The sequence below is a fragment of the Schistocerca nitens genome, chromosome 4, assembly GCF_023898315.1.
Source record: "Schistocerca nitens isolate TAMUIC-IGC-003100 chromosome 4, iqSchNite1.1, whole genome shotgun sequence".
Classification (NCBI taxonomy): Eukaryota; Metazoa; Arthropoda; class Insecta; order Orthoptera; family Acrididae; genus Schistocerca; species Schistocerca nitens.
In genome coordinates this window covers 956,789,008-957,077,365 of record NC_064617.1, presented here as the reverse complement: position 1 = coordinate 957,077,365, position 288,358 = coordinate 956,789,008, and the positions used below count along the sequence as shown (strand labels likewise).

The 288,358-nt window shown below is 42.1% G+C and overlaps 1 protein-coding gene across 2 annotated transcripts; it reads left to right on the top strand.

The window, feature by feature from the left end:
* Positions 1-71,189: 71,189 nt before the first annotated feature.
* On the top strand, positions 71,190-284,511 carry LOC126253634 (cytochrome P450 4g15-like). 2 transcript variants are annotated; one of them, XM_049955119.1, is made up of 6 exons: positions 71,190-71,412; positions 129,307-129,508; positions 199,932-200,159; positions 217,490-217,720; positions 228,077-228,277; positions 284,005-284,511. In XM_049955119.1, the coding sequence occupies exons 1-6, from the start codon at positions 71,201-71,203 to the stop codon at positions 284,428-284,430; spliced, it is 1,500 nt and encodes a 499-aa protein (XP_049811076.1). In that variant the 5' UTR covers positions 71,190-71,200; the 3' UTR covers positions 284,431-284,511. The 2 variants fall into 2 exon arrangements, with proteins under 2 accessions (XP_049811076.1, XP_049811077.1); XM_049955120.1 differs by lacking the exon at positions 199,932-200,159.
* The last annotated feature ends 3,847 nt before the right edge of the window (positions 284,512-288,358 follow it).

Sequence of the window (288,358 nt, the reverse complement as noted above, 5' to 3'; positions counted from 1 at the left end):
ATCAGGGAAAAGAAAAATAAGAGATTCAGCTTCGCGGCCTCTTTCCCACGCGTTGACGCCGTGTCTTTTGCTAACAACATGACCAGGATGCAACCACAACCCTCCATGAAAGCTTGTTATCTCCCCTATTGCGTCCATTTCGAAGTTCCCAAAGAGCGGCCGTAAACTCGCTAAAAGCCTCGTGCTTTCACAAATATGTTTTGTAACAGTCAGGACATCTGGGCTCCAGTACCTGTCCCACAGAAATTCGCAGAACGCTCACAGTTGGCTTGTCGGCTATTTGCCTAACAAGGGCCCACCTCCGCTTTATTGCCGGTCTACAATGCGCTGGCCACTGCAGCGGAGACTTCTCGGCGCTAGTCGTCTACCTGGACGAGGCTGCCAACCGGCCGGTGCCAACCAACGTGTCTGCACAGTGAGACCACGGAACTCGGCCGTCCAGAAATGTTTCCATACAGGTTCCGCCGAAAAAAACGCGCTTCCCTGTGCCCACTGTTACTGCTTTCACTGCAGTCGTTTAAATTGGCACTCTATTCGCTTGAACGCTGGTAAAGTTTACCATTATTCCTTGCCTAGAGCACGCAAGCAAGAGCATCATCTACTGCCCACCATTTCATCATGATGTATGAAATCAAATTGCAATGACGATCATATTCCCTAAGAACATGAAGTGGCATATCACCGAAACAGATGTGAGAGTGCCCTGCAATCTCTCACCTTCCAGGATCTCACTGTGTCTCTGAAAAAGGTGGTTATTTAGGCTTTTGGGCATGTGGTCACGTTAATAGGACTGGACAGAGTATTATAAACAACGTCTGAGAACCGCGGGAGGCACGAATAATTCATTTGGGCCACAGTTTGACGACCACTGGTCTAGATGTACTTTTGCTACTTCATTGTTACCTCCGACGCCACTTAGTGCGCACTCCGCCACAGCCGCCGCTAAATTAGAGTAGCGGGGAACGGGTACCTCCATCAAATTCGCCAGGGACTTGAAATCCAATGGCCTCTAGTAATATATGTATCAGCCATCTTGAACTAAGGTCATTCTGGTGTTTAACTGCTTGAAGGCTGTGCCCACCTTTGCTCACCACCAATGAGGCGTTATTGTGCTTCTGCATCTACATCTTTACGATACAAGCCATCTTACGGTGTGTGGCGGAGGATATTTCCTGTGGCAGTGACACTTCCCCCTTTTCCTGTTCCAGTCGGGTCTGGTTCATGGAAAGAACGATCGGTGTTAAGCGTCCGGGTGGGCGCGAATCTCCCTGATTTTAACTTCATGACCTTTTCATGAGGTATACGTAAGAAGAGCCAATATACTGTTTAGCTCTTCTAGGAATGTACGGTCTCGGACTTTAACAACAGGTTATAACATAATGCAGAAAGCCTCCCCCGCAGCGTCTGGCACTGGAGTTGGCTGACCATCTCCATGGCGAATTCGCACTTGCTAAAAGAATCCGTAACGAAACGTGCTGCTCTTCTTTGAATCTTCTCTTTTACCTCCGTCAGTTCTACCTTGTACAGATCCCAAACCGGCGAGAATTATTCAAATATTAGTCGCCTGAACTTCTTCCTCCGTTGATGGACTACCTTTCCTGAGCATTCTTTCAGTCTGGCATCTGCCTTATCCACGATTAATTTTATGTGGTCGTTCGACTTCACATTGCTCCGTAGGCTTACTGTCAGATATTTTACAAGTGCACCTGTGGCTGTTCTGCAATTTCGTAATCGTACAGCAAAAGGTATTTCAGTCTATGTTACATCTGCATTTTCCTTTAATTTTCTAGCGTCGCGCCTTCTTTGCATACAGCAGCCTCACTCGCGAAAAGGTTCATGAAATTTCCGTCTTATCTACAAGATCATTTGTGTCTCGTGGACGAACAGAGCGAGCTGGGTCTCAAACAATCGTTTTCGAACCCATACTGGTTCCTACAGAGGAGATGTCACAATACGTGAGCATAAAACATGCTCGAAAATCTACACTAGTCCAATATCAGAGATACACACCTATGGTTTTGAGCGTTTTTTCGACGACACTTCTTGAGAACGAGAATGACCTATCATTATGAAAGGTTCTCTCCTCAAGACCTACGGACCACTGCTTCTAGTAGAGGGGTAAGTTATTTTGCATACTACGTGTGGAATTGAATCGGTATCTGTTAGGTCCAGTCCAATGGCCTTTCCTATGTTGAGCGATTTCGGTTGCTTTTGTACCCCTTGCACACTTATTTCGATATTATCATTGTGTCGTTCGTCCAATGGAAAAAAAGGGGAACTACAATGTGATCTTCCTCTGTGAAACAGTTTTGGAAAAAACCGTTTAGTAATTTGGCGCCTTCTTGGCGGCGAATCGTGTCGCCAATAAAGCTGGCTCGCGGGCCGACTCCGAGAGAGTCTGTTGGCGCGCTCTGCCTTGTGCCTTGACTGCTGTGTTAGCGGTCTTGAATGCTTCCGTTTGAGGTGGCGAAGTTGTACCAGGCTCACCGTGGTTTGTTGCCTGTACTGGGGCACGGTGTGCTATGTGTCCATCGGCACACTGAATGTTAGATGTGTCTAGCCGGTATAGCCGCGGTGTGTGGGTGTGTTCAAGGACCAAAGTAAAAGGAGTTTGGTGGATTCAGTTTGGATAAACGGGGGCGTTTGCTAAATCCTGTCTTCACAGTTGTCGAGCACTGTCAGTGGAAGGATAACTGGCTCCTGGAATCTATTTGTCGTGTCTGCCGCACTGAATTATGTAATCGGTGAGTATGGATTCGTTACATGTTAAAATTCCTTGCTTTCACCGTGAGATAACTGGTTTAAAGTGGTGCTCTCCCTTAAACCGTTTTTGTTAAGTTTTAATTGCAATGGGCTGTTAGGAACTTACTTCCGTGTAATCTTGTGGCACCCTGTGGGTGCTGCTTGCACAGAGTTATTGGTTTTTAAGAATTTTATGTATTCATCTGAAACTATAAAGTAGCAGTGCCAAACCGCGTGCAGCTTTACTTGTCTGTTGTTAATTTAAAGCATATTCTGGCACTTTTGATTCACGACTGTGCCTGCTCGTGATTTGTTTCAGAACTGAACGACTAACAGTTAGTGTAGCTATTTAAAATTCTAAGTCAGAGCCGTTACTTTTAATTGCTGTACTAGCCAACTTGTTTTAAAGTTTCGTTCTCTTATAGATAATTTTTAATGTCATGCTAATCTCTTTATGTCTGGGCAATCTGTGTTTTATCAAGTTTGAGTGATGACACACCAATTTTTTACTTTAAAGTAAGATATAGTTCAGAGGTCAGGTGGCTTTCCTTTTAAGCGGGACCTCACATTAGGTCAGTGGTTTATCGAAGTATTTCGTGTATGGCAATTGTTTTATTTTAGGTGTGCTTCTGAAATTCCTGTTAATACTGGTGTAAACTATTGCGTAAAGCTGAACACAGGCAGCTGATGCTGGCGTTCATTGAGGACCTGTAGTTGGTTGCTTCCGCAACTGGAATCACTTATTTGTCGAATTTTCAATTAATATTGTAACAGTTTTAAGTAATAAATTTTTTACTTCAAAGTTCGCTTCCTGTGCGTGGTCTGTTTCAACACCTTACACTACCGAGACAGAGCGTTTACTTCTGTGGTCCTTTCCCCATTAATTCTGTGTTTCTATTTATGTGTTTATTCTTCGCACTAAGTACGAGGCCGAAATCATTATTGTACAGTAGAATAAACGATACATTCTGTGAAATGGCGGACCTTTACTTTAAAAAAATCAGAACTCCAATCGGTCTTTTCTCAAATTGGTAGCTAGAGTTTCAGTTTCGAAACTGAACATTTCACGCATAGCTCTCCTTACGCTAATTTTGGGTTCGTTTAATCTTTATCTGTGAGGTTTTTGCCACGTTTAAATCTGCAGCAATGTTCTGTGTACTTTTCTTGCAGCTTCCTAACTGTGGTCGAACCACGGTGGGTCCTTTTCATCCGTCACAACTTTTCTCGGGACATGCTAGTCCAAATCGTATCGTATGAAGCTTTTCAATTTTGTTCCCTGATGCTCAACATCGTCAGTGCCAGAGACAACTTTCGTGATGACCTGTCAATCTGAAATCCGTCTCTTGTCACTCTCGCTAAACGAAAATATCTTCCCGCCTTTCTTTGTATTACTATTTACAGCCTTTTTCAGTGATACTGTAACGGCTTTATGATCATTGGTTCCCTGTTCTGCTCTAACTGACACCATACCTACAATGCCTATCCTCACCTGTAGCATAATCTGGAGGTCCGCACAGGCTAAAATCTAGAAGGTGCCGTTCCCCCATATTTAAATTGTGTTTAAATAATCATTCAACTCGCTAATTAAAACCTCGTCAAAATGTTCAAATGGCTCTGAGCACTAAGCGACTTAACTGCTGAGGTCATCAGTCGCCTAGAACTTAGGACTAATTAAACCTAACTAACCTAAGGACATCACACACATCCATGCCCGAGGCAGGATTCGAACCTGCGACCGCAGCGGTCGCCCGGCTCCAGACTGTAGCGCCCAGAACCGCACGGCCACTCCGGCCGGATAAAACCTCGTCGGTCATAGTAAACAGCTAGTAGAACTTTTGTCGGTATCTATTATTCGTTTATCTTCTTAATGATTCGGTGTTATACATTTATTGTGCTTCTAAGTGTGAACTCTAGTAAGTCAAGCCCTTTCCCGGCCACTATATCCGCGACTTTCCGTCAAAATAAACCGATGAGAAGCAGGGTGAAAACATCAAAATACAGAAAACGTGGTCGAAGCAGAAAATTTATGTTAAGGTGTTTGATGACTTAAAAGCTGTATCTTGCTGTCTGTATATCCTGAGGACAAAATTTTTATTATTCTCTGACGCAGAAATCTGTCTCACGCTAATGTGTGCAGTGTGACTTTCAGTGCTTATGGTCCGAAGAAAGTCTTTATTACACTGAGTAATTACTAAAAAAAATTTTTCTCACGGCTAAAGATTTGGTCAAGTTGCTAAAGAAATCCAAGTTAACGTAGTGTTAAAGTGTTGTCTGTAAGCTGTGTGTCACTAAATCGCAGTTCATACAACAGATTCTGTACAACTATTGATTACGATGGAAACAGTTATCTTCTGCAAAATGATCATTAAAACCACCGAATATCAGCCGCGCACAACACTGACGTATGTTAGCTGAAACAATATTCTTCGCAACTCGTGCGCAATTAATTGCAGCTCCACACATCAGCATGAAAAAGTTTGTTACATGGATCGTGCTATGAGCAATGTTTTTAAAGAACCAATCTGATTCGAACTATTTCTATTAAAATAAGTTCGGGACAGCCGTTGCACATTTATTTTAACACGTTCTTATTACCTTCGGCATTTACGTCTGCGGAGTTGCGTAATTTGAATTTGCCGCTGGGATAATTGTTAAGATGGCGGCAGACAATTGATAGAGACTTTCTGTTGTTAGGTCAACTTTCCTTTTACCAGGATAAGTATTTGAAATGGTTATTAAACTTTACTTTCATGTTGTGCACTATTTAGACTAATTTTCATCAAGAAAACCTGTGATTTTTTCCCAAGAAACACAGATAAAAACGCGATACGAATTTCTATTATCAATGGCTGCGCACCTTGCTGCGGAAAGAAATAGTTAACAGAGATAATGCTAATTGAGGGAGGAATTAAAGTTACAAATAATTATTCACTCATACTTATAGTAATACTGAACTCTATTCTCAAGTAATAATTAACAAATAATTATATTTCTTAATAGACGTCAGATTGATATGCGTCTTGCGTCCGCAACCTACAAAAGCCAACCATCAAAAGGTAAAAACAAAGGAAGACAAACGCAAATTATAAAAGGAATTTACAATTATCATTGTCTTTGTATGATACACATCGATATGTCCAATTACATCATAAAATATAATATAAATAATTAATATTTATCATCGTTTTGTTTAACTGTTTTTTCATATGTCGGACAGATAATGCTTACAACTGTTAGAGGCATAAATTCCTCTCGTCACACTGTAGCTAAAAATTTATCTCGTGGATGTTACAAAATACTATGATTTTCCCACTAAGGTCATATCGGACAATGCATGAGAAGGGAAACAATATTAGGTTGATGCATAAGTTCGTAGCGGCTTTTGTTTTGCGTGTTGGTATTCCGGTAGCCAGGGGCATATTTATTGACTTTCATTTTTTATATGTAGTTAACTGATGCTATTTGGGATTACATACAGTTATTTATTCATTTTAAGAATGAGTGGAGCTGTGGGAGCTAGAAAATTGAGTGCCAAGTGGAGAAATCGGAACATTTCCAACATATTCCTTTAGTTGAATTCAGTAGGGGGAGACATTTGTGCTGTATATGAGTATAATGCCACTGGATAGAACGCGGCAAAGAAAATGGTTTTCTCGTTTTAAGTAGGATCGTTTTGACATTAGTGACTCTCTATGTTTACGAAGACATTTAGAGTTTGATGAAGATATTTTAAAAGCATTAATCTGCAATTATCCACGTCAACGTATTCGAGAACCGGCAAATGTGATTAACTGTGATCAGTCCACCATCGTGCGACAGTTGCATCAGTGGGGAAGGTTCATAAATAGAGTGTGCGGGTACTGCACCCTAAAATCCAAAATCCCAAAAACCAGCGTGTGGCCACGTGTGCAACTCTCCTTGCTAGTCATCAACTGGCTCGTGAAGAACAGCGACCATTCATATCCTGCATCGTTGTTGGTGACGAGAAATGGTTTCTTTATGCTGACATAAGGAAAAGAAAGGAATGGTTGAGCCCAAACAAAGAATCAACTGCTCGTACAAAGACATGAGCGCATCTACAAAAGATAATGTAATGCATCTAGTGGAACAGCGACTGTGTGGTGAGCTACGAATTGCTTCCTCGAGGTGTAAACATCACTGCTAACATCTGTTGCTAGCAACTGAAACATCTTGAAGATGAAGTCCAAGAACAACGACCAGGAACACTGAGTGACGTGAAGCTATTCCACGATGACATCAGGTCGCATTCTGCTAGACTGGCGTAAACACTGTACAGGATCTGGGGTGGGAAGTTATTCCGCACCCATCTTGTTCACCTGACATTGCGCCCTCACGTCTTCACATTTTTCGTTCTCTACCAAACAACTTTCAAGGAACTTCCTTCCCAGATGAAAATGCACCCCGAAAGTGGCTTGATGAGTTCTTCGCTTCAAACTCATGTGATTTCTTTATCGTGAAATCGAAAAGTTACCCCAGCGTTGGCAGACTTTTGTAAATAGTGAAGAAGAATATATTACTGATGGCTAATGTCACTGTTATGTGTACCTGTTCTTTATTAAAGTTGTGGAGAAATTCTACAGACTTATGCACCAACGCAATACGATACCTCACTCTCCTTAGAGAGCACGCGTTCCAAATTTTAACTTTAATTCTGTCTCTAATGCATACCGCCTCTCTTTTAGCGTCTGCTTGAATACTTAAGTGCGCCTTTCCACTACAATCTCATAGTTACTAAACGACCTAGCGACGAAAAGCGTCCCGCTATGTTGAGCCATTACTCCCTCTTCTATTAATGTCACCTCGTAAGGACCCAAGACCGGCGAACTAAAGAATACGTCGAAAGATTGGTTTTTAAGCCACCTCTTTCATGGATGGATAAAAAAAGTCTATAGGAACCTCTGAAATTAGCTTCGTCTCTGCTTTTCCAGTAGTTCTGTGTGATCGTTCTACTTTAGGTCTTTCAGCGCTCTGAAAATGAGGTATTTTATTATTATTCCTGTTGTTATTACTGTTTTCAGAGATTCCTTGTCAATCGAGTTTCGAACAATGAATGTTCTTTTGCCCTATTTATTACTTTCAGCTCGGTTTCCTGAGTATCTGCAGGATTTTCTGTGTCGAAGTCAAATCAGATTACATCAGTTAGCTCGCCGATAACTATTGACCTCTCACGCTAATCTGAGCCGTCTGATTACGACTGTGGATATAACCTCATGTGGTGAGAGAGTGGGAACACGTAATCCAACCACATTGTCATACGTGGTCGTTTTTGTGGTGCACCTAATATGTTGTGGAGAGGCGTAATGTTACATGGACGAACTGATTTGCGAACATTTTATAACGGTACAGTCACTGGTCAACGCTATTGTGAGACCACTCCTTGCCCGTTCATTGTTATGGATGACAACGCGTGACAGCATCGAACAGTGCCGGTGGAGGAGCCCTTGCGACGACAGAACGTTCTGTAAATTGACTGGACTGCCCGTTCCCCCCACTTACATTCCGTTGAGCACATGTTGGATGCATTCGGGACATCTGTCATATTCCGTCCAGCTGAAACAACGACCATCCAGCAGTTGTCAAACGCGCTGTTGTGGGAATGGAGGCCACACCCAGAAGAATTCCTTACCAACACTGAGGCAAGCATGGGTGTACTTTGCACTGCCCTCCGTGGTCGTCACACACTCTGTTAAGAACCAAGTCACGCCATTTGTAATATCCAGGGACCCACCACAAACCGCGATGACTTACGTGTAATTGTTATGTTTGAATAAAAGCGTTATTTCTGTTTCTCTCATTATGTTTTTCTTCCACTGTCTTCCATACTATACCAGCGGAGTTCTTTCTATGAGTGGTCGACGTTACATCGATCTATGTTACGTGGCGGTGACATATCATACACAAGCTACTTTCGCCCACACATTTTACACACACCAGTGTCTAAAGTATATACAAACTTATTTGGTAGTAAGATTAAAACACTCTACAGAAAGGAGAACATATCCTCTTACTTTAGGTTTTATATGTCAATACTTCATACCTAGAGTGAATATAGCCGTCTAACGATTATTCTACGCACACATTGGCCAGCTCATGCTTTGCGTTTTAGAATCGATAAGCACAAAGCAATTCTGTACAAGCACCAGCATGATACGTCTGTAATTTAGACTTATTGGATATAATGGAGCACACATTTGGTCTAAGGCGCTTAAGCTTTAAGCTTTAAACACTTACGACATTATAATTTTATTTCACTGCAACATTTTAAACCACAATTTACAATATACATTGACTGCAAAAGAAACCAATGCGGCCGGCCGAAGTGGCCGTGCGGTTCTAGGCTCTGCAATCTGGAACTGCGAGACCGCTACGGTCGCAGGTTCGAATCCAACACACGGCCATCACTGGCACCGAGGCTGAACCAGCTTTCATCAAGAAGTACAACAGACCTCCGTCTTTCCCTCCCGTGTAGTCTCGTTTAACACCTATGAAGTCGCAAATAGCGGTGGTTTGGGTTCAGTGAAATGCACGCTACAGGGAGTCCGGCTCGAAGCCAACCTTCAGGTAGTCGATTTGTAACAGTTGGTTGTGTCTCTGTGGTACCAACTGCGGCTCAAATTGCTGCTGCAGATGCCGTGCAATGCGCTGATGCCATGCGGGGAACGCGATGGTATTTTCTTTCGGTAGTAAAAGAAACACAACATTTTAATAAGTTTTGTATGTTCTATGTTGTTGTTGTGGTCTTCAGTCCTGAGACTGGTTTGATGCAGCTCTCCATGCTACTCTATCCTGTGCAAGCTTCTTCATCTCCCAGTACCTACTGCAACCTACATCCTTCTGAATCTGCTTAGTGTATTGATCTCTTGGTCTCCCTCTACGATTTTTACCCTCCACGCTGCCCTCCAATGCTAAATTTGTGATCCCTTGATGCCTCAAAACATGTCCTACCAACCGATCCCTTCTTCTGGTCAAGTTGTGCCACAAATTTCTCTTCTCCCCAATCCTATTCAATACCTCCTCATTAGTTACGTGATCTACCCACCTTATCTTCAGCATTCTTCTGTAGCACCACATTTCGAAAGCTTCTATTCTCTTCTTGTCCAAACTAGTTATCGTCCATGTCTCACTTCCATACATGGCTACACTCCATACAAATACTTTCAGAAACGACTTCCTGACACCTAAATCTATACTCGATGTTAACAAATTTCTCTTCTTCAGAAACGCTTTCCTTGCCATTGCCAGTCTACATTTTATGTCCTCTCTACTTCGACCATCATCGGTTATTTTGCTCCCCAAATAGCAAAACTCCTTTACTACTTTAAGTGTCTCATTTCCTAATCTAATACCCTCAACATCACCCGACTTAATTCGACTACATTCCATTATCCTCGTTTTGCTTTTGTTGATGTTCATCTTATATCCTCCTTTCAAGACACTGTCCATTCCGTTCAACTGCTCTTCCAAGTCCTTTGCTGTCTCTGACAGAATTACAATGTCATCGGCGAACCTCAAAGTTTTTACTTCTTCTCCATGAATTTTAATACCTACTCCGAATTTTTCTTTTGTTTCCTTTACTGCTTGCTCAATATACAGATTGAATAACATCGGGGAGAGGCTACAACCCTGTCTCACTCCTTTCCCAACCACTGCTTCCCTTTCATGCCCCTCGACTCTTATAACTGCCATCTGGTTTCTGTACAAATTGTAAATAGCCTTTCGCTCCCTGTATTTTACCCCTGCCACCTTCAGAATTTGAAAGAGAGTATTCCAGTCAACATTGTCAAAAGCTTTCTCTAAGTCTACAAATGCCAGAAACGTAGGTTTGCCTTTTCTTAATCTTTCTTCCAAGATAAGTCGTAAGGTCAGTATTGCCTCACGTGTTCCAACATTTCTACGGAATCCAAACTGATCTTCTCCGAGGTCGGCTTCTACCAGTTTTTCCATTCGTCTGTAAAGAATTCGCGTTAGTATTTTGCAGCTGTGACTTATTAAACTGATAGTTCGGTAATTTTCACATCTGTCAACACCTGCTTTCTTTGGGATTGGAATTATTATATTCTTCTTGAAGTCTGTGGGTATTTCGCCTGTCTCATACATCTTGCTCACCAGATGGTAGAGTTTTGTCATGACTGGCTCTCCCGAGGCCATCAGTAGTTCTAGTGGAATGTTGTCTACTCCCGGGGCCTTGTTTCGACTCAGGTCTTTCAGTGCTCTGTCAAACTCTTCACGCAGTATCTTATCTCCCATTTCATCCTCATCTACATCCTCTTCCATTTCCATAATATTGTCCTCAAGTACATCTCCCTTGTATAAACCCTCTATATACTCCTTCCACCTTTCTGCCTTCCCTTCTTTGCTTAGAACTGGGTTTCCATCTGAGCTCTTGATATTCATACATGTGGTTCTCTTCTCTCCAAAGGTCTCTTTAATTTTCCTGTAGGCAGTATCTATCTTACCCCTAGTGAGACAAGCCTCTACATCCTTACATTTGTCCTCTAGCCATCCCTGCTTAGCCATTTTGCACTTCCTGTCGATTTCATTTTTGAGACGTTTGTATTCCTTTTTGCCTGCTTCATTTACTGCATTTTTATATTTTCTCCTTTCATCAATTAAATTCAATATTTCTTCTGTTATCCAAGGATTTCTATTAACCCTCGTCTTTTTACCTACTTGATCGTCTGCTGCCTTCACCACTTCATCCCTCAGAGCTACCCATTCTTCTTCTACTGTATTTCTTTCCCCCATTCCTGTCAATTGTTCCCTTATGCTCTCCCTGAAACTCTCTACAACCTCTGGTTCTTTCAGTTTATCCAGGTCCCATCTCCTTAAATTCCCACCTTTTTGCAGTTTCTTCAGTTTCAATCTGCAGTTCATAACCAATAGATTGTGGTCAGAATCCACATCTGCCCCAGGAAATGTCTTACAATTTAAAACCTGGTTCCTAAATCTCTGTCTTACCATTATATAATCTATCTGAAACCTGTCAGTATCTCCAGGCTTCTTCCATGTATACAGCCTCCTTTCATGATTCTTGAACCAAGTGTTAGCTATGATTAAGTTATGCTCTGTGCAAAATTCTACAAGGCGGCTTCCTCTTTCATTCCTTCCCCCCAATCCATATTCACCTACTATGTTTCCTTCTCTCCCTTTTCCTACTGACGAATTCCAGTCACCCATGACTATTAAATTTTCGTCTCCCTTCACTACCTGAATAATTTCTTTTATCTCGTCATACATTTCATCTATTTCTTCATCATCTGCAGAGCTAGTTGGCATATAAACTTGTACTACTGTAGTAGGCATGGGCTTTGTGTCTATCTTGGCCACAATAATGCGTTCACTATGGTGTTTGTAGTAGCTAACCCGCACTCCTATTTTTTTATTCATTATTAAACCTACTCCTGCATTACCCCTATTTGATTTTGTATTTATAACCCTGTAATCACCTGACCAAAAGTCTTGTTCCTCCTGCCACCGAACTTCACTAATTCCCACTATATCTAACTTTAACCTATCCATTTCCCTTTTCAAATTTTCTAACCTACCTGCCCGATTAAGTGATCTGACATTCCACGCTCCGATCCGTAGAACCCCAGTTTTCTTTCTCCTGATAACGACGTCCTCTTGAGTAGTCCCCGCCCGGAGATCCGAATGGGGGACTATTTTACCTCCGGAATATTTTACCCAAGAGGACGCCATCATCATTTAATCATACAGTAGAGCTGCATGTCCTCGGGAAAAATTACGGCTGTAGTTTCCCCTTGCTTTCAGCCGTTCGCAGTACCAGCACAGCAAGGCCGTTTTGGTTAATGTTACAAGGCCAGATCAATCAATCATCCAGACTGTTGCCCCTGCAACTACTGAAAAGGCTGCTGCCCCTCTTCAGGAACCACATGTTTGTCTGGCCTCTCAACAGATACCCCTCCGTTGTGGTTGCACCTACGGTATGGCCATCTGTATCGCTGAGGCACGCAAGCCTCCCCACCAACGGCAAGGTCTATGGTTCATGGGGGGGTATGTTCTATAGCACTTTAATATTCGTCCCTACTTCCCGGACAACCTGTGTCATCGGTAGACCACTGCTACCAAAGGACTATACCGTCTGAGAGTGTTTAGAATTGGTTAAATTGTGACTGAACAGTGGCGGTGTGTCGGCCGCATTACACAGGCGCTTTGCCAACTCTGACCCTCCGTCCCTCCCCCCGCCCCCTTCTGATACAGCTCAGTCTCTTGCTCTGTATGTTGATCGATGTATTTTATTATTGTTTCTGCGCTTGATGATCAACTTTTGGGAGTTATTTAGACTGTGTCATTATTTGTAAATTTCTGCCAGGTCTAGATCGTCTTCACCGGTGTTATCAACTCTTTTTTCTAATTGTACTCGGCTTTATAGCAATCAAAATTCCCTATACTAATATTCTGGTCGCTTATTGGCCAGTGACAAATTGTGGAAGGGTTTGTTACTTACTGTTCGCTGTGTTGCGTTATTTTAAAGGAAGAGTTTTTAATGTTATTAAATGGTTATTAATGTGTGTACGGTTAACTGGAAAGAGATTTGCAAACAGGAACTGGGGAAGTAGGCCAATGTGAAACTCTGAAGTGTAGTGTAAGTTCCACGTACAACAAAACCTTGCTAGGTAGCCATCCAATTTAATTACAATTCGGAAGATATGAGACAAAAGAACTGAATGAATCATTGAATTGGTAAGCATTTTCAAAGTGATAACATTAATAAAAAGAACCAAGCTAATAGAGGGAATGAGTGTATGGAAACAATTTAAATACACGCGATAAATCAAATAATTCAGAGGAAGCAGGAGCTTAAGCCTCAACAACAAAGAAATAACAATTAGACAAAAATTTAGAAATATAAGGTCTGCCTTTTGCGCTTCAGAAATAATAATCACAAAAGTGATCAGTGATGACTTACGGGAATAAAGAGAACAGGCATCAAGAAACAAAACACTCAATCATACAAGATCATCAATGAATACATCACCCTAGTACAAGAGCACCTGAGAGAGATAAAAAATTGTTAAGAAGATCATGCCTTAGCGACAGGCAGAAGTAGTATCAGAATTCATGACGCATATTAAGGTGTAGGAAGAACTGTTACGCGCGCAGTGGTTAGTACTTTCCTGTAAGCGGAAGTACTTGGCAACACAGATAATGAGAGAAAAGTTAAAGTTATCGCAACAAACCCTACTCTAGCTACTACAAAATATATATGAAATTGATTATTGTGTCTAACCTAAGATTTTGGAGATCCGCCTGCATGCCTTTTTATTTCATTATGTATTTATGTATTTGATCTGACACTCTGCCCCCTCTCTCTGAGGTTGCCTCCCTACTTTGAAGTGTATTTTTATTTTATTAACTCATGCATAAAAATGTCCAATTCAGTTGAGAGGATGCTCAAACTCAGCTACGAGAGATAGCACATATAGATACTTCATGTTATTGCAGATTTGTTCATCTGAGAACGGCAGTTGAGGGAAAAATCCCAAATACGAGGACATACCTCACTATCTATATATTGTAAATAATTATTCGCTCTCGCTAAGAAACACAGTGCACTTTTCGGAACGAATAGTTTTCGTGCTACATCGAAGCACAGTGCGCCCGCCAGGAAGCATCAATAATTTCTGTAGAGTAGCAGTCCCCAATAAAACAAAACGGGAAAGAGGAAAAGATTAGCCCATGAGAACTGATAGTAGTTACCTGCACTAAAATACGTTCAGAAACATTGCCTCGGTGACGCCACAAGCTCTATCGCATATGCCACAATAAGGCACGTCGACCTGCGAAGAACCCGCTTACGGGTCACGCCAGTAAGCACATAGGAGAACAGAAACTGCGAAACGCGCAGTCTTATCGATTGACGCGACACTACACACCAGTTGACTTCCGTGATAGACCGAGTAAGCTTGTCTCGATCCTGACAACACAGTAATTTACGTTACTGACTGGGCACGTTACATGCGTATCCTTTTTGCTAGATTTGCCAGTGGGCGCCCATGACCGCATGGTACTGCAGTTAATTTTTTGACCCTCCCGCTTTCATTACTTACTCTGTTGCCGTGGTGTCAGCCCTATTCTGTACTTCTTTCATCTGTCGCTAAGGAGCTAGCCGGATTGAGCAGGACTAAGCCCTCGGACAGTATCAAGACTATCACATTCTATTCCAGCCACATTATATGGAGGTATCGCTCCTCTCTTGTTATACATACATACATACATACATTAATCCTTGTTCCATAGATCACGAATACGAAATTTCATAATTATGTGGAACCTGTCACTTTAACATAAGTTTTCTTTACACAAAATAACTAATTAATTAATTTTTTTCTTACAGTTACTATTTCATATCTAAGAATTCATCTATTGAGCAGAAGGAGTTATCATTCAGAAAGTCTTTTAATTTGCTTTTAAATGTGATAACATTAATAAAAAGAACCAAGCAAATTGAGGGAATGAGCATATGGAAACAATTTAAATACACGCGATAAATTAAATAATTCAGAGGAATTCTGTTCCAAAGCGAGATTTAATCCAGAATAGTGAATATCATCCTTTCTTCTAATGTTGTAGCTATGCACTTCGCTGTTATTTTTGAATTGGGATGGGTTTTTAATGACAAATTTCATAAGTGAATATATGTATTGCGAAGGTACATCCCGAGTTCCTTAAATAAATGTCTGCAAGGTGATCTTGTGATGGCTCCAGTTATTATTCTCGGTACACTCATTTGTGTAATGAATACTTTCTCTCTTAATGACGAATTGCCCCAAAATATGATGCCATATGAAAGCAGTGAATGAAAACAGGCATAGTAGGCTAATTTACTGATATGTTTATCACCAAAATTTGCAATAACCCCAATAGCATAAGTAGCTAAACATAAACGCTTCAGTAGATCATCGTTGTGTTTCTTCCAATTCAATTTCTCATCAATGCACACTCCTAGAAATTTTGAGTATTCTACCTTAGCGACAGACTTCCGTTCGAAGTCTATATTTATCAATGGTTTTATGCCATTTGCTGTACAGAATTGTATAAACTGAGTTTCCTCAAAATTGTCCATTTGCAGAGAAAGACTAAATAATTTTATGAAAGACATTATTTGTAATTTCCTCAGCTGATTCTTGCTTCTTTGGTGTGATTACTATACTTGTATCATCAGCAAAAGGAACTAACTTTGTATCTTCATGAATATAGAGTGGCAAGTCGTTAATATGTATTAAGAACAATAAGGGACCCAAGACTGAACCCTGTGGGACACCATTCTTGATACCTCCCCGGTTAGAGGACTCTGCTGGTTTCTGTAGACTATCTGTGCTGTTAATTTCAACCTTCTGCATTCTTTCAGTTAAGTATGAATTAAACCATTTGTGCATTGTCCCACTCATACCACAATACTTAAGCTTATCTACAAGAATTTCATGATTCACACAATCAAAATCCTATGAGAGATCACAAAATATCCCAATGGGAGATGTTTGGTTATTCATTGCATTTCATATTTGATCAGTGAAAGCATATATAGCATTTTCTGTTGAAAAGCCTTTCTGAAAATCAAACTGACATTTTGTTAGTACTTCATTTTTACAAATATGTGATGCTACTCTTGAATACATTACGTTTTCAAGAATTTTGGATAATGCTGTCAGAAGTGAGATTGGGCGGTAGTTGTTAGCATCAGATCTGTCCCATTTTTTATGCAATGGTTTAACAATAGCATGTTTCAGTCTATCTGGAAAAATGCCCTATTTCAGTGAGCTACTACATATATGGCTGAGAATCCTACTTATTTATTGGCAACAAGCTTTTAGTACTCTGTTGGAAATGGTATCAGTTCCAAATGAGCTTTTACTTTTGAGTGAATTTATTAATTTCCTAATTTCAGTAGGAGAGGTGGGTTGAATTTCAGTTTCATCAAATTGTGTAGGTACTGCCTTTTCCATGTAATGCCTTGCATTTTCTGATGAATAGCTGGAACCTATTTTCTCTACAACACTTAAAAAATGGTTATTAAAAATGGTCTCTACTTCTGACTTCTTGTTAACAAACTTTTCATTGTGTTTGATAGAAATACAGTCTTTCTGTGTTCTCAGTTGCCCTGTTTCCCTTTTCACAATATTCCAAATTGTTTTAATTTTATTATCAGATGAGCTAATTTCAGACATAATAACTTATCTTAATACAGTGCAGTAGTTTTTATAATGTTTCATTGTTTTGGGATATTTACTCCTCCTAGCTATAAGATACATTTCCCTTTTCTGTTTACAAGATATTTTTATCCCTTTAGTAAGCCATGACTTTTTACAAGGTTTCTTACAATTATATTTCACTGTTTCCTTGGGGAAACTGTTTTCAAATACACTCCCAAAGGCACCATGAAACTGGTTAAATTTTAAATTAGCGTCATGTTTCCTTTTCACCTAATTCCAGTCTAACTGTTGCAAGCTTTCCCTAAAATTTAGAAGTGTTAAGTCGTTAATGGAATGGACTATTTTGGAGGACTGTTTTGCATTACTCTATGGAGATATATCAGATACTGTAACTAGCTCTGCGTCATGATCAGACATATCAGCTTAACAGGAACAGTTTTTATTTGATTAAATTTATCTTTGTCTATGAAAACGTTATCTCTCAGTGTGCCGCTTTCCTGTACCACCTGAGTAGGAAAATCAATAACTGATGTCAAATTGAAAGAATTTTTCACACTATGATTTTAAAATATATGGCAACTCCTCCTCTCTCCATAGCGTCTCTACTTACATGTGCTGAAAGCTTATATCCACCTACATCTACCATTTCCATACCTGTGACTAAATGATGTTTGGACAGGCATAGTACATCTATTCCACCTTCAGTTTCTAAATCTTCTGTACAAACAAGAAGCTCATCTACTTTGTTTTTTAATCCCCTGATATTCTGATGCAATATATTAACATTATTTTTTATTGTGCTTTTATGTGAATCTTGTGACATACTAACATTATTTTTTACTATACTGTTATGAGAATCTTGTGATATTTTCACATCTCTAGTACCTGCCTGTCTGACCTTTTCATTAAGCTTAATTTCAATCAATGTAGGATTACTGGATACTGATGTTAGCCTAAAAAAGTATTCCCATGAGTTTCAGTGCTCCGTTAAATTTTTGCTATCATCCCAGCCAGTTTACCCTTCCCTTTCCTACTGAGATGCATATGTCTTGTGAAGTCCCACCTACCAATACCATCAACAGGAACCAAACCTATGCTTGACGAAGTATCTGCCCAAAGCAGCTGATCTAGCTCCATATTGACCCACCTGACAGATCTGTTCAATTGGGGCTGATCATACCGCATGAAAGCAGGAACCAAGCGAACATTTGTATGGTTCGTTGCAGATGCTATTTTTACCAGGTCACATTCAATATTGTAGCCCTGATCCCTATCAATACTGTTTCCCGCTCCACCCACTACCACTGCTTTGTAAAACCTCTGCACAATGATCCTACATCCTCTATCACTTGGCTAAGACTTGCCCTTGAAAATACTTGTGACCTGGTACCTGTCACCAAATTTTTCCTGCAAAATCTGGCCCACACCTCTCGAATGGCTACTACCTAACAACAGAGCTTTCTTCCTACTCTCTACTTTTTTGTAACAGTTGGTTTCCTAGTGAAAGTGTGTTGAGTGCTGACTATACTTACATCTACATGACCCTCTTCCTAAGCTGACTGAGGTAGCAAGGCAAATCTGTTGTTTGTGCCAATGATGAAACTGTCTGATACTGTTCTCTTTCTGTGGCCCCTGTACCTTGCTACCACTTTCCACCTGTCTTCACCCTCCTCCCCCCTTCACCTCATCAGTTCCTCCATAGCACTATCCAGCTCAGCCTGAAGGGCTCTAATCTTCCTCCCTATTCCGCTATTTTCCTATCCCTTGAACATAATCTGCAATACCATGGAAGAGACCCATTTACTTCCCCAATTCCCATGCCACTACATTCACCCCAATGTAACCATCTGCCACAAAAGCAGCACAGAACCCCAGAACTGACTTTTCTACGGCAGCACAAACACTTCGCGCTCATGGTTGTTCACGATATTTTTTACAAAATTTATCTAGGCAGTGATCCGTCTCGCTTAGTCAGGTCTTGCCGTAAGGCATCAACAGAGTCCTAATTAATTAACCAAGTATATCACTTACATGTCAGAAAGTACAGCCTTAAAAAGATGTCCAACGCTTCGCACTTCGGTAACGCATGTCTAACCTTAAGGAATAGAAATACAGCTTTGCTGCATGTCGATTGTCGCGAAACTGTGTTTCTTCATCATTCCATATGCCACCGTGCAAACTGTCAAATGGCACAATCAGAATTATTCCAGTCGAGTGATCATTTCGAAAGTTACGTCTGTGCCTGTAGTTCTACTAGGCATTGGACTCTTTGCACGGATTTGATATAAATATGGCTACTGTAAATCCTGCGAGCCACCACCACAGGTTGTACCAGACCCACAGCCAGACGGTGAATACTGTGGGTAATTTCTTGTGAGTCACATTACTTCGCAGGCATGGAGCTCCCAATAGGTTAAGATATAGAGTTTTTTTGTAAGTGTCTACTAAAGTTTTGTGCAGGTCTGTTAAAAAAAAATTATGGGAAACTAGTTTTTAGATTCTAGGAGTAGAAACTAATTTGCAATGAAAGGGTTTGATACCTGGCTTCTTCAACTGTCAATTACGCCTCTTACAGGTTTATAGTGTATTCGTATGTATCATTTAACCTCAGTTTTTTTTGAGTAACTTGAGCCTCCATTGACGCGAATCATGCCTACGAGTGTTGCAGTAGCTGGTACTCGACACGCGCTCTTCCGACCAGCCAGCAATGTCGACTCTGGATCCGTGTTACGGTGTGTGGGTGATCATACACTTCGGTTCAGCTGCAGTCCAGCTTGCCACCATCATCACCTTGGCACCACGAACGCAGTCGACTACTGGCCACTGACATGGCTCTGACGGCTTCGCAAAGTGTGCAGGAGAAGACATTATATTAACAGAGACTTCCAGTTATGAACGCCTCAAGTGACACCAATGGATAATGACACTGTGAAGTAAAAAACCAAACTTCGTACCCACTGCCCCTGTTGCATATTTCATGATCATTTTTTTAAAAATTAAGGTTCATCCCTCCATTAGTTTTGATGTGTTGTTGTGGTCTTCAGTCCTGAGACTGGTTTGATGCAGCTCTCCATGCTACTCCATCCTGTGCAAGCTTCTCCATCTCCCAGTACCTACTACAACCTACATTTTTCTGTATCTGTCTAGTGTATTCATCTCTTGGTCTCCCCCTACGATTTTTACCCTCCACGCTGCCCTCCAATACCAAATTGGTGATCCTTTGATGCCTCAGAACATGTCCTACCAACCGATCCCTTCTTCTAGTCAAGTTGTGCCACAAACTTCTCTTTTCCCCAATCCTATTCAATACCTCCTCACTAGTTATATGATCTACCCATCTAATCTTCAGCATTCTTCTGTAGCACCACATTTCGAAAGCTTTTGTTCTCTTCTTGTCCAAACTAGTTATCGTCCATGTTTCACTTCCATACATGGCTACACTCCATACAAATATTTTCAGAAACGGCTTCCTGACACTTAAATTTATATTCGATGTTACCAAATTTCTCTTCTTCAGAAACGCTTTCCTTGCCATTTCCAGTACACATTTTATATCCTCTCTACTTCGACCATCATCAGTTATTTTGCTCCCCAAATAGCAAAACTCCTTTACTACTTTAAGTATCTCGTTTCCTAATCTAATTCCCTCAGCATCACCCGACTTAATTCGACTGTATTCCATTATCCACGTTTTCCTTTTGTTCATGTTCATCTTATATCCTCCTTTCAAGACACTATCCATTCCGTTCAACTGCTCTTCTAAGTCCTTTGCTGTCTCTGACAGAATTACAATGTCATCGGCGAACCTCAAAGTTTTTATTTCTTCTCCATGGATTTTAATACCTACTCCGAATTTTTCTTTTGTTTCCTGCACTGCTTGCTCAATATACAGTTTGAATAACATCGGGGAGAGACTACAACCCTGTCTCACTCCCTTCCCAACCACTGCTTCCCTTTCATGTCCCTCGACTCATGTAACTGCCATCTGGTTTCTCTACATAGCCTTTCTGTAAATTGCCTTTCGCTCCCTCTATTTTACCCCTGCCACTTTCAGAATTTGAAAGAGAGTATTACAGTCAACATTGTCAAAAGCTTCCTCTAAGTCTACAAATGCTAGAAACGTAGGTTTGCCTTTCCTTAATCTAGCTTCTAAGATAAGTCTTAGGTTTAGTATTGCCTCACGTGTTCCATTATTTCTACGAAATCCAAAATGATCTTCCCCGAGGTCGGCTTCTACCAGTTTTTCCATTTGTCTGTAAAGAATTCGCGTTAGTGTTTTGCAGCTGTGACTTATTGAACTGATAGTTAGGTAATTTTCACATCTGTCAACACCTGCTTTCTTTGGGATTGGAATTATTATATTCTTCTTGAAGTCTGAGGGTGTTTCATCTCTCTCATAAGTTTTGCTCACCAGATGGTAGAGTTTTGTCAGGACTGGCTCTCCCAAGGCAGTCAGTAGTTCTAATGGAATGTTGTCTACACCCGGGGCCTTGTTTCGACTTAGGTCTTTCAGTGCTCTGTCAAACTCTTCACGCAGTATCATATCTCCCATTTCATCTTCATCTACATCCTCTTCCATTTCCATAATATTGCCCTGAAGTATATCGCCCTTGTATAGACCCTCTATATACTCCTTCCACCTTTCTGCTTTCCCTTCTGTGCTTAGAACTGGATTTCCATCTGAGCTCTTGATATTTATACAAGTGGTTCTCTTTTCTCCAAAGGTCTCTTTAATTTTTCTGTAGGCAGTATCTATCTTACCCCTAGTGAGATAAGCCTCTACATCCTTACATTTGTCTTCTAGCCATCCCTGCTTAGCCATTTTGCACTTTCTGTCGATCTCATTTTTGAGACGTTTGTATTCCTTTTTGCCTGCTTCATTTTCTGCATTTTTATATTTTCTCCTTTCATAAATTAAATTCAATATTTCTTCTGTTACCCAAGGATTTCTACTAGTCCTCGTCTTTTTACCTACTTGATCCTTTGCTGCCTTTTTCATCCCTCAAAGCTACCCATTCTTCTTCTACTGTATTTATTTCCTTCATTCCTGTCAATTGTTCCCTTATGCTCTCCCTGAAACTCTGTACAACCTCTGGTTTAGTCAGTTTATCCAGGTCCCATCTCCTTAAATTCCCACCTTTTTGCAGTTTCTTCAGTTTTAATCTACAGTTCATAACCAATAGATTGTGGTCAGAGCCCACATCTGCCCCTGGAAATGTCTTACAGTTTAAAACCTGGTTCCTAAACCTCTGTCTTACCATTATATAATCTATCTGAAACCTGTCAGTATCTCCAGGCTTATTCCACGTATACAACCTTCTTTCATGATTTTTGAACCAAGTGTTAGCTTTGATTAAGTTGCGTTATGTGCAGAATTCTACTAGGCGGCTTCCTCTTTCATTTCTTAGCCCCAATCCATATTCACCTACTACGTTTCCCTCTCTCCTTTCTCCTACTACCGAATTCTAGTCACCCATGACTATTAAAATTTCGTCTCCTCTATCTGATTAATTTATTTTATTTTATCATACACTTCTTCAATTTCAAGTCATCTGCAGAGCTAGTTGGCATATAAACTTGTACTACTGTAGTAGGCGTGGGCTTCGTGTCTATCTTGGCCACAATAAGTCGTTCACTATGCTTTTTGCAGTAGTTTACCCGCACTCCTATTTTTTATTCATTGTTAAACCGACTCCTGCATTACCCCTATTTGATTTTGTATTTATAACCCTGTATTCGCCTGACCAAAAGTCTTGTTCCTCCTGCCACCGAACTTCACTAATTCCTACTATATGTAACTTTAACCTATCCATTCCCCTTTTTAAATTTTACTAACTGAAACGTCCCCTTAGAACAATTATAGATGGCTGTCCTTAAACTGACACACAATATTTTTTAGCGCAACGCAATCTGACTTTCAATAATCCCTAAAAAGGAATGGCCCTGACTAACATTAAGCTATACCTTTCACAAATCACTTACTTCACAAAAATCTTCGTTACTCGAACTACTGCAATACAGCGAGCGCCACTACTGCCACCTAAATAAAAGATTCAAACTACGGAAGGCACTAACTACTGATAGGCATAGTTAGCAAATGAAAGATTTTGATAGAGAACAAACAATGTATTTACCTCAATAGTGTTCAAATGTCATAATGTATATATATCAGTTCATGACATCCAGTCTTACAAACGTACTGTCTCTGAGGGACACACGTCCAGATCATCCGCTCTTAAAAATCCGCCATCTCACTTCCCCACATCCACCACTGCTGCCGGCTCACCTCCAACTGCCGAACACTATACGCTGTTAACATCCAGCTGCCCAACACTACAATGGCAGACAACAATGCAAACTAGCCACAGACTGCACACAGCACAGCCAGTGATTTTCATACAGAGCGCTACGTGGCGTTACCAGTAAGAAAACCTAAACAGCCTACTTCCATAACATACCTGCTCGATTAAGGGATCTGACATTCCACAAAAAATGGTTCAAATGGCTCTGAGCACTATGGGACTTAACAGCTGTGGTCATCAGTCCCCTAGAACTTAGAACTACTTAAACCTAACTAACCTAAGGACATCACACACATCCATGCCCGAGGCAGGATTCGAACCTGCGACCGTAGCAGCCGCGCGGTTTTGGACTGAGCGCCTAGAACCGCTAGACCACCGCGGCCGGCTGACATTCCACACTCTGACCCGTAGAACGTCAGTTTACTTTCTCCTGATAACGACGTCCTCCTGAGTAGTCCTCGTCCGGAGATCCGAATGGGGGACATTTTTACCCCCGGAATATTTCACTTAAGAGGACGCCATCATCATTTAACCATACAGTAAACCTGCATGCCCTACGGAAAAATAACGGCTGTAGTTTCCCCTTCCTTTCAGCCGTTGCCCCTACAACTACTGAAAAGGCTGCTGCTCCTCTTCAGGAACCACACGTTTGTCTGGCCTCTCAACAGATACCCCTCCGTTGTGGTTGCACCTACGGTACGGCCATCTGTATCACTGAGGCACGCAAGCATCCCCACCAACGGCAAGAACCATGGTTCTTATGGGGAGGGGGGGCATTAGTTTTAAGACCACACATTTAAATAAAAAACACTAAATGTTGGTCGCCTTCTTTCTTTCTGTCGTTTGCTACTGCCTTTATCCCACATTGTGCGCAGGTTCAAATGGCTCTGAGCACTATGGGACTCAACTGCTGAGGTCATCAGTCCCCTAGAACTTAGAACTAGTTTAACCTAACTAACCTAAGGACATCACAAACATCCATGCCCGAGGCAGGATTCGAACCTGCGACCGTACCGGTCTTGCGGTTCCAGACTGCAGCGCCTATAACCGCACGGCCACTTTGGCCGGCATTGTGCGCATGGTCTGCAGGGTTAAGAACGGATCTGGCATGGTTAATTTTAAAGGGTGGCCGGATGCCCTTCCTGCCACCACCCCATACCCCCCGGGACGAAATTAGTGTACCCCAGCTGTCTGTGTCTAGTGTAAATCGTGAAATAGTGGGAATGTGCTTGAAATGTCTGCGAGTCGTGTAACTGAGGCGGGACGTGGGGACCAGCCCGGTATTCACCTAGTGGGATGTGGAAAACCGCCTAAAAACCACATCCAGGCTGGCTTGCACATCGGCCGTCGTCGTTAATCCGCTGGGCGGATTCAATCGGGGGCCGGCGCGCTCACCCGAGTCCAGGAAGCAGCGCGTTAGTGCTCCCGGCTATCGTGGCGGGTGGTCACCTTCCATGTACGTCAAAACAAAAACTTTTTGTGTTTTGAACTGGTCGTTAAGAGTGCTTCATGTCAATCATTGTAACAATCAAAGACCCGTAACCGGCTCTCGTGGAAGGGGGAAGGAATTGAACATGGTAACGGGTAATAATCGTAAAATTATTTATCGTATTCTGCTTCCATCATTTGAACTTAGCCTCAGGCAGTGGTGCGAGCAGTTACGTAAACTAATCTGCAGTACTTGTGGCCGGCTCCCACTCTACTACGATGAGCTTGGGACGCCACCACGGCATTGCTGAGTGAGAGACGCCACACACCCGGCAGTGGGAAGACCAGGTGCCGTCACGTGAGGTACGCAGGAGGGTCGGTGATGTAGAGTCTGCAACAGCGGGTCGCTCTCTTTGCTGCCAGCTTCCTTACCCTCTGGAAGTGTCCACCGGTCCTTCCTATTCAGGTCCAAATGACCTTTTCGTACCATGTGCGATTCACTCTGCAGCCGTAGCCACTTTTCACGTATATTGTACCCATTAGGGCAGTTCTTGGTAATAAAACTCATTTTCCCTGAATTCTGGCATTTACCATTTTATGTGTAGGAAAAGCACCTGAGCACCTGATGCCAACCCGACATGTACAGTGATATCATCCATTTACCATGGGATAAGTTGACATTTACAGATACAATCTGGCACCAGATAAAACTGATTCCCGAGGCAGAGGGACGAGTAATCTGTTTTCGCCCTTACAGAATACCAGATGCGCAGAAAGTGATGTTTCAACGAGAGATAAATCACATGCAGGAGGACTATAAAATAGTGCCTTCAACAAGCGTCTATAATTCTCCATTACTCATGATTCCCTAAATGATGGATGTATCTGGTAAAAGGAAATGGGGGGCGGTAATTGATTACAGAAAACTAAATCACAATACGGTGAACACCGTCGTCCCAGTTAGAAATATAGATGAAATTTTAGACAGACTGCGTAAGCAAAATATTTTTCAAATCTTGATTTGGCAAAGGGGTACTATCAGTTGTTACTAAATGAGAGAGACAGGGAGCTTATAGCTTTCAGCTCACCATACGCTCATTTTATGTACAAAAGAATTCCAGTGGGACTCCGTTCTGCACCCTCCACATTCCGGAAATGGGAGAATTCGCTTCTCATGTGTTTACAGAATGAGAAGATGATTCAAATGGTTCAAATGGCTCTGAGCACTGTGGGACTTAACATCTGAGGTCATCAGTCCCCTAGAACTTAGAACTACTTAAGCCTAACTAACCTAAGGACATCACACACATCCATGCCCGAGGCAGGATTCGAACCAACGACCGTAGCGGTCGCGCGTTTATTTATGTAAACGACGTAGTAATTTTCGGCCCATCGCTGGAAGAACTCAATGCACGTATGGGCGAGGCTTTCGAGAGACTAAGGCAATTTAACTTGAAGTTGCAGGTGGATAAATGAGAATGTTTAAGGAAGGAAGGAGGTCACATATCTGGGAGAAGTATGAACCGTAGATTGGTTAAAACGAGACCCAAACAAACGAAAGGCAGTGGCGGAACATCCCCAGCCCAGCACAACCAAAGCACTAAAAAGTTTCCTAGGTTTAGTTGGGTACTACAGAAGCTTCCTAAACGACTTTAAGAAAGTGGTAAAACCACTACATGAGTTGTTTAAAAAGGTTTTAAGTATGAATGGGGCGTCAAGCAAGACGAGACATTCCAAGTGCTAAAGCAGGAGCTACAAGCAATTCGGACGCCCCCCCCCCCCCCTGCCATCGTATTACAGTGGCTAGATTTTCCAAAAAAGTTTATAATCACTACGGATGCGTGCCAAGACGCTACTGGCTCAGTTCATAGTCAAGGGGAGTTAGGTAAAGACTGTCCAGTAGCATATGAGCCTAGAACTTCGAATAATGGAGAGAGAAATTATAGCACAATTGAGAGAGAGTTATTGGCCGTAGTTTGGGCGGTGAAACATTTCTGACCATATGTTTTTGGTCGTAAGTTTACCATTTTCACAAATAATAAACCATTGCAGTGGGCCGGAAATATTAGCGGTCCGTCCTCACGACTGATGAAGTTCAGATTGTAAGTGGAGGAATATGATTGTGAAATGATATACAAGAAAGGCAGAAGCAACTGCGTAGTGGATGCATTGTCAAGGCTAAGTGACGTACAGTCAGCCGATATCTAAAGAGGGCAAAATGAGAAGGAGGAATTGCCGGTAGTTGAGGAAGATGAACAGCAGACGACAACTGTTGAAGAAAAGGCTAAAATTTTGCAGGAATTCCATGACGAACCCATAGGTGGCCATCATGGGATCGTAAGAACTTACGATCGAATTATGAAAAACCGAAAGTGGTCCGGTATGCAAAAGGATATCGAGGACTCCATCAGAAAATGCGCTAGGTGTCAAGGAACAGAAAAATAACCGTAAAACGAGACACAAATGCCGTTGGTTATAACAAGTGTTTGTTAGGTGTGATATTGAAATCGGTGGTCCACTGACGATAATAGCCAAAAATCATAGATATATACTAATAATATACTAACATTTCAGACAGAACGGTTAGAAAGACAGGACACAGATTGTGAGGTAATGGACGAGTTGTGGCGCCCTGAAAATATTCTAAGTTCAGAGTTGGCGCAGCTGCATGAGCCGCTTGGCAAGATATCAGTCTTTTGACCAAGTGTCTCTGAGAGATAGTTTCTGGCTCTGAATTCCGAGCTCCACCGTTTATCGTGACAAATCTGTCTACAGCGAAAACAAAAAGTAGAATCCCGTCAACAAACCATTTCCCAAACCCAATCAGGATCCTCGCTAAAGATTCCCTTCAGCGGAAAACGATACTTTAGGAACAAAGTCACAAGGCAAACGACTGAACAACAGTAAGCTGAAATTCCCACATGTTCTGTTTAATTGACTTTAATGAATCCTTCTTACCTCCACGCACCAAAAAATATGTGCACATACAATTACAATTTTAATACCCTTCAAATTGGCCATTAAATTCTTTGCCACACTCTTATACAAAGCATAAATCAATACATATTTTACTTACATCCACGACGTCACTGAGCTACACGATCCCTCAGCGCCTAGACTTCCGTTTCTTGCACACGTACACTGCCACAATAAACTAACAAATTACCAATGAATCCCCAAGTAAAACATATAAAATTATCCCTCTAAAATTACTTCCACAAATTACAGGTTAGAACAGCTTTTAATTTCTCCCCTTTCTCTATATATAACCTCAACTCCGTCTCATATGTTAGCCCCAAAGGTTTTCCTGGGACAGGGTATTTTAAACGGTATGCATTTGGGTGAGGACACTCTGCCACCGCAAATGGTCCATAGTATAACTCCAATAGTTCTTATATCTCCAATAGTTCTCCCCGTCCACATCGCTGGAACACTCTTTTGTGCATACAAGCATTTTGTCCCTCACTTTGTGCTTCATCGGTTTGTATCGCCGAACGCGTCGCCTTTTCCTTTCAGCGGCTAACTTTTTCTTGCGGGCCGGCCGCGGTGGTCTCGCGTTTCTAGGCGCGCAGTCCGGAGCCGTCGCAGGTTCGAATCCTGCCTCGGGCATGGATGTGTGTGATGTCCTTAGGTTAGTTAGGTTTAAGTAGTTCTAAGTTCTATGGGACTGATAACCACAGCAGTTGAGTCCCATAGTGCTTAGAGCCATTATTTTTTTCTTGCGGGCCGTTACTGCCTTCTCTCTTTCAGCAGCCGATTCAGCTTTTAGCGGCGGGAATTCTACCGTTTCTGTGAGCAGGAACTATGATTTCACCCCGGTCATGACTTCCAAAGGTGAGTACCCCGTAGCCTTACTTTCTGCGCTGTTGAGTACGTCCTCAAAGGCGCGCACGTACTCCACCCACGTGGAATGACGATTGCTGGCACACGTCCTACATAAACGTCCTACTTCCCGCATAAATCGTTCACACTTGTTGCTTGCTGGGTGGTAGACGGATATACGGATGTGTTGCACACGCTGGTCCTTCATGAACGTGTTCCAATCGTTCGAAGTAAACTATGATCCGTTGTCAGACAACAACCTTACTGGTTTTACAATATTCTTGAAGAAATCTTTCTCCAGGTTGGTGATCAGAGTATTAGTATTCGCTTTCCGTATCGGATACAGTTTAATGAACTTAGGGAATACGTGCGCCACAACAAAGATGTACTTAATGCCGCCGCGTCCTGTGGGTGGTGGGCTAAAATTGTCCACAGCCAGTATCTCACCCACTTTTATTGGGTACAATGCTTTGCATTTCCCCGTGTTCCGCGGTCGTGCAGTATTTGACCCGTTACCAACGGTCGCACACCGCCAGCTGCACGCGGACCCGTCTGGCTAGGCTATTTACGCGGGTCTATTCCTCGATTATTTCGGTGCACTTTTCGGACACGTAATGTCCGTGACTTAAATGGACGCAGTCTATTAACTGTTCCACATACTATTGGGAAAACACAGTCTCCATTTGTCCGTCTCTTCATGTTTCCGCCGGAATAACACTCCCTTGTGTATCTAAAAATGTATGGGTACTTTCTCGTATCCCTTGCTGTCGAAATTTCCTTAATGTGTTTCAGTTAGGATCGTCGTTTTGTGCTCGCCGCATATCTTTGCACAAAGCACGAATTTCTTTCTTCCCCGCTACACTCTTCATATAATGTAGCTTAAATTCGTTCGGCTCCTCCCTTCCATCGTCTTCCGCCCCCACTGGTAATCTGGACAGAGCATCGGCAACACAATTTTCTGTATCCTTGATGTAGCGGATTTCATATTCGAATTTCTGCAAGAACATTGCCCAACGCATTAAGTGGTCGTTCCATATCCTGCAGTTCTGCAGATAGCTCAGCGCCTTGTGGTCGGACAACATCGTGACTTTTCTACCCTCTAAATACATGCGGAATTTCTTAAATCCATGCACAGTCGTGAGCATTTCTTTCTCCGATAGGCTGTATCTCCGTTCGTGCTTATTTAGCATGCGGGTGGAGAGTGCCACACTACGGTGTTAAATTGTACCATCTACTAGCTTTTCCTGAAATGCCTCACAACCTATTCCATAGCCCGAACTGTCCGACGATAAACTGAAAGGGAGATTCATATCTGGGTAGTACAACATCTTACATATTGCACAATTGATCCTTTGTATCCTGGAATTCCGTTTCACATTCCTCGGTCCACCTCCAAACTGCTTTTTTCTTCAACAATTTGCCTAAATACGGAATATTCATTCCTTCCTCCCCCAAGAATTTTCTGTAGAAACCGCACAAGCTTAAGAATAACTTCAGTTGTTTCCTACCTTTGGGTATATTACATTCGACAATGGACTTTAATTTTCCGGAACTTGGTAAAATTCCTTCCGAAGTAAGGATATGCCCCAGAAATTGAATTTCTGCTCCAACAAACTCACATTTTGCGAGCTTTAAAGTCATTCCACCTCGTCTCAGAGCCATGAGAACCTCCTCCAAAACTTGACAATGCTCAGTCCAGGTTTCTGTAGCGAACAATGTATCATCTATGTATATCACGAGTTTTTCTCATTAGACTCTCCTCCAGGACATGACTCAATGCTCTTACAAAAACTGCCACAGAAATTGTAACTCCGAATGTTACTACCCTAAAGCGGTAGCTTCATCCTTCAAAAAGGAAAGAAATGTACCGTCTGCTTTCCTCTGCCAACTGGTTCTGCCAAAATCCCGAGGTCAGATCAACACTGTAGAATAAATTGATATTATTAAAATTCTACAGCAGTTTGTCCATATTGCCAGGCTGACCTAATTCCCTTACAATTACTTTATTTATTTTTCTCTCATCTAATACAATTCTGACCGAGTTATCACGTTTCTTTAACAACATTGATAGGAGTGCAGTAATCGCTCTTACATTCTTCGACTATACCCGAGCCGGCCGCGGTGCCCGTGCGGTTCTAGGCGCTCCAGTCCGGAGCCGCGCTGCTGCTACGGTCGCAGGTTCGAATCCTGCCCCGGGCATGGGTGTGTGTGATGTCCTTAGGTTAGTTAGGTTTAAGTAGTTCTAAGTTCTAGGGGACTGATGACCACAGCAGTTGAGTCCCATAGTGCTCAGAGCCATTTGAACCATTAGACTATACCCGAATCCGACATTTGTTTTAATTGAACTCTGTCGGCATCCCTATCATCTATAGGTATTACATACAGTTTGCACTTTATTGGTTCGTGAGGTTTCACTTTTATGGAGTACTCGAAATCGGTAACTTTACCAGGTCGATCCGAGAACACGTCCTCGTAGCGGTACAACAACCCACATTAACTCTTTCTTTTCCCCTTCTGATACACCCTTGACTACATCAATCACTTCCTTAATTCTGTTGTGCACATCGACTTCCTCACTCCAACTCTTAGTAACTATCGAATGAGCAATCTGATTTTCACTTGTTAAAAGTCTTTTAAATTTTACTTTTCCTTCTCATTCTGAAATTCAAATTCTGGGCGTTTCCCTACAAAATTAAGCGAAGTATTGTATTTGCACAGGAAGTAAGTTCCTAAAATTACTGCCTTTACTAGACCACTGAGTACAAAACATTCTACTTCGAATTTATTTTCTCCACATTTAAATTCTAAAAGTATTTGTTGTGTTACTGGCTTACTCAAACGACCAACTGCCGTTTTAATCTGAACGCTAGTGACTGGGAAGATTACTAGTTTCCCATTTTTGATCATGTTCATAAAACTTTCCAACACCGCTGACGCATTACTGCCTGAATCTAGAAGTGTACCTACCATTTCTTTGCCAACTTTAATTCTGATAATTGGCTGTACATTTACCATTTCCTTTCGGTCTAAATATCTCTCCTTTAATAAAAATTTTTTCTTCGTCTCGTCCCATCTCTTCCAATTCTATCGTACACACATCCTGTTTTATCCATCCCTCAGTTTCATGTTCATTCCAAAATAATTCATTAAATATTTTCTTCGCCCCAATTCATTCCTTCCTAAATATTTTCTAAACCTCTAGCAATTTTAAAAGTCTCTCGTTTCCCCATATACGGCAGTAACGACCGTAACGTGCTACCGTACCAACGCCAATCGGTCACACTAAAATCACACTCCTCCTTCATATACCAATTCGTATGAACTTCGTTACACAAACTATCTCCATCTACACTATTTACTTCAGCCCTCTCTAAATTTTCTGTTAGTTCTTCCACACCTTTCGCCGATTCACTACCCACATCTTGCACAACTTTACTGTTTTTCCCCTTCAAAATATCGACACTTCCATCTCCAACAAATCTATACGTCAATTCACTGCTAAACATTTTATCTTCCTGAAATAATACATCGATGCCTAAGCCACCATTACCATAAATGTTCCCTTTAGCAATCATATCTGATGATACACTATTTAAATCACTACATAAATTCACATCATAAATCTTACTTTCCTCCGTCGACAAATTAACTTTACGTAAATCGTACACAGCTTTATCCTTCGCCGCTGCATTACACAAATTGCTGCTACCTTGTCGTACCATTTTGGGACTTCCAGACTTGCTACATTCCGCTGTGATCGGACAAAAATCAGCACACACTGTCATTTCTCCATTTCTACACCCTTTTCATCCAGATTAATCCCAGATCCTACTCTACGTACATTCTCACATTCACACTCTGACAAACGTTTTAGATCCACTAATTCATCAATAAGTGTCGTTTCGCGTTCATTCGTGACTAGAAAGCTGTAAATTCCTTCCTCCGAAGTATCAATGCCAGTAGTTTTTACATTATAACATAAATTACCATTACTCTGTTCCTTTAAACAGAAATCATCTACCTCCGCCGATACATTTTTTAACTTCAATTGCTGGCGAGACGAATGCTTAGCCTCCCTTGGTAACATTGACGCTTCCCGCCGAAACACAATCGCCCTCACTTGCAGCTGGCGAGACCAAAGTTACGCGACCTTCACTAACATCGACGCTTTTCGCCGACTCACAAATACTTGCTACTACAACACATTCCTTACTGCAATTGCTATTATTTGCTAATACCTCTTCATAACTCTCGACACAATTTGCTTTCACAAAATTCATCTCCTCTTTAACTTCTTTTTGGACCACTGACTCTTACCATTCATCACCATTCACATACTCATTCATTACACATTCACAACTTACGTCATTCCCATTACTTTTACTTAAATCTCTCACAAATATAAGTTTCCGCCATTCGCGCCTGCTTTTATTGAAGAGCCACCTATATGGCCTTCTTCTTTAACATACTCGATATTACAAATCTGTTACCTTTCTTGAACCCTATCAACATTTCTACCATTACCATTATCTCCAGTCCTTTTCATTTCCTGTTCAGATCACCATCCCCAGACCTGAGATGTGGCGAACATCAGTTTCCCGACCGGTTGTTACGCGATTGCACTTCGCGCGAATTTCCCCCATCAAATCTGCGTTCTTTACTTGGGTCCCGTTCACGGAAGTTATCACTCCCGTTCGTTCTCCGACCATTCTGCTCATTCCGGCTATTATCTCCTTGGAGATCCGAGATGTGAAATAATTTGGGTGAAGGTCACGGTTAAATCAGGCTCAGACATTGTAATTGGATGTCTCAATAGGCTCCCTGGCTTAGCAACTGTTGTGGCGGAGCACCTGAAGGATAATTTGGAAAATAGTTCGAGTAGATTTCCCCACCATGTTATAGCTCTGGGTGGAGATTTTAATTTTCCGTATATACACTGGGAGACTCAAACGTTCATAACGGGTGGCAGGGACAAAGAATCCACTGAAATTTTTTTAAGTGCTTTATCTGAAAACTACCTTGAGCAGTTAAACAGAGAACCGACTCGTGGCGATAACGTATTAGACCTTCTGGTGACAAGCAGACCGGAACTATTTGAAACAGTTAACGCAGAACAGGGAATCAGAGATCATAAAGCGGTTACTGCATCGATGATTTCAGCCATAAATAGAAATATTAAAAAAAGTAGGAAGATTTTTCTGTTTAGCAAAAGTGACAAAAAGCAGATTTCAGAGTACCTAACGGCTCGACACGAAAGTTTTGTCTCAAGTACAGATAGTGTTGAAGATCAGTGGACAAAGTTAAAAACCATCGTACTATATGCGTTAAATGAGTATGTGCCACGCAAGATCGTAACAGATGGAAAAGAGCCACCGTGGTACAGCAACCGAGTTAGAAAACTGCTGCGGAAGCAAAGGGAACTTCACAGCAAACATAAACATAGCCAAAGCCTTGCAGACAAACAAAAATTACGCGAAGCGAAATCTAGTGTGAGGAGGGCTATGCGAGAGGCGTTCAATGAATTCGAAAGTAAAGTTCTATGTACTAACTTGGCAGAAAATCCTAAGAAATTATGGTCTTATGTCAAAGCGGTAGGTGGATGTAAACAAAATGTCCAGACAATCTGTGACCAAAATGGCACTGAAGCATAGGATGACAGACTAAAGGCCGAAATACTAAATGTCTTTTTCCAAAGCTGTTTCACAGAGGAAGACTGCACTGTAGTTCCTTCTCTAGATTGTCCCACAGATGACTAAATGGTAGATATCGAAATAGACGACAGAGGGTTAGAGAAACAATTAAAATCGTTCAAAAGAGGAAAGGCCGCTGGACCTGATGGGATACCAGTTCGAATTTACACAAAGTACGGGAAGGAACTTGCCTCCCTTCTTGCAGCGGTGTACCGTAGGTCTCTAGAATAGCACAGCGTTCCAAAGGACTGGAAAAGGGCACAGGTCATCCACGTTTTCAAGAAGGGACGTCGAACAGATGTGCAGAACTATAGACCTATATCTCTAACGTCGATCAGTTGTAGAATTTTGGAACACGTATTATGTTCGAGTATAATGACTTTTCTGGAGACTAGAAATCTACTCTGTAGGAATCAGCAAGGGTTTCGAAAAAGACGGTCATGTGAAACCGAGCTCGCGCTATTCGTCCACGAGACTCAGAGGGCCATAGACACGGGTTCCCAGGTAGATGCCGTGTTTCTTGACTTCCGCAAGGCGTTCGATACAGTTCCCCACAGTCGTTTAATGAACAAGGTAAGAGAATATGGACTATCAGACCAATTGTGTGATTGGATTGAAGAGCTCCTAGATAACAGAACGCAGCATGTCATTCTCAATGGAGAGAAGTCTTCCGAAGTAAGAGTGATTTCAGGTGTGCCGCAGGGGAATGTCGTAAGGCCGTTGATTTTCACAGTATAGATAAATGACCTTGTGGATGACATCGGGAGTTCACTGAGGCTTTTTGCGGATGATGCTGTGGTACATCGAGAGGTGGTAACAATGGAAAATTGTACTGAAATACAGGAGGATCTGCAGCGAATTGGCGCATGGTGCAGGGAATGGCAATTGAATCTCAATGTAGACAAGTGTAATGTGCTGCAAATACATAGAAAGAAAGATCCCTTATCATTCAGCTACAATATAGCAGGTCAGCAACTGGAGCAGTTAATTCCATAAATTATCTGGGAGTAGGCATTAGGAGTGATTTAAAATGAAATGATCATATAAAGCTGATCGTCGGTAAAGCAGATGCCAGACTGAGATTCATTGGAAGAATCCTAAGGAAATGCAATCCGAAAACAAAGAAAGTAGGTTACAGTACGCTTGTTCGCCCACTGCTTGAATACTGCTCAGCAGTGTGGGGTTCATAGAAGAGATAGAGAAGATCCAACGGAAATCAGCGCGCTTCGTTACAGGATCAGTTAGTAATCGCGAAAGCGTTACGGAGATGATAGATAAACTCCAGTGGAAGACTCTGCAGGAGAGACGCTCAGTAGCTCGGTACGGGCTTTTGTTGAAGTTTCGAGAACATACTACCATCGAGGAGTCAAGCAGTATGTTGCTCCCTCCTACGTATATCTCGCGAAGAGACCATGAGGATAAAATCAGAGAGATTAGAGCCCACACAGAGGCATACCGACAATCATTCTTTCTACGAACGAGACTGGAATAGAAGGGAGAACCGATAGAGGTACTCAAGGTACCCTCCGCCACACACCGTCAGGTGGCTTGAGGAGTATGGATGTAGATGTAGAGAATTCCTTTGATTTTTCTCACTATTATTACGTCATGAGAATTATTTGGATTCCCATTTTGATAACTACTACCCGGTTTTCTCTGAGGTTTGAACTTCAAAGCCCTCTCTAATTTTCCTATAAATTTTAGAAAATCGTACACGGAATCACATGGACTATGGACAAGAGCCGACTGAAAATTTTCGGCTAATCGCCTTTTTAGCGTGGTGATTTGCGTTAGAACCCCCAACGGATGTTTCACATGCTTAAGCTTGCCAAGTTCGCAATTGCAAAAATCTTTCATCGTCCCATTACCGTACCTGTAACTCGACCCATTTAAAAAATTAATTTTGGATCCGTGTCTGTTTTGCCTCGCTCCAAAATTTATTCAAAAACATCTTTCGAACTCTTCATACGATTCGCACATTTAACATTTGCCCAACACTGTGGGTCTCCCTCCAAATGCCAATTAACATACTTGTTTTCTTTGTCCCCCTCACTTAAACGATTATCAGTGTCACTAATTGCTAGATTTAGGTTGGTTTTATGTGCATCTTGCACTTTTATACAGTCGTTTACCTTGCCTCCAAGTTCTTTCTGTATCTTATCCATTTTTTCCCCAAGATCTTTTTCGAATCATTCGATTTTAGATTTTACTGTTATAACTGCGTCTGTAATTTTCCCCATATCCACTTGGACACATTTTAATTTATCATCAAATGCTTTTTCAAGATAACCCATAATTTTTCAACTTCCTCTTTCATAGCGGAACCTATTTCATTTCTTCTTGTACCCATATCAGTCCGAATTGTATCAGTAACTGTTCGCAATGTGCCCATATCTTTCGCAATGTACCCATATCTGTTCGAATTGTACTGATATTATTTGCCATGGTATTCATATTATTTCCCAATCCCTGGATAATTTGTATTAGCTGAGACATCATATCACTCACATATTCATTCCCCTTGCCTGAATTCCTACTGGTTACACTTTCGCGCTCTGATTTCGAACTAACCGGCTCACTTCCGTTTTCAGAATTACACATACACGGTGACTGTTTTGTATTCGCGAGATCTATAAATGGAGCTTGAACTTCAGAGTTAAACACTAGGTTTCTATTCGCGCAGGCACTTCTCTGATCTGAGATGGTTCCCTCTGCCACTGCAATACCGTCGGTTGTAGTGGATGTCGACATTGAAGACTGCCCTGTAGTACTCGAAGACGCGACCGTCGTCCTGCTGTTGATCTGCTTCCGCCACTGGAGAAGTCACCTGATGTAACTGTAGCTATTTCCGGTTACCGCGTGTTCCAACTGTCTCCGATACTGCTATCTGTTAAACGCTCTGACCGCTACCGTTTCGTGCACTCAACTTGTTTAGACTCTGAGCCCCCCACGCAAATTGCCTTTAACTTGATAGATTGGGACCTCTATCAATAGAATGAGTTACATGTGAAAATTTAACTAATTCCAGAAATCTAATTGCGAAATAAAAACCAATCTCACACTGAGTTTTGTGAGAGGTTCATTTTACAGAAATCGCTACTCGTTTTTCAAAGGCTTTTACACTTCGCATAGCACGCTGAATAACAGAGAGCAAACGAAATATCACTTTGCGGGACACAAATCCTGGACGAGAAACCTTCAACTGCAGGCTTTGAAAAAAAATGCAGCCCGCAACAACATACTCTGTGGCTCAGAGTTGTAATGTCAAACGTTTGGCTGGTGTCGTCATCTAGTGGTGCGATACGTAGTTTGCGCAATACGAGCCAAATACTGCTGACTCTGCAGTATACAACATGAATACGCACATGAATCGAATGGTCAAAGGTTCCTATCACTAGGCAGTTGCGAATTTTGATTGTAACATAGAAATTTATAAATGAAAGATATCAATTAAATAATATCTGAAGGTCCTATTTGAATGACTTAAATGATGATTACGATAGCAGAAGTACTTTTAAGAATACCGATTATTTCTGCAAAACACTTATTCGTGTCGATGGTCCAGTAATTAAATAAAATATAAGTTGAGTAATAGGGAAACAATAGATTTCTATAACTCGTAAGTAGTTATGAACAACAACATAGCTCGCGATATATTCTTTTCTAAATGCATACTACATCTTCACGGCAGAAGCCACAGACATCTCACTAGTGCACAAGCGGGCACTACGAAGTATTTCAATCTCCCGCTATCACGTGCAAACTAATCAACACTCTCCAAGTATTTCCTGAGACCGTCTGTCTCGCCTTCCCATCCAGCACTCCCCCGTGTCCTGTGCCACCCGATAATCCTCCCCCACTTCCATACAGTCTCTCCATTGACTTCGGTAGTCGCCTAACATAGTAACGAGCGCTGTGATTGGCTAAAGCACTCCAGCCATGTCTCCAAGTCAACGCACGCTCACAAACACAATGAAACACGTACGAAATACTGGGTTTAGATTTAAATAACTCGAAATTAAATAAATATTCCTATGGCTGGACCATAAACATGCTCTAACACACACTATTATATATATTAACAAATCAAATAAATATATATGAAAGGAATAGCAACGAAAGGTAGGCCAGTAACCTAATGCTTCTGTACTTTCTAAACACAGTAATTATTTAAGCAATTTCTTCATGAATAGTATATATCAGATGTAAGCAAAGACATAGATGAATAAATATATTTATAAGCATGATGTTACTGATTTTTTTTTTCGTGTAACTGTGTAGTACTTATGGTCTGAAATGATCAATAGTAATCTGCCATTTTGATCTCCAGTAACTCGTGTACTATTAAAGTTACATGCCTATAATTCATAACAATTTAGGTTTACTTTAATAGCTTTCTAAAGACATGTCGATATACAAAATCGGATGAACCGTTTAGATTTTGGAAATTCGTTGCTGGCTGTTACTTGTATTACTGTAGAATGAAGGCTTTCACGACCGGGTGACATGGCTGTTGATATACTTTCCGGGATGTGCGGTCGTGGTCCAAGAACTTTTCTGCTCCTTACGTTTCGTCGAGGACTGCGCTGGACTTCATCCGTTCCGCTCGATCGACAAGACTTTTTGTGACAGATATTTACATAAAAATTCTAATCATCATCCACAACAAAAAAGGGGTGTCATAAAAAGTCTTGTCGATCGAGCGGAACGGATATGTACACCTGAACATTTGGATGCTGAAGTGAAACATCTGAAGCAGGCTTTTGAAAAAAACGGCTACTCAAGAAAAGAGAGAAATAGAATTTTGCGTCCAAGGAACAGAAGACCAAAAGATAAGAATGAACCACAACGACAGAAAAATACAGTAGTTCTCCCTTTTATTAAAAAAGTAACAGAGCGGATCGGTAAGATTTTACGAAAACATGACATAAAACCGGTCTTTAAACCAACAATGAAAATAAGTCAAGTACTACGATCTGTGAAGGATAAACGCCCTCCCCTGTCGACATGTGGTGTGTATAAAATTCCATGTACCTGTGGTAAAGTTTACATTGGTACTACCAAAAGAAGCGTAAACACGCGACTGAAAGAGCATAAAAGTCTTTGACGACTTGGAAAAATAGAAAAATCAGCTGTAGCGGAACATGCTCTTCAACCAGGCAACCACCAAGTGAAGTTTTCGGATACCGAAGTTTTATCTACAACGTTAAATTACTATCCACGGCTATATGGAGAAGCTATTGAAATTTATAAACACCACGATAATTTTAATAGGAAAGAGGAGGCTATGAAACTTAGCGATATATGGACAGTGGCTCTACAAAATTGCTAACAATTTTTATCTTTGACAAGGTGGTAATCGATAGTGAACCTTATCTTTGCTATGGATTATCACTGCTCGTGTCACCTGAACCACGCCCCCCTTTCTCACAATATGTAAGTCGCTCTCAGACACCCGACGAGTCAGTCGGCAAGACTCAGCGGAGCAGTCAAAAATGGTTCAAATGGCTCTGAGCACTATGGGACTCAACTGCTGAGGTCATAAGTCCCCTAGAACTTAGAACTACTTAAACCTAACTAACCTAAGGACAACACACACATCCATGCCCGAGGCAGGATTCGAACCTGCGACCGTAGCGGTCGCGCGGTTCCAGACTGTAGCGCCAGAACCGCTCGGCCACCAGCGGCCGGCTGCGGAGCAGTCCTGGACGAAACGTAAGGAGCAGAAAAGTTCTTGGACCACCACCTCGCATCCCGGAAAGTATATCAACAGCTACTTGTATAACTTACAGACAGATACTAAACTTTAATCTAGTAAAGTTATTGTAAATCTGAATACACCATCAGAATCGTCATGCAAATAATGGCAATGTACATGTTTCTTTTTAAGGTATCATAATTCCTCTGGCTGTTATTAATTTCTACATGAACTATGAAACGTCTGACATTATGGTGTCACAAAGTCCGCCATCTTTGGCACTCCCAGGATACGAATCTCCTTCATTGACACAAAGCACAGTCCTCGACACAGTGTCAGTGTGGAATTCCCAACCATGCGGTTGGCCTGGACCACGCGCTGGAGCTAAAGTTCGCCACCACGCAGTTGTTGATGAGCCCCGGCTTGCCGAGCGTCCTGTGCTGCCACGCTAACTCCGAACTTACCGAACTTGGAATATTTTCAGGCCGCCACAACTCGCCCGTTACCTCACACACCTCCACTTATTATCATTCTGGCTTGCCATAATGTTCAGAAGTAGCACCCTTCAGTTCATACATCTAAAACAAATTACAAAGAACAGAATTAAATGGTTAAAACGTCAGGCCTATAGCGTTTACAAAATTTTTGTAGCTATGTGGGAGCAGCATGAATTTCGAAATAACACAAATAATGAACTGTGAAATGCCTGTCATTATGGTTGCACGAATTCTGCCATCTTTGGCACTCCCGGGATACAAATCTCATTCATGGACACAAAGCACAGTCCTCGACACAGTGTCAGTGTGGAATTGCCACCCACACGGTCTGCCTGGACCACGCACAGGGGCTACCACTCTTGCTGCGGCTAATGTCCGGTACCACATGGTTGCTGACGAGCCCCAGCTAAGATCTGTGTGAGTGAGTGTAGTGTGATGGAAAAGTTAGTGCAAGAAGGCGCCCTAGCACTGAGTAAGTGGCACAAGAAGTGCTTACAAAATCGCACATAAGTGCAAGTGCATTTAAAAATCTCTATTTCTTGTAAAAAAAAATCGTTTATGCATAACAGAAACGCAGAGATTTATTTAAATTGCCTTTTCGTTCATTATTTGTATTAATTTATTTCGAAATTTATGCTGCTCCCACACCACTACAAAAATTTTGTAAACACTATTGGCCTGGCGTTTTTACCATTTAATTCCGTTCTTTGTAATTTGTTTAATGTACTTCTATGAACTGAAGGGTGCTAATTCTGAACACACTGGCAAGCCAAAAATAAATGTGAGGTAATGGGTGAGTTGCGGCGGCCTGAAAATATTCTAAGTTCAGAGCTGGTATGGGCACACAGGCTGCTCAGCAAGCTGGGGCCCATCAGCAACTGCGTAGTGCCAAACATTAGCCCAAGCGCATGGTCCAGGCCAACTGTGTGGGTGGGAATTCCACTTTGACTCTGTGTTGAGGACTGTGCTTCGTGTCAATAAACGAGATTTGTATTCCGGGAGTGCCAAAGATGGTAGACTTTGTGTAACCATAATGGCAGACATTTCATAGTTCATGTAGAAATTAATAACAGCCAGAGGAATCATGATAACTTAAAAAGAAACATGTAAACTGCTATTATTTGCATGACGATTCTGATGGTGTATTGAGATTTTCAATATCTTTACTAGTTTAAAATTTAGTATCTGTCTGTAAATTGTACAAGTAACATCCAGCGACAAATTTTCAAAATCTTAACAGTTCATCCAATTTTGTCGATCGACGTGGCTTTAGAAAGCTATTAGTGTAAACCTAAATTGTCATGAATTACAGGCATGTAACTTCAATAGTACATGAGTTACGGGACGTCAGAGTAGCCGATTACTATTGATCGTGTCAGGTCATAAATACTACAAAGTTACATGAAAAAAAAAGAAAGAAAACGGTAGCAGCATGCATATAAGTATATTTATTCATCTATGTCTTTGTTTATATCCTATATATACTATTCATTAAGAATTTGGTCAAATAATTACTGTGTTTAGAAAGAACAAAAAGCATTAGGCTACTGTCCTAAATTTGTTTCTATTCCTTTGATATATGTGTATTTAATTTGTTTATGTATATAATAATGTGTGTTGAGCATGTTTATGGTCCAGCCATAGGAATATTTATTTAATTTCAAGTTATTTAAATCTAAATCTAGTATTTCGTATGTGTTTCATTGTGTTTGTGAGTGTGCGTTGGCTTGGAGAGATGGCTGGAGTGCTTTAGCCAATCACAGCCCTCATTACTATGGTAGACGACTACCGAAGTCAATGGAGAGACTGTATGGAAGTGGGGGAGGATTATCGGGTGGCACAGGGCACGGGGGAGTGCTGGATGGGAAGGCGAGACAGAAGGTCTCAGGGAATACTTGGAGAGTGTTGATTAGTTTGCGCGTGATAGCGGGAGATAGAAATATTTCGTAGGAGCCGCTTGTGCACCAGTGAGATGTCTGTGGCTTCTGCCGTGAAGATGTAGTATGCATTTAGAAAAGAATATCTCGCGAGCTATGTTGTTGTTCAAACTACTTACGAGTTATAGGAATCTATTGTTTCCCTGTTAGTCAACTTATATTTTATTTAATTGTTGGACAATTGACACGAATAAGTGTTTTGCATAAATAATAGGCATTCTTAACAATACTTGTGCTATCATACTCATAATTTAAAGTCTTTAAAATAGAACCTTCAGATATTATTTAATTGATATCTTTCATTTATAAATTTCTATGTTACAATCAAAATTCGCAACTGCGTAGTGATAGGAACCTTTGACCATTCGATTCACGTGCGTATTCATGTTGTATACTGCAGACTCTGCAGTATTTGGTACGTAATGCGGCAACTACGTATCCCACCCCTAGATAACGAAACCAGCCAAAACATTTATTGTTTCAACTCTGAGTCTGAGGGTACGTAGTTGAGGGCCAAAATTTCTTTTGGAAGCCCGCAATATATAATAACTAGTGTGCTGATGGTTTGGATTACCCTCAGCGACAATGGTAGCAATTTTTTGAGTCACACACTAAAGAACATATGCGGAATGTTAAGGACTGGTAGAGTACAGACCTCATGTTACCATTCCCAACTGAACGGAGCATTGGAAAGATGACACTGATTTATAACAAAATTATTTAGACACTTTCTCAATAAGGCTCAATCAAACTGGTGATGAATGACTCTCATTCACGGTATTTGTGGTCAATACCATGCCCCATCAAGCAACGAATTATATATCATACATGTAACCTACTGGGTATATTGTAGAGGAATCACGCACGTGTTACTTATAATTATGAAGACAGTGTGCTCGAATTAAAATAGAAAATGAAACTAATGCACCAGTGTGCCAGAGAATATAATAAACAATGTAAGGAGAAGAACAAAGAATACTATGATAAGAGACCAGAAACCGATAGATATTAAAGCAGGTGATCATGTCCCATTGTGCGATGATAGCGTTAGAATGGGTAGAAGCTGTAAGCTACACATACAGTGGCTTGGCCGATACGCTGTAAAAAGGACAAAGATCCCAAATGTTGTCATCCGTTTAAAGAGAAACGAATTTTTAACGTTGCATGGCAATAGGTTAAAGGAGTTCTAGTGAAATAGAACTTTTGTTGCACCTGGTGAGCTATGTTACCGCAGTGTACACACGTAGACAATTTCAAGATTTTAGCATTGAGAAGTTAGTTCATCGCCAGGCTTAAATTATGACAGTATTGGCAAGGACCAGATGTACAGCATGACGTAGAAAATCGTGTTACATTAATCTCGGAGAACTTGAGAAAAAATCTGACGAGACAGAGAGGCTGGCACCTTCATCGGTGGGGTATTGTAGAAAGAAGTTAACAAGTTTAGGAATGTACTGCTGTAGAGCAAAGCTTAGAATTACACTCCAAAAATATAAAATATTTGCAAGGTCTAACAGGACAATAAACCAGACATGAGACAGATAGGAAACGAGGTGTTTTCAGTGAAATTGGTAAAACATTTCGGACATTAGATGAACAGGTTGTCTTGTGCTTCAAATGAAACACTGATTTAATTGAAAACGAACCGAGGCAATTGCTAAAGTTGACTAAACAGCAAGTAACGGTGGTAAAAGGAACTACGACAAGTTTGGGTCTTGCAGTAGCTAGCCTTGAATGTAACGAAGAAATAATTGCTAGAAACATCGTAAAGCTCCATCGTTACACGAATCAATATGATAATATTACTGATCAAAAGATGCAGCACTTAGCTGTGATCACTATTGTTAATGAACAGTTACTGAAGCTGGTATCAGTTTACACTGAGTTAGGGAATATGCGATGCTATTTTCTGTCGTAGTGAACGCTCAGAAAGGACTATTGGAACCTCATGTAATTTATCCATTGCAAATAGTTGTACACCTACATTTCATTCAGTACGATATTAAAAACAAGAAGTTCCCAACTGCTCCCACAGAACAGAAGAAATACCAGTTATTACGCATAACTGATGTTCATGCGTTTATATCTCACCATATGCTGCGTTTTGTACTGAAGTAGCACAGTAGAAAACAAACAGTTTAATTTGTACAAATTACTACCCCTACCTCGAGAAGTTGATGAAATTCAAGGCTTATTTATGTACACACAGCCAGAAAAAGATATCTGTTATTTGATGAATCCAAACGGCACTACGCAAAACTGTGTAACGAATAAATTTTGTGTAAATAGGTATACACCGTTCGCAAAATCTGTAAGCAGGAGTTTGTGTTAATGCCCACATATGATCATACACATGTGAAGCAAAGATGTTGCAATCCAAAAAGGAAATTTCCAAACACTGTATCAAGATATCTGTGAAAATAAATGATAGTATTTGGAGTCGATTGAGTTAGGACCAATGGTTATATGTTGCTCCAAAAGAGGGAGACTTGACAATTATGTTCAGTGACAATAAGCCAACAGATGCTCTGGTCAAATGTACAGGGAAACTAATATTTTAAGGAAAACGTAAAGGGTATGGAACTCAGGTGTTCATGCTGTCTGAACAAATAATAAGAATTAATGTGACCAGTGAAGACATAGTGCCAGCTTTAAATATGGAGACTGGTTGTTGTGTCATAAATAAGGAAAAGAGGCACATTTCTGAGTTACTGTCAGATATGTGGCTGGAACCCGTAATACAACATTTAGATGACCTTAAAGTAGCAGGTCATACAATAACGAACAGAAAAGGAAATATCTTTCCAGGAGTGATATAGTTTCACAGAAATACGTTGGTATCATTATTCTTTTTGGTATTACTTAGGAGTTGTAATATTTACCATTATGTTTATATGTTGATTATACAGGTACTGCGGCTGTTTTAGAGATTATTTTAAGTACTTGTGAAAAGGCACGGGCAGTGATTGTTGTGGCGAAGTACGTGTGAGGACGACCAGCGTAAACAAATGTGCCTGTTCGTCAACCAGAGGTAATAGTGAAGAGCGTGATGAAGCTCCGTTACGTTTGAACACGATGAGGAAGGAGCCGCACTACCTTTGCCATCATTACGAAGAGATCATAGATAGTGCAAGGCCCTGCAAAACACCCTTAGTATGTGAGAAATTACTGTTGTGAATAACAAGTAAAATGCAAACAAGAATTTTGTAAGACTGTTTTCTTTCAGATTCATTGTTGTAGTTGTGATAAGTAATGTGTTGTATTGATATTTTTATGTATAAGTTATATCAAGAAAATAAGCAAATAAATGCGGAAGCGTAAATGTAGTGTAAAAGCAAAAGAGAGAGAAAAATATTTGATTTTTTTGTGTATTTGTATCTGTGAAAGGGAAAAGTTAATCAGCCAGTGATTAAAATTTATATTTATGTAATGTACGTCTTCATGATAAATGAAACAGTGTTTTACGACGGCGCATCTATGGGCATGTATCTACGAGTACATAAGTACAGTGAAAAATGAAACGGTTTTCATGCTGGTGTTTAAATGTGTGCAAAAGTGTAGTGAAATACCAACTTTACAAAGGGCAAAATGTAGAGATAAATGAAGTCAGTAACGAAGAACGTCTATAATGTTATTTCTAGAGCTAAGAAGTCTTCACTACTACAGACTCATGATTACAAATTGGTTGCTAAATAATTGCCAACAATTTTTTCCCATGGAGGGGAGGGGGGGGGGAGATGGCATATATATACTGACGACACGACGAGTTGTATGTTGTTACGCTTAAGACTATTTGGAGCCATCACGGACACTCCAGAGAAATTGAAACACCAGAGCCGTGCAAATTGTAGACGATCTGTGCAGCTGTCCAGAGGAGAAGTTTCACTTCAGGAATTAGCTGGTAATTCCATCCGCCGCCAAGACGCTGTCGCAAGCGTCACTGTACAGGATGGTCACGAAACGATACGTCTTAACAGAGGCAGCAAGGTTGGTATTTGCTCCTGGGAACTGCAACGTCAGTGGGTTTACAAAGGTCAGAGTGCTACTACAGCAGTCCCCACCCACAAAAGAAGGGCAGAGGGCCGGGCCAAGTGACGTAAAGCACAGTTGTTGCTAGCCGTAATGCGAGTAGCAGTGACATTTAGCTTTCAGCTGAACGCTGATGATACCAAACGTGGAGTTTGTTAATGCGAAACGCAGAAGCATCCCTACCTACCGAGTAGAAGTTGCGGAGGAATTTAAATGCGGTTGGCGAGAGGCGCCCTGGATGAGTGTAAGGAATCGTCAGACTGGCCGAAGCTTGTGAAGTATAGTGGATTGATGAGTCAACTACAGGAAGGGAAATGGTAAGCCGACACGATTCTTTAAAAACCCATGTTTATATATTCAAAGAGGAGTCCTCAATCAGTTCGCTGTTGTGCCATCAAATGCCTCGTTGGCTTTTTCTAATGTTCATAGTGAGCTGATTACAAATAGATAGCGTTAATCAGACCCCTGAATTCCATTAGATTCGTACTGCAAGCATCATGTCGCATCTCTCGCAGATGCCCTGTGACATTGTTTGGCTCTGATCCAAGTCATCACTTAATATAGTCTTAGATTTCTGCACAACCAATGTGTAATGGATAAAATGAAGTTATGTGTTATTTTCCTGCAGATTTTATTCGTTACTGCAACATCATCTGGTTACCTACTAATAATCACATTACTTCAGTGTATATAACAGGTAAGATACTCAGAACAATTTCTGGGATATCTGATCCAGTATGTGAGATACGTATACACTGTTGTACTAAAACTAAATACAGATTCACAGTGTTACGTGTCTGAAACATGTTTTTTGTGATTAGCAGGTTTTACATAAAATATATCTTACGCTGAAGAATAAGTAACAAACCTTAACACGAATTTATCATGGAAAGCTGCAAAAGCTGGTAAGAATAAAACGATAAAATTGATGTATCCGCTGTGTCCAGAAGTAGTGTGTTGCCTCCACCCAGGGGCTCCTTTGCCGACCCACATTTCCAGTGGTCCAGGAGATAGCCGGCTGGAACCCATACGACTAGCGCCGGAGATGTGACACTGGAGCCATTCTGCAACCACACTGGGGGTTGCCTGCGGGCGCTCTCACCTCGCTTAGCAATGGGCACGTTGGGAGAGCCTAGAGGACAAAGAGAAGTGTACCAAAACCTGGTGGACCCCTGCAGCCATTAAGATCGAACGTCGAGAATGCACATGTGAAAGGGTGTGAATTTTTTCTAGCCTGGCAGCGGTCTTTTACCAGCCTTAGAATGCACGAACTTGTCAATTCCAGCACCCCACAGGCACTGGTACGAATGTACGCAAAGCGCGAAGAATTCGCAGAGTTGGGGGTGTGAAATACACTGCTGGCCACCGTAAATGCAACACCCTGAAGGAAGTATCCGAATCAAGTGAAATTTACACCATGGGTTTGCTGCGATGAGATATGCAACTGATTAGAATTTCAGCGCAGACGCACATCACGCGCGCCTGTGGCGCCACCTCATAGCGCCATTTAAGGCTTGTCGATTTCGACGAGTGTACGTTCGGCACGTGTGTTTACCTTGTGGTTGTTTCACAAGACGATCAGTTATGCCTTGTAGACAACAGCGAAAATCGTTTGATCAAGTATCCGAGTTCGACAGAGGAAGGATAGTGGCTTACCGAGATTGTGGATTATCATATAGAGAAATCGCTAGTCGTGTTGGACGAAACCAAACAACTGTAATGCGGATATGTGACCGTTGGATGCAGGAGGGTACGACGGACCGACGTGGTCGATCGCATTCATCTCGGTGCACCACTGCACGTGCTGATAGGCAAATTGTGCGCATGGCAGTGACGGATCGCTCAGTGACATCCCGAACCATAGCACAGCACATTGCGTCTGTAACGCATCATCCAGTGTCTGCGCGTACCATTCGACGCCGTTTACAGCAGAGTGGTCTGTCCGCAAGACGTCCATTGCTTCGTCTACCATTGACGCAGAACCACAGACGTCTCCGTCGCCAATGGTGTGATGACAGACGGATGTGGACTGCAGAATGGAATGACGTTGTCTTTACTGACGAGGCACGCTTCTGTCTGCAGCACCACGATGGTCGGATTCGAGTGTGGAGACACCGTGGAGAGAGGATACTGGACAGCTGCATTATGCACCGCCACACTGGTCTTGCACCGGGTATTATGGTATGGGGCGGTATTGGATATTACTCTCGCACGCCTCTAGTACGCATTGCCGGTACTTTAAATAGCCGGCGCTACATATCCGAGGTGCTGGAGCCAGTTGTCCTTCCTTACCTTCAGGGCTCGGCCACAGCCATATTTCAACAGGATAATGCGCGACCACACGTGGCACGCATTGTACAAAGGTTCTTCGTCAATAACCAGATTGAACTGCTTCCCTGGCCAGCTCGCTCTCCGGATCTTTCGCCGATAGAAAACATGTGGTCCATGGTTGCTCAACGAGTGACCCAGATTACATCCCCAGCTGCCACACCAGATGATCTTTGGCAACGTGTGGAAGCTGCTTGGGCTGCTGTACCCCAGGAACACATCCAACGTCTCTTCGACTCAATGCCGAGACGTGTGGCAGCGGTGATCTCCAACAATGGCGGCTACTCTGGCTACTGATTCTGGCAGGAACCACATGTCACAGACGTCTGTAAACGTAATCCTTTGATACTTGGTCAACATGTTATCTACAAAATAAATTTTGTTGTCCTACCTCTTGTCTTTCTTGGTGTTGCATTTACGGTGGCCAGCAGTGTATGTCAACCGCATTAAGAAGATGTTTTATAGCCATTAAGAACATTTATTATAAATCGTGGATGGCAGCAGACTGAGACGAAGCCGAAACATGACTCTGTCCTGACAAACACAGAGACAGCAGTTACTAAAAATTGTTGTATGACTACTTTCAAAACTATTTCTGAATGCAGAAAAACATTGCAAGAATGTGAAATCCTGAGAAAGATGCCAATTTTCGAGTCACACGCAAGCCCACGCAAGATAGGAAATTTCCAATCAGCAGGAGAGGCGTAGGCATGAAACGGCGATCAGTAATTGGGCGGAATTGCAAATTCAGTCCGCCTCTGACAACGCCACGAGAGAAGAAAATTTCGAGGAACGATTGAGCTGAGAGGTGAATAAGGAATGAAAATGATAGTCTGTGAGAAAGGGGACCTGGGGTCTCTTCCATCCATCGCCAACATCCGCCGTCCGATACGCTGATACTGCAGCTTTGGTCACGCAACGCACAAAGGGCAGACAGCGTGGAGATCGTACGCGGGCCTCTACACAAAGCCACAGACGCCGATGGTAGCAGCCGACTCGCGCCACACAGCTCCGAGGCGATGCTACGATCGACTCCGCGCCTGCCGCCGACGGCACTGCACGACGATTAATCACCAATAATGCTGAGATGGTTCGTCCCTGCCTGCTTCCCATTAGAAACTGAGTCGTATCCACATCCAGTATTAGGCCTCTCAGATTTTTATTTTTGATTTGTGGAAACAGTACTGGAATGAATATATTTCCTTCATTTTTTTTTGATCATCCATTCATACATCAACCTCTTAACCGCATAATCTTTGGTACTTGGGTTCATTTAATTACAGACGAATGGAGAAACTGGTAGAAGCCGACCTCGGGGAAGATCAGTTTGGATTCCGTAGAAATGTTGGAACACGTGAGGCAATACTGACCCTACGACTTATCTTAGGAAACAGATTAAGGAAAGGCAAACATACGTTTGTAGTATTTGTAGACTTAGAGAAAGCTTTTGTCAATGTTGACATGGAATACTCTCTTTCAAATTCTGAAGGTGGCAGGGGTAAAATACAGGGAGCGAAAGGCTATTTACAATTTGGACAGAAACCAGATGGCACTTTTAAGGGTCCAGGGGCATGTGAGGGAAGCAGTGGTTGGGAAGGGAATGAGACAGGGTTGTAGCATATCCTCAATGTTATCCAATCTGTATATTGAGCAAACAGTAAAGGAAACAAAAGAAAAATTCGGAGTTGGAATTAAAATCCATGGAGCAGAAATAAAAACTTTGAGGTTCGCCGATGACATTGTAATTCTGTCAGAGACAGCAAAGGACCTGGAAGAGCAGCTGAACGGAATGGACAACGTCTTGAAAGGAAGATATAAGCAAAACGAGGATAATGGAATGCTGTCGAATTAAATCAGGTGATGCTGCGGGAATTACATTAGGAAATGAAACGGTTAAAGTAGTAAAGGAGTTTTGCTATTTAGGGAGTAAAATAACTGATGATGGTCGAAGTAGCGAAGATATAAAATTTTGGCTGGCTATGGCGAGGAAAGCGTTTCTGAAGAAGAGAAATTTGTTAACATCGAGTATAGATTTAAGTGTCAGGAAGTCGTTTGTGAAAGTATTTCTATTGAGTGTAGCCATGTATGGAAGTGAAACGTGGACGATAAATAGTTTAGACAAGAAGAGAATAGAAGCTCTCGAAATGTGGTGCTATAGAAAAATGCTGAAGATTAGATGAGTAGATCACATAACTAATGAGGAGGTATTGAATTGAATTGGAGAGAAGAGAAATTTCTGGCACAACTTGGCTCAAAGAAGGGATCGGTTGGTAGGGCATATTCTGAGGCATCACGGGATCATCAATTTAGTACTGTAGGGCAGGGTGGAGGGTAAAAATCGTAGAGGGAGACCAAGAGATGAATACACTAAACAGATTCAGAAGGATGTAGGTTGCAGTAGGTACTGGGAAATGAAGAAGGTTGCACAGAAGAGAGTAGCATGGAGAGCTGCATCAAACCAGTCTCTGGACTGAAGACCACACAAAAACATCAGTTAACTATTGGTTCCCAATGTGGACGATTGGTACATTTCATGTTATGTAGTGTCAAAAACGAAAAATTATCGATTAACTACAGTATCTATCTTTTATTGTAGTTAGTAACATCATCTGACCTGCAGTAGTAGCTTAAATATGCATTTTGTACTAAAATGCGTCCTTTTGAATTAATTAGAACTATTTTCTAACTAAATTTTCGCAAAGGCATTGACGGGTATTAATCAGAAGGGTGGAAATATTAACGAAGGACGTTAGTAACCTTCAAAACTCCTACACCATTATTTCAAGAAAATATTGAATCTTCCGTATTCAATGGAGTGGAATTTTATGACTGGAGGATAGTGTGCCTAGGAACATCAAACGTATCCCAGTCGATGTTCAGTTTTAGTAAGAGATTTTACATTCGCATGAAGGAATGCGCACGAGGTACCATTATAAGGAGTTTCTACCATTTTCTGCTGTCTTCGTTGGTCCGATACAAGTGGTTGAGTTGTGTGTAGCGTTTGTAATCATTATGAGTTGTACAATGCCGGCCGGAGTGGCCGAGCGGTTCTAGGCGCTACAGTGTGGAACCGCGCGACCGCTACGGTCGCAGGCTCGAATCCTGCCTCGGGCATGGATGTGTGTTATGTCCATAGGTTAGTTAGGTTTAAGTAGTTCTAAGTTCTAGAGGACTGATGACCTCAGCAGTTAAGTCCCATAGTGCTCAGAGTCCCCTAGTTGTACATACTGTAAGTGCTGTGTAATATATTAACTTTATTTCAAAGATATTGTTAATGCTTCAATTAGAGTGCTGTAAGCTATGTTGAATTCTCTATGTTCTTAAAAATAGTTACGTGTGAAAGGTTAAACCATACTACATCGGTCGTGCTCTATCTTGTACCTCGGGGTGGCAGAAAGTCATTCACTACATGATATTTGCAAATGAACTGAACTTCTTCAATTACCTAACAAATTTTCCTTGTCTTGAATATTTTTAACCTTTAAATGGTATATGATAATATTTCTTCTTAATCTGATTTTACTGAGTGAGTTTCGGCGTGCGATGGATTAATAATGTAACATACAGACCGTCAAATTATAGTACTGATAAGATTTTATGCATTGCAGCCGTTTTAAATAAGAACAGATTATTTGTTCCTATGTACATGATCATGCTCGGAATAGTTATTCAGAGTTAGAAAAACTGTACTTTTCTGGAAGAATTTTCGTAATTTCAGAAGAAGACTCTAGCACACATAAAGTGAATACTCCCGCTCATTTCAGAATGTAATAATAAAATACGTTAAACGTCTATTACAGGGCTGGTTACAAATGTCAGTCCGAAAAGTGTTAAAAAAACGGGTATATGCTTCGTATAAAAACTTTATCTGTAAATGGAAATACTCAGTATTCTTGTTCCAGGAACTTTCTCCTCATGTAACGTGTTCTTTAGAAATCTTGTTCGACTACTGAGAAATATTGCCTGTTGGTTGACCCTGTGTAGCGCTTGAGAAGAGTGTCGTGAAAGAGAAGTTTAATCTTAATGAAATACTGAATTTGAGATGGTGAAAATGAATCTAATTACATGACAAAGAAACTAAATGTGTTCTGAGTCAAAACTATTTAACTGAAACTGAATAATACAGTTCATTATGAAAGTTCTGTAACCTAAACTGCATCGACTGACTTGAAATATCGACAGAAATAAAATACTGCTGTACTCGGAAGAAGATAACTGTTTGAGTTTACCTACACTGTTCACAGTCAATTAATCTGCTTATTTAGCACACCACCAAAAATTCTCTCTATGCACTGCTTCCTCATAACAATGTAAACTGAAATTCGACCAGAAATAAAAGTAACCCACCTCATGCTGAGCCCGCTGTTTTGTGTCTGGTGTAGTGATGTTCTAGAAAGCAAATAGAAATCATCATATGCAGCACCTAAAGAAAAGTAAACTACGTCCTACAAAATTTGTTTTCTTGTCAGAAACAGTCTGTGGCATCTTGTAGCCTGAGGTGCACTGCACACTAGACAAAAGTGTTCAGAACTTTACTGAGAATGATGGAGATGGGTTTTATTTTAAAGAAAATCATTCTTGAAAAATTAAACTGTGATTATTGACAAAACAGACTGTACAACATAAGAAGACCCTAACAGTCACAAAATTCTCTAAATACAAAAATTAAAAACGTTTACGCTAATTGCATTATTTGTGGCATAGTGAAAAAAGAGATCAAATTAATACTGATCATGAATATTATAAGTTATCCGCGGGAAAAAAATTTCCTTCAATTAATAGTTCTGATACTCAAAAATTCCATTCTTGCTCACACACTGATTGCCTTGAAAAGTACCTCCAAAAAATTTCTCCATCAATCGGATCAATAACATATGTTTAGAAACAAGTTTTCGTCTACATAATAAAGTACTCCAGATAATATCTCTCAGATTCTCAAATATCAAATCTCCTTCCCTAAAAACTAAACTGCTCCACACTATGCCTCAAATAAGAATGCCCCAGCGCTGCACAGCTGACAGGAAAACAAGCGAACCACAGCTAGACTTTAACGGAGAGTCAAGGATATTATTCACTACTCGTGCAGGACGCTCATTCATCTTTGTCCCAGTAGAGTGGAGTTATTTACAATGGCTGAAAACGTAAGAAAACCTTATGCACTCTCCCCCATAATGAGCAGAATACATTATTAAATTCGGTGTTTTGGGGTATCGATGGGGCGAAATTTGCCAAAAGTGGCAGCAACTGTAGCTTGGTATCGAGCTAACTTAGGATGACAGTCATGGATAGGTGACTCTGTGCTGTTTCAACTCTGTGCCTGAGTTGATAAAACAAAGTGGCATGCGAGCCTCTCTTCAGTCCTTGAAGAGATCCTTTCAATGGGAGAGGGATCTGAGGAACGTGCTGGCCAGGACGACGGTCGGATCCCTTTTGTGTCGCTGTAGAACATTCGGTTTTATGTTGTCTTGTTGAAAGATAAGGCCACGAAAATCTCGAAAATAGGGCACAGCCATTGGCATTAACAGATTATTAAAAAAAAAAAAGAACATAAAGAAAGACAAAACAGAGAAACGTTCTGTGTACCCAAAGGCACCCCGCTCCATCATGCCAAACGCTTGGCCCATATGATAATGACGAATAAAATTTGCCAGCTTTCGTTCCCTCAGGAGCCTTCACATCGTGGTGTACGAGAAACACGATTTTACCTAGAAGACGACGTTGTGTCATTTCGGCATCCTGTGTGGTCGTTGACTGGACTACTGTCCGTGTATGTCCTTCTACTGCTGCGTTAAGGGAAATCGCAACAATAATAAGCATACTGCCAGTCCGTAGTGCAGACTTCGTCACACTCTCTCTGTGTATGTTTGTCTTTCTGCAAACAGGCCTATGTTGGTCCTATAGGTACGTGGCACAGCAGTACGATCCTGCACAGCAGAACAAACAGTGTGTCTCCCCTCTCTGGAGATCCTGCCTGGCACTGACAATGGCCCACACGAACCCATCAGTTCTATATTCGTTAACACAACCAACAATATCGCAGAGTGACAAACTTCAGTCTCCATTGGCCAGTGTTCCGAACAAAACAGGATCGATTTGATCTGCCTAAAGTTTCTACCTGTATGGTCTGGAAGGCGGATGGGAGAATTCTCATCCATTACTTGGCAAACCATGTGTTGTTCATGTTGTAATTGAATGCTGCTAGTAATTCAGTCCAAACTTCGACAGTAGCAGGAAACTGCTACACTTCACTGAAGGCAGCCATGGAACACCATAATTTTTAAGTAAACAGTTGCCTCATAGGGCACAATGAAATAGGAATTTGGCAACACAGTAAGGAACAATAAGTAATATACACTCCTGGAAATTGAAATAAGAACACCGTGAATTCATTGTCCCAGGAAGGGGAAACTTTATTGACACATTCCTGGGGTCAGATACATCACATGATCACACTGACAGAACCACAGGCACATAGACACAGGCAACAGAGCATGCACAATGTCGGCACTAGTACAGTGTATATCCACCTTTCGCAGCAATGCAGGCTGCTATTCTCCCATGGAGACGATCGTAGAGATGCTGGATGTAGTCCTGTGGAACGGCTTGCCATGCCATTTCCACCTGGCGCCTCAGTTGGACCAGCGTTCGTGCTGGACGTGCAGACCGCGTGAGACAACGCTTCATCCAGTCCCAAACATGCTCCATGGGGGACAGATCCGGAGATCTTGCTGGCCAGGGTAGTTGACTTACACCTTCTAGAGCACGTTGGGTGGCACGGGATACATGCGGACGTGCATTGTCCTGTTGGAACAGCAAGTTCCCTTGCCGGTCTAGGAATGGTAGAACGATGGGTTCGATGACGGTTTGGATGTACCGTGCACTATTCAGTGTCCCCTCGACGATCACCAGTGGTGTACGGCCAGTGTAGGAGATCGCTCCCCACACCATGATGCCGGGTGTTGGCCCTGTGTGCCTCGGTCGTATGCAGTCCTGATTGTGGCGCTCACCTGCACGGCGCCAAACACGCATACGACCATCATTGGCACCAAGGCAGAAGCAACTCTCATCGCTGAAGACGACACGTCTCCATTCGTCCCTCCAATCACGCCTGTCGCGACACCACTGGAGGCGGGCTGCACGATGTTGGGGCGTGAGCGGAAGACGGCCTAACGGTGTGCGGGACCGTAGCCCAGCTTCATGGAGACGGTTGCGAATGGTCCTCGCCGATACCCCAGGAGCAACAGTGTCCCTAATTTGCTGGGAAGTGGCGGTGCGGTCCCCTACGGCACTGCGTAGGATCCTACGGTCTTGGCGTGCATCCGTGCGTCGCTGCGGTCCGGTCCCAGGTCGACGGGCACGTGCACCTTCCGCCGACCACTGGCGACAACATCGATGTACTGTGGAGACCTCACGCCGCACGTGTTGAGCAATTCGGCGGTACGTCCACCCGGCCTCCCGCATGCCCACTCAACGCCCTCGCTCAAAGTCCGTCAACTGCACATACGGTTCACGTCCACGCTGTCGCGGCATGCTACCAGTGTTAAAGACTGCGATGGAGCTCCGTATGCCACGGCAAACTGGCTGACACTGACGGCGGCGGTGCACAAATGCTGCGCAGCTAGCGCCATTCGACGGCCAACACCGCGGTTCCTGGTGTGTCCGCTGCGCCGTGCGTGTGATCATTGCTTGTACAGCCCTCTCGCAGTGTCCGGAGCAAGTATGGTGGGTCTGACACACCGGTGTCAATGTGTTCTTTTTTCCATTTCCAGGAGTGTATATATTAAGATTATGTTACTAAATCGTACTTAACTTGGATACAGTATGATGGATGGTAGTTGGTGTTCTAAATCTAGTACAATGATATCTAATAACTCTGCAGCCCTTAGTCATCAGTGGCACAAGACTGGCTGGTAGAGGCACTGATTACAGGGTGATAACTGCATAAGTGTACATGGCCGATCGTATTACAGTGCTTGACAGCAGAAGGATTTTCAGGTCTACTAGTGCACGACGGTAGCGATCTGATCCACGATTGGCTGCGTTCCCTGTTGCCTCCACAGACTATCGGCGGGCATGTACGATATGATGGAGCAAGTATCTCGGAAACTGAAAGAGGTAGAGGTTTTGTGAGCGTTATCACGGGACCGTACACGAAACTGAGGGACGCCAGGCGAGTGGGGTGGTGTACGATTACACCTGTTACACATTACAGTATAAATGTAGGCAACGAATCATTATGGACTAACAAGATTGAAAAAAAAAAATCGGTAAGAAGATGCCATGACTGGGAAATTTGGACAGTGTACTAATTCAATATAATTTGCAACAGGAAAAGGTAGAAACTTAAAGTATTAAATGCTGGTACATCTATAAACTTCTCCAGGTTTTGTTTCCTGTGTCTTGGAGCTATTCCCACGTCTAAAGATGACTGAATCGATAGAAACATTATTATAGCAGTAAATGGGTGATGTGCAAATCTTCCAGATTTGACAAATATGAATCTGTTTCATGGGTTATATGAAATTTGTAACTTAGGAAAGTCGGGTTAGCTGTTTACTAGAACCGTTGAAGTCGCATAACTTGTTTTCTTGCCATGATGCACCGTATGTGACCTTTCTTTGCCTTACGATGTGACCTTTTTGTTATAACCAGGAATAACGCAATAAGTATGTCACCGCTGTACGGTTTATTGACACAACGCTGATAAAAAATAATTCTGTTACCAAGCGCCAAGTTGCTTATCAAGATTTCATGGAAATTATATAAACTGATGGTGCTTATAGCAATGGTCAGGAAGTGCAAGTGAAATGCAGAATTCCGGCGGAAATCAAAAGTTGGTTTAGATACTAAGCCTAGTGAACGGTGAAGTCCAACCTCCACCACAGAATCGGGTTCTAAGTACAGAGCGCAGCCAAATCAACATCGAGCAGCAGGTCCACAGCAGCGTAGCATTCCCTAGCTGTGGAGCAGAGCATAGCGCGACGAGAATATTGGCTTGTACACGTCAGGAGCGGCGTTAAATAAGGCTCCACAGTTAATGTAGCCGGCGGCTGTGATCGCTGTATATTTTGAGACGCCAGTCGCTCAGTGTTATAGGGCCCGGGGGCGGGGGGGGGGGGGGGGGGAGGGGCTGGACCCGCTGTGATTTGAAGAGCGCGTGAGACCGCGCGAAGACGGCCTCGGTGAGGAGATTTCATAATAGTGAATACCACACTTTTAAGAAGACCGTAGTATGTAGCAAGAGGCCAGATGCTGAAAGCCATTGAAACTAAAATTTACATAGCTTTCTAAGAGCTGTTGCATTACTCATGCAGTATGTTTTTCTCGCTATGAACACGATATCGCAGTCGCCAGAACGTAATACGTAATAATGTTGAACGGAAAGTTCCATGCTAGGGTACACTTATAAATATTTACAGTTTTTACTTGGAGCAGATGACAGGGAATCAGATCCAGCTCATACCCACAGAGTGTGTAGCAACAGCATTCTACGACACCCCAAAAATGCTATCCTCAGCGAAAATTAAGAAGAATTACTGGATTTTTAAATTAAATGATCCGTCTGATGAGTACAGGCTATAGATCAGAGTAAATCGAAGAAAGATGAACGTAATGAGAAGTAGTAGAAATGAGAACAGTAGAAACAGAGGAATTGGGAATAACGACGGAGACGAATTTAAGTTCTGCTACCTAGATACAAAAATAATCCATACAGGGCGGAGCAAGGATGACATAAAAAGCTACTGTACGACTAGCATGAACGGCAGCTCTGGTCAAGAGAATTCTAACAGTACAAAGACAGTCCTTAATGTGAGGAAGAAACTTCTGAGAGAGTATGTCTGGAGCACAGCGTTGAACAGTAGTGAAACATGGGCTGTGAGAAAACCGGAACAGAAGAGAATCGAACCATTTGAAATGTGGTACTACAGAAGAATGTTGAAAATTAGGTGAATGGTAAGGTTCGTATGAGGATGCATTATGCAATCTATACATCGAAGAGACTGACAGGAAGAAGAGACAGGATGATACGACATCAGTTAACACGTCAGGAAATAACTCCCATGGTACCAGAATGAGCTGCACTTTACTCAATAACAAATGTTAATCACTTTCACTCTACAGTCGATCTTCTGATTACAAACGTAATATTTCCTACCCTTATTCCGCACACTCAGCTCAGAAAGATTTATTGTTATTCACACGCTCAGGATTAATGTGGCACTGCAGTGAATGAGTGTTCCTCTGAGACTTAGTTTATTACAAAACCAACACATGATTCACAGAATTAGCAAACAGATCAAACTACAAAAAACAAAATACATCATGACAGATGATGTTGGTGGCTGGCGACGCTATTAAAGGTAAAGGTCGTCAAGCTAAAACGATTCCTCCCTCAATGTAATAGCAACAGCGCTCTCAGCCTACTTGTGAGGTGATGACAGAGACTGTGCACTGCTAGCTGAACGTCAATACGACATAGGTTGGTTGAAATATAGGGCTGCAGGTGAGATGGATTCGCCGCTATGCAGACTATGTCTTCACACAGAGATTGCTATTAGTTCCAGGCTGCCAAAATGCTCATCACTTAACAGCCAATGGGAGATTGGCCGCAGGTGAGCAAATGAAAAGACCGCTGCTGGCATATCCTAGCACCGAGATGTGCAGAGAGTCATGGCTGGCACGCTGAGAAACCCAAGACTGTCCACTGTAGTGGCTCTCCGCCGATTTTCCGAGCGTGCATAATACCTCCGTCAAATTGCCCAGTCCGACGAGCTGCTAAAGTGTCAATACTTACTAATTTATTATGGATATGTATGATTCCAAGAAATCCTCTTAGGTGGTTCTTGGTAGAGGGCCATGCGTATTGAGACCTCTGCACAATTGTGCAAAGGCCTCAATTTTTTTCGAGTTTGATGCTGTACCTTCAGCTGAAATAATTTTCCCAAGGCACTGTACTTTTCTGGACACGAAATCTGATTTCCCTCTATTAGCAACCTCACCAGTTTCTCAGAACATCCACAAAACATCCATCAAGACTCTTTGGTGTTACTCCCAATTTCTTCTGGCTATTAAGACATCATCCACACAACACGTGATTCTTTGTTTCAATGTTTCACTGAGAATACTATCTAAACCATGAATGAACCGTAGATGAAAACAATTTTAACCCAAGCAGCAAACGTGTAAACTTATAACACTGTCTAAATACCAGAAAGGCGATGCACTGCTAGCACTCAGCGTGAAACTCAATCTGCCATAAATAGTGCGTAAATCTGTCAATGAGCAAACTGACACCCCATGAGAAATCTAATTTCTAGGACCTGTCTGCCTCGGGGTAAATAATTGTATTGGTTTGATCCCAGTTCAACACCATTCGAATGAAACTATGCTTTTCTACTACACGTAGAGGGCTTCAGGCTCTATAACTTCGTATCCCAACATTCTTCGAATTTCTGCAAATACCTGATCTCTGCAAACGGGTGGGACATTGTATAGAGGCACGAAAAGTCGATGGTGTTCCCTCAGCTGAAGTTGGTACTGAAAGTTCTTTATTGTACCAAGCTTTGGTAAACATACGTCTGCATCCCCTGATAAAATATCACACAGTTCTTCCTTATATTTCTTTCGCATGTTTTGCATAGACTGAATGTTCTGCTTTATTGCAACGTTAACTTCTTTTCTCAAAAATTCTGTGTATGCTTGATGGACGTCCCGGTCATGTCGAGTCCATCTCACTTCCCCTTCTTCTGTTCTGTGGGAAAAACGAAGTTTTTAAAAATTTTTGGAATTCATACCTTGATTGCTTGCTCCTCAAACCAAACTCGAATGTAGGGTTCCTTTTTTAGGGTGACCTCACATTTAGCATTGTCTAGTATGGACTTCTGTTCATTAAGGAAAATCATTCCGATTATCAGATCGTTCGCCAAATGTGGCACTGGCAAGGAATAGGCATCTAGTGTGTGTCCATGCGATACAAATACGAGTCGCGACCGCAGAGTGAGTTCAGTGTGTTTACCCAATAAAGCTCCCTAAATCCTCGTTTCCTTGCGAGACAGAGTCAGCGATGATCGATTATGAGTGCATCTTTCAAAAGGCGATTGTGATATAGTGGTTATGCTGCTTCTGCTGTCCACAATGCCTTTCAGCAATAAACCCCCTACTGAAACTTCGGTTAGGGAATGTATATTGTTCGTATGATCTCACTTTCCCTTCTAACAACAATCTTCCTGTATCTAACAAATTAACCTACCTCAATCTGACTTTTCTTTGTGCTGGTAAATTTCTTGCCGAAACCACTCCATTATCTAAATTAGAATTATATATTAATACGTTCATCTGCTGACGGTCGTTGATATATATCAAGGGGGACAAGCGAAAATATGTGCCCAGACCGGGACTCGAACCCGCGGTCTCCTGCTTACAGTACAGACGCTCTATCCCTCTTTGTTTTTTTTTTAATCTCATTTTGTTCTTCATAGTTCATTGCAATTGTTCGTGGCGGACGTCCCCTAACGCCCATTGAAGTTCATTATCGAGCCATTCACTCAGTTCTTTTTTATTACAGAGGGCAGGCACCCCTCTGACCGAACACACTGAGCTACCGTGCCGGCATCTCTGAGCCACAGAGGGCACCGAGGATATTGCGATTGCAGGGACTATCTCGCGCGCGCCTCCCGAGTGACCGACATTCTCACCTTATTTGTCCACACACTACATTCGTAGTGTCCCTACCCAGCACACTCATTACTTTTGGAAGACATTCTTACGAAGTCCCGTAAGAGTTCAAGCAATATGTGTGCATCCGCACACATATTTTTTTGGCTTCTTTCGGACATGCCCGAAAGTCAGACACCATATCCATATAAGTATATAGTTCTGGCGATACCGGTCGTGACCTTCTTCTTCTGTGCGGATGCACACATATTACCCGAACTCTTACGGGACTTTGTAACAATGTCTTCCACGAGTAATGAGTGTGTTGGGTAGGGACACTACAAATATAGTGTGTGGACATATAAGGTGAGAATGTGGGTCTCGCGGGAGGCGTGCGCGAGATGGTCCCTGCAGTCGCACTGTCCTCGGTGCCCTCTGTGGCTCAGAGGGATACAGCGTCTGCACTGTAAGCAGGAGATCCCGGGTTCGAGTCCCGGTCGGGGCACACATTTACAATTGTCCCCGTTGAAATATACCAAAGCCCGTCAGTAGCTGCAGGTATTAATATGTAATTCTAATTTCTTTCCAGACGGCTGCAGGTCAATGGTGTCTGTTCTTTCGGACATGCTATTACACACACCATTAAAATCATTCCAGTTTCCTAGTCTTCTGGGTTGTGGTCCAAAATGATACTGTTGACCTGATGGTCCACTCCGACTGTCTCTTTGATTATTGTTTCTCATAGATGATCTACCGTTATAGTTTTCCATGCCACGCCATTCCTCGTTTTCATTTTGGGATTCATAGGCATACTCCAGCTCTCGGAGAATACTTTTAAGTGCCTATGTGTCGTCTCCACATCTACCTCCTAGAACTTGCTGGTACCAGATGGGGAGCTTCATATAACAGAATCGTATAATGCCACATGAGCTTTATCGTGTACATAGAAACTGATTTCTCTTTATCACTGACTCAAAAACTTTCCCTGGGCGTCGGAATCCAGATGAAGCCAGGTCCCTTTTCCTCATTATATTCTGCTTGGTCTTATGCTATATCTGTTTCGAGCAATATAATCTGAGACATGCCTCTCTGAATTCCTTACATGATCGATACGTCACCGCAATATCTCTCAATGTAACAGCCACCGAACCCTCAATGTGTCTGAAAATAAATTCAGACTTGTACCGTAGTGGCCAAGCAGGATGCAGAGATTTGTCCTGTTCAACTAACCAAGCTTTGGAATGTAGAGTGTTTCCACTACCGCGACAGGTTTGAAAATGTCTGTAGTCGAAACCCACGGCCCATCTCTGTGAATTTCATGCATTCGTTATTCTGTAAAACACTGTCCCGTCGACTATTACAGCCATGCGAATACTGCTACCATAATAGATTTGTGTATCAAAGCTTCTAATTGACATGCAAGTATGTGATTGCTCCGATACTGTGGCTAGGCCCGCTACTTGCATTGTGCACAATTGTGGTAGGTAAAGATAAGTAGATCTCTGCTGCTGAGATTCAATGATATTTACCGGTTCAGTAATATCGGAACAAGTGCTAGTCCTACTCGTCTCCCGTTTGGTTTGTCTCTAATGTTCTTCGTCCCACTTCTGTCTTTTACTGCCCCGTAATAATATGAGGCTTCATGTGTCTGTAATATCCTTCATGATCTCAGCTTGTCTTGCTCCAGCTGTGTCAATTTTGTCTGCTTGTATTATAGGCTCTTATTTTTCTTAGAGTGCTGTGAAAACTGTGAACTATTACACTGAGATGACAAGTGTCTCCCGTACCTTCACCCTTACTTACATCACTGGCGACTTCAGAATCCTCTATACGTGACGCTGAATCGTGCCTATTAGCTACCCCTGAATTTCATTGCTCCGTGGAAAAATAACTGCCTCATCTCCTGGTTCATCCCGATCTATACTCTGATTGATCTCCTTGTTAAGAGAGTCCACTACTTTGCGTTTTGCAGTAACGACTCTAGTCCTGCTCAAGTTATCATTACATTGACAGACAAACATGTCAGAACACAAACCTACCGTGAACACAATTCCTCTAAATTCCTTCACAATTCAAATCCACAAATACATCCCGAAAACAGCCCTCCAAAAATTCACACCGCCATTGTCAAATCCAATGATCAAAGGAAAAATGTGGAGCAGAAACCACAAAACACAAACATGCTATAAATTAGAACTGAGACGCGAGTATGTGTATTAGTACATATTGCGCCAGCAACTTCAGATTATCGCAAGTCTAATTTGCGCACAATATCTTTCTAACAAGGCGTGATAGAAAGCAAACGCTCCCTATCTGATATCATATCATTAGATTCTACCGTTAAAATCTTTGCATGCTTCACCAATTTGTAAAACTTCCTATCCTTACTTCGTAGCCTCCGCTCACAAAAGTTTATTATAATACAAATGTTCAGGATGAATAGGCTACTGAAATGAAATATTGCTCCCATCCGACTTGGTTTATTACAAAACCAACATGTGAATTCCCTGAAACAACATACGGATCAAATTTTTAAAAAAATACAAAAAACCGAACAGGAAACAAAATTCAGGGTGACAATTGTAGATGATGCTGGCAAAATTATTACAGGGGAAGGTGTTCAAGTTAAAATAACGCCTCCATCAATGTAATAGCAACAATAAAGACATAGGTTGGTTGACATACACGGACCAGGTCAGATGGACTCGCTAGAGTTAGGACTAAATCCTCATACAAAGATTAATAATAGGCCTGGTCTGCCAAAATGCTCACCAATGAACTGTTCAACAGGTAGTGTAGAGACTGACGGTAGGTGTGCAATTGCAAAGGCCATACCCGGCATACCCTTACGCCAAGATGTGTAGAGAATAATGGCTGGCGGGCTAAAACCCAAGACGTACCTCTTTCGTGTCTCTCCGCCAATTTTCTGAGTGTACAGCATACCTCAGCCGAACTGCTCAGACCGACCTCTACAGTGGACATCCACTGAATGCCATGAAAATCTGTGTTCACTCCTAGACACCAAATCCATGTGGAGTCGCCAAAACTTGTCCCCTTCAATGGCCAAGCCGCCACGTAAATTGCTCCAATGACGTACTTGTAACACCTCGCCAGATCTCTCACTTAGACATACCATAGTGATATTACTCCATTGAGAAAGTTTGCTGCCCGACTCTGTCCTTCCCTGCTAAACTTGGCGCCTGAGAAATGCGTGAGCATTCCAAGCCTGCAATGGATAGTGCTCTCCTTCCTGAGCAATCATAAAGCTCAGCGCCCACCTGTCCGTCGCACACCAGAGGTGGACGGTATGCCTCCAGAATGCGGGCCACTGTCCATTGCACTGCTGAAGACCATACCGCCCTTGTGAGCCGACTTTTACGGCGAGAGGCCCCCGCCTGCACTCACAAACAAACCAGTGTCACTTCTGTAGAAGCCCAGATGCTTTCCTGAAAGAGCCTATGGCTGTTTCTTTTATTTCTGCTGCCTTGCTACATCTCCCTGCCGTTCTCGCCAACACAGAAACATGAAGACATCTAATGCAACAACTATTATTGCTAGTGGCAAAAAAAAAAATGTCAAACGTGCTAATACTAGTCCTTTTGGCTCGGTAAATAGCTGAGATTGCTCCAACGCTTAGGCCGTGACTACATAGGAGAGGTAGCTACATTCAAGAGGCTGGCAGGGGAAGCTAAACATGTCGCAACGGAAGTAAAAAGGAAGGCTCATGTGAAGCATGGTGTGCTCAAAGGGTCGACGCTTTCCACAAAGCGACACCATCCGTCAAGCATGGGCAACATCTCCTTCTCATAATACGTAGGTGGGTAATTTACTTTTGTGTGAAAATCCCTCTATTGCTTGCCACATAGATCTGACCCATCCAGAAAAACAACTTTTATTTAGTAGGTGATGATTAATACGGGTCATGAAATTACACTGCAAGTATTGCAGTTCGTAGTTAGTATTGACCCGCTGAAGATCAGGTATATTTGATAGTTACTGGGTTGACATTTCAGGTCCAACTCATACACACCAGCTACGCAATTTAGAGAAACAGTTGTTCTAAATTTTCTTTATAGTTCATTTCATTTGGTTTAATTTTATAGTTATTAAATTAACTGAATGATTTTACATTACATAACAGACTGTCTCACAAATAAATTGCCACTCCTTTTTACTGTTTGATGTCTTACTTATGCCACCGAGAATCGGTAAAGATGCACACCTGACTGTGAAGGCTAAGGAAGTAGTATAAAAAGAACATATTGGTTCGTACGTAAAGTACGTAAGTTAACTATGAAAATCGTTCAGTGATCATACTGGCACCAGAACAGAAGATAACAGACAGAATAACGAAATAATGAATTCACTCTTCCGAAATTCTTTCACCGTATTGAATCATCATACGGCTCTCACTTCAACTGTCGCACTACCTTCGAAATTACAGATATTGAGGTACCGTTTTAAGAGGAGTCTTCGGAAGTCTATATATTATTTTCAGCGCAATTCACTTACGCCAGTCTGCTGTAGAAATGCATATTATGACCATCTCGTCAGTAGAAAAATTAACATAGATTACGCACACAGTAATGTGTAATACTCAGCTCGCTCTTTGTCTGTGATGCCCAGAGGTCAGTAGATAACGGCCCGCAGATTGGTGTAATGATCTTTGACTTCCTGAAGGCATTCGACAAAGAAAATAATACTGATATGCAGGAAGACGAGCTGAAGATCAAGTAGTGCAGGAACTGCTAGTCGACCCATAATATTAACATAAGTAAATACTGGTAATTACGTTGAAGGCCCAATTATTATTCTCTTTAACTAATCATCAATCACTGAAAATATTAACGGTAGCAAAATATCTCTAGGTAAACGCCCGGAGTGGTCTAAATTATCATGACTAGGTAAAAGTAGTTTGAAAATGAGGGAGCAGGCTAAGATTACGTAAAAATTTCCTATATAAGTATAATCACGAAAGAGGTGGCGAGCAAAACATACCCTTGACATATTATCGAATATATTTTCGAGTCTAGGATCTCTACCAGTTGGGATTAATAGATCAGACAGGAAAGACCCCATAAAGACCGACGCCATTCGTCGAGAGTTCGTGGACAATAAAATATTCCGACAGACGCTGCCGGAAAGGGGTTGTTCTTCGCTGGAAGATTTCATGTTAAAATTTCGAGAGCCTGTGCTCAAACAAACATTGACCATCATGTTACCTCCCCTCACATATACACTACTGGCCATTAAAATTGCAACACCAAGAAGAAATGCAGATGATAAACGGGTATTCATTGCACAAATATATTATATTAGAACTGACATTTGATTACATTTTCATGCAATTTGGGTGCACAGATCCTGAGAAATCAGTACCCAGAACAACCACCTCTGGCCGTAATAACGGCCTTGATACGCCTGGACATTGAGTCAGAGCTTGGATGGCGTGTACAGGTACAGCTGCCCATGCAGCTCCAACACGATACCACAGTTCATCAAGAGTAGTGGCTGGCGTATTGTGACGAACCAGTTGCTCGGCCACCACTGACCAGACGTTTTCATTTGGTGAGAGATCTGGAGAATTTTTATAATATTACTTGAAAATACAGCTCTTCGGTTGCACAGGTAAAAAATTTTCAAGGCAGCCTTCATCAGAAGTAAAAAAATTTTTAGATTACATAGAGTAAATAGTTATGAAATGGTTTAGATCTGGAGAATGTGTTGGACAGGGCAGCAGTCGAACATTTTCTGTATCCAGAAAGGCCTGTACAGGACCTGCAACATGCGGTCGTGCATTATCCTGCTGAAATGTAGGGTTTCACAGGGATCGAATGAAGGGTAGAGACACGGGTCGTAACACATCTGAAATTTAACGGCCACTGTTCAAAGTGCCGTCAATGCCAACAAGAGGTGACCGAGACGAATAACCAATGGCACCCCATACCATCAAGCCGGGTGATACGCCAGTATGGCGATGACGAATACACGCTTCCAATGTGCGTTCACCGCGATGTGACCAAACACGGATGCGACCATCATGATGCTGTAAACAGAACCTGGATTCATCCGAAAAAATGACGTTTTGTCGTTCGTGCACCCAGGTTCGTCGTTGAGTACACCATCGTAGGCGCTCTTGTCTGTGATGCAGCGTCAAGGGTAACCCCAACCATGGTCTCCGAGCTGATAGTCCATGCTGCTGCAAACGTCGTCGAACTGTTCGTGCATATGGTCGTTGTCTTGCAAACGTCCCCATCTGTTGACTCAGGGATCGAGACGTGGCTGCACGATCCGTTACAGCCATGCGGATAAGATGCTAGTGATAGAAGATCATTGGGATCCAGCACGGCGTTCCGTATTACCCTCCTGAACCCACAGAATCCATATTCTGCTAACAGTCATTGGATGGCGTCCAACGTGAGCAGCAATATCGTGATACGATAAACCGAAATCACGATAGGCTACATTCCGACCTTTAGCAGAGTCGGAAACGTGATGATCCGCATTTCTCCTCCTTGCATGAGGCATCACAACAACGTTCCACCAGGCGACGCCATCAACTGCTGTTTGTGTATGAGAAATCGGTTGTAAACTTTCCTCATGTCAGCACCGCCACCGGCGCCAACCTTGTGTGAATGCTCTGAAAAGCTAATCATTTGCATATCGCAGCATCTTCTTCCTATCGTTTAAATTTCGCGTCTGTAGCACGTCATCTTCGTGTTGTAGCAATTTTAATGGCCTGTAGTGTATCACGGGATACGACCTTGTAACATTTCTCAACATAGCCTTGCTGTGGTGGTACTGGGAGGGGCTGGCTAAAAGCTAGGGGAGAAAACAGTCGTTATTTATTTCCTGAGGACAAGCAACGCTACTGTTTGGACAACACTTTCTGAAATTCTGATAATAGCAGGGATGAAATACAGGGAGCGATACGTTACGTATTTGTAACTAGTACAGAAAGTAGACAGCAGTAATAAGACGAGAAAGAAATCAACGGGAAGCCACTGTTAAGAAGGGAGAGAAAGGGTACTAGTCTCTTCCCGATGTTATGCTGTCTGTAAACTGGACAAGCAGCAAACGATACCAAGCAGAATTTTGAAAAGGAAATGAAGGTTCCTGGATAATAAATAAAAATTTTATGGTTTCCTGATGATATATTGTTAAATACGATTGGGGGTTTAGAAGAACAGTTGAACAGAGTGGGTAGTGTCTTTAAAATAGATTATAAGAGGAACATCAACAAAAGTAAAACAAGAGTCATTGAGCATGACCCAACTAACTCAGGTGATGATGAGAAAAATTTGGTTAAGAAATGAGATAATAAAAGTATCAGATGAATTTTGCTATTTGGAGAGTAAAATAAATGATGATGACCGAAGCAGAGAGCATATGGAATGTAGACTGGCAATAGCAAAAAGACATACTTGAAAACCAGTAGTTTTCAACGTCTAAAATCAGTTTAATTGTGAGTTACTTTGAATATATTTGTCTTGAGAGTTGCCTTCTACAGAAGTGAAATGAGGACGATAAGTAACTCAAACAAGAAATTATTAGGTGCTTTTAGAATTTGGTGCTATAGCAGACTAGTTGATAGGTCGAATAACAAATGAGGAGATGCGAATCTAGTTGGGGAAATAGAATTTTATGGCACAACTTGACTCTCGGTTGATAGGACACATCTTGACGTATCAAGCAATTGTCAGTTTATTTATGGAATCAAATGTGGCTGATAAAAGTGGTAGAGGAGGACCAAGGCTTGAAGACGGTTAGCGTGTTAAAATGTACGTGTATTGCAGTTACTATGCGGGTTGTACAGCTCGACAGCCTTGTGTGGCCAATGACGACCAAACCAACGACAATAACATCACGGTGATGAGATCATAGTAATTTGAGATTATGTAGGTACTTTCATTTTGTCATTCATTATGTGCAACATTCGCGAATGGAATAAAAGGGGAAGTTAAGGATGGCACCACTAGGAGTGCCTTCTCCACATTCCGTATGGTGTCACACTGCGTACAGTTGTACATAGAGGAGCGGATCAAGGTGGGTGCAGGTGGTTTCATTATGTGTAGGAGTATTACAGAGAAGGGGCATGGCTGCTATTTTGATATCAAATTGATAAGTAAATCAATTAAATTGAGCAATTAATCACCCCACCAACCACGTCCACCCACAGCCCACATATGACGTCATGTGTTTTTCTTAGTCTGCACGTGGGTCCCAGACACCTCCTCCCTCCACGACCCCTCCCCCTCCCCCAATAACCCCGTAAGCAGGAATTTACAGTTTTGGTCAGAATTTCGAATTTGGTGGCAATTCCGAATTTTGCCGGAAGCCGGCCAGTGTGGTCGAGCGGTTCTAGGAGCTTCAGTTTGGAACCGCGCGACCGCTACGCTCGCAGGTTCGAATCCTACCTCGGGCATAGATGTGTGTGAGGTCCTTAGGTTAGTTAGGTTTAAGTAGTTCTAAGTTCTAGGGGACTGATGACCACAGCAGTTGAGTCCCGTAGTGCTTAGAGCCAATTGAACCACTCTTTTTTTTTTTTTTTTTTTTTTTTTTTTTGCCGGAACTTTGAAGGGAACGTCTTTGTCCCAGGGCTGTGCTCACATCCTACGCCACCCCTCAACCAGGAACTGGCGGGAAATTAAAAATGGCGTTACCTTTCTGGGACTGGAACCCTGGTTCTTCTGGACGGAAAGTCCCAGTGCACCTCCTAACACAATTATAGCAGCAGAGGCTCTTGGAACTGGAGGAAAAACTTGGTTCTTCTGGACAAAAAGCGCAAGTGCACCGCACCCCCCCCCCCCCCCCCTTGAAATACAAGGAAACTGCACAGATGCAGGAGAGGAAGGTTGGATTACTGTACTTTATTTATTTTGGTTGGGAAACTAAAGTATATATTGGTCCTAGCTACGTAATTAATCATACATAGCCGGCCGTTATGGCCGGGCGCTTCTAGTCGCTTCAGTCCGGAACCGCGCTGCTGCTACGGTCGCAGGTTTGAATCCTGCCTCGGGCATGGATGTGTGTGTTGCCCTTAGCGTAAGTTAGTTTAAGTTTGTTTAAGTAGTGTGTAAGCCTAGAGACCGATGACCTCAGCAGTTTGGTCCCATGGGAATTTAAACCAAGAAGGTACTGATCTGCACGCCAGTGGAAACAGCGCCCGTCGCCGCACCTACTGGCAGACAGATTTCAGTGGCCCTCGTCAACGCTGAATTCGGCCATCGCTGGTCGGCCGCACTTCGGTCGCAGACCTCGAGCTCATCAGTACTAATAGGAAGACGATAATTAGCGTGCGTTATGGGAGTAGGAATAGTGTGCATACGTAATTGCTCGTAGCAGGCACAAAAGCAGAGCAGGCCACCTCACAACGAGAAGTTACATTTCTTTTAATTTTTAGAAATAAATAGTCCCATTAATCTGAAAGTATTATGTACAGATCATTTTGGATTCCAAGCAGTCGACACAAGAATACACGTGACATGCAGTTGTGTAATCATTCGCTCTTGAAGAACCTCTTGCCAGTGTAATAAAACACAAGGAAATTTCTGGTACGTCGAAAACGACACTATAAGTTCAAATGGCTCTGAGCACTATGGGACTCAACTGCTGAGGTTGAACTTAGAACTAGTTAAACCTAACTATGCTAAGGACATCACAAACATCCATGCCCGAGGCAGGATTCGAACCTGCGACCGTAGCGGCCTTGCGGTTCCAGACTGCAGCGCCTTTAAGCGCAAGGCCACTTCGGCCGTTACACTATAAGTAAGTAGACCGGAAAAACGGGTTACACACAGTTTATCGAAGGTTAATCGAGTCTGCCGACAGTATAAATACAAGGTAGCAGATGGCAGGAGTGTTACTAACGTTGCGTCATGGCTGTGTGGCCGGTTCTTGGCGCGTCTCTGGCGTCGCTGTGTGCGGGGCTGCTGGCGTTCGCCGTCTGGCTGTGGACGAACCGTCTTCGGACGTCGGCGCCGGGTCCTCCCACTCTGCCCTTACTCGGAAACGTGCTACACTTCTACAAGCAGCCCGTCCTCTTGGACCGCTTTCGAGAACTGCACAGACGATATGGAGACGTATTCAGGTAGAACAGTTTGTATACAGAATTACTGCTATTGGGCTAGAAAGTGGGCTGACATTCCGGTGGTGTGGGGACCAAATACCCGTCCGATAATCCATACTCATGTTTTCCGTGTTCCCGTGGATTACTTAAGATGAATGGCGGGATAGTTTCCTTGAAAACAACTCAAAGGATTTCCTTCTCCTTCGTTGCCAATTCCGAGCATGTGTCCAGCCCCTAATGAGGCAGTCGCCCGTGAGGAGTTCCATCTTAATTTCTTTGCGTTTGTAGTGCTGATAAGCAATAAATTAATATCAGCGATAATACGTACAGCATTTGAATGTCACTATGTCACTGCGTACTGAGTTATGGAGACATTAAAAGCTTTACATACACTCACTGCTGGCTATAGCAACTGGAGAACGCAGCAGGGAAATGTGGAACTGCAGCAGCCAGTGGGAGGTGTTAGGCATCCACGACTTCATTGAGATACTGATGTTACGCTGGTGTTTCGTAGCTGGCGACTTTCGTGCCTCGTACTGTGAGGTAAAAGTACTGAAAAAGTACTGAAATCTCTGAGAAGACATTCATGTAAATAAGATTTTTGACTCCAGCCAACCGGTTGCTAATAACTGTTTGGTACATTGTCCTAGATTTCGACACCCACTAAGGGTGTCTTCATCAGAATGAAATTTTGTTCAAACCTGTAAAATAATACATAGAAAATTCAATATGACGAAAAACACATTAACACGAGATCACAACTGTCATGATATACAAACGCTACTTTCGTAAAATTACATTGTGAAAAACCAGTGATCAGAAACTAAAGCAGCTAAGCTCAAGTCAAAGATAAAATAAAACGTTTCAGCCTTTGCCACGTGCCCCTAGCCGGGAGCAACTACAGACTGATCGGCCCAGTGACTCACGTTCCTGCCACGAAGCCAATATAAGTTGCGCCACCTATTGGGCGTGGAGAGTTACGTGTGCCCATTTCAAAACATTATAACAGAAATAATTGAACACCCAACAGTTTCAAAAATCAAAATATAATGGAACAGAGCTTAATGTATTTTGCAAAATACGCAGCAGTCAAGCACATTAAGTACATCCATAAGCCATCTATTATACTTTACAGAGAGGAGGAGGAGATTAGTGTTTAACGTCCCGTCGACAACGAGGTCATTAGAGACGGAGCGCAAGCTCGGGTGAGGGAAGGATGGGGAAGGAAATCGGCCGTGCCCTTTCAAAGGAACCATCCCGGCATTTGCCTGAGGCGATTTAGGGAAATCACGGAAAACCTAAATCAGGATGGCCGGAGACGGGATTGAACCGTCGTCCTCCCGAATGCGAGTCCAGTGTGCTAACCACTGCGCCACCTCGCTCGGTATACTTTACAGAAATTGCTATTACGTAAAGAACAGAATGATATAGAAAAATTTTACAATCAGGTGTACAGTCCATAAAATATATGTATATGAAGGTAACTCTAGTAGCACATGTCTATGAGTTTCGACGAAAACGTTTCAGAACCAGAGACAGGAAAATATAGTAAAAATAGAAGAATCAAAATTCCGCAAGCAATAGATTGGAACTACTGAAAAAGTTTTTGTACCTAGTTTTAACTGTTCATTGAGGATGAGGCCATCGTTCTTAGAAATATGCTTCAAAATCTCCAGGTCTTCAAATATATCGAGACTATGACGTCTCTTTCCTCTATGTAAAACAGAATTTTCTTTAACGCATTTCGGTCTGTGTCCTCGAAATTAACAGGAGATCAGCAAAAGTGGTATTGTATATTTTAATACCTCTTTCTCACAATAAATTTTCCTTTTACGTGACACTAGAAGACTTTCCAGTTTGTCCTCTATACTAAACGGGACACGTATCACAAGTGATTTTATACATTCCTGATTTGTTTATAGGAGCAACTGTGGATCTGAGATAGTGACAAAGAATTTTTTGCAAGTTATTGTTCGTGGAAAAGGTGACTTTGAATCCATACTTTTTAATCAGAAGAAGACGAATTTTATACGAAATAGGCCCAAAAATGGAACCCAGAAAACATGTTTGTACCGGTTACCTTAAGAAACAGCACTGCTACCTAATGTGGTCACTATAGCGTCAGTTTCAACGTTGAAGATCTTGTCAGCGAACGTGGCACCATAGCCGTTATTATCACATTCATCTATTCACTGAGCATGTCACGTGACATATTTACAGAAACTTCATGATGAATGGCTGAACGTAAAGATAGTTCCTTATGGTAATGAGGATGCACTGAACTAGTGAGCGTAATTTGACTTGTATTAGTGCCTTTCCGAAACTTTCGAAAAGAAACTTTGTCAGCAGTAGTACTAAAGTTCAAGTAATTAAGCTGACGCTCTTTGTTTTCTAATTCACAAGTGAAGCCGAATTTTTCTTGAAGACTATTAAAAATTTCAAACAAATGCTAAATTCGTTCTGGGGAACCACTGTACCGCTGTCTATGGTTAAAATGTTATCTAAGTATCGAGCATAAGACATAACAGCAGCTAAAAAATTATTGAAGGAATTCTCTTCCTGTGAATTAATGAAAATATCAGCCAAGAGGCCTGCCAGCGGGTTACGCATTTCCAGGCCGTCAGGCTGATGGTTTAGTTTGGCACTGAAAACAAAATAGTTGCATTATACTACTATTCTTAACAAACGAATTAGGTCAGTGATTTGCACATCGGAAATACATTTTTAAAAAGTGCATAGGTTTTTTCAACATTATCAATTATTCTATGAACTTTTACTTTAATACAAACGTTCATAATATCTAATGAAAACAATTAAATTACTTGGTCACACTGCAGATATTTGACTTTACTGACTAGATTTTTACGATTTATGACAGAATAAATATTCTGAAAAACAAAGAATTTATTATTTCTTCCTGAAGAAACCTTGTTAACTCACGATATTCACTGTTCTTACTGTTCACAATCGGACATATAGGTTGGTGACTTTTATGTACTTTAAACTGGGAACGGAAGTTTGGGGCCTATGGATTCATATTAATAAGCTATCTACTATGAAAGTGTTCAAGTAAATGGCCAGCGCTGTGAACAGCAAGGCAAATTTCTTTTTCTATCTTGGAGGCCCGATCCTCATCTAGCTCTGAAACGTTATTCTGCTCAAAGAATTGCAATGTTTCAGAAACGTATTCGTTCTGAGTAGCAATGAATATAGCATTCCCTTTGTCAAAAAAAAAAAAAAAAAAAAAAATGGCTCTGAGCGCTATGGGACTCAACTGCTGAGGTCATTAGTCCCCTAGAACGTAGAACTAGTTAAACCTAACTAACCTAAGGACATCACAAACATCCATGCCCGAGGCAGGTTTCCAACCTGCGACCGCAGCGGTCTTGCGGTTCCAGACTGCAGCGCCTTTAACCGCACGGCCACTTCGGCCGGCATTCCCTTTGTCAGACTTCGTTACATTGCCATTGTTTCCTGTTAGCATGACATTAATATTTTTAATCAATTTTTTATCGCACTCATACTGACATTTTTTCAAAAATAGTTCATAGATCATGAACCGTCCTCATTTATCGAGAATCGTCTAAAGCTATCAAGGCCTATTTTAGTATCCAAAACGATATTTTGTACAACATTTTTATCTGACAGGTAAGACACTACATAGTGTTTAAGCCATTTTTTGAACAAGGCAGTTTCTTCTGGTGCAAAGTCTATTTCAGTCTTATCCAGAATTCTGATGAAAAATTTATGCTCAGACCTTTGAAAACTAATATTAACATTAGCCAGTTTCTTCTTATGTCTTTTTTCAATACAATTCTTATAGTTATCCAACCCATCATTGAAAAAAATCCAAAAATGCATCAATCTGAAAATTAAAATGTAAGCTAAAAATTTTAGTGAGCTCAAAATACAAATATACTCCTCTTTATTTAATCGCTCCTTTTACCTGTGTAGAGCAATCATTTTGTAGGAAATATTTTTTGGAACCAGGCACTGAAAAGTTTTTGGATCTTTCAAGCACTGTCTGATGTTAGAATGGAATTTAACATAACAGGAAAATATAGTAAAAATAGAAGAATCAAAATTCCGCAAGCAGTAGATTGGAACTACTGAAAAAAAGTTTTGGTACCTATTTGCAACTGTTCATTGAGGATGAGGCCATCGTTCTTAGAAATATGCTTCAAAATCTCCAGGTCTTCGAATACATCGAGACTACGACGTCTCTTTCTTCTATGTAAAACGGAAATTTCTTTAACGCATTTCGGTCTGTGTCCGGAAATTAACAGGTGATCAGCAAAAGTGGTATTGTATACATTAATACCTCTTTCCCCCAATAAATTTTCATTTTACGTGACACTAGAAGACATTCCAGTTTGTCCTTATACTAAACGGGACACGTATCACAAGTGATATTATACATTCCTGATTTGTGTATAGGAGCAACTGTGGATCTGAGATACTGAAACACAATTTTTTGCAAGTTGTTGTTCGTGGAAAAGGTAACTTTGAATCCATAATTTTTTAATCAGAAGATGACGAATTTTATACGAAATAGGGCCAGAATTGGAATCCAGAAAACATGTTTGTACTGGTTACAGTAGGAAACAGCACTGCTACCTAATGTGGTCACTATAGCGTCAGATTTAACATTGAAGATCTTGTCAACGAACGTGGCAACATAGGCGTTATTATCATCTTCATCTATTCATTAAGTATGTCACACAAAAAAGGTACAGGAACTTCACGATGAATGGCTGAATGGAAAGACAGTTTCTTATGGGAATGAGGATGCACTGAACTAGTGGGCACAATTTTGCCTGTATTAGTGGATTTTGTTTGTCAACAGTAATATTATTGTCCAAGTAATTAAGCTGACGGTAGTTGCTTCGTAATTCCCAAGTGAAGAAGAGTTTTTCTTGAAGCCTATTAAAAAATTTGGAACAAATACGTAATTACTTCTGGGGAACAACTTTATATGATCAAAATGTGTTCCACGTACCGAGTATAAGAATGTTGTTGTTGTTGTGGTCTTCAGTCCTGAGATTGGTTTGATGCAGCTCTGTTGAGAGGCCAGACAAACATGTGGTTCCTGAAGAGGGGCAGCAGCCTTTTCAGTAGTTGCAGGGGCAACAGTCTGGATGATTGACTGATCTGGCCTTGTAACATTAACCAAAACGGCCTTGCTGTGCTGGTACTGCGAACGGCTGAAAGCAAGGGGAAACTACAGCCGTAATTTTTCCCGAGGACATGCAGCTTTACTGAGTATAAGAATAGGCCATTGCTATTTGCATTCTGACGTTTAATTCTCTTTCCCTGTCCTTTTCATCCAATGGAATTGCGTTAGGTCTGTGTACCATCGTTTTGTATACAACTTTCTTGCGTACGTCTGGCTGACATGGTATGGCAAAGATTGTGTTTTCCTGTTTATCTTGAAACTCTGACTGCTGGTTTTGTTTTCTGTGCACAAATCTAGAAAGTTAGTCCTATTATTTTTTGTATTCAGCTGTGAATTTTATTATTTTGTGTACATTGTTACACTACTTAATGATGCTACTGGTGTTTTTGGTGTCATCTCTGAGTAAAATGTGGGTATCATCTGCATGTCTTTTGTGGTATACTATGTCTTTTAAGCAGGTTTCCTGACTGCTAAATATATTTTGATCTAAGTGCTTCATGAAACTGTCCCCTATTGTGCCAGATATCGAGGAGCTCACGTCTAGCCCATATGATTGTTAATAAATGATACCATTGAATGTACAGTTATTGTTGTTGAGGATTATTTCTTGCAGCTCCATAAATTCAGTAATTTCAACTTGTGATCACTTCTTGTGCTTTAGTAAATTGTTATTTATTACTGCCATATCTTATTTAGCCAGGATATTGGAATATAGGCTTGCAATGCCTAGTGGTATAAAATGGACACCATTCTGAATGTTTATTTCTTTTATTTCAGTAATTAGTGTGTTTCTTTACCGTATATGTTGTTTCAAGTGTGATATACATTTCTAGGAACTGACTGATGTTGTGAGATAGTTCGTATGCCCACCTGTTCATACTTTTAACTACATGACTTACAGGATTTCCTTCCTTGTTTACCTAAGGCTGAGGTCTGAATAGGGAAGCTTTAGGATTCATTCAGGTGATGTATTTCTTTATATATTCAGTCATCAGGAAATGTGTTTTCAATAACTATGTTTTGAGTTTGTTATGGAACTCTTTTGTTGGTTCTTTGTTCGATTGTTTTCTGTGAAGAATTTAAGAATTTTATCAATATATTCATTCCTTTCATAATGACAATTGTGTGCCTTTTATCTGATTTTAAGTTTAGTACCTGATTTTTCCTAAGATTTTTGTTAATACTGCTTGATCTTTCTGAATCATTTTGTATGTGGCTATGTTTATCTTCCTATCTCACTACCACCCTTTCGAAACGTTTCTTGTCATGATTCCATTGTGGGTGAGTAACTGTCATAATATTTTACAAATACTGGATTTCGAACGGATGAAATTACTACTTCTGTAAAAGAATGTTTCACTTACACGTCTCTTAACGATTTGCTTGAAGCAGAAATTAAATGGTGCTTTACTGTACCGTAGCTCCAGTTTCTCGTTAAGTGGCTGACTGGACCCATGTGCAAACCAGAAGAAGACAATGGTTTGAGGTTTCAAATGATGTCTTACATAGTAAAGGACTTTGTGACTTTAACCACTCTTAGACCCCACTTTGATTTATTCTTTGTTACTTATCTCTGTAACCATTTTCATACGTAACATAATTTTCATCGTGTTAACAGAAAAATGTATTTTAAAAAATTATACTTAAAAAAAATGAGACTATGTTCCACGTTCTCTAAGTCACAACCGTTAAAATTACTCTTCTCTTACTTGGTGAATATTAAGATGGTGCTCATGAAATGCATGTTCAAAGTTAGCTGTTTGTTCTCGTGTACGTCTAAAATATATATTAGCAGAGTAAATGAAGTGAAAGTAAGCTATTTGTATCGTTATTACCACCCTGTGAATGGTCGTTACGTGAAAGAACGCATTTCTCGACTTGTGCTTTCATCCCCAGCTTCAGCTTCCATGGATGCTACTTTGGCTAATAGGATGACAATACTAAATCGTGGGCCAATAAATAATAATCTAATGCCGCAGAATGAAATTACGACCTAGTACCAAACATGTGTCGTAGAGGGACTTCGAGGCGAGCGCATAGAATTCTGTTACGTTACACGTATGGTTTGATTTACACTGACTCAGTACTGAAGCATGGTAGGCCTACTGTATGGAATCTGCTGTACATATTTATAATACAAACTGAAGCGTGGGGAGAGTCTCGGGATTGGTCGGAATCCTTTTGCGCGAGTGCCTAAATGAAACCTTAATTTATGGTACGATTGTTTATTCCTTAAAACACGGTACACTGATTCCTATATGCGGTATATAATGACAGTCAGAGCATAACAAAAACAACGTGCTGTCCCCAAAGCAAAGTACGTCAATACTCAGCCAGTATGGGTGTTTTAACTCCAGGAAGAACTAAGCTGATCACAGTGATTACAGAAAAGTTGTTACTCTGTCTCATTCCTCACAAACACACACACACACACACACACACACACACACACACATGCGAGAGCGTGCATGAAAACATACATAAATAGTAGCTACCCTTCACTGCTGTAACACTGGTGACAGATTTTTGGAGTTCCACTGTCTAACGAGAATTGTTAACCTTAGAGGCTCCTATTGAATCCACAGATCATTGTAGAACGTAATAAAAACAACAAAAGCTTCCCTAACGTTACTGTTGTAGTTTTCATTCAAGAGACTGGTTTGACGCAGCTCTCAATGCTACTCTATCTGTGCAAGGTTCTTCATCTCCCAGTACCTACTGCAACCCACATCCTTCTGAATCTGTTTAGTGTATCTCTTGGTCTCCCACTACAATTTTTACCCTCCACGCTGCCCTCCAATACTAAATTGGTGATCCCTTGATGCCTCAGAATATGCCCTACCAAACGATCCCTTCTTCTAGTCAAGTTGTGCCACATATTTCTCTTCTCTCCAATTCGAGTCAATACCCCCTCATTACTTATGTGATCTACCCATCTAATCTTCAGCATTCTTCTGTAGCACCACATTTCAAAAGCTTCTATTCTCTTCTTGTCGAAACTATTTATCGTCCATGTTTCACTTCCATACACGGCTACACTCAATACAAATACTTTCAGAAACGACTTCCTGACACTTAAATCTATACTCGATGTGAACAAATTTCTCTTCTCCAGAGACGCTTTCCATGCGATTGCCAGTCTACATTTTATATCCTCTCTACTTCGACCATCTTCAGTTACTTGGCTCCCCAAATAGCAAAACTCATTTACTACTTTAAGCGTCTCATTTCCTAATTAATTCCCGCTGCATCACACGATTTAATTCTACTACATTCCATTATCCTCGCTTTGCTTTTGTTGATGTTCATCTTATATCCTCCTTTAAAAACAATGTTTATTCCGTCCGGCTGCTCCTCCAGGTCCTTTCCTGTCTCTGGCAGAATTACTATGTCATTGGCGAACCTCAAAGTTTTTATTTCTTCTCCATGGATTTTTCTTTTGTTTCCTTTACTGCTTCCTCAATATACAGATTGCCTAATTCCCTTCTCAACCACTGCTTCCCTTTCATGTCCCTAGACTCTTATAACTGTCATATGGTTGCTGTACAAATTGCAAATAGCCTTTCACTCCCTGTATTTTACTCCTGCAACCTTCAGAATTTGAAAGAGAGTATTCCAGTCAACATTGTCAAACGCTTCCTCTAAGTTTACAAATGCTGGAAACGTAGGTTTGACTTTCCTTAATCTATTTTCTAAGACAAGTCGTAGGGTCAGTATTGCCTCACGTGTTCCAATATTTCTACGGAATCCAAACTGATCGTCCCCGAGGTCGGCTTCTACCAGTTTTTCCATTCGTCTGTAAAGAGTTAACGTTAATATTTCACAGTCGTGGCTTATTAAACTGATAGTCACATCTGTCAACACCTGTTTTCTTTGGAATTGGAATTATTATACTCTTCTTGAAGTCTGAGGGAATTTCGCCTGTCTCATACATCTTGCTCACTAGATGGTAGAGTTTTGTTAGGCCTTGCTCTCCCAAGGCTGTCAGTAGTTCTAATGGAATGTTGTCTACTCCAGTGGCCTTGTTTCGACTCAGGTCTTTCAGTACTCTGTCAAACTCTTCACGTATTTTCATATCTCCCATTTCATCTCCATCTAAACTCTCTTCCATTTCTATAATATTGTCCTCAAGAACATCTCCCTTGTATAGCCCCCCTATATACTTCTTCCACCTTTCTACTTTCCCTTCTTGGCTTAGAACTGGGTTTCCATCTAAGCTCTTGATATTCATGCAAGTGGTTCTCTTTTCTCCAAAGGTATCTTTAATTTTCCTGTAGGCAGTATCTATCTCTCCCCTAGTGATATGCTCCTCTACATCCTTACATTTGTCCTCTAGCCATCCCTGCTCAGCCATTTTGCACTTCCTGTCGATCTCGTTTTTGAGACGTTTGTATTCCTTTTTGCCTGCTTCATTTACTGCATTTTTATAATTTCTCCTTTCGTCGATTAAATTCAGTATCTTTTTTGTTACCCAAGGATTTCTATTAGCCCTCCTCTGTTTATCTACGTCATCCTCTGCTGCCTTAACTATTTCATGTCTCAAAGCTACCCATTCTTCTACTGTATTTCTTTCCCCTATCCTTTTCAGTCGTTCCATAATGCTCTCCCTGAAACTCTCTACAATCTCTGGTTCTTTCCGTTTATCCAGGTCCCATGTCCTCAAATTCCACCTTTTTCCAGTTTCTTCAGTTTTAATCTATAGTCCATAAGCAATAGATTGTGGTCAGAGTCCACATCTGCCCCTGGAAATGTCTTACAATTTAAAACCTGGTTCCTCAAAGATGGCTGGCCGGTTCTAGGCGCTTCAGTCTGGAACCGCGTGACTCCGACGGTCCCTGTTTCGAATCTTGCCTCGGGCATGGATGAGTGTGATGTCCTTAGGTTAGTTAGGTTTAAGTAGCTCTAAGTTCTAGGGGACTGATGACCTCAGATATTTAAGTCCAGTAGGCCTCAGAGCCATTTGAGCCAGCAAAGACGTGCCTGGAGGCGCCCCAGATGGCTGTGGGATACTAACTACACTGTCTTCAGTCGTACATCCTGACAACCAACAGTGATGGTTTTGGGTGTCATTTCATTTCATATCAGGACCCCTCTGGCTATTGTCTGTCTCACCCTTATGGCACCGCGATGCCTCGATGATAGTCTATTCTCCATTTTGTTGTCCTTCATGGCAAGCCATCCTACTCTTAAATGTCAGCAAAATCATACACACCCTCACACAGCGAGAGTTTCTGTTGGTTGTCTTCATGATACCAAACCCTACCTTGAACAGCAAGTTCACTTGCTCTCTCCTAAACTGTGAGTGTGTGGAGCATTATGGGAAAGACCCCCCCCCACCACCAGCTCGCTATTTTGAAGATCTAATGCGCCAGTTGGATGGTATTTGTCACTGTATTCATCAGTAGGGCACCTTACAACTCTGTCAATCAATAAATGTAGTGAGACAAAGCTGACTCTGGCAGCTTTGTTTGTGCAGGTTTCATATATTCAGGGGCAAGCATACACTCAGGGACAAATCATCACCTTTCCCTTCCCCTTAGCCTATTGTTATGCAACTGATTTATGACCCACTGATGACTGATTTATGACTCCTTGATAATAGTACCTCCTAGTGAGAAACCGCCAACCCTCCTCTGTCCTCCTCTCCCACACTTCTCACCAGTTCAGATCAGAGTCTCTTTTCCACCTCCTAGGAAATCTCCTCAGGTCTACCATCTCCCAACAGGCGTGCAGGAATGCTACATCCATGCACATCATTGTGACATCAGGGGAATATAAGACAGATGTTTTCTCAGTTGCATCAGTCAGTGGAAGAATCATTAATCGTCAACAGCAGTTGAGATCCTGTGCCTCCATCTCACAGAAGAAGGATAAAAGGAAGTACATGTGCTTTAGTAATATGTCTGTGTTCAATTCCATGTCTTTGTATGTGGATCCTTATTGTTTCGTCTTCTTTGTAGAGCAATCTCTGGTAAGTTCTGATCTGCGGCATCCCCCAACATATCCAGACCTGCAGCAACCTCTGGTATGTCAAGGCTAGCAGCAGCCACTGCTGGCTCATCAGAACCTGCACAAACTCCACCTCTCAGCACGAGCAGTGGCAGTAGTACCATGGGATCTTGTAGTGCACCTGATCAGCATGTTGGAGCAGGACAACGAGCAGCTATTATCCATCCTGTTCGGCAATTTGTGTAGTTAAGGCACGCAGACTCTCCCAACGTTCAGAAGAACTGTGCTGGGGGCCTACACCACTGGTGTAGAGCAGTGCTATTCTCCAACATACGGAACATTGGAGAACATACCCACATTTTTGATGTGGAGGATGAGAAGATGCCCCCAGGGGCTCAGCATTCATTTGCTGGGTACGGGCTTGGCGACCCCGGGGTTCCTGAGCTGGGGACTGGTAAGCGCCGCCAGTCCCCTGTCACCGTAACCTCTGGGCATACTTAAACGACCACCGTGCGGCGCGGCGGTGGAACGTTATGTGTCTCAGGGAATGGGGATCTTGGCTTCACCGCCCGGATCGCGAGGATGGAATAAACCTCTATAAAAAAAACCTCAATCTCAAGGTGTGCTGCACGCTGATGAGATGCATGGCTGTTGAGGTGGAACAGTCGATTGCGGGCAACCTCTGGGGAACCTGCCGCACCTCAGTTGTATAAGGCTTACCTAGGCACGTGGGGCTCTGTCTAGGTGGACTTCTAGTTCCCTAGCTGCTCGTGGGACCGAGATGGATCCTTCGAAATCCTCTTTTCTTCCTCCCAGCGGAAAGGGTGGGCCGCTGGAAGGTTCTAACACCCAGTCTCTTAAGAGGGCCCGTGCAGTCAGTCCCCCTGACTCCGGCGCTTCTTTGAAAAGTCCAGTCTTAGGCAACAGAATGCATTCTGGTAATCCGAATGTGTTTCTCATTGTGAAACGGAAGGAGGGTAGTTTCGAGAAGGTTTCGCCCTTCTATATACAAAAGGCATTGGAGGGAATCTGTGGCTCCTTAAAATCGGTGAAGCGCTTACGTAATGGGACCTTGCTAGTGGAAACTTCCACTTCCCAGCAAGCAACTAACCTCCATTTTGCGAAATGCCTTGGAGAGTATGCCATAGACACTGAACTGCACAGCACCTTGAACTATAGCAAAGGTGTTGTGACATGCCGGGATCTAGCTGCTATTCCCAAGGAAGAACTGCAACGTGAGTGGGCTCCGGAACGTATCGTTGATGTCCAACACATCATGAAGAGGGTTGATGGCACTCTTGTCAAATCCGACTCCTTTATTCTGACCTTCAGTAGCACAAAACTTCCTGAACATGTTAAAGCTGGCTTCCTTCGCCTTAGTGTGAGGCCTTATTTCCCCGCCCCAATGCGCTGTTTCAAATGCCAGCGTTTTGGGCATACCGCCTTAGGCTGCAAAGGCGAAGCGACTTGTGGAATCTGTGGTCAGGCTGCTCATGAAGGAGTTGGTTGCTCGTCTCCGGCTAAATGTATTAATTGCTCTGGGAAGCACCCTGTTTGGAGTAGGGACTGCCGCATATTTTTAGAGGAACGCAAGGTCCAGGAAATCAAAACAACCAAGCGTATCCCCTATGGTGAGGCCAAGAAAATTTATAAGTCGATGCAACCTCCCACATTTGCTACATCTTTTGCATCCCTGGTACAGAAGCCTACTCCAAAAGTCGATGCCTCAACGCAGACTGAGGTGGTGAGTGTTGGCACTAGCACCTGTAGCTGTCAGTGCACTTGCACCGCAGCCAGTGTTCCAGAGCCAGTAGCCCCTACTCGAACGGCAGACAAAGGTACAGTGGCGGACTTGGTCCAGCCCCTCGCGCCTCCAACAGCTGAGGTTGTCCCCAAGCCCAGTGCGCCAATTACCACTCCCACATCCGCTCCCCCAAAGTCCACTAAGCCACAGAAAGCTACTGTGCAGCAGCAACAGCGGGTCAAATCCCGTGGTAAACCATCTGACCATGCGGATGTTGTTTTACGCGAGGCTTCATCTGACTCTTCCCCAGAGTTGATGGAGTACGATGTATGTGTGGGGCAATCATATCGTCCCACGCCTGCCCCTCCACCTGCTGCGGTCTCCCCACCCCGTCGGAGAGACAGGATGAAGGTGCTACCCCCAACATAGATGGCTCCCATACTCCAGTGGAACTTGCAAGGGTTCAGGACGCATGTGGAGGAACTTCGTCTACTTTCTCAGGGTAGACCACTGTGTCTCTGTCTCCAGGAGACGTATTTCCATCCATCATACTCCCCTGAGATACGAGGCTATACACTCCACAAAAAGGACGACCTGCGTGGAGAGAGAGCTAGAGGAGGCGTAGGTATTTTCGTCAGGACGGACTACCATTCCTCGCCTCTCTCACTTACGACGACTCTACAGGCCGTCGCTGTGTCCGTGCACGTGCGTCATCCATTGACTGTATGTTCACTTTACTCGCCCCCACATGATGCTCTTGATGAAGCGGCCCTCACCGACCTTCTTACACAGCTCCCCCAGCCATTCATTATTTGTGGTGATTTTAATGCCCACAATGTGCTTTGGGGCTCTGCATTTACCTGCCCCAGGGGTAGAGCAATTGAGAGGCTTCTCCTGTCATCCTGTGCCTACTTGCTCAATGGAGGACAGACTACTCATTTCTGCACGGCGACTGGGTCGTTCTCTGCCATTGATCTCTCGCTTTGCTCTCCAGCTCTTGCCGCTAGTGCTCACTGGGAAGTGGTCGCTGACTTGCACGGCAGTGATCATTTCCCAATCTGGATTCACCTGCCAGATGGCGTGGGCCCCGAAAGGAGACCACCGCGATGGGTGCTCAGTGGAGCTGACTGGACACTTTATAGCCAGTTGGCCCAATTCGAACACTGTGCGAATGTCGAGGTGTGGGTGGATCATATTACCAAAACGGTCCACCACGCCGCTGCAGCATCCATTCCACAGTCCACAGGCCACCGGAAAAGGCCACCTGTGCCTTGGTGGAGTGATGAATGCCGCTCTGCAATCAGGACCCGGCGTGCGGCTCTGCGTCGGTTCAAGTGTCGGCCGACTGCTGAGAATCTTGCAGCCTTTCGGGTGGCGAGGGCGAGATGTCGCCGCATTATTCGTGAGAGCAAGAAGAGGTCGTGGCAAAAGTTCCTGAACACCATTAATCGTTCCACCAAAAGTTCCATTGTGTGGGAGACCATTAGGAGAATTTCTGGCAGAGGAGGGAGATGCCCCATAGCTGCTGTAATGAATAACGGCACTCTCCACACAGATCCGCGAGACATTGCCCAGACTATGGCAGCATATTTTGCGACAGTTACTACCACAACCAGTCAGGATCCAGGTTTCCAGCGCCATAGAGCGGTTGCTGAGAGGCGTAGTCTGAACTTCCAGCCCACCTCTCATGAAGTTTACAACTGCCCTTTTTCTATGTGGGAGCTGGATTCTGCATTGTCTGGAGCTCGTGACACATCCCCTGGTCACGACAGGATCCATTACAGTATGCTATGGCACCTCACAATGCGCAACAAAGAAATCCTCCTCGCACTTTTTAATGCCATTTGGGCGTCGGGTCACTTTCCTGACGCGTGGCGTGAGGCAGTTTTAATCCCTTTTTTAAAACCTGGGAAAGACCGCATGAGTCCAAGTAGCTACCGTAGTATTGCCCTCACTAGTTGCATAGGGAAGACCTTGGAGTGGATGGTCAACCGCCGCCTTGTCTGGATATTAGAATCCCGGCAACTACTTAGTCGCTTTCAGTGTGGGTTCAGGAGGTTTCGTTCCACCTTCGATAACCTTGCCCTGCTGGAGGCGGCTATCCAACAAGCTTTCCTACGCCGTCATCACCTTCTAGGTGTATTTTTCGACATCGAGAAGGCCTACGATACCACTTGGCGGCGTCTCATCCTGGAGCAGCTTCACGAATGGGGTTTTCGTGGTTGTCTTCCTCTTTTTATTCAGTCTTTCCTCTCGCCACGATATTTTAGATACCGAATTGGTGACGTCCTGTCTGATCGCTTTGAGCAGGAGAATGGTGTCCCTCAGGGTAGCGTTTTAAGCGTGACTCTCTTTGCCATCGCTATTAATAGCATTACGTCCATGGTGAAAAGTCCTGTCCAGTGTTCTTTGTTTGTGGACGATTTCTCTTTGTTCTGCTCTTCTTCAAGCCTTGCAACGACAACTCGTCAGTTGCAACTTACGATTAGGCGTTTGGATGACTGGGCGCTGAAGAGTGGATTTAAGTTTTCCACCGAGAAGTCTGTATGTGTTCTTTTTAACCGTTCTCGTTCGATTTTCACCTTTCCTGAGTTGCGCTTGAGGGACACTATTCTTTCTTTTAAAGACACGGTGAGATTTCTGGGGCTCATTTTTGACTCGAGGCTCACGTGGCTACCTCATCTTAAAGACCTGAAACGGCGGTCGCTTCAGGCTTTAAGTATTTGAAAATGTCTTAGGCACAGTACATGGGGAGCTGACAGGACTTGTCTGCTCCAGTTTTACAGGGCGTTTGTGCGATCTCGGCTCGATTATGGGTGCACGGTGTATGGGTCTGCGAGGCCTTCGTACTTAAAGATTTTGGACGTTGTCCACCATGAAGGGCTGCGGTTGGCCACTGGGGCATTCAGAACTAGCCCCATACCAAGCCTCTGTGCAGAGGCTGGTGAACCGCCACTTCATATGCGGCGACGGCTACTTACGGTCCGCCAGGCGTATAAAACTTTGTCCACACCATACACACCTGCATACCATACCGTTGCTCAGCCTCCTCTGGCACGGTTATTCCATAACCGGCAACGTGCGACGCAGCCCTATGGGATTCGCGCACAGGATTGCCTCGTTGCAATGTCTATGGCTGGTCTTCGTGTTTTACGTCGCGGTTGGAGCAGATCTCCACCTTGGCTCCTCCGGAGACCCAAACTTATTTTAGATTTGACTCGTTTTAAGAAGGATGGCACGCCAGATTTTACATTCCAGTCACTGTTTTTTAACATTTTAGATGTATATCACGGTTTCACTGTCGTTTATACTGATGGCTCCAAACAGGAGACTTCCCTTGGCTGTTCTGTGGTGTTCCCTGATCATGTTACCCGGATTCGCCTCCCTGCTGAATATACCGTTTTCGCAGCGGAGCTCCACGCGATCCTGAAGGCACTGGAGCAGATGAATCGTGTTCGGGGCGATCGATTTCTTCTCTGCTCCGATTCTCTTAGTGCCTTACAATCACTGCAGAACCTATACCCGACTGAGGAGATGGTCCAGCTGATACATTGCCAACTGTACCTGCTCCAACAGCGGGGTAAAGAGGTATCCTTCTGCTGGGTGCCTGGTCTTGCCGGCATATGGGGCAATGAACAGGCTGATCGGGCTGCCAAGGAGGCCTGCAGAGAGCAGGATGTGGTCCAGTGTCCTATCCCCTTGCAGTCAGTCATCGCTGCACTCCACAGGAAGTGCATGGAGTTGTGGGAGGAAGAATGGCTGGCGGTGACGGCCAATAAACTGCGGTCGGTAAAGTCAACCACTCGGCCGTGGCGTTCCTCCTGCCGGCTGCTCAGGCGGGAAGAGGTGGCCCTCACACGTCTTCGGATCGGGCACTGTCCTCTGACGCATAGCTATTTATTACGGCGGGAGGATCCTCCGTTTTGTGCTGCCTGTGGTGTGCACATCTCTGTCCGGCACATTTTAACAGACTGCATTTTATACCGTGATGCAAGGGCAGAAGCACAAGTTGATGGTGATCTGCCCTGTGTTTTAGCTAATGATGAGACGTGTGTGTCTAGGGTTTTTAAGTTTTGTGATGTGTCTGGACTCTGGCCTAAACTTTTAGGCTGGAGGTTTTAGTGTGTTGCAGAGTGGCTGACTCTTACCTTTTTTTCCTTGCGGTCAGCCAGCCACTTCCATCTGCTACATTATTTTAACCCCCTCTCTCGTTTTCTTCCTGTGTTGTCCATGTTTTACTGCTGACGCCCTGCTTCATCCCACGCTTCGGTGTGGGTGAGCACATCTTTTCCAATGATTGTTCCCCGTGTTTTATGTTCCGTTTTATGTAAATGTTCTGAGCCCTTTTTTTTTTTTCTTGACACCCGTCTCACTATGATACTGAACGGGCGCTGAAGACCTTGCTGTCGTGCGCCCACAAAACCCCTCTACTACTACTACTACTGAGAAGATGCCGTTGTATCCCAGTGATCTACTGCTTTTCACTTCTACTTATAATTTAGCAGCTAGTCGTTCGAAGTGCTTAAATACTGGTATTAAAAGCATCATTAGACAGTTACTGGCATGTTGTGTTAGGAACTGAAAACACAGTGAGAATTTTTAAAAAGCAGTTTAAAGAGATGGAATGCAGTTGTGTAGAACCTTACATCAGTCAGCGGATGTCCTCCAAATATTCTTCATCTCATCTGTCTCTGGACAGTTTACTGTGCTGGCTATAACATTATTGCAGAATGGCGTGACACTCATAGTGAGATCTGGAGGTCGACTCATATATCTGCCACACTCCACTGTCACAAACTTGTTTGGCCTACAGATGGTGCTGTCCTTTGTGTTAGAAAGACTAAACTGTGGATTGCTGTGTTTTAAAACTGTGCCGCACTGGATTAGCTGAGGGTCTAAGGCGCTGCAGTCATGGATTGGGCGGCTGGTCCGGCGGAGGTTCGAGTCCTCTTTCGGGCATGGGTATGTGTGTTTGTCCAGGGATAATTTAGGTTAAGTAGTGTGTAAGCTTAAGGACTGATGACCTTAGAAGTTAAGTCCCATAATATTTCACACACATTTTTTTAAAACTGTGTAAAAAGATATTGTGAACGGTTTGAGTGTGCTCCCTGCCGTCGTTGGATAAGCAGCTGCAGCAGCAAGTCGTATACTCCTAGCTCACTCATTTGCTACATAGTTTAATTCTTAATTTCTTTGCGTGTTTTTGGTACTTGCATTGTCTAATTCATAAATTTCTGGCGTATTGTAGTATTTGAGAGTTGTAGCATCGCGTTTTAGTACCTGAATAGTGTAAAATCGCGTAGTCGTTTGTCTTCTGTTTTTGTTTTGAACGGCCAGTGTCGGTTGGTCACAGTCAGTGTGCTCCCTGCCGCCGTTGGATAAGCAGCTGCAGCAGCAAGTCGTATACTCCTAGCTCACTCATTTGCTACATAGTTTAATTCTTAATTTCTTCGCGTGTTTTTGGTACTTCCATTGTCTAATTCATAAATTTCTGGCGTATTGTAGTATTTGAGAGTTGTAGCATCGCGTTTTAGTACCTGAATAGTGTAAAATCGCGTAGTCTCCTCCACCGCCGAGCAGTGTGTCAGCAGTGCGCAAGTAGCAGCATTACTGCATTTACTAGGCAATCTTGTATTTTAATAACCGTCTAAATTTTGTGTCGATTTGTTTGCGCTCTCTGTAGATTAGTTCAGACGTTCTTTGCACAACAGTTTTTAGCATGGATAGGGACTGCAACTGCTGTGTTCGGATGCAGGCTGAGTTCGCATCCCTTCGCTCCCAGCTTCAGGCAGTGTTGGCTCCGGTCACACAGCTTGAGGCTGTTGCCAATGGGCATCACTGTGGGGGTCCGGATGGGGGTTTGTCGGGGACGGCCAGCTCATCCCACGCATCCCCCGATCGGACTACGACTGTGGCTGCCCGGGATACTACCCGCATTGAGGCTGATCCCTCACCTGTGGTAGAGTGGGAGGTCGTCTCAAGGTGTGGCAGGGGGCGAAAGACATTCCAGAGGGCTGAACGGAAGGCCTCTCCAGTTTGTCTGACTAACCGGTTTCAGGCTCTGTCTCAGGCCTGACATGGCCGCTTGTCCTGTTCCAGAGGTTGCCCCTCAGTCTGCAAGATCCGGTTGGTCGCAGAGGGTGGGCTTACTGGTAGTTTGGAGCTCCAACGTCAGGCGCGTAATGGGGCCCCTTAGGGATATGGCAGCAAGAGAGGGGAAGAAAACCAATGTGCACTCCGTGTGCATACCGGGGGGAGTCATTCCAGATGTGGAAAGGGTCCTTCCGGATGCCATGAAGGGTACAGGGTGCACCCATCTGCAGGTGGTCGCTCATGGCGGCACCAATGATGTGTGTCGCTATGGATCCGAGGAAATCCTCTCTGGCTTCCGGCGGCTATCTGATTTGGTGAAGACTGCCAGTCTCGCTAGCGGGATGAAAGCAGAGCTCACCATCTGCAGCATCGTCGACAGGACTGACTGCGGACCTTTGGTACAGAGCCGAGTGGAGGGTCTGAATCAGAGGCTGAGACGGTTTGCGACCGTACGGGCTGCAGATTCCTCGACTTGCGCCGTAGGGTGGTGGGGTTTCGGGTTCCGCTGGATAGGTCAGGAGTCCACTAGACGCAACAAGCGGCTACACGGGTAGCAGGGGTTGCGTGGCGTGGGCTGGGCGGTTTTTTAGGTTAGATGGCCTCGGGCAAGTACAGAAAGGGCAACAGCCTCAACGGGTGCAGGGCTAAGTCAGGACATGCGGGGACCAAGCAGCAATCGGTATTGTAATTGTAAACTGTCGAAGCTGCGTCGGTAAAGTACCGGAACTTCAAGCGCTGATAGAAAGCACCGAAGCCGAAATCGTTATAGGTACAGAAAGCTGGTTGAAGCCAGAGATAAATTCTGCCGAAATTTTTACAAAGGTACAGACTGTGTTTAGAAAGGATAGATTGCATGCAACCGGTGGTGGAGTGTTCGTCGCTGTTAGTAGTAGTTTATCCTGTAGTGAAGTAGAAGTAGATAGTTCTGTGAATTATTATGGGTGGAGGTTACACTCAAAAACCGAGCTAGGTTAATAATTGGCTCCTTTTACCGACCTCCCGACTCAGCAGCATTAGTGGCAGAACAACTGAGAGAAAAATTGGAATACATTGCACATAAATTTTCTCAGCATGTTATAGTCTTAGGTGGAGATTTCAATTTACCAAATATAGACTGGGACACTCAGATGTTTAGGACGGGTGGTAGGGACAGAGCATCGAGTGACATTATACTGAGTGCACTATCCGAAAATTACCTCGAGCAATTAAACAGAGAACCGACTCGTGGAGATAACATCTTGGACCTACTGATAACAAACAGACCTGAACTTTTCGACTCTGTATGTACAGAACAGGGAATCAGTGATCATAAGGCCGTTGCAGCATCCCTGAATATGGAAGTTAGTAGGAATATAAAAAAAGGGAGGAACGTTTACCTGTTTAGCAAGAGTAATAGAAGTCAGATTTCAGACTACCGAACAGATCAAAACGAAAATTTCTGTTCCGACACTGACAATGTTGAGTGTTTATGGAAAAAGTTCAAGGCAATCGTAAAATGCGTTTTAGACAGGTACGTACCGAGTAAAACTGTGAGGGACGGGAAAAACCCACCGTGGTACAACAACAAAGTTAGGAAACTACTGCGAAAGCAAAGAGAGCTTCACTCTAAGTTTAAACGCAGCCAAAACCTCTCAGACAAACTAAACGATGTCAAAGTTAGCGTAAGGAGGGCTATGCGTGAAGCGTTCAGTGAATTCGAAATTAAAATTCTATGTACCGACTTGACAGAAAATCCTAGGAAGTTCTGGTCTTACGTTAAATCAGTAAGTGGCTCGAAACAGCCTATCCAGACACTCCGGGTTGATGATGGCATTGAAACAGAGGATGACACGCGTAAAGCTGAAATACTAAACACCTTTTTCCAAAGCTGTTTCACACAGGAAGACCGCACTGCAGTTCCTTCTCTAAATCCTCGCACAAACGAAAAAATGGCTGACATCGAAATAAGTGTCCAAGGAATAGAAAAACAACTGGAATCACTCAACAGAGGAAAGTCCACTGGACCTGACGAGATACCAATTCGATTCTACACAGAGTACGCGAAAGAACTTGCCCCCCTTCTAACAGCCGTGTACCGCAAGTCTCTAGAGGAACGGAAGGTTCCAAATGAGTGGAAAAGAGCACAGGTAGTCCCAGTCTTCAAGAAGGGTCGTCGAGCAGATGCAGAAAACTATAGACCTATATCTCTGACGTCGATCTGTTGTAGAATTTTAGAACATGTTTTTTGCTCGAGTATCATGTCGTTTTTGGAAACCCAGAATCTACTATGTAGGAATCAACATGGATTCCGGAAACAGCGATCGTGTGAGACCCAACTCGCTTTATTTGTTCATGAGACCCAGAAAATATTAGATACAGGCTCCCAGTAGATGCTATTTTTCTTGACTTCCGGAGGGCGTTCGATACAGTTCCGCACTGTCGCCTGATAAACAAAGTAAGAGCCTACGGAATATCAGACCATCTGTGTGGCTGGATTGAAGAGTTTTTAGCAAACAGAACACAGCATGTTGTTATCAATGGAGAGACGTCTACAGACGTTAAAGTAACCTCTGGCGTGCCACAGGGGAGTGTTATGGGACCGTTGCTTTTCATAATATATATAAATGACCTAGTAGATAGTGTCGGAAGTCCCACGCGGCTTTTCGCGGATGATGCTGTAGTATACAGAGACGTTGCAGCATTAGAAAATTGTAGCGAAATGCAGGAAGATCTGCAGCGGATAGGCACTTGGTGCAGGGAGTGGCGACTGACCCTTAACATAGACAAATGTAATGTATTGCGAATACATAGAAAGAAGGATCCTTTATTGTATGATTATATGATAGCGGAACAATCACTGGTAGCAGTTACTTCTGTAAAATATCTGGGAGTATGCGTGCGGAACGATTTGAAGTGGAATGATCATATAAAATTAATTGTTGGTAAGGCGGGTACCAGGTTGAGATTCATTGGGAGAGTCCTTAGAAAATGTAGTCCATCAACAAAGGAGGTGGCTTACAAAACACTCGTTCGACCTATACTTGAGTATTGCTCATCAGTGTGGGATCCGTGCCAGATCGGGTTGACGGAGGGGATAGAGAAGATCCAAAGAAGAGCGGCGCGTTTCATCACAGGGTTATTTGGTAACCGTGATAGCGTTACGGAGATGTTTAACAAACTCAAGTGGCAGACTCTGCAAGAGAGGCGCTCTGCATCACGGTGTAGCGTGCTCGCCAGGTTTCGAGAGGGTGCGTTTCTGGATGAGGTATCGAATATATTGCTTCCCCCTACTTATACCTCCCGAGGAGATCACGAATGTAAAATTAGAGAGATTAGAGTGCGCTCGGAGGCTTTCAGACAGTCGTTCTTCCCGCGAACCATACGCGACTGGAACAGGAAAGGGAGGTAATGACAGTGGCACGTAAAGTGCCCTCCGCCACACACCGTTGGGTGGCTTGCGGAGTATAAATGTAGATGTAGATGTAGATGTAGTTTCCATACATACAGCATACAGGCAGACGATTTAGAGCGTGGTGTCAAAAGATGAAGCTAAAAAAACACCCATCAGCTTGAGAAAAATACAAGCTGAGTTCTGTGCATGCTAGAAAGCTTCATATGCAAAATACTGTACTGTTGCGATTGAATTAGTGATTTTTAATGATGTATACCACTGCTGATGTAAATAAATAAATGTTAACTTAAATTTTTGTTGTCTTTCTTATTTAACTACCCCATCATTATATGACATAAGGCATTGTATCTGAATCTGTAATATGACTTCGTTTTAGTGGCTAAACATAATGTTATTATAATTAATATGAGTGTTAATTGTCTCTATAAAAGCCCATTGTGCACCAAAACACGATGTAGTTAGTATCATGGCAAGGTGGGTGAAACATCAGTACCTTGTTGTAAGTGACTTGTCATGTGATGGTGCGGAAAAAGACCAGAAGAAGAAGAAGAAGAAGAAGAAGAGTGGGAAACTCCTACCTCATGTATATACAAGCGATAATTGTAGCTCCATCCAACTGCTGGAAGGCAAATGTTGTAACGTCACCACAAACACAACCAGATGGAGTCCACCTTGGGCATGTTTGTGTATTTTCAAAACCACTATTTGAGACGTAGGACGAGTTACTGAATAATATATTGCCAGGCGTTATGGCTGTAATGTACATGACATTCAGTCAAAGCAGTCAAATACCTCTACCAGAAGAAGTAAAGCAAAACCGTGTTAATATTTGATGATGTTGCTGTGAAAGACCAGAATCAAATTCTACGATATTTCTGTTTTGGTCATCATAAAGGTGTTGACATATTTTATTTGAGTCAAACATATTGCATAATCCCAAAACGGTTGGTAAGTTATAATGCAAAACTGATTATAGCTTCCAAACAATATAATTTGGCTTTCAAACACATATACTGGTCACATATAGGAACTGACATGTCGTTATACCGTAATGTTATATGGTATAATTTTTTGGTGTTATTCTTCAAGTCAATCTAAAGTTTTCCAGGCACAAAAGCGTGCAATAAGAGGGATATGTGGTTTGAACTCAAGAACATCCTGTTTAGGGAACTAGGGATACTAACTATTACTTCCGAATACATTTATTCCTTAATGAAATTTGTCGCTTCGTATATCACGTTTTCAAATCATCAGCCCAGTTCATGAATCAGTACTAGAAATAAGAACAGTCTTCATAACGATTTAAAGTCACTTACTCTGGTACAGAAAAAGAGTTGATTGTTCAGGAACACACAGTTCTATAACTTGTCAGCAGCGATAAAAAGCTTAACAACTAATGAAATTCAGTTTAAGAGAAGCCTAAAGGATTTATTGGTGGCCAACACCTTCTACTCCATTAATGAATTTCACAGTAGAGCCAACTGATTTTGCGTGTGTATGTGTATGTGTGTGTGTGTGTGTGTGTGTGTGTGTGTATAAAATACAATCCAACTTCTGCACCATTTCAGTGCAGTAATGTGTTCATCGTAAATAAGGATTGTAGTAGCTCTATTACATGTTTATTAACTTATAAATAGATTTTTTTAAATTTTAAATTCAGTGCATTAATGCGATGTTAGTAAATGAGTGCTATAAAATGATCCTTTCATAATAAACGAAAAACATTAAACGAAAAAGAATTGACGATCATCCCGCTAGGGATCTGTGGGTGGTACAATAGCTTATTTGCTTAAGTTGTAAATATTTGTCATGTATTATTGAATTTCTGACATGTTGTACATACTGGAGGACCTTCTCACTATGGATCAATTGTAATGAAAGTAAATCTAATCTAATGTAATCTAATTCAATGATTTTCTAGATATATGCAGAAAGTGTTGGAACAACACACAGTATGGTTCAAATGGCTCTGAGCACTATGGGACTTAACATCTAAGGTCTTAAATCCCCTAGAACTTAGAACTAGTTAAACCTAACTAACCTAAGGACATCACACACATCCATGCCCGAGTATATATATATATATATATATATATATATATATATATATATATATATATATATATAAAGTTATGAGTACATTAGTTTACATCACAGCCCAAGCAAGTTCGCAAGTATATCAGGTATTCGGCCTTACAGAATAGGTGTGAATAGACAGAAAATTATACATAGATGAAGAAGTTCACGTCTTGAACATAAAATTAATGGCCTAGAGATGTATGCCCAGACCATTCTGAGACTGATCAATGATTTAGATGCCAGGGTTAAGGAGCTAGAGATGTATACCGAGAGCGTTCTGAGAAAGAAAGTAGACGACTATGCTGTAACGGCTAAGGGAATTCAAACGTATGTACATGTCTGTAAAGGCTGATAGAATTGGACAAAATGTGTACATGGTGCCGCCTGAGATGGAGTCCTCCTAGTGAATGACTAGATATTAACTAAGCATTACATCATCATGGCGTGGAAGTTTGTTTGAGAGAAGATACGTCTGCTATGGTTAGAGCATCTGGATCGAGAGCAGACACTGATAAAAACCTTTAAACCAGTTACTGATTGTCTTGATGAATTCTCAGCGGAATTACTAAACGCCGATGGCGTTGCTGATTTCATAATGTGTCACAGCGATGCTAGGATAGACAAAACAATTGTTATTAGTCGTAAGAAATCATATATGTTGGCCATGCAGCCTATAAGCTTGAATGAAAAAAAACCGGTTGGTGATACGGAATTTAAAAGAACAACTGGTCTATGGAACCCATTTTCCTAACTCCACCAAAACTGTAAATTATCCAGCCAAAGATCGGTAGATGTATGGTGACATACTGCACTTGGATTGGTGTACGTAGGGAAGGGGAAGCCAGTGCTGTGCACAACGCGGAACCATTATAAAAATTATATTAGGTGCTCGACATAGCATTGGTGATAGTACTGACATTCAGCATAAAATAATCAGCAATTAACTGCCACAGTATATATAGTACGAGGATTCAAATGCGCTAACAGATCAACTGCGACTGCTCATGGCGTCAGCTGCTGGTGGTAATACTGCTCATTGATTGGAGTTGTTTAAATAAACTCTGACGCTAAGGAGAAAGGTTAATCGAATAAGTATGGAGGCATTAGTTCGAGAACTGAACAAACCATCATGTAAGACGTACCCTCATAAGCATGTTATGATAAAGGTTTGGGTGACTCATGCCAGGCAGATCGTCTGATTATGTGGGAATATTCATATGTGAATAATGGACTCAATTATACTTTAGTGATTATTGATTCACACTCCAAAATTGCCTGTACATTAACTGTTAATAAAAAGAAAGGGGAGACATGGCTCTGAGGTGTCTGAGCCTTTGCTGAGGACAGGGACGAATCGATGCTCAAACAACCTCCAAACCAATCGCGTTTGAGAGTTTTACAATAGGTATGGAATGTATCACTGCTCAGCATTCACCCACCTGAAGGCGAGTATAGTCGAATGTCTGCACAGAACAATAAAAGGTCAAAAGTGGATATGCTTTAATCTTTGCGGTTCATACAAATGGAGGGATATCCTCCCTGAAACAATTGTACAGTGTAATCGAACCAAACACAGCACAATGAAGTTGAGGCCAATCGATGTTCACGATAATGGACTCATGGATACCTTACAGTATTGTATTAAAATGCTGGATCCATGTAAATAGAAATTTGATATGGGTTATTTGGCATATGTCTCAAAACACAATACAGCATTTGAGAAATCATACCTCGCAAACTAGTAGAGTGAGATAATCACAAAATGCAAATAACAAATCCCTGTACTTCCTGGTTAAAAGATAGCAGTCGCCCTGAAATTCCAGGGTGGTTTTACGTAGAAGGTTTTCCTGCAACACGAAACAGCTGCATTGACGCTGACAATTTGCTGTATAATGGTGCGCACAGAGCTCAGCGAGTATAGTAGCATGGTAGAAGACACATATAGAAGATGGTGGAATTCTCGACAAACTTCCAGTCGAATAGCATATTCCAGAGAACTATTCTGTGGATCTGGCACAAAGCTTCATAAGGGGATTAACCTGCTTGATGAGGAGTGTTTCAAACGTAATACTGCAAACGAGAAATGTAAAGATCTCCCAGCATGTCACGATGCAGATCGAGTTTTAGCTGATACAGCCAAGCCAATACATGGGAGAAAAATTTTGGTAAAAGGCAGTGCATTGCAGCATTTGTAGCTGATGAAACCCTGCATAGTAAAATTAAGTTGGGCTTGGGTACGAATTTCAAGCAAGCTAAGAATGTCGCAGGTCATGGACTGAAGGAGAAGAAGACTCCAGAGCAGCTGCGTTCAACAAACTGTATGCTGACAGCGATGTACGCAGCTAAAAGGGCTCTGAAACATGAAGTACCGGTTAAACTATCCTAGGTTCTGCCGATACACGAGACATCAGGCGAAATTATCCTCTTACTCATCACCGCCCTCGCAGATTTCTCAGTGATGGGTTCACTGGCGGGTGGTGCTTCGGATGTTGTCAGAACGGTCAAGTATGTTCAGAACTCCCAGGATCAGCTGGAGGAAGCAAGAAATAACCACATGAAGGAAACAGCAGCCGTAAGCAAAGAATTATACCTGAAACCATACAAGGTAAGATTATGTGTGTTCATTAAAAGAACCGTTGGCTGTTCTACCGGACAGACCGCTTACAAATATAGATCTACTCAAGTTTGTTAGGAAAATATTGAGTATTCGAAGATTTCGTGTTGTGTTTATGCAGGATACATTACTGAAGACTATGTGGAAATCTGGATAAAGTGGAATTGTGAATTTTGTTATTGCTGGGGGACCACAAATATACTGGGTGGCGTATGTTAAGAAATATACAAACAACATCTGATATTTTGAGACTTACAGCCTTCGGAAGAGTTACAACGATACTTCACCGTCAGAAGACATGTGGTCTACAATTTTCATCGCTACCAGGACTTTTATACTTCCAGAATCAGATTTTCACTCTGCAGCGGAGTGTGCGCTGACATAAAACTTCCTGGCAGATTAAAACTGTGTGCCCGACCGAGACTCGAACTCGGGACCTTTCTTTCAGGAGTGATCGTTCTGCAAGGTTAGCAGGAGAGCTTCTGTAAAGTTTGGAAGGTAGGAGACGAGGTACTGGCAGAAGTAAAGCTGTGAGTACCGGGCGTGAGTCGTGCTTCGGTAGCTCAGATGGTAGAGCACTTGCCCGCGAAAGGCAAAGGTCCCGAGTTCGAGTCTCGGTCGGGCACACAGTTTTAATCTGCCAGGAAGTTTCATATCAGCGCACACTCCGCTGCAGAGTGAAAATCTCATTCTGGAAACATCCCCCAGGCTGTGGCTAAGCCATGTCTCCGCAATATCCTTTCTTTCAGGAGTGCTAGTTCTGCAAGGTTCGCAGGAGAGCTTCTGTAAAGTTTGGAAGGTAGGAGACGAGGTACTGGCAGAAGTAAAGCTGTGAGTACCGGGCGTGAGTCGTGCTTCGGTAGCTCAGATGGTAGAGCACTTGCCCGCGAAAGGCAAAGGTCCCGAGTTCGAGTCTCGGTCCGGCACACAGTTTTAATCTGCCAGGAAGTTTCACTTTTATACTTACTTGTATGGGTATGTGTGGATCACGTTCCTCCTAACGTTTATGAAGAAGGGTATACAACGAGGTGTCTTAAACATTCACTCTTTACAAACTGCCTATTGGCTTCTGTCTCGGGTTCTTCGGCCGACGTTCATCTAATGATTTTTCTGACGTTTCGCCAGCACGAGTGGCTGGCATTGTCAAAGCTTCACCCTCCATTGCCGGTGGTGAACTGGAGCCGAGCTCGCGGGCGCAGACTATATGTACCTGGCGCGCCAACGTCCGAGGGCTTCTCCGCGGTCATTTCCGGTGCGGTTCTCCTCTTGCTACCTGCGACGGTCGTTCGCTACAGTACGGGAAGCCAGGATCCGTTGACCTTAAGGCTTTCCTCTTTCTTGTTCAAACTGTTCACGTGTTTTTGTATTTCTACAGCTTCTCTGAACAAGCGCGTGTGATAGTGGTTCTCTACAGCCAGAACTTCCGTGTAGGCGAATTTTATTACGTGGTCGGTCTCATTCAGTGCGTGTTCTGCCACGGCCGATTTCTCCACCTGCCCCAACCTGCAATGTCGCTTATGCTCCTTGATCCTGGTGTTAATGGATCGTCCAGTCATCCCGACATAAACTTTTCCGCATGTGCATGGTATGCGGTATATTCCCGACATTGAAAGTGGGTCTCTTTTCTCCTTCGCCGATCTAAGACACTCTTTGATCTTCCTTGTCGGTTTGAAGATCGTCTTTACGCCATGTTTGCGCAATATACGGCCGATTCTGTCCGTCACTCTGGGAATGTATGGCAGAAAGGCCGTACCCGACATTTCTTTTTCTGGTTCCTTACTTCGCTTCCCGTACTGCAGCGAACGACCGTCGCAGGTAGCAAGAGGAGAACCGCACCGGAAATGACCGCGGAGAAGCCCTCGGACGTTGGCGCGCCAGGTACACATAGTCTGCGCCCGCGAGCTCGGCTCCAGTTCACCACCGGCAATGGAGGGTGAAGCTTTGACAATGCCAGCCACTCGTGCTGGCGAAACGTCAGAAAAATCATTAGATGAACGTCGGCCGAAGAACCCGAGACAGAAGCCAATAGGCAGTTTGTCAACAAGTGGCCACGAAAGCCTCAACAATTTTGTATTCACTCTTTAGTTGAGACTCAGATGCAATGCCATATACTCCGACTTTAAACAACGATAGTTAACTTGCCGGATCAGGATCAGCGGTGGCGACCTTCAAACAGCGAGGGCTCGCAGCAGCAGCAACGTCCTCGTATTGTCAACGAAGACAGGATGACTTTTTAGAGATATAGAACCAACAAGCACATCGTGGCACTTCACAACATAGCAGAAGGGTGATAACACGTTCTAACTGCGAGTACCTTAAATCAGTAGGTGTGAAACTTCGCAGTGACATCGTTCGATATAACTACCCCAGTGGAAAATGACGGGCGTATTACATGCCAGAAACACTTGTCACGTAAACGTTACCCATCCGCCACATTTAGTATGAAAGATCCAATTAATGTTGCTTCATAGATGAGCCACTAGATAGAATAGTGGAAGAGTACAAGAGATTTACTGCATGTAAACTCTAAAACTGCTGAAGGGATACTTTGAAGAAATGTGGTGAATAGTTCTGAATGCTAAAAAGGAACTTAGTCTGGTATGGAGTGCAACAGATGGCTCATACATTCAAGGATTTCAAGATGAGAACGAGGTCACCATCAATAAAACAATATGGAAAATGCCACACATCACCGTGTTGGATGAGCAGCTTTTGAAGCTTCCTATAGAAGAGGGAATACAATAACTGTATCCATCAAATTTCACAATTGCAGGTTAACTAATAACAGAGTTTACCTGAACTCCGAATTCTAAACATATGATACTTTATACGTGCAGTAGAATGAAAACTTAAACGATCTGTTATAAGATATGTATGGGAGATTCTATGCTTCATAGTTAAAGGAGGAAGGATGTCTACTCAGCCTACGTAAATTCAAAGTAGCTAAAACGAAATTAGAATTATGTTAATACCTTCAGCTGCTGAAGGGTGTTGATCTATATCAATGAGGACGGGTGAAAATGTGTGCCCCGACTGGTACTCCAACCCGGGATCTCCTGCTTACATGGCAGACGCTCTATCCATCTGAGCAACCGAGGGCAGAGAGCAGAGCGCGACTGCAGGGACTAACTCGCGCACGCTTCCCGCGAGACCCACATTCTCACCTTGTATATCGACACACAACATTCGCAGTGTGCCACCCCAACACACTCATTACTCGTGGAAGACATTCTTACCAAGTCCCGCAAGATTTCGGGGAATTTGTGTGCATCCGCACAGAAGAAGAAGGTCATGGCCGATATTGCCAAAACTACATACTTATATCGATATAGTGTCTGTTCTTTCGGACATGTCCCGAAGGACAGACACCACATCGATGTAAGTATATTCAATGGAGCTGGTGCCTGTCGACGTAACAGTACACTCTAAACATTATTAGATAATTAAATTTGGACATACAGATGTACGAATATAATATGAATCTTCAGCGTATTTCCCAGAACACACTGCAGTATATTCTCTAGTTCTACATGACTATGTGATTAACAATTTGCCTGCTCACAATGTTGTACAACAAGCTGTATAAATGAACTGGTGCTGAGCCATACCCATAGCATTTTACAGTGGCATCTCGGTGTGAACATCACTGCACACATTCAGGGTGTCAATAATTATGACGGTAGATAGCCCATACTTAAGGATGTTGCATTCGATGCATACACAGAAGATGCAAAATTATGGAAACATTCTTAGCAAACATTACACTGCCGAGGTCTTTTAATGATGCGAAGTGTGGTGAAAGATGGAGTAATGCAAACTCGATAACACATTTCTACCATGGAATTCACTGGAATGGTACTGTTCTACCCTACGAAGAGTTGGTGATGTTGCTTCCATTATTCGACGACATGTATACTATAATTTACGTCAAAGGTCAGGGGATCACATGGCTGTTTTGAATCTTCAAGTTAGCCGCTATGCTAGACATGAAATTCTACGAGTGTCCTGCTCTCTATCGACTCTAAAAGAAGAAGATGTGTGACAACAGTGTTGTATCTGGTTATGAAAATGTAAAATTACCTTTAATTCGGAAGAAAAATAAATGAATTTTTATCACACAATCTATGTGTGATTTCTTTCCACCCTTCTCCGACCTTGGTGGTATACAGCGTGGCCCACACATTATCTCTCTGGTTTCCTTCAAGTATTGGTGATATAATTTTAGAGATATTTAGAGATTTAGAGGTATCTTTGGTAGGAGACACGGTCTCTTGCCTCCAGCTCCCAAAATCCAATTTGTGCTACACAATAGGTGCAATCCCATACAAACATTATATATATTTTGTTATCTTTGCCTTTAAACTTCACTATTGTATTCAAAACTAAGTCATTTGTGTTTAGCACATCCTTTATGTATACACAGGCGTATATTTTTTGTAAATAACAACACCAAACACGTATGGTAACGTATTCACTTTTATTTAGTTCTCACAGATATAAATTGATTCTTGAGATATTGTTTTCTTCTTGAGATACAATTTGGTGGTAATATTCAACGCAGATATACTTCTTTCTTACACAATAACAAGAAAAAGTTCACTGGTTGAAATATTAACAATTTTCAAATATTTAAACCTATGTGGAAAACGAATACAGAGATACTTTTATTCTTACACTAGACAGTCCCAATAGTAACAGTTACATGGTTGTTATACAACAACAGTTTTGATGATGATGAGCGGTCTAAGACGCTGCATTCATGGACTGTGCGGCTGGTCCCTCGGGCATGGGTGTGTGTGTTTGTCCTTAGGAGAATTTAGGTTACGTAGTGTGTAAGCTTAGGGATTGATGACCTTATCAGTTAAGTCATATAAAATTTCACACACATTTGATGGACTGTGAACTATGTATACATATACATCTACACTTAAAAAGCTAAGCTGATTTGGATGGCTAGTGGCAAGTGAAACTTAAAAATTATTCTATTTACATGATACGCAAGGTCATTATATATACTTCTTATTTACAACTCCTTTTTTGTGATGTGCATGGTGTGAAGATACAATCCTTGTCAACAAACATGGAGTGCAGGTATTTATTTTACAAGGTGTATATATAAATGTGTACACAGTACCCATTGCTCACAATCGTGGTGTGCATAACTAAATAAATATTTACACCACACACATACACACACACACACACACACACACACACACGTACTTACACTATGATGAAAGGCTTATACTATATGCAACATTTACTCCGAATCTAATTCTGTCCCTCTCATTCAGAGTCCTCTCACACTTCTCTCTCTACATGTGATTAGTTTGAGTTTCATTCTTGTCATCACAAATGGCTCTTTTATCCTCACGAGGCAACACCTGACCTTCGATTGCAGCAAAGTGTGCACCCATGTCCTCTTGATCAAATACTAGTTCACTGCACCACATGCTGCAGTTGCAGCAGAGACGGTGAACACCACCTTCCAGTAGCTGCAAATAGTCTTTGATAGAGAGGGCTCTTAATGTAACATGACATACGCCCTTAGCCCACCTCTGGAGGGCACCGTCCAGTTTGTTATAGGCATACATTTTTGCTCGTAAACCTACAAAACCACAATCAGGGACCGTTTGCCACGTGTTTCATTAGGCCGATAACCTGTGAAGCAATACCATAAAGATTATCAGCTATGTACTCTTATGATGACGTGTCGAATTCTTCACCATCGCACATCATTAGTTCATGTGGATTACAGTTCTTTATAGAACAAGCTATCTCTATCCTTATAAAGTAGCTTAGGATCAAAGCTATGAGGTTACGCAGACTCATGCTGAATGCTGTGCATGTGGAATTTGGATAAGTCTAGTGCGCACATACCCTCGCAACAACACTAAAAACGAATAACGATAATGGACCCTGGTGGTCGTTCTACCTGTCACTGAGAATTGCAACTCTCATTTTTTACATACTCGTCACGGGGAGTAATTGTATGATGTTACATAGGGCAGTATGTTGAATGATTCATTCCCAGTAATGCTTAGGCTTCAGTCTTAGTAGACCAAAAGCGAAAGAGAAATTAACTTCTTATGAGATGTTAGATATAGTGGGAATTAGTGAAGTTCGGTGGCAGGAGGAACAAGACTTTTGGTCAGGTGATTACAGGGTTATAAATACAAAATCAAATAGGGGTAATGCAGGAGTAGGTTTAATAATCAATAAAAAAATTGGAGTGAGGGTTAGCTACTACAAACAGCATAGTGAACGCATTATTGTGGCCAAGATAGACACAAAGCCCATGCCTACTACAGTAGTACAAGTTTATATGCCAACTAGCTCTGCAGATGATGAAGAAATAGATGAAGTGTATGACGAGATAAAAGAAATTATTCAGGTAGTGAAGGGAGACGAAAATTTAATAGTCATGGGTGAGTGGAATTCGTCAGTAGGAAAAGGGAGAGAAGGAAACATAGTAGGTGAATATGGATTGGGGGGAAGGAATGAGAGAGGAAGCCGCCTTGTAGAATTTTGCACAGAGCATAACTTAATCATAGCTAACACTTGGTTCAAGAATCATAAAAGAAGGTTGTATACCTGGAAGAATCCTGGAGATACTAAAAGATATCAGATACATTATATAATGGTAAGACAGAGATTTAGGAACCAGGTTTTAAATTGTAAGACATTTCCAAGGGCAGATGTGGATTCTGACCACAATCTATTGGTTATGAACTGCAGATTGAAACTGAAGAAACTGCAAAAAGGTGGGAATTTAAGGAGATGGGACCTGGATAAACTGAAAGAACCAGAGGTTGTACAGAGTTTCAGGGAGAGCATAAGGGAACAATTGAAAGGAATGGGGGAAAGAAATACAGTAGAAGAAGAATGGGTAGCTCTGAGGGATGAAGTAGTGAAGGCAGCAGAGGATCAAGTAGGTAAAAAGACGAGGGCTAATAGAAATCCTTGGGTAACAGAAGAAATATTGAATTTAATTGATGAAAGGAGAAAATATAAAAATTCAGTAAATGAAGCAGGCAAAAAGGAATACAAACGTCTCAAAAATGATATCGACAGGAAGTCCAAACGGCTAAGCAGGGATGGCTAGAGGACAAATGTAAGGATGTAGAGGATTTCTCACTAGGGGTAAGATAGATACTGCCTACAGGAAAATTAAAGAGATCTTTGGAGAGAAGAGAACCACTTGTATGAATATCAAGAGCTCAGATGGCAACCCAGTTCTAAGCAAAGAAGGGATGGCAGAAAGGTGGAAGGAGTATATAGAGGGTTTATACAAGGGCGATGTACTTGAGGACAGTATTATGGAAATGGAAGAGGATGTAGATGAAGATGAAATGGGAGATATGATACTGCGTGAAGAGTTTGACAGAGCACTGAAAGACCTGAGTCGAAACAAGGCCCCGGGAGTAGACAACATTCCATTAGAACTACTGATGGCCTCGGGAGAGCCAGTCATGACAAAACTCTACCATCTGGTGAGCACGATGTATGAGACAGGCGAAATACCGTCAGACTTCAAGAAGAATATAATAATTCCAATCCCAAAGAAAGCAGGTGTTGACAGATGTGAAAATTACTGAACTATCAGTTTAATAAGTCACAGCTGCAAAATACTAACGCGAATTCTTTACAGACGAATGGAAAAACTGGTAGAAGCCGACCTCGGGGAAGATCAGTTTGGATTGCGTAGAAATGCTGGAACACATGAGGCAATACTGACCTTACGACTTGTCTTAGAAGAAAGATTAAGAAAAGGCAAACCTACGTTTCTAGCATTTGTAGACTTAGAGAAAGCTTTTGACAATGTTAACTGGAATACTCTCTTTCAAATTCTGAAGGTGGCAGGGGTAAAATACAGGGAGCGAAAGGCTGTTTACAACTTGTACAGAAACCAGATGGCAGTTATAGTAGTCGAGGGGCATGAAAGGGAAGCAGTGGCTGGGAAAGGAGTGAGACAGGGTTGTAGCCTTTCCCCGATGTTATTCAATCTGTATATTGAGCAAGCAGTAAAGGAAACAAAAGAAAAATTCGGAGTAGGTATTAAAATTCATGGAGAAGAAGTAAAAACTTTGAGGTTCGCCGATGACATTGTAATTCTGTCAGAGACTGCAAAGGACTTGGAAGAGCAGTTGAACGGAATGGACAGTGTGTTGAAAGGAGGATATAAGATGAACATCAACAAAAGCAAAACGAGGATAATGGAATGTAGTCAAATTAAGTCGGGTGATGCTGAGGGAATTAGGTTAGGTAATGAGACACTTAGAGTAGTAAAGGAGTTTTGCTATTTAGGAAGTAAAATAACCGATGATGGTTCGAAGCAGAGAGGATATAAAATGTAGACTGGCAATGGCAAGGAAAGCGTTTCTCAAGAAGAGAAACTTGTTAACATCGAGTATAGATTTAAGTGTCAGGAAGTCGTTTCTGAAAGTATTTGTATGGAGTGTAGCCATGTATGGAAGTGAAACATGGACGTTAACTAGTTTGGACAAGAAGAGAATAGAATCTTTCGAAATGTGGTGCTACAGAAGAATGCTGAAGATAAGGTGGGTAGATCACGTAACTAATGAGGAGGTATTGAGTAGGATTGGGGAGAAGAGGAGTTTGTGGCACAACTTGACTAGAAGGGATCGGTTGGTAGGACATGTTTTGAGGCATGGAGGGATCACCAATTTGGTATTGGAGGGCACCGTGGAGGGTAAAAATCGTAGAGGGAGACCAAGAGATGAATACACTAAGCAGATTCAGAAGGATGTAGGTTGCAGTAGGTACTGGGAGATGAAGAAGCTTGCACAGGATAGAGTAGCATGGAGAGCTGCATCAAACCAGTCTCAGGACTGAAGACCACAACAACAATAATGAGAAGCTTACTGTTGGCCTACAAATACTTATATTGTATTACAAGAAAGGTGCCGTTAGTTCTCCTCTGAGAAACAGTTAACTACTGCCATCGATTTTCATAGATCTTTAATTGTATCCTTGGCCAGTTGAGTAAATTCTCAACATCAGATAGTTTTCACACACACAACTCTCTTTCGAAGGCTTTGAATATGATCCTTACACTTTGATGAAAAATCTGACTATTCGTTCTGTCCTTCTATTATGAAGTTCAGTGAGAACTTTTCATTTCCTCCACGTAATTGACTTCATGTATTCGATTTGTTTTTCCACTTCCACACGTGTCGTTTCTTTATTCTTACTCTGATCATCTCTGTCAATGCAGTTAGATCTCTCAAGAGATTTCGATAGGTTCGAGTATTCTAGCCCATCCAGAAATTCAAGAGGACTTTATGCATTTTCCAAATTTTGCACAATTAATTTCTCTCTCGACGTCCTTAGTAATCTACTACGTAAAAGACTCATGAGATAGGGTTTAATGATTTTCTCATTAAGGCGTGGAGCGTCTTTAATAAGCCACCAAGTAATGTTAAACGTTTCTGAAAAGATTGCGATAAAAATTTTGTTTTATTGTCCTTAGAGGACTCGCATCAATAATATTATTCACAAACTATTATTTCCATCGTAATCCCATAACCGATTGATAATTCGCGTCGCTCTGATTTTCACTTCTACTTAGAGTAAGACTTCACACCTTCTGTATCCATGTACACAGCTGGCAGAATGATCACCTGATTCCAGAGTGCAAAACCAACCAACCTGGCCGAAACCTGAGTTTACTGTCGCAGTCTATCTACCTACAAATACTCCAGCAGAGATCAGAGACGAACTCCGTATACTCTCTTTAAACTTGCCAGCGGGCATATGAGGTCATCTCCGAAGTCCCCGCCTACATAAGATCAGATAAAGCATCGAAAGGAGAACGAGTGGACGAGTTCGCAAGTAAACCGAAATCTTACAGCATTGCCGCCACGTTAGCAACCGTTAGTCAGGACGATTATTATATACCAGCACAATGACTGACTGACTAGAAATAAATTATATTGTGTTTATAAACATAGTATTACCATTAGCTATGATTGAACACTATAGGCTCACGCAATGCTGTTATGTACCAGCCTTCATAGTATCCAAGGAACTCTCATTTCTTCTCCGTGGAATTTTTCTCTTTCTTCAGTCCACTTTGTCCCTAGTCTGGTGCTAAATTCATTCTCTCGCAGTACTTCCCAGTTTTTCCTATCTGTTTGTATGAATTTCCTTTGAAAATGTGTTATCGAATTACACGAGCTTTTTCTAAGTCCCTTTGACCTGGTGGTTCCAGGAAATGGTTTTTACACTACTGGCCATTAAAATTGCTACACCACAAAGATGACGTGGTACAGACGAGAAATTTAACCGACAGGAAGAGGATGCTGTGATATGTAAATGATTAGCTTTTCAGAGCATTCACACAAGATTGGCGCCGGTGGCGACACCTACAACGTACTGACATGAGGAAAGTTTCCAACCAATTTCTCATACACAAACAGCAGTTGGCCGGCGGTGCTGTCTGGTGAAACGTTGTTGTTATGTCACGTGTAAGGAGAAGAAATGCGCACTATCACGTTTCCGACTTTGATAAAGGTCGGATTGTAGCCTATCGCGATTGCGGTTTATCGTATCGCGACATTGCTGCTCGCGTTGGTCGAGATCCAATGATTGTTAGCAGAATATGGAATCGATGGGTTCAGGAGGGTAATATGGAACGCCGTGCTGGATCCCGACGGCCTCGTATCACTAGCAGTCGAGATGACAGGCATCTCACCCGCATGGCTGTAACTGATCGTGCAGCCACGTCTCGATCCTCGAGTCAACAGATGGGGACGTTTGCAGGACAACACCATCTGCACGAACAGTTCGACGACGTTTGCAGCAGCATGGACTATCAGCTCGGAGACCATAGCTGCGGTTACCCTTGACGCTGCATCACAGACAGGAGCGCCTCCGATGGTGTACTCAACGACGAACCTGGATGCACGAATGGCAAAACGTCATTTTTTCGGATGAATCCAAGTTCTGTTTACAGCATCATGATGGTCGCATCCGTGTTTGGCTATATCGCGGTGAACGCACATTGGAAGCGTGTATTCGTAATCGTCATATTGGCGTATCACGCGGCATGATGGTATGGGGTACCATCGGTTACACGTCTCGGTCACCTCTTGTTCGCATTGACGGCACTTTGAGCAGTGGCCGTTACATTTCAGATGTGTTACGACCCGTGGCTCTACCCTTCATGCGATCCCTACGAAACCCACATTTCAGTAGGATAACGCACGACCGCATGTTGCAGGTCCTGTACGGGCCTTTCTGGATACAGATAATGTTCGACTACTGCCCTGGCCAGCACATTCTCCAGATCTCTCACGAACTGAAAACGTCTGGTCAATGGTGGCCGAGCAACTGGCTCGTCACTATACGCCAGTCATACTCTTCATGAACTGTGGTATCGTGTTTAAGCTGCATGGGCAGCTGTACCTGTACACTCCATCCATGCTCTGTTTGACTCAATTCCCAGGCGTATCAAGGCCGTTATTATGGCCAGAGGTGGTTGTTCTGGGTACTAATTTCTCAGGTTCTATGCACCCAAATTTCGTGAAAATGTAATCACATGTCAGTTCTAGTATAATATATTTATCCAATAAATACCCGTATATCATCTGCATTTCTTCTTGGGGTAGCAATTTTTATGGCCAGTAGTGTAGTTGTTGGTAGGGTATAGGATTGGAAAGGTTGGCGCATGGGCTGCTGAAGTGGAATGCTGGCCAAATTTGAGGATTAAAAATATTATTTTCACCACGTTAATCGAAACAGAACACTGGGAACAACTCAATGATTAACTAGCATTTACAAATTGCGTTGATCTACACCGATTATTCAATTGTATAAATTAGCATAATTCAAAAATTTTTAAAAAAGAAAAACAGCCTTATGGCCCCAACTTTATATTAAGAAAAAATTACTTGACACAAATATAACTTTAACATAACTGCAAATCTGAGCTATCTATTTGTGAAATTAAGTTAATTATCAGGACTTGTGAATCTGAAAAGTAACAATTTGTAAATCCATAACGTTTAAAAAAATACTCAAGTAGCAAGATCTCGTAAACACGTGAATTAATTACTTTGGAAAACATTCGGCAATATGATGTTATGATTTCATGAAAGAATTACACAGCAATCAGCACATCCTCGACGTTTGGTGATCACATCGGCGACGCGTCGGAATTCCGTGCTCGAGAGCTCAAGTGACAACAACAGGTAAGAGGGCTAGCGCACACTAACAACGATTTCTACAATACACAAACCCAGTATTAATATACAGTTCACTAAAATTCTAAAACAATCAGCCAAGCACTGGTAGCGGCAAATGCAGGAGCATATGTTAAACCTTAAACATCAGAGCACCGTTTGACGGCGCAAAAGTGTTGCTATTATAGTTGCCTACAAGGATGAAATTTGCAAATGGTGGCTGAAGTTTTATACAGAGAATAAACTTTGGTTTATAAAACTGACCACTTAATATATTAACAATAATAATAAAAAAGAAATCGCCGAGTGTCAGCCACAAATGTAATTCAACATAAATGCATCCTAACCAGAACACAGTGCAGTTACATGGACTTGCAGTACCAAGTACCCTGGACTCACGTCCATGTGGTTTAAGGAATGACAAGCGAAAATTAAGGTGCCTACACGGAGAAATCACGTCCAAAAGTTCCACCACAAAATGGCTCACAATTTAAAATTAGTCCAAGAGCTCGCTTTTAACATGCACACCAGGTTAGACTCCGGCGCTCTCCACAGGATTCGAGATAGACACGACTCTTAAACAGAGACTTTGTTGACCGGTGACTGTTTCCGCACTCCAATGCCGCACGCTGCCAGACCCAGGCGCCGGAATATCAACAAACTGCTTCCTGACAGTACACCAAGCGCCGACTGACTACTCGCCATGCTCCGTGTGCTGTCTTTCCTCTGTCACTGCCACCGACCGAGTCTCCGTCACTGTCCTTTTTTTTTTTTTAATATAGTGTGTAGTGTGGACTAAAGAGATCATCCTTGATGACTTATTCTTCTAGGATGGGATGTAAGGATAAAAGGAAAACACTTTATTTATTACACGTTCAGTTAGGCTTGGGCACGCAATGGGTCCTTTAGCCTGCTGTCTTTGGTGATGTCTATCTCCTGTGGAGGGTGAAATGTGTCAAGGCTGTTATGTGTGACTGCTTCGTCGTGTTATGACAGATCACCTATGGGGGGTGAAACGTTATTGACTTCGGTACTCGATACTTGGGCCATCTTGCAGGGTTTACCGTTCCTACCGATTCTAAATGTCGAACTTCGTCGCTAAGGACCATCGATCTTGTCAAAAACTCGTAGAGCCTTGTCATGGACCTTCTCTTGTATAGTGGTCTCGTGGAGTGCGGTGCGGATGTCGACGTTTCTTGTCCACCATGGAGCTCCTGTGATCCATCGATAGCAAATGTTTTGCAGAGCTTGGAGTTTGTTGTAGTTGGAGACGCACGTAGTTCCCCACGAGGTGGAGCCATACAACATTGTAGGTTCCACCGTTGCCTTATACAATTAGAGTTTAGTCTTAGGGTTGAGATCCTTACTCTTCAGGAACGGAATCAATGACCTGGCCATCTTCTGGGCTGCCGTCTTCTTGTCGGCAATATGCTGCGTAAAGAGTAATTTTTTGTCAAGGTAGACACCGAGATACTTCACTCCCGGCGACCATGGGATAAATTGGTCAGCTATTTGGAGTCTGTCGTTCAGAACTGGTTTCCTCCGTGTGAACAGAACGGCTGCCGTCTTCGTCGGGTTGATCGTTATCTTATTTTGCAGCGCCCAGCGTTCCATTACAGCAATTTGCCGTTGCATCCTAGCGATTAGCTGGTCCAAGTGTCGTCCAGTTGTCAGAAAGGCCGTATCGTCCGCATAAAAACTCGCCGTAACAAGGGGGACTGTTGGGATGTCGTTTATATATAAGTTGAAAAGCAGGGGCGAAACGACAGAGCCCTGCGGAATTCCTGCGGAGATCAGTTTCATTTCGGAGTTTTTATCGTCGACTCGGACATACAGTTTCCTGTCCTGCAGAAAGCCGTCTGTGAGTCTAATGCAACAATCCGCAGTAGGGGTAGTGCGATGCAGTTTCACGATAAGGTTGGACCACCACACCTTATCGTAAGCTTTTTCGATGTCATGGAAGACACCAATCGTGAAGTGCTGCTTGTTGTGTCCTTCTTGTATCCGTTCGGTGATCCGTAGAAGTTGAAGTTCGGCAGATAACTTGTCCTTGAAACCGAATTGTTCGGGTCGTATAACATCATGCGCTGTAAGCGTGTCATGGAGCCTCTTCAACAGCACTCTCTCGAGCACCTTGCCAAGGGTCGGCAAGAGGCTAATTGGCCGGTAACTGTTGGGTTCTGCTGGGTCTTTACCTGGCTTGGGTATTGGAACTACTCGAGCCGTCTTTCATGCCGTAGGAAAATATCTCTGCAGAAGACAGCTGTTGAGAATTCGGGTAAAGAGCACAGTTGGCTTCCTGGGCAACTGTTTCAAATCGGTGTTGCTTATGAAGTCGTTGCCCGGCGCATTATTCCGAGTCTTCCGGATAATTTTACGGATCTCTGCTGGTGTAGTGAGTTGTGGGTGGCTCTGCACAGACGCAGTACGAAAAGCAGTCCATTCTGCTGTAACGACGGCTTCTGTTCTTGCAGGCGGACGTCGTTCACGGGGGTCGCTGGTGTAGACATCTGTTCTTGGTAAGTCGTAGCATACAGCTCCGCCTGGGCGAGTTCGTCATAGAGGAGGCCATCTGGTCCTCTGGCTCGTTTAGGTGGCCGCTGGTGTCGTATGTTCCTGACTACCTGCCATTCGTTCTTGGTTCGAAGTAAGAATTCATCCATCTTATCTTCCCAGACCTGCTGTCGCTACTCGGCCACTCTCCTGTGCAGTTCTCGTGTTAAGGCGTGTGTTTCTCGTCGATCGATCGGGTTTCTATAGCGGAGCCAACGTCGCCTGCTCCTGTTTCTCTGTGTCTTCAGTTCTTGGAGTAGAGGCGGGAACTCGTCGAAGGCTACTACAGGGTAAACCGTGTGAGTAGTTGCCCTCCGTTTGGCTACCTGTATCTTCTGCGTCAAAGTTTGTACCACGATGTCGATGGCTTCCGGTGTTGAAACGTCCTGCGTCGAGCAGATATTGTTGTCAAGATATGTCCGAAATTTACCCCAGTTCAGAGTCTGTGAGGTTGGGGGTGGAAGGTTGGCCGTTGCGTTTTCCACTATGCTGATAACAGGTCGGTGATCAAACGAAAGATCGTCGACGGTGCGGAGCTGGAGGTTCGTCTCGATATTTTTGATGATAGCAATATCTAGGACATCTGATTCTTGCCGATCGACGTAAGGAATCCGTGTGGGTTCTCGTGGGCCATGGACTGTGATGCCCAGTTCTTCTTCCATGGCAATCAAAGTTCGTCCACGAGGGTTCGTACGCCGGGAATTCCACGCGATGTGCTTGCTGTTAAGGTCACCTCCTAGGACGATTTTGTCAGAATTGGTGAAGATACTCCGTAGGTCGTCTGGCACCAGGTTTTTACCGGGGCTGTTGTACGCCGCAATGAAAGTGATGTTGCCTGCCGCCGATCGAACCGTTACTGCTGTTGCCTCCAGATGTTGGAGGTGTGGTAGTGTTTCACGATGGTGCCGCAGTTCCCTTTTAAGCAGAACTGCCGTCCTTCCACCTCGTTGGCCTTGTCTGTCCGTTCTATAGACGTACATGTTACGAAATCTGAGCTCAGTTGTTGGACGAAGGTGCGTCTCCGATACAAGTGCGATGTCGATTTTGTGACACTGTAAAAATTCAGTGAATTCTGTTTTCTTGTGTTTCATTCCGTTGGCGTTCCATATACAGATTTTCAGGTTTCTCGTGGTCGCAGGGCGATCCATCTTACGGTGTTTCAAAGGCCTTCAATACACTTTCGATTAAAGAAAGTATCCCCACTAGTTGTTGCTGCACGGCGGTGAGAAGTTTCGCGACATTAGAGAGCGCTGGAGCTATAGATTCCATCAAATGAGCTGGTGAGACGTAGGCTTCCGGTTCCGGTCGGCGTGGTGATGCTGTGTTGGCGTATGAATAATGCTGGCGGTGCTGTCGAGGTGGAAGTGCTTCAGGAGGAGACTGTGTTACTGGCTGCCGTGTCGCCGCCGGCTGTTCTTGTGGCGTTTGCTGACGGTGGGGCGGAGGGTGTGGCGTCAGGTTGGAGTTCCGAATTACACGAGTCCTCCGTTGAGAGGGCTGCGGGGAAGACCGTTGTCTGTATTTCCTGAGAAGTTCCTGGTACTTCTGGCAGCCACGCCATGTGGCAGGATGGTCCGTTTCACAGTTAGCACATTTCGGCGGAGCCCCTCGGGGATCAGTACATGCTGAAGATCGGTGTTGCCCTCCACATCGAACGCAGCGAGCCGTATGTTCGAATCGCTGGCAGTGGCGGTCACTGTCCCGACCAACTCTCCTCGCGAGCCTCGGCCGTCCTAAATAAAGGGCGCTAGCCAACCAGGACGCTGCAAAGCGCGTAACTTCGACAGAGAAACTATGCTGCCAAGAGCATCGCAGGAAGCCACCGAACTTTATATATATGTGTATATGAACGTATATGACAGTCACCGATTGTGTTTGTGTGTGTGTGTGTGTGTGTGTGTGTGTGTGTGTGTGTTTGGGTGGATGGGTGTGTATGCAACGTAATACACAAAAATTAACGACAGAATAATGTAAATTGCTCACAAATTGATATTTGTAAAGGTATCGACAGACTATGAAAAATTGTAAACTTTGGCAGCTGATTGATAAATGTATGATACTGTATTGTAGTTTCACCATGCAGGTGGCAAGGATAGTTAAGAGGGGTCATATCGACACCGTGGCATTAAGTCTTTGGGAATTTCACACTATGTACTCAGCTGGACTGTTATTATTCCTCGCAGACATGAGCGCGAACAATGTATGTCTGTGTCAGAGTTTGAGAGAGGACTTGTAGTTGGGCTCAAAGAAGCCAGTTCGAGTAGTCGTAGAATCCACTTGAATAGGAGCAGTGCAACTATTCCACAGTGTTGGCAGGAACAAGATAACCTCGGCCAAACAAAGTGTCAGAAAGGAAGCGGTCTTCCTAGAGAGACGACAGAAGATAAAGACCGAGCAATCATCAGACAGGCACTCCGGGCCCCGGATTCATCACTGTGATCGATCCTAGTGCAACTGGTGCTTCAGTGGCCACAAGGACCGTTAAAGTGCAGCTGAAAATAAGGAGCTCAACTCACGGCGCTCCTTACACAGACTGCCAATGACCTGTGTACACCAACGAACCCATTTGCAGGTTTGTCGGAGACATCCGGCCTAGAGGCTCATTGACTGGAGAAGATGTATGACACTGTAGTGTAGTTTCACCATGCAGGTGGCAAGGATAGTAAAGAGAGGTTGGTGTGACGTCATAAGCGCGTGACTGCGTGTGAGATCGCTCTCTAAGTTTTTACATACACTCCTGGAAATGGAAAAAAGAACACATTGACACCGGTGTGTCAGACCCACCATACTTGCTCCGGACACTGCGAGAGGGCTGTACAAGCAATGATCACACGCACGGCACAGCGGACACACCAGGAACCGCGGTGTTGGCCGTCGAATGGCGCTAGCTGCGCAGCAGTTGTGCACCGCCGCCGTCAGTGTCAGCCAGTTTGCCGTGGCATACGGAGCTCCATCGCAGTCTTTAACACTGGTAGCATGCCGCGACAGCGTGGACGTGAACCGTATGTGCAGTTGGCGGACTTTGAGCGAGGGCGTATAGTGGGCATGCGGGAGGCCGGGTGGACGTACCGCCGAATTGCTCAACACGTGGGGCGTGAGGTCTCCACAGTACATCGATGTTGTCGCCAGTGGTCGGCGGAAGGTGCACGTGCCCGTCGACCTGGGACCGGACCGCAGCGACGCACGGATGCACGCCAAGACCGTAGGATCCTACGCAGTGCCGTAGGGGACCGCACCGCCACTTCCCAGCAAATTAGGGACACTGTTGCTCCTGGGGTATCGGCGAGGACCATTCGCAACCGTCTCCATGAAGCTGGGCTACGGTCCCGCACACCGTTAGGCCGTCTTCCGCTCACGCCCCAACATCGTGCAGCCCGCCTCCAGTGGTGTCCCGACAGGCGTGAATGGAGGGACGAATGGAGACGTGTCGTCTTCAGCGATGAGAGTCGCTTCTGCCTTGGTGCCAATGATGGTCGTATGCGTGTTTGGCGCCGTGCAGGTGAGCGCCACAATCAGGACTGCATACAACCGAGGCACACAGGGCCAACACCCGGCATCATGGTGTGGGGAGCGATCTCCTACACTGGCCGTACACCACTGGTGATCGTCGAGGGGACACTGAATAGTGCACGGTACATCCAAACCGTCATCGAACCCATCGTTCTACCATTGCTAGACCGGCAAGGGAACTTGCTGTTCCAACAGGACAATGCACGTCCGCATGTATCCCGTGCCACCAACGTGCTCTAGAAGGTGTAAGTCAACTACCCTGGCCAGCAAGATCTCCGGATCTGTCCCCCATTGAGCATGTTTGGGACTGGATGAAGCGTCGTCTCACGCGGTCTGCACGTCCAGCACGAACGCTGGTCCAACTGAGGCGCCAGGTGGAAATGGCATGGCAAGCCGTTCCACAGGACTACATCCAGCATCTCTACGATCGTCTCCATGGGAGAATAGCAGCCTGCATTGCTGCGAAAGGTGGATATACACTGTACTAGTGCCGACATTGTGCATGCTCTGTTGCCTGTGTCTATGTGCCTGTGGTTCTGTCAGTGTGATCATGTGATGTATCTGACCCCAGGAATGTGTCAATAAAGTTTCCCCTTCCTGGGACAATGAATTCACGGTGTTCTTATTTCAATTTCCAGGAGTGTATTTTTAGGTTTCAGATACATATTTTAACGGTTTTTGTGATAATATTTACTATACATTTTAAACATAGCTGCACAACAGGAACGGTTGTACGTAATAAAATTATAAACAGCCGACCAGTTGCAATGCATAAAGAATTCTTTACCTAGGTTTCGACAAAGAAGTTGGCCTAAGGACAATGAACATCATAGCTTACATTAGAAAAGTATAAAACTTAAGTCAAGAATGAATTTTATCACAAATTAGAGAGCTCTTGCATTACAGAAATATGAGAACGACGATGTTTTTATCAACGCCCTGGAAATAACGTTCTTCAATTCAAGTTCAGAATTATGCCACAAAATCCGCTATTATGCACGTTATGTTGGCGACATTATCATTGCTTTTGACGGTACAGATCATGAGTTAGAGCTTCTCTTCAATACTTTCAATGGTTTACATGAAAAGATTTGCTTCACAAAAGAACTTCAGAATGAAAAATGTGAACTTCACTTCCTCGATTTAACAATTTCTATACAGAATAGTGCCTTCAATATCAGTGTCTTCCGTAAGGAAACGTATTCAGATAATGTCATCCCTGCTGACTCAACTCATCCGAAAGCTCATAAACTGGCGTTTTTTCATTCTGCCATTCACCGTATGGTAACTACTCCTTTATCACCTGCCGATCAACAAAAAGAATTGAATGTCATCAAAGCGATTGCGGTTAATAATGGGTACAATCAGAATATGATTGATTACTTGTTCAGTAAGAAAACTTCCCTAAAACTGTTCGACTTTGAGCAACAACCTCCCCACCGATAGCAAAGAAGCTAAAAAATTTATTTCCATTCCTTTCTTGGGTAATACATCGTATAGGATAAAACGTCTTCTAAGGAAAAAAATATAACTGTAACGTCTCCTTCTCTACAGATAACAGTTTAAAAAGAAATCTTGTACATTCAGTAGAGATTGCCAGCGATTGGTTTTCCAATTCACGTGTTTACAAACTAACCTGTAATAACTGTCCTTCATATCATATTGGTCAAACAAGCAGAGCTGTGAAAACAAGATATAAAGAACACCTATTAGGTAAAAAAGGAGCGAATATACACAGCTCTACTTTTGCTGAACACCTCTTGATAGCCGGTTATACGCCTAAACAGTTAGAAGACACTGTTATCCTACACAGAGAAGTCAAAGGGCGTAGATTAGATCTGTGGGAAGAGTTACAAATTTTCAAACATCTAGAGCTCAAGGACGGTAATATACTGAACGACCAGTTGAACCTTGCTTGTAGACAATTTTTCGAAGGCTTTAAACCTGTACTGTTTATGGTATAACATTAATGCTGGTAACCTTAGTGGTCTATTTTCTCAGGAAGCTATGATGCACCTTCAATGCTTTAAGCTCACTACCCTTTATGTAATGTGGTTTTCTCACGATGTATGGTTGCCACTATATTGGCCATTATGTGATTTTGTTTGGCTCTAAAACGTTAGTTCCCTGCGAATGTGTATTAACTGGATTGTGTACCAGGGTTCGTAATTCTGTCTTAAGAGCCATTATTGTCAATTTTAAAGTTCTGACACATATACCGTTTGTGGGCTTCACTAATATAGTAATGTAATTTCTATATTTTGGCTGTATATGCCACTGTGCGTAATTCCCTCGGCGTAAGCGCCACCTGCCTTTTTGATGTATAACTACATTAATTGTACCAATGCTCCCATACTGTTATAACCGGAGTGTTAAACGCCTTCCTTCTTTTTATTGTTACTTTATCTAATTTACACGTTGCCTTTGTACGCCAATTGGCACATGGTTCGCGCCATGAGCGCCACCTGCCCTGGTCGCAGAGTAACTACACTCAGTCGGTTGTGAGCTCTGCAAGATCCATGTACTAATTTATATTGACGTGACAAACCCTAATTCTATGGCTATATTTGAATTTTGACAAATGGCTTTATGCCGACATTTGTAAAAACGGCGATGGTACATTAGTCCTTACTAATGTAAAATTGTAAGTACCAGTTGTCAATCTCATATTTCTGTAATGCAAGAGCTCTCTAATTTGTGTTAAAATTCATTCTTGACTTAAGTTTCATACTTTTCTAATGTAAGCTATGATGTTCATTGTCCTTAGGCCACCTTCTGAAGAAGACAAATTTATATTTGTCGAAACCTAGGTAAACAATTCTTTATCCATTGCAACTGTTCGGCTGTTTATAATTTTATTTACTATATAAGTGACTAATTAGCGGTTTCTTCATTCACCTCTGCCTTTCTTGTGTTGTGACTTGATATTTGTGTTTCGTATCGAGCAACTTAACCTCTTACCTGTGTTTACATTACGCGCTGACCAATTGCAGCTGTAGTGGCGCATCGAAAGCTAAGTACTAATTAATTGTGTATAGTGGTTTATTTAGGAACTTTAGTAGTATTCAACCGGTGTTCTTGGTGTTTTCTGGTGAAATAATTTAAGAACAACTTTTTGGGAACTGTTTTCAGTTTCGTTACTATGTCATTAGACGTTTCATTTTCTTTCTGTTAGTCTTTTGTTATATTTTCATTTGTTGTTGATTAATACTGTTAATAACAGTAGTTACTTCCCTTGTAGAGTAAGTTTGTGATTATTGTAGTCAGTTTTTAATATCTTCTTATTGTAGTAGCGGAACTTAGTTTTCTTGTTTCAATAACTGTTAAATTTTGCCATGAGTGAGAAGTGTGGGCTTTGCCGTAGGTTCGTGAGTAGTGGACTGCGGTGTGAGACTTGTTCGAAGTATTTTCACTGGGGGGAATGCAGTGGGGAAGCCAGTGGGCATTCTGGTGAGATCCTCTCCTGGAACTGCAGGTTATGTAGCAAGAGTAAGTTGATAGAGGAGCAGGAGCGTAAGATCTGTGCCCTTCAGGTGCAGTTGAAAAACGCACAGGAGGAGCTAGATAGGATGAGGAGGGAGAAGGGGGTTGGGGAATGGGAGCTGGCTGTTGGCAAGTGATCTGCTAGGAGAAGGAGATTTTCAGATAGTTTTACTATTGGTGTTTGTAATAGATATGACCAACTGTCAGAGTCTAGTGGCGAAGAATCTCTAGTAGCTGTAGATGTAGGAAGTACGCAGCTGGCCTCAGCGGTTACGGTGGCTAGGACAGTTAAAAGTCGAAGAGAAAGAAGGTTCTGTTAGGTAGTTCTCATGGTAGAGGTGTAGGCCAGCAGTTGCAGGAAGCGTTGAGTGATTAACAGGTCACCAGCATTGTGAAGCCTAATGAAGGATTGGCTCAGGTGACTGTTAACATAGGGGGGTTATGTAGGGATTTTATTAAAGAGAATCAGATAGTGATTGTAGGTGAGGCTGGTTATAGTATTGATAGGGATGGGGAGTATGACATAGATGGTGACCTGGAAAAGATAGCCACTCAAGACTGGCAACACGAATGTGCATTTCGTGATACTGTTTCAACATCACGATCGGCCTCATTTTAATACAGCTGTCAGGCGTATTAAAATGAGACTTGGGGGTGCACTAATAACCGAAGGCATGGGTCACATTTCAGTGGTGTCGGTGGAGTCCATCAGCAGGATGGGTTTCACTAGACATGGCCTGCACCTAAACGGGTATGGGAAGGGGAGGTTGGCTAAGCTTATAGGTGACAGCATAGGTGGGGGTGGTGGGATCAGGGAAAATTCCAGTAGTAGTGGGTGTTAGAGCTACACCTTTTTTAGATTGAAGTCAGCTGATAGGTATTCATGCTTAAGGGAAGTCTCTCTAACAAAGGAACCACTTTCGACAAAGCCTAGGTATCCGAGTAATGAGGGAATTAGTATATTTCATCAAAATATACCAGGTATTACAGATAAAGTTAATGAACTGCTTATAGATGTTGATTCTGAAATTATTGGTATATCTGAACACTTCTTAAATAAGGAGATAATTCAGAGGCTTCCTTTATCAGGATACAGGTTGGCTGGCAGCTTTTCTAGGAGCTCTTTGCTGTGTGGGGTAGTAGCCATGTATGTGAATAATGGCATCCCATTTGAGTCAATTGATGTTTCAAAGTACTGCACTGAACAGGTGTTTGAATGTTGTGCAGCTGTGGATAAATTTAGTGGAGCTAAGCTTCTAAATGTTGTTAGAGAGGAGGTTCTTGGTTCACTTTATAGGAAAAACGAAAAGTTAGTTATATGTGGTGACTTCAATATTAATTGTATAAGTGTTTGTGCAAGGAAAGGAGGCTGGTAGACCTCCTTAATTCATATAATCTTATGCAAACCTTATTCTTTCCAACGAGAGTGCAAGGGAACAGTAGAACAACCATAAACAACATTTTTGTTCATTCCTCATTACTAGAAGGGCATTCTGTTAGCAAAAAGGTGAATGGCCTTTCAGATCATGGTAAACAAATTTTACTCTAAAAGATTTTTGTGCTGCAACACATGTTAAATATTGTTATCAACTGTTTAGGAAAGCTGACCCAGTTGCTGTAGAGACCTTTGTAAACCTTATCAAGGAACAAGAGTGGGAAGATGTTTATAGTGCTGATACAGTAGACGATAAATATAACGCTTTTCTCAAGACTTTTCTCGTGCTCTTTGAAAGTTGCTTTCCGTTAGAACGTTCAAAACAGGGTACTAGCACAAACAGTCAGCCTGGGTGGCTGACTAGAGGGATAAGAATATCTTGTAGAACAAAGTGGCAATTATATCAAAACGTTAGAAACAGTCAAAATCTAAATGCAGCAGCCCATTACTAGCAGTATTGTAAGGTGCTTAAAAATGTTATTAGGAAGGCAAAAAGTATGTGTTATGCAGATAGAATATCTAAGTCTCAGGATCAAATTAAAACCATATGGTCAGTCGTAAAGGAAGTGGCTGGTCTGCAGAGACAGGTCAAGGATATAGAATCAGTGCATAGTGGGAATGTCCGTGTTACTGATAAGTCGCATATATGTACAGTATTTAATAATCACTTTCTGAATATAGCAGTTGAACTAAATAGAAACCTAATCCCAACAGGGAGTAATATAGCGCTCTTAGAAGAAAGTGTTCTGAGACTGTTACCTGAAATACTCCTCCATGATACTGACAAGAGGGAGATTGAGTTAATAATTAAATCAGTAAAGACCAAGAACTCTCATGGATATAAGGGGGTATCTAGCAGAATACTGAAGTTTTGTTCTATGTATGTTAGCCCAGTACTTAGCTATATCTGTGACTTTTCGTTTAGGAGTCGTCCGTTTCCTGACCGATTAAAGTACTCGGTAGTGAAGCCACTTTATAAATAGGGAGACAGGGATAATGTTGACAATTTTAGACCTATTTCCATGCCATCGGTGTTTGCTAAAGTTATCGAGAAGGTTGTATATACAAGATTACTGGAGCATTTAAATTCATATAATTTTCTATCAAATTTACAGTTCGGTTTTAGAAATGGTTTAACAACAGAAAATGCTATATTCTCTTTTCTCTGTGAGGTTTTGGACGGATTAAATAAAAGGTTGCGAACGCTAGTGCAGAAGTTGGACCATTATGGAGGAAGGGGAGTAGCTTAAAATTGACTCGCCTCTTACTTTAATAACAGAAAGCATAAGGTAATTCTCCACAATATTGAGAGTGGTAGTGATGTTGAGTCCCAATGGGGCACTGTTAAGTGGGGCGTTCCCCAAGGGTCGGTGCTGGGGCCACTGCTGTTTCTTATTTATATAAATGATATGCCTCCTAGTATTACAGGTGATTCAAAAATGTTTCTGTTTGCTGATGACACCACCTTGGTAGTGAAGGATCTTGTGTGTAATATTGAAACATTATCAAATAATGTAGTTCATAAGTTCGTGGCTTGTGGAAAATAATTTGATGCTAAATCACAGTAAGACTCAGTTTTCATAGTTTCTAACTCATAATTCAAGAAGAACCGATATTTGGACCAGTCAGAATGGGAATATTATAAGCGAGACAGAACAGTTCAAGTTCGTAGGCGTTCGGATAGATAGTAAGCTGTTGTGGAAAGCCCATGTTCAGGATCTTGTTCAGAAACTAAATACTGCTTTATCTACCATTAGAACAGTATCTGAAATAAGGGACATTTCAACACGAAAAATAGTTTACTTAGCATATTTTCATACGCTTACGTCGTAAAGTATTACTTTTTGGGGTAATTGTTCTGATTCAAAATGGGTATTTTTGGCTCAAAAACGGGCTGTTCGAGCTATATGTGGTGTAAGTTCGAGAACCTCTTGTCGACCCCTATTCAATAGTATGGGAATTCTGAAATTGCCCTCATAGTACATATTTTCTTTAATGTCGTTTGTTGTTAGCAATATTAGCTTATTCCCAAGAGTTAGCAGCTTTCACTCAGTTACTACTAGGTAGAAATCAAATCTGCATGTGGAATGCACTTCCTTGACTCTTGTGCAGAAAGGAGTGCAGTATTCTGCTGCATCCATTTTCAATAAGCTACCACAAGAACTCAAAAATCTTAGCAGTAGCCCAAACCCTTTTAAGTCTAAACTGAAGAGTTTCCTCATGACTCACTCCTTCTATTCTGTCGAGGAACTCCTGGAAGAGCTGAAAAATTAAGCAAATTCCAGCGTTACATTGTTGATTTTCTTTATTTAAACTTATGACTTTTATTTCATTTTATCTGTTTCTACTATCGTGTTATAATTTCATGTATTGACTCGTTCCATGACCGTAGGGACTTCTCCTTAATTTGGTCCCACGTAGCAATAAATAAATAAATAAATAAATATTTGGTCCCACTTCGATCTGAATCCCGACAACGAAGCGAATGTGTGTCTGGAGACACCCAATAGAGCCCTGGCTTTCGCCCGCCATATGGCCCGACAAGCAGGAGTGATGGTCAGGGGTGCCATTTCGTTTCATAGCAGGAACCCTTTGGCTGCCGTCCGTGGCACCTTTACAGCCCCCTTACAGGTACTGTATGCTCCGTTTTGTTGTTCAAGGCAAGCTGTCCTACGCTTATATTTCAATAAGATAATGCCCGTCTACACACGGCGACAGTTTCTGCTACGTGCCTCAATGCTTGCCAAAACCCACTTTCACCACCAAGGTAACCAAGTCTCTCCCCAATTGAGAACATTTGGAACTTTATGGACGAAGCCCTCCAACCAGCTTGGGATTTTGATGATCTAGCTTCTCAGTTGGACAGAATATGGCACGATATGCCTCAGAAGGACGTCCAACAACTCTATCAATCAAGGCCATGTCCTATAAATCCTACTGTAGGGGCTAGGGGTGAACAGCGCAATACTGACTTTTTCACGTTCTGAAACGCTTTCTCTTGAATAAATTACGTGATTTTTCTGTTTTGTAATCATTTGTTTGACTACGTATGTACATCACATCTACAGATTTCAGTTCTATTCAGGTGATTCGTTCGTGGTGCTTCCTTTATTTCTTTTTGTCGTAAAGTGTACACTGGTTGTCTCTACTACGGATCGACAGGCGGATTTTCTCTTGTGTTTCGGAAGACATCGGCGATTTCATTTATGCGACGAGTAGCTTGAGTCATTCAAAAGGCATCCTCCTCGTCATGTCTTTCATGAGAAGCACAGCGTGGACGCAAAGCGTCGCTTTGCTTCTCATTAAAAACTGAGTTTTAGAATGCAGTTTTGCATGACCATTCGATAGAGCGGTCCCCCATTAGTTGGCTGCGTTATTCGTTTTATCGATATGTATTACCAGGAGCAATAAACCACGGAAAATAATTACTCCAACAGCGACTGAGAAATACTTCGGCGTGGCGGTTGCACTCAGCGTGGGCCAGGACGGTGTCGACGTTGCTAGAGTAGCGGTTATTTATCGTGTTTTACTGTCCCTGTTAATACACATAGATAAAAACAGTATCGCACTAGTCTACTTAGAGACCGCTCTCTCGAATAGGTACGTAAAACTCCACTTTAAAAAATCATTTTGTTTGTAAAGGGGGACAAACCGACGCCTTCCTGGGCGTCCAATGAAACACGTCATGAGAAAGATGGAACTGACAGCAGTTAAGAGTGCAGAAAAAAAAAAAGTTTAAATATCTGCTGAAATATCAAAGAAAACGCTGGTGATGACTCTTCAGAAACACTCTTTATACTCCTAGTATAGTGTGTCCCAGGAGGAATGGTCAGTTTTCAGGAAGATTGCAGGATCGCTTACTTGAAGTGAAATACCTCACATGGATATACGCCCATTCCCCAATGATTCCTGAGGTACAACACACTTGACCGATTTCTTTTTTTGGGGGGGGGGAGGAGGAGGAGGGGGGGGAGTGTACCTTACTGGAGAGCACGTATGTGGCTTACCCTGCCAACCTAACTTTCTGCTTTCAACCTCTTTGCTTCTTTGCTGGAGATGTATTTCTGCCACTAAACTAGCCCGTTGAGCTTACAGTAATCCGTGGTGTGTTGTGACTGAAGTAGTGCGAGGGATTGAGAGAGAAGCATCGGTTAGGTGTGCCTGTACACATGCTGTCAAAAATGCCACATACTTACACTAAAATGGAATATGCAGATGTGGTATGAGTTTACGATTTTCCGGAATAGTACTGCTCGTACTGCTACGAAAGAATACCATCGGCGATTTCCAATCCGTCGAATTCCAGATCGTAGAGTGTTTACGTGAAATTTCATCACACTGTATGAAACAGATGTTCTTCCGTGTTTCCATTCATTTCTGAACGTGTAGTTCAACAACCACTGCAGAAACAGCAACACTTTCTTGATATGATGCAGCATAGTCCTATGACCAGCACACGGTGACTTTCTGTGCTTCATAACGTTGCGCGAACACTTGTATGATGAACTTTGTGTGGAAACGTTGTACCCATTTTATATAGTCTTCAAATTGGCGACAATACCATACGACTTCCGGTTTACCACTGGTTAAAAGACAATGGTCATTTGGTTCTGTTAATACCATTTAGTGAAGAGGCCACGTTTACACAAAATGGAATCAACCACAGACATAATAATTATCTACTGCGGGAGAAAAGTCCACGTGCTACTGCCCAAAACAATTTCCACTTTCGTTTTTCGATGACTGTTTGGTGCAGAATAATCAGTAACATGTTGCTAGGCTCAGTCATTTGAGAAGATCGAATGTCGTTTCAGAATTACTAGCATTTCCGGAAATTTTTGTTGCTGAACACTTCGAGGACGTTCCTTTGGCGACGTAGACTGCAATGTAGCTCTAACAAGACGGACCCTCTCCACATTTTATGATATGTGTAAGGGAAAATCTCAACCACACTTACGCTAGTCGTAGTAGTAGAATTAACTGGCCACTAACATCGCCAGAAATTGCGTCATTAGATGGATGTAGTCTGACATGTACAAACGAAAGGTGAATATGCGAGATGAACTACTTCATCGCTTTATTGTGAACTGCAAAATACGTGTGATGTAATGAGTACGATAATGTTTAGAGGTGAGTGTGTTAAAAATAAATGTTTATTGTTTATACTTTGTAAAAGACTTGTTATAACGTTTACTAACTGTTGTATGTGTGTGTTTCTGTAAACCTGACAATTCATTAGATAATGCAGAAAATAAATAAAAATGTACATTAAGTGTGTTCCAGAAACCATTCGCAACAGGACATATGTCCATATGAAGTCTTTTTTGTTCAACTGGTCGTTCCATCTTATTCCTGAATAATGAGCATTCCTAATTGGACCCCACTAGATGTGTACATATGTATCTACGTATTTAATTGTATGTACACACACACACACACACACACACACACACACACACACACACACACACACACACACACGTATGTGTACATGTAGGCGTTTAGAAATACGTTTATCATCGATATGTATGTGCATGTATCTGTACAATGTGTGTATATGTACAAAACTCTTTCGCTGGCACCTGTAAATTTATTTTAGTATTTCTATTCACAGAACGACTACACATTACACTGATATACGCGCATATTAGAGAGTGTACCCAATCTGTGTTGGTGGTACAACGTAAAAGGACATGAGGGTGAAGTATATTCTCTACATGGCGATTACTCCAAATACACAAGTATTATAAATCTGAGCCAATATCTCTCTCTCTCTCTCTCTCTCTCTCTCTGTGTGTGTGTGTGTGTGTGTGAGAGAGAGAGAGAGAGATCCGCATCTCTTTGTAAGCCACTGCACAGATATAAATAAAATTTGGTGCACACATCTCTTACCATCAAACACCTATCGCTGTCAGGCAAAAACAACCTATCTACCGTAGTTCCAGAGAGATATCATAAACAATGACATACGTGGAAAACTGCCACTCCATGCAGTGCTACTAACTGCATTTGCAATAAATTTTGCTGGTAGTATTGCGCTAAATGCATCTTTTGAAAGTATATCATTGTACGACGTGTTGTTCAAGAGATAACACATCATAAACACAGAGATGCGTGGAAACCGCCGCATTGTGCGTGACATTTAAATCTTACTTCGTTTCCATTAAATCTATTCACTATGAAACTTCCCCTTTAGAAAAATTTATACACGACTGTGCTTAAACTGACATACAATATTTTTAGCGCAACGCAATCTGACTTTCAAAAATCCCTACAAGAGAATGGCCCTGACTAACATTAACCTATACGTTTCACAAATCACTTACCTCACAAAAATCTTGGTTACTCCCACTACTGCAATACAGCAAGCGCCACTACTGCCAGCTAAATAAAAGATTCAAACTATTGAAGGCACTAACTACTGATAGGGATAGTTAGCAAATGAAAGATATTAATGGAGAACAAACAATGTATTTACCTTCATATATATATATATATATATATATATATATATATATATATACAGAGCAGTTCATGACAAATTTCAAAACTCCGCCATCTCTCTCCCCACATCCACCACTGCTGGCGGCTCACCTCCAACTGCGCAACGCTACGCGCTGTTCACAGCCAGCTGCCTAACACTACAATGGAGAGTATTACAACAATGCAAAGCAGCCACAGACTTCACACAGCACAGCCAGTGATTTTCATACAGAGGTGGCGTTACCAATAAAAAAACCTAAACAGCCTACTTACAACTACATATTTTCAGACATTATTCACGTATGCAGATGAATGTATCTACCGAGTTACATTAATATGAGGCAGAGATTAAGATATATGACGACATAACGACTGAGATGTGTGAAAATGTGCCACGTCACGCATGACGTTTAAATTTATTATGTCCTTGTTTCTAACTCTATTCGCAATGTTTCCGCTGGCAATATTCACATACTCCGCTGAATGTACCTGTTCAAATGTATCACTGTACGCCACATAGTTTAGGAGATATGACGATATAAACATTGATACGAGAAAAAAATGCCGCATCATGTATGAAATTTTAATACATATATTCTTCACTTCTGACAGTCCTCCACTCGAGTAAACTCAAGGAAATCCCTGACCCTGGCAGCGTTTTTGACAGCTTTCAACAGCGGAGTGCAGGCGCCTGTAGGATAAAACGGTAGCCGCGTAAAGAGCTATTAAGAGGCGTGGCAATAAAGTCGTTTACAAAATCGCGTTGTAACCCAAGCGAAACAGCTGAGCCCAGCGGTCAGAAACTGTTCAGGATCATGTTTCTTAATGTGGATACTGTACTTATACAATTGTACGTTATGCACATTTCTTTATGGGACTGTTCCATAATATCAAAAGTGTGTTCAAGAATACATGTAAATGATAATTTTTTAGCACATTACTACAAACATATTTCATTTTTTTTAGAATTTTCGTTCATATTAGAAAATTCACCAAAGGAATAACCAGCATATGCTGAATTTTTCATTTAGTTATTAAAAGAAATTTACAGTAGTATTCGGAAAAGTAATAGGAATAAAGGATAAGCTACAGAAACCTGTCATCAAGGCGTTTTTCCTGCAGCTTAGCTCAAGTGGAATGAGTTTTACTGAACGAAAGTGATACATTTGGTAATGTGATATGCTCTTTACTGCTTTCAGGTTATATTTTGGACCGAAGTTGGTTGTTGTCGTGATGCAGCCAGAGGATCTTAAGCAAGTACTGATAACCAGTAAGGAGCAGCAACGTGACCCCTATATCTTGAGATTAGTGCCGTTTCTCGTCGGCAATGGACTGGTCACCAACAACAAAGAAACATGGAAAAGACACAGGAAGCTGCTTGAACCAGCGTTTCACTTCGAGGTACGTTAGTTTTTAGTATCATAGCTTTGAGTTTTTTCTAATATCCTTTGTTTCCAGAGAAATAAACTGTGAAAAAGGTAGCTTTTCCACTACAGTACACTAATGGGAACTGTAGTCCAACCATCTCTTCGATTCATTCTGTTTCTTATTACACACTTCTCTTTTGCTCACTCTTTACTGGCTGTCTTCCTCCCTAAAAAAAGTTATAAAATAATTTTTGATAAGTAACAGAGCTTTTAAAAGATGGTTAGAAACTCTCCTCAATATAGATTAAATATGCATCAATTAATAGAGGTAGCAACTTTGGCACAGAAGCCACACCACAGAAAACATTTCACTGTGATGACATTGTCTAAGGATATATTCCTGTGGCAATTCTAGTTACTGGTCGTTAAACTGATATGCAGGAGAAGGCTTTAACGCCTTTTAGAACACTCAACAGATTATAAACATTTTTATTAAAATATTTTTACACATCTGAAGGGCTGGGGTCTATTAATCATCGGCAGTTAAAACGTACGGCGAATGATAGGACCCTTCAGGGAAATGGCAATAAGGGACAGTAAAGGACACCAGGTGTACTCTGTGTGTATGTCTGCTGGGCCTCATTCAACATTTTGGTGGGTCTATTCCGCCAGCCATTCAGAAAACAACTTACAACCAATTGTGGCACAAGTTGGAACAAATTGTGCCTGTCATCTGGCCACCGAAGTCATTCTTAGGTCATTCCAGCGAGTTGCAGAGAAGGTTGAGAAGACCAGTCTTGCACGTAGAGTTGGAACAAGGTTCACAATTTGCACCGTTGTCCGCAGACCTGATCGTGGTCCTTTGGCTCTGAGTCAGGTTGCAGGACTCAGAGACTTCGAAAGTTCTTTGGCAAGCTAAGCTGCGACTTTCTGAACTTGCCCCATTGGGTTGAGAACTGTAGGGTCTCCCTAAATAGGTCAGCTTTGCACTACACGTCAGAGGTTGCGACTCAGGTAGTTGGATGTGTGTGGGTTGCACACAATGGTTTTATAGATTAGGCGATGCTCCATCCAATCCAGATAGCAAAAGCAGTAGGAAATCCTGAAGTATCAGTGTAAGATCGGAAGAACTGCTTCACACAGGTGAGTCTCAAAATTCTAATGGTAAACTGCCGAAGCATTCGCAACAAACTGCCAGTGCTTGAAGCGCTCATGAAAAGCAATGAAGCTCACGTAATACTAGGTACAAAAAGCTAGTTGAAACCTCGAATTGACTGGAGTGAGGTTTTTGAGGAAAATTTAAGTGTATATCGAAACGATTGGCAAATGGGAAATGGGTGTGGTGTATTTGCTGCAGTAGGCAAATAACTCAAATCCACCAAGATATTAATTGAAGTTGCATGTGAGATTGTGTGGTGAGATTCAACAGGCATCCTTAGATGAATTGACGGTGGCATTAACCAGTGCACCTGTGCTAGCTGTACCGTATTTAAAGAGAGACGCCTCCTGTTGAGGTGTCCCGGCCATCTCCCTCCAAGAGAAGGAGGGACAGAGGAAGCATATCGGATACGTCTCCGACTCATTATCAGTGCTGGAGAGCAATTATTTGGTGTACAAATTAGAAGTATAGCCGTATTATTTGGATTGGAACAATTCAAGTTTTATCATGGGCATTAGCCATTACACTTAGAGACCAACAAGTAGGCCTTAACATGTGTGCTAGCTAGGCTGCAAAAGCTTGGGGGGGGGGGGGGGGGAGGAACACCCAGATGGACAGTGCAGATATCAGCTTCCCGTTCTAATGTTCACTATGTTGTGGTTGGCAGGAGAACCAACACCGTGTTACTAGAGGAGGCCGGAAGGCACGCGTTTTAGCTCACGCAGGCTGGCGTGAGGTCTGGAACAGGACAAGGAAATTAGAATTTAGAAAAACGGACGTAGCTGGTGGAATACTTAACTTTAATCCATTAATGATGAACGTCGGTCTTGACGGTACATGATTCACAATATCAATAGTAACTGATCATGGCGCCTTGCTAGGTCGTAGCAAATGACGTAGCTGAAGACTATGCTAAACTATCGTCTCGGCAAATGAGAACGTAAGTAGCCAGTGAACCATCGCTAGCAAAGTCGGCTGTACAACTGGGGCGAGAGCTAGGAAGTCTCTCTAGACCTGCCGTGTGGCGGCGCTCGGTCTGCAATCACTGATAGTGGCGACACGCGGGTCCGACGTATACTACCGGACCGCGGCCGATTTAAAGGCTACCACCTAGCAAGTGTGGTGTCTGACGGTGACATCACACACTATATAAGTGATACGGATAACAACATGGGTGACGCCTTTAGTCGAATGTTTCAAACCAATTCTGAGGATGTGGACATCCTGCAAGACGAGGAAGAAGCGCCATGTAGGGGGACAGTCTTTGGAGAGATTCTGGACCTGCTGGGAGGGTTACCCGAATAACAGGGCTCTGATTCTCAATTATGGAAAGTGAAAGAACGCCTTAAAGGAGAGAAATAGCCGACAGGGTATTCGCTTGACAGGGGATTGCTTTCCTTCCGTATCCGCTATGACGGGGAGGATAAGATATGCCTGCCTAGCAGGTACAGACGAAACAGTTAGCAGTTTGTGGATATTTGAGTGTGGATTTCTTAAAAGATATCGACAGGACAAATGAACTAGAATTTCCATTTGGGCATTTCAATCTAATTTCAGCAGTAAATTCTCTAACTCATGTGTAACAAAATAGTGGGACACTGATCAATAACATATCTATAGACAGTGCTCAGGCTGAAACAATGTGTACCATATTGCTGATAGACTATCTGATCATGATACACAGTAAATGGAATAAACAGTACGGCAACTCACAACCCGGAGGCAGGTTCATACAAAGCAGTGAGGCTTATTACTGAGCAGAGGATACAGTATTTTAAGAGTAAGGTAAGTGGGAAGGTATGGGGTGAGCTATATGTCGAAAGAGAGGAGAATGTTCTAATGGTTCAAATGGCTCTGAGCACTATTGGACTTAACATCTGAGGTCATCAGTCACCTAGAACATATAGCTACTTAAACCTAACTAACCTAAGGACATCACACACATACATTCCCGAGGCAGAATTCGAACCTGCGACCGTAGTAGTCGCGTGGTTCCGGACGGAAGCGCCTAGAACCTCTCGACCACCACGGTCGGCTGGAGGCAAACGTTATATTCAGGTTATTCCTTAATAAACGTGTGTGATTATCTAAAAGCTGCTTTCCTAAAACAGTACATAAAGGATCCATTAAAAATAGCAAGAAAGAAAAACCAAGTAAGCCATGAATAACTAAGGGAATGAAATTCCTGTGCTTCCCCAACCGCCGTATTCCCCTGATTTGGCCCCTGCGGACTTCTACCTGTTACCCAAACTGAAAGTTTCAGTGAAAGGGAAGCCATTTGACTCGACTGAAGACATCCAGGCAAATAAGGAGATCGTCCTTAACACACTACATGAAAAAAATTCCAGGAATGTTTCCAAAAGTGGAAACACCGTTGGAGTCGGTGTGTTCAGTCGAAGGGGAGTGTTTTGAAAGAGATGCATCACAGTAGCATATAAGTACCGCCATTGTACAATTACAAGTCCATTCTTAAATTTTTCCGATCACACATAGTATATTATTCAAGAAACATGAAAAGTACAGTAATCTGTGTGCTACATACAGAATACGATTTACATTATAATGTTGTTTGCCATGTTTTGTTCACTTACAGGATTTGACTTGCAATGAAACTTGTTTATATTTTAAAGTTGTTACATTATGAGATAATCGTCTGAGGAACTTGAAATTTTAACCTACAGTTGAAAATTTCATTGAAATATCTTTGAATCTAATCTCAAATAGACACTGAAACGAGATCATTGCGAAAATATCCTGCTGCGCTTCACGTTCACATCGATCATGAGACACATCTGAGTCACGAGATGGATTCTGTAATACATTTTTGTACCCCTCAAGAGTGGGAATATTCTTCCAGTTTTCTCCAAAATGTCTGACTAGCAGCCTATGAACATCTCCAAGTTTTCTGTCTTGATCGGTAAACCAATAGAAATGTTCTGATAGTTTATCCCGTCCTGCTTGCTGTTGACTTCAGAAATAGATTTCTCTGTTCCCATATCTATGTTGTAAGCAAGTCGTTCTTCGACCACCACTTTGCCTTTCTTCGTGCTCTGAAAAGTAATGTGCTTTCATGCTGATAGTTTGAAGTGGAACTGACATGCTGACTTCATATGCCACCTGGATTGTTCTTTCCAACCCTGGAATACCTTTTCTCTTCCGATCAGTTCCAGAGTTCTATACTTCTTAAAAACATTGTGATACTTAGTTTTATTGATGATGGTACCATTTTTTCTGAGATGTCTTTCTATTAGGCCGAACACTGTCTGAAAGTAGGAATGAGTGGTCAGTATCTGGAGAGACTATTTCAATCTCTACAATATTTGTTGGTGTATAGCTAGCCAGGAACTTGTTCAACATTGTTAGCATATTGATACTCTTGTTTTGCCTTGAAGATCCATCGACAACCAGCCAGATGATGTTATAGCCCGAGAAATCAGTGCTATGAAGTCACTGAATACGATGGAAGCCATCTCATTCGAGGATTCCCTGCCTTCTGTCCAGCTATATACTGATACAATAGTGGAGTTTATACACTCACTCGACAAGCCTGAACAACTGGAAGGTTGCAGCACTAAATCCACCTGGAGTAGTAACCTATTTGGTATGTTACCTTAGGAAGAACAAGGTTCCTTTTTACAGCCGAAACTCAAGAGGAAACAGTCTGTTGGTTTTATACGCAAGTACTGGAAGAAATCTTCGGCTTTTTTTCGTGTAGCTCCAATTTAATTTTCGGTCTTCACTTGCAATCTCATTTTGCTCCATTGATATCTTATTTCTCAGTTTAGTACGTCTACTACACTCATCCGCACATGGATAAGAAAATTTTTCTGTGAAGGACTTGATGGACTTGATTTTGATCGTCTCCTTGTACACTGAACATTCTCCATGGTTTAAGAAGAGTTTTCTTTTTCTTTTTGATAATGCGATTCACAGGTACACAGACTGGAAATGGTCTTCACTGCTTCTCTAAGTGAGCTAAATTCGATTTTTTTGTTATTTCCTCCTTGGGCTTTAGTAGTACATGATAGCATCTTTCTTGAAGTTTTTGTATACGCCTATGATACTATGATTTGTTATTGGCGTCAACACTTCAAGAGACATTTCACGATAGACCTGCAGATTATTACTGCATTGGTTGACAATACTGTGTTTGAGTGATGGATTTTCCTGTAAGTTCTTCGTTCTTCTTCCTCTGAGGAATGGATGTTCCAGCACGACAATATTTGAGAATGAATGCGTGTTGTTCACCCTTTGCAAGCATGGAGTAAAATGCGTCTTGGAAGTCTCTGATGTGAGGCATCGTTAGTGATCTCCATTGATAACTAAATCTGTGTTCGCATATAAGACACTCTGCGAAGCCTTTAGCGGATTACCTGAACACACAAAACAATGAAACCACTTTAGAAATTTTGTGTCGACACATAAGAATAGTAGGCACATTTAAAAATAGAAGAAACAGAGACATGTAAAAATAGCAGTAAATATTTGTTTTTCTCCATTAACATTACTAATCATAAGACTATATTGACAGCACTGAGTTTGGAAATACGTTTGAATTGTTGATACAGGTTCTGTTTTAATATTTATTTTTCTTATATTTCGGTACTAAGTCGTGTCGGCTAGTATCGCTTGGACACTGTAGATCACATCTCTGGTTCGGTTTTCCTCTGGTCACCGGGTAGCGCTCTTGTACGGCGTCTTCCTCTTTGAAATGTTCGCGACGCAGGCGAGGATGGGACGGAGAGTCGCCGGGGAACGAGAAGGAAGGAAGATGGTTGCAGAAACCACCTGTTATCACGTGCCAGCGATCTTCGTCTTGACTGATTTGCTCCGAGCGAACTGCTGCAACAAAAAAGGCCTTGATTATGATTATCTGATTCCAGTGCTCCGAAAGGGCCCTGTTTTCCGTTGCCGGGTCGTGTTGTGTGATCTAGTTTCGAGGCATTAGCGGACTCAGTTTTTACTGCCCTGCCGTATGTGATTCTTACCTAAGTCACGAATTTGTGCTCTCCATTATTTTTAGATTTTGATCTGACCAGATCTATTAGTATAACGGGTGCACAGCGGAAGAACTGTGAAATTTTCTGCGTTGACACCCTTGGGTGTTGTAAGGCGAGATGTCTTACTTGATTCCTGAAGCCTGACTGGGCGGTCAGGCCGTCTTGTACTGGTATCTGACCGTTATATTACTAACAGAACCAGGATCTCAACCTGGAAGGGAAGCTCGAGCTGTTATTTAAGAACTATTACGTTTGTAGATTGCCTAAGTTAATATACTTATTCCTGGTTCTCGACAGTGTTGGAATTGTACTGTTCTAGAAAATCTTAGTTTAATCTGTTAATCACCGTCTACCGGGTGCTGTAATTTATTCTGAATTTCTGGTTCAGGCAGTTATCTGCTGAAAGTGTGTTATCATACTAATTGGCTAACTGGTGTTTCAAGGCGTCTTCTTCTTGCATGACGCTTGTTTCACGAGCCCCTTGCTGTTTACCTTATGGTTTAGCTACTGTTTCTATTGTCTCTAAGTGCAATTGGCCCCACCTGACAAGGGTGAGCGCACCGGCGGTATAATGTTACTGGACTGCATCTGGGGTTCGTCACTGCTGTTATCTCGTGTGAAGCATCTCTACGGCAGGGTGACTGCTTTTTTAGTCACGTCTTTTCTTCGCTGGTTCGCGTGGGCCTAACTCTTTTCAGAGTTCGTGTATTTTGTCTTTTGGCTTGCATCCCTTGTGTTGGTTGGTTGGTTGGCGGTTAGTGTTTAACGTCCCGTCGACAACGAGGTCATTAGAGACGGAGCGCAAGCTCGGGTTAGGGAGGGATTGGGAAGGAAATCGGCCGTGCCCTTTCAAAGGAACCATCCCGGCATTTGCCTGAAACGATTTAGGGAAATCACGGAAAACCTATATCAGGATGGCCGGAGACGGGATTGAACCGTCGTCCTCCCGAATGCGAGTCCAGTGTGCTAACCACTGCGCCACCTCGCTCGGTATCCCTTGTGTTGCCATGCCCTTTCTGTACCAAGTTTTCCTTACTCAGTCGGGCCATTTACTGACCCTTGTATCGCTTCAATTTGTAAGCTTCCTTAAAGGACCGTGTTATATAATTTGTTCACACTTTTACCCGTTACTAAATTGGTGCTAGTCGCAGTTACATTTGACCTTTTAAAAATCTTGCTTTTAAATTTGTCAGTTCTCTTCAAGTACCATGTAAAATTTTGGTCTGTAATTTAAATCAGTTCTGTTAGCTTGGGACATTGAAAAGGGTTTAAACACTTTACCTGTACTAAATTTGTGCTATTCGTTGTTACATTTGAACTTCAAAACTTTTCCTTAATTGTCAAATATCTTAAGGAACGTCTTAAATCTTGGATCTGTAGTTGAAAACCATTGTGCCAGCCTGTTATTATTTCACTGTCATTGTTTTTTACCTCGTTTTCTTTTAAATTGTTTAATACGTTTGAATCACTTGGTAAATAACGAATGATGTCATAACATGATTCCCAGCTCTTTCACGAACCTGTTAACATATCTCGATGGAGCCCAAGTACGAATTCTTAAGCAGTGAATTTCTCACATCTTCCTCTACGCCCCTTTATCCAACAGTTCAACCCACGACATCAGACTTTATCACCAGAACATCAGAATCAGTTGGTATGATTAAGACCTTGCCCATCTTTGTCAGTAAAGCAGCCAATACTACTACTGTTCATGGCCGTGTATCTCGGAAATTCTTAGCCTAACGCCAGTTAAAACTGTTATCAGGTTTCTCCCTTTCCAACAACTGATAATTACATCGAATACACGCAAAAAAATGGAGCGGCATCGGTTACTATCTATCGTTACCTCTGTCTCTTTTCAGTATTCCTCTTCCACTCTTCAGGTTGCCGGATTGCCTTCCTGGTTTTTCCCTCTGTAGCTGATGAAACATTTTGTTCCATTTCACTCACTTAACAATTAATTATTAGTAGAAATACACTAAAGACGCTTTACATGTTAACACGTTAATAATAAGGCATGGGAACTCGCTATGTGTGATTTTGGAGGTCCTATAATCGTAAACAGTCCTATGATAGGTTCACATTGGTTTATTCAGCAAATACTGGATTTGATACCAAGATATTGAGTAGGTGTCCATTTTTGAAATGAACAGTGGATTCAATGTGTAATTTATCATACTTATGTCCATTTGTAAAACAAACGGACTACACTAATGTAAAGAGTGGAAAATTCCCTCTCGGAATACATTGGTAATTAAATTTCGACTGGGATGGCAGATGTCTGGGTTTGATATTAAGAGACTCGTATTAAGAATACCATTCCATAAAACTTTAATCAACTGAAAGTAGCACCAACTTCCTTTACTGAAATTAATACAGATATAAAAATCCCAAACAACAAACGCTCATGTGGGGTTGATGGAATTTGAAACAGAATTCTGAAAAGTTGTTAGAACTTAATAAGTATTGCCCTTAGTGATACATGAAAAGCATCACTGGCACCGGAAATCGTTCCAAAGAGGTAACAATATGCAATCATTAAACTAATTCAAAAGAAAGGTGACAAGACAGGCGAAACAATTATCGTCCAGTTTCCTCACTGACGTCTTATTACAGAGTAGTCGCATGCTGAAGAGGAAACAATTTACTGAGAATATTACACTTTGGATTCCAGAAAAGACGCAAACAAAGTGGGAAGAGTGCGCTGGGTGCCCTAATTTTGCTTGCAACACGGCAAAGTATGAGACTCACAAGACCAGAACTCCAAACATATGTTCGCATTTCCTGTTAGCTCATCACCTTCCAAGCTGTGGGTCAATCAATGACCTCATTCCTGCAGATATTGATCCTAAGGTCGTTAAGAAGAATTAATAACCCCGAAGGAGTTACATCACGCTTGCACATGGGGGGTGGGGGGGGGGGGGGGGGAGAGTCAGCGCAACATAACAAGGGTAGGCGACCCGCGTCGCTGCTACTGGGGGATCGAGTCTGCTCGAAGAACTTCTGGGACCAAAGCAAGATGGACAGAAGATCACTTCTAAGATACTGCCACGATTTCTGGGGCTTTAGAAAGTAGGCCAAATCTCCCCGCCAGTCGGCTTCCTGATTCCAGACCTATCCACCATTAATTTAATGTTTACTCCTGTCATCCCGTGGGTGCCAAGATGCGGGAATCTTCTCCTACAATGCTGTTCTATCTTCAGGGCGAAGGTTTGTTCGGAGAGCATGCGACATCCATAGCATTCAGTTAACGGCAGTACCTTCCCTGAATATGGCGCTGCCCCTTTACTGGGTGTCTGGAGGGCGCCCGCCTGCAAGAGGGTGCGTGTACAACAGCGAACTGGGACACTGGGGCATGAGCGGCATTCAGAAAGGAAGTGATTGGCTGGCTACAGTTTCGAGTGTTAAGCGTCTGGTTTTATCTAGGACGGGTTAGCCAAACATTGCGCGAAGATGGTGGCCTAGCCTATGGAGATTTTTTGAAGCCGTTGTGCTGGTTGGAGCTTAAATGTCAGCTACTCGAATGATGGAGGAAGTGAGTCTGCTCGTGGAAACCGCTGCATATCTATATTGTGGACTTTATGGTGAGCAGCCTCTCTGTAGTGGATAATACAATGGTGTCCAAAATTAAGGCAACAGATGGAAATTTTGCAAGGTTGCGTTTATTTTCCCACAAAACAATATAAACAGGCATCTCTAAAGTAGGTACAATATACAGAACACAGAACTTAAACAAGTACAACATGCATAACGGTATGTAAAAACGTTCTTCGCTTCTTCCAAGTTAACTGATTTGCACACACATTCCGACAACTGGTTACTTGAACAGTATGGGATGTGACCGCCTATGGCAGCAACACAGGCCTGACAAGGGTGGAAAATATTGTGAAATATGTCATCAATCTCATGATGAGGCAATAACAGCCATTCTTCCTGAAGACCTACTTGCAAGTCTTGGCGAATGGTTGGCGGATGCTGACGTGATCCACCCCATCTCCATAGTAGCTCCCAGACATACCCTGTTGGATTCATATCGCGAGAGCGAGCAGGCCACGCCATGTGTGCAATATCTTACGTAACCAAGGAAACATCAACTGCCTGTGGTCCATGTGGTCGAGCATTATCGTCCATAAGTACGAAGACTGGGTCTACAGGTCCTCGCAACAACAGCACATTAGGTCCCAAGAACTTGTCACGGTAAACTGATAGCAGTTAAACTTGTCCATTCATCCATACAATTTCACGAAGACGTGTTTGGGTGGTCAACATAATCCCTGCGCCCACCATTAGAGATCCTTCTCGATATCGGTCTCTTTCCAAAGTTTTTGGGTCTCAATATCGTGTTCCACGTTCCCTTCAGGTGGGAATCCTTCAAGAATCGCTCTTCAGGCGAAATCGATGCTCATCTGTGGAAAAACCGTTGGCCCACTCTTCGACCATCCAGGTGGCATGATGACGACTCATTCTAGACGTTCTCTTCTGTGAACTCATTTCAGAGGTACGCATACAGCAGTTCTTTGACAATAAAGGCTACTCGACCGAAGCCTTCTGAACGCGGTTTGCCTCGATGTAACTGATGTAGTGAACGCTGCGCGGTCAGATGCCTGTTGCTGTGCTGTACTAATACACTAACTGTCGTGCCGTTATAGCCAAATTACGACCCTTACTGACGTCTTACATGGTCGGCCCTGAGCTGGTCTTCAAGCAACAGTTACGGTCTCTATAAACTATCGCCACACCTGAGAAACAATAGAACGACTCAGATTAAGCCAAATAGCCACATCAGTTTGTAACTGTTCAAATGGCTCTGAGCACTATGCGACTTAACTTCAGAGGTCATCAGTCGCCTAGAACTTAGAACTAATTAAACCTAACTAACCTAAGGACATCACACACATCCAGGCGCGAGGCAGGATTCGAACCTGGGACCGTAGCGGTCGCTCGGTTCCAGACTGTAGCGCCTAGAACCGCATGGCCACTCCGGCCGGCGTTTGTAACTGTCCAGATTTCATTCTTCCTATGACCCTGCACCACAGAGAGTGGGGTAAGGGTCTCCATAGTGCCGTACGACAGCGTCTGTGACAGTGTACACAGCGGTTGTGGGGTGAGAATATCTGTCCAACACTAACTAGTTTGATAGGTGCCCTGATGTCATCGTTGGTGTGGTTTTCCGTTAACAACAATGCCATCTTCCGTGCAGAACACTACCGTCCAGACATCTGCTGACATTTTCTATGATTACATCGTGTACGGGACACAGGATGGGGAATCAGTGGTTTGCTGCTTTAATTTTGGACACCAGTGTAATTTTGAACTTAACTGACGTGTGATTCAATGTATTATGAATCATTTCACATCTACTTGGTGTCTGTGTTCATTCCTCGGATATTCTGTTGTGAGCGAACGTGCTGCCAGGTTATTGTTAACTGATTTTCTGGACACATACTCGTCGTCTTGTCGTGAACATGGATTGTAATTGGGATTTTGATTTTCCTTACCACGTTGATGGATAATGGAGCATGGATGGCTGTGTACGCAAGACCGTGTTTAGTGTTAAAACTTTGAGTATGTACCTTGTGTGACGTATTACTCCTTGCTTGCTAGCCTTGTTTTATTTATTGTTGTTTTATATTTTATTACAATTACGGCGTTGTCGGCCAGTGATACCTTCAGTACAGATGTGCACCAAGCTGAGACTCTTCCAGGAATCGGTGAGATGCCGCAAGTAATGAGGTTAATGGGCAGTTGCACTACATTAGTAGTGTGCGGTAATAGTTTAATATTTCGGTCTGTCATGGGGGTTTGCTAGGGAAGTTGTAGTGACCACTGGGTATGGATGACGTAGTGATCGGCGCATCTCCTTACTAAGCACGAGACCCAGGTTCGAATACCGATCTGACACAAATTTTCAATTTGCCCTGTTGATAGAAATCATTGCTCGATGCCAGCTAATGTCTTTCAATTCTTTGTGTATTTTTTCGAATAGTGTTTAAGTGTGCTTATGAATGTGTGTTGCAGGACTGATTAGACATTATATTACAATACTTTACTTTGAATTCACGAGTGAACGTGGAAAGGGGCCTCATGGTATGGTTTAGTCGGGCTTTTGGCTTTCATCAGATCGGTTTCGCTATCATGAATTCCTTGGACACCTATGGGAAAGGTATCTATTTTTGAAGGACTGCTGCCTAACTGATTCCATAAAATCGGTATTGCTTGTTATTAGCTCTTTGCCTATCTAGCAACCTATGTGGTAATTATATTGTGATTTGCGTGTTTGCCATTTCTACCAACCAACTTTGCTGCTTCTTTCAGCATTTTTGTTCTGCAACTGTTGTAGTTCACTTGCTTGTAACCCCCTAACATTATGAGTTTGCCTTGCTTTGTCGTTTTAGATCTGAATAGTATGTGATTACAGCCAGGGGAGGCTTTTAAATTTGTAATTAGTTTTCCTTATGATTCATTTATTCTGCGCAGTATCAAATTTCATGCCTCTTTTACTGGCCATTGCGCCGTATGGCTCACTGTGTTCCTAAGCCAGACAGCCTGACCTACTGTAAGAAATGGGGTAAAGCCAGTAAGAGCACACTTTTGAAAACAAATTGATATCAAGACAACTAAATAATTCCACCGCCACACCCTGATATCATGGATGTTCCAAAAAGGCCAAGTGGCCCTGAATATGAGTGCACATTTCCTTGCCACCCTCCACTCTGGGAAATACATACCCCTTCCAGCTCCCACCTGTCGGTACGCGCTTTTGAAGGAGTCTCTGGCGCACTTTCTTTGTCACACTCACCGCCCGATCAATTCCCAGTCTTCCTTATCCAGGGAATCCTGCACCACCTTTGATAATTAACTAATGAATGAAATTAATCAAAAGAAATTGGTGGGAAATAGCTCAGTTGAGGTACCTCCTATTAACCTGTCATGCCACTTCCCCTCCTGGCATTGTGTCATTGAACATGGGCTGCTTCAGATCACGACTTTGTTATTGGATTATCCCCCTCCAACTCTATCAAACTGGTTGACTAATTAATTAAACTGATATTCTTTTGTATGGGCACCATCTGGGATTCGAACCTGCAACAATACAGTTCGCAAACCCTACTCTTTCTGCTTCTGGGTGTTTTCCTTGCCTCATATTGGAAGCTACTTGCTGAGAGGACTCCAAATTCTCGGTACTGGCCGAGATTGCAATGACCTACAAGCATGCTGGAGCAGTATTGGGATCTGCCATTGTACCACTAATCAATTTATATGATAATGAAGACATCCAACCTGCACCAACTCACAGAAGTGTACCATGGGTTTCAAACTGCACGGTGTTGTTCAGTACTAGACCCCAATATACGCAAGACCCATTGAATCATGGGTGATTCCAGCAATTTTGTGAGGACACTCTGGATGTGAACGTACTGCTAGCTTCCTGTGCGCTACAGCTACTCACTCCACATACAATTTAACTGCCAGTGGATCAAAGTGCTTGAATATTGGAATAGAAGCAGGCAGTGACTGCTGCGTGGTGATAGGGATCAAATATGCAAGTAAGTGTGTTAAAAACAGAAACAGTTTTTCGAAACATACTGTAAATAATGAACTAAAGGCTTTTTATACCTGATGTAATGCCTTCTGTTTACCATTGCCTAAGTACCAACAAAATATCTGCTATCGCAAATCATGAGTTATTTCTTACTTAATAACCCTCTCATTATAATGTAGCTCATTCGGTAAGATGATCGGGCTCTAGTGGCAACAAATATTATTATGTATGTGTCCACTATAAAAGCCCATTGCACGACAATACTTGATAGGGCGAATGTAACATCAGCGTAACAGAGAATTTGCTGCAAGCAAGTGGTCCTGTGATGGTGTGGAAGAATAGAATACTGGGTTTTTCTGATTGGAACGTTGTACTTTAAGCCAAAGGACAGGAAGGGTGTTGTGGTAGTACCATAGATAGCACGTAAGGTCAAGGGATATTGAACCTGGCACATGTGGGAGACAGAGTGAGGACAAAGCAGAAAGGTATAGATTCGTTCAACCTAACTGGACAACAGCTAGCTATCAAGGAAAAAATTTCATGTTCTTGAAAATTTCAGCACAAACTAAAAATTGTAAGTGCAGCAGATAATGTCACTAAACCCACAGATAGACGGATCTGTTTCCTTTTCCTTTGTTGTTATTTAATACTTCTGCCCCATGTTGTCAGGAGTGGACTGGGAGTGGCACATTTCGCCACTCATCACCCAAGTGACTACACAAAAACCCCAGGAGAACGGTGCATGCATAAAATACAGGGATGAAAGATAAAGTTTACATATGAGAAGGGCAGCAGTGGGAGTTAAAATTTACAACAAGAAGAGGTAGTTTCACAAGCCACGTTTGCATAAAATCCACATATAATTAAATTGACACATGCTGCAGACGCAGCACACAACACCGGCAGCATGAAGAGCACCATTAAAAACGTTGTGCACAGCAATGAGAGCGACATGGGACAATGACACTGACTACACATAGATGGTAAACACCAAAATACGACAGTGTAAATGGATTAACATTGGAAAGTCCTTTGAAGGGAGGGTAGGTCAGATGAGTAGGGACAGATGGAAGATAGAAGGGGGTCAGCAGCAGAGTGGGGGTGGGAGGGGGTGGAATGGCGGTGCTAGTAGCACAACAAGGGGCAGGAGACAGGGAGGGTGGGGTGCGAGCAGCCCAGGAGGGAGCTCAAGGACCTGGAAAGAAGAAGTGATAAGGACAGGGGGAAGGTGGAAGGAAAAACCAGAGGGGGAGGCGAAGGAGAGGGAGTTCAAGGGATAAGGGGGAAGGTTAGAGAAGGTCCAGAGTTGGAAGAAAGGATAAGTACTATGGTTAAAGCACATTGTCAAGGATGGCGAGACGTTGGAAGTTCATTTGGGAGAGAAGGGGGGGGGGTGAGGAAATGGACAGAGGGTGAGACACATCAGTAAAGGCGCTGCTGCAGGTGGGGAGTAGAGAGGAAAGGAGACACCAGGAGGGTGAGGGGGACTAAGGTGGCGGTTGGTGTAGAAGGTGTGGATGTGTTCAAGGAGGAGGAGGAGATGTGGGAAGGGGACGAGGTTATAGAGGATCCTCAAGGAGGATGTGAGATAGGCACAGAAAGCTAGACAGAATGTATGGCGTTCCAGGATTTGGAGGGCTTTATGGAATTTATGAGGGGCAAATATCCAGATGACACACATAAAAAAGGATGCGATGGATCAAGAATTTATAGGTATAAAGCATTGTGGAATGATGCAATGCCCATGTCGGACCAGACAGGATTTTCATGATGTGGAGTCTACAGTGGGTTTAGTGTTGGATTATACGGAGACTGGGAGACTGGGAGTCCAGTTGAGATGATGGTCAAGGGTGAGGCCAGTATATTTCAGTTTGGGGGTAAGTTGCATAGAGCTGTCATGGATGGTGAGGTAGTTATCATGTAGCTGGAAGGAGGAGGTGGTACATCCAATAATAATTGCCTGGGTTTTATAAGGATTGATGCAAAGGAACCAATGGTTGCATAAAATGTTAAAGTGGTTGAGTTGGGTTTGGAGGGATCGCTGAGATCATTGAAGGGTAGGATAGAGGGCAAGGAAGGCGATGTCATCAATATATTGAAGTAGATGGACAGGTAGGGGTGGTGTAAAGGGATACAGGAGAGGAGAAAGGATGGAGCCCTCGAGCAAAATTGTAGTATACAGGAATTATGAATGGTGACATAGGAAGGACAGTGGGAGATTAAAGAGGCAAGATGCCGAACGAGGTTGATATGAAGGTCACATGTTAGGAGCTTGAAAAGCATCCCAGAATGCTATATGTGGTCATCAGTATTCTGGAAGTCAAGGGAAACAAAAATAGCACAGTGATACGAGTTAAGTACGATGGAGAGGAGATCGGCAAGGTTAGGGAGCTGGTCATCAGCAGACAAGGAGGGCTAGAAACAACACTGGGTAGGAGGGAAGATGTGGTGTTGAGTTAGGTGGTGCTGGATACTGCAGGAGAAAATGGTTTTGAAGAACTTATTGAACGTAAGGTTGAGGCATATGGGGTGATAGGAGGACGTGTTGAAAGGATGTTTGTTAGATTTAAGGAACAAAAGAATGCAGAAAGTCTTCCACAGGTCAGGGTAAACGCCAGTGGAGAGAATGGTGTTGTACATGGTGGCAAGGGTGGTGAGGAAGGAGTGAAGCCATTTCTTGAGGTGGCATCAGGGAAGAGAGAGTAATAAGAGTTAGGGTCATTGAGTATGGAGAAGACTTCAGAGAGTAGGTAAGCAAAATGGTTAGCATAACTGAGCTAGTCGGCGAAGGAGTGGCTGTCATGGAGGAGTAGGCAATGCGAGTCAGGATGACTAACGATAAGGCTATAGAAGTCAGACTAGTATTTGGAGGAAATGAGTTGTGTGCATGTATGGCGCCAGTTGCTGCGTTTCTTTCATGCAAGAAGGCTTTGAACACGGCTTTGCAATTACTGGTGGCGGAGGAGTGTGTATCGGTCACAAGTGAGAATGAAGAAACTGAAGTCGCGCCGGGATTCTTGGAGAAGAAGTATGGCCTTTGGAGGAAGGATAGGACAGTGGAGGTGGATGAGTTTGGTGGGAACATGGGCCGCATGAGTGTCAGATGTTCTTCTGGAGGAAGGACGAGGCTTGAGCAATGTCATCAGGGTGATGGAAGAGCAGGAGGTGACTTCGAATCAGGGTATCGACGGATTCCAGGTAGGCATTCCAGTCGGGATGTAGTATTCATGAACTGCTTTCTGAGAGGCGACAGAGCGGGGAGCTGGGGCAGGGCGAGGGGCAAAGGAGCTAGTGAGGACAACTGGGAGGTCTTCACTGCCAATGGCATCGAGAAGTATTGTGGTGATACACCCAAGGAGATTGGAAAATCGAGAATGACATGGGGGGTTGTGTTACTTATGGGACAGGTATGTTGATGGAGGGGGCAATCATATAGTTGAAGAAGGTGACATCAATATGGGAGAGGAACTCATGGGGGATGAGAGCAGCAGGAAGGACATAGATTGTGGTACAGGTCACGGTGAGGGTGGGGAAAAGGACGCTGAGGATCTGTTGTTTGGTAGGATCATTGAGCAGAGGTTGTGGCCGAATGGGGAAACGCTTAAGTTGTCCAAAAGCGACCCCAACTCCCGCTAAGGGGCAGATATCAGTATGGAGAAAGACATAGGAAGAGGTGTGGACAATGTGGTAAGGGTGGAGGAAGGCTTAATTAAGGAATAGGGTGTTAACCTGGCGCTGGGACAGGGTATGAATGAAGAGCAGTTCGCTAGCAGGGAAGCAGCCAATTTTTTGCTAAAGGAGATGATACTATCAACACACCAGTATGGAGAGAGAGAAGGAGGGAGAAGGGGAGGTGAGAAAGTTTTAGACAAGTGTGGTCAGGATGTTAAAGCCGAAATGGGCTTGTTTATGAGAATAGGTGGTATATGTGTTCAGGCTGAAAATGGAACAGTTGGCGTGGGAGATCTGCTGGAGGGTGTTTTGGTGTTGCAAGGGAAGGATGTTCTGTAGGACAATGATAAGGAACCGGATGATGTCTTCCACTGTGGGAGGATACGGTCGCAGGTTCGAATCCTGACTCGGGCATGGATGTGTGTGATGCCCTTAGGTTAGTTAGGTTTAAGTAGTTCTAAGTTCTAGGGGACTGATGACCACAGATGTTAAGTCCCATAGTGCTCAGAGCCATTTGAACCATTTGTGGGAGGAGTTCAGAAGGAATTGTTCTGGTAGATGGTCTGATCTATTGTCTTAAATTTAGAGGAATAGGTCGGTAGCCTTCATTACATGTATTGCAGGAAGGAGGGGAGACAAGTTGGCAGACTGTTTGAGGAAATGAGAGGCTTTGCAGTTGGGGTATGTAGGAGGACTCTTGAAGTCAGACGTAAGGTGCTCATAAGAGACCAGGCACTTTTGTACTGGTAGGACTGGAGAGAGGAGTGGATACGGTCAACAGTGTAGCAGCAGTTATAAATACGTACTCCCTGGGTGAGGAGGTAGTCATTGGAGGAGAGCATAGTGAAGATGAGGCCAGAGTCGTTGGAGATACAGTGGGCTGGAGGTATTTTGAGGTCAGGTTGGCTGTTGAGTTCCGCCTACACCTACACCTACACCTCCGCCTCCGATGCCATGGGGCTGAGCTTCACAATGATGGTGGTGAGGGCTTGTGGACAGCGAGGGGATGTGACTGGCAGGGAGAGGGCGGAATAAGGAGCTGTGTGAAGGTGGCATGAGAACCGAAGGTAAAGCAGGTGATCTTCTTGAGGAGGACAGTGTGGAGGGAGGGATTGGGAAATTAGATAGGAACGGAGTCCTTACAGGGATTGGGTTAGAAAATGGGGCATTGGGTAAGTCTTTGCGGGTTCCGAGGATGAGCGCGCGGGTGTCAAGAGACTTTCGGGTCAGTTAGGATAAGATGAAGATGTGCATGAGGGTTTGGGGATAGTTGAAACGCGCACTAAAACCACAGGGCAGAAGAGGTGATTAAGATTGTGGAAATGGCCAAATAAGGTGGCGGTCAGTTTCGCTTCAAAATTGTAATTTATTGTAATTTAATAAGACATTTAAACCGAAACAGTACATAGCCGAACCTTTACAACTACGAGTTCCAAATCCAATTCTCTGACGGCTGAAGGCCGCAAGTTTTTTGCTTAAGAGGAAATTTTTAGAGTAAGGCTTTGAGCGGCTGAAGGCCCACAGTCGATTTTCCAAAAATTCAAAAATACCTTAAACCTCTAAGTTTTAAGTGTCCGAAAGCACACTAAATGAAAAGCAACGCAACGACAATAACTTAATTTAAGAATTAGGTTTTAAGTGGCTGAAGGCCCACAATTGATTTTTCAAAATTTCGGAATACCTTAAACTTCTAAGTTTTAGGTAGCTGACAGCGCACTAAATGAAAAGATAGCACAACAACAGTAACTTCCATCAAGATATCCACATCCCAGAATTAAGAATTAATTATATAAGCAAATGAAATTATTTTTCTTTTAACGCATTGGCTATAGTAGATTACCAACAGACCATTAAACGCCGTTGAAAAGGACAGTATAGACAACAGCGCTCAGTCGCCTCCATCGGTAGTCCAACCAAGAGATAGTCACGGACCGACTGACCAAACGACTTGCTAGCTGCCAATATGTACATGAACTCAAGGACCAAACTTCTACGGACGTGATTATCCACAATGAAATATGTATTAAGCTGTTAAAACTACACACCGTGTTGGACAGCGACAGCAGGTGAGGAAAGGACACTGCCTGAAATTACGTTAGTAACCGGAACACTAACGGCCACAAGGCAGAAAATTCCGCTGGTACACTTGAATTTGGAGTAAGATAATATAGTTAACTCCACCAAAAAAGAACATTGGCTCCACCAAAAAAGAACAGTGGCCAGGGCAGATAACAAGAACACTAACAGCAACAAGGCAGGAAATTCCGTTGGTGCACTTTAATTGTAGCGAACCTATGTAGTTAATTCCACCACACGGCGGCTCGATTTCACCACTACAAACACTTAGTGTTGCTCACAGGAAAAGCTCCCCAACAGCGAACGACTAAAACGAACGATACAACATGAACGAACGTGGCTTGGGTACTTAGGACACCACTCAACTCTGACGCCCTGGGCCGGTGACCCATGAAGCTCGTAGCGATCGGACAGCTCCACACACCCTCCGACACTGCGCAGGATTCACCAGTGGACCCAGCTGACCACGCCACCTTGCAAATATTGATACACATCGCTGCTGCCACATGTAGAAGGAGGAAGAACCACGACATAATCGCAACAACAGCGGGAACCAATCGCAGATAGGCAACCAAGGTCAAGGAAACGCTTAGTTTGGAGTGAGCACGGCTAAACCTCCCCCCCCCCCCTCAAATTTAAAAGAGGAAGGGGTTAATTCAAACCCCGAGCTACTTGAACTTAACTTGATTAAGGTGGTCTCAATATTGCTTGCTTGAGCTGTTCTCCTTAACCAAGAGATTCATCAGGCCTAATATATGCATAACAGTGCAAGGCCTCAGAAATCGAGGAGTAAATTTAATAAGGTTACTGCCACGTACCTGCCTCCCTTGGAAATCGCAGACATAAACTTGGTCCGCCGGCCTGACCTTAAAGGTTCCCGATTACGATTATAACGCTCGGCTCGCTTATTATGAGCTCTGAGCATATTTCGCCTGGCCCGGTTCCAGTTTTCTATAGTGACCTGCGGATTAACTTTAGGTGGAATAAGATCCTGAATTCCCCAAGTTGGAAAGAGGGGAATTAACTGAGTAGGGAAAGATCAAGGATGGAGACGTAACATGCGAGGCTTCATGAATGGCAGTATTAAAAGCAATACTGAGCCAGGGAAGTTTGGAGTCCCATTTGCTGGGTGTTTTCTGTTGTTAAATAATCAAAGCGGACTTACGATTAACCCTTTCCGCAAAAGGACCCCTGGAGATAATATGGGGTGGTGGTGACATGCTTAACACCATTCTGAAAGCAGGACCCCTTAAGGGGGCCCGAAAGAAAGGCAGGAGCATTATCACTAACCAGCTGCTTAGGTGGACCGAAAACACTAAAGACACTAGTCAAGTGATTAATTGTGGTGGTAGTGGTAATGTTACGGCTAAGGAGGAGCCACATTAACCTACCAAAATGCATCAATCATAACGAGTACATATCGGTGACCCCTTTTAGTCCGAGGTAAAGGCCCCAAATATTCAACATAGAGCTTGTGCATGGGAGAGGACTCTCGTTCAGAACTCAACCAACCTCGTTGAAGGGCATTGCTGGGTTTGGATACATTACACAAGCGACATTGAGCTATCATTTGTCTAACATCCTGGTCCATAGAGGGCCAAGTTTAATGATCCTTAATCTTTTGGAGCGTCTTATAGGTCCCTAAAGGGCCACCCACCAATGAATCCTGAAAATAACGGAAGACAGGACGCACCAAGGTAGCAGGCAAACAGATCTTAGACTGCTTAGCATCGCACGCCTTCCTGCAAAGGGACCCCTCTTAATCTCATATTCTTCCGAGAGCTGTCCTACCAACACACGTTGCTTAATACCAGCCCACACAGGGTCATGATACTGATGGTGCCCAATGTCTTCAAATAAAAGGGGAATTTCACCTAACACCATACAATGAAGACTGTCGCCCTCTACCTGCTCCCTTCCCTGACTAGACACGTCTTCGGTAAACATCCGGCTGAGAACATCCCCCCAAGACATTTTCAGACCCTTTAACATGTTTAACTTCGAACTGAAATGGCGAAATACGTACTGCCCACCTGGCAATACGGCCAGTCTTACGCGGTCTCGCCAGTACCCAGGTCAAAGCTTGGTTGTCGGTTTCCAATTGGAAAACCCGATGCTCAAGGTAGAACCGATACTTCTGTAAAGCAAACAAAATGTCCAAGGCCTCGCACTCATAGAAAGAGTACTTAAACTCGGCATCTGTTAACCGCCGAGACGCGTAAGCTAATGGTTGTTTCTGAAACTCAAATTCCTGGAGGAGAACAGCTGGAATACCGGCATTAGAAACATCAGTCTGCACGATAAACATTTTGCTAAAACCGGGTACCCCAAGAAACCGCGGGTTGGCTTTTGCTGTCTTAATGTGCTCAAAGGTGGCCCCTTTGGCCGGTCCCCATTCAAAACGCACGCCTTTACAGCGTAACTGATTTAAGGGTGCCGCCAAATGAGCAAAATTGGGCACAAAACGCCTAAAGTAATTTGCCATGCCTGTAAATCTAGCGACTCCCCACTTATCAACAGGAGGAGGCAATGCCAGCAGGGCTTTCATCCGCTCTTGGTCAATGCGAATACTCTGACCCGAGACTATATGGCCTAAGAAAGATACCTCCCGCCTAGCTAGCGTAATTTTACTAGGTTTAACAGTTATACCAGCTCGCTGTAACCTCAAAAGAACTTGCCGGATATACTCCAAATGATCCTCAAACGAACTGCTATAGATAACCAACTCGTCCAAGTAATTATAGGCACATACTAACTTAGAGTCCCCAAGAATATTATCCAATAAACGACTAAGCACCGCCGCTCCGGTAGCTAACACAAAGGGTACTCTGTTAAACTCGAAAAATTCCAATCAGAAAAAAAGGCAGTGACATGTTGACAATCTTCAGCCAAAGGAATTTGATAATAGGCTTGATTCAAATCAAGAACAATGAACCAAACAGCGCCAGTAAACCAAGAAAAAGAGTTATCCAAATCTGGCAAGGGTACTGATTAGAGTACAACCTTGGCGTTCAAACGCCGGTAGTCAGAGACAGGTCTGAAATCCCGCCCCTGATACTTAGGTACAAGAAAAATTAGAGATGCATAAGTAGAAGAGGGTCTGATGAATCCTTGTTACAGCATCTGAAATATCTTAGCCCCGAGTTTCTTAACCTTCGAGGGTGAGAGACGGTATGGAGATTGCCTAATGTGAGTGTCATCGGACTAACGGATATGAGATTCAAGAATGCTGGAGACACCCAGGTTATCGCTAAGCAGTTGAGAAAAACTGTGCAACAAATCGCGTAGGTGAGACGCCGGATTGGGCCTGAGATGGGCCAGATCAAGTTCATTAGCTGCAACCTCTACGCCGAAGGTCCTGGCAGTTAACCATACACCAGGTTTAGCGCACTCGCAAATGCCCAACTTCTCACCAGGAGAGAACTTCAAGGAAAAGGTGTGCCCAGAATAATCCAAGATGAGCCCGGCTTTATAAATGAAATCACACACCAATATTAGATTAACAGGCAGTGCCTTAAACAAGGTTAAAGATACAGGCCAGGAAAAATCGGCAACCGATAAACTCCCCTGGACCCAACCCTGCAAAGGTAACACCTGACCATCGGCCACCCGACATCTCTGCACCGGGGACGCGACTGAACAAAGTCTAGTGAGATGCCCAAACTCCAAAAACCACTCAAAACTCAATAATGACAAGGAATTACTGGAATCGAAGAGAGCGCAAAGGGGCTCACCACCTACCCGAGAACAAATATAGGGCAAAGGGGATGATGCGGGGCTGACCACGCGAGTACACCAAGGCCTAAATGTTCGAACCCGGGTTTTCGTGCCAACCCGGCGTCATCTATTAGCTCTAGGAGCACGAGGCTGATAGCAAGAGCCTACGGAATGTCCTGTACTGCTACATGTGAAGTAACGCCTGGGTTTCCTTTCGCTTGCTTCAACGGATGTGGATAATCCGGAATCGGCCTCTATGTCGCGCCTTGCAACCTCCCAACGCCCGTGCTCTCAAGGGGTAATGAGGATGCTGCTATAATCACATCACGGAGTTCTCCCCAGGTCTCAGACTGCTTATGGAAAATAAAATGCGACTTATCCGATGCACGCATTCCGTTGAGAACGGTAGAAACTAATTCCCTTTCAGGTAATTCAATCACCAAGGCCAAGGAGGCTGTTTGAACTCTTCCGACATACTGATATAACTGCTCGTCAGCCAGCTGCACTTCCCAAATTTGGTTGCACTCAAGTTGTTTCCGAACCCCGGTGGTTAATCTTTGATTAATTATGAGCCCTCTTCAGCCATGGTTAGAGGACGTTCTGTAACTCGCCTCTAGTTAGCCGGTATAGCAACGACAGGATCACGTCAGGAACTTCAAAATCGGCCGCGTGCTGTTCGAGACGAAAGAACAATCACAATAGATTTTCTTCTTGATCAATTCGCTCTACAATCAATTCGGTCAGACCCTGAAAGAAATAAGCCGGAGGGTTAGGCAACTTAGCAAACATGGCATCTAACTTAACAACAATGGAACAATGCCCCCCCCCCCCCCCTGATAGCGCAAGTCACTATCAGAAAACTTCCTCCATTCCTACTCTAAGCATGTAAGCTTAAACTGCGACAAGCTCACCAGAGTTTCCAACTCAGCGGCCGACATTTTTATGCTCTCCGAAGTCTAACGTACTCAAATCAGCTACCCTATTAGTTAAATGAGCCAATTGTGCCCGCAACCGACCCAACTGACTGTCACTAGGTTGGGACCTTTAAGGGCCTCACCAAGAAATTGGATGCCCGCACTTGTCTCACCGATCACTGCCGAGGTGACGTCAACCGCCTACAGCACGGCAGCACGCAAACGGGCTACCAATTCTCGAACACTGCATTCCGGCGGTTGACGCCTTACTGCCAACTCGTAAACGAGATGGCCTCTTCTCTGCAGGCCAATCCCCAAACACTGTCTGACTGTTATTATCTTAACACCTGAAACAATAACAAGCCAAAAAATATGATGCCACAAACACAATCCAAGAAAGAGTGAAACTTAGCGCAACTAGTTTGGTAATCACAAGCGCGGGTGTCAAGAGACTTTCGGGTCAGTTAGGAGAAGAAGAAGTGCATGAGGATTTGGATTTAGTTGAAACGCCCGCTAAACCAGCAGGGCAGAACAGGTGATTAGGATTGTGGAAAGCGCCGACTAAGGTGGCGGTCAGTTTCGCTTCAAAATTGTAATTTATTGTAATTTAATAACACATTTAAACCAAAACGGTACATAGCCGAACCTTTATAACTATGAGTTTCAGAATCAAATCCTTTCACAGCTGAAGGCGTCCAAACAAGAAATCTTAAAAGTTAACAAGATAAATTTAAAAAAAAAATGGTTCAAATGGCCATGAGCACTATGGGACTTAACATCGATGGTCTTCAGTCCCCTAGAACTTAGAACTACTTAAACCTAACTAACCTAAGGACATCACACAACACCCAGCCATCACGAAGATAAATTTCAAGTGACTTAAGATATGTAGTTAAAATTGTTGGTAAATTAATTAATATATGTATCACAGCTAGGCTGAAAGCCTCTAGGCAAAAGTGGATAGAACAAACATAAACAAGGTGCAATACGGCTAAAGGCCACAATTAAATTTTAAAATATATTACCATAATCTTTTAAGGCAGAAGGCCGCAATGTTTTCGCTTAAGGGAAAATTTTAAGAATGTGGCTTTGAGGGGCTGAAGGCCCACATTTGATCTTCCAAAAATTCAAAAATACCTTAAACCTTTAAGTTTTAAGTGGCTGAAAGCACGCTAAATGAAAAGCAACGTAACGACAATAATTAAATTTCAGAATAAGGTTTTAAGCAGCTGATGGCCCACAATTGATTTTTCAAACTTTCAAAATACCTTAAACCTTTAAGTTTTAAGTGGCTGACAGCGCACTACATGAAAATATAGCACAACAGTAACTTTCAGCATAATATATACTTGCCAGAATTCAAAATTATTTATAAGGGCTGAATGCCCTTGAGTTACATAAAACACATTAAAAAAATTTTCTTCCAAAGCATTAAACACCCATGAAAAGGACATATAGACAATGGCATTAAGATGCCTCGAGAGGGGGGGGAGGGGGGGGAGAGGTGAGCCCACCCTCGAAACATTAACATTCACTTAGATGAGACAGGTGGTGGGTCTAACTACACTTGTACACTTGATCAATTGGTAACCCAGCCAAGAGACAGTGATGGACCGACTGACCAAACGACTTGCTAGCCACCAATCGGTACATGAACTCAAGGACCAAACTTTTATGGACGTGATTATCCACAATGGAATACGTATTAAGCTGTCAAAAATACACACCGTGTTGGACAGCGACAACAAGTGAGTAAAGGACACTGCCTGAAATTACGTTAGTGGCCAGGGCTGATAACTGGAACACTAATGGCCACCAGGCAGAAAATTCCACTGGTACACTTGAATTTCATATAAAAAATCAAAAAAGAACACTGCCTGAATTCACGTCAGTGGCCAGGGCAGATAACAAGAACACTAACAGCAACAAGGCAGATAATTCCGCTGGTGCACTTGAATTCTAGGGAACCAATAGTTGATAACACCGCACGGCGGCTTGATTTCACCACTACAAACACTCGGTGTTGCTCACAGGAGAAACTCCACAACAGCGAACGACCAAAACGAACGATACAACATGAACGGACGTGGCTTGGATACTTAAGACACCACTGAACTTTCACGTCCTGGGCCGGTGAGCCAGGAAGCTCGTAGCGATCGGACAGCTCCACTCACGCTCGGACACTGTGCAGGGCATGTAGAAATTCTGTAGAATTGTGATAATAAGTAATATCTAATACAAATTTTTTCCGCTGTAAACTAGTCAATTCAATTGTTTGATGTTCAAAGAAAGAAAGAGGAATTTTTGGATTTTTAAGTCTCTCTTGTTACAATTAAAATGAATATTCTAGTGTATATTTAACAACTGGAATTTCCATAAGTTCAATGAAGAAAGAATCTTCTTGATCTTTTCAGAAAGACCACATAAAAATGACAGTTAAATCATCTTTGAACATAGTTTCTTTATAATCTTTAAAAAATTTTCCAAATAAATTTTTCCATTTTTTAGAATATTACCTTCTATATAATTCACTTTAAAAAATCCACCAAATAAATTTTTCCATTTTTAGAATATTACCTTCTGTATAATTCACTGGAAACGGAAGAAATTAAACGAAAAAGAATTGAAGAAGAAATAAAAGTATACTTGATTCTAGATAACATATTTTAATGACAATAACATCAAAGCATTTCAAAACGAGTTATTTTAATATTTTATTTAGCATCATACGTAGGAAAATCAGATTCACTATGGAGACAGAAGCAGAAGGAAGATTTCCATTCCAGGATGTCACGGTCATGAGAAGGTCACATGGAACCCTGTGCCACGAGGTATACAGGAAGAAAATGCACACTGAGCGGTATTTTCATGTGGATAGCTGCCACCACCTTGAACAGAGGAATGGGGTACTAATACTACTGCACAGGGAGTGCACCATCTCTGATGCAGAGTCTGCCCGTGAGCTGGAACACCTCAAAATAGTATTCCAGAAAAACGGGTACTTGGAATGGCAGATCAGATGCGCTCTTAGCCCCACCTCTACAGTACAGCAAGTGGAGTCGGAAGAAGTCACGGAGGAAGAGATAGCCACTGGGTATATACCATATACTGGCCTAGTATTGGGTGAATATTGAGGAAACACGGAATTGTCTTTCACCCACCATATAAAACACAAACATTATAGGGAAGTATCAGACAATTTCAGTTTTCAGAAGGCCGGCATGTATCAGATTCCGTGTGAGTGTGGGAAGACTTATATTGGACATACAGTGCGCACCAACACAGATCTTTGCCAAGAACATCAGAGGCACACACGACTTAGGTACCCCAACTAGTCGGCGGTCGCAGAATAATGTTCGTTCGAAAATCACGAAATGGACTACCAACATACCAGGGTTATGGCATAGACATCTAAATACTGGGACAGCACTGTTAGAGAGGCTATCGAAATCCATACCAGGGCTGGACTCATCAACTGAGACTGCAGCTATACATTCAGCAAGGCATGGGAACCAACATTGAGTCTAATTAAAAAGACACACAGCAAAGAAAAACGAACAGCCACGTGGGCAGACGTCAATTACAATGACATTACCAAAGATGCCGACACCAGCATCTCAGCGACTGCTGCAGCAGGTGCGGGCGCAGTCCGTGAATAGAATGCCTCACAGGAGGAAGGGATTTCAGACAGCTGCCTTCCCTCAGGGTCTCAGGTCGTCAGCGTGACGACGGCCGTTCGTTTTCTCTGCTGAATGTCCAATGGGCACAATATTTCTGCCATCAGAAATGTCTGGTGACCGAAATATTGTGCCAAAAGGTCACTATAGACCAGCAGTACACCTGTGGACTGTTCAACGAAGAAATATGCTGGGAGAAACTGAATAATCAAATTATTGACCTTTTTTTAACTGTTGTTCAAAAAAGGTAGAAAAAGGAAAAGAAATTGACATGTTTTATTAACTATTTTTAATCTGGAAAAAGATTATTACATATCTTACAAAAAGAAAGAAGTTCCAGCACTAACTCAACATGAATATTCTTTACTTTTAACTGCATTACCTTATTTAGCAACAATTGTTTCATTTACAGGTGGTTCTACAGCAATTGTATATTTTATGAGTTATAAATTACCTAATGGTAAAAAATTTAGAATGTTGAATAGTAAACTTAGATACTTCTGATCATGAAGGAACTCAATGGAGTTGTTATTATGAAAATGAAGATTAAAAGAATTTGTCATTATGAAAATGGAGTTATAAATTTTGTTTTTGAATCATATGGAGGAAAAATTCCAAGTAATTAGTTAATTAATTGGGAAAAATTAACCTCACTACAAAACAGAGAGAAAATAGTATTTGGTGAAGGAATTTGTGGCAATTTGTGTTTGTTTTAAGGCTATTATAATTGAATTATAAGTTAACTGAAATTTTAAATATAATAAATGGAGATTTATTGAAACAAACTCAGTAGTGATTTAGGGAAAACAAGAAATTTTCAATCATTAATCTGAAAATTAATAGAGAATTTAAAAATTTGAAGATTTTCAATCAAAAATCAAAGATTTTCAATCAGTAATAGATCCAAATATTAAACGAAAAATAAAAATATCATTACAGTCATTAGAAGAAAAAATCATTGACTTTCAATCATCAATTGATCCAAACATGAATAATGTAGTTAAACAATTTCAGAAAGAGTTTGATGCAATTTTGAAAGTAGCTAAGTATTATATCTATTTTAAAAATTGAGGAAAGGTTAATGATAATGATCCACTTGATTTGAATCCAGTTAGTAAAAGATATTTAAAAGCAATACTTTTAGAACCTAAATAAGTGTGTAAATGTATAAAAATTATTATTCTAAGAAGTTGAGAAAGCTTAGACAGATTTTATTAAAAAACAAAAACTAAGTAATTAGTTTAGAGAATGGAAATTAAGGATACTATTTAAGGAACTGATTTAACTCCATACTTAGAGTGAAGAAACCTTCGTTATAAAGTGTAAGGTAAACAAATTACTGAATTTACTTTCATGACTGGAGGCAAACAAGAAATTGACACTTTCATTGAATATGATTTTATGCTTAAAAATTTTCTTTTTTTGGTTGGACTATAAACAGAGATTCAAAATTGCTGATTTAGATATTTTGGTGAAGGATGAATACAGACCTTACAAAGTTATTCCTGAGTTTCTCGTAATAAAAATAGCTTGCCAATTAAAGTATTCAGCTAAGACATTTTCAGTTGGTGTAGGTATAATTGTATTCAGTGAGAATAATTGTTTTTTATTCTTTATAAATGAAGAACAATAATCATATTTTATGATGAAGTGCATGAAATATACTGAAACACTTCTTCCTCACAGATTAACAACTAAACAGGAAAAACAACAAACTGAAAGTATTTGTTCAATACCTAAAACTGTAATAAAATCCGTAAAGAAAAATTTCTTAGGGAAGGTCTAAATATTTGTGAAATAATAATTAATAAATTATGAAAACCAAATAAAAAGAATTTTTAGCAGATAATGTAAATTCTTTTGGAATTGATAACTTTTGGCAAGCAGATTTAGTTGAAAAGATTCTGAATTTGAAAGGAATGTTGAAAATAAATAATTCTTCAAAATTAGCTTTGGCAATTCCAGTTAAATGTAAAATGAGGTCAAAATATAATTCAATGTTTCTGAAAATATTTGTGTCGAGAAATTAGCAAGCAGATAATGGCAAAGATTCTATTAATCATCTTAAAGAAAAAATTAAAAATGTAACATTAATCATTGTTCAGCTTTAATGAAATCAAAGCCACTGTTCTTAATCGATTTAATAAAACATTAAAAGGAAAAATGTAGAATAAATTTTCCCCACTAGGAAATTATAAATAGTTGATTTATTTGTTAATTATATTATGAACACAATATCATTCAACTATTAAAATGAACTATTAAATGAACTGAAAATCATATCGCAAACTTTGTATGTAACGAAATTGTTAATATACTGAACCTAAAAAAATTGATGATAAAGTAAGAATTATAAAACGTAAAAGAATATTAGGAAAAGGTTATGTAGCCTGTTTTCCAATAGAAATTTTTCAAATTTAAGATGTTAATCATTTCAATCCAGTCACATAAAAATTGAAAGATTTAAATGGTGAACATATGAAAGTAAATATTATGAAGAAGAGATGTTGAAAATTTATTTTCCAGTTTTTAAACAAGCCTATGTTAAATGGTAAGGTTTTAATAAGTCACAAAATAACTAGTTACATAGAACATAATGTATTTTTTTGAAAATGTTAGTAAAAATTTTATGTATTAATAATGTTCAATATCGAAAATCTAAACATGTTGATAGTTGAATGTAATATTCATAAGGTTTATTGTATCATTAGAGATATTAGTCTATTTTGATATTTAAATAAAGGTTAATAAAAACAAATAAATTTTAAAATTTTATTTTGAGAGAAATTATAAAGTTAGAGTTGACAGGATCAAATTATCTATGTGGTGAATTTTGTTTCCTTTGGGTCCATTAAAATATTTATTAAAATTATTTAAATTTTAGTAATGAAAAAAATTCTAAATTCAGTTCTACATTCTAAGAAATGTCTGTAAGACTGTTTGTATCGTCAATCAATTGTGATCGTTATAATTATCTCAAAATAGAAGTAATTTAAATCTTAATCAATTATTAAATAATAATTTATTACTTTACTTAACTTTCCTGAATTTGGAACGTAATTACAATAATTCTTAAAATTTCCTCACAATGTGGATGTCTATTTCCGATCATACCAATTTGGTTTCCAACAGTTTTAAATTGCTTTCAAATAACATAATAATCATAGTTAAAATTACAATCCTATAATTTCAAAATAACGAAATTTTCATCATTTAATTGAGTAACAACGTGTGGTAATGATGATTTTATTCTTAATTCTAGTTATTATTATTTCTGAAGTATTATTAACTGTTTCTTCATTATTTTCTCTTCATTTCTCATCAAATTTATTTTGTACTTGTCAATATTTTATTTCATATTCATTGGAATGTACCATTTACTTTCCAATCTCATATTCATCATGTTTTCGAATTGCAGGTAAAACATCATGTGTACCCCAGTTCCTTCTTGCTTTTGCTTTTTTTGATATTAATATTCCAGAATATAATTCGTATTCGTTGATAGATAAAGATAATTTTAGCATTACCTTTTAACCTCACATGGTAGGTGGGTCTAAAAATTTCTGGGAAGTGAGTCTTAAAATATCTCCATATTTTAATTTATATTCAACTCCTACATTATTTCTAATTGCTTCATCGGTATTTTTATATTCTAATACATTACAAACATCTTTTTCTTTAAAGCAAGGATTACTCTTTTCAACAATAATTATTCAAGCGCTTTTATTATGACCAATAAATAAATTATATAATAGTTCACATCAGATTGCACCGATATATATAAAAATTTCATGTATTCACATTGTCTGATTTCAGTGACGTTTTTCTTTATAAATGGAAGTTTATTTTTATGTTCTAGGAAAGATTTGATACATAATCTTCACACAATTTTTCTGGTGAACACTCAACCGAAGTATCATAAAAATTTACATAGTAATCAAATGCTAAATGTTCATTCATTTGCTATTTAATTAATTAAATAGTGGTAGATAATTAATTCTAAAAATATTCACGATTGAGATGTCAATATCTAATAATATCTATTTGATCTTGATCATTTTTGTGTTTGAAATTCACAAAATTCGTAATTAAAATCATGTAATCTTAAAATAACAAAATTTGGCCTTCAATTTTCATCATTTAATCAAGATACAGCATACAGAAATGAGATATTTATCACTTCTTTTTATCGTTTATTATTCCTACTTCGACATTATTAAAATTTTCTTCATGAATTTTCAGATAAAGGTATTTCGAATTATATAACTCAAGAATATAAACCAGGTTCTTTACCAAATTTTGTTTGTGGTTATATATTTTTAGTAGCATCATTTCATCGATATTGAAACTGTCAAATTTTTATCAATGTTATTCTTTAACATATTGTTTTATAGCATCCTTAGAATATACATATCCCAAACTATCAGCGACTTGATTTGCATAAAACTTATGTTTATTTTTTTCATCGCTAGTTGTGAAAACATTTTTATACTTACAAATGAGTTTATTAATTATTAGATCCACAATCGACTTCATTTATTGATAAAAAATTTGAAATACTTTTTAAATTTCTTAATTCTAGTTAACTTTTTCCTTACAAATGGAATGCTTACATAAAATGATTTGTCAAGTGTACAATGAGGAAAAAGGAATTCAAAGACATTGACTAAGAACACATACTTTGCATTAAGAATCTGGTTTTAAAGGTTGGCAAACAAAGAGACAAAGACAACCTCTTTTTAATTAGTGTTTTAAAAGATTTATTTCTGAAAAATTTGAAAAGGAAATTAAAAATATTTCTCGAAAATATTCTTAATTCTGATCATTCAAAAGATGAGAAATTAGCTTTAAAATATCCTAAAGATAAAGAAAGTGATTATCGAAAAAGTTAAATTGTTTTGTGGAGAATCTGTTTTTAAATTTTATTTGCCAAGGTATAAAAAGTACCATATCATGAAAAAATATTAAAAACTAATTTCAATTTTTCATATTATCTTTCATGTCACTATTTTATTCTATTAGGAAATCATATTTATCTTTCTTACAATTGTTTAATTATTGAAAAATATCATTTTTGTCTTTTTTACTATTGTTTACTTGTTTTTAGGATTTCTTTTTGTCGGGTTTTATGGTCTTTGGATTTAATTTACTGTTGCCATCATCATGACATTTTAAAACAATTTTATTACCTTCAGCTGTATACATGTTTAAATGATCTTATTAAATTTATTTTTATATATTGGTTTATACTGTCATCTAAACAATTTTGATAGTCATCAACTGTAGTTTCATTGTTTAAAACAGATTTTTTAAATACCTTTAATTCTTTTGTAATCTTGATTTTCTAGTTTATAAGGTACATTTTCTTTCTGAAGGCAAGTGTGCTCTAATTAATTCTTAAGCAGTTTCATCTTATTTACTTGTTAATGTCCATAAATATTATCTTTTCGATAACCATAATCTTTAGTTCTCACATTTTAAATGAGAGGATCAGTATCCATAAAACATAAAACAGTATTTTCACCTTATTTTCGTTTCATAACATTTTAGTGAAAATAATTCATTTTTGTTTTCGAAATATGTATAATACTTATTCTAGTATAAAATGGTTTATTGAACATTATTTTAATTTCCTTCATTTGCACTTGTACTAGATTTTCTGAAAATGCAGGAGCAATTGGTTTTCAAATATAATGTCCATGTTTTCCAAGATCTAATATGATTTTAATATTTTGTCTATTGCTACTATTTTCCCAAACACAGAATTACTCATTAACTTGTAGAAATCTTTTTCAAAATCATTAGCATTAATCTTTCTGAATTTTGTATTAATTCAATATATTTCGCCAACCAGTCTTTTTGTTGATAAGTCTCTATGCAGTTTCTTTAATTTTATCCAAACATTTGACTATTGTTTAAGATTTCTATACAGTAAGACATATTTTTCATTATCATTTAAAGTTGTTCATAATTATATTCTCCTTCAGAATCTAATGGTATCTCTGTGTGTAAATCATGTACGTTTCTTGGATATCCTAAATCAACTGCAAAAATACAAGCATCTTTATTAACATCTGGAATTGTAAGTAAATTTTGTGCATTAAAATATTTTGGATGCATCCACTCGAAATTTTAGAACTGTAAATTTTGGATCTTAGGAGACACGTATAAATTATTCACATCTAATTTCTCAGGATAATTTGATTTTTTAATAAAAGCTTTATATATTTATTTGCTTTTGCGTATCTTTTAATATTTTGAGATATTCCACCTCCAATTCCCTTCTTAAGAAATAAAATTATTTTATAATTATCTAACAAATCAAATTCGCCTTTTGTCATTTTCAACATTGCATCCCAATCTAATCCCAGTGAAGTAAAATACCAACATATATCACGTTTATAAACTTTATTATAAGCATGTCTAAAATTACCGAAAATATCTTGCGAAAATTAATACGTCTGATATATTATATAACCTTGTATGTTCATCTCAAAACTGAATTTCTTCCTAACTAGTTTTGCTTGGAGATAAACTTCATTAGAAATATTACCTTCAATAAGTCTTGAATAAAATGATTCTCTCTGGGTAATTTAGTTTCTCGCAATTTTTCTTGAGAATTCATTTATTCATATAGGTAAACTCTTTTTTAATTTTTAAATCAATTTATTCACCTTCAAAATATTTTGCTGTTTACTCTAATTTGTTCTGGTGTGTGATGTGAAGATAATTCATCAATACCTGATGCCACCAATTTAAAAGTATCCAAAAGTCTTAAAGTTAATCCATCTACAACATGTTTACTCAAAGAAAAATATGCACATCAAAAAAAGCTTATCATCACCTCAGTAACAAGAGTCCTGGAACCTGTTCAGAAAATTTGAATAGAGATCAATATAAAAATCATTTCCTATCTTTTTGTTGCTCATGAAAACAACACACCGCATGTTGTATCACCATCAGCGAGACCTTTAGAGGTGTTGGTCCAGACCTCTGTACATAATGGTACCTCTAATACCAAGTAGAACGTCCTCTTACAGTGATGCATGCCTGTATTTCTTGTGGCATAATATCCACAAGTTCATCAAGGCACTTGGTCCAGATTGTACCACTCCTCAAAGGTGATTTGGCATAGATCCCTCAGAGTGGTTGGTGGGTCATGTCATAAATAATCAGTACTTTTCAATCTATCCCAGACATGTTTTATATGGTTCATGTCTGGAGAACATTCTTGGCACTCTAGTCAAGCAACGTCATTATCCTGAAGGAAGTCGTTCACAGGATGAGCATGATGGGGGCATGAATTGTCTTCCCTGAAGACGAACGCCTCACGAATTTGCTGACAAAAGATTGCACTATCGGTCAGACGATGGCATTCATGTAACTTACAGCCATTGTGGTGACTTCCATGACAACCAGCAGTGTACATCAACCCCACGTAATACAACCTCAAAACAGGAGGGAACCTCCAACCTGCTGCACTCGCTGGACAATGTGTCTAAGGCGTTCAGCCTGACCGAGTTGCCTCCAAACACGTCTCTAACGATTGTCTGGTTGAAGAGGTATAAGGCACTCACCAGTGAAGAGAACATCATACCAGTACTGAGCGTTCCCTTAGGCATGTTGTTGGACCCATATGCACTGTGCTGCATGGTGTTGTGGTTGCAAACCTTATTCGTTGTTTTAAAATTGAATTACAGTATTTCATCTTGTCTCTAAATTTTCAATAAAATGTCATAATTACTCTAGTTGCTCTTATTTGAATTAAAATATTCTATATTTGGTGGTTATTTCTACTTCAATTTCATTAAATAGTTCTTGTGCTTGAAGAACACTGTTAATTCCATAAGTTATTGTCCCAGATGCGAAAGCAGAAGCTTTTCTGTAAATTAATTTACTTGATTTGAAAACATCTAAAATATATCCATGGTAAACTTTTCTGATAGCATTTTACTTAATTTCTTGATATGTATTTACTAGGAGTTTTGGAAAATAATTCTGATTATACTTATCATTACTAATAAATTTCTGAGGTCCCTTTATAGGATTGATAAATCATTGTTTCTTACAATTACAATAATTATTAAAATCTTCCAGTTTATACTTTTAATGTACTTCTTTTAAAGATTTTTTAATTTAAAATTGTTATCGCTATTAATTTTAACTTCAGTTCCTTTGATAAGATCAGTTAATTATCTTTTGCTAAATATGTACTAATTTTTACTTTCTTTGACTAATACAGATTTGATAGACTTCTCTTGCAGGTTTTAACTCAATTCCGTATCGTTATCATTGTAATTAATATTGTCAACAGGGTTTACAATATGATGAATTAACTTAATCTAAGTTTAGAATGAATCTTCAATTATACTGTTTTATCAACTGATTTTACATTTCAGTTTCTGACTCTCCACTCGTTTTCACATTTTTCAGACATCAGAAAAAATACCACGTGAGTATGTTAGCGTCTATAGAATATATGACTGGGCTTAGGAGTGGACCGTTGTTCTATGATAGAGCACACCGGTATTTAGCTGTATACAATTTGTTCAATTTCAGAATTATTATCAAGGAAGTACACGAATTTAGATCTATTGTGGCATGACACTTACAGGATAGTTGTCTGTATAAGATATTATATAATGTTTAGCAGAAATAACCCTGAACACCATAATATCAAATTTAAATAGAAGCTTCTATACAAAATTATTCTTACTGCTACACTATGAAGTTCCAATTCTGGTTCTACGTTCTTTACTATTTAGGATGACAATCACATCTATGGAGGAAAGTTTTTGTGGCAAGATGAGCTGGAGATTATTCAAGGTTGCTCGAGTTCACAGTGGATGGAATCTGGTGAACCAACAAGTTTACGCGTCTGTCAGAGGCAATTACTTTTAGCTGCGGTGTTCTGTCAGCTGCATGGCTGCGCTCGCCTTCTGAAAAACCTATCAAAACTAATCAAAATCCTTACTGTTTTTATCAACTGAAACTGTCCTGTTTCTCGTTAGGCGAGAAAAATGCACACAACCCTAGTCTGTAAAATATGGCGATATACAAATGCATAGATGGAGCAGCTTGTAGGCTTCAATACTCTCATAGTTCTCACAAGAGTAAGTAGCTACTGAGCTATAGAACCTTAACGGCTCTTCAGCTAATTTCTAGCTGAATGTGAGCCAAAGTGGATGCAGTGTTCACACAAAATTCCTCTTTTGGCGTTGTACAGAGCGTGATGTGTCCTGTTCTACATTTGATGCTGGTTTAGAGGAGTCTTCGCAGTTACCGGTCTTGGGTCTTTCGTAGCAAGCTAACTGTGTCTTCTGTGTTTCAAGTCACAGCTTTTTCAAGCCAATGGGAGCATTCCTTTCATCTTGTGGAAACTACCTCCGCCAATTGGAAAGTGCCTACCTTTAAACTGCATCAAAGTATCGCCCCTTTTTACTCCTTCCTTGTTTACTTCAGCCAATCAGACCTTTTTCCCGCTCCTAACGCCTAAAAGTTACACGCATACATCACGAGCATACCACGACCATTTCACGTGATCAACTGCTTCGCTGCTCTGTTTGTATCCAACTCGAAATTCCCCAACACAGTTTTCTAAAGAAGTCCATTACAAGCAGCAATGGCCAGCTACTTGCTCTCCTTAATATATCATGCAGTGCATTCGTTGTGCCTCTCATCATGGTTCACCAACCCCTTTTTAGAAGTGTTTTTTTTGTACTCAGCCCATGATGATGCAACTCGCGTCTACCCCCAAACTAAAACGTTTCCTCCAGCAGCGTTCTTCACCATATGCTCATTGACATGCAGGAGTTGGGTTTGTTGTGTTAATATCATCGGATTGAGTGTCATCCCTCCGGATTACATTCTGTACATTTTGATAGGCAAAACTGTTCATTATAGCCAAAGTATGTCAGGTGACATTTCCATCTCCTTGTTATGTTGTATTAAGTCTCTCATTGCAAGTGCGAAATTGGCATTCACTCAATGTGCCACCATACATATCATCCTCCTACCATGTTAAATTTTCGCAGGATCAATCAATGGTTGAGAAATTGAATGAAGTCAGTGTAAAATAATTCTCAAGTGATGTATGTGACAATTGTTATATATATACATAGACCAAATCTCTATTTTAATATGGCATAATCAAGCAGTTGTTCTTTCAGTCTCTGTTTTGTTGTTTCTCACTTCACCACTATTGATTTACTGTGTACTACTGATTTGAGCACTAACGTAGTGTATTTCCATAAATTAACATGTTTTATTTGTTGTTGCTAGGTCTTTTATTTAATACAATGATTTAAATAACATGAATCCTTTTCTTTCTATTTTATGGTTGTCTATATTTTAATTTTAAATTCAAATAATTTAGAGATTCTCTATAAATTCTCTTACCACTCATAATTTTTAAATTTGAGACTGATTATTTTTTTGAAATCAAGATTGTGTTAAATGATTCTGTAGATATACTGAAGATGAAGAAACCTTCATTTACAATTATCCTCCCCTTGTTAATACATATATTTGATTCTCAACATTAGCTTAGGTTATATGGCAATTATAATTGAAGAAAGTTACATGTCTTACAATAATCACTTTATCTTACACTTAACTGAACGCTTCTCATCACTTTCCAAGGGCAGTGCCATTAGCAAACATATTTATATCCCACAAAAATCCAGAACTTATGTATTGTAACTTTACAGAAGAATTAAATTGTTCATTGACTTTTACAAAATTATTAAATTCCGAATCCTAATAAATTCTTTGCAAATTTTAAATTAACATCATGAAACTGCAAAACCCTTTTTACTACATAACCTATATTTTAATGAACACATTACGTAATAGAATCATAGCTTCCAAAGAAAATATCAACATTTGGTTTTTATATCTTAGATGTGTTTTAAAAAAATATTAAATGCAGGAAAATATTATTGATATGTCAAGAACTGATACTAGTCTGTCACTGACAGTATTTATATATATATATATATATATATATATATATATATATATATATATATATATATATATGTATATATATAATCTTCAACGTGGCTCATTGACATCATCATCCTCATTTTCATATGCCTTGACATGTGTCCTCTGAGCATGAAATGGTCGTTTGCAGGGAGAAAGATTGCAGATGGTTTGAGTCTACTGTGAATGCTTGGTTGCCTTTGATCCATTCTGCATGTACCCATGGCGAAATTATATTAGAGATCTATTATTAGCATCATGAAAACTTACATTCTTTGTCAATCCTTGAATCTTTATGCCAGTCCATTGGTGGTTAATCTGCCTCCTGTTTTCTATACCAATACTCATTTCCCATCTCTTGGTGTGACATTCAAGTGTTGCAATTTGCCATAAGAAATATTGGACATTTGTATTGCTGGAAAGTCAAAATTGGATTTTTTGTTGGTAAGGAGAGACAATCTTTTTGTATAGGAAGGGATACAGAAAGGTTTCTTGATTTCTTCTGGTCCAGGCTCTTCTTTCTTCCTAATCTTCTGTGTTGAATCTTCTTTTCTTGTTGCATCTTGCTGTTTTCTCCCTTGTGCCTTCGTTCTTCTCTGGAATGAGAAATGGCTTTAAGACCTGCTTAACCTCATTACTGTATAGTCTAATCCTCATTACTGTATAGTCTAATCTTACGGTATTTCCTTTTAAATCGTTGTTTATTCTTTGTTGTATCAGGCTGTTCTTCAGAATAGGTTGGACAGCCTTCAATCGTTCTCTTGCTTACTCCCATGAGTGTTCAGGACATGTTTCGCAGTCACTGAATTCCGTATGGTATGACGATACTTTCAGCCATTCTGTATCTTGGGTTACAGAAATGTCTCTCTTCCTCTTCGGCTGAATTCAAATATTCGTTTGTCCTTTGTGTAACATGTCCACCTCCATCCCAGCTTGGTGGTATCCCTCATATCTCTTTATTCTGCTCTAAACAGTTTGTGACAGAGGTGCTAAGGATATAGCACTTTAGCAAAACTGTTGTTCTGAAGATTGCATGTGACTTTCTCATGAATAAAGATCGTGCCGTGGCACACGTTGACCATATCTAGAATTTGTCGTAGATCCTCATACATTACCCCAGAAGTGTTATCCTCTTATACTGTTGCTTCCACGCAAGTATTTCCTTTCGTCATCTCGAAAGCTGATGTACCAGGCAACCACACTCAATGTTCCTTCCTGTCATGCCCAATGGCTCTACTCAGTTCTGCTGTCGATCTGACTGCAATGATGATAGATCACTCTTGATGATATGGTGTACAACAACTTTGTGTGCACTTTTGTACATCTTACATCCCCCAAATTTCTCTAATTCACATGGTATTACTACCTATCTTATCACAATCCTTTCTCCCTTAAAATACATCACAAGCTTACAAACAAACAATTAACAGACTTTACAAAAATTCCGTATTTAAACTATACATAAGAATCTCCTTATTACACTCTTCATAAGAGTACATCTATTTTAAGAGATCAATATCCATCCCTATTCTACACATAGATTTTCTCTTCCCCTTTTTTTAGTATAAAGGTAATGGTATCCCCATCTTCATCAAGATGGATAGTAAGAGGGCAATTGATGGTGATGAAGTTAGTAAGTCATTTTTCCTTTTGTTCTAACTACAGATAGTTCATATTACCATGATAACTTCACACCTCAGCTCTCACTCCAGCGTCTTTTTCTCTGCAATCTCTTCTTTTCGGCATATGCTGTAACAGAACTACAAAACACAATATCTATTTCCGGTTTCCTTTTAAAACTTTCTCCACTATCCAATTCCATGCTTTTGCAGCTTGTACTTTTTTTGTAGTTATCTGTATCTCCTTCTTCTAAACAATAAACTTTTAAATTACTTTCTCCCACTATCATACTTTTTCCTTGAAACTTCCTGGGAGATTAAAACTGTGTACCGGACCGAGACTCGAATTCGGGACCTTTGCCCTTTGCAGGCAAGTGCTCTACAAACTGAGCTACCCAAGCACGACTCACGCCCCATCGTCAGAGCTTTACTTCTGCCAATATCTCGTCTCCTACCTTCCAAACTTTACAGAAGCTCTCATGTGAACCTCGCAGAACTAGCACTCCTGAAAGAAAGGATATTGTGGAGACATAGCTTAGCCACAGCCTGGGGGATGTTTCCAGAATGATCTCATTCTGGATACTTTCCTCTATTGAAATCATCCCTGTGTTAAGCTCACACCCCTCCATCTACATCCTTCCACCATATAACATGTTTCTCGTTTCCTTAATAGTTCAATCCTCTCTCTCAATTGTTATCTCCTAACGATCTTTTATATCTATTTCCTTCACATCTTCTTTCAGTATCAGCTTGTGGTAACTTCCACAAACTATGAATGCATCTCATTTTCCCCCAAAATATCTCCTCAACTAAATGTTCACCACCCACGACAGAACCAACCAAATATCAGTATCTCCTTTTACCCAAGTCATTACACACCTAATTTCTTGGCTTCCTTTCGTCCACAAAAACCAACTTCTTTCTAATTTACACTACATTTTAAGAGAGAATCTACTACTATTTCGTCAAACCATCTATATGCTAATCTCTACCTTTCTCCTTGCTTTCTACTCTTTCCCAATAACACATTTCGTTTGAAGAAGAGTTACTTTGGTTCTTACTTTATTGTCCATCCTTCACAACTATCCTTTTGATTTATGAGAACGTTATTGTATTTCATTTAATGAGATAAGTAAAAATTAATTTTATTTGGATGCATTTTCTTAGGTTCCCTACACATTGACTTCTAGATTTTGCTCTTACTGGAATCTTGACACTTGACACATCTATCTTTCTTGTGGAATTAATATTTAGAGTTTTACCCTTTACACAATTTCAAGTGACTCACATAGTGCAAGTCCAATGATTTTCCTATGTTTGGGTTAACCAATTTGGCCTCACTATCATGAGTTTCTTTATGTGCTTCCATAAGGCCTTTGTATATTGAAAAGAATTTATAACTTTCATAATTTTTCTTGTTAGAGAGATTTACAAGTACCTTTTTGTCATGGTGAAAATACTCGTGAGGTTGCCGGTTTTTCTGCCCAGGCTTTCTATTTAATGCTGCAGTCTTCAAATTGATCAATGACAATTTTACTAGATGTTGATGTTGTAGTCTGAGAACTAGTGGGAATTTAATTGTTTTCTGGTTAATTCCCTGTCCTAAATATATCATCCGACCTGTGTATCAATACTAGTGTGCCCAATGGTACATTATCCTCTTGACTTACCATTTCTCCCTTAGTTTCGTATAAATGAACTACATCTTCCACAATTTGATCATCAACAGTTTTTGTATAGCTGCCTACATAACTGTTGACAACTCTTGTTCCTCTTCATCGGACGATTCCCAGACAATTGGCTCCTAGCATACTGGTATTTTTATCTGATCACCCCCTAAACTTATTCAGGATCTTGCTAATCCTATTTACACATTTAATTATAAAATCAACTTCATTTGGTGAGTGAATCTCATGTGACTAGTCTTCAGAACGTTCATGTCGTTAATTCTGTTTTTTACCAGGGTTTGGTGGCCTCAACTGACTTCTTGTACCGGTTCATCTCGCCCGTGTTGTCCTGCTGAAATCTGATTCTCCCAACCTTTCTGTATTCTAGGCATTACAGTTCCACCTGAATAATTTGGGTTTTTGGTAGGAAACCTCTAAACTTTTCTGCATTGTTTGCATGATGATCATATGGCGAATTATAGTTGCCACCATAGTTTCTGGAACCAAACTATTATTGTAATTCCGCGGCTCACAAAACCATAGTTATTGTTTGACCTCTGTGAGTTGCCAGAACCATAGCAATTATTATCACATGGGCGGTTACTATTCTTTTCAAAACGATTACCTTTCACAACATTACCATTGCCATTGTAAACATTATTCAAGGCCAGTCGGTTGCTATTATTCCCCCTACCATTTGTCTCTCCTACGGAACGTTGTTTCTTCGCGTCATCTTGTCTGAAGATGAATTCATGTTCTGTTGACATCCCTTTAAATGCCTGTATATTATCTCTAGCTCTCCCAACCAATGACTGCTGATAACGTAAGGGTAATTTCATTGTGCACATACGTATGTTTCCCATCACTGTATGGACAGTCTAGACACTGAGTCTTTTTCGTAATTTCTTCCATAAATCTAATTGGTTTCTTTTCGCCAGAATTTTCAAATGACGCCTGTTGAAACAATTCATATTTTATCCTATTTTGGGTTTCGCGGACCAGTATTGCTCCAAGAATGCAGACTTAAATTGTTCATACGATTGACAGTTAGCAGCGACTCTTTGTATCGTTCCCGCTATTGCACCGTCCACATGACAACAAATGAAATCATGTTTATGGCTAAGTGGCCAATGTTCTGGTAAACCGATTTGGAACAGATGTATGAACGTACGGGGGTGCAAGACGTTCCCGTTTTCTTAGTAATGTTGGAATTTTCTGACTGTCAAAAAATGATCATTGTCAAATTTTTCTATTGCACCATCTGGCGTATGTGTTTTCGCAACATTTTCCGTTCCCTTCAATTCTGTCATTTTTTTCCTTTATTCGTACTACCGCATTTGTATCTGGAGACGACATATTTGAGTTCCATCTAGCATCGCATCTATGCAGTGGTGTGCAATTATCTAAACCGTGCCGTTCCTCGTGTATCGGACTGGAAGATATGTTTAAATTTCCCGTTACTATGTCAGGGTTTTGTCTTTATACTTGTTTCATATTGACTTGCGGTATATGGCCTGTTGTACTGCAACTCGTAAATTGAGAATTTGGTACGTGTGGTGCAGTAAACTGCTCTGTTATCGTGTCATTCGCGTGAGTTCGGAGGGTCGGCTGCCGCACCGTTGGTGTGGACGCAGTTACCGCTTCTCGCACCATTGTCTGCTGTGAATGCACATTACCTGCTGCGCTCACCTGTTTCAACTGTACTCCTAGAATTTGCTTCTGTTTCGGATCGGAAATTACTGACGCAACATCTTGTGGATATACAAGTGGAATCTCATGATTTTTTTGTTTCCGCAACTGACACAGAAGATTGCATAACGGACTTAGATACCTCTGGATTTTTTTCCACGACTATGTCAGATGATGCTACCGATTCCGCTGCCTCAGTACTGCTTTCTGTACGGTTCTCAATACACTGCTTCAGTTCTGTACGAAGCTGTTCATACTGCTACACGTTTTTCGAGACGATGTTTACAGTGCGTGTATCGAATCTCTTTCACGCAACTCGCGTGACACGTTTTCTGACATTCAGTTCTTTCACGATTTGTTGCGCTTTACCAGACGCCTTACGTGCTAAATTATGAACTCTTTGGTTGATAGTGGACACTACGCCGTGCACCTGATCAATGTCAGTATGCATCTTTTTCTGATCGGCCATAAGCGATTGAATTAGTTCGCGCGCGTCTCTCGCCTCTTTCCGGATTTTAGTAACTGTTCATCAACTTCAGTTCGCATCTTTTGCTGGCCTTTGCGGACTTTTTCGAAGCCAGCATTGGTTTCAAATTTGAGACCATTTAAAGCAGTATTCGTGGCCGATGGCCGATAACCCTGCATTTGTTTCTGTTTTTAAGTCTGTTGACCCTGCAATTGTTTCTGTTTTCAAGTCTGCTAACCCTGCATTAGTTTGTTTGATGGCAATAGACAGTTGCTTCAGCATTGCGAATATACTGTCAGACTCTTGTCATCTGTCACCATTTGGTGCAAATTTTGCCGTTAGGGTCTTTCATGTGAAGTCTCACCGACTTCTGTGCATAATGCTGATGCACTTACTCACATTCTTTCCATGGGAAACTGTCCCGATTCAGAATTACAACATTTGGTTCAACGTACCGAAATTGCACGTCCTCTAATTCTGTTTCTGAACCACTAGATTCGTCATCTGTTAGGTTTTGTGAGGTCGCAACCTGACATACCGATCGCGAAACTGCCACCATTTCCATTGCATTGTCACTTTGTTCGGTTTCGTGACCTGCATTCAATACATTTTGTTGTACGTCAGTTTCTGTCCTATCAAGCTCTTCTGCTTGCCCTGTATGCGATGATATAGGTCCTTCCACCATCTCCGACAGTCTGACTAGCCTCTGTCTTTCACGATTTGCGCGAGCCTGAGCTCTAGTCAACATGAAGCTATGTGACCTAACACATCTCCATAATATCATAGAAAGTGGCATATGCCATTAATACGTCATTAGCAACGCCGTGCACTGTTTTTGGGTATTCAAACAAACTCAACAACGCCATGAATAATTTCGCTAGCGCCAGAAAGGTCATGTACAGTACACGCTATTTATACTCAAAACACAAAAATTTTTCTTTACCCGTTAATAAATCATTTCTACTATGTAGATCACACATTTACAGTAATCTGATCACTGTGCAGACACATACGGTGAGTAACCTTGTCACTTTTTGTTTAAATTTTTTTTTCTTAATACCAAATTTTAATTACTCTTTCTAACTTTACTAATTGCCATCCTAGCAGACCAACTGCCATTCTAGCAGGGTCACCATTATCTGACACTCCACTCCTTTTCACATTCATCAGACATCAGCAGAAACACCATGTGAATGCGTTAGCTTCTATAGAATGAATGACTGGGGTTAGGAGTCGAACCTTACTGTATGATATAGCGCAGTGCTATTTAGTTGTGCACAATTTGATTAATTTCAGAATTATTGTCAAAGAAGTAGAACAATTTACATAGATTGTGATATGACACATACAGGATAGTTGTCAATACAACAAATTAGGTCCTGTTTAGTAGAAATAACCCTGAACACCATAATATCAAATTTAAATAGAAGGTTCTATATAAAATTATTCTTACTACCACACCGTGAAGTTGGCCTCTATTACGACAAATTATCCGATTCTGGTTCTAAGTTCGGTACTATTTAGGATGACAAACAAGTCTATGTAGGATAGTTAGTTTTTGTGGCAAGATGAGCAAAAGATTATTCAAGGTTACTCGAGTTCACAGTGGATGCAAGCTGGTAAACCAACAAGTCTATGCATCTGCCAGAGGCAATTACTTTTAGCTGCGTTGTTCTGTCGGCTACATGACTGCTCTCACCCTCTGAAAAACCTATCAAAAGCTAATCAAAATCTTTACTGTTTTTATCAACTGAAACTGTCCTGTTTCTTGTTAGGCGAGAAAAATGCATACATCCCTAGTCTGTAAAATATGGCGATATACAAATGCATAGATGGAGCAGCTTGTATGCTTCAGTGCCGTCACAGTGCTCACAAGAGCAATTAACTACACAGCTGTTTTGTTTCTTCGCTATAAGAGCTCAACGACTCTTCAGATAATTTCTAGCTGAATGTCAGCGAAAGCGAACGCAGTGCTCACACGAAATTCCTCTTTTGGCGTCATACAGAGCGTAATGCACCCTGTTCTACGCTTGGTGCTGGTTCAGAGGAGAGTCCCCAAAGATGTGTTGCATCTTTCGTAGCAAACTGTCTCCCACTTCTGTCCTATTGTGCTTCACGTCATGGCTTTTTCAAACCAACGGGAGCATTGCTTTCATCCTCTAGAAATTACCTCCACCAATCAGAAAGGGCCAATCAGAAAAGACCTTTGAACTACATCAAAATATCGCTCCTTCTTACTACTTCCGGGTTTATTTCAGTCAACCGGACATTTTTTCCCCGCTCCTGACGTCTAAAAATTTCACGCATACATCACAAGCATACCATGAGCATTTCACGTGATCAGCTGTGTTGGTGGTCTGTTTGTAACCATCTGGAAGTTCACCAACGCATTTTTCTAAAGAATTTTTCCATCACAAACAGCGCTGGCCAGCTACCTGCTCTCCTCATTGTATCGCCCAACGCATTCATTGTTCCTCTCGCCACGGGTCACCAACCCCTTTTTAGAAGCGTTCCGTTGTACTTGGACCGTGACGGTGCAACTCGCGTCTGCCCCCAAATTAAAATGTTTCCTCCAGCTGCGTTTTTCAACCATTGCTCATTGATATGCAGGATTTGGGTTCGGTTTGTTAATACCGTCGTATTGAGTGTCATCCCTTTGCATTACATGCTGTATATTTTGATAGGCAAATCTGCTCACTATCGCCAAAACATGTCACGTGACATATACATCTCCTTGTTATGACATATAAAATCTCTCATGTAAGGTGTGAAATTGACATTCATTCAATCTGACACCTTACAAGTTCTGTCTTCTTGATTTCTATATTCATTTACTCCCTATTAAAATAATTTAGTCAAACAGAACTTCTCCAGTTACATGTGGGTAACCATTTTCTTTCCATAATTTTCAAAATCTTTATAACTCAATTCATATTTCCTATTGCAATAATTTTCTAAGCTCTTAAAGAGCTTAGCTTTGTTTGTAATTTTTTCTATTGTTTTTAGAAAGAAGGAATTTTGATTTTTTAAACATTTCCAGTTAAAAAGTATATTTTGAGGTTTTAGGTTTGGAGGTTCTTATTTATAAACAGTAAAGTTTATTAGATTTCAAAATTTTTAAATAAGAAATTGAGGTTTTTTTGGAATAGGCAAATGAGATTTTCTGGTTGTTATTCATAAAGAATAAAATTTATTAGATTTGAAAATTTTTAAGGGAGAACACTAGAATTAAGTTCTTTCGATACAGGGGAATGAGACTTTTTGGTTGGGGGAAACTGCAAAATTAGGTTCTTGGTCGGCATCCTGGAAATTTGACTCACCAATGCTCTTTGGTCCAGAAATCTGTTAAGCGTACTACTCATGGGGTTATAGATGAGGCAGAATGATGGTTGTTTGAGAATGTTCACATACAGTAGATGAAGTGCTATGTGAGGAATCACTTAAAAAATGCAGCACAAGATTGACGTTGTAAGGAATGTATGAAGTCCAACGACTGATAGACTGCCATTTCAGATCTATAGCTTTGTTGTAGAAATGCTGTGCGCGAATCCGGATTAAGCCTATCCATTCAACGATATACTTGCGTAGGATCAAGTGGAGATCTGTTTTGATGATTACAGCCTCTGGTGAATCATATTCGTGGCACTCTCATATCTCCAGACGAGTCACCTCTTTCCGAATCTGTTAAGGACGCCATACACCAAAATTCCAATGTGGTACCGGGCCATCTCTTTGCATGCTGTAACTGTTCCTCAGTCCTGCCCTGTCCTCCCTGCAGTTTGTTCATGTGAAAGTCCCAATGTAAGTCGTAACTGAGCAGAAGCCGGAGAGCGCTATATCTAACACCTTCTGCATCCTGTAGGAAAACAGGTTGAGCTCCGTTAATGAGACAGAACCGTGCTTTGACCACTCTGTGGAAGCAGGAACATATTGTAGCTTCCAACGGAGCTTTCTCCTGGAAAACGACGTAGTAGAAAAGATAGTACTCGCAATTGTAGTGGTGTTTCTTATCGGGAAAATGAGGAAGTCTTCGCATCGTATAAGAACTGGAAGAAGAACTAGGAGCTTACTAGTGCACTGCGGTGCGTTTCCAATCTACGTTCAGGTTCTGCTGTTCCAAGGAGGTCTGCGTCTCTCAGAGTACACTTATGTCTGCCAACGCGAAAACATCTCTCTGTCTCTCTCTCTCCTCGTTATTTTGTACCCGCCAGCAGGGAACAGCTACCAACTAGATCCCACCATACTTTTAAGCTCTATACCACGCACTGTAATAGCACTTCGCTAAATTTGCCAGGTAGAGAACTCGGTTCAGCGTGAATTCTAGATCTGTGTCAAATCCTAAACCGACATTAACACTTTTTCATTCATTTTCCATCACAGAAGGATGCACACTGCACAGTGTCAGGTAAACTACTCCCACAACACACATAGTAGAAAAAAGGCATGGGCTATGTTTCCTATTGACAAAATGTGGAAAACATTGCAGCATATTTAAACTGGAAGAGGTAGTTGATACACTCAGATATTCTGCTTTCGAAAGAGCGTAATACAAATTCCACAATGGCACAGCCGCCCGACGCCACTAATAGAGACCAGCATTCTCATCTCAGTATCGTAACAACCATTCAGCCTATATTCTTCCGTATTAGTCTTACTCACAGTACCTATCCAAGTACAAATGATCTCTCTAGATGCGTGCTTACTGAGGTTTTCACTCCTTATTGGTGTATAAAAGATATAAACCTGAACCATCTGACAGTGTTGCGATGACTGTTAAGGAAAATAGGGAACGTGTAGTTTATGCATGATGGGGCTCTTTGCGGACGGAGCTTGAGACACTTCACGTAAAAAATTAATCCCACCAATTTTTGAATATTGTTCCAGTATCTGGAGTCTGAACCAGGAAGGTATTGGAAAAGAGAAATTAACTTAGAAGATAAATACACATTCCTAAGGCAATCACTTGCGCTAATAATTCTAAGGTATTGTTCTAATGTATGGTGTCTATAGCAAGAAGGTATCAGGAAGTGAGGAATAACATCGGAACATTAACGCAAGACAAGGACTACACGGTTCTGCACTTAAACACTGTATGATGCTAGAGGTGTGCGGTTGTCGATCAGTTAGTCGTATGGAATGCGACGCCGTTAATATTCCAATGTAAGAAATATATTTCCAGTGCGTAATATGTATATTGCCTGCAACTTTTTCTCCGATAAACTATGGTGACAAACTGTAAGGTAATGAAACAATTGCCATGTACACCAAACGAAACGTCTATTATTTGTATAGCAAACACTACATAGGTTTCGGGAGGTATATAACGCCTGCTGTTTACGAATTTTAACCCCGATTACTGTTCGAAAATTATGTTCATAACAGTCCTATAAAGTAATCGTTAGCAACCTAAAATGAAAACGAAAAACAGCGACTTCTTACGAGGAAATAAACACCACGCCTCAGTAGGCAGTGGAAATTTAAGTCTTATTTCAGTTTACTACCACAGACAGAGCAAATCGACTGCAAGTGTAGAATATGTGGTTGGAAGATGGATGCATTCGAGTACAGTGCTCTACTCTCCCGGCTGACTAATGTGCTGTTCTGCATCGTACATAAGAATGATACTCACGAGGTACTGTCCCCCACCATCCAACGGACATGTAGCACACAAAATAGCGTGACTGTGGTGATCATGTGCCGTCATCGTGGATCTTTGAAAGGGGGTGTAATAGGCGCAGCGGGACGCCATGGATGGTTCTTACTACTGGAGAATCTAGACAATATTGTTATAAATGTTTGTAATATAAATTATATAGATGTTTCGCTCTTTAGAGGGTGAATTTAAATGTGGTCACCCCCACTTCAAAACAGTTTTGTGAACAGTATTTCGCTAGTTACAGAGATGTAGCGCTACCGGAAGTAACGTACAATTAGTTGAAGCCGGGACTTTGGGATTGGTAATATGCACACAGAGATTTTATGTGCATGTGTGTAGATCTGTCAGTTGGGGATGGTTGCGGTTTGTACGTATAACTTGCTAACTTTGTCTATAAATGACGCTACCCAGGAGATGCACTCTGTAGGTAGAGAGAGAGAGAAGGAAACTCTTATATCCCAAGATGCTGCCAGTCAACTCACTGTCAACTAGCGAATAACTTATTACTGGAGTAATAACAATAAATACCCAAAAACTACAGGTTGTAGATACCCTGACAGGGCTGTGGGTATGCCAGTGTTGGAGGATATCAATAGAAATAAGAGCTTATACCAATGGAAAGAGAATTCTGAGCAGCAACAGAAATCAACTCTGTACACTTGTCAACTCCCTGTTGCATATCCCAATAGGATGGAATGGAAGTTAAATGAACATGTGGAACTGTTCCCAGACTTTGAGTTTCCATCAAGTGCAGCACCGCATGAGTCTACAGACAAGCTTTCTAAGAGTTTCCAATGCAACCGTCGTCTTCACCACTCTGTCAACCTCCTATAGGTATGAAGCGACTGTTACTACACTTTTCATTATCGCCCTATCCAAAATGCATGCATGTGGATCATCGGGAAAAGTGGGAAGTCTTAGAATTTCTTTTAGTAGGTTGAGGTATAAGACACGCATATATTATTGTGAAAAATCAAACACTACATGGGTTTGTCAGCAAAGTGACAATATAAATATGGAAAACAGTCGGGGAAAAAATATGAAAAAGACATGGAATCGGCAAAATGCGAGGAGAACCTGTTAGAGCCACGAAAAAATTATGTAAAATACTTAAATTTGAGGAAACTACGATGAAGTATATAAAATCGTGAAAATCTAGCGAAGTTACAGAAACTAAGAAGGAATACATAAAAGTAGAGAGAAAATACCATGAAATGAATAGTGAACGAAATCAATTAATTTGCGTGTACTGGCGCTGAGTGTACTGATGCTACATATACACACGTTAACAGTGATGAGGGCAGCCATTCTAGAGACATGGTCTGAATGTGAAACGGCCATATTATCGCACACATAAGCAATACAGTCTAGCATCTGACCATGAATTCCGTGTGCAAGAGGAAGGTTACCAGAGGCGGTGGTAAACAGTGCTATTGCTTCCACTTGCCCGCGAAAGGCAAAGGTCCCGAGTTCGAGTCTCAGTCCGACACACAGTTTTAATCTGCCAGGAAGTTTCAGTGCTATTGCTATTCTTCTCCTCTGTCTACTGATCGTTGCGTTTATTTCATAGTAAGATGTTACTGTTTCTTCAAATACATTCTCGGTTGCCGACAATCATTTTACAGGGATGTTGTGAACATACCACCATAACTGGGCATGCACTTAGTAAACAGAAGGCGACTAACACATCCGGAAATCTACGTAGTGTTTATGTTACAAGGAATCAAAGTTATCTTTATGTTACAAAGAATCAAAGTTTCATTGGTGGTTGTTTTATCTAAATCAAATGGTTCAAATGGCTCTGAGCACTATGGGACTCAACTGCTGTGGTCATAAGTCCCCTAGAACTTAGAACTACTTAAACCTCTATCCTAAGGACATCACACACATCCATGCCCGAGGCAGGATTCGAACCTGCGACCGTAGCGGTCGTGCGGTTCCAGACTGTAGCGCCTTTAACCGCTCGGCCACTCCGGCCGGCTGTTTTATCTCCTTAGTGTCACCATACTACATTGGAGAGAAACTTGCAGGCAGAATGTATGTCATGCATCGGAAATATGTTTCTTAGATTGGAATACTAACAGTTCTGCAGTCCACACGACTAATTAGTCTGGAATCACACAGCTCTAGCATTATATAATGTTTACGTGGAGAAACTTGTAGCACTTGGGATGTGTTTACGTTCGAGAATCACTTCTCTCTTCCTGGTACCTTCCTGGTACCTTCTCGGGACGGACACTAAACACTGGAACAATACTTCAGAATTGTTAGCACAAGTTATTTACGTAAAACGTTACACACTTTTTTTCTAAGGTAGTGACAGGGGTTTCAGAGGTACTTGAAATCCTGTGTATACATTTGCTTGACAGTTGTTGTGTGTGGACGAGACTTTGTTCTGTTCAGAGTGCAATATGGCGTGTAATTTCACATTTCAAGCGCAGCTGCTATGCATTTGTCTATTTCCTCATGAAATGTAGCTGTTTCATGCATTTTCCGTTGATGGCGATCATTTTATAGGACTGATACTAGCATAGCGTGGACCGACACGTCTGATTTCAGGTCTCGAATGAAACCACTAAACAACCAGAGAGCAAAGTAGCAATGCGACAATCGTATGCAAGTAAAAGAGATTAGCGTTAATTCTAAAAATACTTACAACATATTTCTAAATTCTTATGGTGAGAACATATACTGACTTAAGCGAAATACACTCATGGAAATTGAAATAAGAACACCGTGAATTCATTGTCCCAGGAAGGGGAAACTTTATTGACACATTCCTGGGGTCAGATACATCACATGATCACACTGACAGAACCACAGGCACATAGACACAGGCAACAGAGCATGCACAATGTCGGCACTAGTACAGTGTATATCTACCTTTCGCAGCAATGCAGGCTGCTATTCTCCCATGGAGACGATCGTAGAGATGCTGGATGTAGTCCTGTGGAACGACTTGCCATGCCATTTCCACCTGGCGCCTCAGTTGGACCAGCATTCGTGCTGGACGTGCAGACCGCGTGAGACGACGCTTCATCCAGTCCCAAACATGCTCAATGGGGGACAGATCCGGAGATCTTGCTGGCCAGGGTAGTTGACTTACACCTTCTAGAGCACGTTGGGTGGCACGGGATACATGCGGACGTGCATTGTCCTGTTGGAACAGCAAGTTCCCTTGCCGGTCTAGGAATGGTAGAACGATGGGTTCGATGACGGTTTGGATGTACCGTGCACTATTCAGTGTCCCCTCGACGATCACCAGTGGTGTACGGCCAGTGTAGGAGATCGCTCCCCACACCATGATGCCGGGTGTTGGCCCTGTGTGCCTCAGTCGTATGCAGTCCTGATTGTGGCGCTCACCTGCACGGCGCCAAACACGCATACGACCATCATTGGCACCAAGGCAGAAGCGACTCTCATCGCTGAAGACGACACGTCTCCATTCGTCCCTCCATTCACGCCTGTCGCGACACCACTGGAGGCGGGCTGCACGATGTTGGGGCGTGAGCGGAAGACGGCCTAACGGTGTGCGGGACCGTAGCCCAGCTTCATGGAGACGGTTGCGAATGATCCTCGCCGATACCCCAGGAGCAACAGTGTCCCTAATTTGCTGGGAAGTGGCGGTGCGGTCCCCTACGGCACTGCGTAGGATCCTACGGTCTTGGCGTGCATCCGTGCGTCGCTGCGGTCCGGTCCTAGGTCGACGGGCACGTGCACCTTCCGCCGACCACTGGCGACAACATCGATGTACTGTGGAGACCTCACGCCCCACGTGTTGAGCAATTCGGCGGTACGTCCACCCGGCCTCCCGCATGCCCACTATATGCCCTCGCTCAAAGTCCGTCAACTGCACATACGGTTCACGTCCACGCTGTCGCGGCATGCTATCAGTGTTAAAGACTGCGATGGAGCTCCGTATGCCACGGCAAACTGGTTGACACTGACGGCAGCGGTGCACAAATGCTGCGCAGCTAGCGCCATTCAACGGCCAACACCGCGGTTCCTGGTGTGTCCGCTGTGCCGTGCGTGTGATCATTGCTTGTACAGCCCTCTCGCAGTGTCCGGAGCAAGTATGGTGGGTCTGACACACCGGTGTCAATGTGTTCTTTTTTCCATTTCCAGGAGTGTATGTTAAACAATGGAAAATCTAGGATGAAGTAATGACGATCTTATGAAAAGGATACATTGGTACTCACCATACAGTGGACACCTTGAGTCGCAGACAGGCATAGCAAAAAGACTACTAAACAAGTAAGCTTTTGCCAAGAAGGCCTTTTTCTGAAATAGATGGCACACACTCACACACACTCACACTCACTCACACTCACTCACACTCACACTCTCACACTCACTCACTCACACTCACACTCACTCATTCACACTCACACTCACTCACTCACACACACACTCACTCACACACACACTCACTCACACACACACTCACTCACACTCACACTCACTCACACTCACACTCACTCACACTCACACTCACTCACACTCACACTCACTCACTCACACTCACTCACACTCACTCACACTCACTCACTCACTCACACTCACTCACTCACTCACACTCACTCACTCACTCACTCACACTCACTCACTCACACTCACTCACTCACTCACACTCACTCACTCACACTCACTCACTCACTCACACTCACTCACTCACACTCACTCACTCACACTCACTCACTCACACTCACTCACTCACACTCACTCACACTCACTCACACTCACTCACTCACTCACACTCACACTCACTCACACTCACTCACTCACACTCACTCACTCACACTCACTCACACTCACTCACACTCACTCACACTCACTCACACTCACTCACACTCACTCACACTCACACTCACTCACACTCACTCACACTCACTCACACTCACTCACACTCACTCACACTCACTCACACTCACTCACACTCACTCACACTCACTCACACTCACTCACACTCACTCACACTCACTCACACTCACTCACACTCACTCACACTCACTCACACTCACTCACACTCACTCACACTCACTCACACTCACTCACACTCACTCACACTCACTCACACTCACTCACACTCACTCACACTCACTCACACTCACTCACACTCACTCACACTCACTCACACTCACTCACACTCACTCACACTCACTCACACTCACTCACACTCACTCACACTCACTCACACTCACTCACACTCACTCACACTCACTCACACTCACTCACACTCACTCACACTCACTCACACTCACTCACACTCACTCACACTCACTCACACTCACTCACACTCACTCACACTCACTCACACTCACTCACACTCACTCACACTCACTCACACTCACTCACACTCACTCACACTCACTCACACTCACTCACACTCACTCACACTCACTCACACTCACTCACACTCACTCACACTCACTCACACTCACTCACACTCACTCACACTCACTCACACTCACTCACACTCACTCACACTCACTCACACTCACTCACACTCACTCACACTCACTCACACTCACTCACACTCACTCACACTCACTCACACTCACTCACACTCACTCACACTCACTCACACTCACTCACACTCACTCACACTCACTCACACTCACTCACACTCACTCACACTCACTCACACTCACTCACACTCACTCACACTCACTCACACTCACTCACACTCACTCACACTCACTCACACTCACTCACACTCGCTCACACTCGCTCACACTCGCTCACTCACGCTCACTCACGCTCACTCACGCTCACTCACACTCACTCACACTCACTCACACTCACTCACACTCACTCACACTCACTCACACTCACTCACACTCACTCACACTCACTCACACTCACTCACACTCACTCACACTCACTCACACTCACTCACACTCACTCACACTCACTCACACTCACTCACACTCACTCACACTCACTCACACTCACTCACTCACACTCACTCACACTCACTCACACTCACTCACACTCACTCACACTCACTCACACTCACTCACACTCACTCACACTCACTCACACTCACTCACACTCACACTCACTCACACTCACTCACTCACACTCACTCACACTCACTCACACTCACTCACACTCCTTCACTCACTCACACTCACTCCTTCACTCACTCACACTCCTTCACTCACTCACACTCCTTCACTCACTCACACTCCTTCACTCACTCACACTCCTTCACTCACTCACACTCCTTCACTCACTCACACTCCTTCACTCACTCACACTCCTTCACTCACTCACACTCCTTCACTCACTCACACTCCTTCACTCACTCACACTCCTTCACTCACTCACACTCCTTCACTCACTCACACTCCTTCACTCACTCACACTCCTTCACTCACTCACACTCCTTCACTCACTCACACTCCTTCACTCACTCACACTCCTTCACTCACTCACACTCCTTCACTCACTCACACTCCTTCACTCACTCACACTCCTTCACTCACTCACACTCCTTCACTCACTCACACTCCTTCACTCACTCACACTCCTTCACTCTCTGTAGCTGCCAAGGCCAGACTATGAGCAACTGCACATGCTGGGTGAAGTAGTCTGGGTGGGGGCATAAGCAGTAGTTTTCGTTAGGGAGGGGAGCAGGGAATGGGTGGGAGACGGTGACGTACAGTTTGTGGGAGCATATAGGGAAAAGTTAGTGAGAAGAAGGTAGATATAGGGCACCTACGTGCAGTGGAGTGGCTGTAGTGAGTGTTAGGGAGGGGGATCATAAAAAAAGAAGTAAACTCAATGTGAGTGCGCTTTTGCAATCGGTCTGTGGAGTGGGAACGGGGAAGGGGACAGGTGGTTGAAGGACAATGACTGACGAAGGTTGAGGCCAGGAGTGTAACGGGAACATAGCATATACACACATCAAAAAAGTGTTGCATCACCTCGCTTCCGAGAGTTCCGGAACCTATACAGAAAATAGGAATAGAGATCAACATAAACATCATTTTCGCCTTTTTCATTGCTCATGGAAACCACAAATTGCATTTTGTACTATCGTACAGCGAGACTTTCAAAGGATGTGGTCCAGATGGCTGTACACACCGGTACCTCTGATACCCAGTAGTACGTCCTCTTGCACTGATGCATGCCTGTATTCGTCGTGGCATACTATCCACAAGTTTATCAAGGCACTATTCAACCAGAATGTCCCACTCCTCAACGGCTATTCTGCGTAGATCCCTGGGAGTGGTTGGTGGGTCACATCGTCCACAAAGAGCCCTTTTTGTTCTACCCCAGGCATGTTCGATAGGGTGCATGCTGGCTACTCTATTCGAGCGGTGTCGTTACCCTGAAGGAAATCATTCACAAGATGTGAACCATAATAGGGTTACGAATTCTCGTCCCTGAAGACGAATGCTTCGCCAATATGCTGCCGATATGATTACACTATCAGTCGGAGGATGGCATTCACCTATCGTACGGCCGTTACGGCGCTTTCCATGACCACCAGGGGCGTACGTCGGCCCAACGTAATGCCACCCCAAAACAGCAGGGTACCTCCACCTTGCTCCACTAGCTGGACAGTGTGTATAAGGCGATCAGTCTGACGGTGTAGCCTTCAAACACGTCACCAACGCCTGTTTGCTTGAAGACATATGTGAAGCTCATCGGTAAAGACAACCTGATGCCAGTCCTGAGCGGTCCATTCGGCATGTTGTTGGGCCCATCTGTACCACGCTGCATGGAGTAGTGTTTGCAAAGGTGGACCTTGCCATCGACATCGGGAGTGAAGCTGCGCATCATGCAACCTACTGCGCACAGTTTGAGTCGTAACACGATGTCCTGTGGTTGCACGAAAAGCATTATTCAACACGATGGCACTGCTGTCAGGGTTCATACGAGCCATAAACCGTAGGCACCGGTCATCCCATGGACGGCCTGAGCGACTCCTGTCATCGGCAGTTTGTGCCTCTCTGTATCTCCTCCATGTCCGAACAACATCGCTTTGGTTCACTCCGAGGTGCCTGTACAATTCCCTTGTTGAGAGCCCTTCCTGGCACAAAGTAAAAATGCGGACGCCATCGAACCGCGGTATTGACCATCTAGGCATGGTTGAACTACAGACAAGCCTGTAGTGATGGCTTCTGTTAATTCTGCCCCCGGTTTCAACCTCGTTCATAAAGAGCTAGTGGCGCAACACTAATCTTCTTCAATCGGTCTTTACAAAACTTCAGACTGGGGAGAAGATAGACTGATAGGTCTTATTGTAGATATGTGTGAAGAAATACAGTGAATAGAACATAAAGACAATGTACATTTTTATAGGATTAATGAAAGCTAAATGAAGAAAAGAATCCCATTTAAATACCTGAGAGAAGCAATGTTTGTGTGTATGAAATTGACTATTCAAGTTTGCTGAGCTACCGTATATTGAAGAGAGGATCAATTTAATGGTGGATTACAGGAATACTTAAGATAGTAGACAAATGATTCCGGTTACAAAACATTTACTCCTCATAGGGAAGACCAAATGAGGTGTGTGGGACTCATATGAGGTAGGGCTGCGAGGAGAACCAGTCTTAACCAACCAGAGAGTAGATTCAATGAGAAAACCAAGATTTTCTCACCGATAATGAAACTGAATCTTTTAAGAGTGTTAACCGCCATGTATTCAAAGACGGGCTAGGAGAATGTTTCAAGTATTTGGATTTCCTAGAATCGGCTTTAAAAATGTAAGTTCGAAATATTCTTTAGTTCCGATGTATCTCTTTAGTAGAGACATTAGAAAGAAAAGTACACTGTTAGCTCGATCATAGGCGAATAAACAGACGTCCTCTGCTCAGTCCCTGAATGAAACAGAATCAAAGTGAAAAGCAACGTCATCAACAAATTTAAGTGTTTTACGTGATGTAAAAATAGTTACTGATGCCTTCCACTGTTTGCAATTGTTTAACAAATGACTTTTTAATTTTTTTCCTTTGTTTTATCAAATCATTACAAGATGTTTTTATCGAATGGTGTTTAATATCATTTGACAACTTCCCTCAATGACTTAATCTCTTCCTCGATGGACTTCACAGTTTCACCTTATCGACTGAATGTGATTTTCATAGGGTATAACGTTAAATTTTAGGTGCAACCCTTAAGAAGTTTTAGATATGCATTTGCAATGACATGAGAAAAGCTGGACATTTTTAGTTGTCTGGCAGGATTCTGAGATCTATTGCCGATGTTTAGACCATTCTTGTACAAATATTTCAGAGCTTATCACCCAAAACTCTCTCACTGTCTCTCGGTCCGAACAATACCCTGAAGGCACAATGATACCAACCAATCCTCATCTGATGGGAGTCATGGGATGCAGACATGGAGGAGCCCTTGGTCAGCACGCTGCTCTCCCGGCCGTTGTCGGTATTCGGGTGTCGAACACCCCAAACCGTTTTATACAACATGTCACTGACCACGGAAGCTTACCAAATTATACTTTCATACAAAATTTCACTGATTATGGATCGGTACTAAGCGTTAAAGGGTACTATGAGAGAGCAGTTATCTGTAGAATTATTGTATTACATTAAGAGCATTTTTGTTCTGTCGTTGCAACTACAATAATGCGTGATTTTTTTCAGCAGACGCGTTTACCTTTATTGAGATAAAGCATCATCAGTGGTGGTGATTTTTCGGCGGATTTCTCGCTTACATCGGGAAATGTCGTCTGTTAGCACATCATTGTTTTTCTGTGTTAGGCACTGATAATTTTGGTCTAAGTTTTAGAGGAATCCATATTTTTTAAACCATGATCCCAAATTAAGCTGATAATTCTTGTTTAAGAACAGCGTAATATCTACAGGATTTTTCTCCTAAAACCTGTAATTACCTATCCATTATATGTTACAGTACGAATTATATGGTGTTCAATTTTCTAAAATTGTTTTATCATCTTCATCAATATTTTGAAGGTTCCATCTATCTATTTATTTTTTAATACCTTTAAACATCTTTGCTTTAAATCAAGAACTATTCTTTTCATCAATTATCACATGTGCATGCTTACCACTGTAAGCATGCTTGCTGTTGTTGAGATCTATGACTGATTTCATTTGTTAAAATAATTTTTAACTTAAATAAATATTAAATATAATAAATGAGTGTTATTGCTTGGATGATTCAACTACTTACAATTTTTTTACTGTTAATGCAAGTGTTATCACTTATATCTTTACTTATTTCCATTATAGTGAAGAGAAACAGTTGAATGAAAGTTCCATATTGTTATCAAAATTGATCGACTTCAGATTACCTGCAGCTACAATCAACGATGACCTGAGGATGCTATAACAGCTGCCTGAAACGTCAGGTGGCACCGTTATTTGATGAAGGGGTAAAGAAATTGACGTCTAGGCTCTTGAGGCATCGGTTAGGCAGCTGCCTATACTGAAACGTAATTTCAACTTATAAGGACATATTGTATATGAAAATCTTTAATCTATATGCTACGTTCCTTAATATCCAGTTACAAGCTAATTTACTGATAGCCCTCTCATTGCCAGTACCATTTAGATGGAACAGTTGGCATGCTACTTTTCCTTACAAATATTACGATATAATTCTACAAGGAGGAGGTAAACGACCTAACAATTCGATGAAAACACGGCAGTGGACGTTGAATGAAGCAAGACCTTCAGAATAATCATACATTGTAAATTAAAAATGACCGCAAACAGTCTCAACGGCAAAAGCATTTATTTCGAAGGTAACCGGACTAGGCCAGTTTTTGACAATCCTCGGACCCTCATGCTGAAATATGAACACAGACCAGAGTTAGAGGGGTATCTGATAATAGAATAACATGTAAAGTACACCGTATATCACAAATATTGGAGAAATTATACCCGTGATGGATGGCGGTAACAGTGAATGGAGCAGTTGTTGTAACTCCATGTACGTTAACTGGTAATTAGAGCAACGCAGTTATTGTTTAAATGCAAGGTGTTCCACCCTCTTAATATCAAAGTACGTCAGTGGTAGCCAGCCATATACATGACCTAAAATAGTTGTTACAATGAGTTATACACAGATTAGTTACGCGAAAGCAAATAACAAATGAAGAAACAGGTTCGTTACATTATAGAAAGTAACTGCTAAAAACAGCATTTCGTCACTGTGTACTAAAATATGTATAAAAGACATAATCAATGACAATCTGTTGTGAGAACACCGATAGCCATCTGTGGGTCTTTATGGCAAAGGCACAGATTGTATGCCAGCAAAATTGGTGGTTAAATGACGCAGTCGTTAACATGGGGATGGCTTTGTTGTATCGATTTGCATCATCCAAGAGAAGACGATTCAGAGCTGTGACAGCGACTGAATGTTAAATATGTTCCGACATGCAGGCCGACATGTAGAATTGCATGCCAGCTGTTGCAGATTGCTCCTAGATCGTAGTGCCAGTGAAAATATTGCTTGAGTGACACCGTAATTTACCTTCGAAGCTGAGTGGAGGTGTCGATGTGGACTTTCAACACAGGACGAATTCAAAGTTGCGACCGTGAATAACTGTTACATAATACAGGCCTGCAAATAAGACGACTGTCGTAATGTGTGTCAGATCCTCCAGATAACACAGATCAATAACGTAACAACTAAAATAGGCTACACAATATTTAAAGCATGGAAAAATAAGTTACATAAAAAACTGCCTCCAAAGATATCATTGACCGATCAAGATAGTCTAAAAAATAGAAGAACGAGCTAAGGAAATTAAGTTTTAAAGAACTGTTGAAACAACTCTTTAAAATCATAAATATTCCAATAAATTCCATAAAATAGGCACTCTTAACGTTAGGCGTTCGGAAATCTAGATGACGTCACTACGATACAAAGCTGTCTAAGTAGTCATAATGTAAAACAAACGCAAAAGAAATTACAAGTTCAAAGAAGCTGCAAATATAGTGTTATACAGTCACACAAGTCCATAAAATAGCAAAAAGGATGAAGTTACAATTACTAGTTTGAGAAATCAATGACGAATAAGAACAAACAAAAATAAGATAGCGTTCTTTTATTAGTCTAGAGAAAACGATCATATTACATCAAGAGAGGCGCTGCAGTTTCTACAATCATAGAAACGTTCCGTAAAAATGAAAAGCAAGAGTAAACGAAGAACAGAAGAGCAGAAACATACTATAGTAAGTCTTCAAAACGATTGTGGAAATATTTTTCTTTAAAGTCTAATTGCTGGTTCAGTATATACCAGGGTTTATATTTGTATTGAGCATAAATTTATATCTCTTCTAACGCGTTGAGAAACAATCCCTTAGGTGCATTGTTAAGAAATTTTGAGTTATTCGTTATAGATCCTTCCGAGGTATTGTGATGTGTCAGGTGTTGACCAAGTACTGATTTATTACGAGATGTATCTAAAATTTCTTCCTTACGACGAGTAGTGAAATTCCAACCCGTCTGGGCAGTGTCCTGTTTGTCACAGTCTTTACACAATATTTTACAAACACCGGAATTTAGATAGATATTATTTCAGTTTCCAGTTGCATGTATCAGCCCATTCTGCAAACAGTTATTAATAGTAAAGACTATTGTGAAATCGGTGTTCTTCCACAATTTATTAATTTTGTCAGAAATTAAGCCTATGTTTGTCATTTTGGTAAATGTGCTTTTGGGAGTTCGTAAGACTGATGCTGTTTATGAAGCAAATAATCAATTTTGTTGAGGTTAAACAGTCACTTTTGGCAGTTAACTTTAAACTGTTTGGTTCTTAATGGATTTAATGATTCCAGAGGTAATTTAAATATTCTGTGAATTACAGATTCCAAAAATGCTGTTTGTGTAGAAGAATGACATGAATTTGCATTAATAACTACATCAGTGGCAGTCAGTTTCCTGTAAAGGGGAACTTGACATGGTTATATGCAAAAAGTTTGTGCTATTGTTGCTTTCGTGTTCTTTTGTAAAAACAAGATTAGGACGAACGTTATTTAAGATGTTAGTGAGTTCACTTCGTATCTGGAACCTTTGCCGAACAACAAAGTATCATCAACATATCTCTTATAATATAAAATTTTATTTTTGATTTGTGGGTTATTTTTGGAAAATTGTAATTCTACACGATTAATAAAGACATCAGGTACGTTACCTGCTAGTGAACTGTCCATTGCGAATCCAGCCTTTTCGATATAGACCTTGTCCTGAATGAAAAGTATATGGAAGCAAAAGTATTTTCTAGTAACTGAATGACCTCTGTTACTTCGTCTGTACTCATAATCTTATTTTTATGTAATTCATTTTTAATAATCTCTACCGTTTCGCTGTCTAGTATGTTAATGCACAGGTTACTTATGTCTAATGAGGCAAATCTTGCACTGTCGGAAATTTTAGTATTGTAGATTAACAGTTTTAGTTCATATCTGTTCTTTATGCTAAATTTCTCTTCAAAAACGTATAAAGCTTTCTAAATATCCTTCAGTTCATTGTTCATGTTGTATGGTGGACTGTCCAGATCATTAGCAGTTGGACGAATCGGAATATTAGGTTTATGTAGCCTGCACTGGGAACTAAGGATCCATTACCTTCAACGTTCAGTAAATGAAAGGACCTTTTTATATTGTATTCTGAAACTTCGGAGTCCGATCTTTGTTGATGTCTATAATGCCATTTTCACTGGAAAACGTTAAAGTCCTTGAGATATAGTAGCTTTCATTAACAAGGAGTAATGTATTACCTTTATCTGCCTTTTTTAAAATTCCTTCATTAATTGTGAAATTTTCATTAATAATTTTATCTATTTTCTCATCAGTAGCATTGGGCAGTGTAGAGGAGATCAAAGGAGACATCTGTTTACTTAAAAGTAAATGCAACTTATACATTTTATAATTTAGTTCATCTTTGGGCTTAAAAGCATTCCTAATTTCTGACTTCATTCATAGAACGCTGTTCTTCCGTTGAACAATTAAAATAACACGAAAATGTGAGTTTATGCAAATTCTAGCATGTTTTGGAATAATATGGTTAGCTAAGCACTGTTTGTTAAAATGTTTTTCTATTGAGTCTCATTATTTTAAAGCTAATCCCTATAAATATCTTGAAGTCTCGAAATACTTGGCTAGGAAGGGTCACTGGTCTCTGTTAGACTCCTCTCACGCTATTTAGCTCGATTTATTTTGTTTACGTCATACATTTGCACCTCCGAATTTATTGTGGTATTTCTAAATTTATCTGGGAGGAGGCTGAGCAGTTAAATATGTTATACTGACATATAAACACGAACAACTTGTCATACAACACCCTTAAACACATTTTGTATGTAATTCTTATCATACGGAGTTTCCTATGAAACCCACGTAGGCCTCCTTTACGTAGTGTTTATGATGTTGTTAAGAGATTGTCATCCCCTTCCCTTTCGGTGTGAAAGGGGGAATGAGTGTGGGTATTTATAGTTGCATGCTCGGTGGTAGCAGGGAAGTTCTGTCTGCTAGAGAACAGCAGTATCAACGTCTGAGTGGATAGATATGATTCCTAAGACAATGAAGTTTGTCTCCGTCGTATGGTTCTGTCCGTCCCTTATGAAGTTGCTAAAGGAAGTTACCTCTCTGGTCACTTCACATTGTGTAAGTGAGATGCCCTCGGACGGGGCCCACGCTAGTTAGTCTGCGGGCAGTTTATCATGTGATAACATCGTCGAGTAAGTGCGTGTTTCGTGTGTCCGAAGCACAGCGAAATTCTTAAGTTTTCAGCCTAACTGAAATATTAATTACTTTTCTTACAGATTAATATCGAAAATGTTTGTACAGTATTTTAAATCACGATCCAGTGCTCTATTTCAGAGTTTATTGCGGTAGTTGCTTTGTTTCCAATCCAATAAATGAAACTGGAAGCACGTTAAGTCATGAGGCGTAATTCGGATTAAAATCATCGCATTTTGTGTGAATGTATAAGTGTGTCTTCGTATGATTGTAAGGTTTTTTCTCGTTGAAGTTCTTCAACTTTATAACTTTTCGTTGTGTTCGACACCCGTGGTTGGTGCTTTGTAATAACAGTACCACTTTCTCGTAAAATTGTTTAACGAGCCGTCAGGTCAATACTATAGTGTCATTAACGCAGTTCGGAAGTCTTTTTTTGTTTTGTTTTTGTAAGTATAGTTTTCGATTTGATTTCTTCATTAAAATCATTGTGGAATAACATACTGTATTTTCTGTAAATGGACTTGTGCACGTGACACATGTGCTGTAGTAACTAAACTAGCCCTTAGCTACTCTTTTGCATAATATTTCGCGTATTAAAAGTTAATTAATCGCTATCGCCAGCAATTTTCCTATTTCACAATTTCAGGACAGATTTTTGTAGAGCATTTTGGTAAGATTGTGGTTATATCGAACCACGTGATCTTTGTTTAAACTTCCAATAATAATGTATTGTTATCCATTGGGAACACGGCTACGCTAGGAGAGGAATTTTTTTCCTAAACAGAATGGTCTGATTGTGATTCAGTTCCTCTTCCTTGAACTATATTTATGTGCTTGTTTGAATGCGGTATCCCATCTTGTTTCCTATTCTTTCTTTTTCCTATTCTTTGAAAAACAACTTTTATGCTAACTGAACCCTCTCCGAGTAACTCATCTTAATTAATTTGCAACAGTAAATAAGGCACCAGCTTTGAGACCGACTTAGAATGTGTTATCCATTTTATTGAACTTTGATGAATTTTAAAAATAATAAAAGTCTAAACTTATTTTACTTTTCTTTAATCTAATTTTCCCCATCATCTGTTTACTTAAAATAACAATAAAATGTTAAAAAATGAGCTGATAGTGTGGGTGACTATTGTACAGAATGAAAAAAATTATAACAGTAATAAAAATTTACTTATCAGTCACCCACGCATACTTTCCACCCTAGGTTCGGGAGGTGTATTAAAAACACAAGGCTTATTATGAAGGAATAAGTATTTTCTGAGAACATTTATCCTGGAGGAACAGCGGTGTGGCTACAAGTACTTTAAAAATAGACAAAAACAAGACGGCGAAAGATTTATTTCGATGGTCAGTTTTTGAGCATACTCAGACACTCATTCTGAAATATCAACACAGGATTGGTTTACAAGGATGCGTGATAATATTCATAACAAATAAAATGCATCAGGTATGACAAGTACTAAAAGAATAAAGTATGCCTGTGATGTTAGGCAGTGGCCGTGAACGGAGTGGTTGTTGTAACTTCACGAGCGTCAGCTGTGAAGTAGAGCACCGCAGTTTTTCCTTAAAAACGTGATGCTCCACCCACTGCGCATCAAACTGCGTCAGTGATAACCAGTCAGGTATGCAAGACGTAAAACAGTTTTTACAATAAGCTGTGTACGGAATACTCACACGAAACCATGTAACAAGTGCAGAAATATTTGCATTGCGTCATATAAAGTAACTGCTATAAACAGCATTTAGTCGATGTCTGATAAAGACACAAATAAAAGAGGTAACCAATCATAATCGATGGTGAACCAGAAGATTGTACGCCCGAAAGGATGGTGGTTAAGCAACGCCAATGGTTCCCATGAAGACGGCGTTGTCGTATCGATATTCGATATCCAGCAGTAGACGACATCTGAGCTGCGACAGCGACTGCATGTTAAATAGATACTAGCATGAAGGTCAGGTATAGAAATGCATGTCAGGTATTGTAGAACATAGTACCAACTAGAATATTGCTACGGTGACGCCATTATTTCCTATGGAAGTCGAGTGGAGGTGTCGACGTGCACGTTTCAACAGAAGACGAATTCAACGTTTCGACAGCAACTAGCTGTCACAAGCTACTAACATGTATATGAGACGATTATCGTAATATGAGTCAGATCCCCCAGATGACAATGACCAAGCAAGTAGCAAGATAACCAGTAAAGTAGGGCACACAATACCAAAACCATTGCAAAATAATTTACATCAAAATAGCTGTAGCAAAACATCTCATTGGCCCATCAAGGTAATCAAAAACATAACACGGGGAACATAGCAAGATGAATTTCAAAAGGAAATGAGAATTTTTCTTTTTGAATGAAACATCAATGTAAACCATTTTTGACACATTTAATTTAAGTCCTAACTACTTGTAGTACAGAGAGGCTTACATAAAATACCCTTGCTCAGTTCGATGGACAGAAGACAGTTCTCTGAGAGAATCTCCCTTATTCAAATGCATTTTGTTATAAAAGAAGTAAATACAAAATTTCTCCGATTCATCTGAGCCACAGGCTGATTTACCTGATATCGCTGATCTGAATTCACAGTTCTTACACGTTTCATTACATTTTTCGTAGACAAAATTAAAAATTTCCGTAGGAAAGGAGCACCCATTCGCGCAAGAAAATCACTGTCAAATTTTTTTTTAATATTTAAGTGTTATGACTTTCCTCAAGTAATGTTTTACGGTCTGCACGCCTGTACGTATTGTTGTCGCAGCTCTGAAATCGCCTTCTGCTGAATGACGCATATCGATACCATAACGTTGTCTCACAGGATTTGCGTCGCTTAACCACTACTCTTGCTGACATACAGTTTAATGGTACGCAATAAATCCCCGGAAATGGCTAGCGGTTTTCTCACAACCGATTATAATTGGTCATCACTTTTATGTAAACTTTGATCACATATTCACGAAATAATGTTTATAGGAGTTTCTTTAAGTAATAAAGATGGAGCTATTTCTTCATTTGTTATTTGGTTTCGTGCAACAAGTCTGTATATACCTGACTGTAACAACTGTTTTACGTCCTGTGTACCTAATTGGCTACCGGTGTCGTAATTCGGAATACGGTGGGCGGAGCATCGCGTATTTAAGCAGCAACTGCGTTACTGTCCTGGTCAGTTAACCTTCTCAGTTACTCGCTCTATTCACTTCCACAGCTTACCATCATGAGTATAATTTCTTCTTTTAATATTTGTTATGTATGATGTCTTTTATATATCACTTCTAATATCATAGATTTCTCTGAATCTGTTTTATGATCATATTTCGGTATGAGGATCTGAGGATGGTCAAAAAGTGACCGAAACCCGTTACCAGCGAAATAAATGTTTTTGTAGTATACACTGTTTGTGCCCATTTTTGAAATATCTTTAGCCAGAACGCTGTTTTTCCACGAGAAATGTTCTGAAAATTTAGCAATTATACGTCGTAAAGCCACCACTATGGCAATGTGGCTAGTAAAACGCGAGCCATGCAACGACGAGCGCGCGCGCGCGCAGTGGATTTCTATTTAAACTAACTTGCGCAAACTAACGTTTATTACACACAGTTACTAATTAAATTATCTGAAAGTATTATTTGTTTCAGCTGAACGGTCAGAGCAATTGAAACTTTATATTCCCGTCCACGGCTAGTTACGTTGTACCAGTATTTTCTGTGATATTTGTTGGGTATAGTTTGAGTATTCAGTCAACTGCGCAAAAAGTACTACGTGGTAATGATCATACGCAGTACTACTACTACCGATAAAGCGATACGCTAAGGCAGTCGGTCAACGGTCCTGCCACGGTGACGCTTACAAGTTCGGGTTAGATCACCGGAGTTAAGCACTGTCGGTCGTGATAGGGCCTGGACTGGATGACCCACAGGGATGGACTAAGCCACGTGATGCCCTTGAGGAGCTACTTGACCAAGGAGTAGTGGCTAAAGGTCATGAAAACTGACAACGTCTGAGCTGACCGCTGGCTTCTCAATATGCTCATCCGAAAATGCTGTCAACTAAGGATGACACAGAGATCTGTTGGTGCCGTTGCGCCTTCCGATGCCTGTTCGGAAGAACTTCTGATGTAGTACGATAGTCTACGTTTGGTGCAATGTTGTTAATAACGAAATATACTGGCCACACATTTTAATTTCTGCTAATGCACAAAGAGCAAAAATAAACTTTTATTCTAACTATAGTCGAGACAGCGCTAGAAGTTCCTTGACAGTTGGTAGCGCTGTTGCAAGGTATCAGCTATAAAGCCCTAATTGCCGCAAGCGAAAACAGTACCTGTGAACAGACCTGTGACAACACGGAGGCGTTCCCATTGACACGTTTCCAAAATCGCGTAACGTGAATAGTTGAGGTACGCCCGTGAAGTTGCTACGCCCAGCCCACTGCAACAGGCAATGATGAACATTAGCCTACTTAACTATCGTATGGTCAATCAGTAAGTGTGGACTAAGACAATGTGAAAAAGAAACAGACTTCAAATTCTGAACATCCTTTTGTTTCTCAAATAACACAATTTATATAGGATGTATGAAATTCCTGCCCCCAAATTCGCTACAGCGTAGGCTCGTGCGAGTAGAGGTTGCCCCATGCTCTCGAAAATTCCTGGAATGTTTCGAAAAATCAATGTGGGATCAGAAACTACAGCGAAAAGCTCTTCACAAACGTTGACTTCGGCGAGCTTACCACAGTGTGTCTCGCGTTCTGATTTTCTGGCTATAGCTCCACAACGATGCGTTCCTGACTTGCTGTTATTTGCTTGACTCGAAATCCCATACACTGCTCTGAGCTTATTATCAGGATTTCCTTCTGCACCCTGTGCATCACATTTTGCTTCGAATGTTTCAGCCAATCAGTACTAAAAACATTGCATACCTATGCTTTTTAAGCTCGTCGTGCAATGAATAAGAACATTCTCTTGAACAGGAACGCATCTGTGTTTGCGACTGTAGGTTTTGACCAACTGTACGATTCTGTGAGTTAGCGTGTGGCTTATCTCTTTCTCTTCCCCCACCCACCCTCTCTCTCTCTCTCTCTCTCTCTCTCTCTCTCTCTCTGTCTCCACCTCCCCCAAACGACAACAACCGACTTTATTACACCCCGCTTTCTCATTTTATACATCTTTTAAAATGTTTCACCCTTCAATTAACCCATCAGTCTATTAACAATTAGCGATTTTAAGTCGGAACGACTATGATACAGTTTCAAAAACTGTCTTTAATTTTACTTTGCTTCATTGAGGTTATCAACATTTATCGTAGGTAATGGTGTGATTGAAGGGATACCAATTAGGCTCCGCTGTTTCTCTCAAAGCAATGACTTTTTTAGTGCAAAACGTTCTTCGACCACAAGTACATAAATTACATATTTTTCTACGAACAGTTTACGATGAGTTGTCATTTAAGTCCTCTGAAACTCATGTACTTTCTTTCTTTAGCATCGGAAACCATTTTCAGGCTTCGTCTGTCTGTGAAATAAATGCAGTGTTACATCTCAGAATCTTATCTCATTTGTGGAAATAAATATTTCTGCTTGGGACATGTTTCATAGAGATTATCTTCATTCTCCCCGCAGATATAAAAAGAAAATATATAGATGTCCATCCCTGTAACACATGCGCAGAAGAAGCGGACATATGTGTCCGTTGTCGATGAAGAACGCAACCTAAAATGAAATGGGAATTCTGTGATAAAGAGTCGTGTAATGGTAATGTCTTTGGTGTACTGTACAGTGCGCGCCACTGATGCATCATGGAATTTTACAGGCCATTTGGCTCTTTGCAGAATTTGGAATTAGAGCCGCCAGATGAATCGCTCTTAATAATTTACAGCCAAATTTAAGTGAAAATACTTTAATAAGTATCTTTTGATTGTCAGGCATTGGAGAAATATATGGACACATTCAACGAAGAAGGACACTTACTTTGCCAAAATCTGATGGCAACGGGTGGTGCAGAGGTGGACTTGTATCCAATCATAAGCCTGAGCACGATGCGCATTATTGTGTCTACCATTTGCGGCCTGGAGATGGATCGTCTAGAACCAGATCCAAGCAAACAAGCTGAGCTAGTCGCCATCATCTTTAAAGCATTGAAAACAGTGCCGGTAAGTTTATAAAACTTCTAAAAGCATGTTAATGCTAAGACTTGCTCTCTTGTTTTCATCACTATATGGACTAGCTTCAAATGAAATTGTTCAGTTTGGTCTGATAAAGATCTAGTATCCGCTTCAGATAACATAAGTGAAAAATACTCTTCCATGTTCATTTTCAACAGCTAGAACTCGAAAAATACTCTTCCATGTTCATTTTCAACAGCTAGAACTTAATGACAACTTTGTTTCTGATCCCACTGAAAATAAATTAGATTGTCATTCTAGAACGGATTAATTTTTTTTCTTTAATGAGAAACGAAAAGGGCACCCCATAAGACTTAAATCCATGATGCAACTCTACACTGGCAGTCTGCTTTTGAGTACGTTATTACCATTAGAAGAGAAACTTTAAACCAACAGTTGTACAATAGAAATATCCTCGTTAGGAGTTGTTTTACACAAAGAATCGTGAATAAGATGACACTTTATTACAGCGAAACCAGCGTTGAACCACATTCTCGACGTATCACCTGAACATAAATTACGCAGTTAAATTAAATCAGAGAGACAGAGGGGTTTATGGACAGAAGGCAAAGAATGTGGGAAATATGTACACTGGGGCAGGCCATGCAGGCTCCAAGATCCAATCTAGATACCTGAAATTATTCGTGATAGACATTCAAGGTGGGAACTTCTATTTTTCGACATTCCTTAAAACGCTGTTAATGCTAGCAATACCAATGTGTGTGATTTGTGTAGGTGGAGGAGGGCGATCTGAGGAAGGGTACTTAATGATCAGCTCTTGTAAATAATGTAGTCTGCTCGTGAACCTTATATTTTAAAATTTTGAACAAGTTATTTATTCTTTTTAATGAATTCTTCTACCAGGTTCTATAATTGCTTGTAATTTCTTCAGTTAACCTCAATCCACTGATCAAAAAATATAAGTATTAACCGCAGATCTGACTTTTCAGAATAAAAATGTCATGTTCTATACTTTGATTTTCAGGACCGTGCTCACTTATATCTACGTTAATTCACCAAAAAACCAACAAGAAATGGCAAGGGTGAACTGCTCTGGCTTATGTTTCTAATGAACTCCTTAAATTTATTTAGGTTCGCTACTTCTTACACTACTTCATTTCCTTCTTTTAGCGCATGTACCATTCTACTACAACATTCCCAAGTTTCGCCAGAACAAGCTAAGCATTCGACTGCGGAAGATCAAGTGATGTACTCTCGATTATTACCATCAGTTTACCCACTTCCTCTGTTGACATGGGTAAGTTAGGAATTTCTTATGACCCACTACAGCATCTGAATCAATAAAACGTTAATGTTAGTACTAAAATGTAGATCTGCTGGGTAGATCTCCACTGTAATTGGAAGGAAAATTTCGTGTAACGTTGATGTATATTCGATTCTTAAAACCGAAACATGTAGCGCAACCTTAATAAGTAAAAACTGATATTCTCTATCAACTTATAAAAGTGCTCATGATGGTACTATGTTACTCATCAGACAAGGTATGAGAACTGTGGTCTGCTGGGGAGTGGCGCTTAAAACAGGTCTGTAAGTCGTCACAGCAAATTTATATTTATCAGCCTGCCTGACAATATTTTAACACAAAAACAATTTTATGACGAGTGCACGTTGTGCATGTGTAACAAAACGATTGCTCTGTGCACTCCAAGAAGAGGAATACATTTTAGACTGGTGATCCATACCCCCCCCCCCATGAACCATGGACCTTGCCGTTGGTGGGGAGGCTTGCGTGCCTCAGCGATACAGATGGCCGTACCGTAGGTGCAACGACAACGGAGGGGTATCTGTTGAGAGGCCAGACAAACATGTGGTTCCTGAAGAGGGGCAGCAGCCTTTTCAGTAGTTGCAGGGGCAACAGTCTGGATGACTGACTGATCTGGCCTTGTAACATTAACCAAAACAGCCTTGCTGTGCTGGTACTGCGAACGGTTGAAAGCAAGGGGAAACTACAGCCGTAATTTTTCCCGAGGACATGCAGCTCTACTGTATGATTAAATGATGATGGCGTCCTCTTGGGTAAAATATTCCGGAGGTAAAATAGTCCCCCATTCGGATCTCCGGGCGGGGACTACTCAGGAGGACGTCGTTATCAGGAGAAAGAAAACTGGCGTTCTACGGATCGGAGCGTGGAATGTCAGATCCCTTAATCGGGCAGGTAGGTTAGAAAATTTAAAAAGGGAAATGGATAGGTTAAAATTAGATATAGTGGGAATTAGTGAAGTTCGGTGGCAGGAGGAACAAGACTTTTGGTCAGGTGATTACAGGTTTATAAATACAAAATCAAATAGGGGTAATGCAGGAGTAGGTTTAATAATGAATAAAAAAATAGGAGTGCGGGTTAGCTACTACAAACAGCATAGTGAACGCATTATTGTGGCCAAGATAGACACAAAGCCCATGCCAACTACAGTAGTTCAAGTTTATATGCCAACTAGCTCTGCAGATGATGAAGAAATTGATGAAATGTACGACGAGATAAAAGAAATTATTCAGGTAGTGAAGGGAGACGAAAATTTAATAGTCATCGGTGACTGGAATTCGTCAGTAGGAAAAGGGAGAGAAGGAAACATAGTAGGTGAATATGGATTGGGGGAAAGGAATGAAAGAGGAAGCCGCCTTGTAGAATTTTGCACAGAGCACAACTTAATCATAGCTAACACTTGGTTCAAGAATCATAAAAGAAGGTTGTATACCTGGAAGAATCCTGGAGATACTAAAAGGTATCAGATACATTATATAATGGTGAGACAGAGATTTAGGAACCAGGTTTTAAATTGTAAGACATTTCCTGGGGCAGATGTGGATTCTGACCACAATCTACTGGTTATGAACTGCAGATTGAAACTGAAGAAACTGCATAAAGGTGGTAATTTAAGGAGATGGGACCTAGATAAACTGAAAGAACCAGAGGTTGTAGAGAGTTTGAGGGAGAGCATAAGGGAACAATTGACAGGAATGGGGGAAAGAAATACAGTAGAAGAAGAATGGGTAGCTCTGAGGGATGAAGTAGTGAAGGCAGCAGACGATCAAGTAGGTAAAAAGACGAGGGCTAATAGAAATCCTTGGGTAACAGAAGAAATATTGAATTTAATTGATGAAAGGAGAAAATATAAAAATGCAGTAAATGAAGCAGGCAAAAAGGAATACAAGCGTCTAAAAAATGAGATCGACAGGAAGTGCAAAATGGCTAAGCAGGGATGGCTAGAGGACAAATGTAAGGATGTAGAGACTTGTCTCACTAGGGGTAAGATAGATACTGCCTACAGGAAAATTAAAGAGACCTTTGGAGAGAAGAGAACCACTTGTATGAATATCAAGAGCTCAGATGGCAACCCAGTTCTAAGCAAAGAAGGGAAGGCAGAAAGGTGGAAGGAGTATATAGAGGGTTTATACAAGGGCGATGTACTTGAGGACAATATTATGGAAATGGAAGAGGATGTAGATGAAGACGAAATGGGAGATAAGATACTGCGTGAAGAGTTTGACAGAGCACTGAAAGACCTGAGTCGAAACAAGGCCCCGGGAGTAGACAACATTCCATTAGAACTACTGATGGCCTCGGGAGAGCCAGTCCTGACAAAACTCTACCATCTGGTGAGCACGATGTATGAGACAGGCGAAATACCCTCAGACTTCAAGAAGAATATAATAATTCCAATCCCAAAGAAAGCAGGTGTTGACAGATGTGAAAATTACCGGACTATCAGTTTAATAAGTCACAGCTGCAAAATACTAACGCGAATTCTTTACAGACGAATGGAAAAACTGGTAGAAGCCGACCTCGGGGAAGATCAGTTTGGATTCCGTAGAAATGTTGGAACACGTGAGGCAATACTGACCTTAAGACTTATCTTAGAAGCTAGATTAAGAAAAGGCAAACCTACGTTTCTAGCATTTGTTGACTTAGAGAAAGCTTTTGACAATGTTAACTGGAATACTCTCTTTCAAATTCTGAAGGTGGCAGGGGTAAAATACAGGGAGCGAAAGGCTATTTACAATTTGTACAGAAACCAGATTGCAGTTATAAGAGTCGAGGGGCATGAAAGGGAAGCAGTGGTTGGGAAAGGTGTGAGACAGGGTTGTAGCCTCTCCCCGATGTTATTCAATCTGTATATTGAGCAAGCAGTAAAGGAAACAAAAGAAAAATTCGGAGTAGGTATTAAAATCCATGGAGAAGAAGTAAAAACTTTGAGGTTCGCCGATGACATTGTAATTCTGTCAGAGACAGCAAAGGACTTGGAAGAGCAGTTGAACGGAATGGACAGTGTCTTGAAAGGAGGATATAAGATGAACATCAACAAAAGCAAAACGAGGATAATGGAATGTAGTCAAATTAAGTCGGGTGATGCTGAGGGAATTAGGTTAGGAAATGAGACACTTAAAGTAGTAAAGGAGTTCTGCTATTTAGGGAGTAAAATAACCGATGATGGTCGAAGTAGAGACGATATAAAATGTAGACTGGCAATGGCAAGGAAAGCGTTTCTCAAGAAGAGAAATTTGTTAACATCAAGTATAGATTTAAGTGTCAGGAAGTTGTTTCTGAAAGTATTTGTATGGAGTGTAGCCATGTATGGAAGTGAAACATGGACGATAACTAGTTTGGACAAGAAGAGAATAGAAGCTTTCGAAATGTGGTGCTACAGAAGAATGCTGAAGATAAGGTGGGTAGATCACGTAACTAATGAGGAGGTACTGAATAGGATTGGGGAGAAGAGAAGTTTGTGGCACAACTTGACTAGAAGAAGGGATCGGTTGGTAGGACATGTTTTGAGGCATCAAGGGATCACAAATTTAGCATTGGAGGGCAGCGTGGAGGGTAAAAATCGTAGAGGGAGACCAAGAGATGAATACACTAAACAGATTCAGAAGGATGTAGGTTGCAGTAGGTACTGGGAGATGAAGAAGCTTGCACAGGATAGAGTAGCATGGAGAGCTGCATCAAACCAGTCTCAGGACTGAAGACCACAACAACAACATCCATACCCGTCGTTTAGATGCTTAAATAAAGAGTTATTTTCCTTCACGATCATTTCCACTTTACCTTTGCAATAGGCGTGAGTAGATATTCTAGCAGAGTTATGATGTACTTTTCTGGCACACTGTCATCATTGATGACGTTATAGGAATTACCACCTCCTTAACAGTAGTCGGACACATACCAATTTCCCTATGTATAAAATGCCAGGAAATTAAAAATTTGCGAAAAATTCAAATTTTAGCGAGCTTTTCTCCTATACTGTGTAAGTTGAGTTGTTGTCCTAAGATTAAATTGGCGGTAGTCATGCTGGCTGACCTGAAATACTTGCGCAGCTCTATGACGTCAGAATCAAAGTCCAGGGATACTGCTATAACCTTAGTATGGTGTCATAATTCAAGACTGCAGACCTGGAATATAATATGGCCACCGAGCTTGGCAACCAGGGCATGCTCGCTCTGGTCCATGTTGTCAGAAACGAGGATATCGGATCGTGGTGCAGCCTTAGCATAATGTCATAATCGAAGACCTAGAATACTGGCGCAGCTCTAATATAACGTCAGAATGCCAGAAAACAGCGAAGTAACTTGCATGCAGAACCCTGTAGAGGTATTTTTAGCAGACAGGTCATTGCATAATTCCTTCCTAAGTTAGGTGATTTATCATGCTTATAGAGTGGTATGTACTTGGTCAGCACATGAAGTCATACAAAATCATAATTTTAAGTCTGAAATACATACAAGTAGTGTTAGGCACAGTTGCATCTTTTTGTAAGCAAACATGGAGAAGAGAAAGAACCATCCAAACAGTCTACTGCTGCCGCATTACCTGCAGTAGCTAACTGTGTCCATGCTAACACTCACCATAGTCACATTGCGTTAGCCTCTTTTGTACGGTGGCAAAATTCTTGATGGCCAGACCGCTTGAAAAGTCCGGAATAGCATCGTAAAGTAACCTGCAACCCCCACACACATTCTTATTGGGAATGGAGCAACAAATACATGCTCATCCGTAGCCCTGGTGGTGCACATTTGTGCAGTGAATGTGAAGGAAGGAAAAAAAAGAAAACAAGAAAGAGTCGGGGACTATCATATAAAAATACCCTCGAATATTTCTCTGTGGAATGAATGATGTCCGTTTAATCAGCAGTAATATAATCGACTATCACAACGTCGCCTAACATGGGAACTTATGCAATATGTACCAGGTGTGTACTGGAAAATTTGCAAATAAAATACGCTTATACTTACTTACTAGTCGAATCGTACCATCAAAAATGTAGCAAATACATATAATGGAAAAGTACCACATTTTCTCTGAGAGTGGTGGTCAGTACCCTACCTGTATAGTATATTTAAAAACCAAAAACTGAACTGCCATCCCCAGCAGAGTACAGCGCCAATTGACGGCAGACGACTACAGCATGGCCAGCCAAAAAAAGGACACTATATTCATCTGATGAGAAGAATACGAATGCTACACCTTGAGAATGCAAGCAGAGGACTAACGGGAAATCATTTTTCTGTGTCATGCATCACTAGAGCAGCAGAGATGATCTCCAGCACAACCCAGCTGACCACTGACGGCTCATGTGGCAAACCTCTCTCCAGACCTGGCCCACAAGTGTGTTAGTGTATATTATGGTGCATACTTAACATCAATTGTATCTGTAGTATTTCTAAATGGCGACAGGTGACGTACATACAAGTAATTGAATTTACATACACATTTTATGATGAAATCAACGACTATCGCAACGAAATCTATGAAATTTTCACCTAAAGAAGACTGCCATTTCAAAGTCTAGTCATATGTTAACAAAAGGAAAATTGTACTGGCAGCGCTGAATTTTACTTTGAAAAGAGTGAACATTCGTTGAATTGTCATGTTAAAGTATACCCAGATTTTCTCTGTCATTCAGGCATAATAGCTCTGAAAAGTTAGAGCGGAAGTCACGGAAATGGTACTGAGGCTGCAACAGTATTTCAGTTCAGCCAGAGCCAACATGACAGGAATCGTGTAGTGAAGTTCATATGAAAGGCCTTCCACCTCACCATGTGTTCCATGGCATCCACATTACATCATGTATCTTCATATGATTTGTAAATGGACATAGCCGACATGCATACAGAAAACCGTTCAGTGTAAAGTCTACTAACATGTGGCAGCACCTATCCACTGAATTATGATGTTATGGTGCTCCCACCTCTGCTACAGAACTAAAACCACAACAGCCAGGAAACTGAGGGTTTGCATGTACATTTGCAAAATAGTTGTGTGAGTGATATAACAGCTTGCTAATATTTCCAAGAAGTCTAAGCCTCCCATCCACTTCTCCTGTCCTTTACAAAGCTAAATAAAGACTCAACCTTAACCACTATATGGATTGAAAAGTCTCAGTTTTTTCGATGTCAGTGTGTCATAGGATTTGTATCTGTCACTTACCGTACCTTATGATATGATTACTGTTTGTCTTTGTAAAGGCAAATACTGTGGTTATAAATGGCACTCTGACACCATCTCCTTCTTTAGCTAGACGCTATAAATTCAATAAGTTGACTGTAGACTCGTAAATAGTGCTGGAGTTTATGCAATCGAGTTCCATGTAGTCAACATGTAAGTGGGCCATTGTAGCAAATGAATTTTTGTTAACTGCACTTATTCCGCACCTTCGAAAAGTCAGCAAACTGCTTCCCAGCAACTAGATGCATAACGCCGACTTCTTATAAAGCAATGGACATGCTGCAGAATACCGTTCCACAGTCTACATCTCCATATTGCACATGATATCAGATATCTCTATAAGATTTGTAAAAGGATGCAGCGGTCATTCACTCAAAGAATCGTTGAATGTATGTTGAATAACATGAGGTACCACTATCATCTGAAATGTCATGTTAAGGTGTTCCTACCTCTGGTAGCGATCCAAGACCGCAACAGCTAGGATACTGAGTGTTCCATACCAATTTTAACGAATAATGGTGCCCTCTTGGATCCACTCACAAATTCCACATGTTATTCCATATTATGCTCATACTATTTAACAATGACGAGACACATACTGACAACATAATCGAAGGGTAGTTTAAGATATGTCCACCACAGGTTGACTCACCCCACAGATATGCATATCACAGAGTACAAGTCATACAGGTTCACCACACCCAAGTGCTTGAAAGTTACTTGACAGTGAACACCTATTGAATAATCGTTCTCTCACGGCCTCACATGTGAGTATAATAGTAAAGAGAATGAATAGCAGTGATATTAGATATACTCCACAATTCATTGAATGGAGGTCTGCGGAGCAACATAGTTACTTTTTCTATGGTTTGAGGCTTAGCAGAACCAGCATCAAAGTCTTTAATACCACATTTATCACACCTCATAATAAACAACACATGCAGCTCACCTCAGAACACACACTACAAACTACAGTCCACAACAAACTCTAATTACAAACATCTCAACATCCTACACAAAAAACCACTCTCATTACCTCATCATACAACAAAGAATACACATGCAACACACCACTATCGAAACAGCAGGGGCCACGATAGACTATACATGACAGACCACACCACAGAAGAAGACACAAAAAGACAAATAATCACACACACGACACACCATAAGCAACAATCCATACAACTAATCTATAAAGCACTCTCTCTCTCTCTCTCTCTCTCTCTCTCTCTCTCTCTCTCTCTCTCTCTCGCTCACACACACACACACACACAAACACACATTATACACCACAAACACCATGCAACACGCTACACATGATACCATACATCATCTCAAACCACACAGCACTATACATGGCACAGGCAACACCACGCCATGCCATACCAATTACTGTATCACGGATCATGTTCCACACATACCACACACCTACACAACAAAAGCCACATCACAGAATCAGCACATCTAACACTGCACACACTAAATCTGTCACACATTCTACACATCCCAAACCAATCATGCACCACATTTTCGTTTTGTGTGAACTAAAAGGCTGCTTGTACAGGAAAATGTGTGACAATAATTCATATAGCTATGTTGGTCACTGTTGCTCAGGTGGTATAGTACAAGTACTTGAAGAAGTAGTATCACATTCAACATATTCAAACAGTAGATCTCATGGAGAATTCAGATTGCAGTAGGTTCCCAGATACCTACTAAGGATTTCAACTACAAGTACTGCGCTGACACAGATCCCCTGTTGACGGCTGACAATATTATTTCTTAACTAACACCAACTTTGAGAATAGGTACAACACATTTAATGGAATTTTGACATCAGTGTAAATGAAACCCACCCAACAACAACGAAAATTTACGTCAACAACGAAAGTACCATACAGTGTAGTCACTTTCAGAAACCTGTGACCTGGCTGGAAAAAAGAAAACATGTGAGAAAAACCTTATGTGAAAAAATTTTATGGTACTGTGTGGAGAAACATTATAGAGCTGATCCATCAGAACACTTCAGAATAAATGTCTGCTATGAATTTTTAGCATGTTATTCAGCAGTGATTTTCCAACACAGCAAACCACTAGCATGATGGCAGGTTTTCTATGATGTCACTCTACATGACCTAACCTGCATGGTTATAAGTTTAGAACACATTATATCACCAATGACATTTGAATGCAAAGTGGCTGATCTGGGGATATGAGTACAGTCCAGAATGGTTGTACCAATCCCCATAGCACTTTGATCGTTGAACCACCACTCAGCATTCAGGCTAACTAACCATTAGGTGGACCCACCACTTGTGCTAAATACTCTATAGTGGAATGCTGATCATAATCATTAACCATCATCTGGGATCCACGACATGCTGGAATAAGAAACTAAATATGACACTCGATTGTCCGTATTAATCCATTCGTCTCTTCCAATGCTCATTATTTTTTGTTTGTGTATATGTGTATGTTTTTCAAGGTGTCCTTTTATTTCTAACTCAAATCAACAGGTCCGTGATGCACTGGATGTACACTACTGGCCATTAAAATTGCTACACCAACAAGAAATGCAGATGATAAAGGGGTATTCATTGGACAAATATATTATACTAGGACTGACATGTGATTACATTTTCACGCAAATTGGGTGCATAGATCCTGAGAAATCAGTACCCAGAACAACCACCTCTGGCCGTAATAACGGCCTTGATATGCCTGGGCATTGAGTCAAACAGAGATTGGATGGCATGTACAGGTACATCTGCCCATGCAGCTTCAACACCACAGTTCATCAAGAGTAGTGACTGGCGTATTGTGGCGACCCTGTTGCTCGCCACCATTGACCAGACGTTTTCAATTGGTGAGAGATCTGGAGAATGTGCTGCCCAGGGCAGCAGTCGAACATTTTTTGTATCCAGAAAGGCCTATATAGGACCTGCAACATGTTGTGGTCGTGCATTATCCTGCTCAAATGTAGGGTTTTGCAGGGATCGAATGAAGGGTAGAGCCACGGGTCGTAACACATCTGAAATATAACGTCCACTGTTCGAAGTGCCGTCAATACGAACAAGAGGTGATCGAGACGTGTAACCAATGACACCCCATACCATCACGCCGGGTTGATACGCCAGTATTGCGATGACGAATACACGCTTCCAATGTGGGTTCACCGCGATGTCGCCAAACACGGATGCGACCAGCATGATGCTGTAAACAAAACCTGGATTCATCCGAAAAAATGACGTTTTGCCATTCGTGCACCCAGGTTCGTCGTACACCATCGCAGGCGCTCCAGTCTGTGATGCAGAGTCAAGGGTAACCGCAGCCATGGTCTCCGAGCTGATAGTCCATGCTGCTGCAAACGTCGTCGAACTGTTCGTGCAGATGGTTGTTGTCTTGCAAACGTCCCCATCTGTTGACTCAAGGATCGAGACGTGGCTGCACGATCAGTTACAGCCATGCGGATAAGATGGCTGTCATCTCGACTGCTAGTGATACGAGGCCGTCGGGATCCAGCACGGCGTTCCGTATTAACCTCCTGAACCCATCGATTCCATATTCTGCTAATAGTCATTGGATCTCGACCAACGCGAGCAGCAATGCCGTGGTAGGATAAACCGCAATCGCAATAGGCTACAATCCGACCTTTATCAAAGTCGGAAACGTGATGGTACGCATTTCTCCTCCTTACACGAGGCCTCACCAGGCAACGCCTGCCAACTGCTGTTTATGGGGTGGGATCAACTATGCAGTAAGTTGAAACACACCGACGGCACATAACAATGTACATTCCATTCCCTTGATATGTCGGTATCTCTAAGTGGAGTTTACAGATGACGTTCTTAAAGTACTAGTCCTCCAGTTGAGTTGCATGAAATACATGCTGAATTTAAAGCATATAAAAACAGTTATTTGGAAAGTATTGCTGAGTGATGATTAGGTTTACTGTGGCAAAAGAAGAATGATAATATAATTTTTAAGGATGGTGGTTTCTCACTATTCACAAAGAACCAAATGTGAATTAACAATCCACATTACATATATACCATGAGACTTAACAGTTTAAATGTTGGAGAGGGAGGACCTTAGTAGTTCAAACATTTGGAAGATCAGAGAGACGTTACATTTTAGTTGTTGCTGTAACTCAGATAATTAGCACATTTTCGTCCTTCAGTCACATACTGTTCAGATAACAGTACACATGATGCTTTAGGAACAGCAACTGTTATAGGTTCCTGAATTATATTATTAGAACCATCCCTTGAAATAATTAATACATCTTTATTGTGAACTACAGCATCTATAAAAAAAAACCTTTCATCATAAAATTTACTCCATATACGATTTCGCATTCATACAGTACAGGTGACAATAGTTTGGGTAGGGCTTCTTTACATTTATGGAAGCGACTATCATCACATGCCATTTGCTTCCATGGCTGAGTATGTACATCATGACAGCCAAATCACAAGCACTTACTTTCTAATATGTCTCACATGGCGTGTGGCACACATCAGATGGGTATAAATAGGATCAGCTAATACAGGAGGTGTTGTCATCTCAAATTTAGAAGTTTGTTTAAGAAACATTATACTATCAATTCACTTTTAGCTTTGTCTAATGAGAGGAAGCAGTAATCGCATTTTGCTGGAGAAGAAATCCACTGAGATAAGTGACATTGCCAAAGAGCAGATTATCATTATGCAGAGCTTGTGAACGAGAATCTCAGCGAATATTGTCGGATATTCACGTACTATTGTCGTAATCATCTAAGGAAAGTGATAGAAGGGCAGTGAAGCTACCACTAGGCGCTAAGTTGTAGGACATCCAGGACTCTTCGCAGTACTTGCGGTTTGGAGGCTGGTCTGCTATGTAACGCAGGATAACAATCTGTAGCACCTGTGGCGAAAGTGTAGAATGCCGGTGGACGCATCTGTGTTTCGGAGCACACCATTCAGCGCACATTGTAGAACAAGGGTCTCCGTCGAAGACGAGCGCTACGTGTTCACGTGCTGGCCCAAAGACATCATCAATTACAATTGTAGTGGGTTTGGGATATGTCAAATTGAACGTGTATCACTGGAAACGGGTCGGCGTGGTGAATGGTTCAAATGGTTCAAATCGCTCTGAGCACTATGGGGCTTAACATCTGAGGTCATCAGTCTTCTAGAACTTAGAATACTTAAACTTAACTAACCTAAGGACATCATACACATCCATGCCTGAGGCAGGATTCGAACCTGCGACCGTAGCGGTAGCGCAGTTCCAGACTGAAGCGCTTTGAACCGCTCGGCCACAACGGCCGGCTGCGCGGTGGATGAATCACGTTTTTCTACATCACGTTGACAGTCGTCTCCACAAACGCCGACACGCAATCAAACAGCTCCTCAAAACGTGCAGCGCGCCGTGGACGCAGACTGGTGGAAGTGGTATTAAGTTACACTAGACATTCTCTTGCACTTTCATGGGACATGTCTGAGTAATTGAAACCACCATAACAGCTGTGAATCATCTGCATCCCTCCATGCTTGATTTCTTCCCTGACGATTATGTCATCTTTAAACAGTGTAACTGTTCGTGTGTCGAAGCTACAATTGTGCTACAGTGATTTCAGGAGCATGATAGTGAAATCATGTTAATTTCTTGGCCACCAAAGTCACTTTATGTGTATCCGATGGTTCCGATCTGTGTCGATATCGAGCACTGTCACAGCATACTCAAATTTTTGTTTTCTTTTTCCTTCATTGTAATTTCATTCCTCTGCCCCATATGGGCCTTGACCGCTGGCAGCGGCCCAGTCCACCGCTCGTCAGCCAAAAATGCTTTAACAAAAATACAAGGGGAACTCTCACAAAAAATGGGGTAAAAAGCGGACATAAAAATACAGTAAATAGAGATGATGGGAGTTAAAATATACATTTATATGGGGACATTGGTCAACAAGTAGAAAGTCGACATAAAGTTAAATGAATACAGCTGGCAATTCGTTGCATACTTAAAATCACTCGAGTCAAACACAAGTTAAAAGTCGGCCACTGTATAAAAATCACACAGAGCAAGACACTTAAAAACTAAAATCATTGGAAACGACGAAAGTCGACATAAAGTTAAAAGAACACAGCGGGCAATTCATTGCGCACTTAAAATCATTGGAGTCAAACATAAGTTAAAAGTCGGCTACAGTATAAAAATCACACAGAGACACATAAAAACAAGACCAATGGAACGACGGAATACTCACAAAAATAATAACCGCTGGTAGGAACTTGCCGAAAGACTGGCGGTCGGAGAGGAGGAAAAACGAGGGGAGGGGGATGTGGGGTGGGAGGAAGAGGAAAAGGGAGGGAATTGGGCGCACCAAAAGCAGGAGATCGTCAGGGCGGGAGATGAAGAGGGAAGACAAGGCAGGAGGGAGTGCAGAGACACTAGAGCACAGGAGAGGGAGGGGGCATAGGAGGGGGAAAGCAGCTCAGGAGAAGGGAAAGAAGAGGAGAGAGAACCCTGAGGAGAAGGCAGGCGGAAGGTGGGGTCAGAGTTGGTAGGAAGGTTAAATGTCAGGGTGAAGCTTATCATCCAGGACGGTTAGGTGCTGGAAGTTGTGTTGGGAATGGAGGTGGAGGGTGTGGAGATGGAGAGATGGTGGGACACAACGGTAAAGGTATGTTAACAGGCTGGGGGAGAGAGGAAGAGAGACACCAGGGGGCTGGGGGGATCGAGGTGGTGGACAATATAGAGGGAGCGGATGTGCTCAAGGAAATGAAGGTGGGGAATTGGGATGAGGTAATAGATGATGTGCGTGGGGGATGGGAGCCGGATGCGGAAGACGAGGCGGAGTGCATGGCGTTTGAGGAATTATACGGCTTTATAGAACCTGGGAGGGGGCAGAAATCGAAGCCACCTGGGCATAACAAAGGATGAGGTGGATCCAGGATTTGTAGGAGGCGTACTCAAATCAGCGGACAGTTATTTAAGGGAATTACATGACTTGTGCATAGACACCTGGTGCCTGTACCAATGAACTGTAGAATCGTTGATATGCAAAATCGGTGATAAACTGTGTTACAAAGACAGCATAACAAGCTATTAAGCAGTTGGCCACAATGTTTTGAGAGTCTATGTATTTAGGTTTCTACATTGTTAATCTTCTAGATCTACATGACTACTCTGCAATTCACATTTAAGTGCTTGGCAGAGGATTCATCGAACCACAATCATACTATCTCTCTTCCATTCCACTCCCGAACAGCACGCAGGAAAAACGAACACCTAAACCTTTCTGTTCGAGCTCTGATTTCTCTTATTTTATTTTGATGATTATTCCTACCTATGTAGGTTGGGCTCAACAAAATATTTTCGCATTCGGAAGAGAAAGTTGGTGACTGAAATTTCGTAAATGGATCTCTCTTTTGAAAGAATTAGTGACGAAAATAATACCGTCAGAATTTAAGACTTCCTTTATGCACAAAAATGACAACATTTGTGCAATAGTTCATTAGGCTTCTAATAGATTGCGTTACTTGTTACATCCCCAGAATCCTGGCGTCTACTTTCAAGTATCTCATAAAATCGCTTGACATGAAATTCACAAATATGCAAATACAATTTATGCTGTCTCTTCATGTTCTAAGAGTGAGAATATTTAAATATGTTTTACAGCTTGTACTTAATTGTGGCATTGCAAAGAGTCGACCAATATATATTGCTTCGTCCTATGCATGTCTCGCGAAAAGGCCATGAATATAAAGTCAGAGAGATTCGATCCCACATAGAGGGTTACCAGCAATCCTTTCCCCTGCGAACAATTTTCGTCTGGAACAAGAAAAAGTGGAAGTGACATTGGTATACAAAATACCCTCTACCACACATCATCATGTGGTTTGCGAAGTATAGACGTAGATGTATTATAGTAATGCTCAATGGTTATCATTCTACCTATCAAAGGGAATTGCACTCTAAACTTTTATATACCCTGTTGCCAGGCATTGCGTATTAAAGTTCCTGGTTGTTGTGTTAACTTATTCAGTACTTCCCATGTTTAGTTCGACATTAATTAATACTTGTAACTGCGTAAATTGGTCTGATTTGTTTCCAGACATGCAGGTATAGTCTAAATGTATGAGAGAGGAGGAATGCGTGATGTAACAACTGACTGGTAGTCAGGATTCTTTTTGACAGGCAGTCAAAAGATTGTTCAAACATACACTTCCTTAAATGGGACAATGCCTATTGGCAATAACAAACTAAAAATCGGTTAAATTAAAATGTTCTAGTTGTTTGTTGCTTGATTCTAGTGGAAGTCGTTAACGAGGTAGAATATTTTCATAAGTTCCCAGACTGGCACTTGCACAACACCTGTGTATTGCACACTAAAAGACAACACAAATGCACACACCACTTATGCGGACTCTGACCGGTAACGGGACAACCATAGCAGATTGTGATCAAAACGACCACCGGCAACTAAAAAGGATGCTTCTAGGCTGATATGGAACGACTTCTGGACTCGTGCTAACATTTCTCTTGAGATGTCCGAGCAGGCGGCAACAATATATCATTGGATATCAAAGGATGTAGCTCGTATGTCCTTGTAGGCAGGGTCTCTCAGGTTTCCCCACAGAAAAAGCTTATAGGCGCCAAATCTACGGAATGGGCTAGCCAATACAGGTCCTCTGCGTCTAGTCCAAGGATATGGAAACAATTTGTGAAGACGTACTGTAGTACATCGTGCAATATGGACTGAACAGCCATCATGTGGATACCACAGGTTTCTCCTAGTCTGCAAAGGAATGTCTTCTAGCATCCGTGGTAGTTGGTGTATTAGGTATTAGGAGTCTCTGATACATGTGTGCATCCGGTGTTCTGTGTATGAAAAACAGGCCTATAAGCTGATGGTTCACAACTGTACACCACATGTTTACACTCCGTTGAAGCTGACGAAGCGAATATGGTTATTTAACAGACCAGTAGTGCGTGTTTCAGCAGTTTAAGTGGCCATGACTGACAAACATGGCTCATCACTAAGCAATATACATGATGGCGAGAGATGTGATAGAGATGGAACCTAGGTCAATGAAAACTCGTGGGACACTTGCCTGACTCATGCACCATCCTCGTGCGATTGTGCAGGAGCTAATGTGCGGATCAAACGCAACAGCAGGAAGAAAATTTGTCGTCACATTTTTATGTCTTTTTCGTTGACTAGGTGGAACGCTATCTCTTTCAAGCAACTGGTTGACGAAGCGGATAAATAATGACCGAGGTGTCTGAGTCCACTGAGATAGCTTACTGTGTACACCGTACAAGAACGAACTGCACTCGCCCTACGCACTCCATACACCATGAGCATGTCGACTTTTTCTACATTGGTGAGTTACACTGTCCACTCACTATCTACTGTTCGCACTGTCACATACTGACTGACTAGCAGCTCGCAATGCACGCAGTGAACACCCAAGCATACTGTAAGCTAACCTAACGAAACCATACTTAGCAACCACGCAGATTCAATGGTACAAACAAGTGTAGATGTGGAAACTTTTCTAAAAACGATATCTGGTAAGTGACTCGCATTAGACGTCTGTAACAAACACCACTGGCATTCTAATTCTTCCTACTTTAGTTTATTTATGTCAATAGGCATTGTTTCATTTAAAAAAGAGTATGTTTGCGCAAAAAATAGGCTTTCTGGTTGCTATTACAATCTGATTATTGGCTAGCAATACGATTATGTAAAAATCGCACATCAATAGCACTTTCTATTTCAAGAATATTTTAGGTGATAGTTTAAGGTGATTCACGCTGTATAATACTATTCTTTCATTGTCACTATACCTGATCATTTTGTTAACAGAAACTAATACTTCAACCGTGGAAAGCCTTTCATTGTGTTCTGTGGATGTCTCCGGAAGGTCGGGAAATTAGAAGAACGAAGAAGATTTGCAGGAACCTTATTGAAAAGTACCTCAACTGTCTAAGAGATGATGTTACTAGCATTAAGGCGAAGGAACGAACTTATTTGTCCGGTCTATATTCAGAAGTGCATTCAGAGAAGAAAGCGACAGAAGACTTCATGCGCGATGAAGTAAGTATGCACGGGTGGGAAGTAAATTGTATTATATTTTCAATTGATATGCTTAAAAATAAGTGTTTTAGATAATAAAGATCCATTTAATGAAGTTACAGAATAATTCTTTGATTCGATTTTACATTCCAGCAGAGCCAAATATGTAAATCAAACAGCCTTAGTTTCTCTACACAATCTGTCACTGACAGAAACGTATTACCATTACACAACAGGACTGTACAGTGTGCCCTCTCCAGTAAAGACTCATATGAACTATAAAGGAATACTATATAGTATTGCATCACAGAGAAAGAGTATCGAAGATTTTACAACCTCGATTTGGATTCCATGCGTAATGGGACAGAAACGCAAGCGGAAGACACATTTTTGCTACAGCCTTACAATCTGGACTGCTGTGATAATGAAGCAGTTTCGTTTCGATAATAGTATGGGGAGTGGCTAAATATTGTTTTTGAATCAACCACAGTATATGCTGAGGGAGATAGTGTCATTCAGAAATTTTGTGTGAAAGTACTGTGCTAACATGTCATGGAATTAGAGGATTTCGATGCAGTTCGATACAGTTCCTGTCTCAGTGTATTGGTGAAGTCGAATTTCATTGTGAAAATAACCTTTGATTCTGCACATTCCTGTAACCTGTGATGTTAGGCAATGCTCGCATATGCGGCAACTCAATTCCTTGTGATGCAAGATGACAAGGCATACACTAGTGGTAAACGGCAAAGACATATTTACTTCTGATTTTCCATGTTTGATTTCGACGACTGTGCTGGATAGCTGGTATCCCATTATCGAAATCTTGTACATTTTATCCCGATAAAACAAATGTCTCTTAAGCATTTGTATCGGCTAAGTGTGCAAATGTCCTAGACTTCCTCCGAAAACCTAACCTCTTTACTGGATAAATCAGTTGCGTTTTTAAGACGAGTTACGTGCTGAATGGCATTCATTGCATCGTAATGCTACACATTACCATTCAAGGAAACTACAACCCTTCTTCGACTCGTGTACAGCGAATTCTCTGATAAGGCTTTATATATAAAGTCAACCAATAATTAGCAATGACTCCACAGTTTAGGGTGAAACATTAAGTTAACGAGCTTTAAAGGAAATGATCCGAAAGGTGCAATCCTTTGAAAGGGAATTACGCAACATTTAATACTCGTAGAGTATAGGAATGTTTCCTGTTTCAATGACACTGACAGAGGAGTAGCAATATTATTGGCACTGTATCACAGAATTTTTATTTCAATATTTACAAGTAGGCCCTATATCTGAGAATCACTTTGTCAATAGCCATGTTAATTTGGCTCTGGGGATATACGAGTTTACAATGGTCATTTTCGGCCTCTACCAGAAATGAAGGCCAATATATAGGAACATACTGCTGATATTACTCCGAAAATGCTGAGAAACTGTCGATTACCCCGTTTTATGAATGCAGTATGTCTGCGAGGTCTCCAGGGCTCATAAGAGACAAACTATGTAAATGGAAGTTAATAATGAAGTCCACATTATGCCTTTCTCACTTGTTTGATACTTTCTGCCCATGTCCCTTTCCTAAGCCATTACCTAAGCCACTGCACATTCAAACATTTCTATACGTTTTTCTTGCATTCACAGCGTCTGATATGCACCTGGTGCCCAAATTAGAATTATGTTATTTCTAGTATAAATCATTTCCGCATTAACACGTTGGAATATTAACCAAGTTTCACTGTCATACGATAATTGCTGCCCACACTGAACCTCTGCGACTAGCTGCAGTTTAATTATAACCACCCACTATTTCGCTAACTAGCCCCATTTACGTTCCGCATGAGAAAAATAAGTAAGACTCTTTGTGGCCAGCCACGTCCTAGCAGCAATTGACCCGCCAATCAGACAAGAAACTGTCCACTATTCACACGCTCTCTACATGAAATTTTGGTCACTGGTCAATGAGACAGAGGGAGGATCCCCTCCTAACCAAATCTAAATCCATCCGAGTATTATTTTCCCCTTAACGATAGTAGAGAGAGAGGAAGAGAAAGAGCAAGAAAGATAGCACTGTTTTGCTGAACAAATTGTTCTGGCGCCTACTCGCCGGAGAATGTAGGTCCTTACAAAAATTTCCTACTTCGAAACTTGTGTCTTTATTTAAAAAAATGTTTCTCTTCATTCCACCATATAAGGCGTGACTGCTTTCATGGGTCTACCAAGAAAAATCTTGCTCTTAGTCCTGCCTCTTGTAGCACTACTGGGTCACAGATGTGACAAAGAACCCATTATCAGACAAGAGAAACGGGCATGCCTGAAGTTTGCATTGAACTTCCCCTCACCAGTCTGCTGTGGGTCTGTTGCATGTTTTTAGTATCCAAAACACCTCAGACCACCGACAGTGAATATGTAAATATCGTCCTATAATATAAGAGGAACCCTCCATGTCGAGGCCTTAATGTGTCTATTCATAGAGGGCAGGGTCTTTTTCATTACCTCAGGTCCCCTCCTTCCTCGACAAAGACTATCCAGCCATGGCTTCAATCCATAGTTGAAGCCAAAACCGAGTATTAAGTTACTAGATAATAATTTTCCTTTTTATATGGCCCAAATGGCTCTGAGCACTATGGGACTCAACATCTTAGGTCATCACTGCCCTAGAACTTAGAACTACGTAAACCTAACTAACCTAAGGACATCACACATATCCATGCCCGAGGCAGGATTCGAACCTGCGACCGCAGCGGTCGCGCGGTTCCAGACTGAAGCGTCTAGAACCACTCGGCCACTTCGGCCGGCTTCCTTTTTATAGAAAGTAAGAAGAAATACAGCTACATTATCGTTAGAAGAAGGAATGAGGGCAGTGGCGAAGTGTCCATTAAGGCCCTAAGGCTGAGTCTATCCAAAAAATTCCAAAATATTTCGTCCAAACTAAATTTAATCCAATATGGTCATTTTCCATCGTAAATATTTTCAAATAATTCACGTTTGAACTTCGTATGTGCAACCGCCATTAAAATGTGTCACTCCTCTAGCTTTGCAACCAATAGCAGCTCGAAATTATGTGCTTGTTACGAGCATGGGCAGTATGCCCGTTTCTTCCATGTGGCGAACGGATTTCTACAGCAACTACACGGTTTTTAAAAGTTGGCACTTGATATGTTTTTACGTCTCGACAGCAGGCGGATACACGACTAAGTGGAATTACTAGTCATTCAGCAGTTCACTAACAGATAGCGCTCCTTCGCACGCCAGCATGCTGGCAGCAAGCCAGGCTGGATGGGAAACCAATAACTCTTAATTTAAGGGTTTATTTGAAACACAAAGAACAAGAAGCTATTTATTATTAATCGAAAATAAATAAATGTGATTAATCATTAGGTGTTGTTGCAAGATGATGGAAAATGGACTATGTATTTCTATTGTTCGTCAGACAAAAGTTTAGTGACCTTACTTATTTCATACATTGGTAGTTCCGCAGCGTGTCTGTAGGTTTTCATATCAACATTGCTAGACGTGCTTATGGTGAAAACTGGAAGTTAAAATATAGTAAATAGTGGTAGCGATTAACTGATTAGTGAAGTATATTTCGGTGTTCCCTGTCACGCAGAGGTGTCATCTTAATTTTTCTTGGCATTGGGTAATCTAATATTTAAATCATTATTTTGTAATGCGTGGTATTGATGATTACCTTAATCCGCCATGGACGCATTTATTTCATCACAACATCCAATGAATTTTTTAAGCTGAAACCCTGCATTCGTCTCTCGTCTTTCTTTGAAATATAAACTCCTGGTGAAATGACGAAAGTCCACGTCAAGTATCTCTACTAAAAAATCTTATGGAAAATTTGTAAGACGTTTCCAAACTCAATGGTACAATTCAAGACCATGGTTAAGTAGCAGCATTGTAAGGAACAAGCTTTTTCTTGTTTTTATTGTCTACTGTTTGGAATGGGTAATGATAGTTTTGAATGGCATAATTGGGGAATTGGTGAAGAGAGTCTTCAAAATTATCATTCAAAAGCTGAAAAGCATCAATGTTCCCTTTCAATTATCACAGCAGTTTTTAAATAGAATCAGCTTGGTACAGTGAAAATTTAACATTCTTCTCCAGAATCAACCTCCTGGAAGCTTTGAAACAGAACGAGAAGGTTAATCGAAACAGAAGTATAATGAAGAGACTTATGTCGACTACCTGATTTTTAGCATGACCAGAGTTAGTTCTTCGAGGTCATGACTAATCTGAGGTGTTGGTAAACAAAGGGAATTATTTATAACTTTTGGATTTCTTCGCAGAAGATAAACCATACATGAAAGATCATTTAGCATCCGGTGGAGCATTTAAAGACATTTCCTTTGACACACAGAATAAATTAATACCTTGTATTACGGATGTTATTAAAGAACAAATTTGAAGTGAAGTTAAAAATAGTAAAGTCGATGAAACAACGAATGTTCCAACTAGAAGTTAAATGACCGAAATTATTCGTATTGCAAACAACGAATCAGGAGAAACACAAGAGCAATTCGTAGGGTTTTGTGACGTATCTAAAGACCGGAGCAGCTGTTTTGTTGCAAGTGCTAAGGAATTGGAGTAATGATAAAAACAAATTAGTACAGCAGTGCAATGGTGGGGAAAATTATAGTGTCCATTCTGTTGTGAAACATGCGTCACTTTATCCAATGTTATGCACATCAGTTGAACCTAGTCCTTCTCTACGCTTGTAAAAAATTACGCAATTAAAACTTTTTGTGTCAAATCTATCAGGAATTTGTACGTTTTTAGCCGTTCCAGTAGAAGAAGTGAACTTCTGAAGGAAAGTGGATTTAAACAACCAAGTCCTTGTGAAACACGGTGGAATTTTCATTCATGCGGTGTACGAACCATTATTCTTCATTATACAGACGCGAGAGCAGCATTTAATGATGTGATAAACGGTGAAGAGTGTGATGATAATTCTGTGCTTCATGTAATTGGGGTAATTAGTATACTAGATGAACAAACTCGTCATTTTCTACTGGTGCTACACAATTCGGTTTTCCATCATACATGTATCTAGTATGACACATTGAAAAGTAAAACTGTGGACATAAGACGCTGTAAGCTCGAGATTGAAAACTGCCTTAAGGCTGCTGAAAGACTAAGGTATGAGGAAATTATTCTGAAACGCATAATGGAAGCTGAGAACCTCATAAACTCTGCTGGAGGATCTGAAACTAATTTTAAGGAAACAGAAACAAGTATTGAGAAATTGAAAAGGCTAGTATTCCATGTAGTTGACACAGTAGTACTAAACATGGAAACTAGATTTCAAGACTTTCTTGAAACAGATTTTACAGAACTTGTAAATGTGAAAAGTTCTCGGGCTATAATAGGCCAAATAGTTGCCTTACATGTGAAGTTGAAAAACTACTTGAGATATATCATTTTTTTTCAACAGTGAAAAACTGAAAGGAAAACGTATGTTTACAGCACTGAATATAAACGTCTAGAGCCTCCGGACCTCCTTAAATCCATTGCAAATAACGGACTGAAAACGTGTTCTCTGAATGTGTGAAATTACTGTCATTCTTTCTTAGAATTCCAGCAACCATCACGTCTTGCAAAAAGAAGCGTGAGTTCATTGAAACGCGTTGAAACCTACCTTCTCAGCGCAATGACAAATGAGGAACTGTCAAACAAGGAGATTCTGGCTGTAGGGAAGGAAACGGTGCAATTTTCAACCAATCAGCAGGAGTTCATATCTCGTATTATCGATGTTTACGGCCAGAAAAAGGACAGGAAGATAGAACTAACTTATAAAAGATGTTATAGTGCATTAGTATGTGTTACATCCTGCTGCATCACCATTATTAACTGAAAACTATTTTCCCTATACTCCTCCACTGTAAGTCTTCCATTACTCGTACAGGAGGATATAGATGTAGTCCTCAGCTGTATGTTTACTGGTAATACACTTATTAAGCTCCTCTCTGTCCTACACCAACATCTCAGTAACCGAACACATTTTCCAGAAATTCATTTAATTTCATTAATGTTTAAATGAACAAACAATATATTGCCTGACTTTATGCCCATTTCATATAATGAGATCAATTTTTTCACGAAAGCATTTTTCTATCATGCCACCAATTTTAATCAGTTGTTTTCATTTGAATTTCAAGCAGCGAGGCTGAACGGTAATTGTCAGATCAGTTTCCAACCAAAATTTAGGAAATCCTTCCAGCAGGATAATATGCATACAGTTCTCAAGACGGTACCTTATGGCCTTCCTCTCCAGTATCTTAGCGCAGACAGATTCTTTTTCTCGACAAATCACATGTGGGGGCAGGGAGGAAAGTGAGGGAGAGGAGTGGGAAGTGGAGCAGGGATGGAGAATTGGAGAAGTAGGAATGGTAAGGGTGGTGACCTTAGCAATGCGATCTTGCCACATCTGCCCCCTATAGAGAGGAGGTGAAGGGACCACCCACAGAAAGCTGTCATCTTGAACAAATTTACAACAATGCAGACTGATGTCAAAATATCTTGGCTCCACTACTAATGATCCTCTGGAGGGGGGGGGGGGCGGGGGCGGAAGGGATGCTTGTGGTTTGGTGCTAACTGCAGACTGTGTGGTAACTCCAGTACATTGTTTGGCCACAGTAATGTGACCATCAATCAAGAGCCTGAATAATCACGTCTTGCCGCCCGCACTGCAGCGATACTGGCAGGAAGAGCGTCGGTGTGGTACCGTAAGGTGCTGATGGGAATGTGGAGCTATGGTGACTCCAGTACTATGGACACCTGCACTAGGTTTCTTGGCTGAAAATCCATGGCGGGAAGAGCCCGATCGAGGTGGTCCCGCTGATTCCCGTTTCGATTAAATCCCGCGAGTTTGGTAGCCAGGGGTGTAATGTAAATTCTACCTGGTGCTCTTCAAACCAATCATGCACACAGCAAGATGTCTAGCACTTTGCATTATCCTGCTGGTAGATGAAGTCATGTTGATGAGAAAACAAACTGCATTTAGACTTGATCTTGGTCCCCAGGGACAGGTGCTTAGTTGTATTGATCCACTGTGTGTTGCACAATGAAGAGATCATCCACGAAAACAATTTGAAGGTCATAATACTCCATCTTCTGACCTCGGCCAACTTTTCACGTCGTACACAGGAATGACCATCTGTTCAGTTGAACATAAAACGTTGTCCTTCTCAAAATGCCGCCTATCGCATAGTGGACCTCCAGTTGCAGTATTGGCATGTCCATTCCAGTCTACTTCGCCGATGAACAGCAGTCAGCACGGTTGCATGCACCAAGCTACTGCAGGGGAGTCCCAGGAGTCCCATACGCAACATCATTTGCTGAATGGCAATCGAGGAGACACTGTTGGTTATTCAACAGTTGCCCATCTATTCATCTGTATACCTCTGTTCACGTCTGCATAGCCGTCGTTCACCTGTATCGTCTATAGCATCAAGGTGCACCGAAGTTGCCTTGGCACCGGTTTTGGATAGCACCATTTTGGTAGGCCTCATATACTCAAACCGTGGCAGCAAGATAACAGTTCACAAACTTAACCGTTTCGGACACGCGTCCACCCTTAACCTAAGTACGAATCATCGCGCGCTTTTCGACGTCCATAAATAGGTCCATTTCCACAATACGACAGCGAACGTACTGTTTTCTGCATCCTCCCGACACACTTCACATACCCTCTACTGCTAGCGCTGCCACCTGCTGTCCGTGAGTGGCTATTGGTTGTCGACATCGAACGTAGGTGGTGGTCACGTTACTGTGACTTAATGGTGCACAGCTTACATGTACGAGTCCAGGCCCAGCACAAATTCTCATTATTGTAATTGCATTAAGGGGCTCCGGAAAGGCTCAAAATCATGAAAAGTTCAATTTTTACTTTTTTGCGTTTTCTGAATCTGCAGACTATTACCTTTTAATAGATATATAATTTATTCAATTCCGAAGATACAACTATTTTTAAATTTTTTTTGAAATGTGTTCTACATGGACGTGACCCACTGTGGCGCTGTTAAACTGCTGTCAAATGGTGTTATTATTAACGTCCGTGTTCATCAGGTACATTTTAGTGATGTGAGATAAAGTATGTGTTGTGGCTAACCTGTGATGGTTCAATATATATCGCTGGTGTGATTGTCGATTGTTTCATGTTTATTTACTCTGTCGTTATCTCGAAAATATTCGTAATTAATTCTGTTTCTTGTGTCTCTGTTTTGTTGAAGTATAATATTGAGTAAAAGTAAAGTTATTAGAAATCCTCTGAAGGCTTTTAAGAAAAGGAGAAATGTTGGAAAGCCAAAGGTATGTGTTATTACTGTAAACAATAAAGACGATGAAAATCCCCAACATAGCTTGTGTCCCAAAGAAGAAGACAGTTGGTGTAAATATAACAAAGGATTGCTAACTGGTGAAGTGTACACTCATAAGCATAGTCTGCCTCATGCAATAATGGAGGTGATAAAACCTATATTCAGAGACTTAGCAGCACCTGAACTGTTGAAAAAGTGTATTCACGGAAAAACTCAAAACCCCAATGAAAGTGTAAATAGTGTTATATGGTCGGGAATCCCCAAGACTGTATTTCTTGGAATAGAAACACTTCACTTTGGTGTGTATGATGCTGTTGCGACTTTCAATGATGGCAACATTGTAAGGTGCAAGGTATTTAGAAATATGGGAATGAAGATAGGTTCTAACATGGTACGAGCGATGCTTGCTTTAGACAAGGAACGCCTTCGGGGTGCAGACAGGGCTGTAAAGAGTCTAGAAATACAAGCAAGAGTAAACAGGAGGAGGAACAAGAGGAAGCTGGAGGAGGAGTTTGCAGAGGATGAAGATAATCCATCCTATGGACCTGGAATGTACTAAAACGTTAATCCAATCTTTGTCGCTCGATTCCCAAAACTTTTATTTTCTCATACTAATTACATGTTTTCTAAGGATCTTCCAAACATATTTGTTTCAAACTTTCAGTAAATGTTACACAGTACCTTCTGCATAATTTAACACAGCCTTTTTCCAAAAAACTCTATATTTTTGAATATATAAATAAAAAATTGCAAAACCTGTTGTGAATTTTCATTACAATTGAAAAAAAAAATCATCTTTAATAACTGAACTAAAATTTTGTAAAATCCCTGTGTTAAGTTGTAGCCCATATTCGAATAAATAATCTGTAAAAAGTTCAACTTCCTACCTCAAATACTTTGTGAGGAAAGATGTAATTTATAAGCGTTATTTTAACATTGCAAGTGTAGGGCGTTCCGGAACCCCTTAAACAGCCGATGGTTGCCCATATTCGCAACTGCGAATACGTTACATGTATTTCATAACAGGTTTAGTCGCCACAGTGCTTCTTCCTACAGACATGCCAGCGTGTCCGAAGGAACATTGCAACGTATTTCTCAACAACATAGGCACAGAAGTATCGTAATCACCAAAGTACTTCCGTGGCCCCTGTTTCTCCAGGTTTTACTACGTAGTATAACTGTGTCAAGCAGAGAACGAACTATCGGAAATGTTCCTGCATTAAGGTAAGAAGCCAGGTTTCCAGGCAGCCGGACCTCAGATCTGCGGTACACTGATGTTCTGTAAGTTAACTGAGTTCGTTGACATATTGACTGCTGCACCAACAGGAAATGCAGACGTTCATAGATTTAGCATGGTTTCGGTCCTCGGTTGGTTTCAACTGAGGTGGAAAAGAAATTTCAGTACTAGTTTTGTAGAACTTTATACAGCTTTAAAAAGCTATGCATAACTTTAGTCAGAAACGGAAAGGTGTTGTAAAATGAAACTGATTAAAATATGTGATACAGTATTTCTAGTTTTGTATTAGGTGCATCTACTTCTTTTATCTCTTATTGATTTCAGATAGCGAACTAAGGTGAAAACTTAATTAACAGAAATTAGTATCCATAAAAGATTGTTAAGTTACACTTGTGAGCGTCATGGTCAAAAGAATGTCCCAAGAACGAGCCATGTCTCTGGCATCTATATCGCCCTAACACGAATCTATAACTAATCAAAGTTGCAAATCTATTTTAAAAGTGATACGTTCATTAATGAGTGAATATTCAGACAACCGGTGAAAACTGACGTAGGTGGAGTATCTTATTTGTAGATAAGTTTCTATGTCCCTTGTTCCTACAGACTAATCGCTGTTGAAATGAGACCCTGTAATCTGAGTCTGGCATTATCAAGCATATCAGTGTATTCTACACACTTATCAGTTTGAATAGTTATTGCTGGAGGTGCATCAGAATTTTTTTAGATAGCCTGAAAATTTAATGTAACATTTTTCCAAGTAGGGCGAAAGATATTTGACTGCTAAGATGCAGTGTTCTGTCGTTTTCCCAGACAGCGACAATAGCAGTGACTGGCGCTGAGACGACGGCCGGTGCCCTGTCCTACGCGCTGGCTCTGCTCGGGCTGTATCCTGAGTGGCAGGAGATGGCGCAGCGGCAGCTGGACCAAGTTTTCGGTGGTGGCGGCGATTTCCTGCGGCCGGTCACTACAGCAGACCTGTCACAGCTAACCGTGATTGACGCCATTTTGAAGGTATCCTGAGCGTTAACTCATGCAAATACACGAGGATGGAATGCCGTTTACCTTGTACTACGACTGCAGTTCTAAGATGTGAAATTGTTACGCCGGTTCGTACTGAGTGAGCTGATTGTACCACTTTTTAATATTCACTTAGTAGTACAACAACTGTTTGTCAATATTTATGTCCTGTTAATGTTACTCACTTTACTTATTTATCAGAACAACGGTCTAGTTTCTTGTAATCGAATCTGACTGCAAAGGAAAATGTTAGTGAGAGAATCTGTGACATGACATATTTATTCTTGCCACGGTGAATCCTATAGTTTGTGTCGAAATCGGTCTCCTTTGGTTGAAGAGCATACCAATAACGTTCTCTATTTTGCCTGCAACATGGTGGTTTCTTGATTGAGTGCGTCGTTCATTTAATGGCGTGGTTTTATTAATGCACATTTTGTGTGAAAACGATTAAATTAAAGAATGGACACACAGTTAGCCGTTAACAGCTCTAAACTACTTTTTTCATATTGCTTATTCGGCATCAATTATTAATTTAAAAAACTGGTACCCATTAGACACCCTTCACATGATAGACTTGTAGTGAAGCCTGACAAAAGGTCTGTACTTTTAAACATATAATATTCGCATCGTTCTTGCACCGCTTTCTCTCTCTCTCTCTCTCTCTCTCTCTCTCTCTCTCTCTCTCTCTGTCTCTCTATCTCAAGGTCAAGGGATCAAGGGTGCATGAATGGTGCTCAAGTATTACATGTAAAAAAGAACATACATCATGTCAAGTACACTAAGGACATTTTATATACACTCATGGTCATAAATTAAGGATAATGCTGATACATGGTGAAACAACGCTCTGGTGGGCGGTTTGCGGGTTTAAATCACCTCGAGGTATGACCATGCGGTGCATTTAACCTGTGGTCGCCGCACACTGGCGCTGGCGACAGATCACATACCCAGAGGTGTGATGGTGCATGGCAGAGGACGGTGCAGTGAGTTAAGTGTGCAGACGTTTTCAAACGTGACAATGGTGACTGTGTGTTGACAGTGGCTCAAAGAACACAGATTGATGACGTTATGAGGGGTAGAATAGTAGGGTGACTGGAGGCTGGTCAAACACAGCAGGTCGTAGCACGGGCCCACCGTGTGCCACAAAGTGTAATCTCAAGATTACGGCAACGATTCCAGCAGACAGGAAGCGTGTCCAGGCGCTACAGTACGAGACGTCCACAGTGTACAACACCACAAGAAGACCGATATCTCATCGTCAGTACCCGCAGACGGCCACGGAGTACTGCAGGTAGCCTTACTAGGGACCATACTGCAGCCACTGGAACAGTTGTCTCCAGACACACAGTCTACAGACGCCTGAACAGACATGGTTTATTCGCCTGGAGACCTGCAAGGTGCATTCCACTGACCCCTGGTCAGAGGAGAGCCCGTAAAGCCTGCTGTCAAGAACACAGTACATGGTCATTGGGACAGTGGTTCCAGGTTATGTTCACAGACGAGTCCAGGTACAGTCTGAACAGTAATACTAGCCGGGTTTTCATCCGGCGTGAACCAGGAATCAGATACCAACCACTTAATGTCCTTGAAAGGGACCTGTATGTAGGTCGTGGTTTGATGGTGTGAGGTGGGATTATGATTGGTGCACGTAAACCCCTGTATGTCTTTGACGGTGGAACTGTAACAAGTCAGGTGTATCGGACGTCATTTGGCACCAGTATGTTTGCCTTTTCAGGGGTGCAGTAGGACCCTTCTTCCTCCTGATAGATGATAATGCACGGCACCACCGAGCTGCCATCGTGGAGGAGTACCTTCAAACAGAAGATATCAGGTGAATGGAGGAGCTCCGACAGGCACTGGTGCAAGAATGGAAGGCTATGCCCCAGCAGCTGCTCGATCACCTGATCCAGAGTATGCCAACTCGTTGTACAGCCTGCGTATGTGTGCATGGTGATCATATCCCATATTGATGTCGCGGTGCATGCGCAGGAAACAGTGGCGTTTTGTAGCATATGTGGTTCGGGACGGTTTTCTCAACTTATCACCAATACCATGAACTTACAGATCTGTGTCGTGTGTGTTCCCTATGTGCCTACGCTATTAGCGCCCGTTTTATGTAGTGCCACGTTGTGCCACAATCTGCAATTATCCTTAATTTATGAGCATGAGTATATATATATGTATATATTTGTTGGTTATAACTAGCCTTCGCTACTTGAGAGGACCACCATGAAAAATGCTTGCTCGTAGGACACTGAAAATTTGTGAGAACATTTGTAAAAACATGCAAAAGAGAGGTAGGGAATAAACCGTTGCCATGAGTGGCTGACATTTGTTTTTGGCATGCCATATTTACGTCTAGGTTACAAATATTATTCAATGTGCGATCATTGGCATCCACGAAAGCCTGGAGCTAAATCACAGATACCTATACAGCTGCCTGAAACATTTCAGTAGGGATGTTGGCTGCCCCCTGGCTTGCTATGCACATCTTCAACATCTAGTGTCCTGTTGATGAACTCTGTGATTAAGCCAACTCCACAGCCATATATCACATGGGTTCAGATCTGGTGATCCTAGTGGCCACTCGATTTGGAAAGATTCACCAATGATTTGGTTTTCTCCAAACGTGTGCCGGAGTAACTGAGTGACAGTATGACAATACAAGTTGGAGCTCCATCGTGCATCAAAACAGTTGAGTCCACAACACCTCTCTCCCACAGAGCAAGGATCACATGTTGGCGAAGCACATTTCAGTAATGTGTGCCGTCCACGTAGCGTGTCCTTGGCCCTTGATGTTGTGAACTACTTTCTGAACAAGGTAAGGGGAGGTGGGCTGCAGAGTGGTCCAGCAGCTGTCATCGTAGGAAAGCTGGACAGGAGCAGCAATGATTAGCGAACAAGCGCATATAGTAAACATAAATTTTAACTATCTCGTACCTTTCTCCAAGAATAAAAAGACGCTGACGAAATGAACATTCACCAGTGAAGTCCAGCTCATACAATGGCAACGAGAGCATTGTAGACTACGACTCTCTCAACTAACGCATGAGCGATAACAAGGGTGGCGTCTCTTTGGCGACTAGGCTGCACCTCGTTTAGGGTGGTCCACATGGCTTCCTCGACCGTCCTACAATGCTGCGGCAGAGGGCGCTCGTGGTATGGAGCCACTGGAAGCCTGTTTCAGTGGACTTGCTCCACTGGGTCCGCCGGATCCTGCACGACCGCTACCTGTGTCTGACACAAACTTTAGTTGCCGTTACCAACTGTAGGGGTCCGAGTTTTAAATGGTTCAATTGGCTCTAAGCACTGTGGGACTTTACTTCTGAGGTCATCAGTCTCTCAGACATAGAACTACTTAAACCTAAGTAAACTAAGAACAGCACACACATCCATGCCCGAGACAGAAGTCGAACCTGCGACTGTAGCAGCAGCACGCTTCTGGACTGAAGCGCCTAGAACCACTCGGACACAACGTCCGGCGGTCCGAGTTTTTCAAACAGAAAGGGACCAGTCTTGAACTGTGTCTTGAAGGCACATGACTGAGTAACTCGTTCACTGTGCAAAGGCACATGACTGAGTAACTCGTTCACTGTGCAGGGAACTTCATGAACGTTCGTTCATGACTATCCCCACGACGTTCTCTGCCCCAGGTCTACCTGAGTGGGCGAGTGGTTCTAGGCGCTACAGTTCGGAACGGCGGGACCGCTACGGTCGCAGGTTCGAATCCTGCCTCGGGCATGGATGTATGTGATGTCCTTAGGTTAGTTAGGTTCACGTAGTTCTAAGTTCTAGGGGACTGATGACCTCAGAAGTTAAGTCCCATAGTGCTCAGAGCCATTCGAACCATTTTTCACTGCCCCAGGGAGCGTAAAATGTGTTTCATCAATCTATAAAATGTTCTTATACCATGTGTTGCAAACTTTGACCCTAGAAAAAATTTAAGAGCAAAGTCTGAACGAATTTCTACATCACCTGTCTAGTCCGCTTTCCAGCCTCTTGTTGACTGCCTGCAGCTGTAATGCCCACTGGTGTTTGTTTTTCAACGCTACGTCACCGTACCAGTACCGGCTTCCGACTCCAAATCATGACGGGAACACCTACTAACGACGAAAAATCCTGCAGTGCAGTCTGAACATCATTCCTATAAAGTTAGGTATCCGTACGATAAATTGTTTTCCTCCTACACTGGATAAAGTAGTGGAAGTGTAATGGTGTTTGGGGAGTTCCATTATTGTACGGCACTTTTATGATTAAAAAACGGCACTTAGTTCACAGGTAAATGTACATATTCTCTTACATGTTAAGAAGTCTAGTATTTGTTTATTAACAAAACTTTGAGTTATCATCTGAGATCTTAAGCATGCAGTTACCTTACAATGTTGCACAACAAAATTCTCTCCGCTCTCTCCTGTCATTTAAAATACAGGCACACAGAGATGTTCTCAGCTACACGTCTGCCATAGAGGAACTTCGAATTTCAAAAGATTTTATTCCTACAAAAGAGCCGTTCTGAAATCAGACAGAGTGGTAAAGCCATGAAGTTCGATGTGAATAACTACTAACTGCATTGAAATGTCTTATTTAACACCTTCTGTTAAACTAATAAATAAAACTTAATTTGTGATTTGACACTATATTTGAGGAAACTGAGCACGTCACCGGATTTGAAGTAATACCTTTGGCTCAGTAGTAACTATCTAGATACCGAAGGTGAACCGGAACAATATGGTACCTTTCTTTAGCTGAACATTCATAAAGTGTGTTTCCAGGCCTTATTAATTGCAGCACAGAATAAATTTAGGTAGACGGAGTCAGTTCTGTTGATTAAACTGGAGAATACTGTGGTATATAGTATCAAATCAATTTGTAAAGTGTTTGTTTTTTATCACACTAAATTAGAAGCAAATCTCATTTACTATCTCCTGGACTATAAACTCCCTCAGACAGCATTTAATACTTTATTAGCGTTTAATACTTCGTTTTTAATAGGGGGGGAGGGAGGGGGTGCAACGTCAGATGTAAAACAGACTTTGTGGGGTGCACTTCAAGAAAGTGTTATGGCACCATTACTGCTGATATTAATAAAAGTAGTGGCAAATTAATCTAGATAGCTGCATGACGCTATTCACTGATTACGTATTCGATAAAGACATACTATCACGTAATCGTAACAAAATACAAAATGGCCTGCAAAGGATCGACGCTTCTGACAGGGATTGGTGACATTGAACACAATTTACAGCAGAAACTACACGGAAGAGCCAAATAAACTGGTATACCTGCCTGATATCGTGTAGGCCCGTCCGAGTACGGCGAAGTGGTGCAACACGACGTGGCATGGACTCGACTCTTGTCTGAAGTAGTGCTGGAGGGAACTGACACCATAAAACCCGCACGGCTGTCCGTAACTCAGTAAAAGTACGAGGGGGTGGAGATCTCTTCCGAACAGCACGTTGCAAGGCATCCCAGGTAGGCTCAATAATGTTCCTGTCAGGGGAGTTTCGTGGCCAGCGGAAGTGTTTATAGTCAGAAGAGTGTTCCTGGAGCAACTCTGCAGAAATTATGGAGTGTGGGGTGTCACATAGTCCTGTTGGAATTGCCCACGTCCGTCTTAATGCGCATTGGACATGAATGGATGCAGGTGATCAGACAGGATGCTTACGTACGTGTCACCTGTCAGAGTCATATCTAGACGTATCAGGAGTCCCACATCACTCCAACTGCATACGCTCCACACCATTACAGAGCCTCCACCAGCTTGAACAGCCTCCTGCTGATATGAAGGGTCCATGGGTTCATGTGGTTGTCTCCATATCCGTACACGTCCATCCGCTCGACGCAATTTGAAACGAGACCCGTCCGACCAGGCAACATGTTTCCAGTCATCAACACGCCATTGTCGATGTTGATGGGCCCAGGCGAAGCGTAAAGCTTTGTGTCGTGCAATCATCAAGAGTACACAAGCGGGCCTTCGGCTCCGAAAGCTCATATCGATGATGTTTCGTTGAATGGTTGGCACACTGACACTTGTTAATGGTCCAGCATTGAAATCTGCAGCAATTTGTGGAAGGGTAGAATTTCTGTCACGTTGAACGATTCTCTTCAGTAGTCGTTAGTCCTGTTCTTGCAGGATTTTTCTCCGGTAGCAGCGATGTTTTATCGGATTCCTGATATTCACGGTACCCCCGTGAAACGGTCGTACGGGAAAATCCCCACTTCATCGCTGTCTCAGATATGATGTGTCCCATAGCTCGTGCGCCGCCTATAATACCATGTTTAATTTCACTTAAATCTTTATAACCTGCTATTGCAGATGCAGTAACTGATCTAACAACTGCGCCGGACACTTGTTGCCTTACATAGGCGTGGCCGACCACAAAGCTGTTTTCTGCCTGTTTGCATATCTCTGTATTTGTAAACGCATACCTATACCAGTTTCTTTGGCCCTTCAATGTAACTAGTTACATGTATCTAGAGGGATTAGAAATGAAACGGATACAAAAACTGCTTGTTGAGGAGACGGTCGCCGGACTGATTCAGTCTAAGATTCCTGTTACCTACAAAGCGTTCGTTCAACCGGTTTTTAAGGGGCTCCGGAACGCCCTATGCTTGCAATGTTCAAATAACGCTTATAAATTACATCTTTCCTCACAAAGTATTTGATGTAGGAATTTGAACTTTTTACAGATTATTTATTCGAATACGGGCTACAACGTAACACAGGGATTTTACAAAATTTTAGTTCAGTTATTAAAGATGATTTTTTTTCAATTGTAATGAAAATTCACAACATTTTTTTGCAATATATAAATAAAAAATTGCAAAAAAGTGTTGTGAATTTTCATTACAATTGAAAAAAAATCATCTTTAATAACTGAACTAAAATTTTGTAAAATCCCTGTATTAAGTTGTAGCCCATATTCCAATAAATAATCTGTAAAAAGTTCAACTTCCTACCTCAAATACTTTGTGAGGACAGATGTAATTTATAAGCGTTATTTTAACATTGGAAGTATAGGGCGTTCCGGAGCCCCTTAACGCAATTCATCTTGAGAAGCTGTAAATCCAGGTTTGAGTCCCTATCCAGCATAAATTTATAACTTTCGCCACTGCATTACCACAATGGTCCGTGCAGCTGGAAGTGACGAATTGCCATCTACTTCTTTCCACTCTTACCCAATTCTCTATTTCATTACTTGAATTTCACTTTGATTAACTTGTTCTGGATCACATTTCCATCTTCAGAGTATCACTGTAAGTATTGCTATTACACATGAAATTTTTCTAGGAATGTACTACAAACTACTGTATATACTCCGTGGCATATAGCGCTATATTCAACTTCTGATGAAAGCAGCCGATTTCCCATTACATGAGTCTTCACATAATAGCTGTGGCCAAATGGTCTTGCCAGGAGTGTTTACAACCTATGTACTTCATCTGGAGAAACTACCAAATGCCAATATTAGTAGAATTGAGTGGTTTCTGGCGCATTTTCGATTCAAAGTGACACAAAATTCGTCATGCAAATTAAATAATATGATATCAAATTAATAAAGTGATAAGGGAATTACCCGATTACCATCCCATTACGACGTCACGGGTTTGTCCCAGCTGGCACGTGTTCCCTTCCCCCACCAACAAGCTGGAAATCCCTGCCCTGCAGCGCTCCTGTCGTAACCACCACCCACTCCACACCCAGAAAAAAAGTGGTGGGAAATACAAATTTTGTCCGTGACGATGGACCACTGGCTACCTCCACTAACCAAACTCCACCTTCACTCCTATGACATTAACCACCCCCCCCCCCCAACCCTGGAAACGGTGGGAAAAATCGCTCAAAATTTGCAGATGCCAAGGGAGTGTGGAGTGTTATTTATTTAAACAATTTTCACGGATGGATTTCTTGTAGTTTATTTATTTCTAAAATCACAATACAACTCTGAATAGACGAGGTCTACAGATGATGTTATCCTGCTGAAAAAAATTCACTGTATCATTTGAGACTATTACCAGGCAGACTCAGACATTACATAGAGTTCTCCCTTCACCTACAACTCGAAATAAATAAATAAATAAATATCTCTGTAAATCTAAATAGGACGCTCATCGGTTTCCGAGTGTTAGCAACTTGTTTGAAGGCATTGTCAGAGAGAAAAAAGTTCCGAGTTCTACAATTGCTGTGGCGTTCAGTACTTTTCTGAAACTTTGAGTGGGTGTAGTTCATATTTCCTACTGGATTCAGGGGTGTAAAGGCACTTATTTTTTATTTTCCTCTCTTTCCGTAGCACAGTGGTGTCTGAGCACAGACAGGAAAATCAGGACAATTACATAACTGAAATTTCATGACATATTTCGAAACCCACAACAGATTAAGAAAGAAATAGAGCCACATGACAGCTCGGATGTCTAAAAGATTCTCCGAGAATTCGAATCACTGTCTTACAGACGAGAAAAGTGACTGGAATATTCGAGAATTTTCGATGTCCTGCAGTTGCTGGTATTGAGATGCTCTAAGGCCACATAGGCGGCTTGGGGCAGCGTCCCAACTGTGGAACCAGAGTAGGCTGGCCTTCCTCGGGTTGTCTCTGAACACTCGTACAAAGACGGCATCACGTGACTCTCTGATGTCATGGACCTTTCCGTAGATACGCTGTTCTGCCCCTGTCTTTTTCGAACCAGTGATGTCTACAGATAGACAAATTACGAAAATTTTGCAGCAGAACGTTTTGTACAGATCAAATAACATACAGCAGTCTTATTTCACTGACAATTAAACTCTGCAAAAGTGGTCTAAAAAACATGAAATACGGAAACTATTGCCGAGACACTTATTCAATTACGCTGCTCTGCTAATTTCGAGAAAAGCTTCAGTTTTTCGCCGTGAAACTGGTCTCCTACCAGACTCTATCATCACAGACGATTGTACTATTATAACATATCGTTGTAGTTAACCCATTTTGTATTCAGTACCATACAAAATTATTATTTCCGCATCCTGCATATAGCTGTCGAACATCAGATACTCATACATACACTGTGAAGCCACAGAGATCCCAAAAATATAGGCACATGCACCATATATCGTAGCAGCACAAGGTATTCCTCGCGAGAGCGGTCGGTAATCCACCGTGGCCAACAGTCACGAGGAAACTACCCCACACACGCTGGCGTGATGCACGATCAGAGCGCCCTCAGCCGACAGCTGCCATTCTTCGAACAGGTTTACAAAGGCTGGGCCGGTTACCCCCTCCCCCCCCCTCCCCCCTCGGCGCAAAGGCGTCACCAAACTGTGCTGTTTCCAGTCTGAACTGATTGCTGCCGTGGTTTCTCCCACGACTTGGAACCATGTCCAGATTATGGGGTTACAAAAACATTTAATCTGTCGATGAGAATTGCTTCGTCAATCGCGAAATAATTTACCGATGTCGAAACCGATATCAGCTGCAATATCCGATTTTACACGTGAAAAGACGACGTGTTGGTGACACTTTTATTCCAAAATCATCGAGTAGCATACGAAACTTTCCTGAATTTCATTCATTTTCGCATGGTTTTCTAGAATATCACACCTTTTACGTGACTGTTCTCGATATCACCCCATAGCGGTGTGCTATCGATCACTTTCACAGTGTAATTCTGAAGATGAATGGAAATTATACTTCTAGAAAGCCAAAACTTTAGCGAGGTCATTATGAGGGACGAGCTGCAAACCCCAAAGTAATTAGAAAGTTCTGGTAGTTCCACTCATATTTCTTAACGAGTACCGATGTCAATCATATAAGAGATTCCAGATTATCCTTATAACTTACAAAGAAAACTAAGCTTCTGACCCTCGTAATCGTGTTTCTCATGTCTAGAGAAGCGGCAAATGTCTCTTCCACCTGTGTGACACCATCTTGATACAAACGTTTCACAATCTGTTCTCCAGCCAAATACAGACGGGAGATCTGTAGAATGACAGTACAAGCAGTCAACCGGTCAGTTTACATGGATAGTAAATAACAGTCCAGCTCAAACACTCGGCATACTGAACTTTCTCAGGTTTCACATAATAATTTGAAAATATACACAACACACATGATTACAAAGGCTGCCCAACACATACTGAGTATTAGTTCGCTATTCACCGTCGTAGTGGGTGACACTGTTAGACCAACTGCATCCCCATTTTCCATCTCACCTGTTCGCAAGGCTCATCGGCAGTAATCGGTAAATTTACGAAAATTGACGGAAAACACGTACAAACTGAGGGGAAATACGTCAAAATGTAGGGAAAATGAGGGAGTACTTACATGTCCACGTGGTGCTGAATAATTCTTGTATATGGGAACGAGGATATGTCAGGGCAATTTCCAGCACTCCCCCTCCCAGATGTTGGACTTCGCTGTGACATCTACCCTTCACTCCAACTGTAACCTGGCCTTGTTCCCTCCCCTCCCGAAGGCCTCCTCCTTCTTCCCGAGCGGATTTTCCTCCTTTCCCCCTCTGAGTCCCTGCACCCCCTCCTGAACAGTGTCCTTCCCACATCCTTCCCTCCCCAGCTCTCTTCGACTTGCCCCTGCCCGTCTCTCCCCTCCCCCTCCATACCCTCCCTCCATTTTTCTCTTCTCCCTCATCTCTGTGCCCCTTTCAGATCCTGTGTTTTGCTCATCATCATCAGTGTGCTACGTCAGTGTTGTGTTTGGTGATGTTCTCCTTTGTGTCAAGACCAGTGATTTTAATTGTCTCCTGGACTTGTACATAGTGTTACTGTCAGTGATCGTTATGTGCTATGCCGTCTTTCAATACTTTTATGCTGCAGCCATAATTCACCTTGTTCTCTTAGTTGTCCCGGTGTGAGGTCCTTTATGCACAATAATTTTTTAAGGTTTTTGTCTCCATTTTACAGTCGCCCCCTTTTTGTCTGTTCTCTTCCATAATGTTCCCCCTTTTTATATATTTGTCCGCCATATTTTCTCGTTTGTAATTTTAAATGTCTTCTGTTGTATCATTATTGTCTTTTGGCTGAAGAGGAGTGCATATGCTACTGCCAGCCCACCCAGGATGGGGGATTGAAGTACAATAAAGAAAAAAAAAAAGGATATGAAGGCAAAAGGAAAAAGTTGACATGCAAGCACCAAGAACCAGGGAAGTACTCATATTTCGTAGACAACGATAAGGCAGCTGCAGTAGTTTGTTTAACGTGGATGACCACCAAATGTAGAGTAATAAATTTATGTATGTTAGATCACAATCCCAGGTGTGACCCTAAAGTTACCGGCAAAGAATTTATAGATTCTTTATAAAGTGTCCTTAGCCTAAGAGCATTATATTATCAGCCTGGGGGCTGCAGTATACAACTACAGAACATATCGCATATGTCCCCCTGTGCAAGACTGTTGAAGTGTTTTAAATTCTTCAAACAATATTTGCAATATGCTTCTCCATACCCTCTACCAAGCTCAACCATGCAGTGCCAGCTAACAAACACCTCACAGACCAGTGGCTGCATGGTTTTTAATAACACTCTGCTGTATGCCTACTGAGGCAATAGGAATACATACAGGTTGACTGCTGTCTTTGATGCTTTCCTGGAAAAGAGAACCATCTGCCTCTAAATTGATATGGATCTGCGGTAAAGGATGATAGGAAGTAGATGGAGTAGTCGACTGAGGGGGGCTGTAAAGAGGTATGATTTAACGGTAGACTGATGAATCATTACAGAGAGAGGGAGATGCTGCAGCAGGTTATTTATCAAACGTTGGACTATTTCTTTCCTTAGTTCTCTCAGGATGTATGAGCTGTGTGGTATAACCTGCGTATGACTCACATACAATTACGCATTTGGGGATCACTTAGAGCGTTATCTACCTGAGGTCGTTAACAGCAAGCCCCTTCATACCACAGTCAGCAGGGGACTTCCAACACATATGTGTCGAATCATTGCCATCAAACCGATGGAGAAAGTTTTCGGCACCCTCCGATGGACGAAAAAAGATGTATGCGAAGTCCTCCATTCCACTAGACGACTTGGACATAAATGCAGTTTTCATTTTCATAACTGCAGTGATTCTGAGTTAGTGGCAGGGGTTCGTGAGTTACTGGAATCCTTAGGTATACATTTGCTTGACAGATGGCGTGTGTGGAAGAGACTGTGCTCTCTTCAAGATATTAGAGCAAAATGACATGCAGTTTCACATGTCAGACACCGTTGATATGCTTCTGTCCATTTTCTCATAAAACGTCGTTTTTTCATGCATTTTCTATTGCTGACGATCATTTTGCGGGACTAATGAGAGCATAGCGTAAGTACCGAACCATAATCGGATGTGAACAGTGCCCGCTATATATCTCCGGAAAGTGCGTCGATAGAAAAGAATCTATGCTGTTTTTAGTGTAAAAGGGAGTAGTTTTATCAACTTAAAGTGTCTCACCCAAGTGAGTGGGACAGAAAACTTGCTGGGTAATGTATATCATGTGTTGGAAATATATTTCTTGCATTGGACTATTAACAGCATTTTATTCCACACATCTAATATAATGGAAACCACGCAGCTCGCCGGCCGCGGTGGTCTAGCGGTTCTGGCGCTGCAGTCCGGAACCGCGGGACTGCTGCGGTCGCAGGTTCGAATCCTGCCTCGGGCATGGGTGTGTCTGATGTCCTTAGGTTAGTTAGGTTTAAGTAGTTCTAAGTTCTAGGGGACTTATGACCTAAGATGTTGAGTCCCATAGTGCTCAGAGCCATTTGAACCATTTTGAACCACGCAGCTGTAACATAATAGCATGCTTAAATGCAGAACCCTCTTGACTGACAGGTGTGTTTTTATGATATATGATCATTTTTCTCTTCTCAGAACCTTCTTCGTATGGAATTCAAACACTACAACAATTCTACAGAACTGGTAGCACGAGTGATTTACGTAAAATGATTCAAACTCCCTCGGTCTGGAGCTCCATTATGCATGAACGTTGTATAGTCTGCAATATTACCACAACACTCTTAAATGTATCAGGCTCATATCTATTATACAGCAATAAGGTGTCCTAAACTCCTCAGCATGCAAGCATCTAGAGAGGTCGTGTGTAACTGAAGAAGAGAGACGTGGAATGTAGAGCATATAGTACCCTCCTACTTCTGTTCGGTTTCAAAGTGAATGGGACACATGCTGCAGGGAGGGTTATTAAGAACAAAGGAAGAGTTACGAGGTGCTTAGCGAGATGTAATCTATAATTCTGCTCAGTCCTTAGCCAATAGGTTCAACAAAGGGATAACTCCACCCGAAATACACTCCTGGAAATGGAAAAAAGAACACATTGACACCGGTGTGTCAGACCCACCATACTTGCTCCGGACACTGCGAGAGGGCTGTACAAGCAATGATCACACGCACGGCACAGCGGACACACCAGGAACCGCGGTGTTGGCCGTCGAATGGCGCTAGCTGCGCAGCATTTGTGCACCGCCGCCGTCAGTGTCAGCCAGTTTGCCGTGGCATACGGAGCTCCATCGCAGTCTTTAACACTGGTAGCATGCCGCGACAGCGTGGACGTGAACCGTATGTACAGTTGACGGACTTTGAGCGAGGGCGTATAGTGGGCATGCGGGAGGCCGGGTGGACGTACCGCCGAATTGCTCAACACGTGGGGCGTGAGGTCTCCACAGTACATCGATGTTGTCGCCAGTGGTCGGCGGAAGGTGCACGTGCCCGTCGACCTGGGACCGGACCGCAGCGACGCACGGATGCACGCCAAGACCGTAGGATCCTACGCAGTGCCGTAGGGGACCGCACCGCCACTTCCCAGCAAATTAGGGACACTGTTGCTCCTGGGGTATCGGCGAGGACCATTCGCAACCGTCTCCATGAAGCTGGGCTACGGTCCCGCACACCGTTAGGCCGTCTTCCGCTCACGCCCCAACATCGTGCAGCCCGCCTCCAGTGGTGTCGCGACAGGCGTGAATGGAGGGACGAATGGAGACGTGTCGTCTTCAGCGATGAGAGTCGCTTCTGCCTTGGTGCCAATGATGGTCGTATGCGTGTTTGGCGCCGTGCAGGTGAGCGCCACAATCAGGACTGCATACGACCGAGGCACACAGGGCCAACACCCGGCATCATGGTGTGGGGAGCGATCTCCTACACTGGCCGTACACCACTGGTGATCGTCGAGGGGACACTGAATAGTGCACGGTACATCCAAACCGTCATCGAACCCATCTTTCTACCATTCCTAGACCGGCAAGGGAACTTGTTGTTCCAACAGGACAATGCACGTCCGCATGTATCCCGTGCCACCCAACGTGCTCTAGAAGGTGTAAGTCAACTACCCTGGCCAGCAAGATCTCCGGATCTGTCCCCCATTGAGCATGTATGGGACTGGATGAAGCGTCGTCTCACGCGGTCTGCACGTCCAGCACGAACGCTGGTCCAACTGAGGCGCCAGGTGGAAATGGCATGGCAAGCCGTTCCACAGGACTACATCCACCATCTCTACGATCGTCTCTATGGGAGAACAGCAGCCTGCATTGCTGCGAAAGGTGCATATACACTGTACTAGTGCCGACATTGTGCATGCTCTGTTGCCTGTGTCTATGTGCCTGTGGTTCTGTCAGTGTGATCATGTGATGTATCTGACCCCAGGAATGTGTCAATAAAGTTTCCCCTTCCTGGGACAATGAATTTACGGTGTTCTTATTTCAATTTCCAGGAGTGTAGAATGGAATACTACGAATGTTAGAATACTTTGATACTCCTAGCCACATAAAGGAAGATGGCAAATCGTCATAAAATCTTACCCAATTTATGAAGTTTCAGCTAGGGAAAGTAGTCTTAGCACCTCCTCTTTGCTGATGGCAGTAATAGGATAGGGGCTGCGCCACTCCATGTTGCATTGCTGCGAAATGTATTCAAGATGGCGCATCTAACATGGTGGCAACGATGCCTCAAAATTACAGTGATGTCATGGCAGGATATTCAAATTTTAGCTGGAAAGTAGGTCAATTAGACTACCTCCATTTACCTAAACTCCCCTCCCCTCCATCCTCCCCTTCCCTCAACATCCTCTCCCCCTCCACACCCCTCCCCACACTCTCCACTTCCCCTCCCGTCCTCATCTGGTAATTGGCGGGAAAAAGAAACAGTTGGTGCTGGGCTGTCAGATATTGCATACATAAGTCTTTATTTTGCATGCATTGCTCCCCTCCCCTCCCTCCCCCATTTGGAAACTCGTCGAAAAAGACTCAGCTATGCTGGACTACCAGATAGGATAGATGTAAGTACGGATTACTTATTTAAACAATTTGAGTTGCCACAGGCAGTATATCCATCTGGTGTGTACACCATGAGCTGTGGAGTCCAATTACCTAGTACACAACAGTGACACAAGACGGCACTGTTGGCCTTCCCACCTCTTCTCCTGTGACATACTATGAGCTGGTAGTCTGGCGAAAAATGATGGGAAAAGGGCTCAGTCTGTGTCTAGATGTTGGTCTGGGAAGATGGACACAATTGTGTGCTGTATTTAACGGGTGAGATGTCTCTGCTGGAGAAGGAGGAGTTTAACTGGTTCATTAGTTGTAATCATGCACTTGAAGAGTGTGTCGATAGCAGTCATATTTGGAGAAGACAAATACTCTTCATGAAATAATGAAGATGCAGCAGGATGGACCTAAGTTACACTTCACAACTCATGCTAATAAATGCATGTGCTATAACTGTAGATCGCTCGATAAAAGTCCACTCAGTCTTCTGAGGCACAACAGGCAGGACGTTCAGCCATTCCAGAGCAAGCATCCATCTGTACAATTGAGGAAATGCTGATGATGAGCAGGAATAAATTTAATATGTGTATTACATGCAACCGCACAGCTGAGGACTGTATCTGTAACTTCCTACACAATGAGTGGAAAGAAAAGATAATGGACGAGCGTGGGGCGAATACTTTTCTATAAATAATGGCAATGCAGTGGGATGGCGTGAACATGCACTTCAGTACTCATGCAGACAGATGATTGTTCTGGAACTGCCTACCTTTTTTGAAATTGCCTAGTACCCAACATCAACTTCGTCCTATTTCATAATGAACCAAGGTGTTCACCTTGAGTTTGGAGACCAGCTGGCCTAGTTCACAACACCGCCACTAGAGTGCGCTGTCGGCACTTCACCACTCCCTTCCCATGATATATTCTAAGACGCTGGTCCAGAAAAGAAGGGCAGGAACCAATAGGAATCCTGAATCTGGTCACATGATAGGCTTCAGCCAATAGGATGGCAGTATCTGGTCATGTGATAGGAAGGGGTGTAGGGCAGGCTCAATAGCTCCACGGCCTCAGTCAGCCGGCTGCAGCAGCAGCAGCAGATGAAGAAGGAGAACTATGAAGTTTCAACAGCAGTCACGATCCAGCACAGCCATGCAGAACAGGAAAAAATGCAAAAGTATTTCATATTATATCTTTGTCTTAGTCCATATGTAACACTTCCTCATCTTTGTTCTGCCGTGTCTGAACCTGCAGAAACTTAAGCCGCCATCTTGTTGAGACCTGCACCAACATCTGTACCTGTGGTTACAACTGTAGTGACACATGGGATCCTTTGGCGCACATTGCCAACTTGCTGGATCATGACATGGAGCTGTTATTGTCTGTCCCACTCATTGATTTTTGTGATGCAGATACACGGTCTGCTCTCTATGCATCAAATACTGGTGGTGGTCCTAAACAGCAAGATGATGGATAGTACTGGTCACTGACATACGTCCCATCCCAACAGAGTATCCCTGTGCTAGTGCCATACAGCTAGTGCCTGTGCCATACAGCGCAGATACTGTGGATAAGAGGGTATCAAGTGTACCCAAGCTCTTCTGTTCTACATAACGCTACGGTCGCAGGTTCGAATCCTGCCGCGGGCATGGATGTTTGTGATGTCATTAGGTTAGTTAGGTTTAACTAGTTCTAAGTTCTAGGGGACTAATGACCTCAGCAGTTGAGTCCCATAGTGCTCAGAGCCATTTTGTTCTACATAAAATGTAACTCCTAGTGGATCAAAACGTGTATATGTGCATGTAGAAGCACATCACGATTGCGTTCCCATGTGAGAATAAAAGTTAAAAATGCATCAAAGCCTATTTCTGAGTTCTGCTGGGAGGTAATATGTTGTTCAGAGCGCTACATCAATCAGCAGATGACCACAGAGTATTATCCAACTGGTACCCACCCTCTCTCCCGGACAATCGCCTTACTGGTGTGACACCATATATTACAACAGTTTATGATGACACTGCACTATGAGTGAAATCGGGTGACAAGAGTCTTTATCTATGGCATGCCTCATTTATGAGGTTAAAATGTGGAAACTGGGCTAAACCTTGCTTTGATGAGGCTGAGTCGTTGGTTGCCCAGCATAGACTGCACATAGAATGATGCTACAAACTTTCCACCTGATCAAAATGTACTTGTTGATGATTTGTTGCGGTACCTTTGCATGAACATAGATTCAAAAGAGAAACAGGCTAAATTAGCACTTGAAAACCATATTATTGTGCGGCACCCATCGGTTTAAAGGAGATACGCACGGAAATTATTGCATGTCAAAAACGCTTTGATTGGGAAATAGTGTACAGGTGCGAAGAAGAAGATGAAGAACGAGTCTGATGATTTTTTTGAAATACTGCATCCAGTGTATGATATTTGAACAAATAATGTATGTATATATAATCTCAAACTGTGTTTGTGTTTTATTTCATACCTGTCTCATTATAGTCCAAGTGTTACACTTATTAACATTATTATTTTCAATACTGCACCTATAATAATGCAGGAGCAGACAATAGCTGAATTCCTTGTATAGCCTATATATATATATATATATATATATATATATATATATATATATATATAGCTCAGTTGGTTAACTGATGGAGCTGTAGTGGTTACACATACTATTACCATCCTTACAAGTGTATCTTTCTATGGATGCCCATTACTTGTCAGCATCATGGTGGAATGGGTGAAGCATCCTCGTCACAAGGACTTTGTTGTTGGTGACTGGACCTGTGAAGATGTAAAAGAAGGCCTTAAGAACAAGAACAAGAATGGAATTTTCCTGTCTGATCATACACGAGCAATTACTGTAGGTCCATCTAATTATGACGAGACCAATCCTCAGGACGTTGCTAACACACGCAGATTGAGTCCGATTTGAATACATTTGCGTATTTTCAAAATAACTGTTTCAGTCCAAGTATCAGCTGTTACAGGAGGTATTGTGGGATGTAAAAGGCATTAAATACACGACTTTCAGTGAAAGCGGTGATGTCCTCCCGCCTGAAAAAGTGAAGCTGAACGCTGTGTTCGTATTTGACGTTATTGCTGTGGAAAACCAAGACCAAATTCGAAAATATTTCTCTTTCGATCGTCATATAGGTGCTGATGTATTTTATCTAAGCCAAACACATTCCAGAATCCCGAAACAGTTGGGTAGGGATACTGCAAACCTCATTATAGCCTTTAAACAGGAGAATACGAATATGAAACACATTTACCAATCACGTGTAGGACTTGACATGTCGTTCAATGATTTAGTAAATATAAGTGCCGATTGCTGGGGTCATTCACAGTATGGGTGATACAATAAGAAAACCTAATGACGGATGGTACAGGCGAAACTTCCAAGAATTTCTGTATATATAGCCCGGTAAGAGATGTGGGTGCATCGGTATACGCTGCACCTGGAAAAATTCGCACGCGTGTCTAACTCTCAACTCGAGAGAATTCGTGTACGTAGACAGAACATCCTCTTGTACATGGACGCGAAAATTCAGGCTAGCGTGCGTAGAGTTGGAGGTACACGCAGGGAACTAGAGACGTATTACCAGACTCTTCTGAGAATATGTGAGGTGGCTATAATTTCGCACCTTACAAGCACTCATCTACATACTTTGCCGTGATTTACAACCAGAATTAGGTATGATTTGATAGGCTGTACATCTTATATACGAATATTTAAAGAAGGTTGACATTGTCACGTACACCTTGTAAACAGTTGTTAACACTTCTTGCATGAAAGGTGATGGAGTGTCTTTATTATCAAAATGGCATAATGAATGATTGCCTATACTAGTTGAGGTTGGAACGCCAATGGAAATTAAATGGCAGGCGTAAGTCAAGTCCTGGGTGGAAAAGCACGCACAGGTGTGTTTGTCCTGCTTAACACAGGAAGTAGAGAAGACGGATGGCCAGGGCACCTGGGCGCTGAAGCACAATACAGAGGTCGCCGGCCAGTCTTGTAGTGGGGCCGGAAGGACAACCGGATAATACTTCAGAAACTCTGAAATTATTGGACGCAGTATACAGGAAAGAGGAAGCGTTACCTCGGAAATCACGCGGGATGTGTTATTCCCGAAGATTTTCACTCTGAGAAGCGTACCATTGTATGCATTCCGAATTAATGGGGATAGGTATTTCCTTGCAAACTTTCCGTGTTGGACGACAACAGACTAAAGTATGGTTGGTCGGCGTTTGGAAGAATCTGTAAAGAGGGAGAATATTCTGTGGTTTCGAGAATATGATCCGCCTTCTGCAGTTAAGAGGGAGGAGAGCCGAGCTTTGTTGGGAAACGAGTGGTGGAGAGAAATGGTCTTCCGTTTTGAGTACCCGTGTTTGACGGTAGCTCAGTGTCAAGTTTATACAGATGGACCTGCTGTCTTTGCTCTCAGGAGATTTTATAGTTAGAACGGTTAGGCACTGTACTGTTGCGAACTTATGCAATTCTGGACTTCGCCTCCAGGTAGGTAATCGTCATTGAGTACGCAGCGTTCAGTGATTGAGAGCACTTCTTCTGTCTATACTCACGTAGAGACGTTATCTGAATTCCTTGTGGCTGGGAGTTTGCGTTTCTTGTCTGTAGAACACAGAGGGGAGAAGACAGTATTAGATTATACTAGTCTGAGGACCGCCTTCTGCCGTTCTAGTGTTTGAAATGGTAGATCTGTTGCACTTTCTATGTGGTCTGCCAATAATTCGCAGTCTTTGGTTTGCTTTAGTCGCAACATTATCTATATGATCGATCGAATTTAAGTTACACGTACTTGTAATCCCTAAGTACTTAACTGAATTTATAGTCTTTAGATTTGTGTGATTTATCGTGTAACCGAAATATTGCCGCTTTTTGCACTCATGTGGATGACTTAGCACTTTCCATTATTTAGAGTCAATTGCCATTTTGTGGCTGGAATTCTTCCATCGTTGTAGGCGTGTACGAGAACCATCACTCTGACACACTGGTCGCAGTACATACTATGATATTGCCAACTGCTCCAGCTTGTTCGGGCTACAAGGCTAAACAGCTGTGATCACTGTGGTTGCACACCACTGTAGATCGTCTTTGAAAGTAATGTCATCTAGTGTTTGGTACGTAGATGGTGTCAGTGATCTCGCGTTCTCTATATTAGATCGTATAGCCATAAAAAGGAGCAGATTTGGGCAATTGATCAGTAATATTAGCTAGAAAATATAAACATTTGTAATTTAAAGGGGTTTTAATCTAAAATAAATTTATAAGTAGGAACAACATTTATCATTTAGTAGTTACTAGTTCCCTTAACCTGGAGTAACATCTTGGAAGTTAACTCGGTAGGAAAGTAACCGACTTAATTGAAAAGCCGAGGCTTTTCAGGTGAATATAGATGCAGAGGCTCTTGTTGTGAAGAAGAGGGAACAGGCACATAATAAGTGGAAGAAGAACGGACATATAAAGCCTCACGCCACAGAGATGTCTGATTTGTGTACATCGAGATGTCAATGAAGCAGAAAGTCGTTCAGGCGCTGAAACCCGTTCGAGAGAAATTACCGCTGCTGTGGCTAGGGCATATGGATCGACAGAAGACATTGAGACTTTTAAGCCAGTTATTGAATTTCTCAGGCAGCTCTCAGCAAAAACAGAATCACCTGATGATGGTGTTGCCATTGACGAATTCGTCATTCACCATACCCCTGGCCAGGTAGATAGGACATTTGGGTACGCAGCATATAAATGTAACTGATGACACAATTCTGATTGGCGGTACGCGGTTTGAGAGAACACCTGGCTTAATGAATCTCATCTTCCTAAGACCTACTAAAAACCCATAAATTATTCAGTTAATGACAAGGAAATGTTCTGTGAAATACTGCATTTGGCTGACGTACATTAGACCGCAAAAAGCCAGAGCAGCAAGAAACATAATTATAACCATTGTAAAACCATGTGCCATGCACACCCTCCAGGTGAGCCGAACGATTCCTCGTCCAGCTCACTTGAAGATGACTGGCGGTTGTCCAGCCGAAATATCGTGCAATGAAGTTTATGACGATCGGCTGCTAGCCTGAAATCTTTTTGAACAGTTGATTCCCCAGAAAAATTTCAAATTTTACGCCACCTTGACCAGTTCACCACATTCTTTCGTATCAACCCCTCCCAAACCCATGCAATCATCATAGGCCACACCACCCACTCCTTCCGTCTCCACAATTTCTACCTCACTGCTTATGGTTGTCCCATCCAGCTACCCCCATCCTGAGATACCTTGACCTCACCTTCGTTTGTCACCTCAGCTGGACTTCTCGTCTCCTGACCATTCAGCAGAAATCCCATTCCCATCTCCACCTCCTGAAACTCCTGTCTGGCCGGACATGGGATTGCATCCTTCCACCATCCTCCACACCTACATAGCCCTCATCTGTCCTATCCTCTGTTATACCAGCATTACCTGGATCTCCACCCCCATCCCCACCCCCACTTTTACAAGGCCCTCCAAATCCTCGAATGCCATGCACACCGCCTTGTCTTCCGTATCCACCTTCCTTCCCCCACATGACTCCTGTATGTCATCCCCGTCCCCCACCTCCTCCTTTTCCTCCAACATCTCTGCATCGTTAACACTGGCTGCAGGCTCCATCCCCCCACCCTCTGGTTTTCTCGTTGCTCTCCACCCCCCCACCCCACCAGTTGCTGTGTCTCTATCGCTGTATCCCTCTTTCTCTCCACTTCCACAACCTCCACCTCATTCATCAGGTCTGTTTCCTGCGCCTCCCCCTACAGGATGTTGAATGTCACCGTGACATCTATCCTTCCTTCAAACTGTAATCTGGTTCTGTTACCCCCTCCCCTGGGCCCCCTTGTTCCTCTCCCCTCCTTCTCCCAGAGCGGATTTTCCTCCTTCCCTCCCTGAGTCACTGCACCCCCTCCTCAGTTGTTTTCCTCTCCCATCCCTTCCCTCTCTGGCCCTCCTTTGCCGCGCCCCCCACCTCATCACCATTTCTCTCCCCTCCTCCTCATCTCCTTTTCACTTCTCCCTTGTCGCCTCTCCTCCCCCCCCCCCCCCCCCGTCGGAAGATGCTCCCAGGTTTTTATTCATTATCAATGTGCTGCGTTAGTGTTGTGTTTCAGTGCTGTTATACAGTGTCATATAGTGATGTGGTTTCAGTTGTATGTTCGCATTGTTTATTGTCCATGATTGTTCTGTGCTACAAAGTCCGTCATGTGAGTCTTTTAATCGTCCTGTGACTTCTTATGCTCTGGCCATACTTTCCCTGGTGCATTGTAATCCCATGTGTGTTTTATGTGTAATATATATTTTTTTAGATTTTTACCTCTGTTTTAGAGACACCACCTTGTATGCTTGTTTTTCTTATATTTCCTCCTATTTTGTTTCTATATTCGCCATGTTTCTCCTTTATATTGTTTTAAATGTCTTCCTGTTTGCTTATGTTTCTCAGCTGAAGAGCACTTATGCTGCTGCACTTACTCTGCTGCCAGCCCGCCCCTGATGTGGAATGGACATTACAATAAAGAAAAGAAACTCTTGTCCAGTCTTTACCCTTCTGCCCCATGTTGTAATCAGTGGCTTCTTAAAATCAGTCCTACCAAGGCCCAGGCAATCACAGTAGGTCATACCACTTGCTAATTCCAGCTCCTTGATTTTCCCCCTACCATCTGCACTCGTCCTGTCCACCTCCCACCCACCCTCGCCTACCTTGGACTCATTCTTGCCTGTCATCTCACCTCGATCCCTCATCTCCGCTCTATCCAATAAGGCCCACAACTGCCTCCGACTCTTTCACCTCCTCTCCAGCCGAACATGGGGGTTGAACCTCTCTACCATCCTCCACACCTACAAATGCTTGATCCATCACATCCTCTGTTGTGACACTCCAGCCTGGGTATCAGCCTCCCCCCCCCCCCCCAAATTCTATAAGTCCCTCGAGATCCTTGAGCACCATGCACTCCACCTCGCCTTCTGTATATGCCTCCCATTCCCCACGCAGATCCTCCATGATCTGATTCCTTTCCTCTATCTGCTCCTTTTCCTCGAACATATCCGCATCCTCTACACCTCCCGCCCACTTAATACCCCCTCATTCCCTGGTAGCTCATCTCCTCTCCAACCCCCACCCTTGCTGTGCCTTCACCCCTAACCTCCGCCTCTACACCCCATCCCTTTCCCAAGATGGCTTCCATCATGTCCCCCTGCTGGATGATGCCCTCTCTCCCTCCATTTATCCCTCCTATCAACTCTGATCCTTACCTCTGTCCTTTTCCTGGGCTCCCTCTCCCTCCCTCTTTCCATCCTGTTTCTTCCCTGCCTATGCTCTCTCTCCCTTCTCTCTCCCCAAGGCCTTTTGCTTTCCCCTCCACTGCCTTCCTCACTCCTTGCATCCTCCCTGCCCCCCCTTTTTTCTATGTCCACCCCCTCCTTGGGCTCCCCCTTTTTTTCCTTTCTTCACCTCCCCCCTTTTTCACTCTCATCCGTCTAGGTCATCCCCCATACCCATCTGCAGCTGTGTCGCCTCTATAGGGCTGTTTTAAGTGGATGTTCAGTGTTGTGCATCCTCTGTCAGTGTTGCTAACAGCCACCACAATGTCGCTAGTTGTGTTTTTTATCTCGTGCGAACAGAAACCAGACTGTCTCTGTGTTTTTTAATTGTGCCTGTCTACTTACTGTGTGCCTTCAACCGCGTTACCAACGCCCCTTTTTCTACATTTTGAATTCCACAACTTTCCGCCATTTTACAGTTTTTTATAATGTCACCGTTTTATCACCTGTTTTCATTGTTTGTTTATATTCTCATTACGTTTTTTAACTTTTCTGTAGGCTGTAGAGCGGCCTATTACGCTGCTGACAGTCCGCCCCACCCCCCCCCCCCACCCCTCTCCACTGGGGAATCGAAATGCAATAAATGAAAAAGAAACACTTGTCCAGTCATAATAATTACGCGGAATACATAATCTTGTTAAAATGGAACGTTTATCAATCGCAGCAGAATGTAGATATGGTGTTCATTTTTTGCTATTGTGATCAAAATGCCAAACAAGCTTGTGCTATGTAAGTTGATACTTATCCTAACAGACAGCATCCAAGTGTCCGGACCTTTCGTCAGATAGTTCATGTATTTGAAGACACCGGAAGTGTTCAGCGAAAGAAGAAGACGCAACCTAGAACTGCAACAAATGAAGATGCCCAAATATGTGTTTTAGCTGCAGTTGAGGCTAATCCGCACAACAGTAGCAGACAAAGTGAGCGGCAATCGGGAATTTCAAGAACGTCGGTTTTGAGAATGAAACATCAACATACATATCACCCTTGCCATATTTCTGTGCACCAGGAATTGCACGGCGATGATTTTGAACGTCGTGTAAATTTTTGCCGTTGGGCACAAAATAAATTACGAGACGATAACACTTTTTTTTTTCAAGAGTTCTATTTAGTGACGAAGCGTCATTCACTAACAGAGGTAACGTAAACCGGCACAATATGCACTATGAGGCAAAGGAAAGTCCACGATGGCTGCGACAAGTGGAACATCAGCGACCTTGGGGGAGGGGGGTGGGGTTAATGTATGGTGTGGCATTATGAGAAAATGGTTCAAATGGCTCTGAGCACTATGGGACTTAACATCTCTGGTCATCAGTCCCCTAGAACTTAGAACTACTTAAACCTAACTAACCTAAGGACATCACACACATGCGTGCCCGAGGCAGGATTCGAACCTGCGACCGTAGCAGTCGCGCGGTTCCGGACTGAGCGCCTGAACAGCTAGACCACGGCATTTTGAGAGAAAGGACAATTGGCCCCCATTTTATCGATGGCAATCTAAATGGTGCAATGTATGCTGATTTCTTAATTAATGTTTTACCGATTCTGCTGCAAGATGTTTCACTTCATGACAGATTGGTGATGTACTTTCAACATGATGGATGTCTGGCACCTAGCATGCGTACAGTTGGAGCTGTATTAAATAGAATATTGAATGACAGATGGAGTGGTCGTAGAAGCATCAATCATGGCCTGCATGTTCATCGGACCTTACAATCTGGACTTCTTTCTTTGGAGAAAACTGAACGATATTTGTTATTGTGATCCGCCGACAACGCCTGAAAACATGTGTCAGCGCGTTGTCAATGAATGTGCGACAATTACTGAAGGCGATCTACTCGCTATTGAGAGGAATTTCGTTATGTGTACTGCCAAATGCATTGAAGAACATCATTTTGAGAATTTATTACATTAATGAGGTTACTACGGTCGCTCATGCAGTAATAGCATGCACTCCCATAATTTATGATAAGATCATAAAAGTAAATGTATCACATGGGAACAACAGAAATAGTCCAAACGAAACTACCTTTTGTGTTTTAATTTTAAAAATCACATTGTTACCAACTGTTCATCTAAATTGGTGAGGCATATTGTATGTGTTGGAATATTACAGCGCCACCCATCGAAAAGCGAAACAAATGTTCCAAACCAGACATTCCTATTTATTTGCGTACTATACGAATATGGAGGGTACCTGTTTTAAAAAATGCTGTTTCTATCAATTTTAACTGTGGCAGCGCCATCTATTGGACCATCCATAGCACAATCTGTTTGCCCCATCACGCTAAAACAGATTTGTTCTTCTTATTTCTTCGTTTGATGATAATTTAGTTAGATATTTGGCCCAGTCACTATCAATAAATGCCATACACAGTCTTAGGCATTTTGGCGGTCGAGGGAAACAAAAATGGTGGAGTGATGGGAGTGAGCTGGAGGGAGAGAAGGTGGACCAGGTTAAGGGGTTGGTCTTCAGCAGAGAAGGTGGAGGAGGTGGTGTTGATTAAGGTGTTGATGGATGCGACGGGAGAGGATGGATTCGAAGACCTTACTAAAGACAGAGGTGAGGCGGATGGGATGATAGGAAGAGGCGACAGAAGGGGTTTCTTGGGTTTGAGGAATAAGACAACGCAGGAAGTCTTCCACAGGTCGGAGTAGAAGCTGGTAGAGAGGATGACATTATAGACTTAGGCAAGGACAGTCAGGAAGGAGAAGGGTATTTCTCTGAGGTGGCAGAATGTGATGCAGTCGTGTCCAGGGGCTGTGTGGTGTTTGGACCAGAGGCTAAGTTTAATGTCTTGTGCTGTGATTGGAGTGTTGATGTTGGAGGGGTGCAACTGCCCAAAACATTCGAGACTATGAGCAAGTGGAGCGATAATGCTATCAGTGCATTCCATGACAGTGGAGAAAAGAGAATAATCAAAGTGGGGATCATCACTCATAGAGAAGATCTCGGAAAGGTGGGATGCAAAGTGGTTGGCCTTACTCAGGTTGTCAGGAAGGGGCAGTCGTTTTGGAGAAGGGGGTAACGGGGCGCAGAATGGGAACCAGTAATATGATGGAAGGCAGACCAGTACTTGGAGGAGTTTACGGGGAGGGTGGCATTGAGTTGTGTACAGGTCTGGCGCTAGTCCCGGCATTTCTTTGCTATAATAATGTTCCATACTTGTCACTGTATTTGCCAGTGGCGTTGCAGTGTATCTCTGTCATGTGTGCGCAGGAAGGAGCGATAGAGACGATGGGATTCGTGGAGGAGGGGAGCAGCCCATGGCGGGTGAGTTGGATGGGGGGGGGGGTGGATGGTTTTAGTGGGAACATGGGTCTCGACAGAATCAGTAATTCCTTCTGAATGAAGGATGAGACGTGGATGATGTCGCTAGGATGGTGATAGGTAAGAAGGTGACTTTTGACTTGGGTGGTGATGGATTCCCGGTAGGCATCCCAGTTGGCACGACGGTAGTCATGGATAACATTGGGAGGTGGTGCAGGTTGGGGAGCCGGAGGGGGTGGTCAGCAGAAATTATCTTACAAAGGAGGTGGTCACGACCTGTGGAGTCGAGGATGTCAACAGCGATGTGTCCAAGAAAATTGACAGAGGCAATGACAACATGGGGTTAGTGTCACTTTTGGGATGGGTGTGCTGGGGAAGGGGAACAAGGTCACCTTGGATCGTGGAGACAAACTGATGCCACCGCCAAAGGGTGGTAGAGGAGCGACTATGGATGTTTATGTCAGCAGCAATCACATAGGTGGAGAAGGTGCAGTCAATGTGGGAGATGAAGTCATAGGGAAGAGGAGCAGTTGAGCAGACGTAGATGGTGGCGCAAGTAATGGTGAGGGAAGGGAAGAAGACGCTGAGGATAAGGTGTTCAGTGGGGTCATTGAGGAGAGGTTGTGGCCAGATGGGTAAATGCTGCAGGTGGCCAATGGCGACTTCATCCTCCGATCAAGGACCAGGAGCATCAGTGCAGAGGAGGATACAGGGAGAGGTGCAGAGAGTATGGTGGGGCCGGAAAAAGGTTTTGTTCAGGAGGAAGGTGTCGACCTGGTGGTGGGAGAGGGTGTTCATGAGTAGGTATTTGTTGGTACAGAAGGAGCAGATGTTCTGGAGTAAGATGTGACACTCATGTAGAACCATGATGGGAAGGGAGGGGGGTGAAGAGAGGGTGTCGAGGTGGGTGAAGGTGAAGTGGGCTTGGTTGTTGGAGTAGTGGCGAAATTGTTCAGGTGAAAGAGAGTGGGGGGTGAGGGAGATCTGTTGGATGGAGTAGGGGTGCTGAAAAGTGTAAATGTTTTGGAGGACTATGATGAGGAACCAGATAGTGTCTTCAACTGTGGGTGGTGGGTGGAGCGAATTGTTGGGGTGGATGGGGGGATCAATGGGATGGGCAGGGACAGTAAGGTTTGGGGTGGCAGGAAGGGGGTTGGCTTTACACTTGTGGGAGTATGTGGGACAGGGGCAATTGCAGGTGTTATAAGAAGGAAGGGTGGTAAGGTTGGGGCAGTGTTTTTCAGTGAGAACAGGTGGGGGTTTTTGCTGTTGGTGGTCAGGTGATCATTACACATGAGGCAGTAGTGGTAGGATTGAGGAGGGGATTTGGAGGATTCAACAGGGTGGCAAGGGTGGAAAATCAGGGCACCCTGGGTGAGGAGATGGTCAATTGAGGGGCAGACTCTGAAGAGATCCGCATGAGAGAGGTGGGACCAGAGGCATTGTGGATACGTTGGGAAGAGTCGATTTCCTGGTCCAGGTGTGAATTCAGTTCCGCCAACACCTCATCCTCTGTGATCATTGGGCTGATCTTGGTGATCATGGCAGTGTAGGTGTGTGGACGATGGGGAGGCTGGGGCTGATGGGGAGAGGAAGAGGAGGGGAGGGGTGTCAGGGAAGCATGGGGACGAAACATAATGCACAGGAGTTTATGGTGGTCTATGTGAAAGGAGGGGGAGGGGGACTTGATGAGGACTGAGTCCCTGTGAGGAATCAGCTGCGAGATGGGAACACCAGGTTGATACTTTCGTATCTGCATGGTGAGGGTATGGGCATCAAGGAACTTAGGTTCCAGGATGGACAGGACAAAGGTGATGAGGGTGGGGGCTGGGGTATGGGCAGCAGGACAGGGGTGGTGTCCATGGAGACGATGGGGTGAGGGGGAGGAGGCGGCGACTTTTTGTGGGAAATGACTGGAGCAGAGTCGGGAATGATGCGCTTCTGGGGTTTTTTGAAGACTAAAAGCTGGGAGGAGGTGCTGAGAAAAGCAGCTGGTTCAGTGGTGGCGATTGTGGCCTGGTGTGACATTATGCATGCGGGGGACACAAATGATGAAGTGACGGGAGGGGCTGAGAGAGGGGAAGCTGACCACCTGAGGGGCAGCAACAGTGGCGGCAGCGGAGGCATACGTGGGGGCAGAGGCATGAGTGGGAGCTGTTGTGGGTGTGGAGGCTTGGGGGAACAGTGTATATATGGGGCTACACAGCATGGGAGAGGGTGGGGGAATGGGTGAGGGGGGAAGGGAGGCAAGGTGTAAGGAGGGTTTGCAGGGGCGACACTCGGGGAAGTGGCAGTGGAGGAGAGGGGAGGAGGTCTAGATGACATTGGAAGTGGGAAGACTCATGATGGATGGGCAGCAACGGGATGGACCGCAGGCGGCGGCAGCAATGGACGGCGGCAGATGGATGGATAGCAGGTGGCGGTGAGGATTGGGAGGCGTTGGCAGCGGCGACCAGGCAGGCAAGCAAGCAGGAAGGCAGGCAGGCGGATGGATGGTCCACAACAGCGGCGGCGGCGGCGGCGTTGGCGGTCGGTCAATGGCCGGCAGGCAGACGAACAGACAGACAGACGCACTGACAGCAACAGTAACAATAACAGCAACAGGCGTTTCAAAAACGTAGATTTCATCTTGAGGGTAGTCCAGGCTCTATAATCTGTCGTCTTTGAGGGAGGGGATCCAACCCTCGTGATGAGGACAAGTGTGTTATCGTACCAGATTTAAGTAATGAATTGCAAACTGTGTCGTCTGGTGTGTTGCTACATTTGTGAGATTATTACAGTGCAATACACCACAAAGCGAAACATATGATCAAAATCAAACGTTCCTACTTATTTACGTACCATACGAATATGCAATAAAAATGGAAGTACCTCTTAAAAAAATGCAGTTTCGTCAATCTGACCTACGGTAGCGCCACCTAGTGAGCCATCCATAGCGCCATCTGCTTTCCTCCGTCACGCTCGAACAGATTTGTTGTTCTTATTTTTGCGTTTAATGCTAATTTCGTGAGATACTTGTGCCCTCTCAATCAAATAGGGGTTTACTGATCCATATGTAGCAGCTGCATTTACAGCACAATGAACACTGCTGTACAGAAACTGCAAACAGTCTTATATAAAGAGAGCTCTCGATGCCATCTGATGGGCACCCTTAGCCCGCCTTTGGCTAATACCTTCCAATGTCTGATATGCGTACATTTTTGATCACAAATCTGTAAAATACATTATCAGCAACCCATTTACTTCGTCTTTCGTAAGGCGGATAACCCTGTTCTGTGGAACAGTACCATAAGGATTATCGGCTGTCTAGAATTCATTCCTGTGGTACCGGATGACTTCATATAACTGCAGTTCTTCACCCAATAGATGAAGCTATGTCCGTCCATATAAAGTAATTTAGGATCTGCGAAATGAGTTTTAGCAAACTCATAAGGAATGTCGTACATGTGGAGTTTGGATAGGTCTAGTATGCACATCCCAAGTGGAATAGGTTTCATATACTTTACTACTGTCTTCGCCATCTCCACAGCAACGAAGTTCTTGCTGAACATAGTGACCCGCTTAAAGTTTGGTCTGGCAGTGCATTTTATTACCCCATAACGCCCTTCCCATTCGGTTCTAATCAAAATTTCACGTTGTCCCCTCAAATTCTCCAGTGTTTTATCGAAAATTGAATTATTCACTAATTTATAAAAATCTTTCTCAATGTCACACATTATGGAAGCTCTCTGTCTTGTATTCGAATCAATATACTCCTTCAACCAGGGGGACTGCCTGAAGGAGATAGCCGAGGTGATTCTAACAAGCTCCATCCCCTAGCTGAGACACTGCTGGAGATTACGATGATGAATAACATATCTCTGCTTATTTCCCAGTGTTGTCGTCGTCAGGTTTGGAGTGGAGCCTCCTCGCAGAACTCATTGCTCTGGACACAGCGGCAAATCGGAGTGCACATCATACAAACTAATAAGTTATGTGAGTTCTGCGTCCTCCACATACCCTTCATCAGAATCAGCTGTCGTACTTCCCATGGTTTTTTCCACCTACTCCCCTGTTTTCGTTTTTGGGCACCCATCGAAACTCATCAATCGTCAGTGATTGCTTCAGGGCGTGCTAGTATACATTATTTACATCCAGGTACATTATATAACTCGAATCAACGGATGCGTTGAACTTGTCGCTGATCAATGAGTTATTTGCATTGGCATGCCTATGGACACATTGGCAAAGTGCCTCTTGGATAACTCGTTCAAAGAAAAGAAGCATGTCAGCATTGAAAAATATTTCGATGCTGCACTTTGTTTTCTTGACCACTGTGCCCCAAGACAACCGACCGAGCGAGGTGGCGCAGTGGTTAGCACACTGGACTCGCATTCGGGAGGACGACGGTTCAATCCCGTCTCCGGCCATCCTGATTTAGGTTTTCCGTGATTTCCCTAAATCGCTTCAGGCAAATGCCGGGATGGTTCCTTTGAAAGGGCACGGCCGATTTCCTTCCCCATCCTTCCCTCACCCGAGCTTGCGCTCCGTCTCTAATGACCTCGTTGTCGACGGGACGTTAAACAGTAATCTCGTCCTCCTCCTCCCAAGACAACCAAGGTGCCGTGTAATAAAAGGCGGGATGCTGAGAATATGTGGTCATGCACAGACTCTGGAATTCCTCGAATGTCCACAAGCAAGTGCACGTCTGTGTCCATGTGTGTACCCTCCTAAAGTGGAAATGTTGAATTCCCACCAGAGACTCACAGCATGCTCATACTCCGCATCCAGTGTGGCATTGCCTGTGAGGTTGCTGGAGAATGCAGTTATGTCACGTAGCCTGGCTTCGTTGAGTTTTCCCATATCATCATATGGGAAAATCCCATTCCTAGTGTCACGTTGAAACTTTCCCTCATTGGGTAAAGCAGCGCAAGTGATATGCATATCCCCCGAGGTAGAGTTTCAACGAGTTTCTGGAGTGGTGCCTGCATAAAATGTAGCGAATCGAGGAAGCGGAGTATAATTGTGGGCGTCACTCATTTGGAGAATGAAATGTATTGCTCGAGGCTCTCAAGTATGACACTGACCTGATTTTTCTCTCAACCGAAATCAATCTAGTGCTCAACTGGAAAGTGAGCGTCATACCTACTTAAGTTATGGAAGAAAATTGGTATGTCCCTTGGTAGCTGGCACTTCAAATTGCCCCACGGAACTTCCCATAAGACGACAATGTCCCTACGAGGAGCATCCACATTTCTATCTAATGGCAGCCCACAAATATGATAGTCAACCATGTTATTGTACAAATCTTCACTCTCCTTCGATTTTGTCATGGGAATGTTGTCGCTGTAAAGCTTATCAACATTTAATGAAAATCTTCCGAGCTCAGTGAGCAGCCAAACCGCTGTGCTATCCCTGACATTTGTAGTGGTTAAGGCTCAAATCATAGCATGAAACAATTTGGTGTGCAGCCACATACGGTACACGTTTTTCTGTAACTGAGGTTTAAGAGACTGTAGTGTCACTTTCACAGTAGGTCACAGTAGTGAGGAGGCAGTTTCACATGTGGTTCACACTGTAAGTCATAAAAATGAAAGATGCAGTGTCCAAAGATTTGGTGGTCTGGGTGACTTTCACATAAGTCACCAAAACAGCGAACACATACCTCGGTACAATATGCACCACAAACATAAGGAAACATTGCTCTGGGTCTTTTCAAAAACACGAGAAATCTGCAACCTGGGCACTGTGGAAGATGTAGAGGTCATCGCCTTCCTTTGGAAACACTCCAAAATGCCACAAAATCTTTCATTTTCTGTATACTGAGATGCCATTACACTTTTGTCAATAAGACACGTCGCCTCTGTCTTTTATTTCAACCATCCTGTGCGTTGTGGGGGCAGCTTGGTTTATACCATCTGATGTCCTCTTTCTGCGAGAGTCAATGGATTGAAACTTTTTAAAGTCAGTTTACTACCTAATAAAAGCCACAGAGCTATAGTTTGAAATGAAAATGTATTGATGAGTACAGAGTTGTGGTCATACACTCCTTCGTTGTGTTACCAAAAAAAACATAAAAAATAAAAAAGGTAAGAAATCGCTTATGAAAAAACAACACAAGAAATCTCTATTGTCATTGATAGTGTGTGTGTGTGATATGGTCTCCCTTCAGTTGTTGTTGTTGTTGTTGTTGTTGTTGTGGTCTTCAGTCCTGAGACTGGTTTTATGCAGCTCTCCATGCTACCCTATCCTGTGCAAGCTTCTTCATCTCCTAGTACTTACTGCAAGCCACATCCTTCTGAATCTGCTTAGTGCATTCATCTCTTGGTCTCCCTCTACGATTTTTACCCTCCACGCTGCCCTCCAATGCTAAATTTGTGATCCCTTGAAGCCTCGGGACATGTCCTACTAACCGGTCCCTCCTTTTTGTCAAGTTGTTCCACATACTCCTCTTCTCCCCAATTCTATTCAATACTTCATCATTAGTTATGTGATCTACCCATCTAATCTTCAGCATTCTTCTGTAACACCACATTTCGAAAGCTTCTAATCTCTTCTTGTCCAAACTATTTATCGTCCATGTTTCACTTCCATACATGGCTACACTCCATACAAATACTTTCAGAAATGACTTCCTGACACTTAAATCGATACTCTATGTTAACAAATTTCTCTTCTTCAGAAACGCTTTCCTTGCCATTTCCAGTCTACATTTTATATCTTCTCTACTTCGACCATCATCAGTTATTTTGCTCCCCAAATAGAAAACTACTTTACTGCTTTAAGTGTCTCATTTCCTAATCTAATTCCCTCCGATTTAATTCGACTACATTCCATTATCCTCGTTCTGCTTTTGTTGATGTTCATCTTATATCCTGCTTTCAAGACGCTGTCCATTCCGTTCAACTGCTCTTCCAAGACCTTTGCTGTCTCCGATGGAATTACAATGTCATCAGCGAACCTCAAAGTTTTTATTACTTCTCCATGGATTTTAATACCTACTCCGAATTTTTCTTTTGTTTCCTTTACTGCTTGCTCAACATACAGATTGAATAACATCGGGGATAGGCTACAACCCTGTCTCACTCCCGTCCCAACCACTGCTTCCCTTTCATGTCCCTCGAGTCTTCTAACTGCCATCTGGTTTTTGTACAAATTGTAAATAGCCTTTCGCTCCCTGTATTTTACCCCTCCCACCTTTAGCATTTGAAAGAGAGTATTCCAGTCAACATCGTCAAAAGTTTTCTCTAAGTCTACAAATGCTAGAAACGTAGGTTTGCCTTTCCTTGATCATTCTTCTAAGATAAGTCGTAAGGCCAGTATTGCCTCACGTGTTCTAATATTTCTACGGAATCCAAACTGATCTTCCGCGAGGTCGGCTTCTACCACTTTTTCCATTCGTCTGTAAAGAATTCGCGTTAGTATTTTGCAGCTGTGACTTATTAAACTGATTGTTCGGTAATTTTCACATCTGTCAACACCTGCTTTCTGTGGGATTGGAATTATTATATTCTTCTTGAAGTCTGAGGGTATTTCGCCTGTCTCGTACATCTTGCTCACCAGATGGTAGAGTTTTGTCAGGACTGTCTCTCCCAAGGCTATCAGTAGTTCTAATGGAATGTTGTCTACTCCCAGGGCCTTGTTTTGACTCAGGTCTTCCAGTGCTCTGTCAAACTCTTCACGCAGTATCGTATCTCCCATTTCGTCCTCACCTACATACTCTTCCATTTACATAATATTGTCCTCAAGTACATCGCCCTTGTATAGACCCTCTATATACTCCTTCCACCTTTCTGCTTTCCCTTCTTTGCTTAGTACTGGGTTTCCATCCGAGCTCTTGATATTCATTCAAGTGCTCTCTTTTCTCCAAAAGTCTCTTTAATTTTCCTGTAGGCAGAATCTATCTTACCCCTAGTGAGATAAGCCTCTACATCCTTACACTTGTCCTCTAGCCATCCCTGCTTAGCCATTTTGCACTTCCTGTCGATCTCATTTTTGAGACGTTTGTATTCCTTTTTGCCTGCTTCATTTACTGCATTTTTATATTTTCTCCTTTCATCAATTAAGTTCAATATTTCTTCTGTTACCCAAGGAGTTCTACTAGCCCTCGTCTTTTTACCTACTAGATCCTCTGCTGCCTCCACTACTTCATCACTCAAAGCTACCCATTCTTCTTCTACTGTACTTCTTTCCCCCATTCCTGTCAATTGTTCCCTTATGCTCTCCTTGAAACTCTTTACAACCTCTATTTCTTTCAGTTCATCCAGATCCCATCTCCTTAAATTCCCACCTTTTTGCAGTTTCTTCAGTTTTAATCTACATTTCATAACCAATAGATTGTGGTCAGAGTCCACATCTGCCCCTGGAAATGTCTTACAATTTAAAACCTGGTTCCTAAATCTGTCTTACCATTATGTAATCTATCTGATACCTTCTAGGATCTCCAGGATTCTTCCATGTATACAACCTTCTTTCATGATTCTTGAACCAAGTGTTAGCTATGATTAAGTTATGCTCTGTGCAAAACTCTACCAGGCGGCTTCCTCTTTCATTTCTTAGCCCCAATCCATATTCACCTACTATGTTTCCGACTCTCCCTTTTCCTACTCTCGAATTCCAGTCACCCATGACTATTAAATTTTCGTCTCCCTTCACTACCTGAATAATTTCTTTTATCTCATCATACATTTCTTCAATTTCTTCATCATCTGCAGAGCTAGTTGGCATATAAACTTGTACAATGTAGTAGGCGTGGGCTTCGTGTCTATTGTGGCCACAATAATGCGTTCACTATGCTGTTTGTAGTAGCTTACCTGCACTCCTATTTTTTTTATTCACTTTCAAACCTACTCCTGCATTACCCCTATATTATTTTGTGATTATAACCCTGTATTCACCTGACCAACAGTCTTGTTCCTCCTGCCACCGAACTTCACTAATTCCCACTATATCTAACTTTAACCTATTTATTTCCCTTTTTAAATTTTATAATTTACCTGCCCGGTTAAGGGATCTGACATTCCACACTCCGATCCGTAGAACGCCAGTTTTCTTTTTCCTGATAACAACGTCCTCTTGAGGAGTCCCCACCCGGAGATCCGAATAGATTAGATTAGTTTATAATAATACTTGTTCCATAGATCATGAATAAGACACTTTGCAATGATGTGGAACGTGTCAGGTTAATAAAAGACGTCTGCGCAAGATATTACATTACACAAAATATTGCATGACACTAATGTTTAAGTTGATTTTTTTTCCCTTAATTTATATCTAAAAATTCAGCCAATGAGTAGAAGGAGTTGTCATCTAGAAATTCTTTTAATTTATTTTTAAATGTTGGTTGGCTATCTGTCAGGCGTTTGATGCTGTTTGGTAGGTGACCAAAGAGTTTTGTGGCAGCATAATTTACCCCTTTCTGTGCCAAAGTCAGATTTAACCCTGCGTAGTGAAGATCATACTTTCTCCTGGTGTTATAGCTATGCACACTGCTATTACTTTTGAACTGGGTTGGATTATTAACAACAAATTTCATAAGTGAATATATATATATAGTGAGGTTACTGTGAGGATCCCTAGATCCTTAAATAGATGTCTGCAGGATGACCGTGGGTGGGCTCCAGCAATTGTTCTGATGACACGTTTTTGAGCAATGAATACTTTTCTACTCGACGATCAATTACCCCAGAATATGATGCCATACGAAAGCAGTGAATGAAAGTAGGCATAGTAAGCTAATTTACTGAGATTCATATCACCAAAATTTGCAATAACCCTAATAGCATACGTAGCTGAACTCAGACTTTTCAGTAGACCATCAATGTGTTGCTTCCAGTTTAACCTCTCATCAATGGACACACCTAAAAATTTTGAAAATTCTACCTTAGCTACAGACTTCTGTTCAAAGTCTATATATATTGCTGGAGTTGTGCCATTTACTGTCCCGAACTGTATATACTGTGTTTTATCAAAATTTAAAGAGAGTCCGTTTGCTGAGAACCACTTAATAATTTTGTGAAAAACATCACTTAGTCTTGGCTTTTGGATGTTATTACTATACTTGTATCATCAGCAAAAAGAACTATCTTTGCATCTTCATCAATGTGGAATGGTAAGTCATTAATGTATATCAAGAACAATAAATGACCTAAGACCGAACCCTGTGGGACCCCGTACTTGATAGCCCCCCCAGTTTGAGGAATCAGCTGTTGTTTTAACGTTACATGAACCACTTATTTCAACTTTCTGCATTCTTCCAGTTAAGTATGAATGAAACCATTTGTGCACTGCCCCCCCTCAAACCATAATGATTTAGCTTATCTAAAAGAATTCCATGATTTACACAATCAAAGGCCTTTGAGAGATCACAAAAAATACCAAGGGGTGATGTCCGGTTATTCAGAGCATTTAATATTTGATCAGTGAAAGCGTATATAGCATTTTCTGTTGAAAAGCCTTTCTGAAAACCAAACTGACATTTTGTTAGTACTTTATTTTTACAAATATGGGAGGCTACTCTTGAATACATTACTTTCTCAAAAATGTTTGATAGAGCTGCCAGGAGAGAGATTGGGTGATAGTTGTTGACATCCGATGTATCCCCCTTTTTATGCAATGGTTTTACAATGGCATATTTCAGTCTATCGGGGAAAACACCCTGCTCCAAAGAGCTATTACATACGTGGCTGAGAATCCTACTTAGCTGTGGGGAACAAGCTTTAAGTACCTTGCTGGAAATGCCATCAGTTCCGTAAGAGCTTTTACTTTTCAGTGAGTTTATTATTTTACTGATTTCAGAGGGAGAGGTTGGTGGAAATACAGTTGTTTCAAACTTCACAGGTATGGCCTCTTCTATTAGTAGCCTTGCCTCTTCTAGTGAAGATCTAGATCCTATTTTCTCCACAACATTTAAAAAATGATTATTGAAAATATTTTCAATTTCTGATTGTTTGTTAGTACACTTGTCATTCAGTTTTATGGCACTAAAGTCTTCCTGTGCTCTTGGCTGCCCTGTTTCCCTTTCAATAATATTCCAAATTGCTTTAATTTTATTATCACAGTTACTGATCTCAGACATGATACACATGCTTCTGGACTTTTTAATAACTTTTCTTAGTAGCACACAATAGTTTTTATAATATTGAACAATTTCGGGGTCAGTACTCCCTCTTGCTGTTAGATACAGTTCTCTTTTACGGTTGCAAGATATTCTTATTCCTTTAGTTAGCCAAGGTTTTTTACATGTTTTCTTGGAATTATGTTTAACTATTTTCTTGGGAAAACAATTTTCAAATACCCTTAAAAATGTATCGTGAAATAAGTTATATTTCAAGTTTGCATCGGGTTCCTTATACACTTCATCCCAGTCTAGCTGCTGTAGGCTTTCCCTAAAGTTTGCAATATTTATATTGTTAATTGAATGCACTGCTTTGAAATTCTGATTTGATATACTGCATGGAGGTATGTCATGTACTGTAACTAGCTATGCACCATGATCTGAAAGACCATTCCCAACAGGATAAGCATTTATGTTCTTAAACTTATCTTGGTCTATAAAAAAGTTATCTATCAATGTCCTGCTGTTCTTTGTTATCCGAGTAGGAAAATCAATGACGGAGCACAAATTGAAAGAACTGAGTAATACTAAAAGGTCATTCTTCCTGTTACACTCTTTCAGGGAATCAACATTGAAATCCCCACAAATGATAATTTACTTCCCCCTGTCTGACAGATAGCACAACAAAGCATCAAAGTTTTCTAGAAACAGCTGGAAATTCCCTGAGGGGGACCTATAGACTATTACAATTATGAAAGTGCCATCATTTAGTTTTAGTTCAGTGGCACATGCTTCCATATGTTGCTCTACACAAAATTTTTTAGTTTCTAAATTTTTTACACTGTGGAAGCTTTTGACACATATGGCAACTCCTCCTCTCATCATACACTCCTGGAAATTGAAATAAGAACACCGTGAATTCACTGTCCCAGGAAGGGTAAACTTTATTGACACATTCCTGGGGTCAGATACATCACATGATCACACTGACAGAACCACAGGCACATAGACACAAGCAACAGAGCATGCACAATGTCGGCACTAGTACAGTGTATATCCACATTTCGCAGCAATGCAGGCTGCTATTCTCCCATCGAGACGATCGTAGAGATGCTGGATGTAGTCCTGTGGAACGGCTTGCCATGCCATTTCCACCTGGCGCCTCAGTTGGACCAGCGTTCGTGCTGGACGTGCAGACCGCGTGAGACGACGCTTCATCCAGTCCCAAACATGCTCAATGGGGGACAGATCCGGAGATCTTGCTGGCCAGGGTAGTTGACTTACACCTTCTAGAGCACGTTGGGTGGCACGGGATACATGCGGACGTGCATTGTCCTGTTGGAACAGTAAGTTCCCTTGCCAGTCTAGGAATGGTAGAACGATGGGTTCGATGACGGTTTGGATGTACCGTGCACTATTCAGTGTCCCCTCGACGATCACCAGTGGTGTACGGCCAGTGTAGGAGATCGCTCCCCACACCATGATGCCGGGTGTTGGCCCTGTGTGCCTCGGTCGTATGCAGTCCTGATTGTGGCGCTCACCTGCACGGCGCCAAACACGCATACGACCATCATTGGCACCAAGGCAGAAGCGACTCTCATCGCTGAAGACGACACGTCTCCATTCGTCCCTCCATTCACGCCTGTCGCGACACCACTGGAGGCGGGCTGCACGATGTTGGGGCGTGAGCGGAAGACGGCCTAACGGTTTGCGGGACCGTAGCCCAGCTTCATGGAGACGGTTGCGAATGGTCCTCGCCGATACCCCAGGAGCAACAGTGTCCCTAATTTGCTGGGAAGTGGCGGTGCGGTCCCCTACGGCACTGCGTAGGATCCTACGGTCTTGGCGTGCATCCGTGCGTCGCTGCGGTCCGGTCCCAGGTCGACGGGCACGTGCACCTTCCGCCGACCACTGGCGACAACATCGATGTACTGTGGAGACCTCACGCCCCACGTGTTGGGCAATTCGGCGGTACGTCCACCCGGCCTCCCGCATGCCCACTATACGCCCTCGCTCAAAGTCCGTCAGCTGCACATACGGTTCACGTCCACGCTGTCGCGGCATGCTACCAGTGTTAAAGACTGCGATGGAGCTCCGTATGCCACGGCAAACTGGCTGACACTGACGGCGGCGGTGCACAAATGCTGCGCAGCTAGCGCCATTCGACGGCCAACACCGTGGTTCCTGGTGTGTCCGCTGTGCCGTGCGTGTGATCATTGCTTGTACAGCCCTCTCGCAGTGTCCGGAGCAAGTATGGTGGGTCTGACACACTGGTGTCAATGTGTTCTTTTTTCCATTTCCAGGAGTGTATTATCTCTACTTACATATGCAGCTAATTTGTACCCATTGATGCTAACCTTTTGCATATCAGTGACAATGTGATGCTCAGACAGGCATAGTACAACTATTACATTCTCAGTTTCTATATCTTCTAAACAAAGCAGAAGCTCATCAGTTTTATTCTTCAATCCCCCAATATTTTGATGAAATATACTAACATTATTTTTCACTTTACTTTTGTGAGTATCTTGAACTTTTTTAACATCTTTAGTACTTGCCTGGCTGAGTTTCCCACTGGACACTGATCTTACACTAAAAAAGAGTTTCCACCATGCGATGTAGTTCCTTCCCCCTTTAAATTTCCTGCTATCAGCCCAGCCAGTTTAACCTTCCGTTTCTTGTTGAGGTGTAGGCCATGTCTAGTATAGTCCCACGTACAGAGTGAATCAACAGGAACCACACCAATGTGTGACCCCGCACCAGATCCAAGTAGCCGTTCTAACTCCAAATTAACTCTCCTGACAGAAGAGCTCAAATGAGGTCGGTCGTGGCGCTCCAGAACCGACAAAAACCCAACACTGGTATGACTCGATGTTGATGCAATCTTTGCCAGGTCACACTCTATGCTGTACCCCGGATCTCTGTCAATACTGTTGCTCGGCCCAGCCACAATAACCACGATATCTTCCTTAGTAAAGCCTCTACATAGTGAACCTAAATCCTCTGTAACCTGCCCCAGTCCTGCACTAGGTTTGAAAAAACTTGTGACCTGGTATTCTGTCCCTAATTCGTCCTGCAGAAGTTGGCCCACACCCCTAGCATGCGAACTACTTAGCAACAAGCCTTTCTTTCTCTTTGCAGACTTCCCTACATTCTTATTCAATTTGCTGCTGAAAGCTTGAGGACTATTTTACCTCCGGAATATTTTACCCAAGAGGACGCCATCATCATTTATCCATACAGTAAAGCTGCATGGCCTCGGGAAAAATTACGGCCGTAGTTTCCCCTTGCTTTCAGCCGTTCGCAGTACCAGCCTTTCCTTAATCATTCTTCTAAGATAAGTCGTAAGGTCAGTATTGCCTCACGTGTTCTAATTATTTCTACAGAATCCAAACTGATCTTCCCCAAGGTCCAGCTTCCTTCAGTACAGGCAACAAAACATAACACAGGTCCATGGAAGTGACTACGATCACTGACTGCCTATACCAGTACACCAACAAATGTACATTTAGTGGGAACACCACATACGTCCGGTGTCAACTAACAGACAGTATTTGCTTCTGATATATTCTAAGAGAGAAATATGATAAAATCTTGAGCTCTCTACCCGGTGATGTTAGCGAAGTTTTTATAGTTTGAAGTTGTACTCCGATGAATGTTACGAAAATAGCAAAGAGAGGGCGAGGGGCGAGGAGGGAAAGGGGGAGAGAGAGAGGGGGGGGGGGGGAGAGGGGGAGAGAGAGAGAGAGAGAGAGAGAGAGAGAGAGAGAGAGAGAGAGAGAGTGCTGTGACCGAAGACTCTGACACCGTTACACTGTTGTATTTCTAGCACGGTAATTATAAGAATATGAAAAAGGAGATTAGGGTATGTACAGGGGTATATTTATAGACTGTCATTCAGTATCGATGAATTGGAGGTGTTATGGTTCTTAATTTCATTGTGTATTCCGTGTGTATTCTGCATGTCTGAATTTACTCCTGCACGTTAGTGTGCTATTCTTCTCGTTGTGATAGCTCTTTAATTAATCAGTGACAGATGTGGGAGTACACAGTCCTCTAAGTAAGGAGCAGTGCTCTTGCAACATGATGGTATTTCGAAACAATTAGCAGAGATCGGTGAGCTGGCTGGGGCATCAGTTCTTCCTGCTCCGGCAAATGCCAACTATCATGCAGGAACACATCCAACATAAATGAAACACATCAAGGTTTTTTGATTTTAATGAAGCCCTATATTCCTCGACAAATATATGGTAAAGGCGACATGGTGGGAGGGTTTTGGTGCTATAAATCTATGGTAAGGCATCCAAAACTACACCCAGCTGGTGTGAGTGCTGACAAACCACAATTTTTGGACACTATACACCCATAAATGAGAGTCATGCTGCTTGTTAGAAATGTTATGCTGTTGGAACGTAACGCTAATGTGGCCAGCGTTCTGACATGTACAAAGAAATTGACTATGTCTGCCCATTAGGTAGGTATAGATTGGATATGGGAAAGTACAATATCAGTGATTCAATAGGTGTTAAGGGGTTTAAAAGACTTTATGTGGAAAATTATGCCCGGTCATACGTAGGATATAGATTTACGTTGAAAGCTGATATTTCCAGAGACACAGTCATCAGGAGGAAGTATTTCCGATACTCTACTCATTGTCAAAAGTCATCAGATTGATATTTCAATCGTAATATTTAATTGTAAGTAAACTGATAACTATGTGGCTAGTTTCCTAGGATGACACCACTTGGCAGGCAGGGCATGTGACGGAGATAGTCCGTGGCTGTAACGAATGGACATTTCTGGCGTAAGGCTTTAACCGGTATTGGGCGACCCGGATTAGTCAAGTTAGGAATGGGGGTGCAGTTTACCTAATCATGTTGCCCTCTGGGCGGGTGAATAGCGAACTACTATTCGGTATATGTTGGGCAGCCTTCAGGATCACGTGTATTGCGAGTATTCTCTGATTTATATGTGGAAATTTGAGAAGATTCAATATTGCGAATGTTTGCACTGGACAGTTATTCCCCACCCATGTAAACTGACCAGTTGACTAGGAGGGGTGACATTATATGACCGTAGGTTGCAAAAGGTTTATCAGAAATGGTTTATCAATTCGGTTCTGTGAACAAAACTCAGAAGCTTTAATTTTGGTGACTAAAAATGTCGACATGGTCTGCATCGGTATTTTTTTACATTTGGGTGGAGGTTTTTCTGTTGGACATGTCAAACAGAACAGACACTACGAAATCTGTTAGATTGCGACAGCTGCTTGACATTTCTTCAGTGCTGATCCACTAATATCGTCTGAACTCGTATGGGAATCTGTAATTTGTATGTGTAGGATTAATTTATGAGGGAAGCTGTACTGCAGGATGTGATAGGATGGAAATTTTAGTGGTGTCCATATGGCCAAAGCGGTTAAGGCAACCGCTCATGAGAAGCTGCCACAAATTTTCAACATGCCCACTGTATTACTAAAATGCCTTGTGTGGCCGGAAGTCACGAATTTCGATCGATCCCTCTCCTTTCTTTCCCCATTCTCTATTTCATGTAGATGTATGGATTTATTTCAAATTTATTTTTATTAACTGATTAACTGCTTCTGGATCACTTTTGATCATCGGAGTACAACTGTAAATACCGCTGTCACATACGAAATGTCTTCCAGCAATGTACTACGAACTATATCACGTATATCTGTGGCGCAGTGTGCTTCATTCAACATCTGTTGAAAACATCGGATGTCCCGTTAAACGAGTGTTCACGTAATACCGAGCAAGGTGGCGCAGTGGTTAGCACGCTGGACTCGCATTCGGGAGGGCGACGGTTCAATCCCGTCTCCAGCCATCCTGATTTAGGTTTTCCGTGATTTCCCTAAATCGCTCCAGGGAAATTCCGGGATGGTTCCTTTCAAAGGGCACGGCCGACTTCCTTCCCCGTCCTTCCCTAATCCGATGAGACCGATGACCTCGCTGTTTGGTCCCTTCCCCCAACCCCCCCCCCCCCCCCCAACACCCCCAATGTTCACGTAATAGCAGTGGCTCATATGGTGGTCTTGGCCAGAGTGCTTTCAACCTACGTACTTCAACTGGACAAATTACCAAACGCCAACTAGTTTGTCCAAGTGCCGCGTTCCTTGCAAATGTAACACAGGCTTCGTATGAAGGCTAGCAGCATGGATAGGGTGCCTATGGAAGGTTCGTCGATGACGAATCGCAGCTGACAGTGAGGAGGTCTCTGTCATGGCCAACAGGTCCGCCTCTTGATTCACATTTATTGTAAATTATATATTGTAAAATATTGCCTAAAATGAAAAACTCGAATGTATTTTGGGTCACTAGTTGGAGCCCACCCACTTCTCCCGGTTTTGAGAAAACTGCCACTAAATCTCATGACGGGCAGGCGATTCAGAATTGACGGGGTCCTTATATAAATGAAAATGGAGCATTTTTCGTAATCATGTTAGGGGGCCGCAAACGAATATTTTCTCAGATCTTGAGGAGAGAAACTTTCACAGCCGTTGCTTGTGTACCCATAAGGTTAACGCCCTTCAATGTCTTTCCATACGTATTCTCCTCCGTACTGCGTTTATGGCAATAGGAGGATTAATTAGGTAACTGAATGAACAAGGAATACTAACAGGAGAATAAGAAAACTTTTCAATAACTTGTAATGTGAAAAGTTAAAATTTTGGTTCTGGTCTTTTACAATTTCTTTTGTACTTATTCAGTTTCCTTCGAGTAACTACATGGATTTTAATTAGCGTATAAACATTTGAAGAAAACATGTTCCCGGTACAAAGGAAAGCTAATGAAGGAAATCTTCAAGCAACCAACTACGAAGCGTTTTTCGAAGGAATGTGAGTAAAAGAGCGATTGTAGAACAACCAGGATGAAAATTTTAACTCTCCGGTAATTCAGATTATTAAAGACATTTATTTACCTACCTTGTTATTATTCCTTATTGAGTCCCTTTTCACTGGACTTAGTATTTTGCGACAAGCAAGCTGCTTTCACGAGGAGACGGTCGTATTGGGTACACCTACATCTATAACTTAAGCCATTGTTTTCAATACCCTTGTGTTAGTTTTCGCGGTTTTTCGTTGTGAGATTCTGTATTCCGTTTAAGCTTCCTGTATTGTTATTCTGTTCTGACTTTCTCTATTGGTGTCCCCTGATCTGTCTTTAAGTTCAGCTACAGAGTTCAGCTGATGTTTTACATACTAGCTACAGTTCGTTTCCCATTTTGATTTTTTCTTTTTTAATCTTATATTGTGCTGCCTCTCTCCAATTGTTTCGTTTTGTGATTTTACTATTATTGTGATTTTGTGGTTGTTACTTTAGATTTTGGTTTTCCCGACCAAAAACTCCTAATTTCTCGCGGTTGTCCCGGAAACCCCAATATTCATTTTTGACAATCTGTACGATTCTGTATTTAATCTTCAAATTTTCGCAACATGACAATGTCTAATGTTACGACCCGTCATTTCGAAATGATGTCTGTGTAGCATTTTGGGGCTTAAAATGACGTCATTGATCAAAGGCGACGGGTGATATCGAAGGCTCTGGTTTTTATTAGTTAAAGTGTGGCGGGGGGTACATGGTAGAATGGTAGAATGTGAAGCACTGAGTAATGGGATAAACATCTATGGTATGACAAAGACTGCATCCTTAACGACATAGTAGATAGCCGATGCATTCATGTGGTTGCTTGGTGTCACGGATGGTCAATTCGTTCAGTTACGCTCTAGGTTCTCTTAATTTTAGTTATGACGGCTGCCCTTACAAACATGGGCACACTAATACAACACACATGCTTTTTTCTTTCATTTAACGCCTTATAATGAGTGATTCTTGTACATTTTCACAGTATTCACACTTCTAACAAGCTCCAATGTTTCTAATATGGTCCAAATAGCCATTCCCACTTAGTTATAATCATCCAAATTGAATATAGTGATGCAAGGATGCTTTTAGTCATATTTATTCCGAGTCCGAGCTCTGGCCTAAAATTAGGAAATAAATCCTTAACCTTTGCATGCCATTTTCGTAACACCTGATATCACTAATCACTTTGACCTCTGTCGGTCAATAGATAATAAAGGCGATGAAAGCGATGTTGTACGTCCTTTCACGCATGTATATTAAGCAAGATGGATATACACTCCTGGAAATTGAAATAAGAACACCGTGAATTCATTGTCCCAGGAAGGGGAAACTTTATTGACACATTCCTGGGGTCAGATACATCACATGATCACACTGACAGAACCACAGGCACATAGACACAGGCAACAGAGCATGCACAATGTCGGCACTAGTACAGTGTATATCCACCTTTCGCAGCAATGCAGGCTGCTATTCTCCCATGGAGACGATCGTAGAGATGCTGGATGTAGTCCTGTGGAACGGCTTGCCATGCCATTTCCACCTGGCGCCTCAGTTGGACCAGCGTTCGTGCTGGACGTGCAGACCGCGTGAGACGACGCTTCATCCAGTCCCAAACATGCTCAATGGGGGACAGATCCGGAGATCTTGCTGGCCAGGGTAGTTGACTTACACCTTCTAGAGCACGTTGGGTGGCACGGGATACATGCGGACGTGCATTGTCCTGTTGGAACAGCAAGTTCCCTTGCCGGTCTAGGAATGGTAGAACGATGGGTTCGATGACGGTTTGGATGTACCGTGCACTATTCAGTGTCCCCTCGACGATCACCAGTGGTGTACGGCCAGTGTAGGAGATCGCTCCCCACACCATGATGCCGGGTGTTGGCCCTGTGTGCCTCGGTCGTATGCAGTCCTGATTGTGGCGCTCACCTGCACGGCGCCAAACACGCATACGACCATCATTGGCACCAAGGCAGAAGCGACTCTCATCGCTGAAGACGACACGTCTCCATTCGTCCCTCCATTCACGCCTGTCGCGACACCACTGGAGGCGGGCTGCACGATGTTGGGGCGTGAGCGGAAGACGGCCTAACGGTGTGCGGGACCGTAGCCCAGCTTCATGGAGACGGTTGCGAATGGTCCTTGCCGATACCCCAGGAGCAACAGTGTCCCTAATTTGCTGGGAAGTGGCGGTGCGGTCCCCTACGGCACTGCGTAGGATCCTACGGTCTTGGCGTGCATCCGTGCGTCGCTGCGGTCCGGTCCCAGGTCGACGGGCACGTGCACCTTCCGCCGACCACTGGCGACAACATCGATGTACTGTGGAGACCTCACGCCCCACGTGTTGAGCAATTCGGCGGTACGTCCACCCGGCCTCCCGCATGCCCACTATACGCCCTCGCTCAAAGTCCGTCAACTGCACATACGGTTCACGTCCACGCTGTCGCGGCATGCTACCAGTGTTAAAGACTGCGATGGAGCTCCGTATGCCACGGCAAACTGGCTGACACTGACGGCGGCGGTGCACAAATGCTGCGCAGCTAGCGCCATTCGACGGCCAACACCGCGGTACCTGGTGTGTCCGCTGTGCCGTGCGTGTGATCATTGCTTGTACAGCCCTCTCGCAGTGTCCGGAGCAAGTATGGTGGGTCTGACACACCGGAGTCAATGTGTTCTTTTTTCCATTTCCTGGAGTGTACGTTTTGCAATATATGTGTTTTCGGAATACTTTTTAGTTCATATAGGAGCGACTTTCGTTCACCGGAAAGGTCATAACATAATAGAACATGTTACGTAATTTATGGTACATTGATGTCAACAATATAGATCTAGAATTAAGTGCTTCCATGCAACAACCCATCTTGAAAACGGAAATGACTTGCGCTTTATTTCCCAACCACTAGATATTCTTCCTTGCTTCTGTGACCTAGCAAAATCTACTGCTAGAAGTTATTTCACACAACCGCTATAGGACGTTGTAAGTATCTCAAGAGGGTCACCTATCTTTCCACTATTCAGAATTTGTAGAAGATTTTTATTCCATGATCGCTTATCTCAATATCTCCTTTTCGGAATTCATGCGATGACTGAAATGAGGAACCGTATTACCACCTTCCGCGGTGAAATAACTTCGGAAGCACGAATTAACTATTTCAGCGATCTCTCTGCCATTTTCTGTCTCATAGCCAGTACTGCCGGTGAGCGACTGAATAGATGATATCGATACTCTTTCTTATTTCACGTAAGAGCAAAACTATTTTTAGTCAGCGTAAGTGATTTGTGAAACGTATAGGTTAATGTTAGTCAGGGCCATTCTTTTGTAGGGATTATTGAAAGCCAGACTGCATTGCGCTAAAAATATTGTGTGTTAGTTTAGTGTTGATCAGAATAAGTAAAGAGAGTAATGTCTGAGTACGTTCAGTTTTGCTCAGCTGTTTGAAAAGCAAATAACGTAAGAGGTTTCCAGCACAGTAATTCATTAATTTTGCTAAGGGGACGTTTCACCAACTCTCAAATCCTTGCTCGACACGTTTCCAAGGCGTACTGTACAAATTAAAAAGGGGATTTTTAATAAAAGACTGATACTTCGTAATTATGAAAGGGAGGCTATAGGATCACTAGTTGTTACGATCTTGTGAATAATTTGGCCACCAATTGTCTGCTGGCAGTCCTCTGTACCTTGACGAGATTCGCCTTCCGGTCATCCCATGTTCCGGTCGTATCCCGACTTGCCACAAACTGTGGTACAGAGCTACATTCTGCATGTTCTGTTCAGCAATCACCATTTCTAGTCAGAACCATTGGTCAACATTATAAGGCAAATTTTTATTAATTTTAGCAGATCGTGTGAGGCCTCTAAGTACTGGTGAACGGTAACGGATTTATGCAACATTGTGTTACTGTAGCCATCTGCTCCATTCATATGGCATCCAACGAAGAAATCACTCCAACATGTGGCATCAACATAGCTGACAACGAGCGACATCTACTAAGAAAACAAATCTGAGAAAAGGTGCGCTCGGCATTAAACTCACTTCCCGAAACCTTCGCCTGCCCCTTTTGGGACGCTACGGAATACGTCAGCCAGTCACTGAGTAGCACTGCCTCCAGCAAAGTCGGAACGTTTTGGTATAAGTCCGTACACGGCTCAATGATCCAAGTGAAACTGATATGGCAGCTTAGTTATGTACGCATACATTGTATAAACGCTCTAACCTTGACACAGTTTGTCTTGTCAAGGCCTGTGTTTCTAACCAGGAGACTCTTCTTGGTCAACAGTGCCCTCTTTGCCTGTGTTAGACTGCTTCTTACACCCCCTACTTCGCCCATTACTTCGTTTCGCAAGTAGCAGAATTACCACATCTACTTCTGGATCACCAATTTTGACTAAGTTTTTCTCTGGTTTCATTTCTGCTACGTCTCACTACTTCTCATTACTTTTATATCTTCCGGTTTGCTCTCAATCCATTTCCTTTACTCGTTCATTCCATTTGACTCTTTCTGTAATACTGATTCATCTATATTGTCGTTAGCAAAGTAGTAGGGAAACTTATAAGCGGTTTCCTTTCACCCTGAATTTTAATCCCTCTCTTGAAACATTCTTTTAGTTCCACCACTGCTGCTTCTATGTATACATTGAACAGTATGGGCGAAAGACTGCATCCCTGTCTAGCACTATTTTCAATAGGAGTATTTCGTTCTTAGCCTTGGAATATTATTGTCCACTTTCGGTTCTTGTACAAACAGTACATTACCTTTCTTTCCCTGTAGCTTACTCCTTTTTTTTTTTCGAGCACTTTCATAACTTTACATAGTCGAACACTTTCTCAAGGCCGACAAATCGTATGACTGAGTCTTGATTTTTCTTCAGTCTTGCTTCCATTGTCAACCGCAACATGCAACATCAGGACTGCCTCCCTGGTGCCTTTGCCCTTCCTAAAGCAAACCTAACCGATCTTCAATTTTATTTTTCTTCTTCTGTGTATTATTTTTGTCGGCAATTTTTCACTGTAGCTCTTAAGCTTGTCGTGCGGTAGTTTTTCACTTATCTGCTCTTGTTATCTTCGTAACGGAAAGCCTAATGGTACTTTGACAGTCTGCTAGATTCTACGTATCAGCTTGAATGGTTGTGAAGTTGCAACTTCCTAAAATGCTTTTAGAAAATCCGGTGTAATGTTATCTATTTATTCTGCCTTAATTGGCCTCATGTCTTCCAGACGGCTTTTAAATTTTGACTCTAATACAGGATGGCCTCGGTCTCCCCTCTAAACTCCAATTTATTATCAAACAAATTCTCTCCGACATAGTGCCTTCAAAGTGCTTTCTCCACCACCTAGTCGCTCTTTCCTCTGAGCTCAACAGTGGAATTTCCGTTGCCCAACTGAAGTTACAATCATTGCCTTTAGTTTCACTGAGGGTAGTTTCGACTCGTCGGAGGTAGTTTCGAATTATGTACATGCGGGGACAGTCTTCCCCACCATAATTTCTTTTCCAGTTTCTTCACGTCCTTCCTCGAAACATTTTGCCTTGGCTTCCATGCATTTCCCAGTCCTCAAATTCCTAAAAGTTTTATATAGCTTTCTTCCATTGTTTTCTCTGAATGTTTTTGTATATCCTTCTTTCGTCGAACAACAGAAGTGTTTCTTCTGTATCCCTAGGCTCTTCACAGTTGCATTCTTTATATCGATATTTGTCAGTTCATTATCTGTGACTGCACTTTAACTCAGCTACTTACTCTGGTGTTCCTTGTCGTAGTATCCACACCCTTACCATACTTCAAACGCATCTCAACGTTCCTCATTGCTTCAGTTTTCCACTGCCTATCAAACTGATTCTTATGGATGATTTCCTTGTACTTCAGTTTATTCTTCATTATTACCAAAGTGTGATCTGGGTCTAGAAATGCATGTGGGAACGCCTTAAAATCCGACAGTGATAGTGAAATCTCTGTCGGGCCATAATGTAATCTAGTCGGATTTCTGACGTGTCTCCGAGTCTTTTCGAAGTATACTTCCTCCCCTGTGATTCTTGAACAGATATTCGCTATTAACATCTGAAATTTCTTGTAGAATCCAATTACATTTTCTCATTAATTTTACTTCTAAGCCATATTCTCTTGTAAACCTTTGTTTTAATCCTTCCCTAACGAAGACGGTCAGTACGCCCACGATTATTAGACTTTCATCTCACTTTATATACTGGATTACCTGCTCAATGTCACCAAATACTTTCTATACCTCGTCAGTATCTACTTGCGGCGTCTGCATGTATACCTGATTCATCGTTGCTGGCATTGGTTTGCTGTCATATATGATGCGAACAACCTTATCACTGAACTGTTCACTGTACCTCACTCTCTCCCCTATTGCTCTATTCCCATAGAATCCTACTGACATTGTAACGTTTTGTGATGCTGTTGACATTACCCTACCTTCTTCTGATTAGAAATCAATATCACCTTTCCTTTTCACTTCACTGACCACGCTATATCTAGATTGAGCCTATGCACTTCCCTTTTTAGATTTTCTAACATTCTTGCCTCGTTCAAACTTCTAACTTTCCATGCTCTGTCTTGTAGAAGCTTATCCCGTCATTGGTATTTCTATCCATTTCTCATGCTCACATCCCGTTAGCAGGAGAGATGTACTGATGGAAATAAAATTGTAAGCTGCAGGAGTCGTTATAGGATAGCGGAGTTGGTAGGGCTCCTGCTCACGAAAGGCAAAGGTTCCAGACTCGAATCAGTGTGCAGCACTCAGCTTCAGTCAGCAGAAACTTAACACTGATCGATTCTTCATTGACAGATAGGTATTTTCTGCTGCCTCATTCTTCGTTCTCAGTGCATCACATAATCGATTGAGTTTCACATCAAGTAACTGACTAAATGATAAAGATAATATAGATCATAATTAAATCTACAGCCACGTGATAACTCTGCAGTTCACAATGAAGTACTTGGCAGAGTGTTCAATGAGCCACCTTCAAGCAGTCTCTCTACAATTCCACTCTTGAAAGGCGCGCAGGAAAAAGAGCAATTCACTCTTTCTGTAAGAGCTCTGATTTCTCTTATTTTATGGTGATTATCATTTCTCCCTATGTAGGTGGATGCCAACAGAATGTTTTCGCAATAGGAGGAGAAAACTTGTGATTGAAATTTCATGAGAAGATCCAGTCGCAACGAAAGACGCCTTTGTTCTAATGATTGCCACTCCAACTCACGTATCATGTCTGTGGCACTATCTCCCCTATTTCGCAATAATACAAAACGAGCTGCAATTCTTTGTACCTTTTCGATGTCATTCTTCAGTCCCACCCGATGCGGATCCCACACCGCACAGCAATAGTCCTGAATAGGGCGGACAATCGTGGTGTAAGCATTATTTTTAGTAGACCTGTTGCACCTTCTAAGTGTGCTGCCAATATATCGCAGTCTTTGGTTTGATCTACCCAATACATTATCTACGTGATCGCTCCATTTTAGGTTATCTGTAATTGTAATTCTTAAGAATTTAGTTGAATTTACAACCTTCTGATTTGTGTGACTTAACGCTTAATCGAAATTTAGCGGATTTCCTTTGGTACTCATGTGAATAAACTCACACTTTTCTTTATTCAGGATCAATTGCCACTTTTAGCAACGTACAGATATTTTATCTAAATCGTTCTGCAATTCCTTTTGGTCGTCTGATGACTTTACAAGACGGTAACTGACAGCATCATGTGCAAACAATCTAAGACGGCTACTCAGATTGTCTCCTATGTCGTTAATATAGATCAAGAACAATACAGGGCCTATAACACTTCCTTGGGGGACGCCGGGTATTACTTCTGTTTTACTCGATGACTTTCCGTCTATTACTACGAACTGTGGCCCTTCTGACAGGAAATCACGAAGCCAGTCGCACAACTGTGGCGATATTCCATAGGCACACATTTTGGTTACACCACGCTTGTGAGGAACAGTGACGAAAGCCTTCTGGAAATCTAAAACTATGCAATCAATTTGACGTCCCCTGTCGATAGCACTTATTACTTTGAGTTTAAATAGCTAGTTGTGGTTTGCAAGACCGATATTTCCTGAATCCGGGCTGACTGTCTGTCAATAAATAGTTTTGTTCGAGGTACTTCATAATGTTCGAATACGGTGTATGTTCCGCAAATCGACGTTAGTGATGTTCAGCCTGTAATTTAGCGGATTACTCCTACTTCCCGTTTTGGCTATTGGTGGGACTTGAGCAGTTTTCCAGTCTTTAGTACGGATCTTTCCGTAGCGAGCGGTTGTATATACACTCCTGGAAATGGGAAAAAGAACACATTGCCACCGGTGTGTCAGACCCACCATACTTGCTCCGGACACTGCGAGAGGGCTGTACAAGCAATGATCACACGCACGGCACAGCGGACACACCGGGAACCGCGGTGTTGGTCGTCGAATGGCGATAGATGCGCAGCATTTGTGCACCGCCGCCGTCAGTGTCAGCCAGTTTGCCGTGGCATACGGAGCTCCATCGCAGTCTTTAACACTGGTAGCATGCCGCGACAGCGTGGACGTGAACCGTATGTGCAGTTGACGGACTTTGAGCGAGGGCGTATAGTGGGCATGCGGGAGGCCGGGTGGACGTACCGCCGAATTGCTCAACACGTGGGGCGTGAGGTCTCCACAGTACATCGATGTTGTCGCCAGTGGTCGGCGGAAGGTGCACGTGCCCGTCGACCCGGGACCGGACCGCAGCGACGCACGGATGCACGCCAAGACCGTAGGATCCTACGCAGTGCCGTAGGGGACCGCACCGCCACTTCCCAGCAAATTAGGGACACTGGTGCTCCTGGGGTATCGGCGAGGACCATTCGCAACCGTCTCCATGAAGCTGGGCTACGGTCCCGCACACCGTTAGGCCGTCTTCCGCTCACGCCCCAACATCGTGCAGCCCCCCTCCAGTGGTGTCGCGACAGGCGTGAACGGAGGGACGAATGGAGACGTGTCGTCTTCAGCGATGAGAGTCGCTTCTGCCTTGGTGCCAATGATGGTCGTATGCGTGTTTGGCGCCGTGCTGGTGAGCGCCACAATCAGGACTGCATACGACCGAGGCACACAGGGCCAACACCCGGCATCATGTTGTGGGGAGCGATCTCCTACACTGGCCGTACACCACTGGTGATCGTCGAGGGGACACTGAATAGTGCACGGTACATCCAAACCGTCATCGAACCCATCGTTCTACCATTCCTAGACCGGCAAGGGAACTTGCTGTTCCAACAGGACAATGCACGTCTGCATGTATCCCGTGCCACCCAACGTGCTCCAGAAGGTGTAAGTCAACTACCCTGGCCAGCAAGATCTCCGGATCTGTCCCCCATTGAGCATGTTTGGGACTGGATGAAGCGTCGTCTCACGCGGTCTGCACGTCCAGCACGAACGCTGGTCCAACTGAGGCGCCAGGTGGAAATGGCATGGCAAGCCGTTCCACAGGACTACATCCAGCATCTCTACGATCTTCTCCATGGGAGAATAGCAGCCTGCATTGCTGCGAAAGGTGGATATACACTGTACTAGTGCCGACATTGTGCATGCTCTGTTGCCTGTGTCTATGTGCCTGTGGTTCTGTCAGTGTGATCATGTGATGTATCTGACCCCAGGAATGTGTCAATAAAGTTTCCCCTTCCTGGGACAATGAATTCACGGTGTTCTTATTTCAATTTCCAGGAGTGTAATTGCTCTGAGAATACTGATTTTAGGAGAAACCACTTTGTCGTAGAAGGAGTCAGAGAGACCTCATTTTATTCAAAGGAGTACATTGTTTGGTAGCAGGCATTTGATGACGAAGTTTCATATGATTCAGCAGACGGGGTTGAGGTTAATCGTGAATCTACAGGTCGTGTTCCGTGCAGGAAGCAACAAACTTCCTTAGATACATCCAGAGCTAATATTTATCGAAAAGTTCTAAAATAACAGTAATTCACCAACGTCAATATAGGTGATGAGAGGATTCACGCAGTCCAATTCCAAGGACCTTCACATAATATTTTGAAAGCACAAGTGCCGCGGCTCAGGCCACAGTAGTTACCACATGTGAATATGATGGCGTCGTCTCAAACACTGAATTGGTACTTAAACGCACTGTAGGAAAAGCTGTCGTTGAGCAGACTCAAGAATCTTTATCGCTGGATCGGTAACCATAGGCGGAACATTACCTACGAGAATGAAGTGACTATACGCTCTTGTGATTATGGAGAAGCATGCTGGGAAATACTGCAACAAACACAAATTTAATAAAAAGTAGCTTAAAAATTGAACAACAGGAATTAACGCCACTGGAACTTAAACCAGCATGGGGAGGCCTATTGCCAGTGTAACACTCTTCTGAACAAAATATGAAAATTACAAAATTACCTGAAAGTCAGCAGCCATTCGGTCAACTAGACTGGAACATACTACATCCTAGACAGTAAAAAAGAACAGTCGTTGATATCTTGCATTCATTTAACCCATTTGGTGCCCATTGCTTGGCTGAGTTGGTACTGATGATCTAAGGGTCTCACTAACCTCTCCATAGCCGATACTAACAACTAGACAACTTAAATCCTCACTTAAAGAATACCATCATATTTTAATTCCTTTCCTTAAAAGTGATTTAATTTTATTTATGAATGATATAATAAGTTCTGACCAGATTATTACTTTCTCCGGTTCTTCTCTGCTACTCTGAAGCTATTGCTCAGTTCCGACAGGACCCCCGTTTTACCAGACCCAAGTTTCACTTTCATACTGATATAATCCCGAAATTCTCAAAAATTATTACCTTGTGGTTATTAAAAAATGGAAAATACATCTGATACTAGATCTACGTAATAATTGTGTATAATATTCTCTACTTAACTGTAAACATTGAGCAACTATATTAAACACTTGTTATTTCAGGAGACGCTGCGGCTGTTCCCTCAAGCTCCCATCATACCACGCCTCGTAAGCGAGGACATTCCATTAGCAGGTGGCCGTTACGTAGCACCTCGTGGCTGCTGTGTCTTTTTGGCCTTCTTCCTGACACATCGGCATCCAGAGCTGTTCCCAGATCCCGACAAGTTTGACCCGGGTCGCTTCCTTCCGGGTGGCAGTGCAGCTTTCCGGAGGTCCTGCAGCTACCTTCCGTTCGGTACTGGTCCACGAGGATGCGTGGGAGGCCCCTTCGCTACTATGGAAATGAAAACTTTGCTAGCAACGCTGTTGCGCCGGCTTCGTATAATTCCTGGATCCAGCAGAGAAGAACTAGAAACTATCTTAGTTTCTTTGAGCAGCCATTCCCTCACAGGTTGCAGAGTATCATGTATTCCTCGGGAAATTGTTTAAATTGCTTTAAGTAATTGCTGAGAAAACAACTGTAGTTGTATGGACAGCAAATAAAACAAAATAAAGTCATGATACAGAGAAGCAGTCACTACAGAAACTACATAATTAACCCTCCGCCATAGTCGAGGCCGCTAACGCCCGTCTGTGCTTTAGCACTCAGCTTTTAGGTACGCTGACTCGAATTTTGTTGATGGATGAAGGAGGAGGACAGGTGGCGGTGCGCAGCTCCTGATCACATTTATTGTCTCATGATGTGAAGGTATGTGACGCTGTTGATGGTGATCTAACCACAGGATGGGTGAGTTAAACTCGGCGACCACCTAGCTGCTACTCGAGTGGGTAGACCTTATGCCACCAAATGGTTTCACTACATTCCTTTTCTCATTCTCTTAATGCAGCACAAACATAACACTGTACCCACACTGATTCACTACACCCACATAATTTCCACAAATACTATTACTGCACCAGTCTCAAATATCCCGATGGAAAGGTGCTAGTGCTCACAGACGAAGAGCACTTTCTCTCACAATCGGCTGATCCCACCCAACATTGCTATACGACATTTACGTCTTACGCTACACGAGTAAAGTAAAATCACTCCCAGAAAACCATCTACTTCAGAGGTCTAGTTCTCTTGAAACAATGTTCGAAATATTGGAAACATAACAAATGATCGTAGGAAATTACATTAAGCACCATTCCATAGCTTCAGATTCTCGAATATAGTCGAGCCCTTCTTTCCCATCGATAGTTCTAATAGTTTATCGTAATATCAACAGATGATTGCAGAAAACAGTTAAATTAGTGAAATAGCGTGAGGTTCTGATTCGATCTGGGAAATGTGTTTCATATTACCTACGTAGCTTCAAAGTCTTCTCTCTGATAAAGTATCTTCGGACTGATAAGAGGTAGTCCTATTTCTAGAAACCTCGTTCTCCACAATACTGTGTCACAATAATAACACACCTTTGAAACAACTCACAGTGCTATTTCGAAACGTAGAGTATTAGTTTTTTGTCACCACAAGCGCCATTGCAAATGTCTCCCAGAAATCTGTGCAATAATACGTATTTGACAAATGGAACATATAATAGTATTTCACACTCGTAGGGGTAGCTGTAAATGTAATAAAGTTGATCAGCCTTTACAAATATTCCCCCGTAGCAATAATGTGTTATCAACGTAATGTAAATGAAAAGCAATAATTTATTCACAACTGCACCGCTATAGACTTACCAAAGGAGACATGTCTCTCAAATCATCATCACGACGGAGTCTGTCTTAAACTCACACAACAGTGAGTATAGTCTTAAGTTCCGTATGTTTCTCATCTTTAAGTAATGAAATACTTAAGTACGCTGTAGCGCAACAAAATTCGGGAAAAACACAGATACGATTGCCTAACCAAAACCCAAGAATTATAGTCGTTCAACTAAACATGCGTTCCATCCAATAGCGTCATTTACAGTAATCACTAGCACCATCCAAAACATATATCTGCTCTTTGTACAGTGTTAGGCAAGTAAAATGACGTACTCATAATGCGGTGTTCCAAACGGCTTTTGCGTATTAAGGCAGTGTACAGGACGGTTGTTGACTACAAAGGCAGACAACATCAGTTACTGTAACACTGCTTGGTACCATGACATATTGCTGACTCATTCAGTAAATAATATTTCTATCTTTCAAGGATGGTAGCTGAGGATCTGCAAGAATATAGCCTAACATGTAACTGCCTGGTTATTAAAGGGCAAGAGAAAGTCAAATTTAATATGATCCCTTTGGAACTGTTTAACTGTATATATACATAGTTACTTTTATACATACTGCTCTAGAGCGTATGGAAAGTGGAATGGCTCAGTGATTATGTAGGCTAATCCTAATAACTTTTATATAAATCAAAGGAGCATACACTATAATTCTCTTACGCAGCGCCTTGAATAAAAATAATTTAGCCTAAGTCGGAAACGTGATGGTACGCATTTCTCCTCCTTACACGACGCATCACAACAACGTTTCACCAGGCAACGCAGATCAACTGCTGTTTGTGCATGAGAAATCGGTTGCAAACTTTCCTCATGTCAGCATGTTGTAGGTGTCATCACCGGCGCCAACCTAGTGTGAATGCTCTGAAAAGCTAATAATTTGCATATCACAGCATCTTCTTCCCGTCGGTTAAATTTCGCGTCCGTAGCACGTAATCTTCGTGGTGTAGCAATTGTAATGGCCAGTAGTGTAGCTGTACTAGTTGACTCTCAAGAGTCACTTAGAGTAAGGGACAGTCTGTAATCTCACTGGAGGAAATGTGTGGTGTATTTAATAGTTATCATCGTGATTAGTTATCCATAAAGACCTCCTGGAATATTGCAGCAAATCTAAGTAGAGAACTGGAGCCTTATTGATCTGGATTTAACACAAGCTTTTGTTATGGTTTTTAATAAAACGGGAACGAATGATTATGAAACATGCAACCATGACTTATGTTTGCCGCAATACTACGAAGGAAACTGCAACAAGTTTGCGATCAATGATATAATGGTTGGAATACGCAATTTAGCTAGGATGTGATCCAATTGTGGAATAAAGATACGTAAATTATTTAAAAGTCAAATAACAAACTCATGAGTGAACAGTGGTATCGAGAACCATCTTATCTATTCCACAAAGTGCCGTGGCATGTGTCTATGAAAAATTTTCATTTACCTTGGCTAACGTCTATGGTGTTACCAGACTGGAAGCTATGATTATCAACTACTGAATGGATAAAGTGTTTGATCCTGTGAAAGAGGTGTGTTCCAATGTAATCTATGACAATCATTTATATGAGGTGGAAACTACCAGACTTATTACGGAATAGTTGCTGCGTTATGTTACCAGTGTTCTGCCGTCTGATGGGGCAATGAGAATGCATGAGAGTCTGCTGATGTACAGCTACACCTTCCAGGCATTCCATACTAAAAAAATATTATACCCCAAGTTTTCTCTGACTATACTTTTGATTACTTACCTGTAAACTATGCAAAAATTATTAACACAAACTTCAGCATGGACAAAATGCGTTTCTCAACCCAGGACACTGTTCTCTGTGACAATTCGAAACACAGATATTTACGAATTAGTTTTGGTTCCCATGAATGATATTTGTTGCCGAATGCTTCAGAAGAAGAAGAAGCAATATGCCCAACAGACTCATTTTCTTTTAAAGAACATAGTCTTTTAAGTGTAGTTAATGTGTTATGTGTGCACAAAAGAATGAATGACGTGAAATTCAACAAAACACTGACTGCACTGAGTGACGAAGTTTGTTATATTGAAGGAAGAATGGGAACAACTATTGGAAAAACAGCAAGCCATTGGAGATGATCAAACAGTTCTTTCAGATTTCTTGAACACAGTATACGGAGAAATATGTATATGACTGGGGCCACGAGACATTTACTGACCGTGATGACTGGGTGTTGTGTGCTGTCCTTGGGTTAGTTAGGTTTAACTAGTTCTAAGTTCTAGGGGACTGATGACCATAGATGTTAAGTCCCGTAGTGCTCAGAGCCATTTGAACCAGCCATTTACTGACAGCAGCATGTACTGACTGCATCTCTTCGAGTTCTCGCTGAATGGTGGAACCAAGACACATTAAAAGACAACAGTTTACAAACCTCCACTCCAATATGAGTCTGCTTAACAAGGGTATCTGTATTGTATCTAAATGTGGGACTCCCAAAATTGCAAATTTAGCAACAGGAAACCCAACAGTAGGATTTAAAACTAATGGAGAATCTGGGCTTAGTGACAATTCGTTACTTAAAGTAGTAAAATTAAAGTACTACACACAAATGCTTTAAAATATGGAGAACCATCCGTGGTGTGTCAGAGTTCATGTGATGAAGTAGTGATGTTTTTGTGACGTCACTCATCGTTTTCTGTT

Excerpts from the sequence above, each read along its gene's own strand:
- LOC126253634 (XM_049955119.1), top strand. The coding sequence starts at position 71,201 with ATGGCTGTGTGGCCGGTTCTTGGCGCGTCTCTGGCGTCGCTGTGTGCG. Across the intron at positions 129,509-199,931 it reads AACCAGCGTTTCACTTCGAG|GCATTGGAGAAATATATGGA; the intron begins GTACGTTAGTTT and ends TTTGATTGTCAG. Across the intron at positions 200,160-217,489 it reads AAGCATTGAAAACAGTGCCG|AAACTAATACTTCAACCGTG; the intron begins GTAAGTTTATAA and ends TTTTGTTAACAG.